This window comes from Heptranchias perlo, chromosome 15 (assembly GCF_035084215.1).
Source record: "Heptranchias perlo isolate sHepPer1 chromosome 15, sHepPer1.hap1, whole genome shotgun sequence".
NCBI classification, from domain to species: Eukaryota; Metazoa; Chordata; class Chondrichthyes; order Hexanchiformes; family Hexanchidae; genus Heptranchias; species Heptranchias perlo.
In genome coordinates this window covers 30299309-30577295 of record NC_090339.1, presented here as the reverse complement: position 1 = coordinate 30577295, position 277987 = coordinate 30299309, and the positions used below count along the sequence as shown (strand labels likewise).

The 277987-nt window shown below is 42.9% G+C and overlaps 2 protein-coding genes across 4 annotated transcripts; one reads left to right on the top strand and one right to left on the bottom strand.

The window, feature by feature from the left end:
* The first annotated feature begins 72628 nt into the window (after nucleotides 1-72628).
* LOC137332955 (BCL-6 corepressor-like protein 1) lies at nucleotides 72629-225183 on the top strand. 3 transcript variants are annotated; one of them, XM_067997003.1, is made up of 14 exons: nucleotides 72779-72843; nucleotides 126334-126467; nucleotides 142005-142092; nucleotides 146456-149155; nucleotides 152200-152353; nucleotides 166742-166822; nucleotides 180735-181154; nucleotides 182446-182729; nucleotides 183769-184044; nucleotides 192627-192793; nucleotides 196097-196242; nucleotides 209254-209331; nucleotides 215661-215808; nucleotides 217400-225183. In XM_067997003.1, exons 2-14 carry the CDS (start codon nucleotides 126382-126384, stop codon nucleotides 217692-217694), a joined length of 4923 nt encoding a protein of 1640 aa, XP_067853104.1. In that variant the 5' UTR covers nucleotides 72779-72843; nucleotides 126334-126381; the 3' UTR covers nucleotides 217695-225183. The 3 variants fall into 3 exon arrangements, 2 of the variants coding, with proteins under 2 accessions (XP_067853104.1, XP_067853103.1); XM_067997002.1 differs by having other exon boundaries at nucleotides 152200-152362; XR_010965766.1 differs by lacking the exons at nucleotides 192627-192793; nucleotides 196097-196242; nucleotides 217400-225183 and having other exon boundaries at nucleotides 72629-72843; nucleotides 152200-152362; nucleotides 215661-215681.
* A 35827-nt stretch (nucleotides 225184-261010) lies between these two features.
* On the bottom strand, nucleotides 261011-262115 carry LOC137332714 (mid1-interacting protein 1-B-like). Its single transcript, XM_067996656.1, has 2 exons — nucleotides 261979-262115; nucleotides 261011-261748 (listed from the first exon to the last, which is right to left on the bottom strand). The coding sequence occupies exon 2, from the start codon at nucleotides 261722-261724 to the stop codon at nucleotides 261299-261301; it is 426 nt and encodes a 141-aa protein (XP_067852757.1). The 5' UTR covers nucleotides 261725-261748; nucleotides 261979-262115; the 3' UTR covers nucleotides 261011-261298.
* Between the last annotated feature and the right edge of the window lie 15872 nt (nucleotides 262116-277987).

The following is a 277987-nucleotide window of genomic DNA, read 5'->3' as shown; positions in this document are numbered from 1 at the left end:
GGCCACATTTAATATGGAAATCAGAGGTAAATAGGACTACAATTGCTATTTTAGGTCAGAACTGGTCGGACCCTGCGCAGTGCAGGCTCCGACCAGTTCCACGGGCAATGGAACCGAAGAGTGTTGAATAACTTCTGTGGGCACCAGCAGAGCCCCCCTCCTCCCGCACCCCCTCCCCCCACCCCCGCAACTTACCCTGCTGGCGGCCGCCCCAGCCTGACCTTGAAGCCTCAAATTAGCAAGCTGCACCGGGACTCCTGTTTGGTGCTACGCAGCTTGCTTGCCAGATTTACATGAGGTCGGAGCCTCAAAATCAGGGGGGGCCTCTTCGCCGCTGGAATGGACAGACGACCAACGCACTCCGTCAGTCGTTCACCCAAAAGTCAAAATAGACCCCAATGAGCAGAAATGCAGGTTATAGTGTTAAGATTCCTTACATTTGTCAACCCCAGTCCATCACCGGCATCTCCACATTTAAAAACTGAAAGACCACAGTTCTTCTGATGACCTAGTAGATAAGGGCACTGTTGGGTACAGCTCTAAACCATGCAGATCAGAAAGTTTGAGATTCTATCTTCAATCTGCACCAAGTTAGCTGATTTCAGCTAAAGAAGTCGAGACACAACGGTTGGCCCGGCACAGTAGGGCTAGGGAGGGGAAAATCAGGCAGGGTTCTGCTTGATAACAAGCTGTGTTATGATCGTACAAAAATCACTCTTGAATGTGTTATATAATGGAAGAATTCCAGGTTTGGAAAACTGTAAAGACCTTGCAATATTTTTACTCCAGTTTCCTCCCCATCTCTTCTGAAAGTGTGATCTTTTACTGGATTCAGTACTATGGGGACCTACAACTCTCCAGTACCTCAGTCAAGTGACCATTCTTCATATACAGTATCTAGATAGTGAGTATTCAATCATGAATGCCATCGCAACTGAACTCACTCAACTGCCACACATGCACACCGATCTTCTCTTCCTTAACCCAAGGGTACTTATATCAAGTTACATCAAGTCTACAGCCCAACTGGTCTATGTCGGCATTTATGCTCCACACAAACCTCCTTTCTCCCTACTTCATCTAACCCTATCAGCATACCCTTCCATTCCTTTCTCTCTTGTGTGCTTATCTAGCTTCTCTTTAAATCCATCTATGCAATTTGCCTCAATTACTCCTTGTGGTAGCGCGTTCCACATTCTTGGATAAAGAAATTTCTCTTGAATTCCCTATCGGATTTATTAGTGATTGTCTTATTTTTATGACCTCTAGTTTTGGACTCCCCCATAAGTGGAAACATTTTCTCTATGTCTACCCTATCAAACCCATTCATTACCTTAACAACCTCTATCAGGTCATCCCTCAGCCTTCTCTTTTCTAGAGAAAAGAGCCCCAGCCTGTTTAGCCTTTCCTGATAAGTATATCCTCTCAGTTCTGGTATCATTCTTGTGAATCTTTTTTGCACCTTCTCCAATGCCTCTATATCCTTTTTATAATATGGAGACCAGAACTGTGCACAGTATTCCAAGTGTGGTCTAACCAAGGTGCTATACAAGTTTAACATAACTTCTCTGTTTTTCAATTCTATCCATCTAGAAATGAACCCCAGTGCTTGGTTTGCCTTTTTTATGGCCTTATTAACCTACGTCGCTACTTTTAGTAATTTGTGTATCTGTATCCCGAGATCCCTTTGCTCCTCTACCGCATTTAGACTCTTATTATCCAAGCAGTATGTTTTTCTCCTCATTCTTTCTACCAAAATGCACCACCTCACATTTATCTATATTGAAATTAGTTTGCCAATTACACGCCCATTCTGCAATGTCTTCTTGCATATTAACACATTCTTCTTTTGTATTAAGTGCACCCCCCAATTTAGTGTCGTCTGCAAATTTTGAAATTGTACTTCCAATTCAGAGTCCAAATTGTTAATGTAAATTGTGAACAACTGTCGTCCTAGCATTGATCCCTGTGGAACACCACTTCCCACCTTTTGCCAGTCTGAGTAGCTACCCTTAACCCCTACTCTCTGTTTTCTGTTTTGTAGCCAGCTTGCTACCTATTCTGTTACCTGTTCCCTGACTCTACATGCTCTGACCTTAGTCATGAGTCTACAATGTGGTACCTTATTGAAGGCCTTTTGAAAATTGAAATATAATACATCTGCATTACCCTTGTCTACTCTTTCTGTTACTTATTCAAAGAATTCAATAAGGTTGGTCAAGCATGACTTTTCCTTCTGAAATCCGTGCTGACTATTCTTTATTATATTTTCTTTTTTTCGATGCTTTTCTATTACATCTTTGAGTAAAGATTCCATTATCTTTCCTACTGCCGATGTTAAGCTAACTGGTCTGTAGTTCCCTGGACTTGTTCTATTTCCCTTTTTAAATACAGGAATAACAGAATAGTCCTCTGGCACTATTCCCTTTTCTAATGAATTTTTATATATATGTAATAGTGCCTCTGCTATCTCTTCCCTAACTTCTTTTAATATGTGTAGATGCAATCCATCCAGACCAGGGGTTTTATCCTCTCGAAGTTTGATTAGTTTATCAATTATCTCCCCCCTTTCTATCTTATATGTCTGTGTATCTTTTTTGCTCTCTGTCCTGCCCACCTTGTTAGTCTCCCTGGTAAATGCTGAGGCAAAGTAACCATTCAATATTGCTGCCATTTTGCAGTCATTACATATGAGTTTATCTTGTGCATCCCTTAGTGGCCCTATCCCTATCCTGATTTTTCTTTTGTTATTTATGTGTCTATAGAATACCCAACTACTTCTTTTTATATTCCTTGATAATTCAATTCTGTAATTCCTCTTTGCTTTCCTAATTATTTTTTAAACTTCTTTCCTAACCTCTTCTTGTTCTCTTTTGTCATCCTCTCTTTTATTATCTGTGTACTTAGAGTATGCCTTTTTCTTTAGTTTCAATTTTAACTTTATCTCTTTATTCATCCATGGTGTTTCATTATTGGCTCATTTGTTCTTGTTTTTTTATAGGAATATATTTTTTCTGAACCCCATTGATTACCGTTTTAAATATTTCCCGCTGCTGTTCTATCTCTTTGTCTGTCAATTTTTTTTCCCAGTTAACCTTCCCTAGATCCATTCTAATCCCCTCAAAATTAGCTTTCTTTCAATCCATCACTTTGGTCTTTGAGAAAGACATAAGGAAAATAATCATTATTTTAAACCTTATTATGCATGATCACTATTGCCTAGATGATCCCCTACGCCTACTTCTCTTATCAGCTCTGGTTCATTTCCCATTACTAGATCTAGCAGTGATTCCTCTCTTGTTGGGCTTCTCACATACTGGGTAAGAAAGGAATCCCGTACACACTGTAAAAACTCCATCCCCTTTTCCCCTTTCCCTACCTCTTCTTGCCAGTTTATTTGGGGGCAGTTGAAATCTCCCATGATTATTGTTCAGTTTTTTTTACTCATTTCATAGATTTGCCTACATATTTCTTCCTCCACTCCCCTTCCATTATTAGGTGATCTATAGAATATACCTATTAATGTGATCAATCCCTTCTTATCCTTTGTCTGAATCCATATGGATTCTGTTTCTATCTTAATATTACTTATGTCCCTTTTTTCTATTGCCATTATGTTGTCTCTAATTAGTACAGCTACCCACCCCCTTCATCCTTCCCTATGCTTTCTAAACGTGTTATATCCTGCAATATTTAACTGACAATCCTGTTTTTATGTAGCCATGTTTCAATTATCCCAACTACATATGGTTCCTCCCTGTGAATTATTGCCTCCAGTTCCCCGTTTTGTTTCGGATGCTGTGCACATTGCTGTACAGGCAATTTAATTTGTTTTTAATAATTGTTTCCCTCACTTTATTTTTCACAATCATTTTGTATGTATGTTCTATAACTGTATTTGTTCCCTGACTGTTTATGTTACCCTTATTCTTTACCTTGGTCTGACCTTTACTCTCATCTCCTATTTCTTTTATTTCGAGACTTGTGTTATTTTTATCAGATCCCTCCCCCCATCATACTAGTTTAAAGTCCTATCCACAGCCCTATGTATCCTTTCCGCTAGGACACTGGTCCCATTCCGGTTCAGGTGGAGCCTGTCCTAACGGTACTGTTCCAGTACTGGTGCAAGTGTCCATGAAGTGAAACCCCTCTTTCCCACACCACTCTTTCAGCCACGCATTCACCTTCCTGATCTGCCTATCCCTATGCCAATTAGCACATGGCTCGGGTAGTATCCCAAGATTATCACTCGTGAGGTCCAGTTTTTTAATTTAGTTCCTAACTTCTGATATTCATTTAGCAGGACCACTTCCCTTTTTTTCCCTCTATCATTAGTCCGGATATTGACCCAGACAAATGGATCTTCCCCCTCCCTTTCGAAGTTCCTCTCCAGTTGCTCTGCGATGGCCTTTTACCCTTACACCAGGTAGGCAACACACCCTCATGGACTCTTGGCCACGACAGCAGAGGACACTATCTATCCCCCTAATTATCGAATCCCCATAGACTATAACCTTTCTATTCTGCTCTTCCCACCGCGCCCCCCCCCCCCACCCAGGACTGCCTCCTGCTCCATGGTGTCATGGTTAGCATTCTGGCTGTCCACCCCACAGGTACCAAGTACATTGTACCTGTTAGATAGGATCAGTGTCTGAGGGACCTCTTTCCCTACCTCCCCGTGGTTCCCCTTACCCTACTGACTAACAGTCATACTCTCCCTCTCCTGTTCCTGTGAGGTGTGACTGTACTCTGGAGAAAACTATCTAAAAATTTCTCTCCCTTACATGTCGGAATGTCTCTAACTCACACTCCATCTCAAAGACTCTGAGCTGGATTGACTCAAGGCAGAGACATTTCCTGCAGATTTGGCAATCCGGGACAGTCTCCCTGTCCACAAATTCCCATATATCACAGTCTCAACACATAGCCTGCACTGCCATTTCCAGTTTTTATTTATTTATTAGTAGTAATTTAAACATTAATCACTGTCTGAGTAAAGAAGTTTTTCCAATAACGGTTCTAAATTTACAATATTTTTATTGCCATTACTAAAAGGGAGTGTAATTTTTTCAGACATTTTTCACGTTAGTTTTTTTAAAATAATTTTCTCAGATATTTTGTGAAATATATAGGATAAAACTTGACTCTGTACAAGTTTAATTGTAAAGCCACATATTGATAAACTTCCTTATTCAAAAAATATGCCAATGATTTGTACATAGTAATTGTACATTGTGGTCTCCATTTTACTTTTTAATCCCCTCACCTGCAGCCCTTAGCAGACCTGCTGATCCAGCTGTGTCTGTAGGTTTCAATTTTCAGCCCACCAGCTCTGGGATGTTGCTGGGGCTGGAAATCAGGGAAGGGAGAAAGAATGTTTATAAGACCATACGAGACCATAAGAGATAGGAGCAGGAGTAGGCCATTCGGCCCCTTGAGCCTGCTCCGCCATTCACTGAGATCATGGCTGATCTGATTTTTACCTCAACTCCACTTTCCCGCCCTTTCCCCACATCCTTTGATTCCCTTGCTGATCAAATATTTGTCTAACTCAGCCTTGAATGTATTCAATGACTCAGCCTCCACAACTTTTTGGGGTAAAGAATTCCAAAGATTCATGACCCACTGGGAGAAGAAATTCCTCCTCAATTCCATCTTAAATGGGCGACCCCTTATTCTGAGACTATGCCCCCTAGTTTTAGATCCCCCCATGAGGGGTAACATCCTCTCAGCATCTACCCTATCGAGTCCCCTCAGAATCTTATATGTTTCAATAAGATCTCCTCTCATTCTTCTAAACTCCAATGAGTATGGACCCAACCTGTTCAATCTTTCCTTATAAGACAATCCTTCCATACCTGGAATCAACCTAGTGAATCTTCTCTGAACTGCCTCCAATGCAAGTACGTCCTTCCTTAAATAAGGGCACCAGAACTGTACGCAGTACTCCAGGTGTGATCTCACCAGCACCTTGTACAGTTGTAGCATGACTTCCCTGCTTTTATACTCCATCCCCTAGAAATAAAGGCCAATATTCCGTTTGCCTTCCGGATTACCTGCTGCACCTGTTTGTTTACTTTTTTGTTTCATGTACGAGGACACCCAGATCCCTCTGTACCGCAGCATTTTGTAGTATTTCTCCATTCAAATAATATTTTGCTTTTTTATTTTTCCTCCCAAAGTGGATGACTTCACATTTTCCCACATTATAGTCCATCTGCCAAATTTTTGCCCATTCGCTTAACCTGTCAATATCCCTTTGCAGACACTTTGTGTCTTCATCGCAACTTGCTTTTCCACCTATCTTTGTATCATCAGCAAATTTGGCCACAAGACGCTTTGTTCCTTCATCCAAGTCATTGATATATATTGTAAATAGTTGAGGCCCCAGCACTGAGCCCTGCGGCACCCCACTAGTTACAGATTGCCATTTTGAAAATGACCCTTTTATCCTGACTCTTTGTTTTCTGTTAGTTAGCCAATCCTCTATCCATGCCAGTATATTACCCCCAACACCATGAGCTCTTATCTTGTGCAGTAATCTTTTATATGGCACCTTATCGAATGCCTTTTGGAAATCCAAATATACTGCATCCACTGGTTCCCCTTTATCCACCCGGCCCGTTACTTCCTCAAACAGACATAATTTCCCCTTCATAAAACCATGTTGACTCTCCTTGATTGTATTATGAGTCTCTAAATGTCCTGCTACTACTTCCTTAATAATGGATTCTAGCATTTTCCCAAAGACAGATGTTAGGCTAACTGGTCTATAGTTACCTGCTTTCTGTCTCACTCCCTTCTTGAATAGGGGTATTATGTTTGCGGTTTTCCAATCCGCTGGGACCTTTCCAGAATCTAGTGAATTCTGGAAGATTATAACCAATGCATCCGCTCTCTCTGTAGCTACTTCCTTTAAGACCCTCGGATGCAAGCCATCAGGTCCAGGGGACTTGTCAGCCTTTAGACCCATTAGTTTACCTAGTACTTTTTCTCTAGTGATAGTGATTGTTTTTAGTTCCTCCCTCCCCTTTGCCCCTTGATTTTCTATTATTATTGTTATATTATTAGTGTCTTCTACTGTGAAGACAGATACAAAATATCTGTTCAATTCCTCTGCCATTTCCTTGTTTTCCATTATTATTTCCCCAGTCTCATAGCTACCCTCTTCCTTTTTATATACTTGTAGAAGCTTTTACTGTCAGTTTTTATATTTCTTGCTAGTTTACTCTCATAATTTATTTTCTCCCTCTTTATTATTCTTTTAGTCATCCTTTGCTGGTTTTTAAAGTTTTCCCAATCTTCGGGCTTACCAGTAATCTTTGCCATGTTGTATGCTTTTTCTTTTAACCTGATACCATCCTTGACTTCCTTAGTTAGCCATGGTTGGTTCACCCTTTTTGTGGAGTCTTTCCTCCTCACAGGGATATATTTTAGTTGTGAGTCATAAAATATCTTTTTAAATGCTTGCCACTGCTTATCCACCATCATGCCATCTAATCTGTTTACCCAGTCCACTTTAGCCAATTCCGCCTTCATTCCTTTATATTTGCCCTTATTTAAGTTTAATACAGTAGTTTCAGACCCAAGATCCTCACTCTCAAACTGGATGTGAAATTTTATCATGTTATGATCACTGCTTCCCAACAGATCCTTTACTTTGAGATCATTAGTTAATCCTGTTTCGTTACCCATTACCAGATCCAAAATGGCCTGTTTCCTGGTTGGTTCCTCGACGTATTGGTCTAAGAAACAGTCCCTAATACACTCTATGAACTCCTCCTCAGGGCTATTTTTGCCAATTTGATTTGTCCAATCTATGTGAAAGTTAAAATCGCCCATGATTATTGCATTACCTTTTTTACAAGCCCCCCTTATTTCCTGATTAATATTTTGCCCTACAGTGCAGCTACTGTTAGGGGGCCTATATACTACTCCCACCAGTGATTTCTTTCCCTTGCTATTTCTTACCTCAACCCAAATTGATTCGACATCTTGATCTTCTGAGCCAAGATCATTTCTCACTATTATACCAATTTTGTCCTTTATTAACAGAGCTACCCCACCACCTTTACCTTTTTTCCTATCCTTCCGAAATGTTAAATAACCCTGAATATTTATCTCCCAACCTTGGTCACCTTGCAACCACATCTCTGTAATGGCCACGAGATCATACCCATTTGTTTTATTTGTGCCATCAATTCATCTATCTTATTATGAATGCTGTGCGCATTCAGATTTAATTTTGTCTTTTTACCATTCTTTCCTACCCTGGCCCCATTTGCTAGTGCACTCTTATGTTTGTACGCTCTGTCCCTTCCTGACACACTGTTTATCATTACCTCCATCACTTTCCTGTACTGCTTCCTTGTCTTTTCTCTTTATCAATCTAAACTTAGCCCCACCTGAGCCCTCCCCCCCCCCCCCTATTTAGTTTAAAGCCTTCTCTACCGACCTAGTTATTCGGTTTGCCAGAACACTGGTCCCAGCATGGTTCAGGTGAAGCCCATCCCAGCAGAACAGCTCCCTCTTTCCCCAGTACTGGTGCCAGTGAATCGAAACCTACTTCCCCCACACCAATCTTTGAGCCACGCATTCATCTCTCTGATCTGATTTACCCTGTGCCAATTTGCTCGTGGCTCAGGTAATAATCTGGAGATTATCACCTTTGTGGTTCTGCTTTTTAATTTAGTCGCTAGCTGCTCAAACTCCCTCAGCAGAACCACTTTCTTAGTCCTACCTAGGTCGTTGGTACCTACATGGACCACGACAACTGTTTCCTCCCCCTCCCACTCCAAGTTTCTCTCCAGCCCTGAGGAGATGTCCTTAACCCTGGCACCAGGTAGGCAACACAGCCTTCGGGACTCTCACTCTTGGCTGCAGAGAACAGTAACTATCCCTCTAACTATACTGTCGCCTACTACAACCACATTCCTTTTTACTCCCGCAACTTGAATGGCCCCCTGAACCACGGTGCTGTGGCCAGTTTGCTCATCCTCCCTGCAGTCCCTGCACTCGTCCACAAGGGCTGCAAGAACCTCGTATCTATTGGACAAGTGCAGAGGCTGAGGCTCCTGCAATGCTACCTCCTGGATCCCCTTACCTGCCTCACTCGCAGTCACACCCTCCTGTCCCTGACCACGTGCTAATTCTACAGTATTTAGTCTAAGGGGCGTGACTGCCTCCTGGATCAAAGTGTCTTTAACAAAGTGTGTTTAACAAAAACAGGAAAAATTATTTTAAAAATAATCATAGCTTTATGATATTTTTTGTGGCCCTCAAGTAAGTCCACTGTGCAAGATTGTGGACCTTAACAAGAAGTTATTGAATATTCTGTCTTAACGCCATTCCATGCATCAAGATGATTCTAGCATTGTCTCATACCCATGATCATTCTCACAGCCTGCAGTACCTGAGAATGATGCATGATGACATGTAAGCATTGAATATCGAGTCCTGCACCCCCCTGACTTCAGCCTTGAGAGAAAATAAAATGTTATTTTAACAGTTTACTACCCTTCCTGGCCCATCTTCTACTTTTACACTTTTCATGAGATGAAAGATGCCTCAGGCCCAACTAAAGTGTTTATTTTTTATTATTGAGTTTGTATCATGATTGGTTTAAATATAAGAATCTGTGCTGCAACCAGCACCTTGAATTCCTATAACCCCAGTATTGATTTTTTTCAGATTTTTGTCAAGGGGGTTTGAGTGGATTAAGAATTAGAATCAAATTCATGGCAGAGTCTTGATCTGTTGTATGGGCAGAAGAGGCAGCAGACTCATTTAAGAGGGCCCAGTAACCACTGAGTCCCAAGTTTGATCCAGTGTGTACGCTGAGTTAGCTGAGCTCAGTTGAGGCAACAGTTGGTGTGCTACAATTGGCCTCAGTACTCATGGGCTACAGAGGGGGGGAAATCAGCTAGGGTTCCTACTTTTGACAGCTATTCCATGACTCTTGCTGGAATGTGTTTGAATTTAAATGCTGAAGACAGGAACAGTCTTAGCTGGGATGTCCTCTGTGATTGATTAGCCTGCCAGCACTCTAGGCTCACACATGAACAATGGCCACTTGGGTGAAGTACCAGAGCACAGCTGTGCCTCTGGAACTATACCCCAGTCAGTGAGTTAAGTAGAGAAGAAAATTGAGGTGGGGAAACTAATTAAAATCATTCATTACTAAAGGCCAAATTTAGCATTTTATCGCTGGATTTCCTGGAAGATGTCAGATATAATAGTCAGTGTAGAGATTCTCATGCAAAACATTAACTTGTCTTTTCTCTTTCAGAGACTGACTGACCTCTATACATTTCCATCCTTCTTTTAAAACAGTATCTGTGCTAAGTTAATACTGTCTCTCCTGTAGAATGTAATTTTGTTATTCAACAGTTGAGTAATAAGTAGTGTCACTTTGCATGGCCAGCTTTTTTATAAACTGTTGGCAAGCATCTAGATTTATTATAGATATAATACCATATGCAATTATGGCATTTCCATATTGTAATTATAGGGTCGATTTGAGGGAGTTTTACTTTACTTCACCTGGAGGGGCTTGATCCCTGAAGTAGGCAATGCTTCATTCTTTAGTACTAATATTCGTCATCTTGAAAAAATGACCATGAAAGTTGCTGGATTGTCTTAAAATCCCAATTGGTTCACTAATATCCTTCAGGGAAAGGAACCTGCCATCCCTTCCAGGTTTGGCCTACACGTGACTCTAGGCCCAGACTCTGTGGTTGACTCTAATGCCCTCAGGGCAACTAGAAACGGGCAATACATTTTTCCTTGCCAGCATTTCCCGCATCCCAAGAACAAATAACAAAAATGTCAGGCCAGATGAGTAATATGATTAAATTCAATTAATGAAGTCATTTATGAGTTGCCAGATCAACATCACTTATGTAATATAAAACATATGTCACTTCTTTTTATGTATATCTTATATGTAATAAACAGTCAGCAGCGAATTAAAGAGAGAAAAAGAAAGACTTGCATTTATATAACGCCTTTCACAACCTCAACCAATGAAGTACTTTTGAATTGCGGTTACTGTTGTAATTTAGGAAATGCGGCAGACAATTTACATACAGCAAGGTCCCACAAATAGATAATGATTAGATAATGTTTTTTAGTGATGCTGGTTGAGGGATAAATATTGGCCAGGACACCGGGGAAACTCCCCTGCTCTTCTTCAAAATAGTGCCGTGGGATCTTTTACGTCCACCTGAGAGGGCAGACAAGGCCTCAGTTTAATGTCTCATCTGAAAGACGGCACCTCCGACAGTGCGGCGCTCTCTCAGTCGTGCACTGGAGTGTCAATCTAGACTTTGTGCTCAAGTCTCTGATGGTAGACTTAATATATTCAGGCTCCTATTTCAGTATTTTAACTGTACTGTAATCTTAATTAGATCAACTACCTCAGCTCAATTCAGGAATCAGGGATCTTCCTGGTTCAGATATTGGGCACTGCTTTTACTAATTGATGTGGAGATGCCAGTGATGGACTGGGGTTGACAATTGTAAACAATTTTACAACACCAAGTTATAGTCCAGCAATTTTATTTTAAATTCACAAGCTTTCGGAGGCTTCCTCCTTCCTCAGGTGAACGATTTTCACATCGTTCACCTGACGAAGGAGGAAGCCTCCGAAAGCTTGTGAATTTAAAATAAAATTGCTGGACTATAACTTGGTGTTGTAAAATTGTTTACAATTTACTAATTGAGCTATCAGGGGATCCCCCAAGGTGCCTTTGTCACGTATCTCAATTCATAAAAAATGACAAATGTGTTGATGGCAAAGGATAAGAAGACACTTCCCATTTAAGCCATTTGTAGAAAAAAGCTGGAGGTCTGATGTCTAGGATGCAAAGTTACAAGAAGATAACCCACACATTCTGATAGAGTTTAATAATGTAGTTTAAATGTGATAACACTTTTAACCTCGGACTCAATGAAGTAAGCTCTTGATTCTCAGAACATTTAACACTGGAAATGAAGACCACCTAATATGATCCAAAGACTCTATTACAGAACATTGATATAGAAATAGTTGTGTAGTTTTTTTGAACATTTCTCAAATCGTGCAGTATCATTGGTTAGATGAGCAAATGAACATTAACATTTAAAAGGGGATTGTCAACAGAAATGTCTAAATATACAAAGGGACAAATTGAGGGGTAACTGAACTCTTGGAGATCACAAGAATTTGCTGCAATTTTAATGGTGACCATGGGCTCGATTTTGAAACAAAAGTGCGGGTGCGTTAGAGACGGGGGGGGGGGGGCAAAGAAAATCGCGATTTCCAGGAGTGAGCAGAAATCCCGGCTCCAACACGCCTCAGAACATGAACAACCCAGAGCCATCTGGGTGCGTGCGCCATTCCCGAACCCGGAAGTCCCGCCGACAATTAAAGCCGGCTGGGCGTTATTTAAAGCAGCAAATGAAGTATTTAAACTAGTTAAAAAATCCAAAAATGCAATTAGCTACGAAGGTAAGTGATTTCAACGCTGCCTCAATGTGTTTCCCGTGCTGTGTGAAACACGCCATGGGAAACGAGTTGTGTTTCAGCCGGCAGCCATTTGGACATTTGACAGATGGGGATAGAAGGTAAGTTATTGCAGGAGGACTGAGGTTCTCTCAGACAAACTTTTGGCTGGGAGATCTTTGTGTTCAGACTAAAAATTCTTGGTTTCCACTCAGAATTGTTCTGTTTACACAAATTTACTAACTTTTCAGACCCCCTCAAACTGACACCATCATGATGGAGGGTGCGATGGCTGCATTCACTAGTACATCCGAGGACGTGCAACTTCACCATCCTCACCAGGCACGGCATGCACTTCCACCACTTGTAGCTCTACAACACAGTGCTGCGCCACAGGCACCTGCACAAGAGCACAGAGGGGAACAACAGAGGGAGTGACGTCGCAGGAGGCACTACCCCGTCAGAGGGTCTACAAACCGAGGCTCAACTTCCTGGACCTCTCTGAGGAGCAGTGCATACGGAGATTGAGAGTGAGTCGCTAGGTGGTCGCAGACATCTGCAGCCTCCTTCATTCTGAGCTGCTCCCGGCTGGGCCTCGCTGCATCTCATTACCCGTTGCAGTTAAAGTGACCACCGCCCTCAACTTCTTCACTTCCAGATCGTTCCAGGGTGCTAACGGTGACATTGTTGGGGTCTCTCCGTCGCCTGCACACAAGTGTCACCGACAGTTTGTTTCGCAGGGTCTCGAACTACGTCAACTTCCCCATGGACGACCTCAGCCAGACGGAGAGGGCAGTGGGATTCCACTCTGCGGTTGGCTTCCCACGTGTACAGGGTGCAATCGATTGCACGCATATAGCAATCTGAGCACCTCCCCACAAGCCAGGCCTGCTCATCAACAGAAAGGGGTATCACTCCATCAATGCTCAGCTCATTTGTGACCACCGCAAAAGATTTCTTCACGTGTGCACCATTTTCCCTGGCAGCTGTCACGATTCATTCATTCTGAGAGAACCCAACATCCTGGGACTCTTCCACACACTGAACAGCCTTAAGGGCTGGCTCCTTGGGGACAAGGGATACCCCCTGCACACGTGGCTGATGACACCTCTGAGGAACCACATTGCCACCAGGGCTATAATTGAACATGTGATAGGACTGCTGAAGATGTGATTTCAGTGCCTCGATCGTTCTGGGGGAGCGCTTCAATATGCACCAGCGAGAGTGGATTGCATTATAGTAGTGTGTTGTGTCCTGCACAACATAGCGCAACAGAGAGGGGTACTGGTTGATGAGGGCCCATGCCCTCATCCAGCATCCACATCTGCAATCAACATTGAGAAGGAGCAGAAGCAGCAGGAGGAGGAGGATGAACCCATGGGCAGAGCAGCAGCTCACCTGGCTGCTTGTGAGGCCAGGGATTCACTCATATGTGACCGGTTCTCATATGATTAGTAAGTGAGAAGAGTCCAGAACTCACACCACCTGGAAAGACCAGCGCCAACATCAGCCACCCCCACCCCTGCACAAAACAGTCCTGCAACTACACATACACCCATTGTAAATTAACCCACTGGGTGGCATCAAGTGTTGCTGTTCATGATGAAGCACATGAAAGGGTGCCATCACAAAAGCCAATCAAGAATGGGCAGTAGTGTTGAGAATGTCATTTAATGTGACTTTGACAAAAACCAAAAATAAATGAAAAACATGACAGTCTGTCAGACACCCTTGTGCATACTCTTCGTGATCACAAATCCTAAGCCTTTCTCTTCCTACCGCTTCTACGTGGTGCATCCCTTGTGGCTGCAGCAGAGGTAGTGGCGGTTTGCTCATGTTCATGCCTTGACTGCTTAGATGTTTTGGGCCTATGCCCTCTGGGTTTTGGGCCCGTGAGGGCCGCTCCAAGGACTGCTCCACCTGCACCTGTGCAGGGGCAGATTCGGCCACCTGGAGAGGAGGCAGCATTGCGGGTACTGGTTGAGAGGGGGTCAACGGGTGAGATGTGGAAGTGCTTTGAGTAGCTCTCCACTTCCATGTCCCCTTTCGCTATCATCCCTCTCGTAGGCCAGGCCCACTTCACTCCTACAACCCTGCTGGAGAACAGTTTGGAGGACATGTATGATGCCTTGGAAGCCCTGCTATAAAGTTTCTGTCTGCCTGTTTAAGGTGGCAGAATGTTCACCGTGAGTCTGAACGGCCATTTTCTGAATGGACTCATTTGTGAGCCGTGGTTGAAGCTTAATGGAGGCTAGCCTTCACATCATTGCAGACATTCCCGCACTTACCTGCGACACTATCTCAGACATTTCCGCAGTTACCTGCGACACTGTCTCAGACATTTCCGCAGTTACCTGCGACACTATCTCAGACATTCCCGCACTTACCTGCAACACTATCTCAGACATTTCCGCAGTTACCTGCAACACTAGCTCAGACATTTCCGCAGTTACCTGCGACACTGTCTCAGACATTTCCGCACTTACCTGCGACACTATCTCAGACATTTCCGCACTTACCTGCGACACTGTCTCAGACATTTCCGCAGTTACCTGCGACACTGTCTCAGACATTTCCGCACTTACCTGCGACACTATCTCAGACATTTCCGCAGTTACCTGCGACACTGTCTCAGACATTCCCGCACTTACCTGTGACACTATCTCAGACATTTCCGCAGTTACCTGTGACACTAGCTCAGACATTTCAGCAGTTACATGCAACACTATCTCAGACAGTTGCTCATATCCCTGCGACAGCGTCTCAGAGATTCCCTCATGTACCTGTGCCACCATTCCACTAATGCAGGAGTTGGACTCCTCCATCCTCTGCGCTATTGTGGAGTGTGTGTGTGGCACCTGTTCCAGTACCTCGCAAACGTGCTGCTGTCCCTCGACAATTCTCCTTTTAAAGGATGACCCCCGGGGTTCAGCATCTGCGTCCAGCTGAGCAGAGCCTGAGAGGAGTGCTCCCAATGACGCGGACTCTCCACAGCTGCCCCTGCCACCAGTGCCTGCTCGTGCTCACTTGTGTGTGGTGATTCACCAGGTGCCAACCCAACGAACTGACTACTAGGACCCACCGAGGTGTGAGCATCTCCGATGGTGGATGGCTCGCTAAGATGTGACGGTGCGCCCTTAGAGGCCGGGATTTCCTCTGAGGAATCGCCCTCTCCCGTCACTGCGGTCGTTGAATGGCCTGGAAGAGAACAGAAGGCATTATTAAGCATCATCACAGATGTGTCATGTTGTGATGAACATACTGAAGTGTTCAACATGCCAAGCATTATTAACATCAATTCATGTTGTGTGTGATGAATGTTAAAGTTGTGTCACCAGATACTTGTGGGGTGCCAGTCTCGCCATCCCCGACGGATAGGCACTCAAGGGTGCGGCTGATTTGCAGGGCCTCCTACTCCGCGTCTATGAGGACCACTATTTGTTGTGGCCCCCCTCTAATACTCGCCCTCTCGCGTGCATTTTGCACTCTCTTCTAAAAGGGGAGAAAGTACGGAATGTGAGTGAGTGATGGTGAAGTGGCCAACCGATGAATGGATTGCTTTGGGTGAAGCTGACTGTGAAAGAGATGCATCAGAGGGTGAATATGAGACAGAGACATCACATTGGATCAGGATTAGGGAGAGTGGTAGTGGTGGGGGGTCACAAATGGGGAGGTGAGGATGAGCCTTAAATGGGTGTGAGGAGTGATGTGATGGAGTAGTCTTGGCAGTGCAGAATGAGTTTAGGGGGTGGGGGGGGGGGGTGGGTGATGTGCAACATGGAACGCAGGAGAATCAGTAAGTGTACTCACTTTTGCTGACCTAGTTAGGTCATTGAAATGCTTCCTGCACTGGACCCAGGTGCAGGATATGTTGCTACTGCTGGTGACCTTCTCTGCCACCTCAAGTCAGGCCTTCTTGGTGGCAGAGGCAGGGCACTTCCTCCTGTCGGCCGGGTAAAATAGTTCCCTCCTCCTCACCCCGGCCAGCAGCACCTGAAGTGAGGCATCGCTGAATCTTGGAGCAGCCTTGCCCCTGTGCTGCTCCATTGGGTCTTCTGGCTCTTTGCTCCAGCAAAATCCATTGGAACAATGGCTCTTTAAATCCAGACACTCCAGCTGACAGTCTGTCATGCGGGTGCGCAGTCCGCCCACTGCGCAGCTTTCGGACAGCAAACCCAGAAACAAGGTTAAGGGGCACCAATTAAGTCGTGATCGTGTGGGGAATGGTACCTTTTTATTATTCGGATTTGCCGCACGCCCATTGACCCCCCCCCCCAACTGCTGCCATCCCACCGCCCTTTGAAAATCGAGCCCCATGTGTTTAAAGGGCTCCTTTGATGGCTCATTTCGTAAAAACAGAATATAATTGAGCCATCCAAATCAGAAGATCTGAGATTTGATTTCTGTTCTGCTGAGTTAGCTGATATCAGTCAGCATGTCTGTTGTTGTCTACAATTGGCTTTAGCATCTCCTGGGGTAGGGAGCAGAAAAATCAGACAGGATTCTGCTTCTGATTGTTATTCATCGGCCTCCACCAGAAAAGTGCATCAGGGTGAGGATAGGATCAGACTTGATTGTCCTCTATGGTCAAATAGACTGTTAACACTCACTATCCAGGATCACACATAAAGAATATTATCTTGGAAGAGATACTGTAGGATGACTGGTGCCATTGGAACTGTATTTTAGCCAGAAACTGTGATTTCAGAAGAATAGATGAGAGAAGAAAACAGCCCTCTGTAAAAGAAATCATTTCCCACACCTTATGAACTGTTCAAAAACATGATTATGATGAAGTCAGTAGCAGACTTGAATGACCACCACCCCTGTACACATACAAGGATTTATTTCTAGCTTCTACTCATTTAATTGCTTATTTTCTTTCTTCATAGTGTGTTTGTAAATTCCAACGTTCAGTCACCATATTTTATAAACTTAAGGAACATAATTATGATAGATGAAGACAAAACCAAAAGGGGAGAATCTTTTGGCACCTCAGCCGTAAGATATTTTTCCATATTCCAAAGCACAGGAGAGACCTAAGATTATTTTGTGGGAAAGGAGTTACAATTAAGAAATATATTATTAAGCAGAAAACTCTTACATTTGAAAACAGGTTACAGCCACTAACATATTACCATCTTTTGATTGGTTCTTCTGCTAATTTCTATGATATACACCAGGAACAAATGCATTTTTTACATTTACTTCTGCATGTTTACGATGCAGAAACATTTCAGTTTACAATAAGTGTTTATCAACAATGCAAACTTCATAACTGAAATCATGATCCCACCTTATCCCTGCTGTCACTGTTGTGCAATTTTGGTCTAGGCAATAACACTAAGGTGGAGATGAAGATGGAGATGGGAGGGAGATAGGAATAGAGATGCAGCGGAGGATCCACAGACTCCTGACTGACCTCTAACAGCATGTGGCCACACACAAGTGGGGAATATTAAGGGTTTAGGCTGTCCAGTGCTTTTTCCTGACATTTTCTGGTTATAAAGATAGGATAGTAACTTAAAGTATCATTTTGACATTGAAAGGATAAATCTAAAAACGAACCAGCTTCTTAACTAGTAGCACATGATCCCGACACAATTGTTATGCTGTTCTTTTTAGTAAATGCAGATCTATATCCCCCATTTGCCAACTATGCAAGTCCACTCCCTTCATATTGAACTTGATATAAATTATATTTGCACGAGGGGGCAGACAAGATGGGCTCGATAAATAGTAATCTGGGAAATACTATGAGGCTGTCTGCTAGGAAATGCGTTTTAGACGTTACATACAGTGTGCTCGATTGCAATCAGCTGCTGTGTCCTTTTCTTCTGCCCAACACCAGCCAGAGTGTGACTTAGTTGAAGCGTCGAACACACAGTGCACAAGGTTTTTTTTAATCTGATGGTTTGAAGTGGCATCAGAAAGCTCAGGTATGGGTCTGAGGAAAGAGAGTACAATGGTTAAAACACAAAAGTAAAGATTGCACCCTAGACATGAATATAACAGAGGATGTAACAGGACGAAATCACTTTTTTAAAAAAACTCCGTGGAGAACTTAACCTTGAACATCGAAAGGAAGAAGGCGGTTTGCAATGGGCTAGCGAGTTTTCTGGATGTGACCCTGCGAATAAAGTAGCTGCGGCGGCGCTAGGACCCTGGGGACGTGACTGCAGTGAGGAGTGGAGGAAATGTGCGCAGCAGACAGCGATAGGGAGCGAAAGTAAACTCATTCCTCGTTTCACATATTATCATATACATTTAAAAAAAAACATCGATTATATCAGCCCCAAGCTCGGTGCTTTTGCACCGTCGGGACCCGCACTTTTCACAACCCCCCGGGGCCCCGGCTTCGGAGCTGATCGGATCTGGATCTGGATCTGGACCTGGACCTTCCTTGAACCGAGAAAGCAGCAGCTCCGAATTAAATCCAGGTAATTTTTTTTTAAATAAAGAGGCTGAGCTCGGTGGAGCTGGGCTGTGTTTGTGGCGAGAAGCCGATGTGCCATCATGTACCCCTCGCTCTCTCAACATTAACAAAAGGAGACGCTTCGCTTCTGCTCTGGGGGCGATCTCGCCAATTTCGTGTCAGTTTTAAGTAGCAGCTTGCTTTTTAAAAAATTTATATATTTTTTTTTGCAAACGTTGGACGGAGAGGTTAATTACAAATCCCAGACATATGTTAAAAATTATGCAAATGGTTTGATAAATGGAAAAGGATCGGGCCAGGTTTATTTTAAAACACAAGTTTAAAGGCTCCGAGCAAGGCATTTAAAAGGGTAAATACCCAACTTCCGGGAGGCAACTTATTCCCATATTGCGCGGCTATTTTATTTAATTTTTTACAAATAATAAAGGCTTTAGTCACAGCGTTCTTTTACAACGGCTTCGTGTAAAGTTAGTTTGTAGTTTTTTTTTTGGGGGGGGGGGGGGGCGACCGAGGTGCCTCATTTAGGTTTATTTGGCGTTTGCACTTGTGGAGGAGCCGGGCCCCACCGGGGCTGAGCGATCAGAAATACCGGACTGTGTAATGATATAAATACTGTCAGGTTCAGGGGGGCACCGGGCTGGCGCCGGGAAATCGGAGAACCCCTTTCGAGTCTCAAAGCCTCCCACTCGTCCTTGAAGATATTTTCAGGGGGATCCCGATGCGATTCAGCGGAGGAGTAAAAAAAGCAGAAACCCATTTCCACTTGTGCCATTCCTAATTTTTTTTTAAATGCAAAAAAAAACACACACACAAATCCCACCAGGAATTCACGTTTTATTTTTTAACACACATTTTAAATATGAATACTGGATGTAACCAGCAACATCTTTAAATCTTTCCAAAGAGTTGTTGTGGGTCGAGGGATCCCCGAGTGCCGTTCGCACAGCGTCCAGGCTGCGGTGACCCTCGCCCGACCGTCAGTGGGTGGAAGAAGGATGTGACGGACTATTTAAATATCCATTCAACGCTTGTTATTCCTCTTCGAAGGGATACACGAAACAAAAAAATGTGAGAGGGGGTGGCCTTCCTTTAAAGTCACCAGATATCCACGATGTTTCTAAACACTGAACATGGGGATTTGTTTTTTACATTAGCAAAATATCCCACACCCCGAATCTAATCCCCTTCAGACAGTAAGCCTTTTTTACATTCTGTTGCTTTTGCAATCATTATTTTGTGGTTTTGTGTGTCGTGGCCTTGTTGCACAAGCACCTTGCGCGCAATTTTGAGAAAGTTTTCAAGCTGGTTTAGATCCCTGCTCTGAGCTGATTCAGATGATCCCAGTCGAGCTGGCAGTTTGGTGGGTGCCACAATTAGTCTTAAAGGCACTGGGGATGGGAGGGGGGAAATCGGGCAGAGTTCCAGCTCTTGAACATTTATGTAGTGATTCCTCCTGGAAAGTGTGCTTGTTGCATGAGAACAGGGCGGGGGCTCAGCTGCGATGACCCCTTCCCCCCCCCCCCCCCGCCCCCGCCCCAAAGTCAGAATACTGTGCCCACATTCGTTGTCTAGGCCCAGATATAAAAAAATGACCACTTGGGCCAGGTATCGGAGGGCACCCAGTGCAGGGAGTTACACCTCAGTGTAAGTTAGGCCGATGAAGTCCAGGTAGATTTTTTAACATTCATTTTCAGAATGCAGGCATCGCTGGCAAGGCCAGAATTTATTGCCCATCCACGTTGCCTGGATACAACTGAATGGTTTGCTAGGCCACTTCAGAGGGCAGTTAAGAGTCAACCACTTTGGTGTGGGACTGGAATCGCCATAGAGGCCAGACCGGGTAAGGACAAGTCGGTTTCCTTCCTAAAGGACATTAGTGAGCCAGTTGCGTTTTTACAACAATTCGACAGCTTCACGGTCACTTTTATTGTTACCTGCTTTTTATTTCTAGATTTTTAAAACTGAATTCATCGTCTCAAACTGTCATGATGGTATTTGAACTCACATTCTCTGGATTACTCATCCAATAGCATAACCCCTACACTATCATGCACCTGCACCACATGAGGTGACCTTGCCACATAATTTGATGGTGGTTTGAGCACATGGCATACATTATGCTGGTTGTGTACAGAGGTCAGAGGACAGGATTTTGCAAATAAGCGGCTGCTGGCACCTACGAGTTGGAAGGATCTTTTTGGGGAGTGGGAAGGAGGCTGGTACCTGAACACAATAAGCCTTTTAAGCCTTTCCAGAAAAAGTAGTGTAAGATCAGGGACACCCAAGAATTTAAAGAAATATTTTGGACCTCCTCTTCAGTGCCCAGCCTTGTTATGAGGCTTGTGCATCATTAAAATATATTCCTGGCTGTTAATGAGCCTGTACAATATGTGCACAGGCTTTAAGGGCTAGTAGAGCTCTGGGCCTGCATAGTGGGATGCAGAGTGCCTCAGCAACATGGTAGGCCTTAAGCCTTCACACCTGACCATACGAGGTGCCAGGTATCACATTATTGGCCAAAGGTTTTAAGTAGAGCAGGGTAAAAATTAGAGGGAATAAAGTTTTTTAAAAAAGTTTTCGATCTAGTAACATGGTAGTGGAAATGCCAGGTAGGTGCCATCTTTAGAGTAGCTGAAGTTCTGTTGAGTTTTTAAAGTGCAATCTTCATAAAAGGTTTTCTGCACAGATCACATTTTAAAACACTCTAAAGATAATACTGTAAGCAGTGCAGTAAACTTATATGTCTGCTCCCATCTTTAATTTTACTGGTTGATCACAGTGAACACCTAGGTGCTTCTGAGCTGTTGTGTGCTGCCTTTTCCAAAGACATTTCCTTTGCGCTCTCCCCTCTGTCAGCTCCCGCAGAAATCTGCCTGTTGTTGTTCTTTCATTCAGGTCTTTCAATACACAGCTCTATCATCTCAGCTTTGGTCTTCCTTGTGGTCTGAGAGCTAATTTGTCAGCTTCCAAGGAAACCAATCTTCAGCCATACAGCACTCATCCCCTGCCAATCACAATCTTTTTGCCATAACATGCATTGTTACTGGATTTTGGCCAATCTTTATTACTTTAGTGTTGGTTGCTCTGCCCTCCTAGCTGGTATCCAACATTCTTCATAAGTAGTATGTTCAAAAACATCCAGGCCTCTGCTTCTGTGTCTCTGTCAGGGAGGGTGTCTTAGCTAAAAGGGATTATAATCATTTACTTAACATGCAGCCTAAGAGAATTATTATTATTTAACCCCTGTATAGAATAAATAAAATGGTGTAATTGTGTTCCTGCCATCCCTTTACTTTTCAAATAGCCCTTCATATCTTGCTCAGTGTACTTACATCTTGAATTTTTCTTGAAATTGAGGTTAACCTAACTGATTTGTGTCTGAATTTCTTTCACCCAGTGTTAAAGTGCACTGCTCAATTTTCAGACATGGATCTGATGTGGTTACTGTTCGTTCTACAATGTCCATTTCATACCAATGCAAAATAAAAACAATATTATATATGTATGAAAATATAATTCATAATTTCCACCATGCACTAGACTGCAGCTGTTAAAGACACCACATGACTGGTGATACATTCCAGATCTCCTCGTGGTCTCTCAAGCCTTCCGCCCTTCTCAGTTCTCTCTCTCAGCATGCATCCAAGGATAGCATCATTGCCACCGCCCCCCCCCACCCCCGCCTCACATCCCGGCCTAAGTACTGACTCTTGTTGGGTTACAGGTCCATGATGCTGGACACCCTCTAGAACTTTGCACAAGCAGCGATTCTTCATCTGTGAACCTTCACACTGAGTATTGGCAGGTTATTTGACTATGGAGAAAATCACAATTGAGCCCAATCCAGTCCTCACCGAGCACCCACAGATGCACCCTTTCCAGGAGGGCTTACTGGATAGCGATCAGGAATGGCACTCTGGATAGTTATTTTTACTTTTCCCAGCCCAGCTTTGTCCAGGCCAATTGTAGCATCCAGTTAATGTCTTACTTGAGGGCAGTTATCTCAGCACAGACTGAGGGATGAACCTGGGATCTTCTATTCTGTATGGCTGTGTAACACACTGTGCCATCAATGGAACTATTAAAATAGTTCAATATAACATTACAATTTAAAACGTAAATGGTTCCCAATCATCTTTTGTACACGGATGGATGTGTAATACATTGAAGATATTACTTTGCTGGTGCTGCATTATGGGGTTTATTGCACATATGGTCCTTATGAATTATCAATATTTTGTGTTCATTAAATAAGCAAAATGCTACTGCCACTGTATAATTTCCCCATTTCATATTTAGGAAAGGTTAATTGTATTACATATCACTAGTGTGATTTCCAAAACTGATCATGTACAACTGAATATTAAATTGGTGATGTCAAGTTCGGAGAGCAATGTCGTCATTAAGATTTCACTATAGTGAAATGATAGGCATGTGCATTTTTTATGCAGTTGCCCTGTAACAGTTTATTTGTCACTGGAGTTACAGTAAAGCATAATGTTGGGCATATGAAATTTTTGTGCTGTGCCCACTTGAACCGTGAAAAACAACCAGCAGGTACAATTACAGATTTTTTCCTTCCAAGCTAGGGTTGTGTCTAGAGAGAGTATTTGGAGCTAGGGTGAAGTCCTGGAGGGTACAGGCCTGTCACTAGTGGTGATTGTGATGGGAGCAACTTGATATGATGAATTAACAGAATCACACAAGTAGCATATTGGCACGTTAAAGTACTGGTTTAAGTGTGACTTTTTTATTCCCCCTATGGCATTTTGGTATCAGTTTCCTAAATAGGCCTAGTGGCAACTCTGGGTATTTGACTTGCGGGTTCCACAAGTCATATTTTGCCTGGATATGCTTTTTGCAAAGTGCACACCTCAACTGTCGCTCATTTAAATTATGTCTGCTGGAAGTGCCTATATGTGAATGTTGGGTGAGAACAGGGTATGGATTGTGATGCTCCCTATGAATGAATTGTCTGCTGGCACTCACTGTCTAGGTTCAGACACTTAAGCAGAGTATCGGAGGGCAATTGGTGCCTGTAGAACTGTACCCCAGCAGGGAGTCAATGGCTTCACAGGAATGAGGAGAGAAGAAAATCTGTGGGAAAATAAGGAGGAAAATAAAATTTCCCAGCATATCTCCATAGCAACATGAAGCACAAACCACATCATCATTCGAAACAGCTCTGTAACTCTCTATCTATTGTGCATACTTTGTGCAGGGTAAAGTATAATGGTGAAAGCAAAATAAATTAATGGTCAACAAAATTTTAGCAATATATAATCAATTATGATGCTGAACTCTAGCTTGCCAGCATTTATTTTGGAATGCTAATTATTAAGGAAATGATTTAAGATATTTTCTTTTTCATTTAAAATTCAAGTTTTTCCATATGTTAGAACTACCTGCAACATCAGCCCTGAGGTGAATTTTACTTTCTGCATGTCTTATTAAAAAAAATGTCATTTCGAGATTCGACCAGATGTGAACTTGAAGATCACCTGTTTTTACAATAGATGTTTATGTTCAAATTCCCTCTGGCTCAGTTTGTAAAGGCACTGCCTTATGTGAAACTGAGCCAGAAGGGTCCCAGATTTGATTCAGGTTTTGTTGATATCTGATCTCAGATTAATCTAATCTAAAATTAGCAAACAGAGGAAAATATATCCCTCCATGTCTACACATCCTTTGCAGCAGAAGCCACTGGATGGTGATTAGGAATCCTAGCTGTTTTTTACCCTCCCAAGCCCAAGGTACAAAAGCCAATTGTAGTTCCCTAACCACCTCTCTCGCAGAGATTAGTTAACACAGCTAAGATAGTTTTTATTTCCTTTGGCAACTTGAAGTTGGTGATAAGAGAACTCAACAGGTTGTGAATAATAAGTGAGGAAGATTTGCATGATCGCTGGAATCACAAGCAGGTTATAAAGTTGTGGTCAATTACTTAAAAAGCTGGTAAGATCTTTATAACAAGAAAAACTCCCTAATGGATGAGTGAAATTGATGTTAATGGGAGCTTAGGTTGTCAAATTGGCTCAGCTGGTAGCATTTCATTTCTGGGTCAGAAGTTTGTGGGTTCAAGCCTCTTATTAGATCTTAAGTTGGTAATCTTAGTCAACGCTCCAGTACATTACTGAGGCAGTGCTGAATTGTCAGCAGTGTCATCCTTTAAATGAGATGCTACGCTGAGGTCCTGGATACCCGTTCCACTGGTTCTGGTGAATGTTAAAGATCCCCTGGCACTATTCGAAGAAGAGCAGGAAGTGACTCTGGTGACCTAGACAACATTCCTTCGTCGACCAACACCATCAAAAAAGCAGTTTGGTTATTTGTTGTTGCATTTGCCAACTTAACAGCAGTCAGTGCACTTCAAAAGTAATTTATTGTGTTAAACATTTTGGGACTGTTTGATAACATGATAAAGTGCTAAATTGAGGTATCAGCCTTAGCTCACTTGTACCACCCTTGCTTCCGAGTCAGAAGGTTGTGGGGTCGAGTCCCACTCCAGAGCCCTGAACACAAAATCTAGGCTGATAGTTCAGTACAGTGCTGTCAGAGGTGCCACCTTTCGGTTTGAGGCATTACACCGATACTCTATCTTCCCTCTCAGGTGGACATCAAAGATCCCATGGCACTATTTCGAAGCACAGGTGAGTTCTCCTGGTGTCCTGGCTAATATTTATCCCTCAACCAACAGCACTAAAATAGATTATCTAGTCATTATCTTACTGCTGTTTGTGGGACCTTGATGTGTGCAAATTGGCTGCCACATTTCCTACATTACAACAGTGATTACACTTCAAAAATATTTCATTGGCTGTTAAGTGCTTTGGGACATCCTGAGTCGTGAAAGGCACTATATAAATGCAAGTTCTTTCTTTTCTATAAATGCATGCATTATTTGTTTTATTTTTCTTCCATCATTGGCTAATCCAAGATTTGCTACTTTTGGTAAATTCCACCAGTCCAATATATTTTTAAAGGAAGTGATCTAACAGTGCTAAAAATCTTATAGTAGCCATCTCAGTTTGAGCTATTAAAGCAAGATAATCCACTCATTTCTCACCTTTTTAGCACCTTCTGAGGCTTTCGTGATTTGAGCATCCTGTCACTAATTGGTAAGTATGATGTTGAAACATTTGCCTGAGGAAGGAGAAAATCTCCGAAAGCTTGTGAATTTAAAATAAAATTGCTGGACTATAACTTGGTGTTGTAAAATTGTTTACAATTGGTAAGTAATGTGAGGTACGGGACAAAAGGGTACAAGGGCACTTTGATCTTGAAATAGCAATGTAGGTGAAAAAAGAAACAAAAAAGTGTTCAGTATGTTTGCGCTTAAACTGGGTCACACATATTTAAAGAAAACTTTCAAGTGTATTAATTGAAATAATGAGCTGTTGAAAAGGCAAAAAAAATCTTTTGAAGGTATAAATTAAAATTAAATTTTGTTTTCGATCTGCATTGCAGAATCATGTCTATACCAGCCAGATACAGGAAAGTATAATTTCATACATAAAAGAAGTCAATGAGGTGAATGTTTATATGTTGTCAGGTCACGATTTAATACATATGTTATTCCTGTTTCATCATTGCTAACTATGCAAAACTAAGGATCTTTTACTTCCCTTCTCATCAGCAGTGGCACAAGATTTTGTGTTGCTATGGAGGTGACACTGAGAGGAAACAGAGGGTGGCACTGACAGAAAAATCCACTTCCATCCTCCAAATCTCTTGTCTCCTGAAGGCAGTGACATGTACTGGGATACCCTTCTGTAGTTTGCTGGCTGTTTCCTGGTGCTTAGCCCAAATGTCACTTTTTATGTGTGAGTGTAGAATGTGAAGGCACTGTCCACCCGATTCTGTAGCGCTAATGCAGTCCGTGCCCGCATGCAGCAAGACCCAGACAACATCCAGGTTTGGGTTGATAAGCGGCAAGTAAAATTCACGCCAGACAAGTGCCAGGCAATGACCATCTCCAAAAAGAGAGAATCTAACCACCTCCCCTTGACATTCAACGGCATTACCATCGCCGAATCCCCCACCATCAACATCCTGGGGGTCACCATTAACCAGAAATGTAACTGGACCAGCCATATAAATACTGTGGCTACAAAAGCAGGTCAGAGGCTGGTTATTCTGCGGCGAGTGACTCACCTCCTGACTCCCCAAAGCCTTTCCATCATCTACAAGACACAAGTCAGAAGTGTGATGGAATACTCTCCACTTGCCTGGATGAGTGCAGCTCCAAAAATACACAAGAAGCTCGACGCCATCCAGGACAAAGCAGCCCACTTGATTGGCGCCCCATCCACCACCCTAAACACTCACTCCCTACACCACCGGCGCACCGTGGCTGCAGTGTGTACCATCTACATGATGTACTGCAGCAACTCGCCAAGGCTTCTTCGACAGCACCTCCCAAACCTGTGACATCTACCACCTAGAAGGACAAGGGCAGCAGGCACATGGGAACAACACCACCTGCTTGTTCCCCTCCAAGTCACACACCATCCCGACTTGGAAGTATATCGCCGTTTTTTCATCGACGCTGGGTCAAAATCCTGGAACTCCGTTCCTAACAGCGATGTGGGAGAATCTTCACCACACGGACTGCAGCGGTTCAAAAAGGCGGCTCATCACCACCTTCTCGAGGGCAATTAGGGATGGGCAATAAATGCTGGCCTTGCCAGCGACGCACACATCCCATGAACGAATTTTTAAAAATGACACACCAAAGCCATTTGTCCTATTTCCACCTCATTTACACTCATTCACAATCATGCCAGTATAAAACTGGCATCCATGTTTGTTGAAGGTGGAATAGAATTTAAAGGCACCAGATTCTAGACTGGGTTCTCTAGTGTGGGGGATGAATAGATTCTTTAGCCAAGGGGTGGCATATCCTGACCCTCCTGTCAACAGCATTTTGCTCCTCATGTCCTATCATTAGTTGTTCCTGCTCAATCATCCTCTGTGCTTCACCCACTACGCTCCCTTCTGCCTCACTCTAATTCCCCCAGTGTGGATGTCCTTGGGCTGGTGTTTGCAAGGGACAGAGTGAATGACGATGCATGCTCTGAAGTGCTGGCAGAACTGGATTCAGTGGTGCCTAGTTCTGTTTTTTCTGGCCCATCTAGAGGAGGAAAAGAGGAAGAGAAATTAGAATGGGTTGCTGAGTAGCAGAGTTCACGCCACTTTTAGTAGAAGGAGTGAATTGAGGGTTCAGGGTAATGTTTGCTGCCAAGTAATGTGGATACAGTAGGATGGGGAGGAAGAGAAGCCGAATGCCGAGTGCACCTGCCCTTCTACTTCCTCAGCTCTTCCACTTTCAATAGCCTCCCTCCTCAGGATTTAGATAGCTTCCTCCTCATAGTGGGTGACAGAGTGGAGATATTGGGGTCTGGCATCAATCGCAGTTCTCTCTCTGCTGTTATGGACTGTTTGCTCCTTTTTTTTAAATGCAAAAGATGAGAATTAAATTTGGTTACCATGAAATATAGTAAAACTCAGCTGTCAGCATGTAGATCATAATGCATGCACTAACAATTGGAGGCTGTTAGTAGGATGATTGCATGAAAGTTTAAAAGGGATGATATATTAGAAGGATCATCGAATGAGGCCTATGGGTTGAGCTGAAAAACAAAAAAAGGGCAATCACACTGCTAGGAGTGTAATATAGACCCCCAAACAGTCAGAGGGAGATAGAACAGCAAACATGTAGGCAGATTTCTGAGAAGGGCGCAGAATTCTTAAAATGCATTCAGGAGAACTTTTTTAGCCAGTACATAGCAAGCCCAAAAAGAGAGGAGGCAGTTCTGGACTTAGTTTTAGGGAATGAAGCTGGGCAGGTGGTAGGGGTATCAATGGGAGAGCATTTGGGTGGTAGTGATCATAATTCAGTTATATTTAGCGTAGTTATGGAAAAGGACAAAGATAGACCAGAAGTAAAAGTTCCCCATTGGGGAACGGCCAATTTTATTAAGCTGAGATGTGATTTAGCAGAAGTGGAACAGCTACTTGAAGGTAAATCAGTGTCAGAGCAGTGGGAGACATTCAAGAAGGACGTAGTGAAGGTTCAGAGCAAATATGTTCCCATAAAGAAAAAGGGTGGCACTCCCAAATTTAGAGCCCCCTGGATGTCAAGGAGCATACAGGGTAGGATAATGCAAAAAAAGGAAGCTTATGTCAGCAAAGAGAAGGCATGAAAAAATATTGGCAAGTAAAACCCAAAGATGTTTTATAAATACATAAAAAGCAAGAGGATGACATACGAATTAAGAGCAGGAGTAGGCTATTTGGCCCCTTGAGCCTGCTCTGCTATTTGATAAGATCATATGTAAGGAATCTTACAACACCAGGTTATAGTCCAACAGTTTTATTTGAAAATCACAAGCTTTCGGAGGCTTTCTCCTTCGTCAGGTGAGTGTGGGATTCCATGTAGGTTACCGCATATATAGTCAGAGAACAATGCCTGTTGATTACAGATAATCTTTCCAACTGCCCGTTGTCAAGGCAATCAAAGTGTTCAGACAGAGAGATATTACATACAGGACTACTGAATATACAAACGGTCAGAACCCAAAGACAGAGAGAGAGAGAAACATCCTTTCGGATCCTTTATTTAAGGAGACCAAAGCTGCACACAGTATTCTAGAAGTGGTCTCAGTCTCACCAATGCCCAGTACAACTGTAGCAAAACATCTCTACTTTTATATTCCATCCCCCTTGCAATAAATGACAACATTCCATTTGCCTTCCTAATCACTTGCTGTACCTGCATACTAACTTTTTGTGATTCATGTCCTAGGACACCCAGATCCCTCTGTACCTCAGAGTTCTGCAATCTCTCTCCATTTAAATAATATACTTCTTTTCTATTCCTCCTGCTAAAGTGGACAAGTTCACATTTTCCTACATTATACTCCATCTGCCAAATTTTTGCCCACTCACTTAACCTATCTATATCCCTTTGCAGACTCATTATGTCCTCTTCACAACTTACTTTCCTGCCTACCTTTGTGTCATCAGCAAATTTAGCAACCATACATTCGGTTCCTTCATCCAAGTCATTGATATAGATTGTAAATAGTTGAGGCCCAAGCACTGATCCCTGTGGCACTCCATTTGTTACATCCTGCCAACCTGAAAATGACCCATTTATGCCTACTCTCTGTTTCCTATTAGCTAACCAATCCTTTATCCATGCTAATATGTTACCCCCCACACCATGAGCTCTTATTTTGTGTAGTAGCCTTTGATGTGGCACCTTGTCAAATGCCTTCTAGAAATCCAAGTACACCACATCCACAGGATCCCCTTTATCCACATTACTTGTTACTTCCTCAAAGAACTCTAATAAATTAGTCAAACAGGATTTCCCTTTCACAAAGTTGTGTTGACTCTGTCTAATTGTATTGAGATTTTCTAAGTGCCCTGCTATAAACTCCTTAATAATAGATTCTAGCATTTTCCCTATGACACATGTCAAGCTAACTGGCCTGTAGTTCCTGCTTTCTGTCTCCCACTTTTCTTGAATAGAGGAGTTACATTCGCTATTTTCCAATCTGATGGGACCCTTCCAGAATCTAGGAAATTTTGGAAAATTAATACCAATGCATCTACTATCTCTGCAGCCACTTCTTTTAAGATCCTAGGATGAAGTCCGTCAGGACCTGGGGACTTGTCAGCTTTTAGTTCTAATAATTTTTTCAGAACCCTTTCACTGGTGATTGTAAATGTTTTAAGTTCCTCCCTCCCTTTCATCTCTTGATTCACAATTATTTCTGGCATGTTATTTGTATCCTCTACAGTGCAGACGGAGGTAAAATATCTGCTCAATTCATCCGCCATTTCCTTATTCTCCGTTATTAATTCCCCAGAGGACCAACGCTCACTTTACTTACTCTTTTCCTTTTTAAGTACCTGTAGAAACTCTTACTATCTGTTTTCATATTTCTAGCTAGCTTTCTCTCGCACTCTAATTTCTCCCTTCTTATTACACTTTTAGTCATTCTTTGCTTTTTTTTATATTCTGCCCAATCTTCTGACCTGCCACTAATCTTAGTGGAATTATATGCTTTTTCTTTCAATTTGATGCTATCTTTAACTTCCTTAGTTAGCCACGGATGGTACGTCCTTCCCCTCGAGTCTTTCTTTCTCACTGGAATATATCTTTGCTGAGGATAACTAAGGAAAGAGTAGGACCTATTAGGGACCAAAGAGGTAACCTGTGTGTGGAGGCGGAAGACGTGGGTATGGTTCTTAATGAATACTTTGGTCTGTCTTCACAAAAGAGGGGGATGATGCAGATATTGTAGTTAAGGAGGAGGAATGTGAAATATTGGAGGGGATAAACATAGTGAGAGAGGAAGTATTAAGTGGCTTAGCATCCTTGAAAGTAGATAACTCGCCAGGCCCAGATGAAATGTATCCCAGGCTGTTAAGAGAAGCAAGGGAGAAAATAGTGCAGGGGCTCTGACCATTTCTGACTCATTTTCCAACCCCCTCCAGCTACAGGTGTGGTGCCGGAGGACTCAAGGGCTGCTAACGTTGTACCGTTGTTTAAAAAGGGAGAAAGGGATAGACCGAGAAATTACAGGTCAGTCAGCCTAACCTCAGTGATGGGCAAATTATTGGAAAAAATTCTGAGGGACAGTATTAATCGTCATTTCACAGTAATCACAGAAATGCAGAGTATTTTTTAAATGGTGAGAGATTGGGAAATGTTGATATTCAAAGGGACCTGGGTGTCCTTGTACATGAGCCACTGAAAGCTAACATGCAGGTTCAGGAAGCAATCAGGAAGACAAATGGTATGTTGGCCTTTATTACAAGAGGATTTGAGTACAGGAGTAAAGATGTCTTGCTGCAATTATATAGGGCCTTGGTGAGACCGCACCTGGAGAATTGTGTACAATTTTGGTCTCCTTACCTAAGAAAGGATATACTTGCCATAGAGGGAGTGCAGCGAAGGTTCACCAGACTGATTCCTGTGATAGCGGGATTGTCGTATGAGGAGAGATTGAGTAGACTAGGCCTGTATTCTCTAGAGTTTAGAAGAATGAGAGACACACAAAATTTTTAGATGGCTCGACAGGGTAGATAGAGAGAGGATGTTTCCCTGGTTGGGGAATCAGTCTCAGAATAAAGGGTAGGCCATTTAGGACTGAGATGAGGAGAAATGTCTTCACTCAGAGGGTGATGAATCTTTGGAATTCTCTACCCCAGAGGGCTGTGGAGGCTCAGTCATTGAGTACATTCAAAACAGAGATCGATAGATTTCTAGATATTAAAGGCATCAAGGGATTTGGGGATAGTGCAGGAAAATGGCATTGAGGTAGAAGATCAGCCATGATCTTGTTGAATGGTGGAGCAGGCTCAAGGGGCTGGATGGCCTACTCCTGCTCCTATTTCTTATGTTCTTAAAGTGGCAAATTGGATCCAGAATTGGCTCAGTGGCAGGAAGCAAAGGGTAATCGTCAACGGATGTTTTTGTGACTTGAAGGCTGTTTCCAGTGGGATTCCGCAGGGCTCAGTACTAGGTCCGTTGCTTTTTGTAGTATATATCAATGATTTAGACTTAAATGTAGGGGGTATGATTAGAAGTTTGCAGAGGATACAAAAGTTGGTCGTGTGGTTGATAGTGAGGAAGAACGCTGTAGACTGCAGGAAGATATCGATGGACTGGTCAGGTGGGCAGAAAAGTGACGAATGGAATTCAATCCGGAGAAGTGTGAGGTAATGCATTTGGGGAGGGCGAATAAGGCAAGGGAATACGCAATAAATGGTAGGATACTGAGAAGTGTAGAGGAACATAGGGACCTTGGAGTACATGTCCACAGAAGGTAGCAGGACAGGTAGATAAGGTGGTTAAGAAGGCATACGGGATACTTTCCTTTCTTAGCCGAGGCACAGAATATAAGAGCAGGGAGGTTATGCTAGAACTGTATAAAACACTAGTTAGGCCACAGCTACAGTACTGTATACTGTTCTGGTCACCGCATTACAGGAAATATGTGATTGCACTAGAGAGGGTACAGAGGAGATTTACGAGGATGTTGCCAGGACTGGAGAATTTTTGCAATGAGGAAAGATTGGATAGGCTGGGGTTGTTTTCTTTGGAACAGAGGAGGCGGAGGGGAGATTTAATTGAGGTGTATAAAATTATGAGGGGCCTAGATAGACTGGGTAGGAAGGACATGTTTCCCTTAGCAGACAGGTCAAAAACCAGGGGTCATAGATTTAAAGTAATTGGTAGAAGTATTAGAGGGGAGCTGAGGAGAATTCTTTTCACCCAGAGGGTGGTAGGGGTCTTGAACTCACTGCCTGAAAGGGTGGTAGAGGCAGAAACCCTCATCACGTTTAAAAAGTACTTGGATATTCACTTGAAGTGCCGCAACCTACAAGGCTACGGACCAAGAGCTGGAAAGTGTGATTCGGCTGGATGGCTCTTTCTCGGCCGGCAAAGACGATGTGCCAATGGCCTCCTTCTGTGCTATACATTTCTATGATTCTATGACAGTTGTGAGTGAAGAAAACATAACCCAGGTGAAGGCTGGGAATATAAAGGGCACTACACTGCCTCCTGGGCACCGTCAATCAGTATGAAGTGAAGTTACTGCAAGTGGCAGACACACTTAGTATTGTGTATACTTGCAAGGTGTGGTCGGCTCCTCATACCTTAGCTCATCTGATAAGGTCATTAAACTTTTTCCTTCACTGAGTTACCTGTGGAGTTTTCATGTTGGCACTGACTGTCCTGGCACCTCCTTCCACTAGCTTGAGCAGCCTCCACTGGGGACCTTTGTGGAAGTGCCCCAAACAGGGCCTCCATTCTCTGCTGACTTGGTCCAGCAGCATCGTCACTGTTTCTGTGGAGAACTTAAGGATTCACTGCCCTCCTGCAGATCTCACAGTCACTTTTATTGAAGAAACCTTGATCCTTTGCTCCCAAAATAGCTTGGTGCCTAACTGCACCTTTAAGCTGCTGCAGGGCTTAAAATCCTGCAATGATAATTGTAGTTTCTGCCCCCCCAAAGGGGAAGCCAGCAGTAAGTGGTGTCACTTATGCCTTAGTTCACCATAAATATTTGTATTGCGGTGACCTTGGAAACTATGGTGGGATCAGTCTCCTTCACATTGGGTGGGTGTGATTTGTACTCTATTCTACTTATGTCTGGGATTTTACCTGACTGGAAAGCCTACACCCGAATATCAGCAGGTTATTCACCATGGGGAAAACCTCATAGGTGAACTCAATCATTACCTAATCCAATGTGCACACGTGGTTGGGTGGGGTGGTGGGGGCAGTGGGGATAATTTTGACTTTGGGCGACAGTGTAAGATGGGTGATATTGAATCAGCCGCCCATTTTACTTCTCTCCCGATTTTCATTGCGGAGCTATCGGCAGAGCTGGGAAAGTAGGTTCAGCTGCCATGTGGCAAACCACCAGCAGTATTTTAACATTTTTGTAGCATGTCACATGCCTTGGCCCAAAGCACAGAGGACAATGTTACATTTATTTTTAAGTATACTTTGTGCAATTTGGAGGCAAGGAGCTTTAAAGGAGCAGCATTCATTGTTTTTGTTTGTTTTTAAATTAGGTTATATTGTACCTTTATCCCTCTGGAGGGAACTTGAACACTTCTACTGCTTAGAGTTGCTGTGGTGGATCCCTAATTTAACTGGTCCTACCTCCTTTCAGATCAGCTGGAGCATTAGTGTGGTTGTTTCTGATGTTGTCCCATAGACAGCCTGCAAATGGGGTCAGACTGCAGGTAAGTGACACTCCATCCACCCACATAAAAATCATCAGCCCTAGCCAGTAAGTAAGAGTCCTATTTTGTTTAAAATCAGTTTTTTTTTTGTAATGCTCTAGTTGCCAGTAGAATTGCAATATCAGTTACGCTTCCACTGACGCTAATTGAGGAATGGAGCTCCTTTTTGCCCTTGCAGCATTGTGGCCATTACCACAACTCTAAAGCACCTGCACAATGTTGGCTAAAATGGTAGTGCATTGGAATCAAAGTGTGATGCTGTGGAATATCGGGGCCAGAGTTTATTGCCCCTTGCCGCCTTGCAGTGGCATACTTAGTTGTGCTGTTTTGGGAACAGAGAGATACAAAAGGGTTGAACAGCACTGTTAGAGCATGCCTGGGAGCAGGTGCTCTGCCTATAGGAGGCAAATGGTTTGATAAGATTGGCATGTGAAGAAAAGAAAGTATAGTAGAAACATTTCATAGCTTCATTTTTAAAAAGTAGAGTCGCTCCAATGGTTTTTGAATCCTTCATAAACACTTTTTTCCACGTTCACAATATATGGCTATGTTTAGTGTGTTTGGCATGATAAATTGATCCATTATAAAAAGTATTATGTTATTTTGAAATAATGTACCCCCAGAAGTAAACTGATAATCTATCTAATTGTTCAGCAGCCAATTATTTTAATGGACAGCCCTGAAATTAAAAAGAAAATTGAGAGGTCTTGATGGCTTTCATTTTAATTTAGTGCCATGCGTATTAATAGGAATAGGACACTGGTGGGCAATTTTAACCTAACCCGCCCATCGGAAAACTGACGGGATCGGGTGCAATACTAGTTTTACACCCCACTGATTTTACTCTCCATTGAAGTCAGTGGAGAGTAGTATTGGGCAGGGTGTAAAGCCAGCATTCCACCCGATCCCACGGGTTTCCTGCCTGGCGAGTTAGGTTAAAATTACCCCCTGAGAGTCTGCACTTGGACCATGATTTAGTCTACATGGATTTTAGCAAGGCTTTTGACAAGATCCCACGTGGCAAAGTGGTCAGAAAAGTAAAAGCCCATGGGATCCAAGAGAAAGTGGCAAGTTGGATCCAAAATTGGCTCAGTGGCAGGAAGCAAATGGTCGATGGGTGTTTTTGTGACCGGAAGGCTGTTTCCAGTGGGGTTCCGCAGGGCTCAGTAATAGGTCCCTTGCTTTTTGTGGTATGTATCAATGATTTAGATTTAATTCTAGGGGGCATGATTAAGAAGTTTACAGATGATACAAAAGTTGACCGTGTGGTTGATAGTGAGGAAGAAAGCTGTGGACTGCAGAAAGATATTAATGGGCTGGTCAAGTGGGCAGAAAAGTGGCAAATGGAATTCAATCCGGAGAAGTGTGAGGTAATGCATTTGGGAAGGGCAAAAAAGGCAAATGAATACACAATAAATGGGAGGATACTGAGAAGTGTAGAGGAACAGAGGGATCTTGGAGTGCATGTCCACAGATCCCTGAAGGTAGCAAGACAGATAGATAAGGTGGTTAAGAAGGCATACAGGATAATTTCCTTTATTAGCCGAGGCATAGATTATTTTTTTTTCATTCATGGTATGTGGGAGTCACCGGCAAGGCCAGCATTTATTGCCCGTCTCTAATTGCCCTCGAGAAGATGGTGGTGAGCCGCCTTCTTGAACTGCTGCAGTCTGGGTGGCTTTTTGTAGCAGGATTGTACAACTGAATGGCTTGCTAGGCCATTTCAGAGGGCAGTTAAGAATCAACCACATTGCTGTGGGTCTGGAGTCACATATAGACCAGTCCAGGTAAGAACGGTAGGTTTCCTTCCCTAAAGGACATTAGTGAACCAAATGGGGTGTTACGACAATCCGGTAGTTTCATGGTCACCATTATTAATACTAGATTTTTATTCCAGATTTTATTTAATTAACTGAATTTAAAGTCATTAGCTGCCGTGGCAGAATTTGAACTCATGTCTCTGGATCATTAATCCAAGCGTCTGGATTACTACTCCAGTAACATAACCACAATGCTACCGTACCTCAATATAAGAACAGGGAGGTTATGCTAGAACTGTATGAAACACTATTTAGGCCACAGCTAGAGTACTGCATACAGTTCTGGTCACCACATTACAGGAAAGATGTGATTGCACTAGAGAGGGTACAGAGGAGATTTACGAGGATGTTGCCAAGACTGGAGAATTTTAGCTATGTGGGACGATTGGATAGGCTGGTGTTGTTTTCTTTGGAACAGAGGAGGCAGAGGGGAGATTTAATTGAGGTGTATAAGATTATGAGGGGCCTAGATAGAGTGGATAGGAAGGACCCATTTCCCTTAGCAGAGAGGTCAATAACCAGGAGGCATAGATTTAAAGTAATTTGTAGAAAGATTAGAGGGTAGTTGAGGGGAAATCTTTTCACTCAGAGAGTGGTAAAGGTCTGGAACTCACTGCCTGAAAGAGTGGTAGAGGCAGAAACCCTCATCGCATTTAAAAAGTTCTTGGATATGCACTTGAAGTGCTGTATCCTACAAGGCTGTGGACCAAGAGCTGGAAAGTGGGATTAGGCTGGATAGCTCTTTTTCGGCCGGCACACCCACGATGGGCCGAAGAGCCTCCTTCTGTGCCATAAATTTCTTTGATTCTATGATAATTTCTTGTATATCTTGACTGGTTCACATTGAGCACCTGTTTGTCTCACATTTTTGCAAAGTATAGTCAGAGAGTCATTTATAGATTGGAAGAAATTTCTGAAGTATTTATAGTAGTTTTCCATGCTTAGCATGTTATGTGAAAAGGTGGAGCAGTCCACACTAAATGTTGCAGTGAAGCAGCGCTACACTTTTAAAAGTCTTTTTGAAGTAAGTGGTAAATTATTATTGTGGAGGGAATTTTTTCACAGTTTGGTTAAATCTACCTTCACTTCCTTCACTTATTGATCAGTGAGTGGATACTTCTTAGCCCGTTTGTCCGGGCTGGATTGCAGCCTAGATCAAAGCTGTGAAAGGACACCACTATAGAGGTGGCAGATGGAGTATAATGTGGGGAAATGTGAGGTGGCAAGAATAGTAAAACAGAATATTTTTTAAATGGTGAGAAACTATTAAATGTTGGTGTTCAGAGGGATTTGGGTGTCCTTGTACACGAAACACAGAAAGTTAACATGCAGGTACAGCAAGCAATTAGGAAGGCAAATGGTATGTTGGCCTTTATTGCAAGGGGGTTGGAGTACAAGAGTAAGGAAGTCTTGCTACAATTGTACAGGACCTTGGTGAGACCACACTTGGAGTACTGTATACAGTGTACAGTTTTGGTCTCCTTACCTAAGGAAGGATATAGTTGCCTTAGAGGCAGTGCAACAAAGGTTCACTAGATTGATTCCTGGGATGAGAGGGTTGCCCTATGAAAATGGGCCTATACTGTCTGGAGTTTAGAAGAATGAGAGGTGATCTCTTTGAAACATTTAAAATTCTTAGAGGGCTTGACAGTGTAGATGCTGAGAGGCTGTTTCTACTGGCTGGAGAGTCTAGAACTAAGGGCATAGTTTCAGGATAAGAGGTCAGCCATTTAGAACTCAGATAAGGAGGAATTTCTTCACTCATTGGGTTGTGAATCTTTGGAATTCTGTACCCCAGAGGGCTGTGGATGCTCAGTCGTTGAGTATATTCCAGGCTGAGATCGATAGATTTTTGGACTCTTAGGGAATCAAGGGGGAAAGTGGAGTTGAGGTCGAAGATCAGCCATGATCTTATTGAATGGTAGAGCAGGCTCGAGGGGCCGTATGGCCTACTGCTGCTTCTATTTCTCACATTCTTACAATCCAGTCACTGTAGCACCAATGCATTTAGCTTACCTTTGCTAGTGGCTTTCTTTGGATTACAAACAGCAATCGTGGTTACTTTGTTGTTTTGATTTAATCACATACTATAACTAGAGGATACACAGTAAGAACAATGCAATGTCCAGTTTATTCCACAAGTGAGGAAGACAATTATCGGGCCAGTGACGGGGCGATTTATACTAGGAGTAATCCCTGGGGTCAGAGGACTGAGGAAAGATTGGATAAACTTGGGCATTTCAGCCTTGAAAGGAGGCAACTGAGAGGTGATTTTACAGAAGTATATATGGTAGTAAATTGCAGAGAAAACGTAAATCTGGAACGCTACCTCAAATTAATTAGTAATTGTGGTACAGATTCAAGATAGTGAAAGGAAAACTTAGGAATAATATCAGTAAGTTGTTCTTATTGTAAAGAATGATCAATGCATGGAATGGACTTCTGGGTGGGGCATTGGGGTACAAACCCTGGGAGATGTGATGGGGGAAACTGTACAATGGATGATGAAACTCGCCTGGATAGATAAGAGACCTCATCCCTTTCTATATCGTGACCTTGTAGTTATTCAGATTTTCCCCATTGTGTTTATACAGTGTGTGGGATAATTTTACATTTCAAACAAAATGTTGCTTGTTCAAACAAAAGTGAAAAATTGTTTTATTGGGGGTTAGTCCAATTGTAGAAAATGCTTTCACACATCACACGATGAAATGCTCTTTTTCAAATGGGCGACAATTCGGCAGTGTGTGCCCAGTGTCTGCCCAACGCCACCTCACATTTTGAGGTTTGGGCCTCATCTGAATTTAAGCAGCTGCAGCTCGCCAGTTTTGAAAGACCGAAAATCGTCTAGCTTCTGCGCAGAGCTGGCCAGCAAGTAGGGCCTGTTTGGGTTCGGGGGGGTCGGGGAATGGAAGGGGCAATCCATCTGGCTCCACAAAATTATTAATAAATACCAAAAACTTACCTGTTCTTGTGCTGCCTTGTCCCTTTTACTTGCAAAACAAAATCAGTAGCATCAAAGATGGCACTGAGATACAAGGGTAACCTGACCTTTTCAATAACATTTTAGCAAAGCTTTAAAAATAAATTCAAAGTCCTTTCCTATTAAGAGGAACTGATTATTGCAAAGCTCACCTTTCAGCTGCAATCATATGGCCTTCTCCTGCTCCTATTATGTTCTTATTAAGGGAATCAAGGGCTATGAGGATCGGGTGGGAAAGTGGAGTTGAGTTCGAAGATCAGCCATGATCTTATTGAATGGCAGAGCCGGCTCAAGGGGCCATATAGCCTACTCCTGCTCCTATTTCTTATGTTCTTATCTCACATGGCACTGAAATAAAAACAGAAAATGTTGGAAATGCACAGTAGACCAGTGAGCACCTGAAAGAGAAAAGAGGGGTTAACATTCGACAAAGGTTCCCAACAAAAATCGTAAACCATCTTTTATTTTTAGGTACTGATCAGCTATGCATTTCCTGCATTTTTTCCATTTGAATTTCATTTTTTTTCTTAATTTTGTGCTCTTCAGTGTGAGAGATGTCAGTGTTTCTGATTCAGGCTCCCAGTGTCAACATCAAACACACCAGCTCAGGTATGGCACAGATAGGTAAAGAGTAAAACTTTATTGTGTCCCAACAGAAAACGATAGAAATACACAGAAAGTCTGTCAGCATCGGAAAAGTCAAGTTAATGATTTCTTTCTTTTTAGCTACCAATGGGGCAGTTTTGTAGATTGATAGAGGAAGAAAGAACAATCTTACATGTAGCATTTTTCATGACCTCAGGGAGTCCCAAAGCGCTTTACAACCAATAAAGTACTTTTGAAATGTAGTCACGGTTGTAATGTAGGAAACGTGGCAGCCAATTTGAGCACAGCAAGACCGCACAAACAGCAATGAGATAATGACTAGATCATCTGTTTTTTTTTAGTGATGTTTGAGGGATAAATGTTGGCCAGGACAAACTCATTGACATAGGACCCATCATCATCCCATCAGTCTAGGCTGGATTTGAATCCAGGACCCAAAGGTAAAAGGCCAGTAGTGCTTAACTAACTGCACCGTCTAGTCCTTCTTCTGCTCTTTTTAGTTTTACCTTTCCAGTGGTCTTTTTTAAACTTTAATATTACTGATTATCAAACAATTAAGGCTGTTCTAATGTATTAAAAGTATTGCATCTTCCAATAAGGTATGCTCAAGGTCAGAGAGCTCTACATGTTGTTTTTGCCTGAGACTGATTTAAAACGGTATCTCCCCATCTCTCGGCCCCCCTCTCCGCCCCTCCCCCCAACCCCAATTTCATATGTCAAGATCAACTCTACTAAACAAATGATGAGGCCCTTCGAATGCAATCTATATTCACTCTGTTTTGGTGATTATAATAAATTTGTAAACCAATATGGTTCACTTTTTCAGTAGGTTTGTAAGACTGACTGTTAATCATAGATGACAATGATCTCATCACTGCAGTCATATGTATATCTGTCCCAAAGAGGGTAATGATCAGAATATTTTCAGTTTGACTTGCACGTGGGACCATTGTTTTGGCTGTGAAGAAATCAGTTGCAGTGTCACTTGGGTCCATACTTTCAGTTGTGACTGAAAAATACCTAGTGGCATGAGGAATCCCTTTTGGTAACTGTGCTGCTTCTCACAGTAATTATTTCCAAAATTCTGTTAAGCACATGTCAAAAAGTAGAATTGCTAATTAGTTTTGGCACAGTGACAAAAAAGGAGACTCACTTCAGGAACATTTTTTTTAAACAAATTATTTAGAAATGGTACATTCTCCATTGCCTACCAGTGAATGACAGCGACTTGCCAGCAGCAAAGAACGAAAAGGAAAGAATATTGAGGTATAAATCATCACAGGCTGCTGCTGTAGAGCTTGGTGGTCGAGAATCAAGTTAGCAGAATGGTAGAGGCATATTATCAGCCTGGTGTCTCTGCATGGTGAAGGGGGTTAACCAAAAGAGATGGGACGAAATTAAAATCAGTGTGTGTTGGGGGTGGAAGAGGCCAATTAAAAAAAAAACTGGTTCCCTCAGTGGCTCAGCACATGTGGGCTGAAATTCTTCTTTTAACGAAAAACGGGAGGATAGTTGTTTTTCTCGTAACCAGTGACCCGCTGACGTAACCAGTGTTGCATTATGTGGCATTGTAAAGTCTGATTTCTGAGAATTGTGTAATTTTGTCAATGGATTGTTAATTATGGAGAAAAACAGGAATTGTTCCACTTTTTGTTAAAAGAATAACTTCACTCAATGATATGGTACCGAGCCATTCAGACCACAAGAATATTTGATTCAAATGCCAAATACCAAGCTTGCCAATCTTAGCCAAGGTGATGGTGATGGTGCTATAATTGACCTTAGATTTCCCTGGTTAGCGAGGGAGGAAGTAGGTTCCTGGTACCCATTCTGTGTGTGGACGTTGAGTACAGCCCTGAGCTTAGTTGTGATGCCCCCACAGTGGAATAGCCTGCCAACACTCACTCTGTAGGCTCACATCTAAAACATGGGGGAGAAAAACAGTGGCAACACAAAATCAGCCCCATTGTTGAGAAAATAATAAGCCTGTTAATGTCAAAAGATGACAGAAGGCTGTTGCTATAGGTGAAAGTACCCCAGCAATAATTAGCATCTTCAGGTGCCAGAATAACAAAGCAATAAAAATAATAGGAAGAAAGGCTGGATTTGTTCTTCAAATACAGAATATAATGTGTGTATGTAACGGGGACACATCAATAGCACATTTAAAACAAGAGGTTGCATAATTTTTCATTGTTGAAACCAGGTGTATTCTGGAAATCAGGCCTGATTTTTAAAATTTTATTCTTGGGATTTGAGTGTAGCTGGCAAGGCAGGCATTTATTGCCCATCTCTAGTTACCCCGAGAAGGTTGTGATGGGCCTTCCGCTTGAAGCACTAATAGCGGTTTGATACAACTGAGTGGTATGCAAGGCTACTTCGGAGAGCAGTTAAGAGTCAACCACATTATGGGATTGGAGTTACATATAGGCCAGACCAGGTAAGGACGACACGTTTCCTTCCCTACAGGACTTTAGTGAACCAGTTGGGTTTTATGACAATCTGACTTTTGATAAAGAACATTTGAATATTCCATAATGTGTGTGAGTTTTTGTAAGTGTAAGGTAGTGGGACCTTGCCACTTTAAAAATTCGCTATCAATTCTTGGTCCATGCTGAGATACCGCATCTTAGCCAGGGCAGAAGTAAAGGTGCTAATTAAGCTCAGTGCTCCAGGGCTTTGAAGGGGAAAAATGTCAGGGTTCCCACTTCTGTACTTAAAGTAGATAAGTCACCCGATTCGGATGGGATGAATCCTAGGTTGCTGAGGAAGTAAGGGTGGAAATTGCGGAGGTACCGGCCATAATTTTCCAAACATCCTTAGATATGGGGGTGGTGCCAGAGGACTGGAGAATTGCAAATGTTACACCCTTGTTCAAAAAAGGGTGTAAAGATAAACCCAGCAAATATAGGCCAGTCAGTTTAACCTCGGTGGTTGGGAAACTTTTAGAAACGATAATCCGGGACAGAATTAACAGTGACTTGGACGAGTGTGGATTGATTAGGGAAAGCCAGCACGGATTTGTTAAAGGCAAATTGTGTTTAACTAATCTGATAGAGTTTTTTGATGAGGTAATAGAGAGGGTAGATGAGGGCAATGCAGTTGATGTGATGTATATGGACTTTAAAAAGGCGTTTGATAATGTACTGCAAGGTAGGCTTGTCATCAAGATTGCGGCCCATGGAATAAAGGGGGCAGTAGCAACATGGATACAGAATTGGGTAAGTGACAGGAAACAGAGAGTAGTGTTGAATGGTTGTTTTTCTGACTGGAGGGAGGTGTACAGTGGTGTTTCCCAGTGGTCGATACTGGGACCACTGCTTTTCTTGCTATATATTAATGACTTGGACTTGGGTGTACAAGACACAATTTCAAAATTTGCAGATGACATGAAACTTGGAAGGGTAGTAAACAGTGAGGAGGATAGTGAGAGACTTCAGGAGGATATAGACAGGCTGGTGGCATGAGCGGACACGTGGCAGATGAAATTTAACGCAGAAAAATGCGAAGTGATACGTTTCGGTAGGAAGAACAAGGAGAGGCAATATAAACTAGAGGGCACAATTCTAAAAGGGGTGCAGGAACAGAGAGATCTGGGTGTATAGGTACACAAATCGTGGAAGTGACAAGGCAGGTTGAGAAAGCGGTTAAAAAAGCTACCGGATCCTGGACTTTATAAGTAGAGGCATAGAGTACAAAAGTATGGAAGTCATGATGAACCTTTATAAAACACTGGTTCTGCCACAACTGGAGTATTGTGTCCAGTTTGTGCACCATACTTTAGGAAAGATGTGAAGGCCTTAGAGAGGGTGCAGAAAAGATTTACTAGAATGATTCCAGGGATGAGGGACTTTAGTTACGTGGATATGGAGAAGCTGGGGTTGTTCTCCTTGGAACAGAGACGGTTGCGAGGAGATTTGATAGAGGTATTCAAAATCATGAAGGGTCTGGACAGACTAGATAGAGAGAAACTGATCCCATTGGTGGAAGGGACAAGAACCGGAGGACATAGATTTAAGGTGATTGACAAAAGAGCCAAAGGTGACATGAGGAAAACTTTTTGCAGAATGAGTGCTCATGATCTGGAATGCACTGCCCGAGGGGGTGGTGGAGGCAGATTCAATCATGGCCTTCAAAGGGGAACTGGATAAGTACTTTAAAGTAAAAACATTTGCAGGGCTACGGGTATAGGGCGGGGGAGTGGGACTAGCTGGATTGCTCTTGAATAGAGCCGGTGCGGACTCAATGGGCTGAATGGTCTCCTTCCGTGCTGTAACCTTTCTATAATTCTTTGATTCTGATCACTATGTTGTGACTCCTGCTGGAACGTGTTCTGTATGGATTTTGGGTCAGGACAGAACTGGGCTCAGCTGTGATGTCCTCCATGGTCAAATATGCGGCCTATATTCACTAATTACATTCAAACACAAAGAATGACCACTTGGAGGGCTGCCATCATGTGTGGAACTGTACCACAGCAAAAGTCAATACCTACAGAAGAGGGAATGAAATTGGAGAGGAGGAATAAAAATAATACTAATATGTCACTCAAAAAGAATAAAACTCACTCTACATGTAGAAAATTCTTTCAGTGATTCATTTCAATTAAATATTCTCTACCTCAAAGGAAATTAAATGACTTCTGTCAATGATAATTTTAGCAAAAAGTCAGCAGAAATATAAAATGGGAAATCCCATCTCCACTCGGCTGACATTTTACTAAAATTAGAGTTGGGAAGAATTTCACCCTCGGTGGTTTATTTATTCTGCTGCCTACCAGAAGCCGGACAAAAAGTTTTTCCTAATCTGGGGCAGTGTGACTGAAGAAGTGCACAACCAAGGAACAGAATTAATGACATGTGTTGCCTTAAGAATAGCATCTGCACGATATAATCGACGGTGCCAACACTGGTTCAGTAATATGAAAGAAGGCAAAAGAAGGTGTGAAGTCATCAAAATTCTTGCAATAAAGATGGTTTGACACTATTTCAGAAAGAATAAACTAATGACTCAGTGGGTAAAAGCACTCCCAAGTATGATGCTGAGACATACAGTCTAGGAAGATCCTAGTTCAATCCTTGCTCTGTACTCAGTTAGCAATGGGGCATCACAATTGGCTTTAGTGTCCTTGGACTAAGGAGGGAGGAAAATCAAACAGGTTTTCCATCTCTGATCACTGTCCAATGATCGTTAATGGAAAAGTATGTTTGTGCAACTGAATGTGAGGTGCAGATAGGATTAAAGTTGTCTTCCCTATGTCAGTCAAACAGCCTGCTCACTGTTAGAAGGAGAACTGAAATATATTTAATAAAAAACACTAAAATATTGATTGAAATGTACTAGTAGGTATACTATTTGATATGTGCAGTATATGTGTCAGTTAGGGAGTAGCTGCTGTTTTCTGATATCCATTGGCACTTTTTTTTGCAGAAGTAGTTTGATGAACAACATAAAGGAGCTTCATCACTGTTTTGAGAAGGGAAATTAAGTTACTCAGCTCTGAAAGAGCAGAGCATCTTTTTCATTGTCATGACAATGTCAAGTGCAAGTGACGCAATATTGGTTGTGAGACGAATTACATGCTTGCAGCACCAAGGATGTCATTACGTTGAATATTTTTAAACTGAATTGTAAAGCTTTTATTAACACCTTTACAGAAGTGATGTTGTCCCTTTAAGTTAAGATAAAAAAATGTTGCAGGAGTAGGGCAAGTGAATTGGTGTGACGCGATATCCCGTGACAAATCCCGTGAATTTCTACACTCACCATGTGTAGTGTGATTTGCTGCAATTTTGATTAAAGTTCCTGGAGGCAGTGAAAATGACAGATTTTAAGTGAATCTGAGCATTAACAAATCACTTGCCCTAGACATGAGCTGTCAGTTAGGGAAATAGAGGTGGGCCAATGGGGGAATAATGGGATGTGGAGGGAGAAGAGGCCTGATCTAACTAGAAGTGACACTTGTTTCTGAGTTATTTAAAGGGGATTATAATGTAGGAGTATCTACTAAGAACTGTAAGTACTTATCGCTAGGTATCTGCCAGGAAATTGTTCTTTTTTAAAAATTCTGTCATTGTGGTGTTAATTTTAGTTACTGGTGGAAAATTGGATAAGGGTCCGTTCTGGGCAATGCGCTAACACCCCGTACCCGAGGGACCCTGGGCAGGCAAGACGCAAGTTTGGACCCAAGGGAGCACCTACTTGCAATCAGCATTCCACTCCGGCCTTGCATGTGGAATCAATGCAATTTGCACTTTCCACCACCAGAGGGAGCTCAATCTCTTAAAGGGAGGACGTTTCTTAGAAATCTCGTAAAGGTACCGGGTACCTGTTTGCTGAAAATAACAGTCTACTGTCTGCATGGAGTCCGAACAGAGATCAGACATCGCACACATAAAACACAGATGCAGATCTCATCCTTATGTTTACACACTGATGAGTTATGTTAAAACATTGAATAAAGGTTGTGCACTACTAAATCCCAAACCTCTCCAATCTGCTAATCTGAGTTGGTACCAGGCCTGCGAGAGTGCATGCACTAAGGTTCTCTGCTGATGCACTAGAGACCTTGGGTGCAAGAGGTGGACAGAAGGAGGGACATCCTATATCGTTGGGGGGCGGGGGGTGGCACAAGAGGCCCTCCAGACATATACTCAAAAGGCAGTGGGAGGCAGCGGGGGACGAAGTCAATGCCAGGCGCACAGCATCATGAACATGGATGCAGTGCAGGAAGAAGTTCAATGCTTTGACATGAGTGGTCAAGGTGAGTGAGGTCAACTGTCAAGTGGCGTCTCCTACCAACTGCAGCACTCCCTGCACTCCCCTATCCCCCACATACCAATAAACTCTTTCTATCAGTACTCAACTCTTCTAATCAGATGCTTCCTCTCACCCTTACACATTACCACTGTTTCAAGCCGCCCCACCCACAACTCACAGGCCACATACACTGGCAGCTATTCAACCATGACAGGCACATCACCCAGGCATACGCCCCGCTTTCTTGCAGGAGCAGGTGGCGCGTATCAAGAGGCAGCAAGTGGCTGTGGCGTTTAGATCATGGTGGACCTGTGACCTAACTCCATATACCCCTCTTAGCCCCCTATTCCTTAATAACCTTGGTGCACAGAAATCTATCAATCTCAGATTTAACATTCACAAGTGAGCTAGCATCAACTGCCGTCTGCAGAAGAGCGTTCCAGTCGTCTCCCACCCTGTGCGTATTTCCTAACTTCACTCCTGCAAGTCCTGGCTCTAAATGATAGGCTATGTCCCCGCGTCCTAGTATTGAAGTCTAGGAGACCTCCAAAAACAGTTGCAAATGTCTCGGCAACCAGAACCAATAATCCAGTCACTAACCTGTAAATCCTGCATGGTCCCTTTAAGTAGTGCCGATGGGGGGTTCTCCAGTCACTCTAAGACACGTTCAGATGGTCAGGGTTAAGACGTTGAGTTGAGCATTAAGTCCCAAAATGGTGTCTATCACTTTAAATCAGCGTTGCACACTGATTGAAACCATTTTCTCCCTACTTTACATGATTCCAGTGTTCGTTATCTGCGCCTACGCAAACTCCTATACCAAGATGGTGTCTGGTCCACGTCACGCAGAAAACGTGAGTGTGCATCCAAGATGCCATCTTGGATGTTGGAGAACAACGGGCGCTACACGGCCCAATTTAGCACCCACTGGCTTTTCTTCATTTTTTGAAATTGAATTTTCAACAGTTAAATGCACATACATATTTTGTTAACCCATTGTTTATTTTGATTTCACAATGCTTGCTGGGAGATTACATTTGGCTTGTTAGCTTGTTTAAAGGTTGAAACAGTTTGTTTCGTCTCGGTCTTTGGGGTTCAATCAGGTCAGTGGTGACCAACTCATGGATCTGCTAACTTATTTATTTTCCTGAAAGGTGGTTTAAAGCCCTTTTCTAATTCCACTTGAAGGAATAGATATGTTGGAATGGTGTGGGGTACAGGGACTGCCTTGCAACACACCTGCTTGGTACAAATAGTGTTGAAGGAATTGACCTATTTATAGATGGATCATAAGCTGTTCACCACTTCACTCAGTGGTAAGAGTGGCATTGTCATCTGGAGGTTCTAGCTTGATGGTCAGAAATACATGTATGTAAAGAGCAGCAAGAATGATGCTGGCAGACTTATGAGTCTACTACAATATTTATTATTTGCTTTTGGTCCACAGTAGAATGCTAGGTTTAAATTTAAGAGCTTGTTAGTAAAAATTCTGCCTTTTTGAACTAGTCAAAATATCTGAATATTGATAATTACAGTGGACTTGTGTCTTAGGTACTCTAATTCTCTGTTTGAATTCTTGTTGACTGTTAACAGTTTCAAGTTTTTTAAAGTTCCATTACTCTCCATGGAAGTCTTACACCACCCGGGTTCTTTCGGAATCAAACTTTCTACCTCAACTTGACTGAGGAGCGGTGTGTATGGCGGCTCTGCTTTACATGGGAGGCAGTTACTGAACTATGTCACTTGTTGTAGTACCACCTGCAGCCCAGCACCAGGGCATGCATATCACTGCCTGTGGCTGTATAGTTAACTGTGGCCATGAATCTCTACACCTCAGGGTCATTCCAAGCTCAAACAGGTAACATCAGCAACATAAGTCAATTTGAAGGTCTTTGCAGCATCAGGCAGGTCATTGATGCCCTCTTCGCTAATCACAACCAATTTATCACCTTTCCAATGGAGACATCAAAACAAGAGGAAAAAGATCTGGGCTTTGTCAGAATTGCAGGCTTCCCACAGTTGCAGGGCATCATTGATTGCACCCACATAGTCTTGCGTGCTCCATGTGAAGACCCTGACATCTTCTTTAACAGAAACGGCTTCCACTCCTTGAATATTCAATTGGTATGTGGTCCAAGGCAGTGGATTATGCAGCTCTGTGCCCGATTTTCTGACAGTAGTCATGATACCTTTATCCTGTGCCAGTCATCAATCTTCTCTCTCTTCCATCCAGACCATCGGGTGTCAGGCTGGCTGCTTGGGGACAAGAGGTATCCCCTGACCATCTGGCTCATGAGTCCTGTCAGGAACCCAAGCACAGATGCTGAGGAACGCTACAACGAAAGCCATACCTCAACCAGACCTTTGATTGAGCAAACAATTGACATGTTGAAACAGAGGCTCCACTGTCTGGATAGATCTGGAGGCATCCTTCAGTACAGCAGACACTCTCCTAATGGGTACAGGAGGTGGATGCTTGGTGGCCCTCCTCCTGTACATGTCTGTTGCTCACTGCTGTGTGCCAACTTCACCTGCAAGAAGAAAGGAAGTATATCAATGGGAGGCCAGGTAAAAGGTTGTGAAGATGTGCCTGTCAGGATGGAATAGTGTTGCTGGTGCATGAAAGATGGCACAGGTGTGAAGAAGTGAGGGGAATAATTGTGAGGACAGCAGCAGGTGCAGAGTGTGGTAGTAGCAGCAGAAGGAGGTTGAGTGAAGTGTGCTGCTGAGATTGGAGAAAAGCAACGAGAAATGGGGGACAGAAGGCTTGTGAGTGCTGGGTCTACAGCTGGTGCCAGTCTAAGCAGAGCGCAAGAGAGATGTGAATTGGAGTCCTACCTTAGCAGCTCTGGTCAGATTATTGATTTTCTGGCATTGCAGCCAGGGGCTGGCCATTATGTTCCTCACATTCACCTGCTCTGCCACCTCTGCCCATTGGTGATGGGCAACTTGCCTTGGAACCCTTCTCCTGTTGGCTGGAAAGAAGAGCACTGTCCTCCTAATCACCTCCTCCACCACCACCTCCAGAGCAGCCATTTCCAGTGTTGAACTGTAATTCCAATGACAGCAGCCAAAGTGCACCTCCCCTTTATGAGGCGCAGGCTGCCTTTAAATGGTATCACTCCTAAATCAGCGAGCTGCCAATAAACAGTGCGAATAATGCTGGCAGCTCACCAATCATAATCAAATGAGGAACGTGCTCTGATTGCCTGTCGTTGATGTCATTGGGCGCATACTCCGATCCCGCGCTCATTTTGCCGAGATCTAGTTGAATTTCTCCTGAGTCTCATGATTTGTGATCTCGGTCACTACGAAATTTTGCTTCATAGGCACAGTTCACCCAGAAACAAAAATGGCTGCTATCTACAACTAAGTGGACAGTAATACAGTAATACCTGCTGTACTGAGGGAGTGCTGCACTGTCGGAGGCTACTTGATGGAGACATTAAAGCGAGGTCTCGTCTGCCCTCACAGGTGGATGTAAAATATCCCATGGCACTATTTCGAAGAAGAGCAGGGGAGTTCTCCCCGGTTTCCTGGCCAATATTTATCCCTCAACCAACGCCACTAAAACAGATTATCTGGTCATTTATCTCATTGCTGTTTGTGGGTCCTTGCTGAGTGCAATTTGGCTGCTCCGTTTCCTACATTACAACAGTGACTACACTTCAGAAGTACTTAATAGGCTGTGAAGCGCTTTGGGACATCCTGAGATCATGAAAGGTGCTATATAAATGCAAGTTCTCTTTTTCTAAAGTCAGTAACACCCCTTTCCCATTTGGGAACAAAGGCAGACTTTCTGAGATCGCCTGGCATCTGCTGGTTGCTTTCTTAGATTCAAAGAGACCCTGACATGAAATATTTCCAACATTTGTTTCATTGACAGTGGCCCATTATTAAACCAGACTGCTGGGTTTTGTTTCTGTGACTTGGATCTGTGATTAACCTTTTTTTAAGTACGTCTAGAGTATCTCACCAATGAACAGCAAATGTTGGGGAGGGAGAAATCGAGCACAGGTGTGAAGACTCCTAACTCTCAAATGGTTTACTGTGTAAGGATAGACGTACATAAGAATAAGAAAATAAAGGAGCATTGTTCTTGTGAAAAGATGTTTGTTAAACCTTTTTTTAGAAACGCTTGATACAATTACATAACTTCACCATAACGTATCACCACTTTTTGCCACTGTGACAAAAAATGTTGCATGGCTGTTCTCCTTCCACAAACAAAATACAAAGTTTTCAAATATTTTCTGATAAGGATAATGTCTTTTTAAAGAAATTAGCTAAAAGCAAAGACAAATTGCTTAAGCCTGAGCTTGTAGATTTGCAAATGCCTGTCAGTGGTACTTTTAATGGTGGTTTGATTTGTTTTTAATAATTGTTCCATCTTTATGTCATATTACACATTCACACATACAGACACACAGACACAGATACACATGCACACACACACAGACACACATGCACACACACACAAACACACGCACATACAGACACGAGCACACATATATACAGAGACACACACATACAGTCACACATAAACACACACACACACATACACACACAGAGCATTGTGTACTGACAGTCTTTATTGCTCCCAGTGCTATCTTGAACCAGCTGTTGGAGATTTCTCTTTTCATCTCCTCCCTCTTTCTTATGGGGGCGTGCTTGGCCTCCAATCACGCTCTCGTCCCTGATGGCGAGGCTGAGGTCAGGAATTCCCTCTCCGGAGAATTGCAGGGGGTGAACCAATATCTTTCTGTGGCACAGCAGCCTGGAGCTCCACAGTGCAAAGCTGCAGCTTGATATTTCTCATGTAATAACCCTTTGTTTCTCACGTGTGTAGTGTGTTTTGTGGTCAGATTGAAATTATGAAAAATGAACCTCAAATAATCTATTTTAATAGCAAGAGAACTACTGTTCCAATATATATATATATATATATACAAAGACTGATTAAACAAGAATTTAATTTGGAAAAAATAAAAGAAGGAAAATTAACTAGAGGGAAAAGCATATTGTGAGATATTAAAAGCATTTTGCACTATGTAGCCCTCTCTGAAGTGATTGGTGACAGTTATGCCATTGCATTGCAGTTTGCATCTGCCATTATAAATCTTCCTACCTGATGAAAAAATGAAACAATATGGAATGGGTTCCTGTACAAATTTTTCACAGCAGCCAACATGTCTATGTTAAATTTACAGAGCTCTCTGGAATTGAGGCAATTGGAAAATTCCTCAATCTGGTGACTATGATTTTTTAGGTAAATCAGTAAAAGTGGGGAGTGTTCAGTGATCTGTGACCCATAGTCTCAGCCTAATGCTAGGGGAACAGTGATTACCTGGGACCCAACCAATCCCTAAAGAGGAGGATACCCAGCTGAGCAAATGGCGGGAGATGTCATCGGGATAGATGTCACCCATTCAATTTCAGACAGGACAGTCTGGTTTTTGAGTGGGCTGTCTGGAAAATTCTGAAATGTAAAAAGAGCACCGACAATCTGGTTTATAAAAGTATATTTTTGCTGCTTCTGTGTTGCTTTATGTAGAAGATATTAAAATTACTAACATTTTCAAAGATTTTTATATGAAGAAGATAATTACATAGAATGTACAGCACAGAAACAGGCCATTCGGCTCAACTGGTCCATGCCAGTGTTTATACTCCACACGAGTCTCCTCCAACCCCACTTCATCTAACCCTATCAACCCTTCTATTCCTTTCTCTCTCAGGTGTTTGTCTAGCTTCCCCTTAAATGCATCTATGCTGTTCGCCTCAACTGCTCCATGTGGTAGCGAGTTCCACATTCTAACCACTCTCTGGGTAAAGAAGTTTCTCCTGAATTCCCTATTGGATTTATTATTGACTATCTTATATTTATGGCCCCTGGTTTTGGTCTACCCCACAATTGGAAATATCATTTTTACTTTCTTTCATTGAGAAACTTGGTGAAGGGCCACAGCTCATAGTGCAGGGCACCAGCAAAGTTGAAAAGAGTAGAAAGTGAATGTAAATTGGGAAGTAGTGATGAGGTGACAATAAACTTTAGTTTTAAAAGATTTAATATTAGTGGAAGAAGGGAATTACATAGAAGTTACAAGATAGAAACAAGCCATTCAGCCCAACCAGTCCGTATTGGTGTTTATCCTCCACACGAGCAGTAGTCCTAATCCTGTGTGCCCACTCTGTTCCCTTATCTCTTTATTTCCCCTTCCTTCAACCACCTATCTAACCTATTCTTAAAATTTCAAATGCTCTTTGCTTCAATAACTATTTCGATAGTTCATTCCACAGTCTCACAACCCACTGTGTAAAAATGTTTCACCTGCTTTCTATCCTATGTATTAGGTCCCTTTGTTCTAGACCCCTCAGCCACCAGAAACAGTCTGTTTCTATCAACTCTGTCTCATCTCTTCAAAATTTTAAACTCCTCTATCAAATCGCCCTGTAATTTCCTCTTAAAAAAAATTTCAAATCTAAGGGAGTTAAGGGGTTCCACAATTTTGAGGTCCTGTTGGAAACAATGACTTTAGAACATGGAAGAAAATTAGAAAAAGGGCAATGGAGTTGGGGATTTGAGAAAAAATAAAGTTGAATAATATGGTTACAAGAGTAAGATGAGGAGGGAGAAAGGGTCAGAAAAAATGAGTTTGGCATCACCCCACTGGACCATCTTTGTAGAACATATTGGTATCAATGAGAGATAGCAATGATATGGTACTAATCCAGTCAATCTAGGAGGATCTGCTACCTAGTAGTGTTCTAGGAGGTTTTGAATATAAGTAATATTTCCACTCCTGGTGGTGCTTGATAAATATCTTGCACATGATTAGGACAGCCCACTCATAGAAGTATTTATTATATTGCCCCTCTTCCCTTTCACCTCCATACATTTTTTGAAAATTGTTTGATTCTCTCCTGCCGATGACTCCTTTCTGCAGTATGATTCCATAATTGCCAATTGCTTGTACACGTATGACCCTTGACATTGCATGCTTTTCAACTGAAGGACATCATGTGCGACCCATATTCTATACTTGCGCGATGTTCACGCACGTGTGAATTTTGAGAGGGGTCGCTGGATAACAATCAGGAATGGGAACTTGGCTAATTTTCCTCTCCTTAACCCAGTGTCACTATGGCCAGTTGGAGCACCCCTTCAGCTGCCCTGGCTGAAATCAGCTAACGCAGCAAAGACCAGGGAAATCCCAGGTTTTATTTTCCAACCAGGGTCTATTTTCCAATCTGGCAGAATTTGGGCAAATGGAGACTAGAACATTGGGCGTCTCACACCTTCATTCATTCCCCACTGAAAATGAGACCTACTATGATTTTCACTTGGGTTGTACGTGCATAATTCATTCATGTTGATTTTGAGAAGGACCCTAATTAAACATACATCCAGCATGCTAAGAAAGATCCTGCTACTTCTTCTAATGTTTGTACAGAAGTCCTGCCTAGTGGTATTTTGGTCCATTAAAAACAGGCATTAAAGGGAAACTGGTTAAAGTCCCAATTTAAAGGGACAAAAGGAATCAATTTTTAATGTTTTTTTAATTATATTTTAGCTAATGTTTTGTTTTTTATTTCTCCAAATAATGTTTGGTGTGTAAATCTAATAATTAATTATTACGCAGGTATTATGAATTTAACTTCTCTTTTCAGCTGATAGTTTTTGAATTTTTGCCCCGTATTTACTGGATCAGACTATGGAGGGATGATTATGTAAGTGCAGTGCCCTTCGATAAGTCATTGTTATTTTACTGCTGGAGGGTCCTTTAAAAGTATCCCAAACACAGTATTTCATCCTTTAAGTGTTACAAGATGAAAGAAGGCATTACAGAGAGATCAGCCGGCACCATATCTGGTTTGGCCAAGCCTACCTGATGTCACCAACCAATCAGACTCTGGCACACCTATCTGGCAATGACCATGGGGAGCTGGCAGCACACGCTAAGGATCAGAAGGGAGCCAGTTACAGAACTGTACCACCCACTGCAAGAACACCTGCAGCCAACCTACACCATAGGATGGCACTACCAGTGGCAGTCAAGATCACTAGTGTCTCAACTTTTCGGCCTCTGTTTTTTTCCAGGCGAATATAGGAATATATAATACATAGGGTATTAAGGGTTATAGAACCAAGGTGGGTAAATGGAGTTAAGATACAGATCAGCCATGATCTAATTGAATGGCGGAACAGGCTCAAGGGGCTGAATGGCCTACTCCTGTTCCTATGTTCCTTCCTATGTTCCTAGGAACATAGGAAGACATCAAGCAAGACATTGCTTGATGCTTCATTTGATCCCTATGTTCCACATGTAGCATCAAGCAATGTCTTGCCCACAAATGTATCACATGGATGAGTGCATTTATATAGTGCCTTTCACAACCTCAGCGCTTTACAGCCAATGAAGTATTTTTGAAGTGTAGTCACTATTGTAATGTAGGAAACGCGGCAGCCAATTGCACACAGCAAGCTCCCACAAACAGCAATTTGATATTGAGCAGATAATCTGATTTAGTGATGTTGGTGATCCCAGTGATGCATAAGCCATTATAGGAAACATTTTTATCTCCTCTTTCAAGAGTGTGATATAGCTGTTCAATGTCACCCGCACTGCTGCAGTTCCTAGAATCCGAAATGTAGGGGGGCGGGTCTTGGATGGTGTCCAGCAAGTTTCCACTCCTCCTCTTGCACCTGCATTTGCTCCTCAGCTGTACTTCATATGTCACTCAGTGCTACCACTTCACATTCACTAACTGCATCCTCCAGGATGTTTATAGCTGTGTGGGTACTTGCAAGTGGTGGTGAGAGGAACATAGGGTGCTGTGAGTTGCTGTCTTGTCCTGGCCTGCAGGCTGAGCTGGCTGGTTGCTATTCTGCCTACAATGGCAGAAAAGTAATTCATGCTGTAACGCTGTCTCCAAGAGACATCTTCCAACAGAGCTTGAATGACAAGATAGTAACTGTGGGTGGAATTTTCAACTTCAGTGGGGGCATAAAACGGGTGATATCAGATTGGCCACCCATTATACACCTCATCCAATTTTCCTTTCCATTGATATTAATGGGAAGGAAAATAAGGCAGGATGTAGTTGAAAGTTCCAGTGTGTTTATGCTGTTTGTGTGTCTTTGTTGGGAATGGGTGAGAACGGGGGAAATACATAAGAACTGGATGGTACTGGTCCACATCTTAAGAGAATCCTTTGGCTTTACCTTTTCTTACCCTCTTGATGCTCTTATAGGTCGTCCAGGATGACACCTCCAAGGGAATGAAGGTCTTTTAATTTCTGAGTCCTCTTTTGTTTTGGGTCTGTTCCCTTGTGTTAGATGTCATCATGTCATGCAAACAGAGAAGTAGTTTTGACATGTTGCAAGTTAAAGGAGCCCATGTACAGGGATAAACGTGTCAAAGCTGCAGCCCACCCTGTGTATCAATAATTGACCATGCAGCTAGGTTGTGTTACAGTTCTTTTATGTGTGAAGCACTTTGAAGATGTGAGTGTATCAAGGCTTCCAATTGCAAGTTACTGCAATAATGGATATGTGTGGTCAACAATGAAAGCTCTAATATTGTGAGAAGGCCAGGTATGAGCCAGCAGTAAATGTGCAACAGTTTGCCCGACAACACTTTATGGTATACAAACATGGACCATGTACCTGGTAAATGTAAATACCTGATAAATATTCAATCTGCTCTAGTGGTTAAGATTCCTGATTTTCACCCAGGCAGCCAGAGTTTGACTCCCATTATGGGAATTATATATTAAGTGTCAGCTTGGCTCAGAGGGAGCATAATCTACATCTGAATCAAAGGGTCCGAGGCTCAAGCCCCACTGCAGGACTTGAGTATACTATCTAGGCTGACACTTCAATGCAGTATTGAGGGGGTGCTGTATTGTTGGAGGTGCTGTCTTTCAATGAGTCATTAAACCATGGTCCTGTTTGCTTGTTCAAATGTACGTAAAAGATCTCCCATGTCATTATTTGAAAAAGAGCAGGAAGGTCTCCTGGTGACCTGGCCAACATTTATACCTCAACCAACCTAACTAAAACAGATTAACTGGTCATTTATCTCATTGTGGTTCGTGGGACCTTGCTGTGTGATACCGTGTTTGTTTCCATAACAACAGTGACTATGGGATAGATCTTGGTTACATGCGTGACCTGCACATGTCCGAACTGAAAGCCCTGAGGATCAATGGAAATTGTTCCTCAGGCTTCAATGGCATACTCGGCGCGAGCTGCCGGCGCTGGTCACGCCTCCACAGGCAGCTCGCCTGAGCGAAGAGATCAATGTCAGGTTGCCTGCTTTGCCAGCAGCAGCCCTCAGGTAAGTACTGGGAGCGGGGATTGGAGTGGTCTGAGGAGGGGGAGGGGGGGAGATCGCGACTCCTCTGGAATCGGAGGAGCACCCCTGCCCCTCCTGGCTCCACAGGGAAAAAAATTCAACTTACCTGTTACTGGCAGCTGCAGGTGGTGCTGAAAAATTCTGAACCAGACCTGACGCTTGCCCCGCTCATCGCCAACAAATTTTTTAATGGGCGCCTTCAACAGGTGTTAGGCCCCTAATTTATATATTTAAGGAGCCACCTGGGACACCTAAGAAAAGGATCCCATTAATTTAGCAGTTGGACAGTGCAGATTGGGCACAGGCAGTCCCACTGCTAAATTAATATGTTTTGCGTCTGTTTTACACCCAAAAAAAGGCGCAATGCATACCAATTTCTACCCCTATAGTTCAAAAGTAATTCATTAGCTGTGATGCACTTTGGGATGTATATAAATGTAAGTTCTGTCATTCTTTAAATGGTACCATTGGATAGGCTTACCTTGACAGCTTCCTTAAGATGTGACATCTTGTTCCATATCTGTTCCTGGGTCTTGTGGGTAGTACACATAGCATTGAGCTTTGCCATCACTTCCTACCACATATGCTGCCATGCTATCCTCCAGGCAATGTATCTTAGAGTGGCAAACAGAGCAAACCTCCTAATATCTGCTTCAGGTAGCCATACTTCGATGTGCCAGCCATAAAACAGGTAGTTCAAGTGCTGTGTTGCTCCATCACTGGTCTACAGACTCTGTTTAAAATATTCCATTTAAAATACTAGACACTTAAGAAAAATTTCTGCCCACATATGTGACCATTTGGCTTTAAATAAGGTCCAATATGGGTTGTGAGTGCACCTGAATAAAATAGAGTATAATATATATTATATATGTTGATCAGAGGAAACCCCAGTTAGCACTCATACAAAGCAGTGGCCATAAAACTTGCAACATTTTGGTTCTGCCATGTTAGCACCAGAAAGGAACTGACAATCACTACCTGTCTTTTTCTATACCCATTATATTAAAGCTAGTGAACACAAAATTTGATTCATTTCCCCTCCCTACAGCAAATGTTGTACACTGTCCAAGACCTGAATGCTGCTTCCATATCTAGGGAGGCTTTTTAATGCTGCTCTTGCATTCTTGGATAATATACCAAAAAAACCTTGAAATCTGACCAGCAATCCTTCTCTGCTGGTTTCAACCTCTCTTTCTCACATTCTTCCTTGTCTCTCTATTTTCTCAAATCTACTACGGTCAGTGCTCCTCTATATTTTCCTCTCTTGTTCCTCCTAATTGGAGATACACTAATCTACTCTTCACCCTGCATCCTCACTGTCAAAAGTATGACTCATCCCACAGACTCGTACTTAACTCATTTTTTCTTAAGTCCTCAAAACTGTGGAACACCTTAACTCGCTTAGTTTTCCTTCCTCCTACAATGTTCAGGCTCTTAAAACCCAAGCTAGGAATCACTAATCACTATTTCCTAATTTGTCTCTTTTACTCTTTTCAATTTTGATGGTCTTCTGTAGTTTGGTCCTTTTGTGTTCTGCTCACTACTCCAGGATCATCCTGGAGAGCAAAGATAACCCCCAGCTTCTTTTCTCCACTACCAACCAGTGCCTTAAACCCTCCCCCCCCCCCCCCCCGCCCCCTCCAACCTCTCCTCCAACAACAAGTGCGATGAGCTCTTGGACATCTTTGCCACTAAGATTGAGACCATCTGTTTAGCTGCCTCTACCACATCCTTCCCTTCCCCTTTCCACAAAGCCAAACTTCCCTCAATGTTATCCCTGCCCCAGCCCGGAACTCACATCTTTTTCCAGTTTCTCCCCTCGTGTCCATAAGACCCACCTCCTGCTCTCTTGACCCTATTCCCAATAGACTGCTGACCACCCAACTTCCCTTCCTGGCTCCCATGCTAGCTGATATTGTAAATGGTTCTCTGCCCTGAGGCACAATGCCCCTCCCTTTCAAACTGCTGTCATCACCCCGCTCCTCAATAAAACGCACCCCTGACCCCTCTGTCCTTGCAAACTACCGCCCCATTTCCAACCTCCCTTTCCTCTCCAAACTCCTTGAATGTGTTGATGCCTCCCAAGTTTGTACCCATCTTTTCCGCAACTCCATGTTTGAACCTCTCCAATCAGGTTTCCGCCTCTGTCACAGCACAGAAGGGACCCTTGTCAAAGTCACAAATGATAGCCTCTGTGACTGTGATGCATTTATCCCTCCTCATCCTTCTTGACCTTCTGCAGCCTTTGACATGGCTGACCACATCACTTCTCCAATGCCTCTCTTCCGTTGTCCAGCTGCGACTGCCCTCGCCTAGTTCCATTCCCATCCATCCAGTCATAGCCAGAGAATCACCTGAAATGGCATCTCCTCCCACCCTCACCCCCACCCCCATTACCTCTGGAGTCCCTCAAGGATCTATCCTTTGCCTCATCCTATTTCTCACCTACATGCTGCTCCTCGGCAACATCATCCGAAAACACAATGTCCGGTTCCACATGTACGCTGATGACACCCAGCTCTACCTCACCACCACTTCCCTCAACCCCTCCACTGCCTTTGTGTTGTCAGACTGCTTGTCCAACATCCAGTCCTTGATGAGCTGGGGATTTCCTCCAATTAAACATTGGGAAGACTGAAGATGATGTCTTCGGTCCCTGCCACAAACTCCGTTCCCTCACCACTGATTCCATCCCCCTCCCTGGCTGCTGTCTCAGTCTGAACCAGTTTGATCGCAACCTCGGCATCCTATTTAACCCTGAGCTGAGCTTCTGACCCCATATCGTCTCCATCACAGAGACTTTCACCTCTGTAATATTGCCAGTCTCTGCCCCTGCCTCAGCTCATCTGCTGCTGAAACCCTCATCCATGCTTTTGTTACCTCCAGACTTGACTATTCTAATGCTCTCCTGGCCGGCCTCCCGCCTTGCATCCTCCATAAACTTAAGCTCATCCAAAACTCTGCTGCCTGTATCTTAACTTGCGCCAAGTCCAACTCACCCGTCACCCCTGTGCTTGCTGACCTACATTGATGTGTTTTTGAGGATTTTTGCTTTTGTGAGTGGAATTGAGATTGAAATCTGTGTCTTCCATCCACAGGGAGCTGACCTCCGCTCCCAGTTACCAGCTGTGTGATTGGCAGGAGCTGGGTATGAAGAGTAGCAGAGTTTGCCTCTGAAAGTCTGCAAGGATACAAAATTGGATTGACGACAGAAGACAGAGGGTGGTTGTAGAGGGTTGTTTTTCAAATTGGAGGCCTGTGACCAGCGGTGTGCCTCAGGGATCGGTGCTGGGTCCGCTGTTATTTGTTATTTATATTAATGATTTGGATGAGAATTTAGGAGGCATGGTTAGTAAGTTTGCAGATGACACCAAGATTGGTGGCATTGTGGACAGTGAAGAAGGTTATCTAGGATTGCAACGGGATCTTGATAAATTGGGCCAGTGGGCCGATGAATGGCAGATGGAGTTTAATTTAGATAAATGTGAGGTGATGCATTTTGGTAGATCGAATCGGGCCAGGACCTACTCCGTTAATGGTAGGGCATTGGGGAGAGTTATAGAACAAAGAGATCTGGGAGTACAGGTTCATAGCTCCTTGAAAGTGGAGTCACAGGTGGATAGGGTGGTGAAGAAGGCATTCAGCATGCTTGGTTTCATTGGTCAGAACATTGAATACAGGAGTTGGGATGTCTTGTTGAAGTTGTACAAGACATTAGTTAGGCCACACTTGGAATACTGTGTACAGTTCTGGTCACCCTATTATAGAAAGGATATTATTAAACTAGAAAGAGTGCAGAAAAGATTTACTAGGATGCTACCGGGACTTGATGGATTGACTTATAGGGAGAGGTTGGATAGACTGAGACTTTTTTCCCTGGAGAGTAGGAGGTTTAGGGGTGATCTTATAGAAGTCTATAAAATAATGAGGGGCATAGATAAGGTAGATAGTCAAAATCTTTTCCCAAAGGTAGGGGAGTCTATAACGAGGGGGCATAGATTTAAGGTGAGAGGGGAGAGATACAAAAGGGTCCAGAGGGGCAATTTTTTCATTCAAAGGGTGGTGAGTGCCTGGAACGAGCTGCCAGAGGCAGTAGTAGAGGCGGGTACAATTTTGTCTTTTAAAAAGCATTTGGACAGTTACATGGGTAAGATGGGTATAGAGGGATATGGACCAAGTGCAGGCAACTGGGACTAGCTTAGTGGTATAAACTGGGCGACATGGACATGTTGGGCTGAAGGGCCTATTTCCATGTTGTAAACTTCTAAGTTTCGATCTCCATCCAATTATAAACAAACTAAAATGTCTTCAAAGCAAATTACATCTGAAACATACAAGTGAACTATATTTAGAACACAATTTTTGGTAAGTAGGCTTTCATAGTTATATTTTACTTAAAAAAAACAATTCTACTGAACTGATTTTAGCTGTAAACTCCTGTCCAGTGAACCTTTTTAAAGCCTGATGCCATCTTGTGCATGAATTTCAGGTTTACCCAGGAAACCAGCTCAAATTACATCCAGCCAGCTTCTTTGCAACTGTAGTTTATTTCAGCATTTCACCAAACTAAAGCAACATAAAAGTTACATCTGCTGCATAAAATCACATGTACTTCAGAAAAAATACCATCCATTACATTAAACAAAATATGCAACAAATTACACAATGAAAAATTATTAAAATATTTCACTGCAAACCACAGATAAGTGGGTCAAAATTTGCAGCAGATTTGTTGGTTATTCAATAACAGAGAATAACCTTCATTATAAAGTGCAGCCAAGTCATTGTATTGCTGATGACTGTTAACCCTCTCGCCAGCCAGCTTCAGATACTTCAGTGCCTCTCATTATGAGACTAAATTCTGCTTACTCTTCTATTCCCTTTGAATATTCTTCTTTACTAATGTTAAAAAGCAAATGTTCAGTCATTCCTGAAATTGCCATGACACTGCACTGTATCTTCTTTTCTTCAAATATCTCCCCTTTTTTTCCTCTCCTCTCCTGAAAGCTGAGTCATTCTGGGGTACCATTTCACAGGTGCTGGTAGACCTCCATTATCCTGTGCATTTAGTCTATTTTACCACAAAGGGCATCGTCACTGAGCCTGATCCTGTCTTCACTGTTTAGCAGTATGAACCCTGGCTGATCTATTCCCCTCGTTAGCCCAGGAGTACTGAAGACAATCGTAGCTCCACTACTGCCCTTGTGGCTGAGATCAGCTAACTCACAACAGAACAAGGATTGAACCTGGGGCTTCCTGATCTACATGACACAATACCACACCAGGTAGTACAATTACGCACTAAGCCTTTTGGGAAGCTACGTCTGACCTATTTTTGTGACTGAAAAATGTTTTCCACATCACAACGATGCAAGATTTGCAGTATAACTGTCGCTGAAAACTTCAGCATTCTGCATCTGATGTGAGACTACCTGGAGGGGATAGCCTTCCACTGTTTCGGCTTCGCTCCAGTTGAAGTGCAACTAGCACAAAGACAACCTTTTAATCTTTAAATTTAAGATTTAAAGACTGCTCATCAGCATCCCGAGACTGGTGATTAGAGCTCTGTGCATCTGTTTAAGTACACAAGCAGAGTTCTGTTTTCTTTCTATGGAGAGCAGTGTAAGTGGACAGTATAACTCAGTGATTTCTGTTCACATTGCTCTAAAAGCAGATACCAGAGTCACTAGTCTAAAACGTGGAACTGCAGTATAACTGTTATTTCACAGACTAAGTGAGAAATCCAGTAGAGAGAGAAATGCGGGCTAATCCAATTCCGAGTAAAGTCTACACATTAAAAGATAAAACTAAATCCAAGTTTGTGCCAGGAAATGGGTCAATCTTCTCTCATCATTAAGGAAAGTGATTTGTTATTGCCCGGATCTGCTCAGAAAATGTTATTTTGCTGTCCTTGGACATCAAATTGCAGTGCACAAGGTGAGCATAGAAATTTGTGGGATGTTGCACCATGTCAGATTACTTGCACTACTCATTGTTGATGTGATGTGGGATTGCACTGGGCTCACTATGTGTTCTGGGACCGGTGAAACTACATTGTAGAGAAGAGTTAACACGAAGGTAGCAAAGCATGCTTTACTTGAGAAGTTATCCACAATTATTTATGGGAATCATTACATGTAATTCTTTAAATGTGGTGCTGTATTCACCTTTTATTTTAGCACTTCTGTAGAATTGAAAAGGTTAACTACACATTCAAATGGATTTTTTTTAAATAGAAGAGATAACAAGAAAAACTGCAAATGCTGGAAACCGGAAATAAAAATAAAAAGCTAGAAATGCACAGCAAGTTAGTCAGCTTCTGAAAAAGAAAGGCTGATGTTTTTGATGAGTCCGACATATAGGGCTCGATTTTAGCAGGCCTGCGGGTTCCCAGCGGGTGGTCCTCCGGGAGCGTGGAAAACGCGGACGGCTAATTGCGTGCGCCCCCCGCGCGATCGCGGGATAATTGAACTGATTAAGCCCTGCTTCCGGGTTCTCCGCTCCCCAGCTGCGTGCCGGCAGGCTGCGCATGCGCACTACCATCGACACGATGTAGGAGCTCCACTTAAAGGGCAGTCTCCCAAAGCCCCTCCTGCTGCAATCAGTAGGCAAGACATGATGGCTCAACCCAGGGGAAAGGCTGCGCCACGTTTTTCGGACCTCACGCTGCAGCTGATGCTGGAGGGCGTGAGGAGGAGGAGGGACATGCTGTTCCCTGCAGACGGACGCAAGTGCCCTGCCGCCGCCACCAGGAAGGCATGGGCAGAGGTGGCGGCGGAGGTCAGCAGCAGGGCCAACACCCTCAGGACATGGGAGCAGTGCCGCAAGCGGTTCAATGACCTCACTAGGTCCGGCAAGGTGAGTACACCAACGCACCCTCCCACAACCCGTCCCCACCATCACGCCAAACAGATCACAACCCCTCCTGCAGAGCCACCACAGTGCTCCCGCAGCAATCCTCACAGCCACTCACTCACCATCCTCGCCGTGCCCACACGTACCCACCGTCCCTGTCCCCACCCGAACACTACCACACACCCCAATCCCCATGCAATGGGATGGGCATGTGGCACACGCATCCTCCCATCCATCTGCCCCACGCTCAACCCACCCACACCGATGCTCAATGCGTGTCACTATGCAATACGCACCCACTCACGCATCTGTGTTTTGCCTTGACAGGAGAAGAGAAGCAAGAACAACAGGGAAAGGGCACGCACCGGAGGTGGGCCGCCGCACGTGGTCGACCTGACAGACGCAGAGGTGGAGGCGCTCGACCTCGCCCGCACGCCACATTGCCTGTCTGTCGCAGATGGCGAGTCTGTCGCTGCAGAAACGGCCGGTAAGGGAAAGCTGACACTCAACACCCATAATTACGAGTGACCGTATAATCAACTGCCCTCAGGCGCACCGTAATGTTGGTGCACATGCCTCATAGTGCCCTCTGTTCTCTTGCAGGGCCGTCTGCGAGCGCTGTGATTGAGGAGGGCGATTCCTCAGAGGACATGGCGGTCTCTGAGGGTGCATCGTCACATCTGAGCCAATCATCCACCAGCGCAGAGACACGCACCTCGGTGGGTCCCCCTCGCCAACTAGTTGGGGTAGCACTTGGTGATTCACCGCGCACGAGTGAGCATGAGCAGACCCTGGTGGCAGGGGCAACCGCGGAGGGTCCGCGTCGGTGGGAGCACTCATCTCCAGGCTCTGCTCAGCCGGACCCAGATGCTGAACCCAGGGGGCCACCAGTGAAAAGGAGAGCCGTCGAGGGGCACCAGCTAATTGCTGAGGTACTGGGAGAGGTGCCGCGCGCATTGTCCACAATTGCGCAGGCGATGGAGGAGTCCAACTCCTGCATGCGGGCATTGGTGGCGCAGGCACAGGAGGGTACCGGCGACACAGTGTCGCGGGTAGGTGCGGGAGCGTCTGCGGTGGAGGATAAGCTGGCCTCCCTCGAGCGTCACGCACAGCTCCACATCGAGTCCATGCAGGCCCTGACAATGGCTGTACGGATTCAGGGTGAGCAACATTCCGCCACCATAAACAGGCTGACGGATACACCAGGGGTGGCCTTGCAAGGCCTCACACATGCCATCCAAACTGCCGTCCAGCAGGGTGGAAGGGGTGATGTGGGCCAAGGCCACGAGAGGGATGATGGTGACCGGGGACATGGAAGCGGGGACGCTTCTCAAGGCGCCCCCACGTCCCACCCGTTGCCCCCCTCTCAACCAGTACCCGCAATGGTGCCTCCTCTCCAGGTGGCCGAGTCTGCCCCTGCCCCGGTGCAGGAGGAGCAGTCTGTGGAGGTGCCCTCACGGGCACCGAAACCCAGGGGCCGTCCGCCCAAAGCATCTACCCGGTCAGGGCGAGAACAGGAGCAACCTGCCACTACCTCTGCTGGAGCCACAGGGGTAGCACCACGTAGGGGTACCCGCAAAAGAAATCCAAAGGCGTTATAAGCACAAAGGGAATGCACCAGGGTGTCTGTTAATTTGTACACATTTTGTTTATAGTATTTCACATTGTACATATTAAACACTATCGTTCTCACCACTCCTGCCACCTCTCGTCCATTCTTCCGCGGCCTGTGCAATAGGTGCGTTCCGTGCAGCCCATCATGACGGCGAACACCTGCTGCCGCCCATTGGGCACACTACTGTGGGTGCGTGGGTACTGGCAACACTCTTCAGTGGAGGGGGCTGGTATGGCCCCTCGCATGTGCAGGTGAGGAGATGCGAGCGCCTCGCACTGTCTGACTCTAGGAGAACCGTTGACGTATGAGTGCCTCCCTGGCCCAGCGAGCATCCCGGCGAGTCGTGGTTCGGCGCATGGGTCGTCCACCATCCTCTGGCGCGTCCTCCTCCTCCCCCTCCTCCTCCTCCTCCACCTCCTCCTCCTCGTCCTCATCGCCGTCCTCAATGTGGGTGGCGGGTGTGGATGGGGCCTCCTCCAGCGGCACCCCTCTCTGTTGGGCCATGTTGTGCAGGGCACAGCAGACAACTATGATTCGTCCCACTCTGAATGGTGTGTATTGGAGCGCTCCCCCAGAACGATCGAGGCACCTGAAGCGCATCTTGAGCAGCCCTATGGTCTGCTCAATTGTAGACCTGGTAGCAGTGTGGCTGTCATTGTACCGACGCTCTGGCTCGGTGATGGGGTTCCTCAGAGGCGTCATGAGCCACGTGTGTAGGGGATACCCCTTGTCGCCGAGGAGCCAGCCGTTGCCGGCGTTGGGTGCCTGCAGGATGGGCGGGACGGTGGACTCCCTGAGGACGAAAGCATCGTGGCAGCTGCCGGGGTATCTGGCGCACACGTGTAGGAATCTCTGGCGGTGGTCACAGATGAGCTGGGCGTTCATGGAGTGATACCCCATCCTGTTGATGAACAGCCCTGGCTCATGCGGAGGTGCCCGTATTGCGATGTGGGTGCAGTCGATTACACCCTGTACCCGTGGGAAGCCAGCCATGGCATGGAATCCAACCACCCTCTCCATCTGGCTGCGCTCGTCCATGGCAAAGTTGATGTAGTGCGAGGCCCTGCGGAACAACCCATCGGTGACCTGCCTTATGCACTTGTGTGCAGACGACTGACAGACCCCGGTGATGTCCCCGGTGGCACCCTGGAAGGATCCGGATGCGAAGAAGTTGAGGGCAGTGGTGACTTTGACGGCGACAGGTAAGAAGATGCTGCTTGGTCCATCAGGGAGCAGCTCGTCGTTAAGGAGGCTGCAGATGTCGGCGACTACCTGGCGATTGACTCTGAGCCGACGTATGCACTGCTCCTCGGAGAGGTCCATGAAGCTGAGCCTCGGTCTGTACACCCTGTGTGGAGGGTAGTGCCTCCTGCGACGCATCTCTCTCTGTGGTTGCCCTCCCTCCTGCTGTGCAGGTGGGTGTGCCACAGCACCGTGTTGGGGGGCTCCACGTCTCCGAGGCGGACGGCGTGGACTGCGAGGCTGCTGGGGCTGGTCATGCTGTTCGTCCTCCGAGGATGTCAACGCACCACCCATCTGGCAGGTGTTGGTCTGAGGGGTTGTGCAGGGTAGGTAGGTGGTTCCTCGCACTGGGGCTGCGGTTTCACGTCGGTCTGTCCTCTGGTTTGGCGGGGGGTGGTGGAGGGCAGGGGTTGCCCTATGTGACGCGGTGGCCTCCTGCGTGGGTGAGGGCTCTCCCACCCGCTGTGGAGTGCACCTTGGCAGCTGCCACAGGCTGCTGGCTGGAACACGACCGGTTGAAGGGAGACTGTTTCCCCCAGTGTGTGAAACAGTCTGTGTTGAAGGTAAAATCCCACACTTCCTGTTTTGACAGCTGATTCAGCTCATTTAATGACCTCAACAAGCAAGGTAAGTACACTCAAGTGGAACCCCGCTGGCTTTAAGTGCCTGCGGGATTCCCACCAGCGGGGTCTGCGCACGCAGCCCCGCACGTCAGCGCGGCACCCGGAAGTGGCCGGGATCTCGGCACGATCCGCTCCCGCAACTGGAAATTGACATTTTGGAGCCCGCCCCGCCGATAACGCACAGGAAACCCGACGCTAAAATCGAGCCCATAAACCTGCCTTTCTCTTTCTAATTAGATGCTAATTAACCTGCTGCATATTTCAAGCAATTTCTATGTTTTAAATTTTTTTTTTGTTTTCCATTTGTTTTGATGCTCTAAAAAATGTTGGTTTTGAAATGTTAGTAGAATTTTCATTGTTTTATAATCATTACTGTGCCATCTAGTGAAGCTAACCAGTGCATAAACTGTCATTATTAAAGGCACTGACTGATAAAAAATAAATTCTTTTAAAGTTTAAAAGTTTATCGATGGGTTATTAAAAAATGCTTATGTAATGATTTGAATTTTCAACCCAGTTGCCACTGTCCCTGCCCCGGGGAGATATGGAGTATTATTGTGTTTCCTACACTCCCTGCTACTGAATGTGCATGTCTACATTTGAGGGCATGAACAGGCAATTAGATCTCCCATTGAGTGTATTTCCGATTTTGATCTGGTTTGCACAGTGTAATATTAATAAGGCAATTAAAATACAACTTGTATCTATTGGTTAGATTTGGCTTTATTCATAGATATTTAATGCAGTGTGCACAAAATGGAGCCCATTTCCTTCAGCGTGTTCATTATACACAGATAGCACGATTAAAATTACCAAATTTCTAGCAGAGCCAGTGGATGAGATCCAGTTTTGATGTAAGCAGGAGTCCAGTTGTCCAAAAAGTGAAATAATTGAAACATTCATCTCCCTCTCTAGTGTATATAGTTTAGATCTAAAAGATCTCATGTTTAAACTATTGTGGAGCAAGCATGGAACAAATGCAACTCCTTTTATTATTTTAAGTTAGTTAGACACTTTGCCTTTATACATGGTGAAGTATGGTTTGCGGATTAAATGTATATCATGCCTGTATTCACGGGTAAATCAGGCAAAAATGTTGATGACCTATATGTGTCCCCACAACAATCAAAACATGTATAAAGGTTGTGTAGTATTGTGATGTCAAAACTGATTTGAATGAAGTTAAAATGGCAATTAAGGTCCCACCAAATTAGATGCTCTTTAAATGACCTGAAGCGTCTAATGTATGGAAAAAAATATACATTATACAATAATTTTGCAAACTGAAAGCCAACCAACTCAGTGTTTAATGTTTTAGTGACTTTGTTACAAAAAAAAACCATCACCACAGCAGCAGCAACAACAACAGAGCTGTTTGACATGATGTGAAGTTGACAAGTTCCCTTTTGAAAAGGGATATGGCCATTTTAAACGAAGTTTAAAGGGGTCAGATCCTGGATTTAAAAGGGCAATGCCAATCTGCTGTAGTAATAGTTTTAAATTCAATTCCACCTAGATTTTACCCTTCAGTAAGGTTAACTACACTACTCAATGGAGTTAAATATAAAATGTTCATTTTGGAATATTTTAAATTACAATTCAGCTGATATGTTTTAAACCAGAATGAATATTTTGTGCATTTCCCCCAGCATCATAAATTATTCAGCTCGGCTCTGCCCCTGACGTCCCAGTTTAGTACTCTGACCCCAATTAGACACGCCTGTGCAACATGTTAGCAGCAACAGTGTGACAAGTCTGAGTGTGTTAGAAACATAACAATGGAACAGTGATGACACTTGGGGGGGCCAACAGGAATACAAGTTTCCGTCTGTCAATCTGACTGCTGATGGTTCTTTCCGATTCTAACTTTATGTTTGACTGCCTACAGTTCCCTTTGTGTGTGTGTGTGTGTGTGTGTGTGTCTCTGTATGAGTGTGTGTTTTTTCGTGTGTGTGTGTGTGTGTGAGAGAGAGAGTGTGTCTCTCTATCGCACTCCTCCCATTTCTGTCTTCAATTCTAACTGTGTTTTGCCATTTGTGATTCTTTCTCGCAGTTTCTCTCTGTGTCTGTGTTCTTTTTCCTTTCTCCCTCTCTCTATGTTTCTCACTCTCCTCCCTTTTAACTTTTGGTTTGTCTTTGATTCTCTTCCCTGTTGCTCTTTTCCCTTTGAGTCCTATTTAGCTGTTCGAGATTCTCAATCACTTTCCCCCTTATTTCTTTCTCTCTGATTCTAACTTTTTGACTGCCTCTGATTTACTCTTCCATTCATGTTGTTTTCTCTTTCTTTATGTCTGATTCTGATTATTTTTCTTTCTCATTCACTCCCATCCATATCTCTTCCTCTCTCGTTCTAACTTTGTGTTTGTCTGTGTGATTCTCTCTGCCTCTCTCTCTGATTGCCCCTCTCTCTCTTTATGACACCAATTTTCTGTATGTTTCTAATAATTTTTTCTAATCTCTCCCAATCACTAGCTCTCTCTGACATTCTTTGTTTGACTATTTATGATTTTCTCTCTTTCTTTTCCTCTGTCACTTCCCTTCATATCTCTTTTTCTCTCTGTGACTCTAACCTTCTGTTTGTCTCTAATCCTCTTTATTCTACCTTTCCCCCACCTTTCTTGCACAAAAAAATCTTCCTGTTTGGTTGTTTCTGATTTTCTCTCTACCTCTTTCACTTTCCCTCCATCTCTCTCTGCTTCTAATTTTCCATCTATCAGTCTGCGAATCTCTCCCTCTTTTCTTGCCCCTTTTTTCAATATAGTAGACAGTTAAATGAAATGAAGAGTATTAACAGATTCAAAAGAAGTCAGGAATCACTCGTTGATGCCTGAGCAAGTTTACCCAATAGGCAACTGAGGTGTATAGATCAGGAAAGTCGCAGGTTTAATCCCCGCTCTGTGCTTGTTACCTTATCTCTCTGGTGTTGGTAGGGGTATTGTAATATGTTCCAATGTCCCTGGGTTAAAGAAAGAGAAAAATTAACCAATCAGCTCATTATTAAAATCTAGCAACCCTTGCGGAATTGTATGTAAGAGCATCAGATGGGGATAGGATTGGGCTTTTGAAGTTCCTTTTGAAGAAGAGAACGTCTATTTATTTTTCTCTACAATCCATTTTTCTCAGGTTAGACTTAACTAATTCCATCTTATCTTAACTGATTAATGAACTAAATGCCACTGTTGTCTTGAAATGTTTTAATTTGGAAACTTTCCCCCAAACTCCCATGGACACCGGGTGCAGAGCTAGATGTGTGCTCTGAATACTTCAGGAAAAGTGTCAAGAATTCAATTTGCAAGCCATAAATTTCTACATAGAAATGGAACCCAGTTATTCACTAACTTTTTTGTCTTGGTCCACAATCCCACTATTTTTCTTTCTGTCTTATTTTATGTATCCACTTGCAGCAATTTCCCATTGCAGGCTGTGGATAAAGGCCTGGAGACGCAGGCAGCAGCACATCTGCTGAGGACCACTGCTGAAGGGAAGTGGGCCACAGCTGGCTCCTGAGCAATGTTATAGGGCCAATATTACAGAACTGTGTTTTGTGGCTGGCAGCTTATATCAGAATATTGTGGGATGTTCTCCATCATTTTTTGGCCATTAAAATGAATGAATGTAAAATCATAGAGGTGCGTCTGTAATTTTACTTGTGAGGATTATTGAAATGGTAACTACTGGAAGAATGAAAAATGACAGCAGAATGGCAATTCTAACACAACTAGTACAGTAAAGATATTCAGCAGTTTTAGAATGGTGATTCTCATGGGTAAAGTTTTACATGACAATTACACCTATAAAGCTCTTTGAAACTAAAATAAATTATGATAAAACCCATTCATCTGGAAACATCTTTCAATTTTCAGACTGCTGCTCTGTTATACATGGGAGTCCTGCAAGAAGTGTGCTCTTTTACAGAAAGGGTTTTCATACATTTTTGCATCAAGAGTGAGAGAAAGAGCCATAACTAATAATATGTGCTACATCAGAGATGGTGGTACATCTGAGGTGGTCTTCTGGTGAGGGGCTAATCTTGGTTATTCTTAAATATTCAGCAGTTAAATGCAGATAGATATTAAAGTGCATGCTATTATTTTACCAGGATCCACCACAGTCTCCTGATGTTTCTTTCTCAGGACCTCAACCCTGTGTAAACCTCCTTACCTTGGCACTTCGACCAGGTTTCTCATTTTTTTAAAAAAAGCAGAATGAATGAATATAGGATGCCATACTGGTCGGCAGTGGGTTGCTAACTTTGATGAGGGAGTTATGAATGGGTAGTTTATTGGTGACCGGCTGCCCATGATACGAAAATGTTCATGTTACATGGATGTTGCTAAACGTGTTGTGGAGAACACCTGGTGGCTCAATGCCTGTAAATTATCTGCAGAACTAAGTATAGTGCGACACAAGATGGTGAATGCGAGCATGTGAGTGAGCAAGAGTGAAGTTCCTAACGGGGGAGGATATATATCTCAGGACTTAAAAATGGAGCATTGCCTGAATTCTCTTCCATGCACGGGTTTCTGAAAAAAACTTATCTGCAGAAGTTGGTGATTAATGTGTGATTTAAGAAAGATTGCCCATCCTGAGCTGTGTCCGATCTCCAGGAAGGGAATCGAAGACACTACAGTGCCTGGTCCCGCTGAGCTGGGATCCTCTGCCACCACCAACAGCCCCCCCCCCCCCTCCCCCGCAAGCTTACCATTTTATTACCGTGAAAATATCGTGACCGGCCACTAAATGTAATGCAATTTCCTTTTAGTTACTGTACTACTGTTTTTAATGAATGCTGCTTAAAAAATTAATTGAGGTTGCTTTTAACAGTTTATGGGCCCCACTCGGTCAGACCACTAGTTAAAAATGATTAATCCACGAGGTGGGATTTTTGCAAAAAAAAATGTAAACCGCGAGGACTGTATCTCGTTGCGAGGGCAGCATTTTATTTTTTAAAAAAAGCGATAACAGAACGCCGAGAAGCCGATCTGACAGTAGGTAGGGGGTCTGGGTGAGAAGGGACATTGCCCTTTTAAGGGTGGAGGAGGTTGTTGATACAGATGACGGAAATTGTGTTACAGGGCGGCGGCGTGGCTGCGCAAAGACACTCCGGGGAAATCTCAATTTCTTCACCAATCACCCCCGACAAATATATCTGGCTGCTCTTTCTCCTCGTCCCCGAGATCGCTAAGCCAGCCGGTTTAGGAGGAGGAGGAGGAGGAGTTGGGTGGTGGTAGGAGGGGGGGGGGGACGGTGAGAGCTTCAGTAACTAACAGGCCCCGAAGGTAAGACTGTACCGGGTTTGGTGGGGTGGTTTGGGGGGGGGGGGGGGGGGCAGAGATCGGGCTTGCTTTGTTTCTCTCTGATGATGATGATGGCTTGGGGATCGCGCAGGGAGAGGGAGAGAGAGAGACTCGGAAATAAATGTAGCGCAGTTGGCCGGGAGCTCAGCGCAGCGCAGGGGTGCGATCCCCAGGCAGCCTCCGCTCCCACACACACACACACACACACATCGCGAACTCCGCCTGTCTCTGCCAATAACACCCGATCGCAATCAATGTCCCCGCTCGCCGGGAGAGCCACGGAACGAAAGGGACGACAGGAGGCAACTATCCCAAGTTTCACTGATCAATATGAACCCAGCACTTGACACATTTCCGTCAAATGGACCAACTTCGGCCTCGTTAAAAACATTGCAGATTTTTTTTTTAAAAACAGCACAAAATATGATAACTTAAGACTTTAGAATAATTTTAGGTGGTGTTGGAGAAATCCGTCATTCAGATTATACAAAGTTATGAGAAGGTACGAATAGGTCGTTTGGTACTCACTCCCCCCCCACCCCCCCACCTCCCGTCCTAAATTTGATATATGGCTTCAGCAAGTGTGAAGGCGAATATCACACAGCGACCCCGGGCATCGATCAGATAAACTCCGAATCAATTCTGTCAGATCTATTTTTTAAAAAGTTGGTGTTAAGAGGGCCCGAATCGCGTAAGTGGGAGAGCCGAATGAATGGATCGGGGACAAATAAGATCTGATGGGCAGGGACGATGTTATCCCTTTGGAGGGAGTGTACTGTACAAAGGGCAGGACTGTTCAACCCACATCACCAAACCCTAAAGAGGAACCTTCCATTTTTGTTTTACTGTACTGGCTCACCAAGGTCACAGGTTGAAGCGTGTGAGTGAGCTCAATGGCAGGATGGCGAAGTGTGCATTGGCTATGTTTAGATGGTGAGGAATTGCATTGTATGTAGAATATTAGTTGGCTGGCAGAAAATTATTAGATTATATGGCTCTAACATCGTAAACTGGGAGAGCCAATTAACAAATGTTAACAAGCACAAGGATTGAATTAGGTCGGCAAACTCATCACCGGCTGTTTCTCATAGGTGATAAATACTCAGAAGTTTTAATCTGAAATCAAACTTCTGTTCTCTACTTTTCCTACTGCCCTGTAGTGGGCTCACCAGGTGCAATAGAGAGTGTGTAAGTGTAAGGGTAACAAGGTTGATGGCAATATCTGACCTGAATGTACATATTGGGCAGGTTCTATAATCTTCCAGGAGTCTTTCCAGCACATTGTCAGTAAAGAAACTATTTAAAGTATATAAATACAGAAAATGTTGCAGACATATACAGCAGATCCATCAGCATCCAAAAGGGAAAGTTGGTTAACATTTTGAGTGGAGAGCCTTTGTCAGAAAAGTTCTGCATCTGTAACACTAACTTGTTTGTCCTTCTTCAGATGCTGTCGGACCTGCTACACCTTTCCAGCCTTTCCAGTATTTCTTTTTATCTCTCTTATCTCCATTCAGTATACATGTGAGACTGAGCTGGTTTTTGGGCTGAAGTGTGCCAGATTGGTGCCTGCATAAAGGGAAACCACATAAACCTTGGTAAACCAGCCATACAGCTATCTCTTAATTCTTCTTTTAGTATTCATTTTAATTTCCCTGATTCTTAAAACGATGACTGGTACTGTGTTACAGTATGTGGTAAATAGGGACTGTCATACAATAGAATTACAGGTGGAATATATCACCTCTTTTTCTGATGTTCAAATGTGAGAAATGCTTTCTTTTGCGGGGAGAGAAGACAGGAGTATTTAGTATATCTTATAATAAAGGTATAGTGATCTGATTTGACCGTTAACACAAAGTTATAAATTACCTAAATTTGCCCAACCTGGGTACTCTAACATATGCTGGCAAGTTCAGAAAAAATACAATTTTTAGAAAAAAAAGTACAACATATTATCCATCATACAGACTTGTACCAGTTTAATCTCTGCCTGACAATTTTTTAAAAGGTTTTTGCATGTCCCGAGTATTTTAACACTTTTTAAAGGTGCACTAAATTTATTGTGATGAGGCTAGTATTATTTCATGCTTGTGGCATAGGAACTCACAGCCTGATGACTCTGGCCTTCCAACTGAACGAAGATATGTGCTGGTAACTGACCTGCAATGGCTGTAGATCAATAGAAAGAAAGAGCGAGCTTGCATTCTTATATTGCCTTTCACGTCCTCGAGACATCCCAAAGGGCTTCACAGCCAGTGAATTATTTTGAAATGCAGTCACTATTATTACTTAGGCAAAAGAAAGCAGCCAATTTGTGCATAACTATCACATAAATGACCAGTTAATCTGTTTTTGTGGTGTTGGTTGAGAGATAAATGTTGCCAGGACATCTGCTGTTCTTTGATTATTGCTGTGGAATCTTTTACAGCCTCCTGAACAGACTTGGTTTAATGTCTCATCGGAAAGATGGCACTTCTGTTAGTGCAACGTTCTCTCAGTACTTCACTGAAGTGTCAGCCTAGATTATGTGCTGAAGTCCCTGAAGTGGGCTTAAACCCCAAACTTTCTGATTCAGACACACGAGCACTCCCACTAATCGAAGCTGACAGTATTAAGTTTCTTTCACATGTTACTGGTATTTCTAAGCTGGCCTGGGGCCAATTGTGGCAATTTCCCCTTACCTGTGGCCCTCATCTGTGAGCGTGTCTATTTGTCTGTGGATTTAACAGTTGCTGGAATCAGGATAAGAGAGAGAAAGCACCTTTACATTGATACTGGGAATATGGGACAGTGGCACCCAAACGAAGACCTGCTACTTGATAACATTGCTCACCAGCTTTTAGTACATCTTTGTGTCTTCAGCTCCATTGAATTGCTTCTTGCTTTCCTTGCTTGCCACTTCTGTTCTGGGAATGCATTTAAAGTTGGATCCCTGATGCCTTTGGAAACTCAGAGTTCGGGTTGTTCAATTGTTGTTTGTTGATGGAAGGAATATCATGCACTTGCTACTTAAGACACGTTATCAATAAAAGAGTGAACAGAGAGAGAGAGAAAAACAATGTTTAAGAAATTTAACAAATATACATGTTTTATGGTATATCTGTAAGAGCGGGCCTTAGGCAAGTTATTGCTCAGATTATGGTCTTTAACTAAAAAATAGTGAGTACCTCTGCATTATGCCCTCAATTGCTGGTGGTTATTGTTAGTGCAGCAGAACAAGTTAACACAACAGAGCAGCAGTTATTTTATCAGGCGGTAGCTGGGAATTTAAATCTGTGCTTTCCCGACAGTGAAAGTGAGGTGAGGCGTTAAAGCCCTTTGCTTTATATGGGGCAATATGCCCACATGTATAGTTCATGTTCCACTAGTATTTCTGGAATATATTGGGCAAGACCCATGTTACTTATAACCACACTCAGTGAATAAAGTTAGCTCCTAGTTTTAAAGCTGGATGTAAGATCAGTAATTGAGTATAAATTACACTTTTACTGTTTCACCGTAAATTTCAGCAAACCTTCATGAAATACTCATATTACTCAAACTTTGGCTGCTTGTTTTTATTGCCAAAACTCCCAATAAATGAAAATAAATGGCTCAGTTTATTTTTAAGAGCAGTTTTTCTCATTCTGTCCAGTTCCTGCTGGTACCTTGGATGGCAGTGTCCGAGTTCCCTTCTTCGGTCCTTTGGTGTTACTTTCTTAACCATTTGCCGTCAATGCCAGGAACCTTCGATGAAAATGCAAGTTAACTCCCGAGTTTGATTTTTGGCAACATATTTTCAATCCAAGTAAATGTGGAGTGGTTCAGTTCTTTGTCCCATTTCATTTAATTCTTAAGCTGTTTCTTATTCATGTGATTAACAGGTTGCAGAGTCATTGAGGTTTGAGGTAAACACTTACGGGTGAAATTTCTATCTTGCAAAAAGGTGATATGAGTATAAAGCGATATTCAGTTAATATTTGTGTTGACTTGTTTGCTACAATTAATGAAGATAAGAATTTCACACCCTTAGTTATTTTACAGCAGTTTTTCTCCCATTCCCCAAAACTTGAAAGGTCCATCCATAATCCAAAAATCCAGCTGAAGACTATAAGTACTTAACTCTTTCAAGACTGAATTATAATATTTTTAGGCTTCAGAGTTCCAATCTTTTTTAAAATTGAAACAGCATGGTGAAGACCAAGGCAGATAGTGCAGAAGAAAGCAGCAGGAGAGAAGACATGGGTAATCAAGAAATAATTAAGTGACACTAAGTTGAGTTTTAAAAGCCTGTAGATCATAGGTGTTAGGGAAGACTGAGGAAGGTAAGGGGTTCCAGATTTTAGCTCCTAGGAAAGAATGTGTCAGGGTAGGAAATTTTGCAGTGAGACTCATTTCAACAATGCAAGGATGCAGTTGGAGGAAGAGTTTGTAGAATAGCATCATTGCAATTTAGGAAGAACAAGAGAAGGAAGTGTTGAGCAGCAATAATTATAGAGTTATCCTGCTGGAATAACACCCATAAATTTCTTGTGCACTCGTCTCAATTCTTGTTCTGAAAAGTGACGTGAACTTCAGAAGCTAATGGGTTAATAGAATGTGCCCATGTGCAGCAGCAATGTGTTTGTGTGGAAAGCCCACAAAGTGAATACAGTTGGAATTTTGTGAATGGTGTAAACTTTATGTAAAGTTATGGATCAGTCATTTCGGAGCTGGGAAAAGACAGATAAATTTCAGGAATGTTTTTCAGGTGAGTTTTTTTTGTGCGGTATCATCCAAATATCCCAATTTTGCAATTTTGCGTAAAATGTGAAACCTGTTTTGATCCTCAACTATGAATTGAATTTTGTGGCCAGTAATCTACAATATTGTGTTGCGCTCAACAGTGACACTCTTGGCCAGTTGGAGAACTGCAGCAGCATGTAGCGTTTAGAATAGATTTCTGACTGACATGGAATTAGATGAGTATAAAGGGAGCACAAAATAAGTTCTAAAAAGAAAACTAGAAAAGAAAGAAAGGATTTGCATTTATATAGTGCCTTTCATGATGTCATGACATCTCATGGTGCCTCACAGATAATGATGTACTTTTGAAGTGTAGTCATTGTCATATAGGAAATACGGCAGCCAACTTGCACACGGCAAGGTCCCACAAACAGTAATGAGATAAATGACCAGATAATCTGTATTTGGTGGTGTTGGTTGAGAGATAACTTTTGGCCAGGACACCGGGAGAACTCCCCTGCTCTTCAAGTAGTGCCATGGGATCTTTTACGTCCACCTGAGAGTGCAGACAGGACCTCAGTTTAATATGTCATCCTAAAGACAGCACCTATGACAATGCAGTATTTCCTTAGTACTGTACTGAAGTGTTAGCCTAGGTTATGGACTTCAGTCTCTGGAGTGGCGCTTGAACCCACAGGTGAGAGTGCTACAACTGAACCAAGTCTTATACTAAGTACATTAAAGCTAACTGGAGAGCCCCTACTGATACCCTTGCTGAGACCAAAAACTCAAAAAACTGGGATCAAACTGGAGACTCTATGGTCTGCATGGCTTAGTACTATACCAGGTCATGCATTTATCCTGAATGTTATTTAGGGAGCTCATTTTCCTACTCTTTGAAATTTAAAAAAATATACCTCAATCAAGGTAGAGTTAGTATTTTTATTGCTTTGTAAATGTGTGCTAAAGTTGCTTGTGTTGTATGCTGAGAATTTGAGGGGAGGAAGAGAAGAGAGAAAGAGTATTTTGTTTAGGTTTTGATTTACACAAGGTTTCTCCAACTGATATCAGAGAGTTGCTGTTGTTATATGTGGTGCTGCATCGCTGCCCAGAGATCATCCCATGGAAAACTCTGTTGCTTGTAGTTTTCGTAGTCACAAAGTTGCAATACTTACAGAGAAGATTAAAAGTAATGGAACTGGGGAGGAACGTGAGAGTAAGCTGAAGATGAAGAAATGTGCAGTGTAATGTGAGAGAGAGTAAGAGGAAATCAAATAGAGTTCAAAAGAAATAGAGTGTGAGACGGGAATGCAGAGAGCAAGAGGAATAGAAATGACCTACAATCAAGGTCCTATATTTTGGCTGTGCTTTTAATCTGTTCAGCAAGACAAATACACCGTTTCTTTCTTCCACTCCTCATCTGCCATCTGCATTATCAACTTTGGTACCTTCAGTGTGTTAAGGATTTTGATTATACTTTTTAAAAACATTCTTGAACTGTAATATGAATAGGGATGTGAACTGAAGTTTTAGAATTTTTTCAAATTCTACTTTTATAATTTACATTTGAACTGCAGTGGAAATCATGATCCCAGATGTTCTGTGATGGAAACCAAGTGTAAGTGAGCTGTAAGCCACAAAGATCATGTACTTATATGTTTAAGGTGCTTGGTGTCCTCTCCACCAGTGTTAGAGTTGGAACCCCAGTTGAGGTTGATGCTGCAACCTACCAGCAAATACCTGCCTTGATTTTAGTCAGTTTTTAGCTCACTTGCTATTTTTTTTAAAGCTTTTTAAAGATCAAAGTGCAGATTTTAATATTCCATTTAATTAAACAATATCTACTTTATGTCATTTTTTAGACTTTTTAACAATATGAAATACATTAGGAACAACAGGTGAACAACATTTTTTCACCCTTCATCCAGCATATGTCTGTTTGGAACTTCCCTAACTCATTTTTCCTTCCGAAATATTCTAATGACACAGCCCCGTAAGCACTGGGAAGAACACTGTGGAAAGATATATGTTTTAGCTGAAAAGTTCTAAAATCTTTTGCCTCATTTAAAATGAGAATTCTCATTTCCATCCAAGTGCAAAATAATTACTTTTTAAGTTGTTTGTAGGCTGAGAATCTTAATTAATTAAGATATTACTTAACTGGGTGAGTTTTTTTTTGTTTTTTCCAATTTGCTCCCCATCTCTCCTGAAGCTGTTGATTTATGATGGGGTACAGTTCCATGAGCGGTAGTGGTCCTCCAGTACTTCTTTCAAGCCGTCCTTCTCCATCTGTGAGCTTGTTTTTTATGGTGGTTCTGGTCCTGAGCTGTGTGGAACACTGGTATGCATGTGTGACTTTTACTTAGTGATTATCTCTACAAATTTACTCTTAGCTGCGAATGTGGGTGAGTGTTTAGAGATTGATGCCGGAGGAGGAGGTACAAAATATAAGTCTTTGGCTCTTTTCTTCCTCTCCCACCTCTGGCAAACTGATTAATTCTGCATTTTTTTCCCTTCATGGCCCATCTTATTACCAGGTATTCTTAATTCAAACAGTAGAATGGGCCTGACCACAGATCTTTCCACACCCATTCTGCGATTGGCTGACAGGATGTACGACTCACAAGAAATAAGGAGGTACGAGTCACATGGAATAAGTTGTGTTGAAATGGAATTATTAACAACCACAACAGACTTTTATAATGCGCTTTTCACATAACAAACCTTCACAAAGTGCATTATGGGGGAAACAGTGGACACCAAGCAGAAGGTTTGGAAGAAGTTGGGAGAGGTGATCAAAGCCACAGTCAAAGAGGTAAGTTTTGAAGAGGCTTTTGAAAGTGGGATTTGTTTCTACAAAACACAGTCAGTATTGCTAAAAATTGTCACGTCTCACCCAACTAAGGCAAGTTGAATGGAGCTGACTGGAAACTCTGGGCCTCAGAGTTAAACATACAAACTGCTAGTTGGGAATCAAACATTGTACTCTCTGTGTGAATATAGTTCTTCTACTTCCTTGCAGATTTAAATTAGACAGTAGAGGGCTCTGTTTATTAGAATTTGTTTACATCTTCTAGTATGAAAGCATTTAAATCACTGGAAATAAATGAACATTGTGATTATGTTTAATGCTATGCTTCCATTTTTCTTATTTAGGATGAGTAAAATGCTTAAACATTTAATAGCTCAATATTTTAAAAAACAAATGTAATGGATCATTGCACCCTGGCCTTTATTTGTGTTTGATGGGTAGTGGCTGATGTACAGTATATGTCACAATGCTACATTTGAAGCATATTCTGCGTAGTCCAAGTGAGACCCCTGCAGCTAGTGCTGCACAGAACACATGCTAGGGTATGTCCTTGATTTATTTTGCTATAAAAAGAAATTTGTTTTTGACTTTTGTTGGTTCTCAAACAAAGGCAATCGGTATTCCAACACTTCCCCTCCCCCCTTTTGTACTGATTATCAGCATCAAGAATACTCCCAGGTCAGGCATAGTTTGAGCAAGATGTAGACCCAGCAAAAGATTTAGGTGTTCAGGTGAAACTAAACACCCTGTTAGTGAAAACAAACTCACAAAATTACTATCACTTATCACACAATCATAGGAGCAACAACTTACTTTTATATTGCACCTTTCACATAAACAGATGCTTTAGCATACACAGCAATTACATGCAATTTATTTTTACTCTAAGGCAATGCATATTAGAACAGGAAACTACAAACATAATTAGATGATAAAAGCCTAGAAATGACTTTTGACAATATTACTGGACAAATGGTTAACAAATTTGTATGAAATTCCTCTGACCACCATTTTAATGCAGACGTTAGCCTGTTTATTTTAAATGGGTTGTTAATGCCTTCACTAAAATAGCAGACAAAGAAGTGTATTATCATAATGTGAAGTTATTATCTAGGTTTTCTAGCTATTTTCTAGGCTACCCTAACAATGTATGTTAGTCAAAGCACAGAAGAACGCCACCAACTGTACCAGTGTGACATTGTTCATTTCCCAAGCCAGCTATACTTATTCGTGAGTAAGGCTGTCAACAGTTTTGCGCCTGGTCTTGAGTCTATTAGGAACTAGGTTGAGAATGTTTCTTTATAAGTAGGAGAGAAAAGACTTTCATTCCATCAAACCGGGCTGGTTTGAGAGCTGAAAGGAGAGCGAGGTGTATTTTCCTTTTTGCATAAAGTTAAAGAGAAATATTTGCACTAAACTGCTTTTGATTTATAATATGTTTAGTAAAAGAATTTGTATTTAACTTTACAAACAGAGGAAAATATCCCCCAGTGTTCCAACTCATTATGTCATCCAGACCAGCAGATGAAATTCAGTCTGGATAAGTGTAGACGTTGCACATTTGAAGAAAAAAGTGGATGATATGCAAACTCTGTGAAATGTTTTGAAATGGTTGATGGTAAAGCTGAAAGAGATCTAAGGGTGCTAGTAGACTTGACATTTGGTACATCCAGTTATTGTGGAGCAGTAATCAAGCAAAATACTGAACTACATAGTCAAGTCAGTAGAATGCAAGTCAGAGGATACCATTTTTAGATAAACTCGAAGCAAGCTACTAGAGATTCTCTTCTTTTTGTAGAACGCCCTGAGCAGCATGCTGCAAAGTGAGGAGTAACTTTGACAAAGTAGAATAATTGACGGTGTAAACACAACAATATTTAACTAGTTTGCATTGAGGCAGGAGGAGGTGGGATGGAAAAATTGTTTACAGTTGAGGTGGGATTTCTGATTCAGGGAATGTCAGAATTTCTTCTAAGCTGCTGTTCGCAACTGCATATTTGAGGAGCATCCCAGCGATGCTGGCTGCCAGTGTGGACAACTCTTGTGTGGTTTCAATATTATTTGTTTAGGTGATTTTGGGTGGATTTTCCTACATTTGGCCAGGGTGGCCAATGGAGTAAAATTAGAGTGATGGGCAGCAGTGGGGGTGGGGAGGTTTGAGGCCTAATGACAGGTCTCTGCCCTGAAAAGTTACTTGGGGATTTTCCTTGGGTTCCCCTGGGGTCAGACATCTTTGGCTGCTGCCACCCCACTCCATTGCACTGAGGTGACAGCGGGTTGGTGAAGTTTGCTGCAGAGCAACATTTTTCTCACTTAGTGCCATGTAACTGGTGGCAGTACAGAACGCCTCAGGGGAAGAGGTGTTGCAGCTGCTTGGGGCAGGACAAAGGCACTCCAAATCTGAGGCCACAAGGGCCCAGTAAGTTTTTTGGTAGTATTATTTAAAGTTGATTTTAAATTGGGGAAAGGCCAATTTTGATGGTATTAGACAGGAACTTTCAGAAGTTAATTGGGAGAGTCTGTTGGCAGGCAAAGGGACGTCTGGTAAGTGGGAGGCTTTCAAAAGTGTGTTAACCAGGGTTCAGGGTAAGCACATTCCTTATAAAGTGAAGGGCAAGGCTGGTAGAAGTAGGGAACCTTGGATGACTCGGGAGATTGAGGCCCTAGTCAAAAAGAAGAAGGAGGCATATGACATGCATAGACAGCTGGGATCAAGTGGAACCCTTGAAGAGTCTAGAGATTGCCGGAGTAGAGTTAAGAGAGAAATCAGGAGGGCAAAAAGGGGACATGAGATTGCTTTGGCAGATAAGGCAAAGGAGAATCCAAAGAGCTTCCACAAATACATAAAGGGCAAAAGAGTAACTAGGGAGAGAGTAGGGCCTCTTAAGGATCAACAAGGTCATCTATGTGCGGAACCATAAGAGATGGGTGAGATCCTAAATGAATATTTCACATCGGTATTTACGGTTGAGAAAGGCATGGATGTTAGGGAACTTGGGGAAATAAATAGTGATGTCTTGAGGAGTGTACATATTACAGAGAGGGAGGTGTTGGAAGTCTTAACGCGCATCAAGGTAGATAAATCTCCGGGACCTGATGAAATGTATCCCAGGACGTTATGGGAGGTTAGGGAGGAAATTGCGGGTCCCCTAGCAGAGATATTGGAATCATCGACAGCTACAGGTGAGGTGCCTGAAGATTGGAGGGTAGCAAATGTTGTGCCTTTGTTTAAGAAGGGCGGCAGGGAAAAGCCTGGGAAATACAGACCGGTGAGCCTGACATCTGTAGTGGGTAAGTTGTTAGAGGGTATTCTGAGAGACAGGATCTACAGGCATTTGGAGAGGCAGGGACTGATTAGGAACAGTCAGCATGGTTTTGTGAGTGGAAAATCATGTCTCACGAATTTGATTGAGTTTTTTGAAGGGGTAACCAAGAAGATAGATGAGGGCTGTGCAGTAGACGTGGTCTACATGGACTTTAGAAAAGCCTTTGACAAGGTACCGCATGGTAGGTTGTTATATAAGGTTAAATCTCACGGGATCCAAGGTGAGGTAGCCAATTGGATACAAAATTGGATTGACGACAGAAGACAGAGGGTGGTTGTAGAGGGTTGTTTTTCAAACTGGAGGCCTGTGACCAGCGGTGTGCCTCAGGGTTCGGTGCTGGGTCCGCTGTTATTTGTTATTTATATTAATGATTTGGATGAGAATTTAGGAGGCATGGTTAGTAAGTTTGCAGATGACACCAAGATTGGTGGCATTGTGGACAGTGAAGAAGGTTATCTAGGATTGCAACGGGATCTTGATAAATTGGGCCAGTGGGCCGATGAATGGCAGATGGAGTTTAATTTAGATAAATGTGAGGTGATGCATTTTGGTAGATCGAATCGGGCCGGGACCTACTCCGTTAATGGTAGGGCGTTGGGGAGAGTTATAGAACAAAGTGATCTAGGAGTACAGGTTCATAGCTCCTTGAAAGTGGAGTCACAGGTGGATAGGGTGGTGAAGAAGGCATTCAGCATGCTTGGTTTCATTGGTCAGAACATTGAATACAGGAGTTGGGATGTCTTGTTGAAGTTGTACAAGACATTAGTAAGGCCACACTTGGAATACTGTGTACAGTTCTGGTCACCCTATTATAGAAAGGATATTATTAAACTAGAAAGAGTGCAGAAAAGATTTACTAGATGCTACCAGGACTTGATGGTTTGACTTAAAGGGAGAGGTTGGATAGACTGAGACTTTTTTCCCTGGAGAGTAGGAGGTTTCAGGGTGATCTTATAGAAGTCTATAAAATAATGAGGGGCATAGATAAGGTAGATAGTCAAAATCTTTTCCCAAAGGTAGGGGAGTCTATAACAAAGGGCATAGATTTAAGGTGAGATGGGAGAGATACAAAAGGGTCCAGAGGGGCAATTTTTTCACTCAAAGGGTGGTGAGTGTCTGGAACGAGCTGCCAGAGGCAGTAGTAGAGGCGGGTACAATTTTGTCTTTTAAAAAGCATTTGGACAGTTACATGGGTAAGATGGGTATAGAGGGATATGGGCCAAGTGCAGGCAATTGGGACTAGCTTAGTGGTATAAACTGGGCAACATGGACATGTTGGGCCAAAGGGCCTGTTTCCATGTTGTAAACTTCTATGATTCTATGGTAAAGGTTTGTGAAGTTTTTTGAACTTTAAGTTTGAAAGTTTCTTTAGAGTGTTTTTCAAGTACCTATAAGGATATTAAAATCATTTCGAAGTATTATCACCATATATTTAAGTTTTAAGGCTGCAGACTGGACCGTGGAAAACATTATGGTCTCTGTTGGGCCTCCTTTGATCCTCTGCTTTGAGGAGGAAAAGGAGGATGAGAAAAAGGATTGCTAAGTTGAACTGGCACTATAGGCAGCCTCAGGCTCCTACCCACTGGTACCACTCCTCCTTGTCTGAAGGCGCAGGTGGGCTTCTTCAATGTGACCAATGCTTCAAAAGGTTGTACCTCCCTCATGAAGCAGTAACTGAGTCATGCTAGCTGTGGGTACAACTCATAAGGGAGAAATTCATCTGAGTAAGATCCAAGGCCGCTGCCAAATGAATTGTGCAGTCACAGTCCCATTTTGGCAACAAACCCAACTCAGTTACTGGCTGACTTGTAGCTTCCTGCACAACTCCCAAGGCTGCCATTTGTGGATCATTCTGCTGGTCCTTCATGCATTCCCCTACCTTGCCCCAAATCATTCTGCACATATCCTGTCAGTGATAGAAACTGACAACAAATCTGACAACCTCATACTATTTAAGGCCACCTTAGCCCCCCTTGGTGCCTACTCTTACATGCCCTTTCATTCTTAGTCTCGTACTTCCCCTGGAAGGAGGCTCTGAGGTGGTTTCTGAGGTGGTTGACTGGTGATTTGCAGCAGGACTCTTGAGGGATCGATGTTATACGTCCTTGTCTTTGCTTATGGGCTGTTTTCCCTTTAAGAAGAGAGTATGAAGGCATTCTGTGTGCCATCATATGGAATACAGCCCATGTTTCAGAAGGCATCTTTAATGGGGGTGAAGTGGCACTCACTGCCAAGGCTACCTCCTTCCATTGGCTTGGATACTGCCCTTTATGGGCCTCCTTCTCTCGGGACCTAAAAGTTGGGTCCTCTTTTGCACGATTACAGACAGTAACACCTCAATTGATGAGACCTTAAAATTGTGGGCTTGTTCGCCTTAAGAAGCACTAGCATCAGAAATTGCAGTGAGCCACATGTTTACCGGCACAAATTGGTTGCCTTGATGCTTTCAGCTGCCGCAGCAGCACTGGGTTTTCCTTCCCTGCCCCAGAGGCAGGCTGCCTATAGAGGGCACTAATGGTGCATGGCACCTGTATGAATATATAATGAAGGTGCACTGAGGAAAATTGGGTGGTTTCTTGGCAGCAAAACAAGAGTAGGTTTAAGAACAGTTCTAGTGTATTTCCTATGGTAATGCATCGATGAGGAAAATCCAGCCCCTAATGTCATATAAGGAAGAGTAGATGGGAGACAGGACAAAACATTCAAGAGGTGTGACTGTTATACAAACAATTGCAATAGAAGAAACTTTGACATTCTGTGAAATACTATCCCTCTGTCTATAGATGGCACTGTTGTTTGAGGCTAAGCTTATCAACAATTAACTATCAAGATGGTGATGAGGCATAGAAAATTATTGCATGTTTTGCAGTGGATCTATCCAGAGTAATGGCACAATGAGGGTCTTCTCAACTCAAGTGGTGAATTCTTAACTGATCAGTTGGGTATATATTTTGTCAGTGATGTCAGAATGATGCTGTTGCCATATTATTGAAGTTTACTGCTGAATTTGATATAATGATGACAAACATAAACTTAAATCAAATTTATATATTTCCTTCCCCTGTATCACTACAAGTAAATCTATTTTGCCAAAAAAAAACCTTGCTTGGGATAACTGACAGTAGATACTTGCCACAATGCTCGTTAATATATTGTGTTCTCATTAATGATGTAGGTAGTGCATGGGTCCCTCCAGTGACGAGTGCAAATTCATACAACCTTCAATATTATATACCCTTCTCAGTATGTCTCAAATTTTTAAGTAGTGCCTGAGGGCTTTACTGTATTATACATTGAATTGACTCTTTGGGATTGTGATAGTTATTCGTGCTTTGGTGAATAGATATACGTACTGAAGAAACTTTTCTTTTTTTAAAATTCAGAATACAGTAAATAGAAGAAATGTGCTATGATGTTGGACAATTTTGTAACTACTTTATCTTAATATAAAAATGCACAGAAATTTTGCTTTCAAATATTGTACTCAAAAACAAGGCCCTGATTTTAACCCAGCCCACCCGGCAGGAATGGAATGGGTGAGCCGTTAAACTCGGGAAAATCATCCTGTTCCCGCTGGAAATTCACTGCCTGCCAATTCTATTCTGTAGCTGACTGAGGTTGGAAACGCACCCACTGGAAAGAGGCGAGTGCCTCATCAATTACATTCAAATAGGGGTCCGATGATGTCATATCGATCCCAATTCGATTTTAACTGCGTAGGTGAGAAGTTCCGCCCAGTGACCAACTCGCTGCGTAAAACCTAGCGGCAATGGCTTCATAAACTGAATGACATGACTGCAAGCTGCGGTTAAAGGGGTTCTCATTTACAGGCACTCAGGGCATTAGGATCTGTGTGCCACTGTGAATAGGGCATTTATCATGAGTGCTGTTTTTGCTTTACTCCTTTGGATAGATGAACAGCTGGAGGAAGAGAAGCAGCAGCCTGAAGAACCAGGGCAGACAGCGGCTAGGCTAGAAGACAGCTGGTGAAGGGGGCTGCTCATATTAGGTCTTACCCAGCCTATAGGGTCTATAGGCCCAGACTTACTTAATTGGATATCTCTGAGGAGCAGCGCAGGAGGAGGCTGCACTTCACCAGGCAGGCTGTCGCTGACCTATGCAGTCTGCTGAAGCAGAAGCTGCTGCTTTCTGGACCAGGTAAAGCTTGCCCAATGGCTGTCAAAATCACCACTGTCATTAACTTTTTCTTCACATGCTCCTTCCAGGCTGCAAAATGGAACATCACCTATATCTCCCAGTCTGCAATGTACATCAGCATCAAACAGGTCATCAGTGCCTTCCTTGCTGGTGTAAAACAGTACATTTCGTTAGCGATGGACGCCAACAGCCGGAATGAGAGAGCTCTGGGATTTGTAGAAGTAGCTGGCTTCCCTCATTTCCAGGGCAAAATAGATTGCACACATAGCTATCAGGGCACCAGAAGACTAAAACAGATTAGCTAGTCATTTATTATTGGCTGTTGTGTTTCCCTACATTACACCAGTAACTACACTTAAAAAGTACTTAATTGTCTGTAAAGCACTTTGGGATGTCCGAAGGTCATGAAACGGAAAACATATAAATGCAAGTTCTTTCTTTATGATAGCCCGATTTTCCCAACCCTTGCCTTAGTGAATGATTATTCTCCTGGGGCAAAGGGCAGGGAAAAGTGAGTGGATATCTGTATGGCAAGCCTCCACTCACTTTACATCGCCCTGGGAGGTGGCACACAAAGCTGGCACTCAAGGCTTAGAACGGGACCATCCTCAGATTGGAGGGTCTGAGAGGTCTCACAGCAGGGTGAAGAGCCCCAATGTAAAGTTATTTTTTTAAAACTTTGCCAGGTGATCTTTGTGCCTTCGGGCCTTCTAGTTGCTGTTTTCCAGCGACCAGGAATTCATGCTGCAAACCTATTTCCTATCTAGGATTCTGGTACTAGGCCCAGCCAGAGGACGGGTCTGTGCCAGGGGTTCCCCTAACCATGGCTTGGGAAAGGAAATTTAGGCGCCTCTGGCCTCAACAGATTCAGTGCACTTTGGGTGAGTTCTTCCTTTGCAGCGTCATTGCAGAGGGCCAAGAAAATAGGCCGTGGGGTCTTTCTAAATAACATTTGTATTTGATTCAAAATCTGTTAATTCAGGGTGCTGGGGCCAATTGTAGCAACGCAATTACTGCCCCAGCTGATATCAGCTAACTCAGCACATGTAATGATCTTGCATTGAAACTTTGTATCAATAGTGAAGTACAAGAATTTCACAGTTTGTTCCCTCTGACCTGCTAGTTGTTTGTATAATTGCCGGCTGCTGTGTGGAATTAAAAAGAAAAGCTGCAAACGTTGGAAATAGCAGTTCTGTCAGCATTGGTAAAGAAAAAAGATGGGTTAATATTTTGGATATAGGCCCTTCATCAGACCTGGAAACTGAAATGGAACTAAGCCTCTTGATTGGATTGAAGTGGAGGAGGGAAAAGAGAACAATAGGTAGAAGTTAATAATCCATCACAGAGAGAAGTTCATGAGTTAGATAGCCAGCAAAAAGGTTTTTTGAAAAGCTGGAAAGAGTTGAAAACTGGTGGATGATATATGAAGATTATTTTGGTGAGTCAATAAAAAGGTATTAAAAGAGCAAAAGGTTTGAAAATAATGAAGTGCGATGGTGAGAAGACTTTGGAAAGATACACAAAAAAAAGCAAAAAAATTGGAAGAAATATAAAGGAGAAACCTGGAATAAATCTAAAAATACTGGAACCACACAGCAGATCCGCCAGCAGCCAAAAGAAGGCGGCGAGGCCAACATTCTGGGTGAAGTCCCCCTCCACCCCTGCCAGAGCTGTGTTCTGATAAAACATCATAATATTTTTCCTCCCTCCCAGATGTTGATGAACCCTCCATGCAGCTGTAGCACACCCTGCTTCCAAGGAAATGAGGGGATAGCTAAGATCTGAAGTTGCTAAACCAGGTAGTCAGACCACAGGGCTGCAGAATGCCCAGGAGAAAGATAGATACTGTTCCTGGAGCTTGGCACATAAATACTGGGAGTTCAAAGTGAGAACGGAGGGGGAGTTGAAATTGTGAACCAGAGGGAGAGCAAAATGATACGTGCGGGCAGAACCGAGATTTATGATCAAGTGGTCACAGAATCTAAATTTGGTCGTCCAGCGTGCACTGTGAACAGTGAATACAGCATGCTAAACTACAGGAAGTACACATAAACTGTTGCCTTACGCGGAAGGAGTGTTTGGAGCTCCAGACAATGGAGTGAGAAGAGATGAATGAACAAGTTTTGCATCTGCTATGGTTCCACAGGAAAGCGCCAGATGAAGGGAGCTGGAAGTCAGGGTTGAAGATAAATCAACAAGAGAACAGTTTCTGTGTAAGGTGGAGAAGAGAAGGGTGAGGAAGCTGTGCCTGGTAGTGGAATCATGCTGTAGGTGGCAGAAAAAGATATAGTGAATGCGGAGACTACTTGGATGGCATTGTGAGAGGAGGGTTAAGGGGTGAGAGCAGGTACAGACATGTTCTAGGGATCTGCCCTTGACATGTAATGTTAGATGAAAAATCGAGTGCTGACTACCTTTTCAACACCATTTCAAAAATTCAGGTGGTTGTGCATGCTCCTGATGAATTTCAGAAAGAACTTTAAGGTGAACAGGAACAGGATTACAATCGAACAGTAGAAGTCCCAGTGAAACAATGCCAACAAAAAGGTATCAAACTGAAGAAGGATAAAGGAAGTTCTAAGAACGAGAAAGGAAAAATCTGGGCCAACTAGATCTTACTAAAGTTGAAACAGTGCTTAAGGTGTTTCCTCCCGCTGACAAACAACATATACAAAATCCCACAAGCAACAACCTTAGCAGCCTTTTGTGTGGCACTTTATCAAATGTTCTTGAAAATAAAGATATACATTATCTACCAGACTTTCATCATTCATCAACTTTATAACCTCTTCAAAAATATGAATTGATATTGCCTACAAGAGACATGAAGAGATGTGTCTTGCAGACAGATTGAATAAAGTATCTCTACCCCACATCGCCAGAATGATTGACAATACGGAAGTCATGTCAATTGATGTAAATTTGGAAGCAGAAAAAGAGATAAAAAGACATCAGTGTGCTACAATACTTATCCCTATTTGAAGATAGAATAACCATGATTCAGCAAGTTACTGGAGTAGATGAAGATCTGAAATTGTTAAAAATGATAAGCAAAGTATTGCACAAGAAAAGTGCCACCAGTGATTGCTACGCATTTCAATATCAGAGGTGAACTAAGCATTCATGATGGATTGATATTTAAGGGAGAGCGAGGTGGTTGTACAAATGTGAATGAGAGAGGAAATGGAGACCAAATTTGACCTAATTGGCCTTTGCTGAACAAGGACATTGAGACATGGATATCTACTTGTGATATATGCAAGCAGTTTGAAGTTAATCAGAAAAAATAAATCCCTAATTAGCCACCAAAATAGGGTGTGACCTTTTTTGAAGCAAATAGAAGAGATTATCTCATATGTTCTAACTATTACTTTGATTTCCTTCAAATTGACAAGACTGATTAATATTGAGAAAAAGGAAAGAAGATGAAAGCTCATTTTGCATGCCATGACACTCCAACATAGATTGTATCAGAGAATGGAATTCCAAGATGCTGTACAATAACGAGTTTATTTACGTCTCCAGCTTACCAAAGTGTCTGCAGTCAAATGGCAAGGCATAGATGTCAAAAGCACAGACCCTTACCTCACTTTTAATGACTGGTCCAATACACCAGGTGAGATACTGGACAGCTCACAAGCTCAAAGACTATTTGACAGACAAACCAAGACACACCTCCCTACAGCAAGCCAGCTTCTGAAACCCAGACTAGTAAGTAATGTAAAAGTGAAGCTATTTCTCAAGGAGGATAAACTGGCTTGGCTCTATGATAAAGGTTCCAAAGAGCTTGATAAGCTTAGAGAAGGAGTTATTATCAGAATTCAGCCACAGCAGAAGGAAATCAATGCTAGCAAAAGTGCAATATCAAGTGAATGTCTAATCCTACAGTGTAAGAAATGAGGATAGAAAGAACTTTAGGAAGAACTGGAGACACTTGTGGAAAACCATAGAACAATCATTTGTGGAGTGACCTGAGAATCTGTTACACACCCCCATAATACAAGTGGAGCAATCCAGGCAGTCCCTAATCAAGAAACTATAACAGCCATAACAACAACAATTTGCATTTATATAGTTCTTCTCACGTTCGCAGGACATCCCGCAGTGCTTTACAGATCAAGGAATGAAGTGGACGTTGAGCATGAAGAAAAAAAATAGGTAGAACAAAGTTAAGGGGTGGGGATGAAAGAGTGGGTCAATGGAAAACTCTTTAGTAGGCTTTTGAATGGACAGAGGGAGGAGGTAAAGCAAATGGAATTTGGGAGGGAGTTCCAAGGGTAAGAGCATGGTGTCAAAGGAGCAAAATTGTGAGTGGGGAAATAGGCTTGAAGGAGGTCACTAAGGGAGGGTGTGGTGAATTTGTGAAAACATTTAAAGACAAGGATAAGGATCTTGAAAATGTTTTATATGGGCACAGGAAGCCAGTAGTCTAGTGAGGATCAAGGTAATGGAAGTGTGAGGCTTTGAACAGGTAAGGAAATGGGCAGCAGTATTCTGAAGTTGTTTACGCTGCAAGAAGGGAGGCTGGCTATGAAGGCATTAGAGATGTCAAGTCTCGAGATAATAAAGGCATGGATTAGATTTTTGGCGGCAGTGGGGTAAAGCAGAGCAGAGGAAAGTTCTTGTCAGTCGTCAGCAAAATAGTGAGCCAGACCAAAACCAGAACAACAGTAAGAGCCTCAGATAGAAAAGCCTGTCATCCATAGCACAAACAGCAGCCCAATTGTGCAAAAATCAAATAATAAGGATTTCCTATATTAGAGACTTTACGATTGAACATTTTGTAGTTTGTTGTTGATAGAGTGTTCTTGTGTAATAAGTTTATTTTCTTTTGAGGAGGAAGGGGTAATGATATTGAATTGAAAAATATTGACAGGGAGTTCCCCAGCCTATCCCCTCTGACCTGGTAGTTGTTTGCATGATTGACAGCTGCATTGTTGAATTACAATGGATGTGTAGCAAAGAACACATTTATTTAGTGCTGAAGACTTTGTTGTTTGTTACTGATTGTCATGTATCAACAAATGTTACAGCACAAACAAGGAATCTAACCTGAAGCCTCTTTTCTGTATACTTTTTACCAGAGCGGTTGATGCCTTTACCCACTCGGCCATAAGGGGAGTTGCTCTGATGGTTTCACTTGGAAAGAAGTAGAGTTTTGATGTTGTTTTCTACTTGCTACCATCTCTTCAGTATGTATGTGATCTTCAAAATATGGAACTACATCTTTTTTGGAAGCTAACCTAAATTGTGTACAAGAAGGCAAGACGTATTGCTGTAAATTCTGTGTGTATATAATCAGCTGGCAAATTTACACAGTACGGTTTTCTTAAGTAGTTCATTGTCCGCCGAAAAGATTTTGTTGGAAGAAGAATGTATAATTTAAACTACATTTGAATATCAGAAGCGCTATATTGTAACTGGAGCGCTGACAACATCCTAAGTTACATTTGTTGAATACGCATATAAATTCTCATTGTGTCTACCGAGTGCATGCCAAGCTGACATGATGTCACTATAGTTCCGATTATCACTGATACATTTCTAATATAGAGAGCAGTAATAATGGGCTACATAACAGTGCTAGTTTTTAGTGTTTACTTTTATTTTTAAAAACTTTTAAAAATCAATTTCTTGAATGTAGGATGCTGAAAATACTGATATTTAAATGGTTTTAAAACAAAACTTGAACCTTCCTTTTAATGGAATGCTTTTTTAAAAAATGGATGTCCCATCCAATTTTAACCCCTCCTCACTTGAAGGTGCTGACTCTTGCTGGGTATAATTTCATTGGTGCTGGTCACCATTTGGTACCTTGCCAAGTAGCCATTCTTTATGTGTGAGACAAAATAGTGATCTTTGGCAAACTGTTTCTTACCTGCATAATTTATAGCAGGGATCACTAGAAAGCAGTGAAGAGTGGGAAGTCTCGCAGATTTTCCCTTTCCTAGCGTAGGAACACTGAGGCAATCTGCAACCCTAATTAATATCAGCTAACCCAGCACAGATGGGAAATAAAACCTGGGACTTGCTGATCTGTATGACTCCGTTACACATTGCTTTATCAACTCAGCTATCAGGAGAGTTCTAATAGAATATTGAAATGGAACTCTTGTTGCCCTATCTTAACTCGCACCAAGTCCAGTTCATCCATTACCACTGTGCTCGCTGACCTAAATTGGCTCGCAGTCCCTGTGTTTATGACAGGTGGACTCCATGTTTGTGAAATTCTGTACAATGTATATTATCAGGATTCTCTGTTCTTGGAAGTTTTAAAATATACCTATGATATTCAACAAATGTTCAGACTATAGTGCAGGTTAGTGAGCAGAGTTTCCAGTGTTTTCACTAGGATTTTAGTGAAGAATAATGGTGGGCATGTGACGTTTTCATACTCTGGCATAATACCCAGTTGTATAATTATAGATATTTTATTTTCATTCAAAATTGGGTTGTGTCCGCAGAGTGCATTGATAGTTATATAACACTAGAGTGAAGTATTGATGGTTACAGGCTTATCATTAGTGGAAGTAGTGGTGGGCGCAGTTTGAGATGATGAATTAAAAGTATCACACAAGACTTGTGTTGGCACAACATTAAAGCGTATTGCTAAAAGTGCAATTTTTCCTCTAGCTTATTGGTACAAGTATGTTAAATAGACCAGTGCCAACACTGAATTACAGTGGTTTATAAATACATTATCTACAACTTCTCCTTTTATAGGGTCCTTTGTAGAGAACAGTGTCTGTGAATGCTTTACAAAAAAATGCAAACCAAACTGGAGAAAAAGGGGAAAAGACTCAGGTTGTGGGGAAGAAAGCACCATCAAAGAGAAGGGCTAATGAGAGTTTTCAAGGTGGGGGGGGAAGTAGTGAGGCAGAACAGTTTTGGGACAGCATTGCAGAAGATAGGAAAATAGTGCCTGATGGAACCAAGTGCCATTTATGGAGTGGAGAACACAATGTAATGTGATGTTGGAGGAGCAGAGGATTTGTACAGGAATGCACAGCTGGATGAGACTGCAGAGATAGGGTTAGATGAACAGTGGAAGAATTTGAACACAGGGATGAGGATTTTATAATTGTATGGGTACAAGAAACCAGTAGAGCTTGGCAAGGAGAGGGGTTATGGTGAAAAGAAGTTTGTGCGGGAGAGCACGTGGGCTGCAACTTTCTTGATAAGTTGTAATTTGGGGAATCCGGTCTGGTCATCAGTCTTGTTTTGATAAGAATTACTTTTTTTCTGGTGGAAAAACACATTTGCTACTGACACAGCTACTAGCAGAAAAACTTGCTTATATTAATGGAAGGAGGGAAAGGAGCAGAAATTTCAGGTCTGTTTTTGTACCTGCAACTTGTTCTTGTATACAGGCTAGCTTGATGCATAAAGACCTTTACCATGATAAAGACCTTGCCCTTAAATGACACAAACTGTTACTAACGTGGCAAGCTATCTCTAAGAAGCCACAGAGATACAGAATGTGGGGAATATCAAGCTGGTGACATTAGGTAGATTTGAAATACATTGTTCAAGCTTGTGGAGGGGAGTTCTGTATTGTATCTGGCTCATGCATTATCTGAGCAGGGAGTATTTGGAGTTGCCACTGGTACAAAGAAAGAGGTGTTCAATCTCACATAGTCTTTTCTCTTTGAGTACATGGGTTCCAAAACAATATATATAAATCTAATGACTGCACAAATTTCTGTCCACATTACCCTTGCTTCTTGTGTCACAAATTTAGAGTAATGCTTTTATGTCAGCATTTTATAATGTAAAATTGCTTTGTGAACATTTATAATGGGAATTCCTATGTTAACGATGGCAACACTTGCCTGTCATGCGGCAACAGGCCGCCTTCTACTTGGTGACACTGTAGACCCTCCCAAGTCATATCTCCCACATGCTGTATCTCCTATGGCCACAGAACTGAAGGCTGAAAACCTCATTTCCACCATCAGTTCAGGGATAGGAATCAGGAAGGGAAGCACAGGCTACAAAATCGGAAAACTGCTCTGATTGTATTTATTTAATTCATTCATTTTGGGGAGCCTGCCAGCCAGTTGAGCTACCGCTTTGTTTATTTATTATATCACCTCATTACCCTTCCCTACTCAGTTCTCTACCTCAGTACCCTTCCCATCCAAATTCTCAATACTTTCTTCCCCGACTTCTTACTACTCTCCCCAAACTCTCACTGCCTTCCCATACATCTCACTTCCCAGTCCCAGAAATTCTTCCCACACCACTCCCCAAATTATCACAGAGCCGACAATGATGAGCTAAATTTTTGCATCGGAAGGGCAGCAACCACATTCGGCCAATTGACTAAGCAACTGTGCAATATTAGGAAGTTAACGTGGAACACCAAGATACGGATCTACCAAATGTGCATTCTGAGCACTCTGCTGTATGGCAGCGAGACCTGGACCACCTATGCAGGCGTGAGAGAAGACTAAACTCATTGCACATCCTCTGGCTCCGTCGTTTTCTAAATATCAAATGGGAAGACAAAGTTTCTGATACTAAAGTACTTGAGGAGGCTAAGTTGCCAAGTCTAATAATTTTTTCAAACACAGAATAGGAAGGCACATCAAGCCTTAATACTGCACAGGCTTAGTCATCTGGGCCCTGCGATTTAAGTCTGCACCATCTGCAAGGCAATGGGGAAAGAATAGGAGAGGGGGACTAATTAGCTAGCTCTTTCAAAGAACCGGCACAGTCACGATGGGCCGAATGGCCTCCTGTGCTGTATGATTCTATGATCTGTGGCAAGGACTGTCGCTTGAGAATTGGGGGGTGATTTTAAACCCCGAGAATGGGGGTTGGGGGTGGGTAGAAGTTTAAAATAGTTATTTTTTTGGGTCACTACCGTACAATTTTCGGACTTTGCATTCCCAGTGGGAAGCCTGTACTTTTGCGCACTGACGTTAAATCTGGAAATAAAGCCGGGCTGCGGTCGTGACCCAAAAAACAACTATTTTCAACTCCCACCCGCCCCCAACCCACCCATTCTTGGGGTTTAAAATCACCCCCTTGGTCTTTTCAGCCACTTACAATATTGCAGCATGGCAAAATAACTGAACTGCTTTGGCATTTACAGCATTGTCTTTAAAGATGGACTGTTTTAAATATGTATGTGAGTGTGTGTGTGTATGTGTTTATATTACATATAGTAAAAAAAGCCTATAATTGTGGACTTTGTCCTTCCATGACAGGGTTGAGTCTGTAAAAAATGCATTTTGATCTATACAACAACACGTTGAAGTAATAATGATCACAGTTCTGTCATTGGTATTAGTAGTGAGCAATCTGAGGTGATGAATGAAGGGTATCACATTAAGAAATGTATTGCACGGCATTTAAATTAATGGCCTAAATGTGTATTTCTTTGCTATAGTTTATTGTTACCAATATGCTAAATATGCCTAGTGGCAACACTGCAGTGTTAATACAGTAGTGCCTCATAATTGAAAAACATTTCTGTGGACCTTTCAGGATTTAAACTCAGTTGCAATGGAATTCAGTTCTAACGATCAATTTGGGAAGATACTCTAGTGATCACTATAACCAAATGATCTACCACACCCAAAGGTGGCAGCTGAGCAGTTTGAGTAGTGCAGGGGGGATGTAAACAATTGATTGGTAAGCAGCTGTTACACTGCCCAATCTGCTGGCTCCAAAATGCTTCCCCTTGAAAAAGTCAACTTCATTTAATTAAGTTTTACTGAAAGAATATCAAGAGTTAATGGAGAAGGAAGAATACTACAAATTAAATTTAAATGTAACTGGATCACGTTCTCTCAGCGCTGCTTAGATGTTTAAAGTGCTGGTGAATAATCCCAAAGAGCAGGCAATCCCATTACATTTAACTTTTAGACATTCTTCCTTCTTTCCTCTAACAAAAGATTCTTCCTTTTTCTGAATAGAAACTGATCAATATAACTCACTTGTACTGAACAATATGATTGGGTTTTGGACGACAGGATTTGATCCATATATTCGACTGATTCTAAGTGGTTACCATCAAAAAAGAATTCCATTGTCTTCCACAAATTGTCACAATCTGAAACCTATCTAGTTTTGAATTCACTCTTTCACAGAGGGATCCAGTATCAGATCTGAGTTTTGAATACCTGCTGCTTTGATTTCCACTCTTTGTCCCCACTCAATTTTCTTCCCTCCTGTCCTGAAGACATCAGCTCCATGGAACTGGCAGCCTTTTGGTATCTTGTGGCCATTCTTTAAATGTGAGCCTGGACAGTCTATTCAGTTTTGTGAGGCATCACAGCTGAGCTTGATCCTGTCTAACACACGCATTTTTATACCCTGGATAGCGATCAGGCACAAAAGAGTCACTGGATTGTAAACAGGAGCAAGCACGTTGGCTGATCACCTTTCCCTTCTCCTGTGCCTTACTGTTGCCCTGGCTGAGACTTTTTAACTCAGTACAATTCAGGAATTGAAACTGGTGTTTTCCTGGTCTGTATGGTCCAGTACATCAGGTGGTGTAAATATACGCAAAGCCATCATGGACTTCTTGCCTCTTTTCCTGACTCAGTGAGCTCCAGCAATACATATTTGAAACCTTTGCTTCTAATTCTGGATCTCTGATGCTAATAAAAAAACTCATTATTTCCAAATTAATTCATCTCAAAACTTTTTTTCCCAGGGATAAGCTGGCTTGCTCTGCCCTAGCCATTGGAAAATTCATGGGTAGTGCATCTTTTTTTTAATCTGTGTTTTTTTAAAATGTTTTTCCTTGCCAATCTTTTCTCCTCACCGTATTGATGATGGTCACCCTCCAGTTCCTCATACAATTAGCCATTATTCATGTGTGGGCTTTAAAAGCAAGTGTTAGTAAGCTGTTTGACCATGGGGTGGTGGAAAATGTGTCTCAGCCATGTTATCTTAACCTTGCCTGACATTTCCACATATGCACTTCCAGCAGGGGTTATTGGGTAGCAGTCAAAAACAGGAGCTGACATGGCATCATCTGTTTGCATAGTTTGTGTTGAAAATTATATATAAATTAATTTCTTGGATTGTTCTGTCCTTTTTTGTACATGTAATGATTTGTTTGAGCAGCTTTGAGGGAGATTGCACAAAGCCCTTGTAACAAGGTAGATGAATTAATGGCACAAATAGACATAAATAGGTTTGATCTAATAGCCATTACTGAGACGTGATTGGGAACTAAATATTCCAGAGTACTTGACTTTTAGAAAATATAGGCAAAATGGAAAAGGAGAAGTGGGGGTAACCCTGATAATAAAGGATGAGATAATGACAGCAATGAGAAAGGATCTTAGCTCAGAAAATCAGGATGTAGAATCAGTATGGGTGGAGCTAAGAAATAACAAGGGGCAGAAAACACTGGTGGGAGTAGTTTATATGCCCCCTAACAGTAGTTATAGTGTTGGACAGAGTATAAGTCAGGAAATTAGAGGAGCATGAAACAAAGGCAATGCAATAATCATGGGGGACTTTAATCTTCACATAGACTGAGCAAACCAATTTGGCAAAAGTAATTTGGAGGACAAATTCATGGAATGCATTCGAGACAGTTTTCTAGAACAATATGTCGAGGAACCAACTAGGGAACAGGCTATTTTAGATCTAATATTGTGTAATGGGACAGGGTTAATTAGTAATCTTATAGCTAAGGATCCTCTGGGATAGAGTGATCATAATATGATAGAATTTCATATTGGGTTTGAGAGTGACGTAATTAAGTCCGAAACTAGGGTCTTGCATTTAAACAAAGTCAATTACATAGGTATGAGGGGCGAGTTGGCTAAGGTAGATTGGGAAATTAGATTAAAAGATCTGATGGTAGATAAGCAATGGCAAACATTTAAAGAAATAATTCATAATTCTCAACAAATATACATTCCCTTGAGGAATAAAAACTCCATGGGAAAGTGATCCAACCATGGCTAACTAGAGAAGTTAAGGATAATATTAGATTAAAAGAAGAGGCTTATAATGTTGTCAAAATGAGTAGTAAGCCTGAGGATAGGGAGGGTTTTAGAAATCAGCAAAGGATGACCAAGAAATTGATTAAGAGGGAGAAAATTGAATATGAGAGTAAACTAGCAAGAAATATAAGAACAGATTGTAAGAGCTTCTACAAATATGTAAAAAGGAAGAGTTTAGAGAAAATAAACGTGGGTCCCTTAGAAGTAGAGACAGGAGAAATTGTAATGGGGAAGAAAAAAATGGCAGACCTTAGACAAATATTTTGTATCTGTCTTCACAGTAGATGACACAAAAAACATACCAGAAATAGTGGTAAACCAAGGGTCTAATGAGCGTGAGGAACTTAAAGTAATTAATATTAGTAAAGAAAACGTACTGGAGAAATTAATGACATTAAAAGCCAACAAATCCCCTGGACCTGATGGCCTACACCCTAGGGTTTTAAAAGAGGTGGCTGCAGAGATAGTAGATAATTGGTTTTGATCTTCCAGAATTCCCTAGATTCTAGAACAGTCCCCATGGATTGGAAGATAGCAAGATTAGGCTGAGTCAACACGGTTTTATGAAAGGGAAATCATGTTTGACAAATCTATTAGAATTTTTTGAGGATGTAACTAGCAGGGTAGGTAAGGGGGAACCAATGGATGTCGTATATTTTGATTTTTAAAAGGCATTCAGTAAGGTGTTACACAAGATTAGAGCTCATGGGATTGGGGGTAATATATCAGCATGGATTGAGGATTTGGTTAACGGACAGAAAACAGAGAGTAGGAATAAACAGGTCATTTTCGGGTTGGAAGTTTGTAACTTGTGGGGTGCTGCAAGGATCAGTGCTTGGGCCTCAGCTGTTTATAATATATATGAATGACTTAGATGAGGGGACCGAGTGTAATGTATCCAAGTATGCTGACGATACAATGCTAGGTGGAAAAGTAAGCTGTGAGGAAGACGCAAAGAGGCTGCAAAGGAATATAGACAAGTTAAGTGAGTGGGCGAGAAGGTGGCAGAGTATCTTGTAGGGAAATGTGAAATTATCCACTTTGGTGGGAAGAATAGAAAAGCAGACTTTTTTAAAAGGTGAGAGACTAAGAAATGTTGGTAGTCAGAGGGATTTGGGTGTCCTTGTACACGAATCACAAAAAGTTAACATGCAGGTACAGCAAGCAATTAGGAAGGCAAATGGTATGTTAGACTTTATTGCAGGGGGTTGGAGTACAAGAGTAATTATGTCTTGCTGCAATTATACAGGGCTCTGATGAGACCACACCTGGAGTGCTGTGTACAGTTTTGGTCTCCTTACCTAAGGAAGGATATACTTGCCTTAGAGGGGGTGCAACGAAGGTTCACTAGATTGATTCCTGGGATGAGAGGGTTGTCCTATGAGGAGAGATTGAGTAAAATGGGCCTATGTTCTCTGGAGTAGAGAAGAATGAGTGGTGATCTCATTGAAATGTATAAAATTCTTAGATGGCTTTACAGGGTAGATGATGAGAGGCTGTTTCCCTGGCTGGACAGTCTAGAACTAGGGGTCATAGTCTCAAGATAAGGGGTCGGCCAATTTGGTCCAAGATGAGGAAAAATTTCTTCACTCAGAGGGTTGTGAATCTTTGGAATTCTCTACCCCAGAGGGCTGTGGATGCTCAGTCGTTGAGTATATTAAAGACTGAGATCGATAGATTTTTGGACACTAAGGGAATCAAGGGATATGGAGATAGGGCGGGAAACTGGAATTGAGGTAAAAGATCAGCCATGATCTTATTGAATGGCGGAGCAGGCTTGAGGGACTATATGGCTTACTCCTGTTCCTATTTCTTATGTTCTTATGTAACAAAGTCATAGAATCATAAAATTATAGAAAGGTTACAGCACGGAAGGAGGCCATTCGGCCCATTGAGTCCGCGCCGGCTCTATGCAAGACCAATCCAGCTAGACCCAATCACCCGCCCTGTCCCCGTAGCCCTGCAAATTTTTATAGCTAAGCAGTGCATTGTACTTTTCAGTAGTTTACTTTCATCTGTTTAAAGTGCCCTTGAGGTGAGTGCTGCTCAATTGACTAAAGTACCATGAGCCATCTGTCATTGATATGCTGCTGAAATAATAACCAGAGAACTAATTAGTAAACTGTGTAAAACTGTTTGTAGTTAATGGAATGGGTGCTCAGTGTCAGGTGGAGCCTGCCCTCCTCAGCAGCTTTCTCTGCAGCAAAATCCATGTTGAACAGATAATCTGCCAAAGAGTTTAGATGCTCTATCAATAGCTCCAGCTCAGTGGGTGAATTAATTCATACCTGGTCATTAGCTGCAGCACCTTTCTTTGAAAGCTCATTAGCAAGGCCTTGACAAACAATAGTAAATTTTTTAGAACAAAATTATCAATTTTACTCCCCCTTTTTGGGGATGGAAAACAAGGAGCTGTGCAAAATAGGAAACAAATGACAATTACATTTTATCTCCCGCTTTCTGCCAGTTTTAATGCCCATTTCTGCCTCGGGCAGAAACCATCCCCCAAATGGTAATGGGCTTTACAGCCAATAAAGTACTTTTAAAATGTAGTCACTTCGGTCTTCTAGTTCCCTTCCTTTCCCCCTGCCCCAAATGGTACCCCGATAGTGCTGGCCAGTTGCTATCTTCACCTCTACTGTACAAACCATTAGGAAGGAGAGTGCAACAACTTCTGATGATCAAGGACCTCATACTTGAACAATGGAAATTGTTGGAAAGGTTTTTTCAATTGCGCAGGAAATATTCCTTGGTTCAAAAGAACCATTTTCTCAGCTCAGAGTTTGTTTAGTTTTAAAGATAACTGCTTTATTACACTTATAAGCTGTAGAGAAAGTCACAAGCTAGTCATAATTCAAACCAACTAGAGGGTCAAGTTTTATGGTTGTCTCTCTTGTTCATTCAGAAACAGAATTATGATTGGGCAGTGTGTATTTAGATATCTGGTATAGGTATCGAAACTAACTGGCTGGGACTCGATCCAATATTGTTTAGACAGATTCCACCACTGATCCTCAGGTTATCCTTTCTGTCCAATATCTAGCAGGAGTGAAGAATGTGATAGCAGATTCCTTGTGCAGGGACAGAATACACCCCCATGTGAGAATATCTGTTGGTTTATCTATTATTGGTCATCTTTCAGAATAAGAGGCTGGACAGATGTTGTTGAAGGGCATAAGGCTACTAAGTTGTAGTCTTAAATGATCTCTTCTCTTTATCCTTTATGCATCCCTATGTTGCCTTTGATTCGAAGAATTTGTCAGATGTTTCATGTAGAGGGCTTGGCATTAACAAACAGCCTTGTTGCACAATCTCTTACTCTTTCTCAAATTAATGGACAGATCTCTCACATTGGCTGTCAAAGCCTCCTCCTGACTGCAGAGCTTTTGAGAGGCACACGTTGCTCAGCGGAGGGCTCTTGTTTTCAATGATCACATTAGTATTAAAATATCTTCCATTTTAAAGGCATACAGTACAATGTGAAAGAGATTAACTTCATGATGCTAGCTTAATCAGTTTGACATTTCAAATTGTACTGTCCTTACAATTTTATTTTATTCACCATTATCACTTGGCCAGTGTCAAGCTAAGCTCCATTAGAGTCAATTTGTTAGCTATTTTGTCTTACCATCTCCATGTGGATAGCAAAATTATCAAAAGTCCATTGGTGCTGACACATATGAGGTGTGTCTGAAAAACCTAATCTTCCTTTCAGACCATAAAATCAGTATGAAACTGTTAAATTTGGAATCTTCCCCTACATGCCATGTCAACAGTTTCTGTAAGCAGACTAAGTCTCTCCAGTTTGTACAGGTGAAAATACTGTCCAGATTAATTTAGAAATATAATAATTCCTAGATGCATAAACAGAGGCAATGTACTATTAAGCACAATAAGCAATTCAGCACTACATACAAATTGAGTTGACTGTTTAACCAGACCACATAGTTCTTGCTTATTATCTGGGCAAACCCTTGAGAAGATACAATCTCCAATGGTACATCCGTAAGTGCTGCATCCGTACGTATGCTGGCAAAGATGAACAGTACGCTGAACAGCAGTAGCAGGATTTGTTTTTATTCATTCATGGGATGTGGGCGTCGCTGGCAAGGCCGGAATTTGTTGCCCATCCCTAATTGCCCTTGAGAAGGTGGTGGTGAGCCGCCTTCTTGAACCGCTGCAGTCCGTGTGCTGAAGGTTCTCCCACAATGCTGTTAGGTAGGGAGTTCCAGGATTTTGACCCAGCGATGATGAAGGAACAGCGATATATTTCCAAGTCAGGATGGTGTGTGATTTGGAGAGGAACGTGCAGGTGGTGGTGTTCTCATGTGCCTGCTGCCCTTGTCCTTCTAGGTGGTAGAGGTCGCTGGTTTGGGAGGTGCTGTCGAAGAAGCCTTGGCGAGTTGCTGCAGTGTATCCTGTAGATGGTACACACTGCAGCCACAGTGCGCTGGTGGTGAAGGGAGTGACTGCTTAGGGTGGTGGATGGGGTGCCAATCAAGCGGGCTGGTTTGTCCTGGATGGTGTTGAGCTTCTTGAGTGTTGTTGGAGGTGCACTCATCCAAGCAAGTGGAGAGTATTCCATCACATTCCTGACTTGTGCCTTGTAGATGGTGGAAAGGCTTTGGGGAGTCAGGAGGTGAGTCACTCGCCACAGAATACCCAGCCTCTGACCTGCTCTTGTAGCCACAGTATTTATGTGGCTGGTCCAGTTAAGTTTCTGGTCAGTGGTGACCCCCAGGATGTTGATGGTGGGGGATTCGGCGATGGTAATGCCATTGAATATCAAGGGGAGGTGGTTAAACTCTCTCTTGTTGGAGATGGTCATTACCTGGCACTTGTCTGGCACGAATGTTACTTGCCACTTAACAGCCCAAGCCTGGATGTTGTCCAGGTCTTGCTGCACAGGGGCTCGGACTGCTTCATGATCTGAGGGGCTGCGAATGGAACTGAACACTGTGCAATCATCAGCGAACATTCCCATTTCTGACCTTATGATGGAGAGTAGGTCATTGATAAAGCAGCTGAAGATGGTTGGGCCAAGGACACTACCCTGAGGAGCTCCTGCAGCAATGTTCTGCAGCTGAGATGATTGGCTTCCAACAACCACTACCATCTTCCCTTCCTTTGTGCTAGGTATTACTCCAGCCATTGGAGAATTTTTCCCCTGATTCCCATTGACTTCAATTTTACTAGGGCTCCTTGGTGCCACACTCGATCAAATGCTGCCTTGGTGTCAAAGGCAGTCACTCTCACCTCACCTCTGGAATTCAGCTCTTTAGTCCAAGTTTGGGCCAAGGCTGTAATGGGGTCTGGAGCCAAGTGGTCCTGGCAGAACCCAAACTGTGCATAGTTGAGCAGGTTATTGGTGAGTAAGTGCTGCTTGATAGCACTGTCGACGACACCTTCCATCACTTTGCTGATGATTGAGAGTAGACTGATCCTGTGTTATAAGGATAATTTTTCAGTTGCAGTTCTTTGAAGATGCTATTGCCCATCAAGCTTGATTGCACTGCGTATTGAATGCCTTGCCATGTGACAATGAGGCCAATTCTAAAGCCCAATTTACAGTTGATCTCCGTTTGCTCAGGGACAACCAGCTGTAAGCTTCCAGCAATTAATTCACAGCCGCTGGAATACCCAATTCTATTAACTTTATTAATCCACCAATTGCAAACAACATTCATGACTGGGAGGCAGATTAAAGAATTAGCACCTAACATATCCTTCCAAGATCACCTTTAACTTGACTAGTTCTTGATTAACACTCTCTTGGGTTCTGTTGCAGATAAACTGTCTCAAAGCATTCAGTTTCAATACAGCACTGGGACAGCATTTTTAGAATTGGATTACCATCACTTTAAAACAACATGTCTACGTGGTGCACACATGTAACAGGATAAAAATTCTATTTTGGTCACAGCGGGCTTAATTTCATTCTTCAGTGGATTATAGGCAGCAATCTTCATTCATGATGTCACTGGAGCTGAACTTTGTGATGTCACAGTGGGATTGCTATTGTCTTGGAGGATATCTTAAAATGCTTTTGTGTATATTGGAGCCAGAGTCAGGAAAGTGCCAATGAAAATGTAAAGAAAAGGAGGCAGTCAAAGAAAAACAGCAGAAAGGGGAATCTAGCAAAATGCAACAAACAGAGGGGAAAAAATGGTCACGGAGAAACTAAGTGATGAAGAAATGAAAATCAAAAACAAAAGAGATCCAGAGAGTGAGAATATCAAAGTAAGTTATAAATGCAGGATATTCTAAACAAGATCAATCCAAATGTGCAGTTAAAGTTTAATCATGGTATGGAAACATTCGTATGTAGTCACTTTTTAATATTACAAAAATAAAGGATTTTATAGTGCTATTGATTCCAGTGTGTCAGTTAGGGAATTGTCCTTGTGCATACTTTATTCAGTGAAGACATGTTATTGTGGCAACCTTGTGAACAGCACACTTATGACATTTTCCTCAATTTCTGAGATGTGCAAAATGGTCATTAGTATCATAGATTCATAGTATGTTACAACACAGAAAGAGCCCATTCGGCCCATCGTGCCTGTGCCGGCTCTTTGAAAGTGCTATCCAATTCGTCCCACTCCCCTGCTCTTTCCCCATAGCCCTGTAATTTTTTTTCCCTTCAAGTATTTATCCAATTCCCTTTTGAAAGTTATTATTGAATCTGCTTCCACACCCTTTCAGGCAGTGCATTCCGGATCATAACAACTCTCTCCGTAAAAAATGTTTCCTCATATCGCCTCTGGTACTTTTGCCAATCACCTTAAATCTGAGTCCTCTGGTTGCCGACCCTTCTGCCACTCGAAACAGTTTCTCTTTATTTACTCTATCAAATCCATTCATGATTTTGAATACCTCTATCAAATCTCCTCTTAACCTTCTCTGCTCTAGGGAGAGCAACCACAGATTCACTAGTCTCTCTACGTAACTGAAGTCTTTCATCCCTGGTACCATTCTAGTAAATCTCCTCTGCACCCTCTCTAAGGCCTTGACATCTTTCCTAAAGTGTGGTACCCAGAATTGGACACAATACTCGATCTGGGGCCTAACCAGTGTTTGACGAAGGTTTGGCATAACTTCCTTTCTTTTGTACTCTATGTCTCTACTAATAAAGCCAAGGATCCTGTATGCCTTTTTTTCAGCCTTCTCAACTTGTCCTGCCACCTTCAAAGACTTGTGTACTTACACCCCCAGGTCTTTCTGTTCCTGCATTTCCTTTAAAATTGTACTATTTAGTTTATATTGCCTCTCCTCATTCGTCCTACCAAAATGAATCACTTCACACTTCTCTACGTTAGATTTCAACTGCCATGTGTTTGCCCATTTCACCAGTCAGCCAATGTCCTCCCTGAAGTCTGTAATTATCCTCCTCACTGTTTTCTTCATTTCTGAGTTTCCATTAGGATCATATAGCTAGGGCACTTCATGGAATGTATATAGTCATTCTGAAGACCACTACTTAAACTATCAGATTAGGATAGAGTTATGAATTACTCTCGGGACTAGGGATCATTCTTGGATTTATTATTTTTTTTCATTTTTTAAAGTCCTCCTTCAGTTCTCGAGGATGAGGTACTTGTCTCGCAAAATTTCTACATCACATGCACTATGTGCAATTCCACCACTTATTTCATGTGTACATTACAACAATGATTACATTTCAAAAGTAATTAATTGGCTGTAAAGTGCTTTGGGAAGTGCTGAGTTCATGAAAGGCGCTATGTGAATGCAAGCTCTTTCTTTCTTTACAATGTGATAACTGTAGAATTTGCATTAGTGGTTTGCTTTTAGTATTGCAATAGTGACCAGATAGAATTGAATTATTAAATATTGCTGTAACTTTCCTTTTTAGATAAGTACTTGAGAGATTTGCTATTTTTGGAAGCATTTCTAGTAGTTTATGTAAGTTTAGCATAGAGTCTTAGCATGGATGGTTAGTGTAGACCTCATATTTTTGGTCCAGTGTCTGGGAGAAAAGAACAGGAAATACCTTGAGTATGATTGGTTTTGCAGTGGCCTATGATTAACCAACATGCATCTGGCATTTGGGATACTTACCACTGGACCAGAATGTCAATCCTGTTTTTCATTTTGCACATTCCGGGTGACATGAAAACCTCTGGACTTAGTCCATTTTACCTATTTGGATCCTCATTCCTGTAAGTCGGTTTTATGTTGGAAAATGCATGCTTTTGCCTATACAATCATGAAACACAACGATCAGTAGAGTTTACATGTAAGAGTGTAATTTTTTTTGATTTGCGAGTGAGCAATCTTTATTGTTGCAAATACCAGGTGTCTTTCATTGCTCAGCATATGATGGAAGTTGACCACTCTGAGATTGTGGATCGCCTTCTACATTTATGGGGTTATTAACAATTATGACTGGCCATCCGTGTCTCACGTGGAGCAACTACTTCCTTTATGCCTTCTTGTCATTTCCTCTAATTACTTGAGTCTGGAAGAAAATCCTGATTGATGGGACAAAATTGGTTCTGGTTCTAACCTTTTGATCAAGGAATTAGAGGTAATAAATGTCTGCACACTCATTCCAATCACTTTACCTCACAGGGGTGACTTTTCACCTACAATGAATCGTTAGATATGACATCCAGCACCAGTATGGGCACCAGTTTAGCGAGTTGATCACACCGCAGGTAAAGGGTGTACAGGCAGGAAGTGAATTGGTGACCACCAGGCAGAGTAAGAGGTGCAGGCAGGTAGTGCAGGGGTCCCCTGTGGCCATCCCCCTCTCAAACAGGTATACCGTTTTGGATACTGTTGGTGGAGATGGCTCACCAGGGGAAGGTGACAGCGGCCAGGTTCATGGCACCGTGGCTGGCTCTGCTGCACAGGAGGGCAGGAAAAAGAGTGGCAGAGCTATAGTGATAGGGGACTCGATTGTAAGGGGAATAGACAGGCGTTTCTGCGGACGCAACCGAGACTCCAGGATAGTATGTTGCCTCCCTGGTGCAAGGGGCAGGGATGTCTCGGAGCGGCTGCAGGACATTCTGGAGGGGGAGGGTGAATAGCCAGTTGTTGTGGTGCATATAGGCACCAACGATATAGGTAAAAAACGGGATGAGGTCCTACAAGTTGAATTTAGGGAGTTAGGAGTTAAACTAAAAAGTAGGACCTCAAAGGTAGTAATCTCAGGATTGCTACCAGTGCCACGGGCTAGTCAGAGTAGGAATGACAGGATAGCTAGGATGAATACGTGGCTTGAGAGATGGTGCAAGAGGGAGGGATTCAAATTCCTGGGCCATTGGAACCGGTTCTGGGGGAGGTGGGACCAGTACAAATTGGACGGTCTGCATCTGGGCAGGACTGGAACCAATGTCCTAGGGGGAGTGTTTGCTAGTGCTGTTGGGGAGGGTTTAAACTAATGTGGCAGGGGGATGGGAACCGATGCAGGAAGTCAGTGGGAAGTAAAGTGGTGACAGAAACAGAAGGCAGTAAGGGAGAGTGTATAAAACATGACCGGACAGATGGTCTGAGAAAGCAGGGCAAAGACCAAGGGAAGTCTAGATTAAACTGCATTTATTTCAATGCAAAAAGTCTGATGGGCAAGGCAGATGAACTCAGGGCATGGATGGGTACATGGGACTGGGATGTTATAGCTATTACTGAAACATGGCTAAGGGGGGGGGCAGGACTGGCAGCTCAATGTTCCAGGGTACAGATGCTATAGGAAAGATAGAGCAGGAGGTAAGAAAGGAGGGGGAGTTGCGTTCTTCATTAGGGAGAACATCACGGCAGTAGAGAGAGGGGATCTATCCGAGGGTTCGCCCACTGAGTCTATATAGGTAGAACTGAAAAATAAGAAGGGAGAGATCACTTTGATAGGATTGTACTGACAAACTGGATTCTTTTACCCTCAGTCTGGTTCAGCAAACACTGAGTCGAATACACCTTTAAAGTTCAAAACAATTTTATTAGCTGCAGTGGACTTAGTCTACAGTATCGATTTCAACTCTTCACAGAGTCTTGTCGATCCTCAGAGCAAGCAAGGTTACATACAAAAATTCATGCAGTTATACTATTTCAGAGAGGGGAGGGACATGATTAACAGGGGGTTAACACCAGTCATAAGTAGAGCCTGGGCAGACCATGCTAAGTGACAGAATGGCCGACCACTCACAGGTGGTACAAGTACGTGCGTAAGCCGAGGTTTCAACAAGGAATAGGGAGGCATCCTTATCTCAGCTTGGTATGTTTTTTGGCCTTGTCCGGCATAGTGCTACTATTCATTATACAGCTGCATAAAGACCCCCACAACAGACTCCAACCTTATCAGGCCTCCTCCCCTGATGGACACAAAGCAGGCTTTACACATGAAGAGCTGATCATGCAGACAGGTGGCTGAAGAGAAGCCCATTGTGCTATTCTGGCTAGCAAGCAGGCTACTAATTAACCTTCGCCTAACCGCATTGCTACTTCTGCTACTTTGCCACGTAGGCATTCCACTATTTTACTGGAAAATGACCACGTAGGCATTTTCATGAGAGGGGGCACCACGTAGGCATTCTCAGTACTACAGACCCCCAAATAGTCAACGGGAAATTGAGGAGCAAATATGTAAGGAGATTACAGACAGCTGCAAGAAAAATAGGGTGGTAATAGTAGGGGACTTTAACTTTCCCAACATTGACTGGGACAGCCATACCATTAGGGGCTTGGATGGAGAAAAATTTGGTGAGTGTATTCAGGAGGAATTTCTCATTCAGTACGTGGATGGCCCGACTAGAGAGGGGGCAAAACTTGACCTCCTCTTGGGAAATAAGGAAGGGCAGGTGACAGAAGTGTTAGTGAGGGATCACTTTGGGACCAGTGATCATAATTCCATTAGTTTTAAGATAGCTATGGAGAAGGATAGGTCTGGCCCAAAAGTTAAAATTCTAAATTGGGGAAAGGCCAATTTTGATGGTATTAGACAGGAACTTTCAGAAGTTGATTGGGAGAGTCTGTTGGCAGGCAAAGGGACGTGGTAAGTGGGACGCTTTCAAAAGTGTGTTAACCAGGGTTCAGGGTAAGCACATTCCTTATAAAGCGAAGGGCAAGGCTGGTAGAAGTAGGGAACCTTGGATGACTCAGGAGATTGAGGCCCTAGTCAAAAAGAAGAAGGAGGCATATGACATGCATAGGCAGCAGGGATCAAGTGGATCCCTTGAAGAGTATAGAGATTGCCGGAGTAGAGTTAAGAGAGAAATCAGGAGGGCAAAAAGCGGACATGTGATTGCTTTGACAGATAAGGCAAAGGAGAATCCAAAGTGCTTCTACAAATACATAAAGGGCAAAAGAGTAACTAGGGAGAGAGTAGGGCCTCTTAAGGATCAACAAGGTCATCTATGTGCGGACCCACAAGAGATGGGTGAGATCCTAAATGAATATTTCACATCGGTATTTAAGTTGAGAAAGGCATGGATGTTAGGGAACTTGGGGAAATAAATAGTGATGTCTTGAGGAGTGTACATATTACAGAGAGGGAGGTGCTGGAAGTCTTAACGCGCATCAAGGTAGATAAATCTCCGGGACCTGATGAAATGTATCCCAGGACGTTATGGGAGGATAGGGAGGAAATTGTGGGTCCCCTAGCAGAGATATTTGAATCATCGACAGCTACAGGTGAGGTGCCTGAAGATTGGAGGGTAGCAAATGTTGTGCCTTTGTTTAAGAAGGGCGGCAGGGAAAAGCCTGGGAACTACAGACCGGTGAGCCTGACATCTGTAGTGGGTAAGTTGTTAGAGGGTATTCTGAGAGACAGGATCTACAGGCATTTGGAGAGGCAGGGACTGATTAGGAACAGTCAGCATGGTTTTGTGAGTGGAAAATCATGTCTCACGAATTTGATTGAGTTTTTTGAAGGGGTAACCAAGAAGATAGATGAGGGCTGTGCAGTAGACGTGGTCTACATGGACTTTAGCAAAGCCTTTGACAAGGTACCGCATGGCAGGTTGTTACATAAGGTTAAATCTCACGGGATCCAAGGTGAGGTAGCCAATTGGATACAAAATTGGATTGACGACAGAAGACAGAGGGTGGTTGTAGAGGGTTGTTTTTCGGACTGGAGGCCTGTGACCAGCGGTGTGCCTCAGGGATCGGTGCTGGGTCCGCTGTTATTTGTTATTTATATTAATGATTTGGATGAGAATTTAGGAGGCATGGTTAGTAAGTTTGCAGATGACACCAAGATTGGTGGCATTGTGGACAGTGAAGAAGGTTATCTAGGATTGCAACGGGATCTTGATAAATTGGGCCAGTGGGCCGATGAATGGCAGATGAAGTTTAATTTAGCTAAATGTGAGGTGATGCATTTTGGTAGATCGAATCGGGCCGGGACCTACTCCGTTAATGGTAGGGCGTTGGGGAGAGTTATAGAACAAAGTGATCTAGGAGTACAGGTTCATAGCTCCTTGAAAGTGGAGTCACAGGTGGATAGGGTGGTGAAGAAGGCATTCAGCATGCTTGGTTTCATTGGTCAGAACATTGAATACAGGAGTTGGGATGTCTTGTTGAAGTTGTACAAGACATTAGTAAGGCCACACTTGGAATACTGTGTACAGTTCTGGTCACCCTATTATAGAAAGGATATTATTAAACTAGAAAGAGTGCAGAAAAGATTTACTAGGATGCTACCGGGACTTGATGGTTTGACTTATAGGGAGAGGTTGGATAGACTGAGACTTTTTTCCCTGGAGAGTAGGGGTGATCTTATAGAAGTCTATAAAATAATGAGGGGCAGTGATAAGGTAGATAGTCAAAATCTTTTCCCAAAGGTAGGGGAGTCTATAACGAGGGGGCATAGATTTAAGGTGAGAGGGGAGAGATACAAAAGGGTCCAGAGGGGCAATTTTTTCACTCAAAGGGTGGTGAGTGTCTGGACCGAGCTGCCAGAGGCAGTAGTAGAGGCGGGTACAATTTTGTCTTTTAAAAAGCATTTGGACAGTTACATGGGTAAGATGGGTATAGAGGGATATGGGCCAAGTGCAGGCAATTGGGACTAAGTTAGTGGTATAAACTGGGCGACATGGACATGTTGGGCCGAAGGGCCTGTTTCCATGTTGTAAACTTCTATGATTCTATGAAATGGCAATAAACAAAGCCTGCTGGGTCATATTGCCAATTGTATTACCCAGAAGTCATGCTATACAATTCCCTGGTCAGGTCACATTTGGAATAATAAATATAGTTCTGATTGTCAAGACATAGGAGTCTCACCCAGGTGCTGGTGACAGAGCAATGAGGCTGCTCACTAATGTTTAAGGGTCAGCTATGAGGAACAACTTGACAAGATAGGTCTCTTTAGTCTTGAAAATAGATTTTTCAGAGGGGACCACATAGAAGATATTTAATCGGATAGAAAAAAAGTAAACATGAAATATTACTTTTAGAAACACCGAGCAGCAGGACAAGAAGGCAACAGTTCAGGACTATGAAGGGCAAATTTAGGACAGTCTTTAGGATGTATTTCTTTACACAGTGGGTAACTGACAGCTAAAACAGATTGTCAGGAAGAAAATCCAGTATTTTTTTTTATTTGTTCATCGCTGGCAAGGCCAGCATTTGTTGCCCATCCCTAATTGCCCTTGAGAAGGTGGTGGTGAACCTCCTTCTTGAGTGGCTTGCTAGGCCATTTCAGAGGGCAATTAAGAATCAACTACATTGTTGTGGGTCTGAAGTTATATTTAGGCCAGACCAGGTAAGGATGGCAGTTTTTCTTCCCTAAAAGACATTAGTGAACCAGATGGGTTTTTAACGACAATCCAGTAGTTTAATGGCCAACATTACTGATATTAGTTTTTTTAATTCCCCAGCTGCCATGGTGGGGTTTGAACTCATAAGTCTGGATTATTATTCCAGGTCTCTGGATTACTAGTCCAGTAACATAACCACTATGCTACCGTACCCTTATATAGCTTGACCTCATCTAAGAAATAGTTAGATGCTGTAATGGAAAGACAGTAGGGTTGGTAAAATGGGTTAAGGACCTTTGTTGTCTGAACCTATATTGTGATCTACCTCTGGACAGCTTGATGATAGGGTTTTAATTTATTGCACCTTGCAAGAGACATAGTCTTCTGTATTCTTTTGGCTGCTTTGCTTCACATCTACTGAAGCATTTGCATTTTGGCCAATGCTGCAGTTCAGCTTTCATTAAACTTCTGCTGTGAGCAAATACTGTTTGGATGGGATATGGTTCTCTACAACAGTAAGTACAAATCTGCTTAGTCTGAGCCCAGATAATATTTGGATCTTTTGACTGGTAGATAGTGATGCCATTTTGAGGTGGCAACATCCTGCTTTACACCAATTATCAATGACTTGATCAAACGAACAAATGTACTGATATTTCTTTCAAGGTACCAACAAAAGGCTACTTGGAAGTAGACTAAACGGTGGTTAGACATGTTAACTGGTGGTTTTGTGAATACTTTCAAATGATCAGGGAAGTTGGTCAAAACGAACTAAGTAAGCATTACCTCCATCTTTGACTGAAATTAAATCCCGTAGGTTAAACTGCTGTAAACCAAAGCATGATGACTCACTTTTGAAAATGATAAAAGTTTTAGATTCTGCAATTTATTGCCAAATTCATCCTCACTGTGTCCTATCATATCCCACCTAAACATTATCTGCTCATTGCCTTCATTTAGTGTTACAAGTTGAATTTCAGCCATGTGCCTTGCATTTTTCTCTGTTCAAATACTGACATATTTCAATGTGTGAAAACAGAATGTCATAATTTTGCAATAAAAATTGACTGCTAGATTCAGAATATTGAAATTTTCAACAAAGGTATAATTGCTATACTTAAAAAATATACTGTTAAGTTTGGGGTTTATTTTAAAGTTGTGTTTATCTTAAATGTACAGTTTGTGCCTTTGTGCTGGAAGAATTTGACTAGTTGGTTTGCTTTCACTGAAAGCAGGTGAATTTTGAAATACTGTTATAAGAATTTGTGATATATATTTACAATGTAAGAGATATTGATAGCCTAGAAATGTGTTTTGAACATTTATAGAGAAATGCAAAATAACTTGATCGGGATTTTTCTATAAAAAATTTGCAGGGCTACGGGGAAAGGGCAGGGGAGTGGGACTAGCTGGATTGCTCTTACAGAGACCCCGCACGGACTCGATGGGCCGAATGGCCTCCTTCTGTGCTGTGATTCTAAGATTGTATGGTTAGTTACAGCATGATGAAACTGCTGATCATAGTTTTAAAATGTAAAACATTTAATTTAAAAATGAAATCTCCATCTGCAGCAGGCTGAGCAAAATCTCATATAATGTCTGCTCTTAATTCAAAAGTTGCTTAATAGAAATGATCCAGTAAATTTTTTTTGCACTAAATTCTCATTTTGATGTGCCATTTATGTTGCTTAATTCAAATTATTGGATAATTTAAAAAACTATTGCACAAAAGTGACTGAATTATCAATAGAGTATACACTTACAGCAATTAAACTTTTTGCTGGATTGTAGGAACTGGGGAGGTATGGTGCTTCTTGCAGGTCGTCTTTCAATAATATTGAAGAATATTGCTTGTAAAGTATTTGTTCGAATGAACATGTGTAGCATGTTTTAATTTTTCAAAATTAATAAAACAGTTGCATTAATGACAGAAAAGCTGCTTTATGCCCTCGACACAACAGTTCAGATATCGCACGTCTGAATCCGATCTGGAGAATGCCGGATTGTGGGCGTTGTAGTTCTTCAGGTTCTTCTCGCCTCGTACCAGCTCTGAACAAACTGGCGGCTGGCGGACTGCAACACCCAGAATGCTTATCGCCCACTGGGACTTGCGCCTTGTGTTCCCGCCGTGGGTGTGCCGGTGCTCCCTCGGCGTGTTGCGTTTCGTGGTTAACAAGCCTCAGTGGCAGTAGCCAACCTTCGGTGTAGTTCACCTTCGAAAATAAACATGTCAGTGTTCCCATGCCGCCCCACCGAGGGAAGAAAGTGTCGCTCACTCCCCCAGGCCATCGTGTCGGGCTGGGTCCGTTGGCGGTGGTCAGCGCGAGAGCTCTGCCTCGTGCGGCTCCCTCGCGCGCTGGTGGGGAGGAGCCTGCGCACTGCGACCCTGATTGGCCGAGGCGCAGACTTGAAACGAACGCTATATCGCACAGGGTGATTTAAACAGCCGGCCGAGGCCGAGAGCCGGGCTGGTCGCTTAAGCGGAGCGCTAAATGGCGGTGATCATGGGGAAGAACAGGTAATAGCTGTTCATCTGTAAACTCCGGAGATTTCGCTACTTGAACGCTGATAATGGAAGGTTTGAAGTAACTTCAATTTCCCCTTCTTTAAAATGAGAGGGAGTGTCCAGTGTTAATGTACCTTTTATGGAGGCAGTCAGGAGCAGAAGGATTCTGCAAGAATGTCACCTACCCAATTAATGGCCCAGTGATTCTGGGTGGAAAGCTGTCTTTGGGTCCATTCAGCAACTAAACACATGATGGTTCTTTGGATAGTTTTAGTCGAGGAGGTTAATGTCCGTCCCTTTTTCTAAATAGAATGGAAACTTTGAACAGAAATAGCAAAGCATGTGAAGTGGCTGTGGTCAGGACGTTACTTGGCCTGGCATACCTGACAATGGAACCAGTTGACGTACCTGAAGACAAAAGGGCAACGTAATGCAAAGAATCTAACAAAAAAAGAACAACTTTTTTAAATAGCTAGATTAAATTGTTACCTCAAATTACTAATATCAATCATAATTTTACAAAACCAAAAGGAAGAAAGAAGATCTTGTTGCCTTTATATAGCACCTTTCACATCCTTAGGCAGTCTCAAAGTGCTTCACAGCCAATGGCTTACCTTTAAAGTATAGTCACTGTCGTTTTTGTAGTTGTAACACAATATACAATTTTGAAAATTGCTGCAAATTTGATATTGAGAAAGTAAGATACTTCCTTTTTTAAAAAGAGTAGAGGCTTAAAAATTTCTGGGTCCAACTTCCCAAAGCTCTTGAATTGTGCAGTTGATGCAGGAGGTAAAAATGAACTAATCTGAGTTGCACAGTATTGATTTGTGATGGGTTTTACCTCCATACAACAGGGCACATGTGGGGTTTTAAAAACAAAAAGTGCTTGGAAAAATAGCATTTGCATCCTTCACATTTTAATACACTTCATCATAGTCAGAGAATGGGGAAAAGATAAATTGATAGGGTAAAGCACTTCCAGCTGATTGTCTTGGGGTACAAAATGAATTTACACCTAATTTAAAATTATTCCGTTAAAGCATATCACACATACTATGTCAATCTTTTATGGCAAGTGTCTTTGCTCTTTAGTTTTCCAAAGAAGTTCACTTGTAGAGATATTTATCTTCTCACATTGTTGCAGTGATCTACCATCTGTTGCCTACATAATGGGCTGTGCAAATACTAATAAAATCTATTAACTGCCACCAACACTAATACTTGGTTCAGAAAATGGTGGAAATACACAGCAGGTCCATCAACATCTGTAATGATATTAACGTTTTGGGCGTATACCTTTCTTTGTCATAACTTTGCTTCCTCTTACGGATGCTGTAAGACCTGCCATGTATTTCCAGCATTTTCAGTTTTATTTCAGATTTCTACTGTTTACATTTTTAAATTTCTAATATTGGTTCAATGCACATAAATTTGAAAATAATAAAGATGGGGACAAGTGGTTAAAGAGAATATTGCCGTGCAATTTCTGATGGTAAGATAAAAAGAACTTGAATTTATATAGCTCCTTTCACAACCTAAGATTGTCCTAAAGCACTTTACAATCAGAGGTACTTTTGAAGTAGTCATTGTTGTAATGTAGAGAAAAGGGCAGCCAATTTGCACACAGCAAGGTCCCACAAACAGCAATGAGATAAATGACCAGATAATCAATATTATTGATGGTTGAGGGATAAATATTGACCAGGACAATTCCCCCGCTCTTTTAATAGTGCTATGGGATTTTTTATGTCCTCTTAGAGAGGAGACGGGGCCTCTGTTTAATGTCTCATCTGAAAGGCGGCACCTCTGACTGCACTGAAGTGTCAGCCTAGATTCTGTGCTCAAGGCCTAGAATAGGGCATGAACGCATGTCCTTCTGATTTGGAGCCATCTAGGCCTAAAACCCTCTGCTTCTCCACCTCTCTTATGTTAGAGGTGCCAAATAAATGCAAGTTAAAAGAAGAAAGAACTCACATTTATATATCGCCTTTTACGACCTCAGGATGGTACCAAGTGCTTTAAAGTCAGTAAAGCACTTTTGATGTGAAGTCATTGTTGTAATATAGGCTACTACTGAGTCGAGGTTGATACCTAAAGCTTTGTTTACAACTTACATTAGTTCAAGCAAATTGTACAGATAAGTTCAGGTGAAATCACAAAGTAAATAAATGAACATAAAAATGTAATGATTTAAATAATTCTGAGAGGGACATAACAGTCTAGACATGCTGCTATTCATTTTCAGTGTTCTGATAGATGTTGAACAGGGAATGAGTATTTCCCCCCCCCAAACCCCAGTGTCATTCATGTGTTTTCTGACACTGCCGCCTCATTATTACAAACTTCAGGAAAGTTTGGTTAACTCTGATGATAAGAGCACCCCCTGGTGGCTGAATGAACAAATAAATCAGCTGTTCTAAGCCGTACAGAACAGGAAGGTGTCCTGTTCGGTCCCTGGTCTGAGCCGCATTCGCTGATCTCATCCAATGCAGTGGCTGGGGGGCCTACAGTTGGTTAGAAAGTGGATTTCTCTGCCATAAACTGTTGTTGAAGCAGAATCCATAAATTCTTTTAAAAGGGAAATAGATAGTTTATTGAAAAAGAGCAATATTAAAGGCCGTGGTGGCTTTTGTGGAGAAAAACATCAGCACAGACTTGCTGGGGCAAAAGGCTTGTTCGTGTGTGTGTTATGGTTCTATCCAATCAGGCTGTGATCATATGATTCTAATTTTTTTTTTAAATGAACTATGGTCTTGAGCTGTGCAGCCAAGATGGTCCCATTATCAACTCCTGGTCTGTGCTGAGTTGGCATAATTGATCTCAGCGCTCCAGAACTAGGTAGAGGCTTCTCACTCTTGATCACTATTCAGTGACCCCCTCCTGGAAAGTGGCCATGGGTAAGACAAGATTAGGCTCGGGGTTACGGGGAGCGGGCAGGAAAGTGGACATGAATTTAGATTTGAGGTTAGGATCAGATCAGCCATGATCTTATTAAATGGCGGAGCAGGCTCGAAGGGCCGATTGGCCTACTCTTGCTCCTATTTCTTATGTTCTTATAGGCTCGACTATGATAACTCCCGCAATTGAATAGCTTACCAACACTCATTGTTAAGGCTTACTTATGACAAACTTGAGTAATGTACCGGAGGGCTAGTGGTGCCTGTGGAACTGCATATGAACCTAAGTCAGCACTTTGAATAGGAGGGGAGGGACAATTAACTACATGTTAGTGTATTATGGTATTACAAGGACTACAGTGTGATTGGTTTGGAAACATTTTCTCTGGGGGTACCTTACAGTGTTGCCACAAGATAGGTTTAATATTGATATTAATGTGCTATGGAAAAATCACATGTAAGCTTTTATGTAATTTTTAAAATCTGATTTATTGTCAATAATTTCTCTCCCACAACCATCACCAGTGATGGACCTGTAACTACCAGTCTTAAATAGCTCAAAATTCTCTTTTTGGACTCAGCCCAAGTCTTGAAGGGCAACATTTCTAATTGCGCTGATGGTTCTTCATGGTGCAGGAGGATATAGTGTAAAACATTTACATGTCCACCATTATGGGTTACTAAAATCCAAATGATAACGCTGCTGTACTTGAGAACAAGAGCTCTTGGGTGATAGCTGAAATGCTAGAAGCTCTTATTAAGTTGCTGCACTGAGTTGCTAATGTACATTCTGAGGGGAAATATCTTGTTTTTTAAAACAGTCTTTAAAACTTTTCACCACATTTTATTGGAACATTTAAATCAGATTGAGTAAGAGAAATAATTTTTAATGTGCTAAATCCTATTCACAGTATGAATTTGAAATGTCTGGCTATTTTCAAATGTTTATAATATGAAAAAATATAGAATAAAAAAAATCACTCTGCTCATCAAGCTGCTGCTTAACTGATAGAGTATAATTTGCACTGTAATGGACGTCGTAGAACTTATTTCTCTTCCCACTTTGGCACCGTTGCCTCTGGAGTCCCCCAAGGATCTATCCTTGGCTCCCTCCTATTTCGCATCTACATGTTGCCCCTTAGTGACATCATCCGAGAACACGACGTCAGATTCCACAGGTACGCTGACGACACCCAGCTCTACCTCCACCACCTCTCTCGAACCCCCCCCCACTGTCTCTCATTTGTCACACTGCTTGTCCGAAATCCAGTACTGGATGAGCAAAAATTTCCTCCAGCTAAATATTGGGAAGACTGAAGCCATTGTCTTTGGTCCCCACCGCAAACTCCGTTCCCTAGCCACCGACTCCATCTCTCTCCCTGGCCACTGCCTGAGGCTGAACCAGACTGTTTGCAACCTTGGCGTCCTATTTGACCCTGAGATGAGCTTCCTACCACATATCCGCTCCATCACCAAGGCCGCCTACTTCCACCTCCGTAACATCGCCCGTCTCTGCCCCTGCCTCAGCTCCTCTGCTGCTGAAACCCTCATCCATGCCTTTGTTACCTCTAGACTCGACTATTCCAATGCTCTCTTGGCCAGCCTCCCATCTTCCACCCTCCATAAACTTGAGCTCATCCAAAACTCTGCTGTCCATATACTAACTTGTACCAAGTCCCGTTCTCCCATCACCCTTGTGCTCGCTGACCTACATTTGGCTCCTGGTCCGGGAATGCCTATTTTAAATTCTCATCCTTGTTTTCAAATCCCTCCATGGCCTCGCCCCTCCCTATCTCTGTAACCTCCTCCAGCCCGACAACCCTCCGAGATCTCTGCTCTCCTCCAATTCTTGCCTCTTGCACATCCCTGATTTTTAATCGCTCCACCATTGGCGGCTGTGCCTTCAGCTGACTAGGCCCTTAGCTCTGGAATTCCCTCCCTAATCCCCTCTGCCTCTCTAACTCTCTCTCCTTTAAAACCTACCTCTTCCTGTCCTAATATCTCCTTATGTGTCAAATTTTGTTTGATAACGTTCCTGTGAAGCACCTTGGGACGTTTTACTACATTAAAGGCGCTATATAAATGCCAAATTGTTGTTGTTGTGATTTACTGTACTGAGGGAGGTGAATAACCATAAACTGTTTCTATTTAATTCCTGACAGTCATTAAGTTAAAACTATTGAGGGTTGTTTTCCCTGTGTGTTAGAGCTGACACTTTTGCTAATGGTTACCTATAGTAATTTTGTGTTTTACTGTTAATAGAGTGCTACCTTTTGCCTGTGCTCCTAAAATTGCATTTGGGAATAAACATTTGTAACTCACTGACTTTGCATTAACCAAGCGCAGTATTTGGCTAATGCTGATGCCAGTTTGGGAATATTTGCATGCTTTGTCATTTTTCCATTACTTACAATGCAAGTAATGACAAGTTTGCAGTTAGCATCAATATGTATCCAAGATACCCCAACATGAAGGGCATTACTTAATTGCATTGGAAGTAAAACCAGAAAATGCTGGAAATGCACAGTAGATTAGTCAGCAAAGAGATATTATTTTGGGTAAATACCCTGACACAGAAGCTAACCTATGCTTTATCTTTTCAGATGCTGATGGATATGCTATGTGTATCCAACATTTTTTGTTCTTATGTCAGATTTCCTGAATTTCAGTTTTTCCTTTTAAACAGTTAATTATATTGTGTATGAAGGTTTCAGATTTTTCACTCCCAATACATATCTCCTATTCACATACTTTTTGCCATTTTCAGCTCATTAAGTGCATGGTTGGCAGCTTAACAAACCGCTCATTAGCAATATTGTAGGTGTGTTCTGATTGGTTCTTTATTTGTGAAAGACCTGTAATGCATCCAAGCTCATAGAAAGCACATTAAAAGAAAATTTACCTTCCAGAATATCAATCTATAATTATTGGCGATACGACTTTCAACAAATTACTTGAACTACAACCAAGAATCTTCTAGTACTCATCATTTTCTGTTTATTGTCACAGTTATACACACAGAAGGTGGATAGTGCCTTGTAAATAATGTTTATGTATCACCACAGACTGTCTTTAAAAAGTTTGGCAAAAGATGCTGGGTGAACACTCTAAACCACAATTTTATGTTGTATACATTACTGATTGTGCTGCTATATAATTATTTGCTTTTGTTTTTGTTTCTGTGAATAATTATCTTTGTATGTAAATCTGGACACTAGATTTGCCATACAAAGCAATCTGGTCTATATTTTAAGTTCCATTAGCTTCCTAAATTGACAGGCGATGTAGTTTGCATTCTATGTATTCTCTAGTAAACAATTTACCATGATCAGGGTTAATTGTTCAATCTGGGCTATGTTAACTCAGTGCAGCAAAGAGTAATAGACACAGGAGTTGTGATCTGTTAACACAAACCGTGTCATCTAGCCATTCATAAGAGATAAAGGTGTTGAAAACAATTGAACTGAAACGCTTGTGTTTTATAGTTCTGTATTGACAGTTTAAATCAAATAAACTACTCAGATATCTACTTAAAACAAACTGCTCTTTTAAAAAATGTTTAAGGGAAGACTTGATGCATGCATGAGGGAAAAGGGAATAGAGGGTTATGGGAGAAGGGTCGGAAGAGGTAATTAGACTGGGAGGAGGTTCGTGAGGAGTATAAACACTGGCATAGGCTAGTCGGGCTGAATGGCCTGTTTCAGTGCTGTTAATTCTGCATCATTTGTAATGATATGCACAGCTTCTTACATATGAATTCCCAGTATGCTGGGAGCTGTTGTGGTATTTTTCTACTTCACCAGTCTTGTGTGCCAGCTCTTTCAACATCAGGGCCAAGGAGAAAGTGGCAGCTGCTGGAACATCTGCAAAACCTTCCTCTGCTACACAAGAGAACCAGGACGATCAGTCAATTCAATGTGGAGGCATTGAATGAAGAACTGCAGGTCTTTGAAGACCATTTGCAGACATCTACATCAACTGCAATGGAAAGTTCCCAGTAGCAGTGGAATAACTGTTATACATGCCAATGAGGCTGCTTTCTGGCAGTATCAAGGAGTTTTCCATTAGCTCCCCACAGAAACCTTCAACTTTGCAGGACCATGCTGCCAAGCAGCCCATGACAAAGAGTCAGCCTGTCCCTTGTCCATCCCAGAACGCAGAGGCCCCGAGAGCAGAGCCATTTCCATCCCAAGAAGTTCCTGATGCCTAGCAGCAGCTGTGTACATCTTAGATCCCAGACCTCAGGTGGTACATAGAAGAAGTGTTTGAATGTGGGCAAAGAAAAGTTTGCACGGTCAAAAGAGGTATACACAGTGAATAAACAGAGTAAAGTTTTGCAAATAGTTGTAATAGATCACTAGAATTATTGATGCAAGGATTGCTTGGCATTTGGTTATCTTGTAGGACAATGGGGAACAGCTTCGGGGCTTACATTGAGGCTCATGATTATGATGTGATGGCTTGCTGTGAAAGGAGCAAGAATTTCATTTGGACTACGGAAAGGTTGGTGTGAAGACTCTGCTCTTTGGCTGAGACTTCAACAAGTAGTGCTCTTGCATGTGTGTTGGAGCTAATTTATTAAATTAGCCTATTATTTATTTTATGAGATTATTAAGTCAGTGATAAGGCTGTATGTTAAACATGAATTTCAAGCGATATCGTAAGCCATGAGTTCAAATTACAGCCTTGTGCTAACGAAAGCTAAAGATAGGGCAGCAATTGCATCACTTGAAGACTGTGATGGCTGTTGTGGTGTTATCATTGCACAACAATTACTGTCATATATTCACTGGAGGGTGTAACATGGAGAAGCTATTTATCGTAGTGATTCCTGATAGCTGAAACATGTTCTATAAACATAATGGTGACTTTATCCCTTTGAAGGTGTGAGTTGTTCAAAAGAAAACTTGGTCAGCACTCATGAGCTAGATTGGTATTTGCCCGAAAATGCTTTTTTCCTCAATATAACATCAGTTTCCTGAGAAGGATTGATCAGGTGGATTCTGGGTTTGTGTGAAGGATCTTGCTTCATGAGTAAAATTACTCTGAAAAGGTGTTTTCCTTCACCCTTCAGATCATGCCTTCCACACATGCTGGTTGATTTCAAAGCACTAGTTACTAAGAAGAAGGTTGTGGAGATGCCGGTGATGGACTGGGGTTGACAATTGTAAACAATTTTACAACACCAAGTTATAGTCCAGCAATTTTATTTTAAATTCACAAGCTTTCGGAGGCTACCTCCTTCCTCAGGTGAACGATGTGGAAATTTCCACATCGTTCACCTGAGGAAGGAGGTAGCCTCCGAAAGCTTGTGAATTTAAAATAAAATTGCTGGACTATAACTTGGTGTTGTAAAATTGTTTACAATTAAGAAGAAGGTTGACAAAGAAGGTGGCAAAGTAATTTTGGCAAACAACTAAAGGAAACTTAATGTAAAGAATGGAGCCTACATGTCAAGCTGGAAAACCGGCAGACGTTGACACAGTCTCAAAAGGTTGATAGCTCAAAAGCAGCTCGGAATATAAATTTACAACATGTACTTATACTAGTGCAGGGAAGCACAGGCATTTCATAATTTAAGCCTGCAATATTACATCATTTGTTTAGTGGATCGTAGCTAGAATTGCAAGAATATTTCCCCACTTCTTGTGGAGAAATTGAGGATTATTCTGGATATGCATTGGTACTCTGTGTTGCTAAATCTGATTGCTTCTGTAGTTTTCACTGCACTTTTCTTCCCCCTCCCCCCGCAACCCAGTTCAGAGACACTCTTCTTCTTCTCTAACTCAGTTCATGGTGGCAATCTTCATCTCCTTCCACCCTGCCAGTTCATTCCCCCCCCACCCCCACCCCCCAATGCACCTCCAAGTTCCTAATGGCAGCTGTTTTGCTTGAGGAAACTCTTCTGTGCTGTGGACAGACATTCTTGATCGTGCAAACTCTCACGGGATAGAAATCTCTGCTTCTCCACTTGCCCCCCCCCCCTCCCCTCCCTTCCCTCCCTCCTAGCCTCAGGTATCAAGATTATTTTATAAATTAATACAGGTAGTCAGGCTGCTTTCATTCAACATTGTTTCCGGTCACCATGCAGTAAAGTTCAATCTTCTTGTGAAATATTAGTTAGGAGCCAAGCTTGATACCAGGAGAAGAGCAGATCCATTATAACTGAGCAGTTGTGGCTTATTGGTAATCTCAGTACAGTGCGAGAAGTTTAAATTCTTGATTATTTTTGCCAGCCAACACAGAGGCTGGATGTGAATGCTGATTGTCCATGACAAACAGGCAGTCACCTCTTAGGTGACATGTACCTAAGAGATGACTGCTTACTGCTGAGTTGTACAGGCATGGACTTGTAGGACTGAATGGCCTGTTTCTGTGCTGTACACTATATGGAAGTCTTGCTGGATACTTGTGCTCACTGACTTAAGTTAAGGCGGGTGATCGGGGAATTCTCACGGAAATTCTACCCCAAATATCTACGTCCATTTGGTGCATTTAACCCTGTATTCTCAATTCTTTAAATAGTAAGGGATAAAAAATATAGATAAACAAAATCCTAGAATACCATTTAATAAAAATGGAATTTGACTTTTTGGCTATTTCAGTGGCCACGGTGCTGTCCCCTACATGTCATAAACACCCCTATTTATAAAACAGCGAATCTACCAACTCATCATGAGCAACACCAGGGAGATCTACTGGTATCGATGAAAATGTGTTGCATTTTTTTAAAACTCTCATTCGTATCATAATGGAGAGCTCCTATGTAAACTTCCAGACTCCAGAGTGTGAGTTCCAATTGCACATTTTCATAGAATGGTTATAGAACCGAAGGAGGCCATTCGACCCATCGAGTCTGTGCCAGCTCTCCAAGAGCAATCCAGCTAGTCCCACTCCCACTTCATGTGTTGACTTTCAGAATGCTCTTGAATTTCAATAGTGACTCTGTTTTCACACTTTATCTGAATATACCTAGCACACTATACATTGTGAACCTTCCATAAAATTGTAAGTGTTTGTTATTAATCAGACTGCAAATATTGCTGGTCTAGTACGTTCTATTTTTGGATTCAGACTCGTAGTAAATGTTCTTCTGAAGTTTGGACCAATGGAAATAATGTATTGCACACTAATACTCTGTTCCTCCTGTTGATGTATGTTAAGTGTAAGGAACTAAGTAGTCACATGGTCTTCATCAGACCTGTACGGTAGTTTCAGGTTGTAGGAATTTTGACAGTCAGACCCTGCTTTGTTGATCTGCCAAAAAAAGCATCAATTCAGAATAGTAATATCTCAGTGTTGTACATCAGGCTTTGGAGCAAGAATGTATTAGATATCTTTCTCATCGCTAATGGTTATCTTTTGTCATTCAGGTTGGAGCAGTGAAGGAGTGCAACTACTGTCATCGGTCTTCACCTGTCATGCTTGCCACAGCCTCGCTGTACAACGGCGTTCACGACTGGACAAACTCTGACCGAATCCGGATGTGTGGCATTAAGGAAGATAGGTGAGTGATACTCCGAAGAAATGAATGAAGAGTATTATCTGAATGAACCCACCTATCCACATTACATGTGCAAATTTACTGAATTGCAGCTGAAAAACATAATGTATAGGAACAGGAAAAGGCTGTAGGACCCAACAAAGCCAATCCTTTCTGCCTGATCTCAGTCCAACCTCTACCTACCTTTTCGTCATATCTCTCAATCTTTTTCTCTTTCCAGAAACAATAAGTTATATTTATATAGCAGTGTTAATGTAGGGAAATATCTCAAGGCACTTCACAGAGGTGTAAGAAACAACTGATACTGAGCCAAAGGTGGGGAGATCAGGAGAGGTGACCAAAAGTGTGGTCAAAGAAGTGGGTTTTAAGGAGGAACTTAATGGAGGTGGAGGGTTTTAGGGAGGCAATTCCAAACCATGAGGCCCAAACAGCTGAAGGCAAGTCTGCTGATGGTACGGTGAAGTGAGATGGGTGCACAAGAGGCCAGAATCAGAGGAACGGCAGTGGGGGTGACGGGACGGTTGTAGTGCTAGAAGAGGTTACAGAGAAAGGGAGAAGTAAGGCCATGAAAAGATTTAAATACGAGGATGAAAATTTTAAATTTGAGATGTTCGGGACCAGGAGCCAAAGTAGGTCATCAAGGACAGGAATGATGGGTAGTGGGACTTGGTGTGGGATAGGATTTCGGCAGCAGAGTTTTGGATGAGCTGGAGTTTATGGAGGGTGGAGAATGGGAGACTGACCACAGAGCATTGGAATAATCAAATCTGGAGATGATAAAGGCATGGGTGAAGGTTTCAGTAGCAGGTGGACTGAGGCAGAGGCTGACAATGTTAATCGGCACGGATCGGGGAGGTGAAAACACATTCAAGGATTTTGTTGGGGAAAGGGAGGTTGGAGTTGGACAGAAGGGGTTGAGGGTGGGATTTTGAGCAGGGTGTGATGACGGTGGTTTTGAACGGGAGAGTCATAGTGCCTGAAGAGGGGGAACTGTTTAAAGCAGCATGCATAGTGGCAAGGAAGGGAAGTTTGGTGGTTGAGAGAGCAGGAGTTAGGTCTCGTGGATGAGATAACTTGGAAAGGACATGGGGGTAGATAGGAGAGAAACTATAGAGAGACATGGGCTCAGGGCTAAGGTCGAAGGGGATAGGATGGAGGTTTGCTTTAATGGGTAAGGGAAAACGGGGAAGCAGAAGAGACAGCAGATGGTGTCTGTCTTGGTGACTAAAATCTATGAGCGCCTCACACTTGTTAGAGGTGAGGGTAGAGGGGGCAGGGTAGGGAGGCAATTGGTAGTATAGAATAGGAGTCTTGAGTTATTTTTGCTCTCCAGGATGATCATAGAGTAGTGAGCGATTATTGGCAGAGGAGAGGCGAGGCCTGGTTTAACTTGATGTGGTCGAGCCAGGTCTAGTGATGGATGGCTAAGCCAGTTATGCACCAGGTGCACTTTGGTTTGTGACCTTTCAACTTGAGGGAGTGAAGATGGGGGCCATACCAGGGTGAATGAGACAGGGATGGGTGATAGTGAAAGTTTTGCTAAGGACAAGTGGGCTGCTTTTCCTGAACAGATTTTGACTTTTTCCATTTTGGTTACTTCAAATACTAGAATATTTCTAAGTACCAACGACGTCATGTAGTCATTGACCTGAAATGGGGGTGTGACTGTAATATAATTATACTATTGTCATTTTTGCCTGTGCACGATATATATGTAAGGTGATAGAAAATAATATTTATAAATTGCACAAATTTCTTTGCGTCTCGTGATCAAGCTGTCTCAACTCAGGGGTAGCCTGTATATAATGCAGGGCACCTTACATTACCTTTTATTGCTCTAATGGTGTGGTTCAATATTAGCCTCAGAAATTTACCATGAGTTATTTTTTGCAACTCTGCCTATCCTTGCGTCGCTTGGTGAGGTTATTAAATTCTAAGCAGTTTTGCACTGTTCCATTATGATTTAATATTGCCTAAATTAATTTTACTTGAATCCTTACTAGCCAGCAGAGCGAGAAGACTTTAATTTCATGTATCAGGGTTGAATTTCAACCTTAGCCCCATAGGCAAAGAAAAATGCACAATTTTGAACCTGGAATACTTAGCCCTACCATTTCAGAGAAGAGAGCATTGTATCATTTGGGTTGAACTTCTATTTGGTGTCTGAAGTGAAAGAATAGTATTCTAACTTGTTGTACTACTCCAGTTCCTTAACAGGAGCACCATATTATAAATTGCTTGATTGCAGCAAGGTTTTAACTTGCGAAAATGAATAATAGCACTAATGAACAATTAAAGAATTGTTCGTTTAGCTGTATGTATGCCGATCTACACCAATTTATTCTTCACTAAGGTGACACGATATCCTGCATTCGGTGGCTCTCTGATTAGAGGAATTACTGTCATCAATCATTATATTTGTAATTGAGATAGGTGATGAGCATAATTTCACTCTCACAAATCAAACCTGGCAAACTGATTTCATTTAAATTTTGGGTGGTTCTCATCTTGAAAACAGTCAAAAGTAAGCAAAGTTTCTATATATATTTTTTAAAACACTTATAGTAATAGTAAAAATAAATTCACAGGGACAGTTATTGCACTGCAAGATCAAAAATATGACCGTCTGCAACAATCAGCTGTAACATTGGCTAAGTAATACAGAATGACCAGGAGTATTTTTAATCTAACAGCACTGAATGGCATCCTATGGTATCATTAACTGTCCTATTTTATTGGAGATCAAAAAAAATCTGTGGTATAATCAGTTACCATAAACTGTAAAAAAAAAAATTCAAAGCAAGGCAAACCCACTTAAATACTGACCTACTAGAATTTGGGAATAGACTCCAAAGAGGAAGGGGAGGGAAATGAAAGGGGAATGTGACAAAAATTAAGCATTTTTATCTTTAATGTATCATGGTATTGGCTTCTTTCTTTCTGTCACAATACATATGTGGTTTAAAAAAAAAGGTTCATTCACAAAAAATGACCCAGCTTGTTTTGACACTATAGCCCTGGATTGGTTAGTTGTAAATTTGCTCTGATCATGATCTCAGAGGTTGTACCAAGGTTGGGCAAAGCAGTGCCTTCCAGTGCTGACGGTGCTAGAGTTTGAGGGGTCACTGGGAGGTCATCTCTTTAGCACGGGCAGGCGAGCACAAGCACCACTTCAGGTGCATCGCTGGTGCCCACCTGCCCATGTCAATGGAAACTCACCCACCCTTGGTGGAAAGCGCTGCCCAGGCCTCCCCCCCCCCCCCCCCCGCCCTCCCCCTCAACTTCAGCACTGCACCGATCAGCCCCTGCCAATCAATGACATTTGTTTTTAAAATACTTCCGTTATCAGAGGCCCAAGCTCTTCTGGAGGCTAGTACGCCTCACCTCATTGGGCATACAGTTGCAATGCCAGGTCCCCTTCCAAGACCAGGAGTGGGAACATCCAGCTTAGGAGTCTCCACCCCTGCCCTGTTATTTGCCTTGTAAGGGGCAGATGGAAATTCACTGTAGAAACTCCAAGGCACTACGGAAACTTCAAGAAATGGCAGAGACATGACGTAACTGGGTCTCTGGCAGACACCCAAGGAATTTCAGGCCCCTTGTGTCTGAGGGATGGCTTTAGCCATTTAATTCAAATACAAACATCTTCTGTATTTTGTTTGTATATATGTTTGATTAGCATCTCCTTTTGAGGAACACATATTTAAATTTAGTTAGTCCCGGTCACTGTTTGAGAATTATTTCTCAGCCTGTAGCCTGTCCTATTTAAACTGGAAAGTCTGTCTGATTCCATCACAGAGAGATAGATAAGCCAGAAAGATTTATTGGTCAGTCAGCTGCAAACTAATGTATTAAGGTTAATATTCAGGGATCCTGTGCCCTGTCTGGTTTACATTGACATTTAACAGCAATTTTTTGTTATCTTCTATCTTCCGAGGACACATAGTTAAGCCTGTAACGTCTGGAAATCTATAGTGTGTCATTGCTTCTGTTCATTTATCCATCTACTAGTTAGTAAATCTGTTTTACAGTTTATAGCCTAACACAGTTCTAGTGAAGTTTTTATTCTATCACCTTCCAAAGTCATGGAAAGTCACGTGAGAGTGCCTGATATAACCAGTAGCTGAAATTTAGTATTATGGGTTTTCCGTTTGATTCCTGGGTTTGCAGCAAATTACCTAGACATTGGACAGGTAAAGACACACTGAATCCTCGAGCGTGAGGGCTCACCTACAAGATGCTGAACCCAAGATAAATATCTAGAGTACAAACCCAAAAATGTAACGGTGTTGGAGGGAGAGGAGATAGCAGGGACAAGAGCTGAGGATCGGGGAGTGAAGAAAGAGAAAGTGGGGACTGACTGGGACTAGGTGATGAGGGGTGGGTATGGGGAGTGGGAACTGGGATAAAGGGGGCGTGAGGGAGAAGAAACCAGGACTAAGGGGTGGTGCTCGGGGACCATGAAATTAGAGCGTGATGGAGGTTGAGGGATCTGGACTCAGTCATGAGAGAGGGAGAACTGGGATTAAAGGGGGAGTAGAACTAGAAGTGAGGAATAAAAGGATTGGTACTGAAGGATGAGCGTGCCTGGAAGAGGGAAGTTTGAGAAAGCGGGACTGCTCAGGAGTGAGGAAAAAGGATATCTAACAGTGAGGCTTGAATGAGAAGGATGGCTTTGGAGACTGAAAGATGATGGGGTGCCAGTGTCTGAGGCATGATGGGGGAAGGTTGAGACAGTGATAGGAGATAGGGAGAGTGGGACTGGAGTAGGATGAGGGCCTAAAGGGAGAGAGGGGTGGGGCTGGCATAAGGGGAGAGCTGGGATAGGACCAAGAATAGAAGAGCAACTGTTGGAGAAAGGAGTGAGGGATCCGAGAATACAGGCTAAGGGATAGAGAATAAATCATAGTGGAGGGGCTGGGATATTGGGTTAAGGGAGGAGATGATACAGGAGATATCGAAACTGAGGAAGAGACAGTCATGGAGGAGAAAACTTGATGGAGAGTAGGTGTGGGTATTGGAGTCTTGAGATATAAAGGGATGGCAGTAAGGGATGGGGGATGCTGGGGCAGGGAGAAAGATGTACTGGTGGTAGAAAGGGAGGGGGGATGGCAGGATTGAGGAGAGAGAGAAGAGAAACCATGGCTTGGAGACCAGTAATTTGGAGTTTGGGATCTGGAATAGGGGAGAGGTTAGGAGAAATTTCCTTATGTGGTGGATTGTTGGGGCATGGAATGCTTTGCTACAGGGAGTGGTTGAGGCAGGCACTGTTGCATCTTCTTAAGGAAAAATTGGATAAATATAGGAAACAGAGGAAGATACAGGGCTATTGGGAGAGAGCAGAGCAGGGCAGTGCAATTAGTTTTGGACTGCTCTAGTAAAGAGGCTTCACAGATATAATGGGCAAATGGCCTCCTTCTGCGGTGTAAACTTTTATAGTTCTATATTTATTTGTGCATTATGGTCAAGGCTACATTTTCATGGAAAAACGGATGAAATCACAGAATACTATCTTCAAAACATTGTCTGAACCCCAGAATCCTATGTAATGAAAATGGAATTTGAATTGGTCACCATAAGACTGTAGCCCTGGTCATGGTAAAACACCTATATTTTAATGACCTACTGTTTTTCGTTATGTAAGTTACGTCTGATTCTATTTGTACTGTCTTTTTCCTGAAGTATTTTCTCTTTGGTTAGGTTTTTATATAGTAAAATTGGGATTTTGTTCAAAACCATTTCCTCTCAAATGACCCATCGCTCATGAGTTGTGATGATTAAGTGCTGGTTGAACATTTACCGTGTGCATGAGCTGGTGGTTGAAATTTTATTTTCAGTCTGAGTTGTTGAAAATCCTGGTATTTTATGTTTGGCTTTAATAATTAAAGTGCAAAAAATAATTTGTGATGGAATTTGGTTGGAGGGATGTGGAGTGGTACTTGATGGTATTAGGGAATGGAGTCGAACTAGTCTGCTTTCTGTAGAAGAGCAGACATTTGAAGTTAATCCTGGTTTCTGTAAAAAGCAACAAATCATAAAAATGAGGGGTGATTGAACTATTTTTATAGTGTCCTGTAATTATCATGGGATTAATGTGTTGCTAAATATATTAGGTTATTATGACACCCCTGGACCAATAGCTGTTTTCTATTTTATATGTGAGGTTTTGATGCTAATTAAAGCTGTCGTCAACTGAGGTTTGTAAGCAACTTACACGACAATATTCTTTCTTTCCACAGGGCAACTATTTTGCATGGAAAACACCTTAATAGTTACTTCCCATAGCATAAGGTGAAACACAATTTTCTTTATGAATAATGAGCTAAATATAGTATAGAATGTGATATCGTTTCTCTGATGTACAATTTTAGTAATGCTGGGGGTGGATGTGTGTGTCTGCACGTGTGTATGATTTTAAATCCCAAGGGCTCCAGATTACAGGAGTACATAATTTTAAAAGGGGAATTTTGGTTCCCCAGTCAGTCTAGTGGGTAAAGACACTGTTTGGTGCAGCACTAAGCCAAACAGGATAGAAGGATTCAGGTTTGAAACTCTATGTGCTGACTTAGGTGATCACAGCCAGGGCAACAGTGTGGACACTATCGATGGCTTCAGCCCAGTTGGCTAAGGCAGGAAAACAAATCGCCCAAGGTTCCAACTTTTGATTATTATCCAGTGAATCCTGCTGGAAAATATGCACTTATAGACCTCAGGCGAGGACAGGATTGGATGTCTTCTATGTTCAAATAACCTGCTGTAACTGATTGTTCAGGCGCAGACATGTATAACTAATTGGGAAAGGTACCATAGACCCTGCTTATGCCTTCGAGAGAGATGGGGAGAAAGATGAGGCAAATAAACTAGGCAATTTTCACATACCGTGAAAATTAAGTAAATTATGATTATTGCTATGCCCCACCAAGTCATGAAGCTAACATTTTGTACTGATCTTATGGATTACATAAATTGAAAGTTTAGCAAACATTAGCTGTGAAAGACAGACAATTTTTAAACTTATGCTTTCCCAAATTCTCCCGTTGCTTTCAAATTATCTGAAATACATATTTACTGCTAAATTGATATGTGAACTGTGTTGATGCAGATGCTGCTGCTTCTTTTATCTTACAGCTTTAATTTTGTGAAACACTGGAATATTTTAGTGATGTTATGTTATACCAGTTTCAAAAGGTTGGAACTGGAGTTTTCAGAGATGTGAAAAATTTAGAACATCTCTGTTGCTTTCTGTATTCTGTAACTGGCATTTTTCAGAATCTATTCGTTGTATTCAATGTTGATTCTGTGTCATAGTGTAAATTTTGTCAGAAGAAATTTGGAATCATCTTACCTTCTGGTGGTTTTAGGGTAGCCATGCAATATGAGCAGTATCAGCTCATGCTGACCAGATAACTCAATGTGCCATGGTCAACCACTCATCATCATGTGTATAAAACATACAGTATATATGAAGAAAAAATTATATAAATTGTTCATGAATAGAGGAAAAACTATCAGTTAAAGTTGTTTTGAATAGTTCTGTCATTGCGATGTTCTACCAGTTGCATTAATCAAAAAGACTTACCATCATAATTCTTTTTATTGAAGGAAGGTCCTCCTCAGACAAATTGGGCTTAGCTTGTGCACTTGCCACACATTGTTGATGCCCTTTTCTAAGAGGTGTGGTGAACTCTCCATTGGATAGCAGAATTTTTTGTCAAATAGCTTAGCTTTATCATCAAAAATACTGAAGTTGACCTCATCGTTTCTGAGGAAGCCATGAGGCCTTTCCTGCCTTTCGTCAATGTACATCCTGCTGCTTTACCATATGAGTTTAGTGGCCACTGATCCTTGTTTTCAGGATCCCTGAAGTATTTGTTCGCAAAAAGAATGCAAGTAATCTTCCCTATCTGGTGATTGTGGTTGAAAGGCTATTAAATTTATTGATCTCCTGACCTGAGAGAGAATTTTTGGGGTGACCAGTAGTTCCATAGATAGTTCCAACATACTGCTCATTCACCTATCCTGTGACCGAAGTAGAGTTTTAAACTGTGAAATATATTATTTTCATACGAAATTTTAAATAGGCCATTATAGTGTGAATTTAAGATGAAACCCTATTAGCTACATTCTGAAAATAATTCTATTATCTTTGTGAGACAAATACTATCTGGGGATGGTCAAGAGGAAGTGGCCCAACTCTGTTAATGAGAATCAAGTCAGATCAAGTTTGTTTGGCTAGTACCTTTTAGTTGTTGAAATGTATGCAATTTTCTACTGTGGAAGTAGATGCAACTTGCCTTTGATTGCCACAATCAAGTTCGGGTTTAACCGACTAAAGTGGCGAGTTGCTGCAGTGTGCACCATCCACAGGATGCACTGCAGCAACTCGCCAAGGCTTCTTCGACAGCACCTCCCAAACCCACGACCTCTACCACCTAGAAGGACAAGAGCAGCAGGCGCATGGGAACAACACCACCTGCACGTTCCCCTCCAAGTCACACACCATCCCGACTTGGAAATATATCGCCGTTCCTTCATTGTCGCTGGGTCAAAATCCTGGAACTCCCTTCCTAACAGCACTGTGGGAGAACCGTCACCACACGGACTGCAGCGGTTCAAGAAAGCGGCTCACCACCACCTTCTCGAGGGCAATTAGGGATGGGCAATAAATGCCGGCCTTGCCAGCGACGCCCACATCCCGTGAACGAATAAAAAAAAAATAACTAATATTCTAATTATCTGCCTGTTGAAAAAGAAACTGGGACTTTTTCAAAGAAGCCTTTCCAGTGTTTTGATCTGGGATGTCAAAAGTCTGCTTGGATATTATGTCACTGGCTTTCCTTATTTTGAGACAGGAGTAGAAGTCCGCTCATTCTTCTGACGCAGTTGAAAGATTCTAAAAAGGACTCTCAAGATTTGAAATACTTTATTTTGGTTTTGGAAACAGTTTAAAGTAGTATTGCAAACTATCTATTTTATTTCTTTTGCTTTTCTATAATTAAGTTTTAGCCTGAATGATACAGTCAAACATGACATCTTTCAAAAAGCAAAGGAGAGCAGTCCTTGCAACCTCCAGTACAAAATATTTCAGTAAAAGAGTAATTGTTAATCTTATTGTACTTTACTCCTATTCACGGTACCATAATGGTTTAAGTTTCAGGTTATAGGCGATCTGGGTCTGCCTATAAAAACGCCAGTCTGTGTGTGTTTTATTCCTCTCTCTTTTCCCTTTGTTCTGTAACTTTTTTAATGCTGTTCATCTGTAATTTCTTCCATGCGAAGGGTCTACACTTGAAACGCTATGTATCTCTTCTCTCTACAGATGCTGACCAACATGCTGAGTGTCTCCAGCATTTTCTGTTACTGTTTCTATCAATGTTACTACATTTCCTCTTAACTTCCTGTGTTTCGTGGAACATAACATGCAGGTACAGCAAGTGATTAGGAAGGCAAATGTATGTTGGCTTTTATTGCAAGGGGGTTGGAGTACAAGAGTAAGGGAGTCTTGCTGCAATTGTACAGGGCTTTGGTGAGACCACACCTGGAGTACTGTGTACAGTTTTGGACTCCTTACCTAAGGAAGGATATACTTGCCTTAGAGGGGGTGCAGCAAACGTCAGTTTGCTGTGATCACAAATAAAAAATTGGGAGAAAACCCAATTTGTAAATAAAACATAAGAACATAAGAAATAGGAGCAGGAGTAGGCCATACGGCCACACGAGCCTGCTCCGCCATTCAGTAAGATCATGGCTGATCTTCGACCTCAACTCTACTTTCCTGCCCAATCCCCATATCCCTTGATTTCCCTAGAGTCTAAAAATCTTATCGATCTCAGCCTTGAATACACTCAACGACTGAGCATCCTCTGGGATAGAAAATTCACAACCCTCTGAGTGAAGAAACTCCTCTTCATCTCAGTCCTATATGGCTGACTTCTTATCCTGAAACTATGCCCCCTAGTTCTAGACTGTCCAGCCAGGGGAAACAGCCTCTCAACATCTACCCTCTCAAGCCCCCTCAAAATCTTACATGTTTCAACGAGATCATCTCTCATTCTTCTAAACTCCAGAGAGTATAGGCTCATTCTACTCAATCTCTCCTCATAAGACAACCCTCTCATCCCAAGAATCAGTCTAGTGAACCTTTGTTGCATCCCCTCTAAGGCAAGTATATCCTTCCTTAGGTAAGGAGCCCAAAACTGTACACAGTACTCCAGGTATGGTCTCACCAAAGCCCTGTACAATTGTAGCAAGACTTCCTTACTCTTGTACTCGAACCCCCATGCAATAAGGGCCAACATACCATTTGCCTTTCTAATTGCTTGCTGTACCTGCATGTTAACTTTCTGTGTTTCATGGAACATAAGAGGAAATGTAGTAACATTGATAGAAACAGTGACAGAAAATGCTGGAGACACTCAGCATGTCGGTCAGCATCTGTAGAGAGAAGAGATACATTAGCGTTTCAAGTGTAGCTTTGCCATGGAGGAAATTACAGATGAACAGCACTAAAAAGTTACAGAACAAAGGGAAGAGAGAGGTATAAAACACACAGACTGTGCTGGTGGGGCTCTCTGCACCCTTCGTGTCGACCAGATTTTTTCCTTCTCCCAGATTCCTGGGCTGCTAGAGCATGCTCTGTTCTGCCACTTTTTCCTGCTTTTATTTCTACCTGCCTTAACCCCCACCCTGAACTGCTTCAGCTATTCACACGTTCTCTGCGCCTTATAAACATCTTTTTATTGTCTCATGTTAATATCACTTCAGCCATTTAATCATCTCCTGTATTCCATTGAAGCACTTTACAGGTCATTTTATGGCATCTCTCTTCTTTATTTGTGTGTTTTTCCTTTCCCTGTGATCTGTTCCTTTTTAAATGTGATTCATCTGTAATTCCTTGGAGTTTTGATGAAGGGTCTACACCTGAAACATTGGGGATAATTTCAGTTTCACTGCCTAGGCGGTAACCTGTTGGAGCGGATTGCCCATCCATTTCAATGGGATAAAAATCAGGTAGGTTTTACAATAGGCGGGAGATCTGCTCAGCTAGATTACCACCCAGGCAGTGGAGTTGAAATGCACCACGATTAACTCATCTGTTCTCTCTACAGATAGTGCCTCACCTGCTGAGTATTTCTAACATTATCTGATTTTGTTTCGGATTTCCAGCACTGCAGTTTTTTTGCTTTTCGTTTATATTAGCATTGACACAAAGCTGGTTGACAGTCAGGAAACAAAGAATTATGGTTAATAGGAGTTATTCGGATTGGAGAAGGTTGAAAGTGTGTGAACCAGGGGTCAGTGCTGGGTCCACTTTTGTTCTATCTACATATACATATATATATATATATATATATATATATATATATGTGTGTGAAGAGGGCTGTAAAAGCCTTCAGGAAGACATAGACAGGTTAGCAGAATGGGCAAACAGGTGGAAGAGGCAATTTAATATGGATAAGGGTGAGGTGATACACTTCGGGAGAAAAATAAGGAATGGGAGTATGCACTCAATGGAAAGATGCTGAAGGATGTGAATAAGCAAAGAGACCTAAGGGCCCAATACATAGTTCCCTGAAAGTGCAAGTACTGGTGGATAAAGCCATAAAAAAGGCCAGCAGCAGGGGCATAGAGTAGAAGAACAAAGAAATAATAAATTTGTAAAAAAAAACATTGGATGGCCACAGTTAGAGCACTGTGTGAAGTTTTTGGAACCCCATTATTGAAAGGACATTAATGCAATAGAGAGCATACAGCGTAGATTCACCAGGTTGATGTTAAGAATGGGGAACTATAGCTGTGAGGAAAGACTTGAGAAACTAGAACTATCTCCACTGAAGAGAAGGCTAAGAGGAGATTTAATTGAGGTTTTTAAAATTATGAAGGATTTTGATAGTGAATAAGGAAAGACAATTTCCTTTGGTTGTGACATGGATCATTAGTTTAAAATTGTCACGAAGAAAGTTATGACAAATTTCTTTACGGACAGGAGTGTTGGTTTTTAGGAATGTTCTTGGGTAATAGTAATCAATTGACCTATTCTCAGAGAATTTCGGAGTTTCCTAATTTCATGGGACACTGGCACCAGTACTGGGACAGGAAAGAGCTGTACCGTTGGGAGGGGCTCCATCTGAATTGGAATGGGACCAGTGTCCTAGCGGAAAGGATAAATAGGGCTGTCGATAGGACTTTAAACTAATAAGACCGGGGGGGGGGTGGGGGTGGGGGTAAGGATCTGGTGAGGATAACATCGAAGAAAAAAGAAATAGGAAGTGAGGGTAAAGGTCAGACCGAAGTTAACAAGGGTAAGGACAACATATATGGTCAGGGAACAAATACAGTTATAGAACATAAGTACAAAATGACTTAAAAATAAAGTGAGGGGAACAGTTATTAAAAACAAATTAAATTGCCTGTGCAGCAATGTGCACAGCATCTGAAACAAAACGGGGGAACTGGAGACAATAATTTATGATGTGGAGCCAGATGTGTTAGCGATAACTGAAACGTGGCTACATAAAGAACAGGACTGGCAGTTAAACATTGAGGATATAATGTATTTAGAAAGGATATAATGTATTTAGAAAGGATATTGAAGGAAGAGGGGGTGGGGTAGCTGTACTAATTAGAGACAACATAATGGCAATAGAAAAAAGGGACATAAATAACATTAAGATAGAAGCAGAATCCATATGAATTCAGACAAAGGATAAGAAGGGATCGATCATTTTAATAGGTATATTCTATAGACCACCTAACAGTGGAAGGGAAGTGGAGGATGAAACGTATAGACAAATCTATGAAATGAGTAAAAAACATTAAACAATAACCATGGGAGATTTCAACTGCCCCCATATAAACTGGCAAGAAGAGGCAGGGAAAGGAGAAAAGGGGATGGAGTTTTTACAGTGTGTATGGGATTCCTTTCTTACCCAGTATTTGAGAAGCCCAACAAGAGAGGAATCACTGCTGGACCTAGTAATGGGAAATAAACCAGAGCAGATAAAAGAAGTAAGCATAGGGGAACATCTAGGCAATAGCGATCATAATTTAATAAGGTTTAAAATAATGCTCGTCTTTCTTATGTCTTTCTCAAAGACCAAAGTAATAGATTGGAAAAAACTAATAGTGGGGGGATGAGAATGGATCTAGGGAAGGTTAACTGGAAATAAATTTTGACAGATAAAGAGATAGAACAGAAGTGGGAAATATTTAAAACTGTGATCAATAGAGTTCAGGAGAAATATATTGCTCTAAAAAGCAAGTACAAACTAGCCAATAATGAAACACCATGGATGGACAAAGAGATGAGGATAAAATTGAAACTCAGAAAAAAGCATACTCTAAGTACATAGACTATAAAGGAGAGGATGACAAAAGGGGAATACGAAAAGGTGACGAAAGAAGTCAAAAAAACAATTAGGAAAGCAAAGAGGAACTATGGAATTAAATTATCAAGGAATATAAAATGAAATAGTAAAGTATTCTACAGACACATCAAATTTAGAGAGGATAAAACCTCTGGTCTGGATCGATTGCATCTGCGAATATTAAAAGAAGTTGGGGAGGAGATAGCAGAGGCACTGTTACACACTTAAAAAAATTCATTAGAAAAAGGGAATAGTGCCAGAGGACTGACGTTATTCCTGTATTTAAAAAGGGAGATAGAACAAGTCCAGGGAACTGTAGACCAGTTAGCTTAATGTCGGTGGTAGGAAAAATGATGAAATCTGTACTAAAAGATGTAATAGAAAAATATCTAGAAACCGAAAATATAATAAAGATTAGTCAGTACGGATTTCAGAAGGGAAAGTCATGCTTGACCAACCTTATTGAATTCTTTGAATAAGTAACAGAAAGAGTAGACGAGGGTAATGCAGTAGATGTAATATATTTGGATTTTCAAAAGGCCTTCAGTAAGGTACTGCATTGTAGACTCATGGCTAAGGTCAGAGCATGAGGAGTCAGGTAACAGGTAGCAGAATGGATAGCAAGCTGGCTACAAAACAGAAAACTGAGAGTAGGGGTTAAGGGTAGCTATTCAGACTGGCAAAAGGTGGGAAGTGGCGTTCCACAGGAATCCGTGCTGGGACCACTGTTGTTCACAATTTACATTAATGATTTGGATTTGGGAATCGGAAATACAATTTCAAAATTTGCGGACTACATCAAATTGGGGTGTGTTGTTAATACAAAGGAAGAATGCGTCAAAATGCAAGGAGACATTGATAAACTTGCAGAATGGGCGTGTAATTGGCAAATGAATTTCAATATAGTGCATTTTGGTAGGAAGAATAAGGAGGCTGCATACTACTTGGATAATAAGAGTTTAAATGGGGTAGAAGAGCAAATGGTTCTGGGGTACAGATTCACAAATCACTAAAAGTAGTGATGCAGGATAATGAGGCCATAAAAAAGGCAAATCATTTCTGGAGGGATAGAATTGAAAAGCAAAGAAGTTATGTTAAACTTGTGTAGAATCTTAGTTAGACCACACTTGGCGTACTGTGCACAGTTCTGGTCTCCATTTTATAGAAAGGATAGAGAGCCATTGGAGAGGGTGCAAAAAAGATTCACAAGGATGATACCAGAACTGAGAGGATATCCTTATCAGGAAAGGCTGAACAGGCTGGGGCTCTTTTCTCTAGATAGGGGTCTTTAAGATAATGAAAGGGTTTGATAGGGTAGACGTAGAGAAAATGTTTCCACTTATGGATGAGTCCAAAACTAGAGGTCATAAATATAAAATAGTCGCTAATAAATCCAATATGGAATTCAGGAGAAACTTCTTTACCCAAAGAGTGGTAAGAATATGGAATGCGCTACCACAAGGAGTAGTTGAGGCAAATAGCATAGTTGCATTTAAGGGGAAGCTAGATTAGCACATGAGGGGGTGAGGGAGGAAGGAATAGAAGGGTATGCTGATATGGTTAGATGAATTAAGGGAGTGAGGAGGCTAGTGTGGAGCATAAATGCCTGAATAGGTCAATTGGGCCGAATGGTCTGCTTCTTTGCTTTAGTTTCGATGTAACTTGATGTAAACTCATTGACCAATAATAATTGATCGATAGGGCTGTGGATCTAAGCCAGTAAAGCAGACCAGGCAGGGGCAGGGATTTGGAGGGTAAGGCCTCAGTTTGTGTTTGAGAGTGAGATCGATGGGAATTGATTGATTTATTCCATCCATAAAGTATGAGTGAGAGTGAATGATGTTGGTGAAGAAAACTGGTCTGTGTCTTATCTCAGTTATTTGTGAATATGCCTACTTTTGCATGGACCAGTGCTGTCAGTGAAGCGCATAGCATTTATTTTTTGCTAGAAAGTGGTGTTGAGCATGGGGGCACAATAATGCGGACTTAAGAGTGGATAATATCTGCATGCAAGCTGCACTTATGTTAGCAGCAGCAACATAGGTTGAGTCTCCATCTAAGACCTCAGAGTGGAACTATAATAAGCATCAGAAACAGTGCTCCTGTCCTTGGACTATCCATGAGCAAAGTCACAGGAGATCTACTAGTAACAATTGCTCATTTTTTTTAATAGGAGATCTTCACTCACAGATGCAGAATCCAGGAAAAGTGCTCCACAGCCAGTAGGGACGGAAGATACTTGTATTAACAACCACACTGAAGTAAGCGTGCTTGATCAGCTCATCTAAAAACAGTGGAAGGGTTTAATTCTGTTTGTTTGGCCTTGATAAATCTGGAGGTGGGAGCATACTTTTATTACACATTGTGTGACAGAATTACCATGGGATTGAACTTTATTCTTTAATCTGGACATGACACACTATAAGCCATTGTTACACTTTTTGTTCTTCCTTTTGATTCAGTATATACAGTACTATACTTTTTTTTGTGTTGCTAATTTTTTGTCAATTCTTAGCACTAGTACTCTCCTTTCAAACCAGGCGTGTAACCTTTGTGCTCCCTTGATAGTAAATGTTGGACTTTCCATTTGATCTTTGTCTATTAACAAGTTTTCCCAGTTTTTGCCGCATTATAGTCTGCTGTGCTTGCGGCAGTAATGCTAGGTCAGTAGTAAGTAATATGCTAGGCCCACTTTCACGATTCTGATTTCGGACAATTCACGTTTAACTGACCTCTCCTCTGTATCATATTTTATGATGAATGACATATACCATTCTTTAAGTGTGAGAGGCTGACTGAGTGAGATGCTGACAAAGTGAGTTTTTGCAGAGAAAAGGTAAGAAAGTGAATTTGGCCTGAACAGCAGTTTGGGGCTGAAATAGTGGGCCTGAATCTGCTAGACCAAATAGGTAAGAGAGAATTAATTCTAATTAATTAAGTCTAGAGAAGCGCAGAAATTAGGAGTATAGTAATTTAGGATCAGGAATTGGGCTAGTGATGTGTGCGGTATGCACAGAACCATATAAATTAACAGCATTCGACTCACTGTGTCTGTGCCAGCTTTTTGCTAGAGAAACCCAGGACTAATCCCATTGCCCCACTGTCTTCCCATAGCTCAGTATCTTCCTCTGCTTCAAATATTTATTCAGTATTCTATTAACAGGTACAGTGTTGTCTGTCTCAATCACTCCCTATGGCAAAGCATTCCATGCTCCAACAACCCTCTGCAGAATGGAATTTCTCCTAATCTCTCTCCTGAGTCTCAGGCAGAATATTAAATTGATAACCCCTTGTCACTGACTCTCCAACCAGAAGAAATAGTCTTTCCCTATACACTCAGTCAATTATATATTATATATTAAAAACATTGAGTGGTATCAAAATTTCAAAGATGCTGCACCAGTAGGTGGCACTGTAAATATAACATTACATGACAGATTGGAAAACCATGTGTAAATATCACGTTAAGTAACAATTTTCTTCTCCCCAAAACTAATCTGTCTCTCACTCTTCCCCTCCACCTCCTCTCTCCTCACCTCCCCTCTCTCTTCCCCATCTCCTCTTCCACCACTCTCCCCTCCTCACCTCCCCCTCTCTTCCCGCTCCCCTCCTCCTCCACCATTCCTCTCTTCTTCCCCTGTCCTCCCTCCCTCTCCCCCCTCCCACTTTCCTCACCCCTCCACTGTGCTTCTCCTTTCTTCTTCAGCACCCCCAGCCATTTCCATCCTTTCCTTGTCCTCTTTCCTTCCTCTCCCTCTCCTTCTCCCCCTCCCCCTTCCTATATGCCTCCTCTCCCCTCCTCTGCCTTGGTTCAGTTATCACCTTGCCCTCTTACCCTGCCTGAATAATGCCCTTGGTTTTGACTTCCCGGAGGTGAAATTAGTCTTGGGTGGTAACTACAAAATAGACAACAGCGAATCGGTAGCCTGTTTTACACCCCACCCAAAAATTGGACAAAGAGGAGGGCAATTAGTGCAACATCACAGTACCATGGAGCAAGGGCTTACACATGTGGAAAAGAGAATCAGTATCTATGAGAACAGGAGTGGTTATTGTGGGGGATGTCATAATTAGGAGGCTAATTCAGGACTGTCATCCGTAGCTGAATGGTGTGTTGCCTCCTGGATACCAGAGTAAGGGAAATAGTGTAATGGGTGGAAAACCTCTGAAAAGGGAAGGAAACCAGCCACAAATCATGGTTCATATAGAAACCACTAACATTGGAAAGAGTAGGATGAAGATCTTGCAGAGACCGTTTGAAGAGTTAGGATCTAGATTAAAGTGCAAGATTTCAAGGGTAGTAATTGCAGAATTACTCATAGTACCAGGATAAATTGGGGAAAAACAGATTTGATACATCAATGTGTGGCTAGAAAGATGGTGTAGAAGGGAGAGTTTCAGATTCCTAGGACACTGTTAAAAGCACTATATAAATGCATGTTGTTGTTGTTGTAAAGCGCTTTGGGGTGTCCTGAGTTCGTGAAATGCGCTGTATAAATGCAAGTCTGTCTTCTTTTATAAAATTGGACCTTATGTGCTCAAGTCTGTCCCACCCTCATTAAAAAAAAAAGCACAAATAAAGTCCTTGAGCAACCTAAGACGGCTGTTTTGTTTTTGTTCTGAAAAATATGTGCATTGTAATGTAATTTTTAGGTTTATAGCACAACTGTGATCTGCAAAATGTGATTTACGCAAACTAATAAAATTTTAGAAGACCTCCTAGTCTCTCATCCCTTTTCAGACCCCCACACTCAAGAGTTGTTTCTCAGATTTATTTTAATATTCCATTTCAAATATTTGTGGTGTGGGTGGTAGAAATCAATGACCTACTATTTTCTGTCTCAAAGATCCATTGTTGAAAATATTTTTCCTGAGCTTCTTTAATGGTCTAGTGGGTGTTGGCATAGGCAGTGTACCACGAAGTCATACAGGCTAGGAGGTCTTGCTCCCACTGGAAAGCACAAATATATGGACATCTAATGAGGATAGGATTTGGCTTGACTGTGATGCCCTTAATAGTTAACTAGCCTGTGGACATGAATTGGAGTATTTTAGTAGTTATGGGACTGGACTAGCAACCCAGGGGGCTTGAGTTCAAATCCCATCATGGCAAGTTATGAAACTGGATTCAATAAATCTGGTAATCTGTGCTAATTATATCCATATGATTTACACCAATTAGTATTAATTGTCTTCAGGTGGTGCATATCAACTGTGGAGTTCTTTGTATCCATTAATATGAATATGAGGCTTGGAATAAAGACTTGGAAGCAACTGAAGATCAGGCTCTAGTATTCTATCCTTCACCACCTGGCTATCCAATTTATTACAGTCTGTGGGCTGGCACCAGAAAAAATAACCATGAGAGCTGCTAGAAACCAAATGGTTGATTAGTGTCCTACAGGGAAGGGAACCTGCCATCTCTACCTGGACTGGCCTATACAAGACTCCAGTTCCACAAACTATTGTTGACTCTTGAGGAATGATTTTAACCCTGGCCGCCTGGGAACTGGGCGGGTGAACAGTTAAAATGGCCACAGTGACTTATCTTCCCTTCCAGCGGTTTGCAATTTGAACCTACTCTTTTGAGTAGGCAGCGGGGTCCTTCTTTAAATATGCAAATCGGGCTCCGATGATGACATCGGGGCCGGACTGCAATTTTAACCCAAGGCCTGCATGGGGATGCCTTCACAGTTTACCCGTCAGTTTAACCTGGCGGCAAGTGGATCCGGAGCCAGAAGAGGCCAGGAAGGTAAGTTATTTTTAATTTTTTTTTCTTGTTGGCCAGGAGGAGCAGAAGTATTCCCCTGGGCCACACAGTGCAACCGTGGGCCTCCTCTTCCCCAGGCTTCCTCCCTCTCCCCTGATGGTGAGTCCCTCCTGACCCTCTTTCCCCCCCCCCACCTACCAACCATTTACCTGACACCAGGCCTCCTGCCACCTGAAATCTTGCTCCTCCCTGCCCGCCAGCCAGCTAGTGCTTCCTGCCAGGTTTGGGCAGGAGACTGACAGGGTTCGTGCAGATGAGTCCCTGGAAATAAAATCTCCCAGGCCTCATGCTGAGGAGGGCTGGACGATTTCCTGTCCACCTCAGCTCTCGCTGGCAAGATTCCCACCGGGGGATAAAATCATGGCTTTAACATCCTCTGAAGTAGTTAGCAAATCATGTAATTGTAAAAAAAAAAGCTGCTAGAAAGCCCCACCACCACCTTCTGAGAGCAGTTAGGGAAGGGCAATAAATGCGGGCTTGGTGGCATCCCTCCCATCCTGAGAACAAATTTTAAAAACTCACTATCTAGGTCCACAGATGAGAAATAGGCACTTGGATGAGGTACTGAAGGGTTACTGACACCTGTGGACCCATGACCCAGAAAGTGTCAATGCCTTCAGGAGAAGAGGGTGAAAACAAGCTTTCTCCGTAGAAAGCACTGAAGTGTAAATGATTCACAGTAGCACAGTTTTACCTCTGATGCTTCAACACTATATTCTTAAATTCCTTACATTAATTCATAACTAATTCAAAAACATATATATATTAGTAGTGATACAGTGTTAGTGTATTATAGGAAAACTAGCCTAAAACTGGCCTCATTGAAATCTCTGTTGATTGCTGTATCTTTTTAGGTGGAGACTGAACGAATGAGCAATGGTGTCCAACAAGTCGAGGGGGATGAAAGTAACTTATTGCAGGAGGGACTTCAAAATTGCAAGGATAATGAGTCTGAAAGATCTGTTCCAAAAGAAGAGGAGGTCGCCCTCATGACCACTTCAGACGTACAGTTAAAGACTGACAGAATTACCAATGTGGAAAGTAAATTGCTACATGGGGAAATGCCGGAAAATGGAGATAACAAAATGAAAAATTTGGAGAGTGTGGTTATGCATCGGAAAGCACAACAAACTCTGTCAAAAACCACTTGCACTCAGGATAACACCGGGGAACCAGGAAAGACGGAAAAACAAAAATTGATTCCTGGCACTGAGGTTCAGTATCGAGGACACCCCTGGATTGATCCACATTTAGACAGTGCTATACCAGGGAGCCATCACCCTTTTAATGCATTAAACTTGTACAAACCTTGTTTAGCACCATCCCAGAATTTACACAAAGTTACTCAACCTTATTTTCCACCAATGTTTAACCAGGGTCCACATTTGATGTACATACCACCGCCAAATTTAGGCCATCCTAATGTTGCACCTTCCCTTCCGACAACTTTAGGAGTTGCAGGAGTGCAGACAGTATCATCATTTTTACCAAGTAAAAGTGGCAGCACAAATTTAGCACCTGATCTACATTTATATTCTCATCCACTGACCCTCAGCAGACCCTTGACTTCAGAACCTAAGGCCAAGCCTACTGCTGATTATTCTCATGCCCCTTTTGTGAAAACAAAAATCCAATCCGAATCATCTCAGAAGCAACAGTTTTTAACATCCCCTTCTCATACTTCATTTCCATCTTCCCACATTTATTTCAACCTGGGTAGTGAATTATCTTTGACACGGAAGAGCCCAAATAGCCGGTTACCCAAACTTCCTGAGCGCAGTCCAACTCATCAACCTTCACTTGGGCTCTCAGAAAACTCACAGCCTTCATTCATGGTATTCAGATCTCCACCTCAACTTGAGAAGCAGATATATCCAGAGGGAACCCATGATTTGCCTCTTGATTTGTCAGCAAAATCAAGCTGTCACGGTATAGGCTTTAAACAGAATTCTTTACCTGAGCTGCGGAAAACACCACCCATGCCGGTGTTAACACCTGTTAAAGGGGATAGGTCATTCTCTGTATTGCACTCTAAAAGTGATGGCCTCTCCCCACGAATACCTCAAAGTAGCTACAGTACCAGCAGTATTAAAGGAAGCATTGGTTTAACACCTCCTGTCGTGGTTTTTCCAGATACTATAAGAAATGGGGCTACTCTGCAAAAGAACCCAATTGATCCTTTAACTTTTCAGCCATTGAATCCAACTTGGTCCTGGGTGAAAGGTTCTAATAACTTGGTGAATCGTAATCCACGGACTTTTGTCGGTGTAGCCAATGCTATACCTGCATCTATGTTACAGATTGGTAATGGAGATCCCAAGAGTGCTGCTAAACAAGAACCAATTTCCATTGTTTACCAAGGAGATTGTCAGTTGGCACTTCCCAATGGCGTCAAGAGTGGGGAGCCCAAAAAAGATGCATATGGAGGTCATGTTGTAAAGGAAACTAATAATAATCACTCGCATAGCTGTTTTGTATCCACCCCCAGTGAAGTGGCATCATTTCACTCAAATGCATATCCCCCATTCCTCATTAGAAGTAGCATTCCCATTAACCACCTTTCTCTAGCGAGGGATAAGACCCCATTTCATCATTCACCATTGTTAACTAACGGCAGCTGTTCAGCATCGCAGCTGCCACTAACACAAGGAATTCCTTATGGTGTGCCATCTCCCGGAGGGGAATATTCTTTGTTTCAAAGTCCTCATCATTTAGGGGCTGTGTGGACTCCTCATAAGATCCATGGAGAAAAGAAGAAGGAAGACCAGCTACAGATAATGGGGTCACCATTGTCCAACTTGGAGTCTATAGTTCATAGTAGGGCTTTGGAGCTGTTTGCGATTGAAAATAAAAAGGACAGTCCTAAATCATTCACCCCAAATGCAATAAGTAAGGAAGGTATTCCTTCCAAAGATTTGAACCAACCTGCCTCCAGTAGTACAAACATAGTTGACTTAAGCTGTTTACCTTCTGAAAACCAAAACAAAAATGGTCAGAAAGATCAACAAAATACGGTTTCCACAATCAAGATGGACAAAGTGGGTAAAGCCAATAAAGGAGTTGCGAGTGAAAATTCTAAACATTCAACGGGTGATGTGGGTAAAGATGGAAAAGTTCAAAATAAGGAACTAGAAGGACAAGGAGTAATTATTTCTTTACCGTTGAGTAACCAGCCCTTAATTAATCAGAGCCATAGTCATAAAGATCTTCCTGTTGTAGAAACGCAAAGTGACAGGAGTTTAGAGGTAGCAAACATACAGGAGTTAGCAAGTGGAAGTACAACATCCTCCAAATTATCTACAAATGCGGATCAATCAGTGACTAAAGGTATGTGTAATGAGAAAGAATACTGTGCCGCTGGACCAGTCAAACGTACTGTTACCAAAGAAAAGGAGGATGGTTCAGTGAAGAATCCAGTTTCTAAATGCAAAGGACCTAATTCAGTTAGGTGCAGCGCAAACCCATCTATCTGTGTGGGAGAGAAGTTCAAATGCACTAAGAAGGAAGATGTTGTGAGTTCCAGCAGGTTAAATCGGGAACAGCAGACCATTCAGGTAAATTATGAACTTTAACCATTTTTTCCCCTGTATTTGGATCAATTTTCTTTTATTCTAACTACTATCATCTTCATTAAACAGTCAAGTAGAGTTGTGTGACGTCTTGCGTAGCTTTGTCCATTTTTATAATTAGGATGCAATTTGATTTTACTTCTGCAATAGCCAGGTTTTAAGAGGATGTTTTTCTGATCAGTGTCTCTAATGCTTCTTAAGATGATCAGTTCATGCAAATTTATATTAGCCAAAAGGAAAAAAGACAGAAATTAATTTTATGCGTACAAGTTCCTAAAATGTATAACTGATTATTTATTGGATAGTGAGTTATTTGCAGATGTACAGAATAGATTGGGACTTTAAAATTAATGAAATAACTAGTGTGCAGTAAATTAGATAGTACTTCTTGCCTATAATCCCAAAGTTGAAATCTTGTTTCAATTACCCTGAGTTTGGACAAAGAAATGTTGCATTGGTACAAAATATAAATGCATAGCCAATGTTGTAATTGGGATTTCAGTAAAGCATGATGATGGATGTATGAAATGTTCATATTGTGGCTACTTATAACGTGTAAAAGACCAAGCAGTATAATTATATAACTTTGTGCAACCAAACTTTTTTTGTGCAGAAAGAGTATTTTGAGCTGTATAGTTATAAGTGTGAGGTACTGATGGTAACAGGTCTGTCACTGATGGTGATAGTGGTGGTAGTAACTTAAGGTGATGAAATAAGAGTACTATATCACACAAGAAGCACATGACACAGCAGTAAAGAATGTTAGTTTCAGTATATTTTTTGCTACAACATATTGTATCAATAGGTAAATAAGCCTAGTAACAATATTGATCACAATACAATGAAATCTGTATATAATTACCATGTTTAGGATTGACCAGATTGACTTTATGAAATGAGGTTGAACACTCTTGCAACTGAAGTTAAGTGGTGAAAGTACAGTTATGTCATCTGTATGTGTAAAATGTATTATCAAATCTATGATCCTACTGCTTCATTCTTCCCCACTTTAATAGTAATTGATATGCAAAATGGGATTTTGACCAGATGATATTCTTTTAGTTTGGATAAGAAATGTATTTTTTTGTAATAAAACCTTTTCTACCCATGGGGCGGGAGAGAGGTGGAGAGTAGGAAATACCTAGGAACACTGTCCCTATTAAGGAATTTATGTCGTATGTGATTAGGTGAAAATCCACTATTCTACTGTATATAAGATCTCGCCTGGCCCATCCCCTTATTTTGTTAATTCTGTTTGTCAGCAGCAGATCTTAATTCGCCTTCGCATTAAAAAATCAAATGACTGTTATATTAGTTTTCTTTCTGTCCTTCGTCAAGTATGTCACATAACTAATGGAAAGGGAGGCTAGGTGGTGCAATTGGTTGGACACTGGATTGAAATCCAGACCAGACAAACTCCTCTGTCTGCTGGCTTTAAGGGTCCTATAGGAAATGATTTATCGCATGCCATAATCCAGTTCTAGTGGGCACAAGCTCACAGTACAAAACTGCCCCAAATGTGGCACTAAATTTGCAATCTCACTGTGCGAGGCAGAGGATGGCTGGTGTGGGAAATGGAAAAAAAAGTGGCATTGTGTTCAGGCACATTGTTGGGCAGAGTTTATGGAGCTTTTCTGCGCTGTACCTGATGTGGGAATCCTTGATACTGACACTGTGCCTGAAATGGAAAGTGTTCAATTTCACAGCACTAACATGCTGTACCTTGATAAGTGCAAGATTTATCAATATAGGTATAAAGACTTTGTCATTTAAAACTGAGTTATTTAAGTGCCCTTATCCTGAGTTCATCCCAGCACAGACACTGGATAGTGGACTGTGAAAGGTGCTGGACTAATTCTGGACAACTGAGATCACAGAAAGTATTGTTTCAACATATAATACCTCTCAGTTTCGGTCATCTGAGCCTAGATTTTCTGATTGGTGATATTTTAATGCCAACGGTAGCCCATCCATTTTAAATTGGTTACTGCCAGCATTAAGATAATGCCAAATCTAGACTCAGTTCTCTTCCACCTCTAGAGAATGTGAAAGAAACTGAGCTTGACTCATGATTTATCTAGATGAAGGCCCGGATGAGGCCCCCATGCTAGCTGATACTGTAAACAGTTCCCTCTCCTCAGGTACTGTCTCCCTCCCTTTCAAATCTGCTGTCATCAAGTCCGTCCTCAAAAAGACCACCCTTAACCCCTCTGTCCTTGCAAACTGCCCATCTCCAACCTCCCTTTCCTCTCAAGTCCTTGAATGTGTTGTCGCCTCCCAAACCCATGCCAATGTTGTCCGAAACTCCATGTTTAAACCTCTCCAATCAGGTTTCTGCTCCAACCAAAATATTAAACAGCTCTAACCAAAGTCAGAAATGACATCCTCTGTGACTGTGACCGTGGTGCACTATCGCTCCTTATGATTCTTGACCTCTCTGCAGCCTTTGACATGGTTGACCACACAGTCCTCCTCCAATGCCTCTCTAATTTCTAGCTGAGTGCAACTGCCCTCACCTGGTTCCACTCTTGCCTATCCAGACGTGGCCAGAGAATTTCTTGCAATGGCGTCTTTTCTCACCCCTGCATTGTCACCTCTGGAGTCCCTCAAGGGTCCATCCTTGGTCCCCTCCTATTTCTCACCTACATGCTTCCCTCCGTGACATCATCCAAAAATATTATGTCAGGTTCCACATGCAGACTGACAACACCCAGCTATACCTCACCACTACTTTTCTCGACCCCTCCACTGCCTCAGTGTTGTCAGATTGTTTGTTTGACATCCAGTCCTGGATAAGCTGCAATTTTCTCCAATTAAACATTGGGAAGACCGAAGCCATTGTCTTCTTTTTGTTCTTAGTTGTAAACTCATTATTTTGTTTATTTTTGGTTGGGGGGAGGTGAAATAAATGCAGAAGTAACTTTCAAGTGGTAACATAATAAATTGGAATCATACACATGCCTGATACACACCTGAAAAGAACAATTGTGCATAAGGTAAACTTGACAACAGTTAAATCTAAATTGCAGGGATCCAAAAGACGGTCAAGCAGTCTCGAAGTGAGTCGGAGAGATAGTGAAGAAGATGTCTGTTTATCCAAAGGACATGATGGGGAAAGAAGAAGCAGACGGCTGAGGACACCAAAGACTGAATCCCCTTCCAGAACAGCAATACAAGAAAAAGGTGGGATTGGTATGTAGTATCATACTAATTACTATCCCTTCTGTGCAGTGAGAAGGTGCAGATTTAATGAATATGTATAGTGATTCTTCAGCTTGGGAGTCATTCATTTATATAAACAGGAGAACAGAATGTTACAAGTCTGAACCCATTGATTATTGATCACATAAACATGTTTACCTCTGGTGGGTGAGTTTGGGTTAATTTGCAGTTAGCTTGCTACATGGAGTGCTGAAGGATGGTAACAATGATAACATGACAAAGGGAAAAAAAATTACCCTGTCTTGGGCCACTCAAACAGGTCGGTTTCAACTCCCAGTGGGAAACCGCAGGAGTCAGTAAGTTCCCCGGTTGCCTGTGGCAGCATGATGCCATGGTGATTTTAATTCCCGAGCCTTTTTACGATGCTGCCAGTCCAGGCAGGATGCAGCTGCTAGCCTCGCGAAAATATCCACCGGCATGCAGGTAGGGGTAGAGAAGTGGGTTCTGGGAGGATCTTGCGGGAGGAAATGGAGTTGGGGAGCGAGCCTGGGGCATGGGAGGCCCGGGAGCCTTCTGATTTGCTTCAGCCTGGCTGGAAAGTCACAGCAACGTCCCCGCTCGGGCCTGAGCGAAAACGCCGTCAAGTTCCAATTGATGTCTTCGGACCCCAATTAGCATATTTAAAGAAGGACCCCGCTGACTTCAGGTGGGTGCTTTTGCCAATTGTTCAGAAGAGCAGATTGAAATTGGACATAGCAGGATCCAGGCAGATAAGTAAACCGGGGCATTTTAAGTATCCATCTGCCCGGTTTCTCCTGGGTGTGTGGGGCTAAAATGCCCCTGCAATTATGCTACAAAATTTGAAGGATGCATTAATTAAGAAATCATGGCTTACTTGAGGAGGATGCATGGTGCAAATGGCCAGCATGGAGAGAAAATGTTCTAAGCAGAAAATGCCCTGATTGTACATGGTTCCTTAAGATTCACATACTTAAATTGTTCTAATAGCTGATCTCAGATAGTGCAGTGATTAGGACACTGCAGTTGGAAAGAATCAACCAAAGTTGCTGCTCCTGATCGCTATCCAGTGACCCCTGCTGGCAAGTACGTGTATCTGTGGACATTAGGTGAGGACTGGATGAGGCTCAGTTGTGAAGCCCCTCACAGTTAAATAGCCTGCCAATGCTAACTGTCAAAGTTTACACATGAATAATAGTCATTTGTGTTATATTTGCATGGGCGCCTGGTTTCTAAAATATACGCCACCATGGAGTAAATACCTTCAGGAGAGAAACAAATAGTGAGAAACAAGAAAAAAAATGTTTGAATGTTGTCAGTATTCATCAGGTTGAACAGTTATGTAAATTTGGTTATTGTTATGGAATATAGGTAGGTTCATTAAATCAATGACTCAGTTGGCCAAAAAAGTGGGAATGGGAGTTAACTTACGGTAAAAAGAATGAGCGTATATGTGGTTTTGATAAGAACATGAGAAAGAATGGAATAAGAAAAATACACTCAAACCATCAAGCCCACTCCATACATGGACTCTGTGCAATGTACCCTTTCCTAAACTATACCCACATAATTATGTCCTTTAAGGGAAAGTTCCCAGTAATCTTACCTTGGTCTTGAAGATAATCAAGTGGAGCTCCAGAGTATCCATCCCCTATCTTCACTATTGAATCCTAGCCAGTTGCTTTTCAAATTGACACTTCCTTGGTTCCAGCAAGGACAAGGACCATTGTCTCCATTAAGTATTTGATTACATCAGCTGGGGGTATAGTTAATACTGAGGAAGACTGCGACAAAATACAAGAAGACATTAATAAACTCGCAGAATGGGCATGTAATTGGCAAATAAATTTCAATATAGACAAGTGTGAGGTGGTGCATTGTGGCAGGAAGAATAAGGAGGCCACATACTCCTTGGAAAATAAGAGTCTAAATGGGGTAGAGGAGCAAAGGGATCTCTGGATACAGATCCACAAATCACTAAAAGTAACGACACAGATGAATAAGGCCATCAAAAAAGCAAACAAAGCACGGGTTTACTTCTAGAGGGATAGAATTGAAAAGCAGAGAAGTTACGCTAAACTTTTATCGAACCTTAGTTAGATCACACTTGGATTGCTGTGCACAGTTCTGGTCTCCATGTTACAAAAAGGATATAGAGGCACTGGAAAAGGTGCAAAAAACATTTACAAAGATGATACCAGAAAGAGAGGTTATACCTATCAGGATAGATTGAACAGGCTGGGGCTCTTTTCTCTCACAGAAGGCAGAGGAGTGACTTGATAGAGGTCTTTAAGATTATGAAAGGGTTTGATAGGTTAGATGTAGAGAAGATGTTTCCACTTGTGGGGGAGAACAAAACTAGGGGCCATAAATAGAAGATAGTCACTAATAAATCCAATGGGGAATTCAGGAGAAACTTCTTTACCCAGAGAGTGGTTAGAATGTGGAATTCGCCACCACAAAGAGTAGTTGAGGTGAACAGCATAGATGCATTTAAGGGAAGCTAGATAAATACATGAGGAAGAAAGGAATAGAAGGATATGTTGATAGGGTTAGGTGATGTAGGGTGGGAGGAGGCTCATGTGGAACATAAACGTCAGCATGGACCAGTTGGGCCGAATGGCTTGTTTCTATGCTGTACATTCTATGTTATGCTATGTAATCTGCATATACTTACCCCTATTAGCTTCATTTTTATTCAACAACAACAACTTGCATTTATATAGTGCCTTTAATGTAGTAAAACGTCCCAAGGCGCTTCACAGGAGCATTATCAAACAAAATTTAACACAAAGCCACATAAGGAGATATTAGGCTAGGTGACCGAAAGCTTGGTCAAAGAGATAGGTTTTAAGGAGCATCTTAAAGGAGGAGAGGCCGAGAGATTTAGGGAGGGAATTCCAAAGCTCAGGGTAAAGGCAGTTGAAGTCACGGCCACCAATAGTGGAGCGATTAAAACTGGGGATGCGCAAGAGGCAAGAATTGGAGGACTGTAGAGATCTCGAAGGGTTGTAGGGCTGGAGGAGTTTACAGAGATAGGGAGAGGCGAGGCCATGGAGGGATTTGAAAACCAGGATGAGAATTTTAAAATTGAGACGTTCCCAGACTGGGAGCCAATGTAGGTCAGCGAGCACAGGGGTGATGGGTGAACGGGACTTGGTGTGAGTTCGGATACAGGCAGCAGAGTTTTGGGTGAGCTCAAGTTTATAGAGGGTGGAAGCTGGGAGGCCAGCCAGGAGAGCATTGGAATAGTCAAGTCTAGAGGTAACAAAGGCATGGATGAGGGTTTCAGCAGTAGATGAGCTGAGGCAGGGTTTGAGACGGGTTAGACAGTTTTATTTTGAAGGAGTTAATCCATGCAGTTTCAACTGCTTTTGCTGGAATTTTCATCTGCATATCCACAATTCTGGAGGAGCTTTTTTCTAATCTCTAGTTTCTTTTGAGACTTGTTAACGTTGTTCTTGTGTTTTCTAGGTCTATGCTCAAAACCCAACCCACACACTATATCTAAGAATAGGTTTTAAAATTATCTATGTACTAGTGGTTACTCCAGTACACTGAAATGGTCCATAACCATGAGGTGCAGTCAACTCTCTGTCTTATATTCCTGCATAAAACATACTGAGATTTAATTAAAACCATAATTGAATCCTGCATTCTTGGAATGAGATTTATATTTAAAACTTGTGATAGTGTGCTGTTTAAAGAGCGTTAAATGTGCTAAGTGTGTGGTACAGCCCATTCTATGCTGCAGTGAGTGATAATTCCTCATGTTTTAGTCACCCATCTGGCTGGATACATGCAATGTCTATATTATGTAAGAATACAAAAAGGTCTGGGAGGCCATTTAATCAGACGTTATTTAATTCTAGTTTTTCTTTTGTTTTGAAAGCTTATTTCTTTCTTCTTTTACGGGTACTCTCTGTGCTTATGTATCATTTTCTTTTTTTTGTTTCTAAAATAAATGGCCAAAGCCCATAGCTAAACAAGATTGAAAAAATTAAGAGATAAAGTAAATCAGGAAGTATTGATTCGGTGACACCAAGCTTAGGTTTTAAAAACTGAAGATTGTAGAGTGAAGGAAATATTGAGGGTGGGCGATATGTTGGTGTTGCAGGTGACCTCCTCTGCCACCTCGAGCCAGGCCTACCTGGTGGCAGAGGCAGGCCGCTTCCTCTCGCCCGCCGGGGGGAAGATCTCTGTCCTCCCCCTCCTCCTCACCCCATGTATTGATACCTGGAGTGAGGCATCATTAAACTGGGAGCAGCCTTCCCCCTGGGCTGCTCCATGCTGTAATTTTTTCTATTTGTTGCAGCATCTGTCAGTGGAGGACTGCCCCTTTAAATAGAGCTCCTCCAGCTGACAGATCTTACTGCGCATGCGCAGCCCGCCCGACGTGCAGATCAGCAGTGGGGAACCCGGAAGACAAGGTAAGTGGATCCATTTGGGCTGCGATCGTGCGGGTGGCTGACAAATTTCACTGGGCGTGTTACCCACGCGCCCAATAGCCCCCCCGCCGTGAACCCGCAGCCCTGGTAACATCGAGCCCATGATATTTTCACCAGATCTCTCCTCCTCCCCCCTCCCCCCGCCTTCCGAGTTTACTGTCCTATCAATAAACCTATTTATCCTTTCTGCTAGGACTCTGGTCCCATTCCGGTTCAGGTGGAGGCTGTCCCAGCGGTCCAGCTCCATCCTGTCCCAATACTGGTGCCAGTGTCCCATGAAATGAAATACCTCCTTCCCACACCTGTCTTTCAGCCACACATTCACCTTGCTGATCTGCTTATCCCTATGCCAATTAACACATGGCTCGGGTAGTAATCCCGAGATTACCAATCGTGAGGTCCAGTTTTTTAATTTAGTTCCTAACTACTGCTATTCACTTAGCAGGACCTCCTCCCTTTTCTTCCCTATGTCCTTTGTCCGAACATGGACCACGATCTTCCCCCTCCCTTTCCAAGTTCCTCTCCAGTTGCTCCAAGATAACCTTTTACCTGCGTGCCAGGTAGGTAACACATACTTATAGACTCTCGGTCGTGACTGCAGAGAACGCTATCTATCCCCCTAATTATCCAATCTCCTATGACTACATCCTTTCTATTCTGCTCTCCTCCGCGCCCCCCCCCCCCACCCCATCCTCTTGGACTGCCTCCTGCTCCTGCCATGGTTAGCATTCTGGCTAAATACCCCACAGCCTGCACGCTTATCCTCACAGGTAGCAAGTACATTGTACCTGTTGGACAGGTCCAGTGCCTGTGGGACCTCCTTCTCTATCTCCCCTTGGTTTCCCTTACCCTGCTGACTAACAGTCACACTCTCACCTTCCTGTACCTGTGCTTTCCTCTGAGGTGTGACCGTACTTCCCTCTGAGGTGTGTCTGAGGTTAAGAACATAAGAAATAGGAGCAGGAGCAGGAGTAGGCCATATGGCCTCTCGAGCCTGCTCCGCCATTCAGTAAGATCATGGCTGATCTTTGACCTCAACTCTACTTTCGCGCCCTACCTCCATATCCCTTGATTCCCTTAGTTTCCAAAAATCTATCGATCTCAGTCTTGAATATACTCAATGACTGAGCATCCACAGCCCTCTGGGGTATAGAACTTCAAAGATTCACAATGCCCTGAGTGAAGAGATTTTTCCTCATCTTGTTCTAAATGGCTGACCCCTTATCTTGAGACTATGCCCCCAAGTTCTAGACTGTCCAGCCAGGGGAAACAACATATCAGTATCTGCCCTGTCAAGCCCGCTAAGAATTTTATACGTTTCAGTGAGATCACCTCTCAGTCTTCTAAACTCCAGAGAATATAGGCCCATTCCACTCAATCTCTCCTCATAGGGCAACCCTCTCATCCCAGGAATCAATCTAGTGAACCTTCATTGCACCCCCTCCAAGGCAAGTATATCCTTCCTTGGGTAAATGTAAGGAGTCTTACAACACCAGGTTATAGTCCAACAGCTCAAAACAGCATGGCTTCCTTGGGTAAGGAGACCAAAACTGTACACAGTACTCCAGGTGTGGTCTCACCAGAGCCCTATATAATTACAGCAAGACCTCCTTAATCTTAGACTCCAACCCACTTGCAATAAAGGCTAGCATATCATTGACCTTCCTAATTGCTTGCTGTACCTGCATGTTAACTTTCTGTGTTTCATGTACAAGGACACCCAAAATGCTCTGAATACCAACATTTCTTAGTTTCTCACCTTTTTAAAAAATATTCTGCTTTTCTATTCCGACCAAAGTAAATAATTTCACATTTCCCCACGTTGTACTCCATCTGCCACCTTCTCCACTACTCACTTAACCTGCCTGTATCCCCTTGCAGCCTCTTTGCGTCCTCCTTACAGCTTACTTTCCCACCTAGCTTTGCACCATCAGCAAACTTGGATACATTACAGTCGGTCCCCTCATCTAAGTCATTGATATATATTGTAAACAGCTGAGGCCCAAACTCTGATCCTTGCTGCACCCCACCAGTTACAACCTGCCAACCCGAAAATGGCCCATTTATTCCTACTCTCTGATTTCTGTCCATTAACCAATCCTCAGTTCTTGCTAATATGAGCTTTAATCTTGTGTAAGAATCTTTTGTGTGGCACCTTATCGAATGCCTTTCGAAAATTCAAATATACTACATCCACTGGTTCCTCCTTTTCTACCCTTCTAGTTACACCCACAAAAAACTCTTAAAAGATTTGTCAAACACGATTTCCCTTTCATAAAATTGTGTTGACTCTGCCTAATCATATGATTTTCTAAGTGCCCTGTTACTACATCCTCAATAATAGATTCTAGCATTTTCCCTACTATTGATGTCAGGCTAACTGGCCTATAAAGTTCCCTGTTTTCTCTCCCTCTTTTTTGAGTAGAGGGGTTACATTTGCTACCTTCCAATGCACAGGGACTGTTCTGGAATCTAGGGAATTCTAGAAGATCAAAATCAATGCATCCACTATCTCTGCAGCCACCCCTTTTAAAATCCTAGGATGTAGGCCATCAGGTCCAGGGGCATTGTCGGCTTTTGGTCCCATTAATTTTTCCAGTACTTTTTCTTTACTAATCATAATTACTTTAAGTTCCTCACTCTCATTAGACCCATGGGTACCCCACTATTTCCGGTATGTTTTTTGTGTCTTCTACTGTGAAGACAGATATAAAATATTTACATCTCTGCCATTTCCTTATTCCCCATTGTAATTTCTCTTGTCTCTGCCTCTAAGGGACCTACGTTTACTTTTGCTAATCGCTTCCTTTTTACATACTTGTAGAAGCTCTTACTATCTATTTTTATATTTCTTGCTACTTTACTCTCATATTCAATTTTCTCCCTCTTAATCAATTTCTTGGTCATCCTTTGCTGATTTCTAAAACCCTCCCTATCCTCAGGCTTACTACTCTTTTTGGCAACATTGTAAGCCTCTTCTTTTAATCTAATACTATCCTTAACTTCTCTAGTTAGCCACAGTTGGATCACTTTTCCTGTGGAGTTTTTATTCCTCAAGGGAATGTATATTCTTTAAGAATTATGAATTATTTCTTTAAATGTTCACCATTGCTTATCTGCTGTAATATCCTTTAATCTAATTTCCCAATCTATCTTAGCCAACTTGCCCCTCATACCTTTGTAATTGGTTTTGTTTAAATTTAAGACCCTAGTTTCTGACTTAACTATATCACTCTCAAATTCAATATGAAATTCTATCGTATTATGATCACTCTTCCCCAGAGGATCCTTTTTTATAAGATTACTGATTAACTCTGTCTCATTACACAATACTGGATCTAAAATAGCCTGTTCCTCTAGTTGGTTCCTCGACATATTGTTCTAGAAAACTGTCTTGAATGCAGTCTATGAACTCGACCTCCAAACTAGTTTTGCCAATTTAGTTTGCTCAATCTATATGAAGATTAAAGTCCCCCATGATTATTGCATTCCCCTTGTTACATGCTCCTCTAATTTCCTGATTTATACTTTGTCCAACACTATAACTAAGTTAAGGTTTTTAATGAATTTTCATCAGTAGCAAACCAAACCTCAGCACTCAAGCCATGGTCCCACCACATACCTTGCTCTTGTCCTACTCTCTGTCCACTTCTCCCATCTATCAGGAAAGATTGAACAGACCAGGGCTCCTTTCTTTAGAAAAGAGAAGACTGAGAGATCTTTAAGATTATGAAAGTGTTTGATAAAGTAGACGTAGAGAAGATGTTTCCATTTGAGGGGGAGACCAGAACTAGGAGCCATAAATATAAGATAGTCACCAATAAATCCAATAGGGAATTTAGGGGAAGCTTCTTTACCCAGAGAGTGGTTAGAATGTGGAAATCGCTACCACAATGAGTATTTGAGGCGATTATTATAGATGCATTTAAGGGGAAGCTAGGTAAACACATGAGGGAGAAAGGTATAGAAAGATGTTTTGATGGGGTTAGATGAAGAAGGGTGAGAGGATCTCATGTGGAGCATAAACACCAGCATGGACCTGGTGAGTCGAATGGTTTGTTCCTGTGCTATACATTCTTTGTAATTTTGAACTTGACAAAAGATGAGGCTTGCTTGTAGTCTTTCTGCTGTTTTGATTGAGATTGGGAACTTACTATCTAGGGAATAAAGGGATTTTGGTGCTTGTTGTCTTTCTGTAGTTGCTTTGTGGCGTTTTTGTTTCAAATATTCCACCAAATGCTAGAAATTCAGTGATATTGATAGATGCTTCAGCTTTTTAATTTTCTTTCAGCTCTTCTGTAACATTGTTACTAGATACGGTGATCTGTCTCTAAATTGTCGCTATCTAAAATACATCTTGGGTCAAAACTTCTTTTGTGTGCTACGTGCAGAAAAATTGTAAACGCATTCTTTAGTAACCAAGAAATCTTGATTAGTGATTTGGCGCAGCGTGAATCCCACAACAAATGCTATGAAATTCTCCACTTGCCATATGCAGCAAGACCTGGACAACATCCAGGCTTGGGCTGATAAGTGGCAAGTAACAGTCATACCAGACAAATGCCAGGCAATGACCATCTCCAAAAAGATAGAGTCTAACCACCTCCCCTTGACATTCAACAGTATTACCATCACCGAATCCCCCACCATCAACATCCTGGGGGTCACCATTGACCAGAAACTTAACTGGACCAGCCACATAAATACTGTGGCTACAAGAGCAGGTCAGAGGCTGGGTATTCTGCGGCGAGTGACTCACCTCCTGACTCCACAAAGCCTTTCCACCATCTATAAGGCACAAGCCAGGAGTGTGATGGAATACTCTCCACTTGCCTGGATGAGTGCAGCTCCAACAACCCTCAAGAAGCTCGACACCATCCAGGACAAAGCAGCCCGCTTGATTGGCACCCCATCCACCACCCTAAATATTCACTCCCTTCACCACTGATGCACTGTGGCTGCAGTGTGTACCATCCACAGGATGCACTGCAGCAACTCGCCAAGGCTTCTTCGACAGCACCTCCTAAACCCACGACCTCTACCACCTAGAAGGCCAAGATCAGCAGGCACATGGGAACAACACCACCTGCACGTTCCCCTCCCAAGTCACACACCATCCCGACTTGGAAATATATTGCTGTTCCTTCATCGTCGCTGGGTCAAAATCCTGGAACTCCCTACCTAACAGCACTGTGGGAGAACTTTCACCACACGGACTGCAGCGGTTCAAGAAGGCGGCTCACCACCACCTTCTCAAGGGCAATTAGGGATGGGCAATAAATGCTGGCCTCGCCAGCGACGCCCACATCCCATGAACGCATAAAAAATATAGCGCAGCGGTGCTGGGATTTGTACTCATGAACTCTGGGTTGCTAATCCAATACCATAACACCAGGCTACCTTATCCTGTGTAATTTTCTGTCTGAGTATTGTAATTTTGTAGACTAAGTCCCAGAGGCAGTGAAACTGGTGACATCTGAGTAGCAGCAGATCACTCATCATAACCATGACCTAGTACTACTTACTGGATGATTTTGATTTAAATATTCAGGTTAGAGCCAAAAATTGAGTTGTTTGAATATTTTCAAATTTTAATAGGTCATCCAACAGTAAGAGAGCAGTCAGAGAAGAGACAAAACCCATAAAAGACATAAACATGTTTGAAACTGAGGATGAGCACAAAATAGTAAATATTCTGAATGACTCTTCCGACAGTATTTACAAGGGAGGACTTGAGCAATGTGCCCTCTCCAAATAAAGATATCCCAAGTAAAATCAATGACTTCATTGTAAATGAGATGGAAGTCATAGAGAGGCTAAATGGGCTCAAAACAAATAAATCCCTAGGGATATTATTTAACTGAGTGCTAAGAGAGACTAGGGAGATCTGTGAGGCACTGACAATCATGAGGGAGTCAGTGGGGAGGTACCAGTAGATTGGAAACGGGCTAATATAGTACCCATATTCAAAAAAGGTGAAAAACAACACCAGCAACTAAATACCCATTAGTCTTCCATTTCATGTAAAATAATGGAATCAGTTATAATGAGTAAACATGAGGATCATCTGTGCAACAGTAACCTAGTTAACAGCATCAGCATGGATTCAGAAAGGGAATATCCTGCTTGACCAACCCACTAACTTCCTTGAGGAAGTGACAACCCAAGTGGACTGTGGTGAGCCTTATGATGTGATGTACCTCGACATCCAAAGGCTTTTGATAAAGTTCCACACAAAAAGCTATTAATTAACTCAAAGCTCTGGGAATCAGGGTTAGTACTGAGAATAGAGGAGAAACTGGCTAAAGGGTAGGAAATAATAAGTACTCATTAGAGGTGTTATGTCAGAGTGGGGTACTGAGCCCCAGGGAGGTGAGAGACCACTACCGTTTCTAATTTACATGGATTCAGAAACTCTGTCAAGTGACCAAATTTACAATGATACCAAACAAGGGGGGGCAATTGAATTTGAGGAGACCGCTCATAAATTACAGATGAGTTCAACAAAATATGCAAGTGGGCAGAACAATGGCAGATGAAACTTAATACAGAAGAGTTTCAAGTGCTACACATTAGAAAGAAAAATAGATGGCACGTGTACTTTACGAATGGTGTTTGAAATAGCTACAATTAAAAAGGCAAATAGGATGTTGAATGACTTAACCAAAACAGTAGAATATAGGTCAGAGAAGGTAATGTTCATACTTTATAGTGCTCTGGTCACACGCATGAGCATTGCAGAGAAAAGCTCCTAGGCTGATCCTCAGGGTCAGGGATCTGAGTTGTGAGGAAAGACTGGAGTAATGGGCTTTTCAGCCTAGAAAGGAGGCATTTGGGAGGTGATCTTACACAGGTATATAAGATTGTTAAGGTTGTAGACAAAGTTAACCCAGAATATTACTTTAAATTAAACACCAGAAGTAGAACTAGGAGATGGATTCAAACTAGTAGAAGGAAATTTTAAGACTGATATAAGGAAATTTGATTTCACACAGAGTGATCAACATAGGGAATGAATTTTCAGACGGAATGGTGGAAGCAAAAACCCTGGAATTTTTTTTAAAATTCAATTCCACGATCTCCCTGTGGGAGATGTTAGGATCTCTCCGGATGGATGAACTAAGCTAGGCTGAACGGTCTTCCACATCCGTAATTCTCTTATAATCTTTTGAGTATGCTTCTTTACCTTAGAGGGGGTGCAACAAAGGTTCACTAGATTGATTCCTGGAATGAGTGGGTTGTCCTATGAGGAAAGATTGTGTAGAATGGGCCTATACTCTCTGGAGTTTAGAAGAATGAGAGGTGATCTCATTGAAACATATAAGATTCTGAGAGGGCTTGACAGGGTATACACTGAGAGGCTGTTTTCCCTGGCTGGAGAGTTTAGAACTAGGGGGCATAGTCTCAGGATAAAAGGTCAACCATTTAGGACTGAGATGAGGAGGAATTTCTTCACTCAGAGGGTTGCGAATCTTTGGAATTCTGTACCCCAGAGGGCTATGGATGCTCAGCCGTTGAGAATGTTTAAGACTGAGATCGATAGATTTTTGGACTCTTAAGGGAATCAAGGGATATGGAGATCAGGCAGGAAAGTGAAGTTGAGGTGAAAGATTCGCCATGATATTATTGAATGGCAGAGCAGGTTCGAGGGGCTGTATGGCCTACCCCTGTTCCTATTTCTTATGTTCTACCAAGATAAGCTGTTACAGGGAGTATAAGTTGCTGTATTGGGTGAATTTTATCAGTTCTCCAAACCATTAGATGGAGCATCTGGCCATTCTAGCCCTGAATGCCCTCAGGGATTTTCCACTGGACTCCCAGCATAATTCTGGCAAGAGTCCAGAAAAATTCTCCGGAAATGGCAGAGAGCAGGTTGCGCTGAATGCCTGTTATTCCAGGATTTTCTGGATGGTCTTGTAAGAGGGAGGAAGTTCTGCTATCCCTTTATAGGGTAAATGACATCAGGAAATTTTTACAATTTAGCTGCTGTTTAGAGAGAGAGAGTGTGTATGTGTGGACTATTTGTGCAATTACTGAAGTTATTAACAAACTAGTAGATCTCCCGTGGCATTGCTTATGTAATTCCATCATTTGATCTTTGTGTCTTCCTCATTCTGACCTTGCTGTGTCTCCATCTCCCTTTCTTCCCTAATGCACTTTTCTCTCATTGATCTCTATCTTCGCAATGTCTCCTTTTCCCCAACCTCTCTCTCTCTTCCCCCCCCCCCATTTCTCTCTCCCTGTCCCTTGACCTCTTTCTTTCCTCCCACTCTTTCTCTGTCTCCCTAATATGTCTCTCTTTCCCCCTCCCCCAGTCCTAATCAAGCTCTCTCTCTCTCTCTCTGACAGCCCCCCTCCCTCCCCTAAATCTTTCCCTCTCTGCCCCTAATCCCTTTCTCTCTTGGATTCAGGTGAGGCAGTATTCATTTTTATATCTGTCCTTGAATAAGTTAGAAAACTACAGCCTCTGCACATATATTGTAGCTCCCTGTACAGCACACACACCCACACTTCACTTTTTTAGTTGAGCAATAGTAGACAGTTAACCTGTCCTGAGAACTCACTTGAGCTGGTTTCTGGGAGTTGAATGAAAGTGGCACAGTTTGATTCACTTTGTCTTTTCCGCCCTGTCTGTGAGTACCTATTTTGTTCTATCCAAGTGCTTGTTCAATCGATGTTCAATATGGCGGTCAGTTTTGACTCGGGCAGGAGTGGAGCTGTGATAGATCATATTGGAATGTTATTTCATGTCCAGCTGTTTAAAAAAAATCAATGGAATTAAAAGTGAATTTGAATTTCAGTGTTACTTAGACTGCAGTTATACTGCCAATGTTTTACAGATGTGAGCAGTTTCAGATGTGCATTGCTTCAAAAGTGACATTCGATTGTGCCGAAAGCGAGCTCGCAGGAGGACAGGGACCACATGAAATTGGTGCTGGTAGCTGATTATAATGGGTCAGGCATGCAGCCAGCGCTACTCATGCTGCTTATTGCCTGCATGCCTATTTGGTGGAGATGTGGAATTGGGTGTCACTGACGCCACTAAAGCCCCTTAACGAGGAGATGTGCTTTGGCTGCAGACAGGAGAGAACATTTGCGAGCAGAGAAATGACTGAAAGACTTTAGTTTGGGCCCCCAGTTTCTCCGATGACACTTTGGAGCACTAGGATAGGTAATCGAGCACACAAGACAGGCCACTGGATGTCAAATTTGCTATTGAATTGATAATCTCACAAATAAAGGCCACAAGGATTTTGTGTAGGACAACATTTAGTCCGAGAAATCATTTTTAAATTTAGTTTAAGTCTTGTCTCTGGACTTCAAGTTTGGTACTGTGCAGAAGAAGTTTACTGCTAGTTTTAGTTTAGTATTTTTTATCATAAACTCCAGTCATATGTTAGTTTTAGTTTTCAAAAAAAATACAGACAAGATTATGCTTTTTGATTTTCCACAGTTTTGTTCCAGTCTTCCAGAATTTTTTTTCAAAATTTTTGTTTTTCAAAAAATGTCATTATTGTTATTTCATTTCTCACACAGCTCACAAAACCATGACAGACATTAAAGAAATAATAAACTGATACTTGAATTACAGCTGAGACTTCATACATCTGCTTAAATTTACAACATCTGTTCCAAAAGCTGTGTTCTTTAAATCCTAGAAATAATTTTACTTTTAGTCTCATCTTTTTATCTTGAATTTTATGCTCAATTCTAAATTTAGTCGTCAAAAGAAATTTAGCTCTGCTATTAATTTATTTGACACAAATGCAATTATTTTAGTCAGACTGTTAACATCCCTTACTTTGATGAGCACAAAAAATTGTCATTTTTCTTTTAAATGTAGAAATCCTGCATTGCTTGAAGAGGTTAATTATTACATGAAATGTGAAAATGTTTTGATGTTCATTATTAAGTGTTGGTTCATGTTTCCTTCTTCCCTCAGATCTTCCGCTGAGAAAAGGCAAAAATAGTTTTAAGGACTTCATTCCAGTGGTGTTGAAAACCAGGACTCGCAGTCAGTCAGGTGAGTAAACTTTTCTTTAAGTAGGAAATTGTGGCAGACCAGGCAAGAATCACTAGAATACTCTTGAATCATAGAGAAAATTTTCAAGGAAATATGTGGACACCTCAACAGGCACAATGAGATGGGCAGCTTTGTTTTTATAATAAAAACCACAACACAAGGGACGTTATATACAGTTGTAGCAAAATATGTTTGTAAGTTTCATTTTAGATTATTTCAATGGCTGCATCTTTCAGCAAACAAGAAGACTCATACGGTAGTATTTTAATGACTCTATTTTTGGATTGGTCATCTTTAAGACATAGCCATCTTCATAAACAATAAGCATAACTGAATTTAGTTTTTTTTTAACACTTTGAGCTACCATTTGTTTTGTTTTTGTTTATACCTATTATATGAACAGAAGATATGTCATGAAAAATTTAAACTAGTTACGAGGGTGGTAGGGGAAAATCTAAACAGTAGGTCAAAAAATGTGAGGAAAAGACCAGCAGGACATTTAGGTATAGCGTGGACAGTTACCCAAATAAGTGTTCTATACATGAATACACACCGCATAAGAAATAAAACAAGTTTGTTAGAAGTAAAAATTTAGCTTAAAGAATATGATGTAGTAGCTATTACAGAGACCTGGCTACAAGCTAGGCATGATTAGGAATGAAATATTCCAGGCTATAGGATCTTTAGAAAGGACAGGGAAAATGGGAAAGGAGGGATAGCAGCAATATTGATAAAAGACACAATTTACAGCAATAGAAAGAACAGATTTCAGTAAGGGTGATCAGGCAGTGGAAACACTATGGGTAGAGTTAAGGAATAGCAAAGGACGCAAGACTGGTAGGAGTTATCTACAGACCTTCTGGTAGTGATGATATACTGGGGGGCTATATAAATATGAAGATCAGGGAAGCGTGTAGCAAAAATAATGTGGTTATAATGGGAGATTTTAATTTTCACATAAACTGGGGAAGCAAAATAGCTCAAGTAGTAAAAGCAGTGAATTTCTAGAATGTATTCGAGACACTTTTGTAGAACAATATGTTTTACAACTGACACGAGAATAACAATAGTAGATTTAGTGAGGAGTAACGAACTGGAATTAGTTAACAATCTGACAATAAGGGAACACCTTGCAAATAGTGACCAGAATATGATTGAATTTGATATTAGGTTGAAGAGGGAGAAGAGAGAGTCACAAACCAAGATTTTAAATTTAAATAAGGCAAACTTCGAAGAGATGAGAAGTGAATTGACCACAGTGAACTGAGCTGAACTGTTAATGGGTAAACTTACAGTCAAGCATTGGGAAATATTCAAAAAATTATTAGGTATGATACAAAACCAGCACCTACAAAAGGCAAAGGCTCCACTTGTGTGGTTAAGCAACCATGGTCAACAAATGAGGTAAGAGACAGTATCAAGTTAAATGAAAAGGTTTATACAAATGCAAGGAAAAGTAGAAATTCAACAGACTTGAAAGAGCTATAAAAAGCAACAAAAGGATACAAAGAAGGTAATAAGAGGTACAAAAGGGTACTATCAAAAAAACTTGCAAGGAATATCAAAGCTAACAGCAAAAGGTTTTATAAATATATTAAGAGATAAATGGTAAAGAGGATTGGGGGCCCATTAAATACAGATGCAGACAAGACTATAATGGACAATAAGGAAATGGCAGACTTGTTAGATGAGTACTTTGTATCCATTTTCATTGTAGGAAGAGGACAAAAGGGAACCTAACAATAAGTCATGGGGAGGAACTTAGAGGATTTAATATGTAATAAAATGGTAATGGACTTAATATAAGTAATAAATGGTAATGGAAAAAATAATAGGACTTAAGATTAGCAATTCTCCAGGACTTGATGGTTTCCACCCAAGAGTATTAAAAGAGATAGGTAGAAGAGAATAGAAAAGGCTGATGCTTTAGTCATAATTTTCCAAAGCTCTCTAGATTCAGGAATTGTGTCTTTGGATTGGAAAATTGCAAATGTCTGTCCATTATTTAAGAAGGGAGGGAGGGAGAAACTAGTTAGCTACAGACCTATCAGTTTCGCATCAGTTATGGGGAAGTTACTGGAATCTATCACCAGAGTCAGAGTGACTGAACACTTGGACAAGTATGAGCTGATCAAAGAGAGTCAGCATGGATTTGTGAAGGGTAGGTCATGATTGACTAATTTACTTGAATTTTTTGAGATGATCACGAGCATGGATAATGTCTAAATGGACTTCCAGAAGGCATTTCATTAGGCTTCACACAAGAGATTATTAGCAAAAATGAAAGCACATGGGATTGGAGGTAACCTTGTGACCTACAGAATGTAGGAATAAAGGGAGTGTACCCTGATTGGTGGTATGCGATAAATTGTGCACCCCAGGGATCTGTACTGGGGCCCCAGCTTCTCACTATATATATTAATGACTTGGATGCAGGAATTTTTTTTTTTATTCGTTCACAGGATGTGGGTGTCGCTGGCAAAGCCAGCATTTATTGCCCATCCCTAATTGCCCTTGAGAAGGTGGTGGTGAACCGCCTTCTTGAACCGCTGCAGTCCGTGTGGTGACAGTTCTCCCACAGTGCTGTTAGGAAGGGAGTTCCAGGATTTTGACCCAGCGACAATGAAGGAATGGTGATATATTTCCAAGTCGGGATGGTGTGTGACTTGGAGGGGAACGTGCAGGTGGTGTTGTTCCCATGTGCCTGCTGCTCTTGTCCTTCTAGATGGTAGAGGTCGCGGGTTTGGGAGGTGCTGTCGAAGAAGCCTTGGCGAGTTGCTGCAGTGCATCCTGTGGATGGTACACACTGCAGCCACTGTGCGCCGGTGGTGAAGGGAATGAATATTTCGGGTGGTGGATGGGGTGCCAATCAAGCGGGCTGCTTTATCTTGGATGGTGTCGAGCTTCTTGAGTGTTGTTGGAGCTGCACTCATCCAAGCAAGTGGAGAGTATTCCATCACACTCCTGACTTGTGCCTTGTAGATGGTGGAAAGGCTTTGGGGAGTCAGGAGGTGAGTCACTCGCCGCAGAATACCCAGCTTCTGACCTGCTCTTGTAGCCACAGTATTTATATGGCTGGTCCAGTTAAGTTTCTGGTCAATGGTGACCCCCAGGATGTTGATGGTGGGGGATTTGTAGAGTTGTATATCCAAATTTTCAGATGACACTAAGTTAGGAGGCACAGTAAGTTGTGTAGATAGGAGCAGGACATAAACAGATTAAGTGAGTGGGCAAAACAATGGTAGATGGAGTTCAGTGTGGGGAAGTGTGAGGTCATCCATTTTGGATCCGAGAAAAACAAATCAGAATATTTTCTTAATGATGAGAGATTAGAAGTTGTGGAAGAGCAAACTGATTTAGGTGTCCATGTACACAAATCACTAAAAGCTAGTGCACAGGTACAAAAAATAATCAAAAAGGCTAATGGAATGTTGGTTTTTATCTAAAAGGATAGGAATACAAAAGTGATGCTTCAGTTGTGCAGAGCCTTGGTCAGACCCCATCTGAGTACTGTGTTCAGTTTTGGGCACTGAAGCTCGGGAAAGATATATTGGCCTTGGAGGGGGTACAGTGCAGATTCACCAGAATTATACCAGGGCTTAAAGGATTAAATTATGAGGACACATTGCAAAAATTAGGTATTTCCTTGATGGTTGAAGGATTATCAAACCAAGATCTTTAAAATGATAAAAAGATTTGATAGGGTAGATACAGAGAAACTATTTCCTCTGATGGGAGAATTGAAAAGAGGGAGCCATAATCTTAAAATTAGAACTATGCCATTTAGGAGTGAAATCAGGAGAACTATTTCACACAAAGGGTAGTGGAAATCTGGAACTCTTCCCCCTAAAGTCTGTGGTTGCTGGGTCAATTGAAATTTCAAGACTGATCAATAGACTTTTGTTGGATATGGATATGGATATGGATATCAAAGGAGATGGAGCAACGAAGGGTAAGTGGAGCTGAGGTACAGATCAGCCATGATCTAATTAAATGGCGGAACAGGCTTGAGGGCTGAATGGCCTACTCCTGTTCCTATCTTCCTATGAATCAGTTGAATACTCATGACTTCATCATGTCTATTATTCAGCTCCGTCTACCATAATATATTAGCATGGATAGAGGATTGTTTAACGGACAGAAAACAGAGAGTAGGAATAAACAGGTCATTCTCAGGTTGGCAGGCTGTAACTAGTGGGATGCCGCAACGATCAGTGCTTGGACCTCAGGTATTTACAATCTATATTAGTCATAGGTTACAGCACGGAAGGAGGCCATTTGGCCCATCGAGTCCACGCCAGCTCTGTGCAAGAACAATCCAGCTAGTCTCATTTCCCCGCCCTCTCGCCGTAGCCCTGCAAATTTTTTCCTTTCAAGTAGTTACCCAGTTCCCTTTTGAAAGCCACAATTGAATCTGCCTCCACCACCCCCCTTGCCCCCGACAGTGCATTCCAGATCATAACCACTTGCTCCGTAAAAAAGTTTTACCTCATGTCACCTTTGGTTCTTTTGCCAATCACCTTAAATCTGTGTCCTCTGGTTCTTGACCCTTCCACCAAAGGGAACATTTTCTCTCTATCTATTCTGTCTAGACTCTTCATGATTTTAAATACTTCTATCAAATCTCCTCTCAACCTTCTCTGTTCCAAGTAGACTAACCCCAGCTTCTCCAGTCTATCCATGTAACTAAAGTCCCTCATCCCTGGAATCATTCTAGTAAATCTTTTCTGCACCCTCTCTAAGGCCTTCATATCTTTCCTAAAGTGCGGTGCCAAGAACTGGACACAATACTGCAGTTGTGGTCGAACCAGTATTTTATAAAGGTTCATCATGACTTTCTTGCTTTTGTACTCTATGCCTCTTTTTATAAAGCCCAGGATTCCGTATGCTTTTTAACCTCTTTCTCAACCTGCCCTGCTACCTTCAACGATTAGTGCACATATATCCCCAGATTTCTCTGTTCCTGTACTCCTTTTACAGTTGTGCCCTCTAGTTTATATTGCCTCTCCTCATTCTTCCTACTTTGCATTTTTCTGCGTTAAATTTCATCTGTCACGTGTCCGCCCATGCCACCAGCCTGTCTATATCTCATGAAGTCTATTATTATCCTCCTCACTGTTCACTACACTTCCAAGTTTTGTGTCCTCTGCAAATTTGGAAATTGTGTCCTGTATACCCAAGTCCAAGTCATTAATATATATCAAGAAAAGCAGTGGCCCTAGTACCGATCCCTGGGGAACACCACTGTACACCTCCCTCCAGTCCGAAAAACAACCATTCAACACTACTCTCTGATTCCTGTTACTTAGCCAATTCTGTATCCATGCTGCTACTGCCCCCTTTATTCCATGGGCTTCAATCTTGATGACAAGGCTATTATGCGGCACTTTATCAAACGCCTTTTGAAAGTCCATTTATACGAAATTAACCGCATTGCCCTCATCAAAAAACTCAATCAAGTTAGTTAAACACTATTTGCCTTTAACAAATCTGTGCTGGCTTTCCCTAATCGATCCACACTTGTCCAAGTGACTGCTAATTCTGTCCCAGATTATCATTTCTATAGGTTTCCCCACCACCAAGGTTAAACTGACTGGTCTGTAGTTGCTGGGTTTATCCTTACACCTTTTTTGAACAAGGGTGTAACATTTGCAATTCCCCAGTCCTCTGGCACCACCCCGTAAACAAGGATGTTTGGAAGATTATGGCCAGTATCGCCGCAATTTCCACTCTTACTTAACAGAGTGTCAGCCGATGAGTTGCACTGTGTCAGCCAAAGAGTTGGAGGCGGGGCGGGACTTACAGCATGACTCATAACAAGCAGTCTATTTTACAGTAAACAAAGTGTATTTACTCAGCAAACAGAGACTTGTTTAAAAAGAGTTCTACGAACTACAGCAAACCAAACTCATGATCGCAACTACAGCAACGTCTCCCGATAAAAGCAGGGTGATTTCTACAGTGAAATGCAGCGAGTGGAGGATAGTTACGTAATACAAATTCCATGTGTAAAATCAATCCCAGTCACTCAGAGCAGTGCGGTATCCAGGCATGATTGACGGAGGAATTACCCAATCATCTCCATTCGAGCTGGGAATAGTGGTATCACTATATGCAGCCCTTACTTAATGGCTTAGATGAAGGGACTGTGTGTAATGTATCCAAGTTTGCTGACGATACAAAGCTAGGTGGGAAAGTAAGCTGTGAGGAGGACACAGAGTCTGCAAAAGGATATGGACAAGCTAAGTGAGTGGGCAAGAAGGTGGCAGATGGAGTATAATGTGGGGAAATGTCAGGTTATTCACTTTGGTAGGAAGAATAGAAAAACATATTTTTTAAATGGTGAGAAACTATTAAATGTTTGTGTTCAGAGGGATTTGGGTGTCCTTGTACACGAAATACAGAAAGTTAACATGCAGGTACAGCAGGCAATTAGGAAGGCAAATGGTATGTTAGCCTTTATTACAAGGGGGTTGGAGTACAAGAGTAAGGAAGTCTTGCTGCAATTGTACAGGACTTTGGTGAGACCACAGTTTTGGTCTCCTTATCTAAGGAAGGATATACTTGGCTTAGAGGCAGTGCAACAAAGGTTCACTAGATTGATTCCTGGGAAGAGAGGGTTGTCCAACAAAGAGAGATTGAGCAGAATGGGCTGTACTCTCTGGAGTTTAGAAGAATGAGAGGTGATCTCATTGAAACATAGGATTCTGAGAGGGCTTGACAGGGTAGATTCTGAGAGGCTGTTTCTACTTGCTGGAGAGTCTAGAACTAGGGGTCATAGTATCAAGATAAGGGGTCGGACATTTAAGACTGAGATAAGGAGGAATTTCTTCACTCAGAGGGTTGTGAATCTTTGGAATTCTCTACCCCAGAGGGCTTTGGATGCTCAGCCATTGAGTATATTCAGAACTGAGATTGATAGATTTTTGGACATTAAGGGAATCAAGGGATATGCGGATAGGGCGGGTAAATGGAGTTGAGGTCAAAGATCAGCCATGATCTTACTGAATGGCGGAGCAGGCTCGAGGGGTCGTATGGCCTACTCCTGCTTCTGTTTCTCATGTTCTTATATCAAATGGGTCCCAGATATGCATAGCCTCCATTTATCTATTTGTAAACAACTATGTAATTATTTTGAAATTCTACATTTTAGGAATTAAATACAGGTTCTAACAATGTCTGTATAATTCAAAGAAGTTCTGTTTTGAGAGAGAGATTTTTCACAGTATGCATAATATCTAATATCTTCACTTTGATGCTGACTTTGTAACACGAGAGATGAAATGACAAATGAGAAACAGTCACCTTACAAATGGAGCTTGAATGGGCTATTCTGTAGTTATGTTGTTGTATTTGCCATGATTGGAAGTGACGTGTTGGGTTTTCAACTGGAAAAGAAAATGGTATTTTTGGAGCCTTATAATATCTGTTAAAGCTGCTTTTTCATTGTAATATATGTTTGAAAATATGACCTTAATAGTTAATAATGTCCACATTACTAAAATTATTTATTTAATTCAGTATACAAAGAAAGAACTTGCTTTTATGTAGCACATTTCACACATCCCAAAGCGCTTTAAACCCAATTAAATACTTTTGAAGTGTTGTAATGTAGCGAAATGCGGCAGCCAATTTACCCTCAGCAAGGTCCCACAATCAGCAATGACCAGATCATCTGTTTTAGGTGTTGGTTGAGGGATGAATGTTGACCAGGAGAACTCCCTGCTCGTTATTGAATAGTGCCATGGGATCTTTTACATCCATCTAAGAGCACAGATGAGGCCTCAGTCAACGTCTCATTTGACGGACAGCACCTTTGAAAGTGCACCACCCACTCAGCACTGAAGCGCCAGCCTAGAATATATTCTCAAGACTTGAGTGGGGCATGAACCCACAACCTTCTGATTCAGAGGCAAGAGTGCTACCACTGAGCCAAGGTTGACACCATGTGCTTCACTGAAACTCATTATAAATGCCTGCAGTACCTGTTAGTCTGTTAACTGTGAAATAGTTTTACAATGTATCTGTCACACATGTGTGACACGATAGGTGCTATTTATAGTGAATTTAGCAATCTAGCCATTGTGTTCCCACATATCCCCGAAAATGCTTTCTGAACATTTTTTCAATCACCATTTTTCTTAATAACTAAAATTTCTAATTTACAAAATAAGGCTTTAAACAAAATTTTAAAAATAAAAAAATTACATATTTCACAATAACATGATTTAAATTTATCCATTGAATTGTCTTTTGTGTCTTTTATTACTTTCATGATAGTTTTTATTTGAAGGCCGCAAACTCTCCCAGAAGTTTGAACTTGGTGTTCTTGCTCACAGCTGTGATGCTATGAGCTGAATTTGGATTGTGCGGTTTGTGTGTGCAGTTTACCTAATTTTCCCAGAGTGCATCACTATCATTCAGCCAGCTGCACTGATGGAATGTTTTTCTTAAGATTCTGACAATTTCTTGTTGTTCAAACTTATTGAAGAAAAACTAGAGGTCAAATTTCCAAATCTTTATTCAGTTAAAATTATTTAAAATTTCAGTTAAAATTTCTATGGAGCTCTTTTTTTGAACAGGCAGACTATTTTTTAATATAGAGGTTTGTGTGTGTCTGCGGGTGCATCCCTGGTATCCCTCACCATCCACATTTCCCTACTCCTTTCCAACCCCAATTCCTTCTGTGTTTGTCCCTGGAAAAAACTCTTCCCCCAGATCGCTTAAAACTGCTCTTTCGAAATCCTAACTGCCTAGCCTTTGGCCCTCCATTCACCACAATACTTCTGCCTCATGTCCACCTTTGATGGCCTTGTCCCCAGCAAAACCTTTACTCTCTCCCATCCTGGTCGATCCCCCAGTATGGCCCCCATCTTCGTTCCCTCAAGTATATGGGACGCAGAGTTAAGCATATCTGGCACATAACTGGTTTAACTATCCATCACCAAGTTTGGTTGGATTATATCAAGAGCTGTTCAGCCGCACACTACTCCAAGGGCATCCTGGACAGCAAAGATAACCCCCAACTTCTTTTCTCCACTACCAACCATCTCCTTAAACCTTTCTCCCCTGCCCCCTCCAGCCTCACCTCCAAGTGTGAGGAATTCTTGGACTTCTTTAGCACTAAGATTGAGACCATCCGTTCAGCTGCCTCTGCTGCTTCCCCTTCCCCATGCCCATCAACCCAAATCTCTCCCCAGCGACCCCCTGTTCCAGCCCTGAAGCTGTGTTTTTCTCCAGTTTCTCTCCTATTTCCCTCAAGCCCTCTCAGAGCTCATTTAGTCCATTAGACTCACCCCTTGATCTCATTCCCAATAAACTACTGACCACCCAACTTCCCTTCCTGCCCTCCATGCTGTCTAACATTGTTAAAGGTTCCCTCTCTTCAGGTACGGTCTGCTTCCTTTCAAAACAACCATCATCAATCCCCTCCTCAAATAACCTGCCCTTGATCCTTCTGTCCTTGTAAACTGCCCTATCTTCAACCTCCCTTACCTCTCCACAATTCTTGAATGTGTTATTTGAATTTCTACAATCAGGTTTCCATCCCTGTCATGGCACTGAAAAGGTCCTAACCGCAGTCACAAATGGCATTCTCTGTCACTGTGATCGTGATGCATTATCCCTCCTCATTCTCTTCGACTTCTATGCAGCCTTTGACACGGTCGACCACAACATCCTTTTCCAACACCTTTCCTCCGTTGTCCAGCTCAGTGGGATTTCCTTCGCTTGGTTCCACTCTTACCTATACAATCATAGCCAGAGCGACTCCAGCAATAGCTTCTCCTCCCGCCCCTGCACCGTTACCTCTGGAGTCACCCAAGGATCTATCCTGGCCCCCTCTTCTTAATCATCCATATGCTTGCCCCTTGGTAACATCATCTGCAGATGGGGGGTCAGCTTGCACATGTACACTGATGACCCTCAGCTCTACCTCTTCCCCAACTCTGTCTTGTCAGACTGCTTTTCCGATGTCCAATCTTGGATGAGCCGCAATTTCCTCCAGTTAAACAGTGGGAAGATTGAAGCCATCATTTTTGGCCCCCACTAGAAACTCCATACCCCTCACTACAAATTCCACCCCCCTCCTCGGCCATTGTCTTAGGCTAACCAGACCGTTTCCAATTTTGACATCCTATTTGACCCTGAGCTGAGCTTCTGACCCCATATACTCTCCGTCACAAAGACTGCCTACCTCCACCTCTATAATATCTCTTGCCTCAGCCCCTGCCACAGCTCATCTGCTGCTGTGTCTTTGTCACTCCAAACTTGCATAATCTAATATTCTCCTAGCCGGCCTCCTATTGTCTGCTTTCCATAAATTTCAGCTCATCGAAAACTCTGCTGCCTATATCCTATCCCACACTAAGTCATGCTGACCCATCACTCTGTCCTTGCTGACCTACATTGTCTCCCATTCCCCCTATGTTTCAAATTTAAAATGTTTAAATCCTATCATGGCCTTGTCTCTCCATGTCTCCGTAACCTCCGCCAGCCTACAACTGCCTCCCTAAACTCTCCCTCTGATTCTGGCCTCTTGTGCATTTCCCACCCCCCATCCCCCATTTACCCCACCATTGGTGTCCAGGCCTTCAGCTGTCTAGGCCCCATGCTTTGCAATTCCTCCCTAAACCTCTCCACCTCCCGCTCTTCCTTTAAGGCTCTCCTTTAAAGCCACCCCTTTAACCAAGCATTTAGTTAGCCGTTCTAATAGCTCCTCCTTTATCTCAGTGTCCATTTTAGTCTGATTTCATCTATGAAGTGCCCTGAGACGTGTTTTTACATTAAAGGCACTATATAAATGAAAGTTGTTACTGTTGTGTGCGACAGGAAAACTACCGGTTGCACACATTGCAGAGAAGCCATCCGTGTGTTTGAGAAAAAAGAGCCTACTGATTACACACTTGTTATAACTTTAGTTTTGTGTTCTATAAACTTCAGAAAGTCAGAAAGGGCATTAAGCTAAGAAAGAAACAGTAGGGCCAATTTTAACTCCCTGCAGGAAATCGGTGGGAGATGACAACAACCCTGCATGGGAGTCGAAGGCAGGGCAGATTTTAACTTTTGGGCCTCATTTGAATGCTGCCGGTCAGCTGCTCACCCATTTTAGGTGTAAAGTGACAACTGACTGGGGGTGGGGAGGGGGGGGATGAAGAGCGGGCACCAAGTTTTTTAACTTACATTTGAGGTCCTGGCTGGCTTCCCGATTGCTTTACTGGACAGGTGGCTGTGGTGTACGCCCTAATCAGAAGTGGGTTGAAGTGCCATTGGGGCCCCATGTACGTCATAGGACGTTGATTTGCAATTATCCGCTTCATCCGCTGCCATAACCAGCTGCGATAAAATGAGGAGTCAGCGAGAAATGGAATGACTCCATTTTAACTGCACCCTTGCTCCTTTCCCGGGGATCAGGGAAAGTTTAAAATTCCCTTATTGTCTTTCTTCATTGTAACTGAGCTTATTTTAAAAATAAATCTACAATAACAACTTGCATTTATATCGTGACTTTAATGTTGTAAAACGTCCCAAGGTGTTTCGCAGTAGCGTTATCAAACAAAATTTGACACCGAGCCGCATAAAGAGATATTAGAACAGGTGACCAAGATCTTGGTCAAAGAGAGAGGTTTTAAGGAGCAATTTAAAGGAGGCGCAGAGGCTTAGGAAGGGAATTCCAGAGCTTGGGACGCAGGCAACTGAAGGCATTGCTGTCAATGTTGGAGTGATGGAAATCGGGGACGAACAGAAGGCCAGAATTGGAGGAGCGCAGAGATCTCGGAGGGTTGTAGGGCTGGAGGAGGTTGTAGAGATAAGGGGGGTAATTTTAACCTCCAAGAACGGGTGGGTTGGGGATGGGTGGGATGTAAAAATTACAGTTTTTTGAAGTGGGAACGCATCCCGGCTCCAAAGTGCCCACTTCTGGGCTTAATCCAGGCAGGTTTGTACGCGTGTGCACGATGGACACCCGGAAGTTCCGCCCCCACTTAGTCGGCGGGCCAATACTTAAAGGGGCAATGTAGTTGAGGTACTTTATATTTTGTGTAAGTAAAATGTATTAATCGTACCGGTTCGGGTTTCCCAAAACTTCCGATTCGCGTAAGGTGAAGGCAGGCGGGAAGGGCCGGATCCATGAGGTGAGTGCCTTTATTGCACTGCTTGTGGGCCAGGAGGAGCAGGAGTGCTTCATTCAGGCCCTACAAGCTCATTTGGCCAAAAGGACCCCCCCTTTTGGCCAACCCCACCCCCCTCCCTCCAATGCTGGACTCCCTCAGATAGCGGCCCCCCGCCCCCTCAGATAGCTGCCCCCCACCTACCTCCAACTCTTTATCCAATCTCGTCTTCTGATATTTTTCGAGCGCCTCCGATCTCTGCCCGGCATCAGCCCCCGACCTGTCTGCCCGACATCAGCGCCCCCCACCAATATGTTCTTCACGGCCCATGATCCCATCCTCCCTCTTTTCCAATCCCCAGCCTTCCCACCCAACAGCCAGCCTCGTGTTCACATCCGTGGTCACATTAATCTATCGTTAGTGACCTGCAGCTGCAGTGACCAGCAGTCAATTGAAGCCTCACTCAGGTCTGTTTCTCATACTAATGCTAAAATTATTTTAAATTACTTTAAATTCAGTTTAAATGAGTTGAAATTTAGCCAGTTGATTTGGTCTTGGTACACAAGCCCTGTGACCAGCAGTCAATTGAAACCACTGATAGGCCTGTTTTTTCAGCTGCAGCAATTATTTGAACAACTTTTCAGTTTAAGTTAATTTAGTTCAGTAATCTTGAAGCCCCATTGGCCATATTCCAGTAAATAATCGATTATAATGGATAACACTGCTTGATTGTGTTGATTCATGGGAGATTTTACATTTGGGCTTATGCAAATGAGCTTAAGCGGTAACTTGGGTGTAACTTCACCTCAGCAAAACTGGCGTTGTGTCCAGCGCATTTGGGCTCATTTTCCTGATTGCCCCCCTGGTGGAAACTCCAGGCTAGAATGTCTTTCCTCCCAATTTGTTTTTTCAAATAAAAATGAACTTGTTGAATTTTGACAGCTGTAATTACCACCTGTATTTTGTTGATAGTACTTAGATTGTTTCATCTATCTTGTAGCAGTGTGTTTGTTTGTTTGTTGAGGAACAAATCACAAAACACCAAATTCAGTGTTTACAGAGATCCTTTAGAAAGTCAAACTGCTGCGAGGGTGTAATTACAATGTGACAAGTTTACGTAGATAATTTCCATTATAAATGTGGACATTGGAACCTATAATGAAAAAAGGACAAAATATATAACTTTTAAATTGGGCATTGAATTACGTCTGCATGCCCTGGTCAAACTATACCCCAGCCTCTAACCCTCCTTTGCCTGAAGACTACACTTGGTCTTGACTCCCCATTTGGGATGGGTCCAACTCCAGGACACAGGCAGCTGGAAATTCTGCCCAACCACACTTCTGACAGAAGAGCAAGGACCCTGGAATTTGGAGGCTTTCGTGCCTTCACGAAGAATTTCCTGTGAGGTATAACAGGCCAACTACAGAACAAATCTCCCTCTGCTTTTACCCATACTTGCCGACATTCACTCTCCAGGCTCACATACAAAGAATGGATATTTGGGCAAGATGTTGGAAGACTGCTGGGACCTGTGAAACCATACCCATGGCACTTTAAGAGATAAGGGGAGAAAATTGGCACAAAAAGTGTATTTGACATCCAGGTGAGTTGATTATAAGGTTGCAAAGGCTGCTGGTAATGAAAAACAATGTGATGAAATAGCATCAAAGTTATAGGAAAATAATCTGTATATTTGGACATAGGGACCTGCAGATTACAACAATATAATATTCTGATACACAGGATGATTATTTGTTTTATATATATATATTACAAAGCTGTTTTTAATTTGTGTGTTGCAGAAAGTTTTTGTGGCCCATCTGTACATGTGACCTGCGATCAGACGGACAGTACATTGGAGGAAAGTCAGCGTATGCATGAGGAAGTGGAAGATGATGTAAAAGAAAAGAAGAATTCAAAGGGTCAGGAGCTGTTTACAACGGAGGATAAAGAGACCAAAGAAGCACGTGAGGTGGGAAGGACTGATAGCTTGATTACTGATGTAGGTGAACAAGATAGATTGGAACCACATGACTTGAGTTGTATAGCAGAGACTGATGGGAATTGTAAAAATAGTAACGAGCAAAACTCTACCATCAAGACACAAACAAGAGGCAGTAGAAAGAAGCTCCAGAGTGAGGAGGATTCTGAAATATCTTTACACGAAAGGGAGGAAAATCAAGATAGCACGGGGATACAAACAAGGAAAACAGTTACTACAGGTAAAGTTCAATGTCTTTTGAGCATTGTATGCCTTACCACTTTTAGAAACGTATGTTTTAAAACTTGTATGGAATGCCACTAATAATTGGTGACTAATTCACACAATCCTTGTTTTTACTGTCTTCTATTGATGAACAACTCTTCAAACTGTAAAGTCAGCTCAAAACTCAGCATAAGAGTTTGATGTGACATTTGTTTGCTGGGAAATGATCCTGGTTACAAGAATGTCGAAGCTCAATTTCCTCTTAGTGTATAGAAACCTTGGAGTTCAGCACTTGTCTGCTCCCAGGTCAGACAGAATTGAGTGTGGCAGGGAGCGTTTCAGTAGCATTCATGCAAAATGCCCCAGTTGGACTGCATACCTTGTTATCTTATATGGCTGGGAAAATTTGGTAGTCTGTGGTGCTGTAGTTCTATAGTATGACATGTTATCCATTTGCCAAGTGGCACTCAGGCAATTTCATTGCTTCCATCCACTGACATAGTATCTGGTGCCATCCAAAGCAAATTCCTTGGCTCCAGAACTGACACTTAACGTAAGTTGACTCTTAGCACCAAACAGCAAATTAAAACCAAACCACTGATACAGGCATATTTCTCATAAGAGAATGAGCAAAGCATCGTTAGAGAAACCTCTGTGAGGGATTTCCTCAAGAACTTCTTTTGCATTATATCCTCAGCCATTGAAAACCTGCCCTGACTCACACAAAACTTTGTTAAGGAAGCATCTACCCCTTCCCACTAGCCACAACACCAGCACAAGCAAGATCATTTCATAGGGTTCAGCCCCAGTACTAGCCAAGGCACTGGTAGATGTGAGGGAAGCTTTGGGTTCTCTGCATTTGAATGAGTGGCCTTAGACTTTGCAGAAGGGCTGATAGACTTCCTCATTTTCCTAAGAGAAGGAGGAGGAAAAAGAGGGGTGACAACAGGAGAAGGATATGGAAATTTCAGATAGTCTTTCATGGCTTAATAGTGCTGCCTGTGTAGTGTGTTGACAGCTTATATTTTACTTGATGAATATAATGCCAGCCTTACTTCTCAGTTGGGGTCCAACTGCAAGCACATCCTGGGACAAGTAAGAATGTTGTAGTTGATTTGTTAGACCAGTTTTGTACAACATCGTACTGCACATTTGGTGTTATAAAAGATTATGCTGCACTGATGCCAAGCATGGATTTTAACTGAAGCATTTTGGGTTCCAGCTAGGATACAATTTCATAGGAGCTCACAGATCTAGAGCTGAGCTGGAGTCTAGTCAAGTTAACTATATTGCGGTTTCATTTTTAGGCACATGGACACCTCCCACTTCACCACGAAAGAGGCTAACTCCTTCAGGCAAATTGCCCAGTACCGACTGGAATCTGAGTGTCAGACACAGCTCTCCTGTGTCAGGAAGTTTACGGAAACGTAAAGAGCCTTGCAGCCCAGGGGCTCTCAATTTGAGCCACACGCAAGAATCTTCAAGTCAGTACCAGTCAGAAAAACCATCAGGAAAACGCAAATGTAAGACAAAGCACATTAGTGGGCCCCAGTCATCAGAGGAAGGTGCAAACAACCAAGGAAAACACAAGGTAAGCAGTTTACAACAGCAACTTATATAGTGCCTGTAAAGTAGAAAAACATCCCATGGTGCTTCACAGATGCTTACATCAAAAAAAAGGATACTGAGCCAATAAAGGAGATATTAGGAAGGCAGACCAAAAGCTTAGTCAAAGATGTGGGTTTTAAGGAGAATCTTAAAGGAGGGGAGAGAAGTGGAAGGGTTCAGAGATGGAATTCCAGAGCATGAGGCCTAGGCGACCAGGGCAGACCCGCCAATGTTGGGGCGGACGTGGGGGGTGGGGGGGATGCACAAGAAGCCAGAGTCAGAAGAATGGAGAGTTCAGGGGGGTTGTAGGGCTGGAGGAAGTTACAGAGATAGGGAGGGACAAGGCTAAGATGGGATTTAAACACAAAGATGATCATTTTAAGGCACTGGGGACCTGGAGCCAATATATGTCAGCGAGGACAGGGGTGATGAATGAGCAGGACTTGATGCAGGGCAGGATAGGATAGAGCAGCAGAGTTATAGATGAGCTGAAGTTTATGGAGAGTGGAGGATGAGAAGTCAGCTATGAGAGCATTAGAAATAGTTTCGTCTGTGGGTGACAAAAGCATGGATGAGGGTTTCAAGGCATTTATTTGACCTGCAGAATAGAATTGTGATTTTATCAAAATGAAATAAAACATTAGTTTACATTATTTTAAAGTCATGATGTGTTTATGAATAAACAAATACAAACTTTGAGATTTAAAGCTAAAAATAATGCTGGGCAATCTTAGTGTACAAATGCTAAACATGTATGTAATTATTTTGCCTATTATTTTAATTACACCATTAATTTTTTAATTTTAAACAGGTTAAAGTCTCTGATAAATGAAATAATTTAAAGTCACCAGATGACAGATTCAGTATTAAAGCCAGTTATCGCTGCCTGCATCTATTGCATGAGGCATCTTAAATATACAATGAAAAGGAACACATTGAGTTGAGTTATCTGGTAAGATTATGGAATATAATTCTTTTCTTTGTCCCATTGATTGATCTATTAAATATTTGTTTTGTAATAGGTTAAAGTAAGGCAAAACCGCTCCCTAAAGCGCTCAGCATTAATGCTGGATTCTGATTGGAGTCCATCACCAAAGAAGCAACGTAATTATTCAGCCCGCTGGAAAAAGCGGACATCCTCACTTACTCCTGTTAAACAGGCAACTGTGTCACAGTCACCATCTGCTCAAGCAGAGACATCCACAGGGCAACAGTCCCAATCCGAAACACGAAAGCTAATAGTAAATAAGAATGCTGGTGAAACATTGCTGCAGAAGGCAGCACGATTAGGCTATGAGGTAAGATCTGTAATAGCATAATACTTGATCTGTTTAATTTTATTAATCTTCTGAGGACTACCAATGTTTTTCTTTCCTCCTGCCCCACACAAACAACTTTTCATGCACCTTTGTGGGGCCTCTTCCTCTTCACCATCCGGTTCAGCTGAGCGGAGCGTGCATGGCACACGCTGCATCCAGTTGGTCCCCCAAATTACGTCAGTGTCCTATGTCCTAGATTAATGAGGCTCGCTAATATGGTGGCAAAGCAGAAACGGACCTATAGTTTCACCACATCGATTTTAACTCTGCTACCGCCCCATTTCCGTCAGATGGAGGGAGTTAAAATCATCTTTTATAGCTTTGTAATAAAGCCTACTACAAAGTGTCTTGTCTTACAAATATGCCTAATGCCAGTAGTTGCCTTGCCTACAGGGATTCAGCAAAATGTTGAATGTTTCAAAAATTAATTCTTACAGAATTCAGGATCAATCTAATAATTGGTATATTTAAAAATGATGTACAATGGACTGGGATTGCAGTGGGTTAAATATTGGCCTTTCAGTTTTGGGACCTGGACTCAAATCCATCCCAGATTGTTAAGTGAAAGTTTTATCTGTTTGTTGGCTGTAAGGGTGCTACATAAACTGAGTCTGGATAGTCTGAATCCAGTTCCTATAGATCCCCAAGACAAAACTATCCCTAATGCAAGAGCAATTGCCAAAAAATCGGTAACCTCAGTCCAAAAGGCCACATGGTGGCTAGCAAGGAACTTGGAAAAATTTTACAATGCTGCTACAGGAAGTGCTCTTCTGAGGTTTGAGCCTAGTATGGGAAGCATTACTTTGCAACCAACCGTGGTGTACCTAATTGCTTGATGCTGGCATTGGTCTCCTGAAATGGAAAGATAAAAATTTAATGGTACTGGTGGTAGGAGCTGTGTGAGAAAATTGCCCACCTGCCTGGTCCTGATGATCCTGAAGGCTTCTCCAGCCAGTTTCTCTACTCACTGACTTCTTTATAGCATACCCCGGATTAAAATTGAAGTGCTGGATCTCTGCCTCACACCCTGTCTGATGGTGAAGGAAGTTACCAGGACGGTAACCAGCTGGCATTACAGACAACACGCACTCCACTGCACATACTGGTCCCGTTTAAAATTATTGTCTGAATTAAAATGCCAGTGAGCGGAAAGCTGAGAGGGTTTGTCTTCGAGAGTATTGTTACTCGTATGGATGAAGAGCCATTGGGATATCCAGCTCCATTGGTAACTTCAGAGTTTCAGTATTCAGGGGTTCGTTAGAATAGGGTCCTACTGCACTTTTGCTTTAATGTGCAGATTTTGTAATAAAGCTAATAGAAGTTAATTGAACTGTTGATGATCAATCCATTAATTTTTGCAGGTTTTGCTTCAGTTTTCCCATCACATAGAGGAATTTAGTCACCAATTAAAATGATGTGGAAGGGGTTAACAGTGATTATCTGATAAAAGAAACAATGGGGGTTAAATTGGTGAACCCCCGAATCCGAGGTCGGACATTGCAGTGCGCGATTAGCCTGCATCTGGTGGTACCTACGTAGCCAGCAGGTTAGATTGGTGCTGCAACTTCATTTACTTGATAGATGCACAGCATGGAGCCCAATGCCAGCATCAAGCAATCGGGTACACCACGGTTGCTTGCAGAGTAAAGCTTCCCGTACTGTGTTCAAACCTCAGAAGAGCACATCCTGCTGCACCATTGTAAAATTTTTCCAAGTTCATTGCTAGCCACCTTGTGGCCTTTCGGATTGAGGTTACCGATTTTTTTTTTTGGGAATTGCTCTTGTATCAGGAACAGTTTTGACTTGAGGATCTATGCTTGTGGAGCGTACGGTCTCTCCACTTCTCACTTGCAGGGGGCGCCCAAATCTCCGGTGAGTTGCTCGCACCTCTTAAAGGCAGCCTGCACTTCTTATTTGTAGAAAATAAGATACGGGTCCGCACGGAGATCAGACATCGCACATGTAAAACACAGATGCAGGTCCCATCCCTATATTCACAAACTGTTGAGTTATGTTAAAACATTGAACAGAGGTTGTGCATTACTAAATCCCAGATCCTCCAATCTGCCAGTCTGGTTTTGTACTAGGCCTGCAAGAGAGCGTGCACCGAGGTTCTCTGCTGATGCACTCGAGGCCTTGGTGCAAGAGGTGGACAGAAGGAGGGTCATCCTATATCTGCAAGGAGGGCAAGAGAACCTCCAAACATATGCTCAAGAAGCAGTGGGAGGCAGTAGGAGACAAAGTCAATGCCAGGCACATAGCACCATGAACATGGATGCAGTGCAGGAAGAAGTTCAATGCTTTGACACAAGTGGTCAAAGTGAGTGAAGTCAGCTGTCAAGTGGCATATCCTACCAACTGCACCACTAGCTGCATCAACTGCTCCACGCACTACACCCCCCATCACCCACCTTCCAGTAAACTCTTTCAATCAGTACTCAACTCTTCCAATCAGATGCTTCCTCTCACCCTCACACATTACCACTGTTGCAAGCCACACACCCACAACTCATAGGTCACACGCAATGGCATCTATTTAACCATGGCAGGCACATCACCCAGTCATCCTGCAGGACATTCTCGCTTTCTAGCAGGAGAAGGTGGCGGCGCATAACAGGAGGCAGCAAGAGGCAGTGGCATTTAGCCCCTCAAGCCTGTTCCACCACTCAGTGAGATCATGGTTGATCTGTGACCAAACTCCATATACCCGTCTTAGCCCCATATCTCTTAATACTCTTGGTTCACAGAAATCTATCAATCTTAGATTTAAAATTAACAATTGAGCTGGCATCAACTGCCGTTTGCAGAAGAGCGCTCCAAACTTCTATCACCCTTTGCGTGTAGAAGCGTTTCCTAACTCCTGCAAATCCTGGCTCTAAGTGTTAGGCTATGTCCCCTCGTCCTAGTATTCAAGTATAGGAGACTTCCAAAAACAGGTACAAATGCACCAGCAGCCAAAAGCAATAATCTATCAACTAGCCTGTAAATCTTGCATGGTCTCTTTAAAAAGCGCTGATGGGGGGTCCTTCAGGCCGTCTAAGACATGTTCAGGTATTCGTGGTTAAGACAATGCGTTTAATGGAGCGTTAGATGCCAAAATGGTGTCTTATCACATTAAATCAGTGTTGCTCACCGAACTGACGCATATTCTCCCTAATTTATACGCTGCTGGCATTCATTATCTGCCCGTGCGCGAAACCCTTTACCAAGATAGCGTCCAGCGCACGTAATGCTAGTAGCGTGCACACGCATTCCGGATGCCATATTGGAACTTCGGGAGGCCATGTAATGCCGAAACAAAGGGCTCGAAACAGTCCAATTTCAAGCCCAATGTCATTTTCACTGAAGCATCCTGGTGAACCAGTTGTTGCAGTACCCATGTACTGCCACAGGGGATCACTGTTACATTCGTAAATATTTTAGTAATTGCTGGCTTAAACCTCAGGTTAGAGCAATTTCAATTCAGTAAAATTTGCTGGGTGTAAGGTGGAGTGCTGGATCTCTGCTTCTCACCCAGCAAAATAAAAACTAACTAGTTTATGACTTTTTAATATATAAAAATAGACAGTAAATTGAGAATGAGGAGAGGATTCTAATCTAGAATGCCCTTTTTTACAATTTAGTTTTTTCCATACCGTGTATTCCAATACATTCAATGTGCCATGTGTTAAAAGAGGTGAAAACTCGAATTACCACTTGGCCGGCAGCATAGTTTTTGCAGAACTGGCAAAGTTTTGTTCGCTTGATAGCATTGTGTGTTGCTGCCTCTTTTCTCAGCAGTGCTGTTTAATGTCAGGTTGTCCTGATAAAAAGAGGACAGTTGAGAGACATGGGGCACAATTTTGACCTGGAGCCGGGAAGGGGATGGGGGGGTTCGAATTCCGGACGCGAAACCCGGAAGTATGGGTTTTCAGGACGTCCTTACGATTTTGACATAAGTACGTGTTTTTTTGTCGGTTTGGCGTCCGACTGGCCGGCCTGATTGACAGGCTGGCCTCAGTCGGACAGGAGAGCAGCCAGGGAGAGGACGTGAAAAGGTATGTTTTTCGGTAAAATCTTTGATTGTATGGATGGGGATGGTGCATAAGGGGGTACCAGTGGGCATGGGGGGAGGGATCGGGGATCAGTCACTGAGTGGTGGGGGTCTCGGGATTGGGGGTCGTTGCAGGGGTCCTCGATCATTGGGGGTCAGGATTGTAGATCGGGGGGGGTGGGGGCGAAGATCAGGGGACGGTCCGCGATCGTTGGGAGGGAGATCGGAGATTGGGGGGGGGGGGGGGGACGTGATCATTGGGGGGGGGCGGGGGGTGGTGTCCGCGATCATTGGGAGGGTGGTCGGAGATCGGGGGGGGGAGATCCGTGATCGTTGTGGGGGGGCTGTCCACAATCATTGGGGGGTCGCTGTAGGTAGGCTTGTTGAGCTTGGGGGAAGCACTCCTGCTTCACCGGGCCCACAAGCTATGCCAGAAAGGCACTTACCTGCAGTTTCGGGCCTTCTCGCCTCCTTTCTCGTGATGTGAAGGAGGAGGCCTGGGAATCCCAACCCCCAGGGGTTGAAATTGCAAAACGTGAAAAAATGGAGGCCCACAGCCTCCTGAGAGCAGGTTGAGGGTGGGTTTGAAATTGTTGCGATTCTCAATGCCCCCCAACCCACCTGTTCTTTACTGTTAAAATTCTGCCCATGATTGACCAATTCAGCTGTTTTAAAAGGTACATCATCTAAATTGGGGTGGGGATGGAGAATCACAGGACACTATCTTTTTAAAAGGTTTTCACTCATGCTTTGAAGAAAAGAAAGAAAGACCTTTCATTTATACAGCGCCTTTCATGTCCCTAGGATGTCCCAAAGTGCTTCACAGCCAATGAAATACATTTGAAGAGTAGTCATTATTATAATGTAGGCAAGCACGGCAACCAATTTGCACACAGCAATGAGATAAATGACAGATAATCTTTTTGTTTTGATGGTGTTGGTTAAGGGATAAAATATGGGCAGGACAGTGGACTTGAAATAAGGCACACCCTGTATACTTGGCAGGCACAAAGTAACTTTGACACCAAGTGATTCCAGAATGCAAACTCTGGGTTTCAACCGAGCCCAGAGAAATGGTACTGTGATGCCTTTTCATTGTTGGTTCTACAGATGTGATACAATAATAAGCCAGGTTCTTTCTGAGTTCGCAAGACAAAATGTACTCAGTTTAACCTAGTATATGAGGCCTTCATTCTGTACCTTTGGTGCTGCTGCCGCACCAAACTGATGCCAAAAGTGTAGTATACAACTGCTGACATGGGATAGTGTCAGTGTAAGCAAGAAAGCCTCGAGAAGCTGATTCTGCATGGCTTTTGTCTTGCACTGACAAGAGTATAACCTCTTTTTAATGTGTGATTTTAAACTCATGGCCTGCTGTACCACCATTCAATTTCAACCAACTGAAAAGAGCTGACTGTCCGCTCTCCGCTGCTAAATCAATGGAAAAATGGCCACAGTTAGACTTGGTAAGCAGTGCTCCATGTATGCATGTGAGTATGTTACCCTTCCCAATCCCCCGTCCAGTATTGCAAAGGGGACAGTGTAAACACATTGCTTAGTTCACCAAATGCTGTTGGTACTGCATTAGCAGCTGTACAATAACATTAAATCACAGGGTTAGAGAGTTGGGGAATTAATATGCTGTGCGTGTAATGTTCTTCTGCTTTATTACAAAGATCATATTTTTCAACTTTCCACCAGAATTTTAATTGTGATACTCACAGAAAGATAGAGATTTCCTACACTATTTTGGATCTTAAACTGTCCCATGTTTTGTAATCTGGAATTTCTACCTTACAAATTTAAATTCTTGGCCTTTTACACTTCCAAATTAATTATAAATTACACAGTTTCTTTTTGGAATTTATTATCCATGATTTTGTAGATTTCCTATCCATTCCATGTTAGAAAGAATTAGTTTTCCTCTGGTAGAACAAGCTGTCCCATGACTAGCTAATTGGAAAAAGATGGGTGGAAGAATTAAAGCTATCTGCAGTGAACCAGCTATTAAGCAGCTTGGCTATAAATAAGAAATCGTCTGGAATTACTTACTTTGGTCATTTTACTCAAGTATGGAAACATTTCAGGACTGGAACTTAAGCAAAATGAATATTTTTTTTTATTCGTTCATGGGATGTGGGCATCGCTGGCAAGGCCAGCATTTATTGCCCATCCCTAATTGCACTTGAGAAGGTGATGATGAGCCGCTTTCTTGAACTGCTGCAGTCCGTGTGGTGAAGGTTCTCCACAGTGCTGTTAGATAGGGAGTTCCAGGATTTTGACCCAGTGACGATGAAGGAACGGGGATATATTTCCAAGTCGAGATGGTGTGTGACTTGGAGGGGAACGTGCAGGTGGTGTTGTTCCCATGTGCCTGCTGCCCTTGTCCTTCTAGGTGGTAGAGGTTGCGGGTTTGGGAGGTGCTGTCGAAGAAGCCTTGGCGAGTTGCTGCAGTGCATCCTGTAGATGGTACACACTGCAGCCACTGTGCACCGGTGGTGAAGAGAGTGAATGTTTAGGGTGGTGGATGGGGTGCCAATCAAGCGGGCTGCTTTGACCTGGATGATATCGAGCTTTTTGAGTGTTGTTGGAGCTGCACTCATCCAGGCAAATGAAGAGTATTCCATCACACTCCTGATTTGTGCCTTGTAGATGGTGAAAAGGCTTTGATGAGTCAGGAGGTGAGTCAGTCGCCACAGAATACCCAGCCTCTGAACTGCTCTTGTAGCCACAGTATTTATGTGGCTGGTCCTGTTAAGTTTCTGGTCAATGGTGACTCCCAGGATGTTGATGGTGGGGGATTTGGCGATGGTAATGCTGTTGAATGTTAAGGGGAGGCGGTTAGCCTCTCTTGTTGGAGATGGTCATTGTCTGGCACGAATGTTACTTGCCACTTATCAACCCAAACCTGGATGTTGTCCAGGCCTTGCTGCATGGGGGCACGGACTGCTTCATTATCTGAGGGGTTGGAGTGGAACTGAACACTGTGCAATCATCAGCGAACATTCCCATTTCTGACCTTATGATGGAGAGAAGGTCGTTGATGAAACAGCTGAAGGTGGTTGGGCCTAGGATACTGCCCTGAGGAACTCCTGCAGCAATGTCCTGGGGCTGAGATGATTGGCCTCCAACAACTACTACCATCTTCCTTTGTGCTAGGTATGACTCCAGCCACTGGAGAGTTTTCCCCCTGATTCCCATTGACTTCAGTTTTACTAGGGCTCCTTGGTGCCACACTCAGTCAAATGCAGCCTTAATGTCAAGGGCAGTCACTCTCACCTCACCTCTGGAATTCAGCTCTTTTGCCCATGTTTGGACCAAGGTTGTAATGAGGCCTGGAGCCAAGTGGTCCTGGCAGAACCCAAACTGAGCATCGGTGAGCAGATTATTGGTGAGTAAGTGCCGCTTGACAGCATTGTCGACAATACCTTCCATCACTTTGCTGATGATTGAGAGTAGACTGATGGGGTATATATAGAAAAAGTAAGCAATAGAGTTATGATATCGAAAAAGTAATTCTAATTAATCAATTAGAGTTGTGAAATAAATTACCAGGCAAGGACATTGAGGTGGACAGTATAAATAGGCTAAAAAAAACAATTAAGTGTCTAGAGATAGAAGGTATTGAGGGATCTAGCGAGATGGTGGCTACGTCGAAAAAAGGATGGACTTGTTGGAACGAATAGTACTTTCCTGTTCCAAAAAATTCTTATGATGATTTTGGTAGCAGGAAGTACAGAGAAGCATTGTGCAGTACCTTCCAGAGGAATGTTTGTTGTTACCAAAGGTCCTGGTATGTTATCCACCAATTGATAAGCTCATATTGCACAAAGGAAAATAATAGATTGAGGAAATGTTAAAATTATTATGTGCAAATTTTTGCAATGGCTTCTTGGATAAGACCAGCGCCATACAGGCCAGAACGTCCAGGTTCAGTACCCTGTCTGTTCAAAGTTAGCTGATTTAACCAGCAGTGGTCAGGGTGTTACAATTTGCCTCAACACCAAGGGATACAGGGGAAGTAAACCAAACAGTGTTCCCTTTCCTCATCACTGTCTAGCGATCCCTGTTGGAAAATGCATTTGTGGACGTCAGATGAGAAAAGGATTGGATTTAGCTGTAAAGCTGTTCACAGTTAAATAGACTGCCAATACCCCATGTCTAGAAATAAAGAACTTTCATTTATGTAACACCTTTCAGAACTTCTCGCTATCCCAAAGTATATCACAGTCATTGAAGTACTTTTGAAGTGTAGTCACCTTTGTACTTTCCATACAGCAAGATCCCACAATATGTAAGGAGATTAAATGACCACATAATCAGTTTTAGCGATGGTATTGGTTGAGGGATAAATGTTGGAGAGGAGGAGAGAAATTGTAAATGAATAATTAATTAATCTGTGCTGATTCAAATCTGTATGTGGCTTTCACAGATGCAAGAGCAATGGTCAGTATTTATTCTGTTGTCTTATCAATATGGATTTTTTTTTCCAATTATTTATATTACATATCTGATTTCTTTTGTCTAGGATGTAGTTATCTACTGTTTGGAGAATGAAGTGTGTGACGTCAATCACCGGGATAATGCAGGCTACACAGCATTGCACGAAGCCTGTGCACGTGGCTGGCTTGACATAGTCACACGGCTTCTGGAGCATGGAGCAGATGTAAACTGCAGTGCACAGGATGGTACCAGGTAATAATGGTATATGTTTTTTTGTTGTTGTGAATTTTGTGCCTATTACAGTAGGGACATTAGTGCTAGAGAATGTTCACAATGTTGGCGTTAAGCAATTCCAGCTCAGGTATAAGACATTTAGATGCAGAATAAACCTCCCTCTGTTCTTCCCCAGCAATTCTGTCTGTTACACATTTCGGGTCTGCCTTAGATAATTCTCTCAGATTCAGCGGTTCTAGTCATTCCTGTAAATGGTCCCCGTGTTTTGTGTTCAGGGGGGTGCCTCTACTGCCCAACATCTAATTCTATAGAAACGTAACCCAGAACGTAACAATGGTATTCCTTTATGATCTGAACTGATGCTGTGTCTTTCACATATGTACTTCTCAATAGATGGACTGAAAATATTTAAGTAAAATGTGGCCAGACACAAATTGTTAAGCTGCTTTATTTTGCAGCCAGCTACAGAGTAACAGCTATAATCAAAACTCCTTTGCTTAACATCAAATCCCTCCTCGTGAATAAGAAAATTAATAAATCACATTGCCTTGCCCTGGGTTAGTAGGCCGATTAATACTTGCTTTTGGTCAATTTAGCATTGAAACATGCCAAGGCTTACACGGGCTTGGCCAGTACTAGTCTTGCAATAGGTTGCCTATGCCTTTCTGCCTTTCTCAGACCATCTCGCCTGACTGACCCATGAGGTCTTTGCTCTCCCCCTTCATTCTGGACAGGAAATTAGCAGCTGACCTCTGACCCTCCCTATCCAAGGATTGGCCAGTAGGGCTGCCAATGAAACTGACTACGCCCCCGTCCCCTGTGTTGATCCCTCGAAACCATCTCCTGCTATTTTCAAAATGAATGTGACGATCCGGATTCTTTCCCCTCAATCTGGTTCAGTAAAAACTGAAGTCGAATACATTTTAAAGTTCAACACAACTTTAATAGCAGGGTTCTTAGTCTGCAGCATCGATTTGGACTCCTGATAGAGTCCCTCTATGCTGGCAGAGCAAGAACAAAAACATACAGAAATCCACACGTTTTTATACAAATCAATAGGGTTGGAACATACTTAACGAGGGTCAACACCAATCATAAGCCAGGCACAGGTTGCCATGCGAGGTTACATTATTTCCGGCCAATCATAAATCGTCCATGTGCTGATCATGCTGCTGTTAGACATCAAAGGGGATACTTCCTCACCTTCCAACTTGGAATGTTCTTCCCTGTCCCTTCTGTTCCTTATCTCCCAACCTGGAATGTCTTTCAACTTTGGCTAAGCTCGTTACCTATATTGATCTGCCATAAACATGGAGACATTCAGACCAGTCCTTGAATCACATCAAAGACTCTACATTGCTAAGACCATGCAAACCTGCTGACTACGCAAACATATGGCCCAGCAGGAGGGCCAGGCCACCTGTATCAATCTCAGTTACTAACTAATTAACCCTTTCTAACCATTTTGCATTCTGCTTCTTTGCCACGTAGGCATCTTAATATTTTACCAAAAACTGACCACGTAGGGATTCTCAAATGAAACCATCTTGACATAATGAGTCTGGGTTGACTCAGTTGACCCTTACTGTCTAAATTCAAAGTGGCATGTAGCATCAATATTCCACAAACTGGTCTGTTGAGCTTTTAATACACATCACCTTCCTCACCATCCCATCCTCTAGCTACTGTGGTAATATTAATCCCTTGCGAACTGATGTTAACTTAAAGATAATGGCCTAGAAATTCGAACATGCTCATTTTTAGGGATTGATCCATGCACCTGCATGGATTGACCCGAGGCACACCCAATATTGGGCTTTGGGCCTCAATATCATCGAGCCGCCGAGCTGTGGACACCTAATAGGCGTCCTTAGGCAGCTCACCAGCGAAGAGGGATGAAAGATCGGGCCACTGCGACGGCAGCAATGGCCCTCAGGTAAGTGTTTAAAGGGGCGCAACCGGGAAGGGGGGCCATTGGGCCGGTAGGGTAGGCAATCAGGTCGGGAGGGTCGGCGATCGGGTTAGGAAGGTAACAGCGGGAGGGAGGGAAAGTGGTCAGCAATGATTGGGGAGGGCAGAGACTGGGATCAGGGAGGGAAGAGGCCCAGGAGCACAGAGGGCAGAAAATGGGATTGAGGAGTGGGTAGCACCAGCAATTGGGGCCATGGATCAATGGTCAAAAATCCCAAAACATGACAGTGCCTCATTTCCAATCTGAAGAGAATAATTTACTTCACGAGCGTGACATTTTCCCATATCTGACACCAGTCATTCTGTGACCATTCTGAGTGGATTTGCCATTTTAGTGCCAAATTGCATGCATTTTTGTGCTTTAGTCCTATTCCTACTGGGAACTGGATTTAGACAACTCAGACTCACTTCACATAAGCCAACAGAGAAGGGAAACTTTCATCACTAGATTTAAATCCAGATCATGGAACTGAAAGGCCAGTGTCTGTTCTAACTCAACACCAATTCACAATATTATCTACTTAATATTAGATTATTAGTTTTGTTTTGTTATTTGGTAATAACATATTAAAGGGGAAGGAAAGTCTTGGGGAATTATTTTTTGTTCAAAATGTTGCCCCTTTTTATAGAAGAAAACAATAGTCACCTTAAATTTCTTCATTTTTTTTAAAGATACTAATTTTATTGCTGAAGTAGAGACTCTTGAGTAGGGTCTTCCACACTGCTAGTCCACTCCGATAACGTCAATTTCAGGGAGTTACCTGGAGTGACTCCATCGGAAACAGCAGGGCTGAGACTGAAGGTCACTCTGCAATTGCCCAACCCTGGAAACTATGCTACAAGCTAGGAATGCAATTTGCAAGCTTATATCACAATGTTTAGAGTTGGGTAGTCAGTGTGCAACCCAAAGTTGGGTTAAACTGGGTCTGGTTTTGAATCTAGCCCAGACTGATGCAATGAAAATCTCTTGACTGTAAGGATCTTTTGTAAAATAAGTTTGGGTAGGCTTAGCTCAGTTCCCAGTGAATGTATATTTGTACCACGGAAAGCTTCCCCTAATTCAGCACTAATTGGAATAGTACTAATTAAATCATGTTGCTTCTGCTATTCTTCACGGTAGCCTGGGTGAGGATGCTTTCTGTTCAAAAAACAAAGACCACTTTACGTGGCAGGTAATCTTAATTGTGTTACTCATCTATCACACTTGTAATGTGCTCCTATTGCCACAGTGAGTTAACCAGCATGTCTCATTACTGAATTTTATCCAGTCATTAAATATTCCAGCCGAAGTGAACATTAAAACTTGTTCTTAAATGCAACTTATTGTGTTTGTTTCTGCTACTGCTTTAGACCTATTCATGATGCTGTTGTGAATGATAACCTGGATGTTGTCCATGTTCTACTGTCATATGGTGCGGATCCCACCCTTGCTACCTACTCGGGACAGACTGTTCTGAAGATGACTCATAGTGAGCCAATGGAACAGTTTCTTATAGGTATGTGGTCTGTGTTACTCATTTAATACTTACATTTGTAAATCTTCAGTTTATTCAGAACCAAAAAATATTTTGGAGTTTTCCAAATTTTCATATGATTTAGAACATTCAGCAATAGAACAAATTAAGATTTATTTTTATTGATGTATGGTAAAAAGTACTTTTGAAATGATAAATGAAATGACGGATTGCACAGAACCAATCTGTATCCCCCAACCCCAAGCACTTAAGCACATATCTAGTCTGACACTTAAATACAGTACTGAGGGAGTACTACATTGTCAGAGGTGCTGTATTTTGGATGAGATATTAAACTGAGGCGCAATCTGCCTGTTCAGGTGGATGTAAAAGATCCCATGGCACTATTTAAAAAAGAGCAGAGGACTTCTCTTGGTATCCTGGCCAGCATTTATCCCTCAAATAAAACCATCAAAATAGATTAATTGGCCATTTATCTCATTGTTGTTTGTGGGACCTTGCTGTGAACATATTGACTGCCGCAGTTGCCAAAATAACAACAGTGACTACGTTTCAAAAGTACTTAATTGAAACACTTTGGGCTCAATTTTCGGACAGGGGGGCTCCGAAAATTGGGGATTCCCGGGGCGGGTCCGGAGCCTGGCTCCAACCCGCCCACTTCCGGGTTCCCCAGTGACGCGCTTAGATGTGCGGGCAGCCCCTGCATGCGGGATTCCCGCCGGCAATTAAAGCCGGCGGGATCCCACTTAAGGCAATTAATTTGCTAATTCAGGTCACTAGGAGACCTGATTTGGAGGATATTTTATAGTTATATTAGGAAAAAGAGGGTGGTCAGGAGCAGTGTTGGCCCCTTAAAAACTGAAAGTGGGGATATTGTCATTGACAATGGGGAAATGGCGGACATGTTGAACAATTACTTTGCGTCAGTATTTACAGTAGAAAAAGAGGATAGCATGCCGGAAATCCCAAGAAAACTTATATTGAATCGGGGACAGGGACTCGATAAAATTAACATAAGTAAAGCAACAGTAAGGAAGAAAATAATAGCACAAAAGAGTGACAAATCCCCAGGATCAAATGGTTTCCATCCCAGGGTTTTAAAGGAAGTAGGTGAGCACATTGCGGATGCCCTAACTATAATCTTTCAAAGTTCTCTAGATTCAGGAACTGTCCCTCTAGATTGGAAAATTGTACATGTCACTCTGCCTTTTAAGAAAGGAGAGAAAGGGAAACCGGGGAATTATAGACCAGTTAGCCTAACATATATTGTGGGGAAAATGCTGGAGTCCATAATTAAGGATAAGTTGACTGAACACCTCGAGAATTTTCAGTTAATCAGAGAGAGCCAGCATGGATTTGTGAAAGGTAGGTCGTGCCTGACAAACTGATTGAATTTTTTGAAGAGGTGACTAAAGTAGTGGACAGGGGAATGTCAATGGATGTTATTTATATGGACTTCCAGAAGGCATTTGATAAGGTCCCACATAAGAGACTGTTAGCTAAGATAGAAGTCCATGGAATCGAGGGAAAAGTACGGACTTGGTTAGGAAGTTGGCTGAGCGAAAGGCAACAGAGAGTAGGGATAATGGGAAGGTACTCACATTGGCAGGATGTGACTAGTGGAGTCCTGCAGGGATCTGTCTTGGGGCCTCAATTATTCACAATATTTATTAACGACTTAGATGAAGGCATAGAAAGTCTCATATCTAAGTTTGCCGATGAAACAAAGATTGGTGGCATTGTAAGCAGTGGAGATGAAAACATAAAATTACAAAGGGATATTGATAGATTAGGTGAATGGGCAAAACTGTGGCAAATGGAATTCAACGTAGATACAATGTGAGGTCATCCACTTTGGATCAAAAAAGGATAGAACAGGGTACTTTCTAAATGGTAAAAAGTTAAAAACCGTGGATGTCCAAAGGGACTTAGGGGTTCAGGTACATAGATCATTGAAGTGTCATGAACAGGTGCAGAAAATAATCAAGAAGGCAAATGGAATGCTGGCCTTTATATCTAGAGGACTAGAGTACAAGGGGGCAGAATTTATGCTGCAGCTGTACAAAACCCTGGTTAGACCGCACCTGGAGTACTGTGAGCAGTTCTGGGCACCGCACCTTCGGAAGGACATATTGGCCTTGGAGGGAGTGCAGCGTAGGTTTACTAGAATGATACCCGGACTTCAAGGGTTAAGTTACGAGGAGAGATTACACAAATTGGGGTTGTATTCTCTGGAGTTTCGAAGGTTAAGGGGTGATCTGATCGAAGTTTATAAGATACTAAGGGGAACGGATAGGGTGGATAGAGAGAAACTATTTCCGCTGGTTGGGGATTTTAGGAGTAGGGGGCACAGTCTAAAAATTAGAGCCAGACCTTTCAGGAGCGAGATTAGAAAACATTTCTACACACAAAGGGTTGTAGAAGTTTGGAACTCTCTTCCGCAAACGGGAATTGATACTAGCTCAATTGCTAAATTTAAATGTGAGATAGATAGCTTTTTGGCAACCAAAGGTATTAAGGGATATGGGCCAAAGACAGGTATATGGGGCTCGAATTTAGCAGGCCTGCGGGTTCCCAGCGGGTGGTCCTCCGGGAGCGTGGTCAACACGCTCGGCGAAATTAGTGGGTTGCCCGCGCGATCGTAGCAGGCAACACACTAATAGGAATCAATTACCTGCTCCTCCAGGGTCCACGCTGCTGGTCTGCGCGTCGGGCGGGCTGCACATGCGCAGTAAGATCTGTCAGCTGGAGGCTCTCTAGTTAAAGGGGCAGTCCTCCACTGACAGATGCTGCAACCAATGGAACAAATTACAGCATGGAGCAGCCCAGGGGGAAGGCTGCTCCCAGTTTAATGATGCCTCACCCCAGGTATCATCAGATGGGGTGAGGAGGAGGGGGAGGACACAGATCTTCCCCCCCGGCGGGCGGGAGGAAGCGGCCTGCCTCTGCCACCAAGAAGGCCTGGCTCGAGGTGACAGAGGGGGTCACCTGCGCCACCAACATATCGCCCACCTGCATACAGTGCAGGAGGCGCTGCAATGACCGCAGTAGGTCAGCCACAGTGAGAACACGAAGTCTTTCCCCTACACTCCGTCTGCCACAACACTGCCCCCACCCCACATCTCCTTCGGCACCGCCAACACTACTCTGTCACATCACCCTTAATACCCACTCAAACCCCATCCTCATCTTACCTCCACCTACTCACCTCGCCAGTTCTCATCCTGCCACTAACACGCAACCCAATCCTCATACAATCTCATTGCTCCATCCCATACTCACCCTTTCGTGCATCTCCCTCACGGCCAGCCTCACTCAACCTGCCACCACCTGTGCTGCAGCCACAGGGCATGCATCACATATGTGCAGTAGGCAGCGTAAGGGAAACGTGTCGTGAGCATGAAGGGGGTGCACAAGGGTGTCTGAGGGTTTGTCCTGGGTGTTACCTATATTGAATTTCAGAGCAACAAACAGCACACATTATATTGACACCACCACTGCCATGTCTCCGCGAATCCTGTCCGTTGTGTCCAATCATGCCCGCTCCTGGGTATCACTATGAGGACCCACCACTGATGCCACCCATTGTGTTACTGCAGAGTAGGTGCAGGTGTATTTGCAGGGCTCTTCTGCGCAGACGACTGAGAGACATCGGCGGTGTAGCCGGCTGCACCCTGGAAGGATGCGGAGGAGAAGTTGTGGAGGGCAGTGGTGACTTTGACAGCGACAGATAAGCAGTTGGTGCTGGGGCCAGCCAGGAACAGCTCGGCATGAAAGAGCCTGCAGATCTCCACGACTACATGTCGAGCGAATCTGCGCCTCCCTGTGCACTGCTGCTCGGAGAGGTCCGGGGAGCTGCGCCTCGGTCTGTGGACCCTGTGGCGAGGGTAGTGCCCTCTGCGATGCGTCTCTCCCTGCTGTGCAGGTGGGCGTGCAACAACACCGTGTTGGGGGGCTCCACGTCTCTGCGGCGGACGGCGTGGACTGCGAGGCTGCTGGGGCTGCTCATGCTGTTCGTCCTCCGAGGGTGTCCACGCACCACCCATCTGGCAGGTGTTGGTCTGAGGGGTTGTGCAGGGTAGGTGGGTGGTTCCTCGGACTGGGGCTGCGGTTTCGTGTCGGTCTGTCCTCTGGCTTGGCGGGGGGTGGTGGAGGGCAGGGGTTGCCCTATGTGACGCGGTGGCCTCCTGCGTGGGTGAGGGCTCTCCCCCGTGGAGTGCACCTTGGCACCTGCCACAGGCTGCTGGCTGCAACACGCCTGGTTGGAGAGAGACTGTTTTCCCCCAGTGTGTGAAACTCACTGCCTTGAACCTAAAATCCCACACTTCCTCTTTTGACAGCTGCTTCAGCTCATTAACTGACCTCAACAAGCAAGGTAAGTACACTCAAGTAGAACCCCGCTGGCTTTAATTGCCTGCGGGATTCCCACCAGCGGGGCTTGCGCGCGCAGCCCCGCACGTCAGCGCGGTACCCGGAAGTGGCCTGGATTTCGGCGCGATCCGGTCACGTGACCGGATATCGGGATTTTCGGGGCCCCCCCGCTGGAAACCCGCAGGTAACCCGACGCGAAAATCGAGCCCATGGAGTTAGATCACAGATCAGCCATGATCTTATCAAATGGTGGAGTCGGCACGAGGGGCTGAATAGCCTACTCCTGTTCCTATGTTCCTATTTTCATCCAAACTGAGCGTCTTTCCCATACGGGGGGAAACACTCCCAGTTGAAATGGACATGTTGCAGCCACCAGCCTGTGGCAGCTGCAAAGATCCATTTGACAGGTGGTGGGTGGTGGGGGGGAGACCCTCACTCATTGCAGGAGGCCACTCTGTCACTTTGGACAAAGTTTGGCCTGCACCATTCTCCTCCTAACTCTAAAATTCACTAACTTGCAACCTTAACCCCGGTGTGCGGACTCATTTACCTACCTTGCGGACCCCCTCAAACGTACATCTTCCGGATGGGGGCCGCCGTAGCTGCAGTCATGACCTCCTCGGAGGACGAACAGCATCACCAGCCTCGCCGGCCACGGCGTCCACCTCTGACACGTGGAGCTCCACAACACAGTGCTGTGACACATCCACCTGCACAGCAGGAGGGAGGGCAACCGCAGAGAGAGATGCGTCACAGAAGGCACTACCCTCGCCATAGGGTCTACAGACCGAGGCTCAGCTTTCTGGACCTCTGAGGAGCAGTGCACACAGAGGCTCAGAGTCACTTGACGTGTAGTCGTGGACATCTACAGCCTCCATCATGCCGAGCTGCTCCCGGCTGGCCCAAACACCATCATCTTACCTATCGCTGTCAAAGTCACCATTGCCTCAACAACTTCTCCTCGGATCCTTCCAGGGTGCCACCGGGGACATCGCCGGCGTCTCTCAGTCGTCTGCACAAAAGAGTCCTGCAAATACACCTGCACCCACTCTGCAGTGACACAATGGGTGACATCAGGTGTGGGTCATCATGGTGATCCTCAGGAAAGGGCCTTATTGCACAAGCCAGTCAAGAATGGCCAAGACATGGCAGTAGTGGTGACAATATATGTAATGTGAGTTGATCAGAAATCAAATGTAAGTAAAAACCATGACAAACCCTCAAAAACCCTTGTGCATCCCCTTCATGCTCACAACACGTTTGCCTTACGCTGCCTACTACACATCCGTGATGCATGCCCTGTGGCTGCAGCACAGGTAGTGGCCGGTTGGGTGAGGCTGACCGTGAAAGAGATGCATGAGAGGGTGAGTATGAGATAGAGCCATGGGATTGCATGAGGATTGGGTTGAGTGGTAGTGGTGGGATGAGTACTGGCGAGGTGAGTAAGTGCAGGTAAGATGAGGATGAGGTTTAAGTGGGTGTGAGGGGTGATGTGACAGAGTAGTGTTGGCAGTGCAGAAGGAGATGTGGGGTGGGGGCGGTGATGTGGCAGACGGAGTGTAGGGGAATGAGTAAGTGTACTCTCCTCGGCTGACCTACTCAGGTCATTGAAGCGCCTCCTGCACTGTATGCAGGTGCGTGATATGTTGGTGGTGCTGGTGACCTCCTCTGCCACCTCAAGCCAGGTCTTCGTGGTGGCAGAGGCAGACCGCTTCCTCCCGTCCGCCGGGGGGAAGATCTCTGTCCTCCCCCTCCTCACCCCATCCAGTAGGACCTGGAGTGAGGCATCATTAAACCTGGGAGCAGCCTTTCTCCTCGGGCTGCTCCATGCTGTAATTTTGGCTCCTTTCTGCAGCATCAGTCAGTGGAGGACTGCCCCTTTAAATAGGGCTCCTCCAGCTGACAGCCTATGATGCGGGTGCGCAGTCCGCCCGCTGCGCAGCTTTCCAGCGCGAAACCCGGAAGCCAAGGTAAGTGGCTTCAATTTACTTGCGATTATGTGCGGAACACCCCGGATTCACTGGGCGCGTTACCCACGCGCCCAGTCGACCCCCTGCTGCCAACCTGCCTCCCTCCTAATATTGAGCCCTTTATGTTATCCTGAGGATGTGAAAGGTGTAATAAAAATGCAAGTTTTTTCTTTTTTCCTTCTTTATGTAAAATCCACAATGATTGTTTTATATACTATAATAGTCATTAATTGAGATTAATTCAAAGTAAATGCAGTTAACATAGTTGTGGCACTTTTGTTGGATGGCCTAGCAGATAAAGGCACTAAAGGGGCGAACACTGCACCCCTCTACTTTTGGGATATGCCCTGGAAATAATACAACCTACTCACTATGTGCTCCTGCTCTCTCTGAATTGATGGAAAAAATCATTCAGCCAGACCATTTAGTTGACGCTAAAAACTACGAATCTGTTTTATTAAGAAGTAAGATCATACGAAAGCTAATTTTAAAAAATAACAACACAATCCTTTACTCTCACCGTTACTTTAAATAAAAAAAATTCAAAGCAAAATAAAGATTTGTTGAGGTGCTTTTTGCTTGAGTGCTTGCAGTGACCTATACATTTGATGGATCTGCATGAACTGAACCGAACTGATCTTAAGAATTAAAGAAAGCTTGCTATGTTTATCCCCAGATTCAGGCAGTTTCTGGCTTTGGAACTGTCAATCAAAAATCAAACTGCAAAAAAAGGCAAAAGGTGGCTTGTATACTACATTGATTGGCAGAAACACCCTGCATGTGTCTGCTTTAAGCAGGAAATGCTGATTCTGGCACACTTGCATGTCAGCTCAAGCCTGTGTGTTGTCCAGGTCCTGCTGTAGGCTGGCATGGGCTGTTTCATTATTGGAGGAGTTGTGAATGGAGCTGAACACTGTGGAATCATCAGTGAACAGCCCCACTCTTGACCTTATGACAGAGGGAAGGTCGTTGATGAAGGGAGTTGAAGATGGTTGGGCCAAGCACACTCCATGAGGAACTCCTGCAATAATGTCCTAGGGCTATGATGACTGGCCTTTGACAACCACAGACATCTTCCTTTGTGTCAGGTATGACACCATTGACTTCAATTTTGCAAGGGCTTCTAGGACTTTACGCTAAATGAACTGGAGAAGGATATCTCAGCTCATTTATGATCTGAAGAATTGAAAAATTGTTTCATAGATACTGTAGCAGAAGATGGATGTGATTCTTTCTTTCTTTCATTTATATACACTTAAATATTTAGAATATGCTAACCATTTTTTGTGCAGGTGTAAGTGCATGCTGTTATACTACTTCCCCAGTTTAAAATATACCATCTGAATACTTGCATGCATTCACTGTTATTATATTGGTATATTTGGTGTAAATGTCTTCAGTAGAAATATGAGCAATAATAGTTGCATTGACCAGGCTTTAATGTCACAGTAGCGAGAATCAGGCAATAAGTTTATTTTCTCTTTCCCCTTTCCACCCTTCACATGACTGATGAAGTTTATGTTCACCTTCAGTCAGAGAGATGGAGGACAGAAAATGTTGGAAGTACACAGTCGGCTTATCAGCATCTATAAAGAGAATAGATCGGTCGACCACTTCAGACAAAGAGGTTTAGAAATTCATCTGGGCCTGTTTTTGGGCACCAGCTGAGAGGCCCAGAGCAGCCTGAAATTGGGCCTCGGACTCATTGACATTTTACGTGCAAGCTGCAGGTGCCTGTCACACCTCCATAGGCAGCTCGTGCATTTGCAGGTAATTCCCGTAATGGGGTTTTGAGTGGGCAACGGGGGAGGAGGGCCGGGCTATCGCAACAACTGTTGTCAGAGGAGCTGTCTGGCTCCTCCTGGCACCAGAGGAAGGTTTTAAGGTTTAGAGAAATTATTATTTTTCTTATCATTAGTTGGTGGCTGCTGCTTTGGCTGCAGCAACTGCTTAAGAATCCTGAGCGGGACAGGCCAAACATGTGCACTGTTCATCGCAATCGAATTTCTGTGATGGGTCCGAAAACAGGCTTTAGGCCTCTTATATACATATTTAAGGGACCTGATGCCTGTTTTAGGCAGCCGCCAGGGATTTTGGGTCGGACGTGTTCAGGCGAAAACGTTTCCAGGTTGGTACCCGAAGTTGGGCCTCGTTGCATCTGTTTTATGCTCATAAAAGTGGCACAACGAGGTCTAATTTCTACACCATGGTCTCTACCCAAAATGTTAACCCATCTTTTCTCTTTACAGTTACTAATGGATTTGCTGTGTATTTTCAGTTTTTATTTCCAATTTCCAGCATTTACAGTTTTTTTTTCTTTTTGGCTCTAGTGGATGAAAGAATTCCCTTTGGTCATGAATTTACTTGATAACTGTTAAATGACTAGTGTGATTTTAGTGTAACAGATGTTTGAAATACTGACTATAGCAGCACAAGAAATGTGTGAAAATCTAGAAATTAGCTCATACTTTGTTTCTAATGTAAACATTAAACCGTAACAGCTATTCCAGTAAAGGGACTGAACCATACAAACAACAATTTCTCAGATTTGATTCCTGGTCTGTGCCAAGTTAGCTGGTCTCATTCAGCTGTAGGGCCATGTGGCAAAGATTAAGCATTTTTCTCTATGATGGATTATTTATTGGATTGTTTCTTTCATTTACACCTTACACAGGATTAAAATTGGTTATTGCTAACTGTTTCTGTAGTTTCCAGGGAATATACATTGCCGTCTGGTACACCAAAGCATTTAATATGTGTGGATCATTTGCCGCCATTGTCCTTGGGTGGGGCCCTGTCTCAGTTGATACTGGGGGCCCGATTTTAGCAGGGCTGCGGGTTCTCGGCGGATGGGCTAGCGGGCGCGTGGGTGAAATTAGTGGGTTTCCCGTGCGATCGTAGCAGGCAAACCACTAATTGGATCCACTTACCTGCTCCTCCGGGTTCCCCGCTGCTGATCTGCGCGTCGGGCGGGCTGCACATGCGCAGTAAGATCTGTCAGCTGGAGGCGCTCTATTTAAAGGGGCAGTCCTCCACTGACAGATGCTGCAACCAATAGCAAAGATGACTGCATGGAGCAGCCCAGAGGGAAGGCTGCTCCCAGTTTAATGATGCCTCACCCCAGGTATCAATACATGGGGTGAGGAGGAGGGGGAGGACAGAGATCTTCCACCCGGCGGGCGGGAGGAAGCGGCCCACCTCCGCCACCAGGAAGGCCTGGCTCGAGGTGGCAGAGGGGGTCACCTGCGCCACCAACATATCGCCCACCTGCACACAGTGCAGGAGGCGGTCCAATGACTTCAGTAGGTCAGCCACAGTGAGTACACGTCGTCCTTCCCCTACACTCCGTCTGCCACATCGCTGCCCCCACCCCACATCTCCTTCGGCACTGCCAACACTACTCTGTCACATCACCCCTCATACCCACTCAAACCCCATCCTCATCTTACCTGCACCTACTCACCTCGCCAGTACTCACCCCGCCACTACCACGCAACCCAATCCTCATACAATCTCATGGCTCTGTCCCATACTCACCCTCTCGTGCATCTCTCTCACGGCCAGCCTCACTCAACCTGCCACCACCTGTGCTGCAGCTACAGGGCATGCATCACATATGTGCAGTAGGCAGCGTAAGGCAAACGTGTCGTGAGCATGAAGGGGATGCACAAGGGTGTTTGAGGGTTTGTCATGGTTGTTACTTATATTGAATTTCAGAACAACTCACATCACACATTATATTGGCACCACTACTGCCATGTCTTCACGAATCCTGTCCGGTTTGTGCAATAATGCCCGCTCCTGGGTATCACTATGAGACCCTACCACTGATGCCACCCATTGTGTCACTGCAGAGTGGGTGTAAGTGTATTTGCAGGGCTCTTCTGCGCAGACGACTGAGAGACATCGGCGATGTCTCCGGTTGCACCCTGGAAGGCTGCGGAGGAGAGGTTTGGGAGGGCAGTGGTGACTTTGACAGCGACAGGTAGGAAGATGGTGCACGGGCCAGCCAGGAGCGACTCGGCATGAAAGAGGCTGCAGATGTCCACGGCTACATGTCGAGTGACTCTGAGCCTCCGTGTGCACTGCTGCTCAGAGAGGTCCAGGAGGCTGAGCCTCGGTCTGTGGAACCTGTGGCGAGGGTAGTGCCCTCTGCGACGCATCTCTCTCTGCGGTATCCCTCCCTCCTGCTGCACAGGTGGATGTGTCACAGCACTCTGTTGCGGAGCTCCACATGTCAGAGGTGGACGGCATGGATGGTGAGGCTGGTGATGCTGTTCGCCCTCCGAGGAGGTCATGATTGCAGCTACGGCGGCCCCCATCCTCAAGATGTACATCTGAGGGGGTCCGCAAGGTAGGTACATGTCTCCGGACCCCGGGGTAAGTGTGCAGGTTGGTGACTTTGACCGTCAGGAGGAGGGTGGTGGAGGCCAAACTTTGTCCCAAGTGACAGAGTGGCCTCCTGCAATGGGTGAGGGTCTCCCCCCCCCCCCCCCCCCCACCTGTCAAATGGACCTTTGCAGCTGCCACAGGCTGACAGCTGCAACACGTCCATTCGAGCTGGGAGTGTTTCCCCCAGTGTGGGAAACAGTCCCATGTTGTTCAAAAATCCCACATAGTCCCTTAATCAGGTCAGTTAATGACCTGAAATACCTAACTAAATACTGTCAAGTGGCATCCCACTGGCTTTAATTGCCTGCGGGATTCCCACCAGCGGGGGCTGCGCGCGCACGTCAGCGGGGAACCCGGAAGTGGGCAGGATCGAGGCGGGATCCGGTCCCGCTCCTGGATTTCCTGATTTTCGGGGGGCCCCCCGCCGAGAACGCACCCGATAGCGGGTGGTAAAATCGAGCCCCAGGTGTTTGGAACTGATATATTCAGTTGTAAACATCCAGTGGAACTGATTAAGTAATTATTTATTCAGCAGCTGCATTTGTGTGGGCAAACATCACTTTGAACCCTATGTAGTTATGAGAAACAGTTTCAATTTCTTTTGTTCTGGGATATCTTGAAAGAAATTGGAACCTTGTGCAGTATTGCATGAAAGCCGCAGTTTGTTTGAAGCCAGCAGTGATACAGGGCTAGACCAAGCCTCTGTGATAGTGTATTGTAGAAGTAAAGGAACCGTGTTTCAAGGATCAATTTAATGTAAAGTGTCAGCCTTGGCTCAATGGTAGCATTCTCACTTCCAAGCTGAAGATTGTGTATCCCCACTCCAGGCCTAATCTAGGCTGACACTCCACAGCAATAGTGTGTGAGTGCTGCACTATCAGAGGTGCTTTCTTTCGGATGAGACATTAAACTGAGGCCCTCAGGTAGGCATAAATGATCCAATGGCACTATTTAAAGAAGAGGGGGGCAGTTTTCCCAATGTTTTGGGGCACAATTTTTACTCTGAGTCGGGTACCCTACTCGTTTGCAGATATTTGCCAGGGGAACCTGGAAGTGAATTGAGTGCGTCGCAATCTACGATCGCAATTCAATTGAAGATAAGTATTTGAGATTCTGGGTTTCCCACGCGCCAGGCAGCCAGATTGACAGGCTGGCTACCTGTCAGCAGTGAAATCAGAGAGGGGAGCAGGAGGGAGAGAGAGAGAGAGAGAGATCATTGAGCTTGGAAAAATCGGTTGGGAGGGGGTGGAGGCGGGGGAGGGGTTGACGATATCTGGGGGGTCAGCCAGCATTGAACATTGCTGGGGGGGGTCAGCTGGCATCGGACATCGGGGTGGGGGGGGGGTGGTCAGCCGGCATTGGACATTGTGGGGTGGGGGGGGGGAGGTCAGCCAGCATCTTGGACTGGGGCGGGGGGGAGTTAGCCAGCAATGACATTGGGTGGGGGGGGGTCCAGCATCGGAGTGGGTCCACCATTGCGGGGTGTGTCCTGTCGGCCAGGTGAGCTTGTTGGGCTTGGATGAAACACTCCTGCTCCTCCGGGCCCACAAGCAGTTTAATAAAGGCACTCACCTCATGGATCTGGCCTTTCCCGCCTGCTTTTACCTGACGGGAATCGGAAGCGATGGGAAACCCGAACAGGCACAGTTGTAAGTTTTCCATACACAAAATATTAAGTACCGCACGTATTTCAATGAGGTACATTGCCCCTTTAAGTATCGGCCCGCCGGCTTTAAGTGGGGGCAGGTCTTCCTGGTAAACCCAGAAGTGGGCGGGTTGGACTATTTTGACTGCCCACCCGCCCCCAATCCACCCATTCTTGGGGGTTAAAATTACCCTCTTGATCACCATTTATTGCTCAACCAACATCAGGAAAACACATTACTTGGTCATTTATATTATTGCTGTTTGTGGGCCCTTGCTGTGTACAAATTGGCTGCCACCTTCGCCCACATTCCAACAGTGGTTACACTTCAAAAGTATTTATAAATGCAAGTTCTTTTGAGCATTAGCATAGGAGAAGTGGAAAGGAAAATCAGGCAGGGTGCATAACAGGCTACCATTTGCTACCATTCATTTTGTGTCCTCTGCTAAAGTTGAATTTCACCCCCAGGGGATCTTACCTTCTGTTGTTGACACGGTGAATTCCTGATCTTGGTTATGTTATTAAGCACAGGAGTTTTTACCCTTAAATATTGGGACTTCAGTATAATGTACTGCAAAGATTGTCAGTAATCTTCTAAGTAGAGCTTTTTAATAAAAACATATACATTATTTATTTTCAATTCTGTTTTTGTAGAATATTTTACTGACCTGAGGGGCCGTAGTGAGGATGATCCAGCCCTTCGCTGGGAATTTTATGGCAGCTCTGCATGTGGTGAGTACTGAAATATTTTAATAATTACTTAAGAAGAAAATATATGGAACACGAGGAGTCAATTTGGCTCATCAAGCCTATCCTCCTAATTGATCATATACAGTGTGCCTTTTTTGTATCCTACTCATTCAAAATAATGAATTTTCAGAGCTTTTTTTGTCTTCCCCTCAGTCAACAAAGTTAGCTTGATGAAAATCCAATTGAATACACAGAAGCTACCCATTTGTTGTAACCTAACATAACTATGACCTAGATTTTCCATTTGGTGTTATTTTATGGTTGGTTGGTTGGCGTTAACCCGTTTAAAATAAATGGATAACAATGGCATTAAAATGACACTGATTGGAAAATCTCGGCTGATGTACATAATTTTATTCAACCTGGTTTCATCTAAAATTACCCCCTAGTGAATTACTGTTATTACAAAAATATTAAAAATCTAGTACTGCACATTGTAGAGATAATATTGAATAAAATTAGATATACTTACAGTTGCTGCAGTTTATTTGGGCAGTCGAGTAAACTGGACAAACTGCCCACCCAAACCAATATACATTAATAATAATACACATATCATTGGTTTGACTGAATAGCACAACACAAAAAAAATTATTCTCTTTAATTTCTCAGGAACCTATCAAAAAACATAATTTCACTGTCACTGAATATATCTCTTATTAACTTATTTCCAGCAGCCGTGTACACATCTCCTCTACTCCTGCACGCCACTTCTTGCAACATCATAACTTCTGATTCACCATGAGCAATGCTATTGGAGATCCCATATTGCTAGATAGATAGATTTGTACATGAACTTATCGCTTCAATTTTTTTCATCCTCACCAACTGATACATCAGTATTAACGGTTCTTGAACAGCCAATATTATTTCTCCAACTGCGGTACTCAGTTACTAATGCTGAGTCAAAGAGGGCTGGGAAGCAGAACATTTCAGCACAGGGAGAAGAGTTCAAAATTATTAACACTGAACCAGGGAGGGCTGAGGAGAAGACTTGATTTTTCTGGTTACAGCACAAGTTGGACATACTGGACTAATCTAGTCTGGTGGATAATTCCACAATAAGCACCCAGACTACAGCTGTTTTGCAGATTTATTTATAACTTTTAAAATAGAAATCATTGTGTTACTATTTAATGTCTTTGTGAAGTTAAAATTGTAACAACTACACATGTTTTTAAAGTACTTCACTCATTCAAAATCATGTTTGAAGTATGATCTGTTCAGGAGATTTTTGAATGTTTGTAGCAAAAGTTGACTCTGAACCATGCATTTTGTTTATAGCTAGCGTTGACCTCTGCTTTGCACTGCCTGATCCTGTTCTTCCTCAGGCAGGACTAGTTTCACGTACTTTTTTCTGGTTTGGAAAATACTTGTGGGGAAATAAAAACTGCTTTGATCAAATTTTTTATGTCAAGAACCAATATTGTAACATTGAAATCTTATGGTAACATGTTTGCTTTCAAGTGGCATAAGCTTGAATGTCAACAACAACAACTTGCATTTATATAGCGCTTTTAACATGGTAAAACGTCCCAAGGCGCTTCACAGGTGCGATTATCAAACAAAATTTGACACCAAGCCATATAAGAAGATATTAGGACAGGTAGGTTTTATGGAGCGTCTTGAAGGAGGAGAGAGAGGTAGAGAGTCAGAGAGGTTTAAGGAGGATATTCCAGAGCTTAGGGCCTAGGCAATTATATAAATGTCACGGAGGTTTATATTGCAGTTTACTCCTTGTAAGTGGGGTAGAATTTATTACCTAGGAATTGTATGAACTTGAGGAGGGGGGCTAAATTTTACCAGTACCTGAAGGCGTCTGAGATTTCCAGTGTCAAACAATGGGCTGGAGCTGGGCATCTCAGCGTACACTGTTAGTTAGACTTTTTTCTGCACCCTTCAGCGCAAAAACTTGTGTCTGGTTACAGCACAAGTTGGACATACTGGAATAATCCAATGGCAAGGGCAACAGGACACCTGAGACCTTAGTGAATGGTGGGACCAACAGTGTATCTCCTTAACCAATGAGATTTAAGGATTGAGAAATATACAGAGAAACCACTGAGAAGAAGGGTGAATTAGAGTCAAATCAGGTACAGAAAGAGAAATAGAGGAGAAGAAATATTGGATTAAGAGAGAGAGAAAAAAGATACAGAAAGGAAAAATAAGAAAAATAATATTAAAATTTAAATTTGACATTTTTAAATTCTTCAACAATAATTCACTACCTGAAGGAATGAGATTCCATAGTATAAATTGTTCACTTTCTGGGTGAGAGGTTGATCGGCAGTTATTAACAATCATCATTAATAACAATTATTAACATTAAATCACTGGATTGGGGGTAATATTCTGGCATGGGTGGAGGATTGGTTATCTAACAGGAAGCAGAGAATTGGGATAAATGGTTCATTCTCAGACTGGCAACCAGTAGCCAGTGGTGTTCCGCAGGGGTCGGTGCTGGGTCCCCAACTCTTCACAATCTATATTAACGATTTGGAGGAGGGGACTGAGTGTAACATAACAAAGTTTGCAGATGATACAAAGATGGGAGGGAAAGTAGAGAGTGAGGAGGACATAAAAAACCTACAAGGGGATATAGACAGGCTGGGTGAGTGGGCGGAGATTTGGCAGATGCAATACAATATTGGAAAATGTGAGGTTATGCACTTTGACAGGAAAAATTAGAGAGCAAGTTATTATCTTAATGGCGAGAAGCTGGAAAGTACTGCAGTACAAAGGGATCTGGGGGTCCTAGTGCAAGAAAATCAAAATGTTAGTATGCAGGTGCAGCAGGTGATCAAGAAGGCCAACGGAATGTTGGCTTTTATTGCTAGGGGGATAGAATATAAAAACAGGGAGGTATTGCTGCAGTTATATAAGGTATTGGTGAGACCGCACCTGGAATACTGCATACAGTTTTGGTGTCCATACTTAAGAAAAGACATACTTGCTCTCGAGGCAGTACAAAGAAGGTTCACTCGGTTAATCCCGGGGATGAGGGGGTGGACATATGAGGAGAGGTTGAGTAGATTGGGACTCTACTCATTGGAGTTCAGAAGAATGAGAGGCGATCTTATTGAAACATATAAGATTGTGAAGGAGCTTGATCGGGTGGATGCGGTGAGGATGTTCCCAAGGATGGGTGAAACTGGAACTAGGGGGCATAATCTTAGAATAAGGGGCTGCTCTTTCAAAACTGAGATGAGGAGAAACTTCTTCACTCAGAGGGTAGTAGGTCTGTGGAATTTGCTGCCCCAGGAAGCTGTGGAAGCTACATCATTAAATAAATTTAAAACAGAAATAGACAGTTTCCTAGAAGTAAAGGGAATTAGGGGTTACGGGGAGCGGGCAGGAAATTGGACATGAATTTAAATTTGAGGTTAGGATCAGATCAGCCATGATCTTATTGAATGACGGAGCAGGCTCGAGGGGCCGATTGGCCTACTCCTGCTCCTGTTTCTTATGTTCTTATGTTCTTATCATGTCGTTAAAAAGGTACTTACACTATTAATTACTAGACTTAACTTTCTGTGGCGAGTTTAACGTGCAATTAATGTACTTAAAAATAAGGGGGTGGCTAAAGGAGAGATGCCGTTTATGTGAAGCGAACGGAGGAGTGGCATAAATCAACCAGCAAGTTCTAGAAATTTGCAACTCACGGTGTATCTCAATCCCCTGAATTTACTGGCCAATTTGCACATTAATAGCGGCCTGCGTTGTTCACACACCGTTATTTTTTCAGCAGATTCCGGCCCATTAACTCATTTGGCAATTGTAATAAAGTGTAAAGAAATTTACATTCGTCCATTTGTGGATGGGAGGGTCAAAAATTGCAAGAGAATAATGTTTTGGAGTTTGCATGGTACCTTGCTTAAGTATAGTACCTTTTTTAGAATTTTTTTTATTTTCCCGGAAGAACTTAACTTTAAAGCAGAACCAGAGGATATGAATAATAATCCCAGATCACTTCACTGCGCCAACACAAATCTGATTCATGCAAATTCACTAAGTAATGAGATGGCTAGGTCTAATACACTCTGTACAGTATCATACTGGATCGGATCTGTGTTTCATATAAAACATAAGAAATCAAAGGTCAAGAAAAGAACATTTGGCCATTGATGCCCATCTTCAGCTCTCCCATTAGATTACTCTGCTCTGAATCCTTGCCAATGTCTATATTACCTGTGGTACAGTAAGTAGAATTGAACACAGTACTCCAAATGTGATACAACCAGTAAAATGTAAAGCCTTGGCATAACCTCAAAATCACACAATAGGCTTAGATGAAGAAATGCCATCAGCCCATTTGCTCTCATTCTATCCAAAATACCAAACCTGTCATCTGCCTATTACAGTATTTAGCTATTTCTTACATGCCCTAGACTCAACCACCCTCTCTGGCTGTCTATTGATCAATTCTTAGCTAATAAAATGTTCCCTTTCATGGGTGCAAAACCTTGTGAAAGCAGTATTGGTCAGACTAATATGTAATTTCTCACACATTTGGCCAGTAGTTTGTTTAACCTTTACAGAGTTGTCTAGTATTGTGGTATTTTCCATCTTCCAAGTTAAGAGAAGATGTTGTGGGCATACTAAGTGTTCCCCAGTAAGCAGATTACCATAATTAAGGTTAGTTGTTAGACTGGGCTACACTAATACAACGTAGCATTAGTTATAGTTTGTAGGAGACTCGGTCAATTTATGCAGTCTGTCTTTAAGCTGTTTACATGGGAAAAGGGCATTTTATTTTAAAGAAAAGGCCCAACTGCAACAAGAACTTTTTGTTCACCAATGCCAAAAGTCCCAGAGCGCACATATGTTTGATATTGGTGGTATATTATTAGTATTCTCTCTGGTAAAACCTCCCAAGAAGTTGTGATTCAGCATGTTATCAATCTCCTTTTCATTTTCATATTCAACTCCATATGGTTCCCTTAGGATTTTAACTTTCTCCTTAACCGGTCTCTTGTTTTTATGGTATTGGAAGAATTGTTGGCATTATGTTTTCCTTCTGCTGCTTTGTCTGTTTCCAGTTTTCTCTCAACACCCCAACCTCTCTTGTGATCTGCTCTGTATGATCTTTTACTTGGCCCAGTGGTAACTCTTTCCCCATCGCTCTAAGTTTTGCAGAACGTTTTCTTAATCTTTCCTTTAATTCTCCTCCTGATTCAGAGTATTTTTTTTTAATCAACTTTGTCTTTTCTGTATGTACTTATCCTACATGTCCCTTATACTGTCCATGTTCCAGTTTGAGTTTCCCAACACTCTAGCATGGTTATAGCAACAAGACTGTTTCCATAGAAAGGCCTAGGCTTCTATGAAACAAAACTTATAAACCTTATATTTGGAGTGAAAGAGTTGTTAAACCACAGGACTAACTATTATGCTTTGTTAAATTACAATCTAAATTCTTCCATAAATCTTTTGCTGCATCCTCTGTCTCTACTGCATTTCTTATTTTGGTATTATTTGCAAACTTGCCAAGCTTATATTTGATTTTGATATCCAAGTAATTAATGTTCATTAGAATTAGCACTGACGCCTGTGAAACTCTACTTAACACCTCCTTGCACCACTCTGACATTAATGCTTTCACAGTTACTCTTTATTTTTTTATATAAAGGTAATTGATCCAGTTAGAAACAGGTTCTAAGTACTGCTCCCTGAGGAACTCCTCTTAACACTAATCCATGTTCTGACATTATCCTTCTCGTAGCTACTCTCTCCTTCCTTTTTAGCGAACTTCTTATCCAATCCCATTGTTCTACATAGGATTCCAGTAGCTTTTAACTTAATTAGAAATCTTTCATGTGGGACTTTGTGAAAAGGATTCTGAAGAGCCAATTTAAACATTATAGACTATGTCATGGGAGAGTGGCCTAAAAGTGTTTTCTCCTGAATTTGCTTTTAAATCACATTCAGGTTTAAACTCTTTCTCTGAACAGTCGTTGTGATGTGTCATTCTTGCACTTCCTATTATTCAGATTTGCAGCATTTGCCATATTTGTTCTTTTTATTTGCCCCCTAAGTTATCATCTAATTCAGTTTTCGGTGAGTTTTGACATCAGTAAGGGTCAAGGCAAACACCACAGGTAAGGGCAGTGGTGGCATTAGGACAGGATGGCACATCAGGGGATGTATTGGATGTTACCATAGTTTGCTCTGACAAGGATTGCTCAGTTTTTTTCTTGTAACTGTGGAAATAATATTCGGCTGTTCAAATGCTATTTATATTTTGTTATATCACTTGTAAAACTGGTTGCATACAATTGTCTGGACATAATGATTCTATTTGAACTTTTCAGAGCAGGACAAGGAGATTGTTTGTAACATTTTGGCAAACCCCCCTGGCCTTGATGAAGAGGAAGATGAAGATACCAATTCCTTTGTGTTCGAGTTTTCAGACAAACCTCCTCTTACATGTTACAATATACAAGCTTCCCTTTCTCATGGGTAAGAGTTAGATTCTAAATCATTCTAAATCAAAATAATTTAGGAGATAATTGCAAGAATTTAAACCCATTGTCATGTGGGATTTGGTGGTGCTTTGGGTTAAACATTGGGTTCGGGGAGGGTGGTGGCGACAGCCCAGATCATGGAAGGCCCAGGGTGTCCTTATACTCCTGGCCCACAAGGAACATTTAAAAAGTTTAAAAAATTGAACTTTCCGTGGCCTCCTGTGGCCAGGATCCAGCCTGCCACTAGCTTTTGTTGGCAGATTTGAGACTGTCCATGCCCTAATTGGGGCCCCAGTTAAAATGGTGTGCGTGTCACAGTGACATCATTGAGACACGACTTCGCTATTTAAATTAGGCCCCACTCCTCTAAGGTGGGCTGTCTTCACAGGCAAGTTGAGATGTGGGGGTGGGGGTGGAGGGAACACGTCGAGAACGTGGGAGAACCCCTTATGCCATCTTAACTGTCTGCCTGCACTATTCCCGCCCGGGGTGGTGGAGGGGTGGTAAATTTGGCCTTTTATTTGTGAAAAGCAGCACATTAGTTTGTTTAATTTGGTGGATATTGAACTTAATGGCAAGCACAGATCACACAAAAACATGGTGGTATTTCATTCGTTCATATTCCCAACTGTTGTTTTTTGCATGGGATTCATATGCTTATGAGAGTAACAGCATTTTGAGTGTGGTTTTATTGGCTGTGTAACAAAATTGATCATTTGGTGAGATCAAAAACTGATGTTGCAAGTTCTATTAACTTAAGATCACCATGAGATAAAAACTCCATTGCTCCACTCCAGGAGCATATCAGGAAATTGCAGATTTCTAGCTTATGATTTACCATCCATTACTTTAATGGCTACAAAATCACAAGCCAGGAATGCACAATTTCCTGATTATGGGCTTCCAGCATGTGTCAGGATTCAAGCAGCAGAATTTTTACCCCAAGCAAACTTTTTAAGTTTGGGAACAATGTGAAAACTAAAAAATAATTAATCACAATTAACCCCAAAAATTCTTATTCTTTCTTCTTCTCTGCCCCCAATCCACTTTTCTCTCCTTCTCTTCTTAAGATGTTGACTCCTGCTGGGATACAGTTCTATGGAACTAGCCATCCTCCAGTACCTTGCTTAGGAGACTCATTTATATGTGAGCCTACATAGTGAGTGTCAGCAAAGTTTGACAGCGGAGAATGCACAGCCAAGTTGGCCCTGCCCTCATCTGACATCCACACACAAACAATAGTAATCAGGAGCAGTGCTAACTGAGTTTACCATCCCTTGCTTGGGTTCTGAGACAATTTGTAGCACCCCTAACTGAGCACAGAGAGGGAATTACATGTATGGCCTTCTGGCCTGTCTGCTCTGCTATGTTCTGTTTTTATCAACAGGACAATTGAAGGGGACTACAGCAGTCTCATTCTTGATGTTGATTTGTAAATTTCAAGGCAGATGAATGTTAAAACATTTTATGTATAATTTTGTGGTAATTCTATGTGCTAGAGATGTGAATTTTCAACTTATTTGATAGGGTTATTCTGTTTGATGGTAAATTATAGTTAATACCCTGTTTTTTTTTTGTTTGTACAGCCCTTGCAATTGGCTGGTGTTATCCGAAGTTCTGCGAAGATTGAAAATGTCAGTCAGGATTTTCCAATCCCGCTTCCCTCACTTTGAAATAGCTACCATTACTGAAATAGAATTTTACAAGCAGGTGTCCACAAGCCAGCTACATTTTCAGCTCGGGAACCTCCAGTTCTGCTCCCTAGATGGCAGGATGTCTCTGGAACTGGTACGGTGCGTGCCTGAGTTGTTAGACCTTCTTGGTTCTACAGTGGAATTATTAACTGAAGACTGTGAGAAAGTTATTAAATTCACAAGGTGAACCAAAATCATGACTGATCGGTAAACTATTCCCATCTCAAATATATAGGGAATGAGTTGAATGGGTACTAGCAGGTGTGTACAGTATGCCAGCCAAGACTTCTTTTGTCTCAAATCAGGCATGGAGCAGCCAAGCCTAACAGAAAGGAAAAATAACGGGACAGTTCTGACCTTATAGTGCAACAGCATAAGGATTGCTGGGATGTTTAAAGGAAATGTTAAAATATTTTAACTAGGTTCATTAAAAATATTTTCTACCCAACTAATTATGTTGAAGTGCACCTAAGTTTATGATCCATTAACCATGAAAAATAATCAGAAAAGCCAATGGATTAATGGATTCTTGTAAAATAATCAATATTTATTCCTGTTCCCACATTTTGCTCATCACTCATCCTTTATTCTGTTTTTAAATAAAGGTATATAAAATTGCTTTATTTTCTGCCCAGTTCACCCACTATCCTGCACCACACAGCAGTTTTCTCTGCGAGGACAGGGTGATAGTCTATTCACAGACCTTCGAGAACTGCTCACTCAGCCAGCTGTAAGAAGGTGGCAAGAATGCCTGGTAAATGAGTGTACTTCTGATTTTTTTCCCCTCCCACCCCGCTCTTTCTCATGCACTCTCGAGGTGGGTGCCTTGACTCTAACTGACAGCTCCACATGTTAGTGAAGCTGAGATCAGGCATTCAGCAGAGTAAATAGATTAAACTTGTGTCCAAACTTTGTAATATGATGCGCTATTCTATGTTGAAGAAAGACAGCTGTGTATGTGTAACTTTTTTTTAATAATCCAATTGTATCTGACTTGCTGCACACACATAGAACAAAATGGATGTTGGTTTTCATTAAATATGAATTGGGTAACATTTTTTTAGATCAGGAAACAAGAATCCACCGTAACATAATCTGAAGAACCATATTACCAGTGTCTGAAAGGCACAAGTGTCCAATATCTAAATTGAAACTTCAGTTTGTAGCAACTGGACACTCTATGGTTCCTAAATGTGACATTTAGCACTGACAGAGGATATTTTAATAGAATCATTCACAAAGTAAACAGTTTCTTTATCTCAAGCAGAATCTAGAAATTGAATATTTGTACCCTGTAAGTCGGGATTCCGATTTTTTTTTTGCCACAGTTGTAAGTTTTGTGGGTGTTTATACTTTCATGAGCAAATTTTATTTTCCAATTTAAAACCAATTTAAATCAAAGTTAGATTGATCAAAATGAAAAGTGAATACTGGGATGCATGCTGTTGATTGAAATAAAATTGAAAAGCCCACTGGAGGTTTTGCTAGTTACAGATAAATTTGAGCCCACAGTACACATCTTTACGACTCTCCGTGATGATGCACTTTACTTTGAATGCTTGTTGAGTTGCACCTATCACTGGCTTCTGTACTGCTGCAGTTACATGAATTAAAATCAAAGCCACACCAAGGTAGGGGACCTAATGGCATGTACACAACATGAAAGCACTTATGATTAATAAGATAATGCAGACAAGCAAGCTGTCTCCAATTAACTCCAAGACAGATTCAAAATGACTGTAATCAGTATTCACTCTTTCAGCAATATTGCAAAGGTTACCTAGGCTGATCAACATTCCATTTTTGCCATTTAAACGAAAATTTTGAGCCAGAACCTAGTAAACCTTTAATTTAGATTAAGCCCATCAACCGAACCACCCAGATTTAAATAAGGTTAGATTTCATTGTATGGCAGAAAGAAGTAATCTAAGTCCAAACGAGTCATCATACCAATGTTTTCATGTTGATGTGAAGCACTTGGGATGTGCATTGCTGCAAAAGCAGCAGTGTAACTCAGGAGTTAGGTTGGCGACCTGACTCCCAGACGCATTAAAACCCAACAGTGAGGTAGTCTCACACTGCTCGGGCTTCACGCCAGATGTCATGTAACTCCAACTCAAAGCAAAACCAGACTTAAAAATTCATCAGGAGGACCAGTGGATACTTCTGCTTGCACACTCCCAAAATCAAATTTTACCCAGCATGGTTCTGTTCATACATGCTGGATATGCAGTGTTCCTTTGCCATGACACATTGCATTCAGCAGGTACACTAGTATTGCGACATCCTAAGTAATGGGTATTGATTTTGCCAGCTTTAAACCATAAAAGTTGAATGTGTAGTCCTGCAGCATTCCATGCCATGAATACATCAGTTGTATTACATGTTTGGCAATGGTATGGCAGTTACTGACCAGAAAAATTCCAAGTGTGCAATGTACGGTTGTTGATTTTGCAGTTTGGTGTTGTTAGCAAGCTTACCTAAAAATATGTGGCCTTGAATTGCTGGGACTATACAACTGGTCTACAGACAGCTTTTTTTTTTAATTTAAGTTTTTGTGTAAGTACAGATGCACCAAGATCTACCCTCCCTCGCTCAAATAGATATGTGATCAAGCAATATAACTGGTGACTGGTTTACATCGCTGTTTGAATACTCCACCCAAGTGAGGTATAGCTGAGCATAACAATAGTCTTATGTAATCTATCATATATTAAAAATGCTGAGTGGCTGCCACATGCCATTCATACTGTGCCTGTAGATGGTGCTATGAGAGTTATGTTATATGACTCATTATGTACAGTGATCCTCAACTAATGTTATGCAACAACCCGACTGTACTTACAGTGAACGTCCCCTGCCTGAAACCTAGGCGCAAGTAGCATGAGTGCTTAACTCCTCCACTTCCGTCTCCTTGGTTGTTAAAAAGTCAATGTTGTGTGCAGCCTTTCCCTAAGCAATGAATCAGCTGAACTGCTAAGGCACAAATGGAGAGCTGCCCAACCCAGGCACAGCACTTCTCCCATGATCCCCAATGATAACAGCGCGATCCCATTCCACTGACTGTTGCATCTCAGAACATTGTGTCCTACCAGTCATTAGCATGTCACGAATATTAAGAGCATGAAACCAGGTCCCCCACAAAACACCAGCTGGCCACCTTCGTATTTTGGTAGATTTTGGCTCTGCCACCTCCCCAACCCTAGCCCTCTCAATATCTTCTGTGAATTAAAAGTGGAAAAACCCTCACTCCACCAGGGGCAGCATATCAGATCTGCCCACCCACACTTCTTCCCTCACAAGCCCCATTCCCCACATAGCACAATGTTGGCCAAGAACGCTCCCTGCACCACCACTGTGGAGCATCCAGGCCTTATAAACCTCACATCTATTGAGCACCATCTTGACATTCCACTTGCCACAGGCCTTTCCCCCAACTGAGCAGCATTATTGAATGTGCAAACTCTCCCGCCCCCACTGTTGAGTACTCTGGCCCCAAAGCCCTCTCACCCAATCATCACCGACTTGAACTTCCACTAGCATTGTAACCGTACTCCCAATCCCCACGGGAGCAGCATAAGGAAGAGAATTCCTCCCCCACTGTGGCCTCTCTCAACCTCCCCCCACATTGAGCAGCACATTGAACCTACAGCACATTGAACCTACAATTCTCCTCCCTCTCTGCTTTCCATTCTCTTGCTCTCTGCCCTCCCCTCCCTCTCCCATCTCTTTCCTCTCACTTCCCCATCCTTCACACTCACTCTCTGCACTCCCCTTCCCTTTCCTACTCTGCTGCCCCCCCCCCCCCCCCCAAGGCCTTGGTCCAATTATCCCCTTGCCTTCCAAACCTGTTTGATCTTGGTCTTGAATCATGTGCAATGCCATTTCCTAACAACCTTTGAAGCTCTGCTGCTGGATAGTATATAGAAATTGTTATAGAGCCTGTGAATATGTGCCTGTGCTGAGTAGCTGCAACATGCCATTCCTACTGCACCTGTAGGTGGTGCTGTGAGAGTTACATGACTCAACTAATGTGCAACAGCCCGACTGTACATAGTGAACTTTCCCCGCCTGAAACTTAGGCAAAAGTAGCATGAGTGCTTAACTTCTCCACTCTTGCCTCCTTGGTAGTGCCATTCACCCATATGACGCTAAAACTAATCTTCAGTTAAAGCTGTTTTTAATACACATATCTGGATACAAAAGATAATTGTTTAAGAGGGATTACGGCCACTGTTTCTATTTTTAAAAATATAGGAATGAGAAAAATTGAAGTTTAATTTTTATTAGTGCATTTATTTTGAGACCATCTTAATTGAGTTCATCCATGAGCTTTAGAATTCTCAAACACATTGGTCTTTCTGTTATCATTACTAAGTGAAGGATGAAAACCTGTTGTTAGAGAAATAAAAAGTTTATTCTTCAAATCACAGGTAGTTTTTTTTGTAAATCACATGATTTTAGATTGCGTTATGCCCAAAGAATGGCCATGAATGACTGTAAGATCCAGGCACCTATGCTTGGTTTAATTCATCTGAGAATATTTTTACTGCTTGGTGTCATGGTGCAGTTGCAACAAATCTGAACGGTTCACGGATTGTGTAGTAGAAAACAATTAAAAAATCAAAAGATATAAAATTAGCACAGAAACCTAAAATCTAAAGCCAGTTTCTGTTCAGCTGTCGGCCTTCAGCAGCTGCCAAAATGGTCCTAATATGCGCCAATGCTAAATAATTGTCAAGTCCTTTTTCAGTATTGCTTAGTTTGTTAGGTTTCTACCAACAATGAAAATAATTTAAACATCAGCTTGGCTCACTGGAAGCACTCTCACTTTTAAGATAGAAGATGTGGGTTCAAGTCCCACTCCAAGATGTGACCACATAATCTAAACTGACATTTCAGTGCAATACTGAGGAGGTGTTGCATTGTTGGAGGTGCTGCCTTTCAAATGAGATGTTAAACTAAGGCTCCATCCACCTTTTGGGGTGGATGTAAAATATACTATGGTACTATTTGGCAAAGAGTAGGAGAGCACTGAAGGTATCCTGGCCAATATTAATCCCTCAATCAACATCACTAAAACAGGTTAACTGGTCATTTATCTCATTTGCTGTTTGTGGGACCTTGTTGTGTCTTCATAACAACAGTGACTATGTTTAAAAAAGTAATTAGTAAGTTTTAAAATGCTTTGAGACATTGAGAATGCAAAAGGAATTATATAAATGCAAATGTATTCTTCTTTACTTAAACCTTTTGATGTTCAGGTTTAATTTTACCTGAATTCTGGTAAAAAAATCGAGTGAAATCAACTACAAACAAATCCTTGCTTTTTCGGATCAAATTTGAAACAAAATGTTTATATCAGAAAATTTTAGTTTAATCAGCAAAGCAACTTTGGAAGAAACATACAATACTGTCAGTAAGTAATCAACACAAATGTCTTTACAAACTATAATATTAAACAGAGTTAAGATACACCATTAGCCGCATCCTCAGTGCCTCTTGACCCCCCCCATACCCACTCTGCTGTCAATAGAACTTCATTCAACCATCTCTACATGATGCAGGCAACTGAACATGCACTCTGCATTAATGTTACACCAAACAAGAAAATGGATTTTGTGTGGCACACCAGAACTTCTGTGCGCCAAAATTGTCATTTCCAGACTTCATTGGGTTTAACCCTAAACTTGAAATTCATATATCAAGGGTAATTATCAGGGTTGATCAGTAGACCAACATCAGAAGGCTTTTCTAAATTAAAAAATAATTACATTAGTCAACACAATACGACAGCCAAGGTGGTGCCTTTATTCAATCTATTTCAAACTGTTTATAAAGATCACTTGGCAAATGGAAAATGTTGTAAAGGCACAGTCCGCCAATTGGCATCTGAAAGAGAGAACGCTAGGTTAATATTTAAGCGATGAAAGATCACATCTAAAACTTTAACCTTTAACAGATCCTTTTCTCTCTCCGCTTCTGATCAAGTTGCTGCACAATTCCAGCATTTTTCTGTTTTTGTTCAGCGTTGGCAAATTCCTACTATTCCTCCTTATTTCTACCGTAGGCAATCAGTTGACCATTTTGAATTAAGAATATTAACTCTCCCCATGACCAGTACTGATATAGGTTGATTCTAAATTTGTATGGTTACTCAGTTTTATTGTAATTTGACCAAGTGTTCGTTGCCATCCGGGTGCTCAAGGTCTGCTGCAATCTCAGTTTACATCCCAGCATTCCTTAAAAGAAATGGCACTTCTGTTTAGTAAAACAAGTAAGTCAACCATGTAGAGGTCAAATTCTGCTAGTTAACTGGGCATGTTTTTATTGCAAAATCTCCAGTGAGGTAGCTGAATTTTGGTGCTGCAACTCTGCAATGAATCTGTTGCAATGTATAGATAAAAGTATTTACCTTTTGAAAACTGCTGCAGTTAACTAAAATAAACTTCTAACAAACCAGATGCGACTACACCCTCATGTACAAATCCTTCTTGGAAGTTTATAAGACTGTTCTATGTATATTTTGTACAGTGTTTGATATTGCTAAAAGGAGTTGGAACCCTGTTGGTTAACTCTTAGTTTATATAAAGACGTCTGCATTGTTTTGCTGGAAAACTAAACCAGTCATTGATGGGTTTTTTGAATTCTTCATGTTTATACATTTGTTGTTTATATACACCAGAGTTTTTTTGTTGAAAAAGTAAATTATTTAGTTGCCAGCACATTTCATTTTGAAGATTTAACAAATGTATTGTGTTGGTGATATAAGCAATGAGGAACTTAGGTGAAAGTCTGTAGATTGGACTTTTTCTGATTTATTTCTAAGGAGCACATAGAGAGAAGACCTTGCTGTTTTGTTTACAAGATCTAAGTTGGATTCTGGAATGAATCACACATCACATTTATACAGTTATCTGAAATCAACTCCCATTAAACTTATTTGGATTCTTACCTTTTGGTTCAGAGTTGCATTTACTGCAGATACACTGTTCTGTTCGAGGATGCATTTGTTTATGATTACATGTTCTATCTATTCCCCACAATCAATAATGTTCTTGAAACGTTAAGGTCAAGCACCTTCATAGATCATAGATTTATTAAGTATATAGTACATGCACTAGTACTTAAGCATACACTTATAACCACACTAGGTGATGATGATTGGGGATTCTAACGTATTCAGGTTGATCGAACTGTTGAATCTAAATTCTTATTACAATTCACTACTTTTTATACCTTTCTCTCATCCCTGCTATGTGACTATCAACATGTCTCTACATTACATGATTATACCAAAAGTTTAAAAACAACTCCATATAAGGAGAAACTAATAAGAAACCTAGACCTTACCAATAATTCAGTCAACAAGCTGGGGGTAATTTTAACCTAATCTACCCGGATTGATTCCAATGGAGCATAGAATCAGTTGGAGTGTAAAATGGGCATCCGACCTGAACCTACCCCGTTCTCACTAGGCAGGTTAGGTTAAAATTACCCCCGCTGAATTCCTCACTAACATTGATTGTTGTTATAGTATCACATTTTTTTCCTGTTATATTTAATTGTTGTTCGACCATGTAAATCTGTTCTTGTCTTTGATTCTGTATCCCCTCAGCACCAACCTGGTCCTCACATCCTGCATAAACTTTAATTAAAAAGATAATGTTTTTTAACAGATGTTTTTCTTCTGCAGGACTAACTGGTGTCCTTGCAACTATACCAGTGATTACAGTTGTCTGAAGCTTGGGAATCAGTACGCACTGGCACGTCTTCAATTAGCTTATCCCATTAAGACACATTCTCTATCAAGTGACTATTTCACACAAACATATTAAAACTACCCATGCTGTAAGGTTCAGTCCAGTTCATATGTTCAGAGTGGTCAACATCTTAGAATTGCTGTGTAGCTGCACAATTGTAGCATCAATTTATTTTTAAGAAATTACAATTTAAGATTCATTCAACCCCACTTAACAAACAAAGGTTAAAAATCAAATCACTTCCAGTCAGCAGCAGAATTATGCTGCTACTCTGATTAACCCTTTCCTTCCACTTCCTTACACCCTGACTGTTGAAATCCAGATTATCATTCAACGTTATTTTGCCCAGGCTCTCAAATCTGAATTTTCTTGACACCTTCAATCTTTCTTTCCACATAGTCTTCAGCCTTTTAAATGCCATGGTTGGTATCACCTAATTGTTATATCCTGAGTTACCTCATTTTTACTTTTAAACAAAACACTTATCCTTCTTCACCTTGGTATCTCAGTTAGAACAATAAAAGATAATTGGGCCATATTTTAATTATTCATAAAACGGGGCTAATTCTAAATTAAGAAATGTTACCCTGTGAGTGAAAAAAAAATCATGGGGCTGATTTTCCTGAGCTTTGCCTGCACTCCCCCCCCCCCCCACCACACACACACAGGAATACCCATTCCCCAGATGCAAAGGTCAGGAAAGAGTGATGGAGGCCCATTATGCTGGGTTTTCACCCTCCTTATGGTAGCCCAAGATATCCAGGGCTTTCCTGTGGGCTGGGACCTGCACCTGCATTAGGCATAAGCACATCGGACCAATGCAGGTGAGGCAGGAAGGCGTGCCTGAAAAAGCTGCCGTTAGACCTGTGCTAGGAACCATTAGGCCCTGCAGCAGGCTGAAGAAAAGCCCACAAGTAAATCTAATTGTTTTGTACTTACCCACCTCTGATCTCTGGGCCTTCTGGCTGCTCCTCTCTAGCATCAGAACATCCTGAAGGTGGCAAGTAGGTATGCAGTAGCAATGAAATTTGCCTTCCCTTTTGCTGGCACTACCTGCCAGGGACAGGAAAAAACAATACTGCTGGGCCTGGACAGGCAGAATGCACTTCAGGTGTGCTGCTTCTCAGCAAAATAACATAAGATTAATGTTTGTTTTTGCCTTTTTCTGCCCTTGGCCTAGGTATTTTGACTTCTGTATTTTCGGAAAACAAACAGAAAATCTTTCTGTGAATTGTTTTAGCTATTGGATCTATCCTGTGTTTTCACAGGAATTTTCTGCCATCTTTGAACAGCAGCATTGCATCACTTCACACTGCATTTTAGACTTAAAAGAATAAGCAAATTTAGTGAACAAAAGATGAACAAGTCCCAATATATAACAGTAATATAACACATCTCTATTTACAATAGATTTTCTGCTAACCAGTTCCTCGAATGAAAACATTAAATGGTCAGAATTTATATGCTAAGCTATTATTTTGTGTTTTGCTTTTATAGATATGCAGTATTTTTACTTGTAACCTTTTTAACTGCAGGAGCTAAACTAGCCTAACCTATCTCAAGATTCGAACTGACTCCCAGATTGGAACCATCTCCACTTATTGAATATCCTCAAACAGTTAGTGAGGCTAAATTTCAAAAGTAACTGTCAGTAATACACATAACTGAGCAAATCACACCTTATGTATTTGAATGTCGCTTGGCTTCTCCCTTTAGCATTGGCAAAAACCATCAAATCCTTGCTACATTTGTATCGAGTTAAGCTAGGGACATGATTATAACTTGAGCTGATTGTTAAACTTTTTAGGCAGGAATTCCCTTTTGATAGTTTTCTGGCACGTGGGGACAGAAAATTGATGGCGATTCCTTTTGCTGGATCCCTGCTCATTTTTACGACAGTTGTACTTTCTGATGGAAATGACACTGGAAGTGCCCACCCAGATGTGGACACATATTTTAATGAGGCAATAATGATATAGTGATTGTGATACATCTCATTTCCTGTCTTTCCTCCGTTCTAATGGATGTAAATAATGGCTGTGTAAAACAGATGTCCAGCATTGCTAGGCACTACTGAGAAGGCATTATTGCTTTTAAATGACCACAGCAGATAATTTTGAAAGTCCTTTGAAGTCTTTAGTTTAAAACTATTTTCCAAATTTTTGGGGTGTTTTTTCACTACTGGCACTGTAGCCTGTGGAGCTTCCATTTTTGCCCCATCATACCATAGACCACTGTGGAATTCCCACTAGGAGTACTTTTCCATTTGCTTTTTGAAAGGGGATGGGGAGGAACAGAAGGAGGCCAGGCTGGTCAGATACCACAGAAGGCATACGGCACACATCCGCCAGTACCCCCGCTCTAGAATATACCGACCAAAACGCTCCAACCTTGAGCGGTGCTTACGTAGGCTGCACTTCACAAGGGAAACTATCAATAACTTATGCCACATGCTGCGAGCTGACCAGTAGCCCACCTCCACCATAGGCACGTCATTGCTATAATTGTAACAATCACCACTGCCCTGAATTTTTATGCTACGAGGTCAATCCAGGTTGCCTTGGGACATCAGTAACATTACTTGATTGGCTGTGTATAGATGCATTGGTTGCTACAGCAAGCAGTTCATCACCTTGCCCATGGATAACCTGCTACAACATGATAAGGCACTGCAATTGTAGTAAGTTGCAGGTTTTCCCCAAACACAAGGAGTCATAGATTGCACCCAGATGGTCATACACACTCCCTTTATCAATCCAGTTCCACTTATTTAATGTCCAGCTTGTTTATGACCACCAGTTTTGCATTGAGAAGTAAATGCTGGCTCTCTTGGCTGCTGCCATGATGCCTTAATTTTAAGGCAGTTCACTGTGCCAACGCTCTTTCAACCAGAATGGCAAGAGTTTGGATGCACCCGCGTGATCAAAGCTACCCTTTACAGCCATGACCCCTTTGCACTTTCCCAAGACACCAGCCGAGCACTGCTATAACCAGGCCTATTCTGCCACCATCATATGTGAAGGTTTGCTTCAGGTGCTTCAGGTTCCTCTGTGCTCCACAGTATCATCTATCTAGGATCTTGAGGATAATGGTAGGATGTTGCATGTGATAAAACTTTACTTAATAAAGAGGCCTCTTAGGGCCTGAAAGAAGAAGGTGCCCAATGACAGCAGGGGCAACAGGCAGACCAGCAACAGCAGCTGCAAGAGACATTCATACCCATCTGATATGGGAGACCTTTTCACCATTCCCTCCCCCATCCCAGGAAGCGCTAGTACACCCATCTTACTTTACCAGTGCCTAATGTCAGAGAAAAATAGGAGCTGTGGTTAAGGTCTGAAGTTGTTAAAGTCAATATCAAGACCAGGGGACAGCAAAATGCCTGGTAGAAAGATGAGGTACTGTTCTTGGAGTTTGCATTGAGCTTCATTTTAACGGTGTAGAGTGTCAAGGTCAGAGTGGGACTGTCCACAAGTGTGACCCAGACCTCCCTGTAGCTTGCCATTTTAATTCTCTGTCCCACTCCCACTCTGACCAACTCTTCCCAACCAAGTGGCTGTGAAATCTATAAAATTATGGACATTAAATTCCCAAAAGAGATTGTGCAATTTATAATGAAAGACCAAGTATTTAAATTTGTAGGGTGAAAATTCCAGATTACTAACACAGGCTCTGATATTTACAAGGAGGTGGGGAGCGAGCGGGAGAGGGTCGTAGCGGTCGGGAAACCCGGAAATGTGGGTGACGCGGAGGTCCTGTCGAATTTAACGGCAGGACCTCCTTTGAAATTTTTTACTCCATTTCCTGGCCAGCCAGTTTGTGAGGCTGGCTGATGGGTGGGAAGGCCTGTGGTACCAGGCCACAGCCGGGGAGAGGAACGTGGGGGGGAGATCGTGGTGGGTGTTGGAGAGAGCGCGGGCCGGGGGGCTTCGGTTTGCAGGTCGGTGGGCAATCATGAGGGGTTCGAAGAGATCACTGATCGGGGGTAGATTGGGTGGAGGGGGGGCGGGGTTTGAAGAGATCGCGGGTCCGGGGGAGACCGTGGTGGGGGGGTTGATGAGATCGTGGATCGGGGGAGATCATGGGGGTGTTGACGACATCGCGGGTCTGGGGGGCTTCAAATCACGACTTGTGGGAGTTTGGAAGGTTGGCGGATCGCCAGGAAGTTTGCTTGAGGGGCCGGGGGCGGGGGGAGCACTCCTGCACCTCATGGCCCACAAGCAGTGCTGGAAAGGCACTTACCTGCTAGATCCAGCTGTTCTCGCCTCCCTTCAGCTCGCGGGTTTCCCAAGCCCTGGGAAACCCGTCCCGCCGTTAAATGTAAAAATCTGTTGGCACGCAGCCTCATTAACATATTTAACTGACTGACCTGCCTCTCGACAGCAGGTTACTCACCTGCCCCCCCAACCCGCCTCCATTAAAACCGGAAGTGGGCACGCTCGAGGCGGGTTGGGGGGGCAGGTGAGTAACCTGCTCTTGAGAAGCAGGTCTTTTTGAAATTTTACCTAACCCCCGCCACTGTCCCATCTGTTGTGGGCAGTTAAAATTCTCCCCATAATATGGAAAATGTGCACCTTTCCATGAGTATCACAATCAAGATTCTGGTGGAATGTTTAAAAAATGTAATCTTTAAGATTTTATATGAAACTGATCCTTTAAGATTGCCCTTTTGTCCTCTTGATTAGTATAACTGTAGTGGACTCACATCGCTGCCACCATCTTTTATTTTAATCAGGGCAATTTCATCACTTTGGAAACAACTTTGGATATTTTTAATTGTTATAATCACATGGTCATCACATCCCGTCCACAGAATTATATGCGCTCTTATAAGAGAAGGAAAAGTAAAATCAGATTTACCTTCTTAAAATCAAACCTTCAACAGTTGAATTGGGGCAAAGAAGCCAATTTTGCCTTTATTTGGAAATTTCATTGACTCCTTGAGTGACACTGAGGATTAATGAAGTAGTTCTGAGCCTGTAAAACACAATCCAACCGAGCTTATTTTCAAGTTAACTTTCAAACCAGTGAGCATCAGTGACTTATGAAAATTTGAGGACTATCAAAATTTCATGAATGATTTATGACAAACTGTTAGTTAGAAAATTGTTTTAATTTTAAGAAAAGCCCTCAGTGTGCTGATGTCTCAAATGAGAACATTTTAAAATGGAGGAACAAAAGATTACCTAATTACTCAACCTTGCAGAACAGGGACCTGGGGCATGATTTAAGCCTGGAAAAATGTGGGTTGGGGGCGGGGGGGGCATTAAAAATTGCAACAATTTCAAACCCACCTCCAACCGCCCATTTCCGTTTTTCATGGGGGTGGGACAAGGGGCGAGCAACCAGGGGGCGGGTTGGTCACTAAAACCTTTCAAAGAGGCTGCGGGCCTCCATTTTTTCAGGTTTTGTGATTTTAGCCTCTGTTGGCTGGAATTCCTGGGTCTTCTCCTTCACGCCACGTGAGAGGAGGCGAAAAGGCCCAAAACTGCAGGTTAAGTGCCTTTGTAGCACAGCTTGTGGGCCTGGAGGAGCAGGAGTGCTTCCCCCAGGCCCAACAAGCCTATCTGCATCGACCCCCCCCAAATAATCGCAACCCCCCCCAACAATTGCGACCCCCCCAATGATCGCGACCCCTGCAGTGACCTCCGATCCTGACCACCCCCCTCCCCCCCCCTTGGTGACTGACCCCCGGTCCCCCCCACCCCGATGACCCCTGATCCCCCTCACGATGACTGACCCCAACCCGATGACTAACTCCCCTCCGGTGACCCCCACATCTGCCGATGCCCCCCCATCCCCACCCCCAACCCCCATCCATCCAATCTAAGATTTACCTGAACACTTACCTCTTCCTTGCCCTTCTCCCGTCCAACTGAGACCAGCCTGTCAATCAGGCAGGCCTGTTGGGTGGGGAACCATCAAAAAAAAGTCGTCCTTACATCAAAATCGTAAGGACGTCCGCGAAACTCATACTTCCGAGTTTCCCATCCGCAATTCCAACCCACCCCCCCGCCCCCTTCCCGGCTCCAGGCTAAAATTGTGCCTCTGATATCTCCACAGAGCAAGTGATTTTGGTGAGTGCTACATATTTTATCAAACTTAATTTATATTCCTTATATATTACAACTATTACTATTGCACATTATATAACCCCTGAAGACAGGGCACAAACGGCCAATATTAACCATTTGCACTGTTTTTCTGAGGGCCCTGCCAGTCTCCCACCAGAGAACCTCCACGGAAGTTCCATGCCCTTGATGAATACATTTGCTGTGTCTTTCTCTCCAAAATAAAGATTATATTGTAACTGCAACTGTCCTTTCAATGCTAACATTAATGGCAGTTTGGAAGTACTGAGCTGATTTGTAGTGGGGTCATAGGAAATTGCTCAGATGGTTTGTAAAATCAATGAGAATCTGCATTTAGAATGGGGGAAGTTGCAACTATTTCAACAATCAAATCGTGCCTCTCCAAAGCTCAGTCAAAGATTGGTGAAGGTTCAAGGTCAGGATACACTTTGAATGTGACATTCATGTGATTGAAGCTCTCAGGCTTCAATCAAGGTCGCCCTATAATTGGATGGTAGGAAGTGCGTAAGAATGTTCTTGGGTGACTGGCCAACCATACTTACTCACGAGCTTTCAAACCCATGTCTTACAATATCACGTTGCAGTGTATTACAGCTCCAAATTGCTGTGCTACTGCACTGCTCAGGAGCTCCTATTTTAGATAAAATATAAATTTGAAGCTTCAAAAATGGTGAAAATGGGAAAACTTGTAAGATATGATTTTCAGAGAACAACTTTTATTTTAAAAAATTACCTCTAAACTGTTCATAGGCACAGAAAACATTGTCATGAACTTGACATTTGTAAGCTGGGACATTCAGACCATACGAGCACTGCCACCCCAGTCACGACCACTACCACCGAGATGTGGTAAACTTGCCACCTCATCACCAAATTCGTGGATATAAATCCACAAAAATATTTTGCAAAAAGCTGTGGAAATATACCGGACCTTTTTTCTAAATCTGTGGTGTTTTTTGGACTTTCTTTTAAAATAATTATCTTGGCAAAAATGTCCTCTCTTCATTTTTAAAATCAGAAAAAAGGCAAGAGATATGAGATCAAAGTTTTAAGGTTATTCTTTAAAAAAGAACTGGATAAATAAATGTTTAAGAATTGGTTTGAAAGTTATAGGGGTAAGAGTAGGTAGATGCTGAAACAGTATTATCTGAACAAAACAGTCCCGATGATGCTGAGATCCTAGCTGGACACATATCTCATTTGTGGAATACAACTGTTTAAGATTAAATGGTGTTTGTCATTAAATTAGATTGATACTTTGGAGTTTCATTAGACAAACATGGATTACCCACAGACCTCTGTCTCCATTACGCATAAAATGCCTATTGAGCGTTGTGTTAATCCCTATTTCCATTGCCAAACAGCCAGAATATACTGCAACACAATGGCAAGCAGTACTCAGTCCCTGCAGCCTTCTGTTTTCTCCCCACAACCTAAGTTATGATACTCATTTTATCCAGATGGATGAACGAACCAGCTAGAAATCAAAGCCGAGTCATTTTGGTCTCAAGTATCATCTACCTGCCATTTCTATTTTATAGGTTACTTAGAGGTGGGCTTAAGAAGAAATCTCACAAGGCCTTATGTCGTTAGAAGCTTTCCCTGTGATTATTCATCTCTTTTAGAATAGTGTTGTCCAATGTATTAGCCACTAGCCACATGTAGCTAATTGGGAATCCAGATGGGGCTAATTGCATTTTACATAGAATTACATAGAATTTTACAGTACAGAAACAGGCCATTAGGCGCAACAGGTCCATGTTTATGCTCCGTACAAGCCACCTCCCACCTTACTTCATCTCACCCTACTAATCATTTCTGATTAGTAAATAAAAAATGAGTAATAGACACCTTTGGGTATGTAATCTTAATACACATACTCGCATGGCATATGGATGCGTACTTTAACTTTTGTGTATTTGTTGGTAAAATTATAAGATGAAATGCAGAGTGTGCGAGTGGTTTTTGATCATCGTGAGTGCTTTACTTCCTTGGTTACTGAATGGTGGTAGGTGTTTGTTGAGTAAATATACACACATGAAGTACTTTCACCTGTATTGTATGAGTGTATGTAGGGCATTTTCTACTAAAATTAGTGCAAGTGGACAAAACTGTATAAGGTGACGGGAGTTTATTATTAGGCACAAAGAGGAATTAAGTTCACCAAACTAAAGCTTCAACTGATACTTTGGCTTTATATCCGGAATTTGTAGTTTAACGTCCAAATGTCCCTGATGTCCTTTAATAGTTACTCATAGATAACAATATTCAGTTGATTGAGCACAGGCAAAAACTGGTCTGGATCTGGCCACAAGCAGCAATCTTTAAAATGTTTTCCTGAAAGGACCCAGATTATTACAGTATTAAAAGACATATCAGACTTTTAATAAAGTTATGGGACAGAAATTGCTTTAAAAAGAACAGTGAGCTCAACAGCACTCACTGTTGTCAGTGGCAAAATGAAACAGCAAGTTCTGGCATCCGCACATGCGCAGTCAAAGACGGAAGGTGCTGTTCCTGGTTCGCCGGTGATCTGACAGGTTCGCGTTAAAGGGATATCGCTGGCTGCAATCAACAGAATCAACGGACCAGTGTCAACTTGTTCTTCTGCCCAGCTGGAAACGAACTAATATCACCACAGAACAGGTACACTTATATATACCAGGTCTAAACTAAGTTTTAACAGCGCGGTAAATCTTAATAATTGCCAAACAAATAAAAATTAACTTTTAAAAATGTGGAGTCTCATTATTCCTTATTGTAATAGTTTTTGGTCATCAAAAAAATTCTTTTTAAAAATTAAAAAACTAAGAACATTTTTTTTACTTTTTCCTTCTGCCTCTTTTATCTAATTTGATTATTTTTTTTACCCTCTTTTTTTCGCTGTCTATAACTGTTTTTACAAATGATTTTACTGTTGCAACTATCACTTCCTGGTTTTTATGTTGCAGCTTGTACTTCAAGATTTTGACTCTTTGCGGCTTTTCAAGGATGCTGCAATCTGATTGGTCGAGGGGAGAGATCGATCCTCTCGTTTCTCCCATAGGTCTTACCTTCGCTGGAGCTAACGCTGGGCTCTTCTCCGCTTCCTATTAGAGGAAGTGCCCGCAGTAAAGACCCCGGTAAGTCAGTGGGTGAGTATAAATCTATAGAGCGGCGAGTGGCATTTGTTTGCCGCTTGGAGCAATTTACGGGCCATTGTTTTTGAGTGGGCTGTCTGGAAACTTGTAATAGGTAAACCAGGCACCAAAAATCTGTTTTATTTTTTTAAAAAGCCCATTTTTCCATTTACTCCTGGGTCCCGAACAACAGGCCATCAATTTAGCAGTTATGCTACAATCACATCCGCCAGTGCCCTCCAGAACTGACCCCACCAGATTTTGTAGGCCAGTGGGAAGGCACCTCATTTGCTTGGAGTTGGTAGGCGCCGGTGCCACTACGGATGCCCCACAGCCCTTTGCTGCTGGAAATTCCAGCACCTGGCTACCATTGGGGGAGGATGCCCCGTCCCACCTCTAGAGAAACACTTTATGTGCTGATACAAAAGGGGCCAATGCTACTTTTTTTTTTAAGTGTCTTCATCTTTGTGGTTCAGGACACTTCTCTGGTCTGGAACCCCCACCCCCATCCTCTGCCTTCTGTGGAGATTTTACTCTCGGTTGCCGGTAATCGAAGTGACTCCAATTTGGTAAAAAGATGCTTTATTGAACTTCACAAAAGAACCAACACATGCAGTGTTGGGGCAGTGGTTTACAACGCAGAGCAAGAGATCATATCACCCGTTCTGCACTGGTTAGAGTTGTGTCTGCCTCAGGAGCCTTGAAGAAAGCGCTTTCCACCTGGGGTACCTTCATCGATTAGTTATCTCTCACGCCTTCTGACGCGCCTGCGGTGACCTCTTGGAACCTTTGTCCTCAGTCCTGCTCCGCCTGGACCAACTTCTATTCATCTGGATCGTTCTTTGAAATGTTGAATAGCTGTTTGGCTGATCTCTAACGTCACCAGTCGTTACTCCTGCCAAGTCTCTACAATCTAATACCAGCGCAGGGTGCCTCTTTTATGCCACTTTTGGGGTGGACCCAGGGTCAGCTATTGACATGGGCCCCTGCCCTATTGGGGTCTCCCAAAAGGACGAGGTGCCCAATGGTGCTTCGAATTCTTTGTTTCTATAAGGAAAAAGGATCAGCCTCCCCTATCATTTTTTTTATTAATCGTTCATGGGATGTGGTGTCTCCGGCAAGGCCAGCATTTATTGCCCATCCCTAATTGCCCTTGAGAAGGTGGTGGTGAGCTGCCTTCTTGAACCACTGCAGTCCGTGTGGTGAAGGTTCTCCCACAGTGCTGTTAGTTAGGGAGTTCCAGGATTTTGACCCAGTGACGATGAAGGAACAGCGATATATTTCCAAATCGGGATGGTGTGTGACTTGGAGGGGAACATGCAGGTGGTGTTGTTCCCATGTGCCTGCTGCTCTTGTCCTTCTAGATGGTAGAGGTCGCAGGTTTTGGAGGTGCTGTCGAAGAAGCCTTGGTGAGTTGCTGCAGTGCATCCTAGAGATGGTACACCCTGCAGTCACGGTGCGCCGGTGGTTAAGGGAGTGAATGTTTAGGGTGGTGGATGGGGTGCCAATCAAGCGGCTGCTTTGTCCTGGATGGTGTCGAGCTTCTTCAGTGTTGTTGGAGCTACACTCATCCGGGTAAGTGGATGGTATTCCATCACACTCCTGACTTGTGCCTTGTAGATGGTGGAAAGGTTTTGGGGTGTCAGGAGGTGAGTCACTCACCACAGAATACCCAGCCTCTGGCCTGCTCTTGTAGCCACAGTATTTATGTGGCTGGTCCAGTTAAGTTTCTGGTCAATGGTGACCCCCAGGATGTTGATGGTGGGGGATTCGGCGATGGTAATGCCCTTGAATGTCAAGGGGAGGTGGTTAGACTCTCTCTTGTTGGAGATGGTCATTGCCTGGCACTTGTCTGGCGCGAATGTTACTTGCCACTTATCAGCCCAAGCCTGGAAGTTGTCCAGGTCTTGCTGCATGCGGGCTCGGACTGCTTCATTATCTGAGGGGCTGCGAATGGAACTGAACACTGTGCAATCATCAGCGAACATCCCCATTTCTGACCTTATGATGGAGGGAAGGTCATTGATGAAGCAGCTGAAGACGTTTGGGCCTAGGACACTGCCCTGAGGAACTCCTGCAGCAATGTCCTGGGGCTGAGATGATTGGCCTCCAACAACCACTACCATCTTCCTTTGTGCTCGGTATGACTCCAGCCACTGGAGAGATTTCCCCCTGATTCCCATTGACTTCAATTTTACTCGGGCTCCTTGGTGCCACACTCGGCCAAATGTTATCATCCACCTTTCAGGGGTCTGTAGAAGCAGCTCGTGTCCCACCTCTGGCCTTAACCAATCATGACTTTACACAGTAGCTCAAGACTGTTTTGCCTCATCTTACCTAGTCTTGTCTTCGTGTCAAGACTGGGAGAGCATAGTTCTCCAGGCCTCCCTTGACTCCCTCAGATTCCAGGCCAGGTTTCATGGACCAGCCTTGTAAGGCTCCATTGTTTATGGCTACCCAGTATCTGATAAGGGTTCCTGCCCTAACTAAGTCAGGAATGTTGTTTGTTTCATCTTTTAGTTTGTTCGTGTAAACAAGTCAGAAGGCGGAATGCTGAGGCTGCCTTTCTTGCAAGTTGATGTGATCTAAGAGCTCCCCACTCTGATATTAGTCCCACGTAGTTCACACATCCAGCACCAGAGTATTTAGTCACACAAAATCAAATAAAAAGAGATACACATAGACACCATTATAGTGATCTCGCTTGCCCACTGTACTATGAGCAAGGGTACAATCTTACTCTTCTGCAGGCCAGTATATCTAATCTGATTTGGTACGTTGGCCTCCAAACTTTCGTTGGGTCCCATTGGGGCCAAGAAAGCGGCAACTCCCAGCATAGGGAGTCTCCGCCCTCTGCTCTTTCTCTACATGTCAGTGGCCTTGTTTGCAGCGGGGGAATGTTTCACCCCTAAGCAAGGCCACTGGAAACTCTCACTTAAGGCTGGGACCTGGTGTATCCAGGTTGTAGTGGAGTATCCAACTGTTCCATTGGAGTTACAGCGGGTGTCTACTTGAATGGCCGCATAAATTTGGCCCCCTGTTTCCATGATGCAGAGGTTTTAGTTATTGAGATTATTACATTTTTTAATATATTTTTATCGCCAGCAAAGCAAATCTCAGAACCATAATTATGATCCTTGCTATCGCTCTCCACACCTTCAAATATCTCCTCAAAATCTACTTCTGTGACCTTGTCTTGGTCACTCCCCTTAACTTCTCTGCTGTTGCCCGCAGTATCCAATGCTGCTTCTGTAAAGTATCTTGGGTGATTTTAATGTAAAGGTCACCATACAAATTTGAGTTATTGTTTATCCCATCCTCTGCCCTAACTTTATCCTGTCTCTTGTCCAATTTTGACTTGGCAAAAGGAGACAACCCTATCTCTCCCAGTTCCACTCATGTATTCATTCTTCCAGGAAGACTCCTTTTGTACACATCTTCTATTGATATCGGACTACTGAAGCTCAAGCTAACCATGGCTGCTTGAGTTCAACCTTGGCGGTGTCTTGCACTATACATCTTGGCCCTTTATCTTGATTTCTCCATTTAAAAATACATGGGGGGGGGTAAATTGGGCCACGTAGTGCCCATTTTGTAGGCGGAACGTGGATGCCTAAGCCCCTAAAATGGCGTCCGAAATGCGTGCGCACACTTCCAGCGTGATGTGCACAGGACGCCATATTGGTAAAGGCGTTTTGCACGCGCACCTAATGAATGCCGGAAGCATATGGAGTAGGGAGATTATGACGTAAATCGGTGTGCAACACTGATTTGAAGCAGTCAGCGACATTTTCGAACTCCTGGCTCCAGCCAGCGCACAACCTCGCACAGCTGAACAGGAGTTAAAGGGCATGAAGGACCCCCTGACCAGCTGACCCCGCCCCCCACCCCACCCCCACAAGGCATCATGCAGGAGTTACAAGTTAGTTGCTGAATTATTTATTCTGGCTGCTGGTACAATTGTGGGTGTTTGTGGAAGTTTCCTATACTTGGAGTAAGTTGCAATATTCTATAGAGAGTGGTCTGGCTGGTCTTGCAGTACCATTAGTGGCATTTAAAATAGTGTGCTGAACAAAGTTGCTTCCAGACATGTGTGGCCTGCTAGGACTTCCTCTAGGAATTGAACATGACTGGGAGCATGCAGAGAGGCCATGCAGAGCAGGACAAGCTGCCAGAAGAGGGAGGAGGAGGATGAGGAGGAAGAGGAAGAGATGGAGGAGGAAGTGGAGGAGGAGGAGGAAATGGAAGTGGAGGAAGAGGCAGGGAGGCAACAAGGTAGACAGGCCTTGTCTGCCAGGCTCTGCATGATCAGATTATTAATGTAATAACTTCAATGACACCTCCCCATTCACCAACAGTCCCACACTCCTTACCTTTCCTCTCCCACATGACCATCAAATCATCCTCCTTATGATTACACATTGCTTCCTCCCTCAGCTCATTGCAGAAATGAAAACCAACACAAAATGCAAATTCATAACCACATTTATAGATTTACACATGAAATGATTCAAACAAACTGATACTATTTACCCTTGTGCATTCCCTTAGTGCCTGTCGTTCCTGTGCCTTTACCTATCCTAGTGCTCTTACGAGGTGCATCCCCAGTGGCTGGAGCATGGGTGGTGGAAGACTGCTGACCATCAATTGAGAAGCGTGCAGATGGCTGTGGAGGACGACCTCGAGCAGCTTTGGGCCAGGAGGACCCAGCTTCCCTCCTCCGAGCTGGCACCTGCGATATCCGTTCCCCGTGCCCCGACTTCTGGGCATTTGTGCCCGGTGTCTCACCACTGCAGATCCCTCCTCTATCTTAGCCTCTAAACTATGCACAGTTTCAGTATTTGAGCAGTGGCTGCGAGTATAAGATCGAGTGATGGTGTGTCTTCATCATCACTGTCGTCTTCCTCTGCCTCCTCTGGCTGTGCAGGTTCCAGTTCTTGGGTATCTGAAATGACAAAGGGACACGGGTTGTGCTGTGGTGCGGGGAGAGGAGAAAGTAAGACGTGCGTGCTCACAACATCTTCAGCACATGAGCCAGAAAAGATTGCGGGATGAGGGAGATATGGGAAGCAAGAAGGAGGCTTCGGTATGCAGAGACCCTCATCATCGATACCTCCAGCACCACCAGTTGCCACGGCCTCAGCCACAGCCCGTCCAAAGATGGACAGCACTGTCTTCCCCATGGGGGTGAGAATGTGTAGGCGTGCCTGTCCTTCATCCGTTCTTTCCTGCTGCCTGCTGTTGTGCGCCACCTTCTCCTGCAAGAAAGAGGGAAGTGTGTCAGTGAGTGTCCCACTAGATGTTTGGACGATGCGTCTGTCATGGTTGAATAGCTGCCTGTGTGTGTGACTTGTGAGTTGTGGGTATGCGGCTTGCCAGAGTGGTAATGTGCGAGGGTGAGATGCAGTATGTGATTTGAAGGGTTGAGTAGTGATTGAAAGAGATTGTTGGTAGGTGGGTGACGGGGGTGGGGGGTGTTGTGTGTGGAGCAGTGGATGACGCTGGTGGTGCAGTTGCTAGGATATGCCACTTGAAATTTGAACTCATTCACCTTGACTACTCGTGTCAAATCATTGAACTTCTTCCTGCACAGCATCCATGTGCGTGGTGCTATGCGCCTGGCATTGACCTCGTCCACCACAGTCTCCCACTGCCTCTTCAGCATATGTCTGGATGGCCTCCAGCCCCCCTGTGGATATAGGATGGCCCCCCGTTTTTCCACCTCTTTCACCAAGACCTCTAGCGCACCGTTCGAGAACATTGGTGCATGCTCTCTCACCGGCGCAGCCATTCTTCAGTATATTGCAGCATAGATGTACTTCCCAAGCACTTCCAGCACTTCCTGCAGCCACAGTGCACCTCCCCTTTAAGAGGTGCAGGCTGCCTTTAAATAGTGCTAGCCACTCCCGATATTGGGGCCCTCTATTGGTGCGTGCAGCTAATTAACAACGTCGGTAGTTCTGGCTGCACGCAGCTATCATTGAAATCATCAGGCAGCACGAATGTTACGTGCTTGCTGCATTGCAACCAACGGCTGGAGGTTAATCGTGTTCCCAGCGCCCGTTTTGGCAGTTAACCAATTTAACAATCCTCATGCAGTTTTGTGGAAATTAAAGCAGCCATGAGTGGACCCAATTTTCCACTCCTGGGGCAATTTAGCTTAAATTTCCTGCTCCCATTCTACCCAATTACGAGTGGATCTGGGACAGGGGGGAGGAGCAGAAATGGATTGGGTACCAATTACACAAGGCCCCAGTCCATTTTTGCACCCATCAATTTTCCTCTCATTAATGACATTATGCACCAGAAGCACCTGTATTCCAGCGGCTGTATTTTAATGAAACTGTAACGTTGTGAAGTCACATTTTCCGTTATTATAACTTTATAAGTCGTAATCATTGGTCGTAATCAACATGATTGCTAGGTACAACAGTAAATGTAAGGAATCTTACAACACCAGGTTATAGTCCAACAAATTTATTTTAAAATCACAAGCTTTCGGAGATTATCCCCTTCGTCAGGTGAAGGGGATAATCTCCGAAAGCTTGTGATTTTAAAATAAATTTGTTGGACTATAACCTGGTGTTGTAAGATTCCTTACATTTGTCCACCCCAGTCCATCACCGGCATCTCCACATCATACAACAGTAAAGGCAGACATGAATTCAAAGGATACAATGCTGAATATTGCAACTCCGGGCAATCCTTATGATGTAACAATTTGGCACCACTTTTTGTTTTACTGATTACTTATTGCAGTGTGTACCTTGGAGTCTTTTGTTAAGTTGCTTCTAAATTTTTGGACCCTTGTACAGAGTACATTGTGGCTTATTCCTTTGGGAATACTATTGATTTTGCCTTTCTTAGAGGTAGAAGAGGAATGGGGGGAATACAGGTTGGCCAGGCTGCACAGGATGTATCTGGCACACAATTGTTGGTACCCAAACACCAGAATTTACAGACCCCGTCACTCTTACCTGCACCTCAGCCAGGAGCAGTGCTTGAAGAGTCTGTTCTTCATAAGGGAAGCCGCCAATGAGTTGTGTTGCATGCTGAAACCTGACCTGTGGAGCTCCTCTAGTGCACACACTACCCTACTAGTAGCTGTTCACCTCTGTGCTAAATATTTACGCCATGGGCTCATTACAAGCTGCTTATGAGGAAATTGTTAACATTAATCAACTGCTCACACATACATCAGGCAGGTGACTGATACATTGTTTACTCGGAACAAGCCACTTCCTCAGTCCCACTGACCCTGCAAATTCAGTGCGGTCGGAAGGCACCAGTGGGATTGCAACCTGAGGGATTTGGGGGCCTTAGTGGATTAATGAAGTGTGTGATGTGGTACTAAGCAAGATATACCAAAAAAGTTTGATCCCTGGTCAGTGCTGATCTCAGCCATGGCAGGGATTGGGATGCTACAGTTGGTCTCAGTGGCTGTGCTTGGGAAGGAAAACAAAACTATCTATTGTTCCAGCTCCTGATATTTACCTAATGACCACTGTATAGTGGATAGTGTGTTTGTGTGGACATTGGATGAGGACAAGATCGGGTTGCTCTGTGATGCTCCATATGTAGAACAGTTTGCTGACTGTGTCTAGGTTCACACTTGAGGTTTGGGCATCAGAGTGAAGTACTGGAGAGTGGCTAATGTCCATGAAACTGTACTCCAGCACAAAACAGCGGCTTTGGAAAAAGATGGGAGAAAATTGGATGGGGATTTTGAAAAAAATAAAGACCACTGATGAGGTCATTAAAATAATTTCTTAAAAATAATTTCAAAGGTGGCAGCATAAAATGGGGGGAAGTGCAAATACACATGAACTACTGACCGAAACATTGACCTTTGTTAAAGTTTGGGGTGATCCTTTGCACAGTTCACAGAGCGTAAAACAATTACGCATTTTTCATGAAATGATTCAACTGGGGAAGTACAACTGTAGCCCTGATTTTAATCTAACCTGCCCAGCGGAAATGGGGCTGGTTTGGGTCGGACGTCTGGTTTACACTCTGCCCAATCTTATACCTCATTGATGTTCCCGCCGGGCAGGTTAGATTAAAATTGGGGCTTGTGAAAAGCTTTCAGTCATCAATAACCAAGGGCAGCTCACATCAAACCAGGACATTTTATTAACCTAATAAGGAAATGTCTGGGTTTTTGTGAGGACACTATAAACCACCTCTCTGCAATACAAGGATGGCTGAAGATAAGGGCTTGTCACGTAATCTGCGTGTCAGTGGCCAAGTTTCAGTTTTATTCCCTTTGGAGGCCAGGGAATCCAGCCAGCATATGTGAAATCTGTCAGATAAAAAGTTTAGGCCTGGAGCTCTGATGAGTTTACAACTTTCAATCTTTCATTAAGCAATCTTTGGGCACAAAACTACCCAGCATGCAAAGTGTGCAACTGTACGTGAAAATAATGCACCAAATAACTTCTGTTGGCAAAATCATCCCCACATTTGCACAAAACAGTTCATTCCATTCTGGTGAATATTTCCTTTGTATTCTTTTCTTTCAGGAGATGTGTCCCTGACCCAAGCCATTCAATCTCAGATTAATTCCCATTTTCCCAACTGTGGTATCTTGGTTAGAATAGATGCACGAGAGATGGAACTTAAAAAGAGGAAGCTTCCTCTGATGGGTCAGTGAGTTTATCTATTGAGTAGTTGAGTCATACAGACTAGGAATGTCTCAAGTTCCGGGAGGTTTGCGCTGATCGCAGACAGGACAGCAGTAGGGGCAAAATATTTAGCCCTGGGTTAGAGAGGCATATATCAGCCCTGCTGCTATTTGTTATTGGGGGTGACCCCTGCTGAAAGTGCATTTATGTGTGGGTGGGATTGGTCATGGCTGTAACTCCAACCCCCACCCAACGCGCACCCCCCCCCTCCCCCTCGGCACCGCCAAACTGTCTAGGCTCATGTACGAAGAATTGTCATTTGGATGAGGTGTTGGAAGGTGAAATTATGCACAGCAAGGAATCAATGCCTTTGGGAGGGAAGTAGATAAATAGAGAAAACTTGGACAAAAATAAAATGATAGCATCCAAAATTCATGTAATAGTTGCAAATTATTACACCCCTGACTATAGCGTATATTTAGCATTATTTTATTGAGAAGTCTTGAATTTAATTGATTAATAACATTGAATTTATGTACCAGGTAGTGAAAATTCACAAGTGGTCAGCTGGTGACAAAAACCACGGGCAGCAATGGTGAAGATATGAGAGTGCAGGCTGTACTTATATGATGGAGGTCCTGCTAAATATCAAAACATTACAATTTCATTTATAACTTTTGCATTACATTTATGAAGGCTGAGAGGTGTCTGGCACCACTGAGCAATAAGTACAGAATCTTGCTGTTGATATTAGGGATTTCCAACCTCTCTGCTACATTATGGGTTGTCATGTTCCAAATCTTTTAAGAAAATGTTAAAAATACCTCCAAGTTATAAAGGGACCAATATCAGTTTTTTAAATGTTCAGCCAGTCCCTAAATGTAGGATTCAGCACTTAAGGTATGCAGTATCTACTATGCTGTGCTGGGAAATTTTCTAATGGTTGATTTTAACCTTGCAGGATCAGTGCGGGCGAGGGGTTAAAATGTGGCTGGGAGGAAGCCGCCACCTGACATTTTAATTGCTGGATTTTCAGGAGCGTGGAGACCGCCCGCCACAGTCAGGAGGGAGCCTCAGAAATATTGAAATCTTGTGGTCTGATGGCATCATTCAGACTCTGGCGCCAATTTTACTCAGAGATGAGCGAATCGCCCACAGTCTCCAACCTGCCAGCAAAAGTTGGCGGCAAGCAGCATTGAGCCAGAAGAGGCCCAGGTAAATATCATTTTTAATTTTTGAGGTTCCTTGTGGCCCTGGAGGAGCAGGAGTGCTTTTCCTGGCCCAACAAGGATACCTTGGGCCTCCTCTGCTCCAGGCATTCCTCCCTCCTCCTCAGGCTGCAATCAGCCTGGACCCCACACCCTTCCTCACTTACCTTGCCGGGGGCGGTTTGCCTCGATCCCTGGCGGCAGCCTGCAGCCAGTGATTTTCCACTCGTCATCCCCATTGGCTTCTGGCAGGCATCAGCATTGGGAAATTTAAATGAGGCTCGGGAGTTAAAATTTCCAGGGCTTCACACACTAGGGGGCTGGACAGATCGCTGCCCACTTTTGGCCCCCGCACCCCCGATTCTCAACCTGACTTAAAATCTGGGCTCTAGTTTCTGTTTTTTTATTTAGGCATACCAATTTCATACTAATGACTTAAGAACAGGACATTAGACTTAATTAAGAAACAGCTAGATGTTGGAGGGTTGTTTATTCTGAAAGGCTGAGATCAAGTAGGCTAAAGGGCCTCCTTCATACGAATCTATCTCCTGTTCTGCACTAAACTAAATAACCTGCTTGTATCCAAAATATCAAATCATTGTGATACTTTGAAGATCTGAATCATGCACCTCTCAATCTTTTTTTCACTTGTAAAAAAGAAAAATTTTATTCTGTCAGTTTTCCAGTGAGCTGTTTCAGGTTATATCTTTTCCTGCTTTAATTCCCCTGCAGTATATATAAAAAAATATTTTGAAAATGATATGTACAGGATGCTTATAATACAATATAAGAAGCACAGTGAATAACCCTTGTTTCACCTGAACAGGAGATGGAAGTACATTTCTAATGGTCACAATAGCAACAATGTGAGCTTAAGATGGCATGTACCACTTGCGGAAGAGCAGGCAGGTGTCCTGATCCCAGACCTCCTCTAGTGCTACACTGAACTGGCCTCTTGGAGGAATGCAACATTGGCCTAAAGACAACTGACTCTAAACTTTTCACTTCCCTGAGTAAGTGCTGAGATTCCACTTGGGATCTCTCACCGCAGCCCAGCTGAGAATAAGAACTCAGCGACATGAGAGATTGAAAGTGCAATAACTCATCCCTATTACCTTGGTTAAGAGTGTACATTTTGAATAGAATGCCTTTTACCATGGAGTTCCTGAAGTTCCATAAAGTTTGGGGACCAGATTATCTTATAGAAGAGTTCTACATAAAATGTAGGAGACTTCTATGAAATACTTCACCCCCAACTTTCATGAACCCCGTAGAAAAAAATGGACCCGGTGCAAAATGTAGAGCCCCAGACATGGAGGACCAGATTGATAGTCCAATTCATTATGAACATAATAAAAATGATCATCTTGCTGCCCTCCGATCTCTCCATGGGTAAATGCACAGCTGTATTCAAAACTGATTCATGCAGAGAACGAAGTTTTGATTCCCAATCTATATTCATTACGTAACACAAGTTTTGATATTGGAATATTTGCATCTGTGAATAGCCCCAATTCTACACTATTATCTGGCAGTTGCAATCTTTTATGACTTTTGATAGCTTTCCATTTAACACAAATTTAATATGCAGTATTGAGCACTTTGAACCTCATGTCATCGCTGACGGTGACACTGTCTATTTAACACTTTTTCAGTCTTTCTAAATGTGCATCAATTTTCTTTCATAGAACTTCTGGAAAACAAACTTTCTGTAAATATCTAAAGGCTAATTGTTAGAAAAGAATACGGAAATACACAGTACCAAAGTACAGTCATAGGATTCTCAACAAGTACAGTCATAGGATTCTCAGAACTGAAGTATATGTACTATCAAAGGACTTTTCCCTTCAAAAGGGGACAAGTAGCAGAATGGATGGCAAGCTGACTACAAAACAGAAAACAGAGAGTAGGGCTAAAGGTAGCCACTCAGACTGGCAAAATGTGGGAAGTGGTGTTCCACAAGGATCGGTGCTGGGACCGCTGTTGTTCACCATTTACATAAACGATTTGAACTCGGGATTCGGGAGTACAGTTTCAAAATTTGCGGCTAACACCAAATTGTGTATAGTTAATACTGAGGAAGACTGCGACAAAATAAAGGAAGACATTAATAAACTTGCAGAATGGACATGTATTTGGCAAATGAATTTCAATATAGATGTGTGAGGTGGTACATTTTGGTAGGAAGAATAAGGGGGACACATAATCCTTGGAAAATAAGAATCTAAATGGGGTAGAGGAGGAAAGGGATCTTGGGGTACAGATTAATGTATCACTAAAAATAGCGATGCAGGTTAATAAGGCCATAAAAAAGCATACAAAGCACTGGGGTTCATTTCTAGAGGGATAGAATTGAAAAGCAGAGAAGTTATGTTAAATTTGTATAGAACCTTGGTTGGACCACACTTGGAGTACTGTGAACAGTTCTGGTCTCCATATTATAAAAAGGATATAGCGGCACTGGAGAAGGTGCAAAAAAGATTTACTAGGATGATACCAGAACTGAGAGGTTATACCTATCAGGAAAGATTGAATAGACTGGGGCCCTTTTCTCTAGAAAAGAGAAGACTGAGGGGTGACCTGATAGAGGTCTTTAAGATTATGAAAGGGCTTGATAGGGTAGACATAGAGAAGATGTTTCCAATTGCAGGGGAGACCAGGACTATGGGTCATAAATATAATAAATACAATATAGTCACTAATAAATCCAATATGCAATTCAGGAGAAACTTCTTTATCCAGAGAGTGGTTAGAATGTGGAACTCGCTACCACAAGGAGTAGTTGAGGTGACGAGCATAGATGCATTTAAGGGGAATCTAGATAAATACACGAGGGAGGAAGGAATAAAAGGATATATTGATGGGGTTAGATGAAGAAGGGTGGAAGGAGGCTCGTGTGGAGCATAAACACCGGCAAGGACCTGTTGGGCCAAATGGCCTGTTTCTGTGCTGTACATTCTAAGTAATTCTATGTAATGCATCAACCTATCGAAATGTTCTTGACTGATTTTCAAATTACAGCAAGATGTGCAGTCACTAACTCAAATCAATGTTGTGTAACATTGCAATGTTAGCTAAAATTCCACAAAGTATTTGATCGCTTACTCTATGTGCACCTGGAATACCAAATTAAATCTGTTTATTTTATATGGATTAACACCTCAGTTAAAATAGCAGAGAAAGTAATTTGATATAATTGTGTTAAATGTTCATAGGATTACATCACTCAGTAATTTCTTGGCTATAATCTTGGTAAAGTTTCTTCAAGATTTGACACCAGGGTTGTCAGGGGCCTGCTACAAGTTGAACTGTTTCCTAGTGACAGGGCCTAAAGTTAAATTTTTGATGCATAAATTGACTGCTCCTCATTTTAAAATGATTTTCTTAAAAAGGTTTTTAAAGTTGAATTCACTAAAATTATCATACTTTTTGAATTATGTTACATCGCAGATTACATTAGATTTGCAAATACATGCAGTGAGGTTTTCAATGAGTTCCATACACCTTGATAGCACTACTTATTATGAGTTTAGAGAGCCTTTCCTTGGTAGAAGAGGACTTTTTTGGAGCATGGAGGCCACAGAGCCACAATGTGTGTGAGATTTTAGTGTAGTGCATAGTTTCTGAGAGTGTTGACATAGGCAGTAAGGGCCTGGGAACCAATGATCTCAGGGATCCTTCAGCTGATGCATGAAGGGGTGGGAGCGATTGCAGGACACTTGTAGGCATGATTGGGAATTCTGCAGTCCCACAATTTCTGAACTTCCCCAGCATCACTCACCCAGATTGGCAGGTGACCGAATGGCAGATGTGCTTTTTCTGCATGTTTGCTATGGGGCTGTCAGGTTGCACCACATTTGAGGGATGCACCTCCTCACTGCTAGAAACAAGGACTGTGCATGCCTGCAGGCTGCAGGAGATACTTGCTCTGCTAGAGGCAGGCAAAGTAAGTTCAGGTCAGGTCTAGGGCAATGAAAAGGCCATCAGAATTTTAATGGGCCCAACTCAGCAAATTTCAGTTGCTATTCTCTGAAATGCCACAAAAAACTCTTCCTGTTTGCTGTTTTTCTTGTGCTAATACTCATGTGTTACTTTTGTTCTTTAATCTCTATTGTTTTGTTCTCAGATCAACAAATATTGATCTCTGATGGTGAATTCTAATCCAGGGCTGTTTGTACTGTTTGTGACTAGTGTTTAAAATTAATGAGCAATAATTAGAAACTAAAAAGTAGGAATATTTGCTCCTAAAATAAGTGCAAGTTTTATGTCATTCCTAGTAACAATCATGGCAGGGTTTCACTGCAAGATGTGACTATGTGAGTGATCAGACTTGGGAAAGAAATGAGAGGGATTATTAAATGCGTAGACTAACAGGCTACAGCTATAATTGCCATCTTTTGCCAAGTCCAAACCAAGGCCAGGTGGCAGGATAAAGCAGGACTGGCCAGAGGGCAGGATTGTGTCTTGAGTTTGAGTTTCTTTGAGAACTTCAATAATTTTAAGTTATTGCCCTCAAATAATGAGAGAAATAGAAAAATAGTCTTTCATTTTAAAAAAAGAAGGAAACAAAGAAACATGGAAAATAGGAGCAGGAGTAGGCCATTCAGCCCTTCGAGCCTGCTCCACCATTCAATATGATCATGGCTGATCCTCTATCTCAATACCATATGCCCGCTCTCTCCCCATACTCCTTGCTGCCTTTTGTGTCTAGAAATCTATCTAGCTCCTTCTTAAATATATTCAGTGACTTGGCCTCCACAGCGTTCTGTGGTAGAGAATTCCACAGGTTCACTACCTTCTGAGTGAAGAAATTTCTCCTCACCTCAGTCCTAAATGTCCTACTCCATATCCTGAGACTGTGATCCCTCGTTCTGGACCCCCCAGCCAAGGGCTAGACCATCTGGATCCTCCCTGCATCCAGATGGTCTAGCCCTGTCAGAATGTTATATGTTTCAATGAGATCCCCTCTCATTCTTCTAAACTCGAGTGAATACAGGCCAAGTTGACCCAATCTCTCCTCTTATGACAGTCCTGCCATCCCAGGAATCAGTCTGGTGAACCTTCGCTGCACTCCCTCTATGGCAAGTATATCCTTTCTTAGTTAAGGAGACCAAAACTGCACACAATACTCCAGGTGTGGTCTCACCAAGGCCCTGTATAACTGCAGTAAGACATCCTTGCTCCTATACTCAAATCCTCTTGCAATGAAGGCCAACATACCATTTGCCTTCCTAACTGCTTGCTGCACCTGCATGTTTGCTTTCAGTGACTGGTGTACAAGGACACCCAGGTCCCTTTGTACATCAATATTCCCCAATCTATCACCATTTAAATAATACTCTGCCTTTCTGTTTTTCCTTCCAAAGTGGATAACTCCACATTTATCCACATTATACTGCATCTACCATGTATTTGCCCACTCACTCAACTTGTCTAAATCACCTTGAAGCCTCTTTGCATCCTCCTCACAACTCATGATCCTACCTAGTTTTGTGTCGTCAGCAAACTTGGAAATATTCCATTTGGTTCCCTCATCCAAATCATTGATATATGTTGTGAATAGCTGGGGCCCAAGCACTGATCCCTTTGGTACCCCACTGGTCATTGCCTGCCACCCCGAAAAAGACCCATTTATTCCTACTCTCTGTTTCCTGTCTGTTAACCAATTTTCAATCCATGCCAGTATATTACCACCAATCCCGTGTTCTTTAATTTTGCACACTAACCTCTTATGTGGGACTTTACCAAAGGCCTTCTGAAAATTCAAATAAACCACATCCACTGGTTCTCCCTTATCTATTCTACCAGTTACATCCTCAAAAAACTCCAGTAGGTTTGTCAAACATAATTTCCCTTTCATAAATCCATGCTGACTTTGTCTAATCCCGTTGATATTTTCTAAGTGTCCTGTTTCACATCCTTTATAATAGACTCTAGCATTTTCCCTACTACTGATGTTAGGCTAACCGGTCTGTAGTTCCCTGTTTTCTCTCTTCCTCCTTTTTTAAATAGTGGGGTTACATTTGCCACCCTCCAATCTGCAGGAACTGTTCCATAATCTGTAGAATTTTGGAAGATGACAACCAATGCATCCACTATTTCCATGGCTACCTCTTTTAGTACTCTGGGATGCAGATTATCAGGTCCTGGAGATTTATCGGCTTTCAGTCCCATTAATTTCTCCAGCGCTTTTTTTTACAAATACTAATTTCCTTTAATTCCTCCTTCTCACTAGTCCCTTGGTTGCCTTGCATTTCTGGAAAGTTATTTGTGTCCTCTTCCGTGAAGACAGAACCAAAGTATTTGTTTAATTGCTCTGCCATTTCCCTGTTCCCCATTATAAATTCTCCCATTTCTGACTGTAAGGGACCTACATTTGTCTTCACTAAGGGAAGGTTTCATCTGTTTGCAACAAAATCATAAAAACCTATATAAAGATTCTGTTCATGCTTTTGGTATTGAATTGTGGTGTTCGGTTCACCAAGGTATAAATTTCTAGACAAAAAAAACCCTCAAAAACCGGGCTGGCCAAATCAAAGCTAGACAGGTGGCAATCCTAATTGTACAATCTACTGCTTTATATTGGCACCTGGCCATGTACTTTGCATGTAGCATTTGCATTACAAGCAAATATATTTTGTCATGGGAACAGGCCTCAAACATTAGTCAACAATCAGTCTGAAAGTGAACTCTGAGCAAATGGTCTATAATAAAATGAATCACTTCGTGCCAACAGCTTACCAGCACCAGGACTGGCACAACAACCCGGAACTGTAGGATTAACTCCCAAAGTGCTGGTCTATTGCAATCAATTTAAAGAGGGAGAACTTGTTTGCTTTTACGCACAAACATACTGTGCATACACATGAAATTATAGGTGAAATAATTTCTATGCATACAGTGTACATTTGTAAACACATACATGTATAAATATTCACACACGTAAATAAAATACACAGCGGGGAGTGATGGTTTACCAAAAATAAACCACTGTATGATGGGTCAAATAAATTGTGAACCCATTTCTCACACATTATCCTTGTGCTGCCTCTAAGATAGACAACTTATTTTTCTCCCATTGTTCTTCCCTCCTCTACTGAAAGTGGTGACTGTGACAACAATTGAATATTTTGTCGATGGTGTATTTTTTAACAGAATTTCTGGGGTTTAAATAGTTTCTCAATCTGGGAGCTGCACTTTTATTTAAGCCAGTGCATTTGGCCGTAAAGTTAAACTGGCTGCTGCAATGAGACAACATGGGACCGATATTTGCATATGAGTAAATCAGTTTTAAATGTTCATGAACCGTTGCAAATCTTGGTGTAGTGAAATTTAAAGGGTTGCAAATTAAAAGGAAGTGACAGAATAAGGAGACAAAAGTCTTTATAGCCTGATGGCAGCTTGCTCCTTGGCAGCTTGGTGTCATCTCCCACTTTCCACTGACACAGTGCTATGAGGGGGATGGCTGGAGACCTAGCGTATGCTGCTGTCCTGAGAGATTTGAGTATCATGCAACTATGGCTCTTGGATGGCTTGGTCCTCGTCATTTTCTTCACCATCATCTTCCTCTTCCTGTGCAGCCCATTGCTGTGGTAAATCTACAGGAAAGGAGGGTAGAAGCTAAGAATGGGAGACCATCACCTCCTTGGGATTAAGGAAGGGAAGGTTGTGGCTGTGTGGTGCTTCATGGGGATGTCAGGAAAACGGTGCAGGTGCTCAGATGGTGACCTGCTGCTGACCTTGGCATCTCCCACGGCAAGAGCTGAGTGCCTCTCCATGAGCTGCATGGCCTTCTCCTTGAAGGCGGGGAAGTACTTAAGGTTGGGGTTGGAGAAGCCCCTTTTGGTGGCCTGTCTGTGGTGGGCATTGTTTGTCAGTGTATCCTGCAAGTCAATAAAGTGAATAAGGTTGAGGCTAGCAGCTGAGGAGTGTGTGCCAATTGGCATAGAAGAGGTGAAATAAGAGATGTGGGTGTATGAGGCTGTTAAAGTGTAAGTAATTACCATGAGAGGAGCAGTATAACCATAGTGCAAGATGCCGAGTTGGAGCCCTATTTAACTAGAAAGTATTGTGAAGGGCTAGTTGTGGAAGTGTTGCTTTAAGAAGGTGAAGGATGTGCTGCCCAGGGTGGGTAAGGAAGAAAAGGGAGAGGTGTGCAGTACATCACCATGCCTGCCCTGCTGAGGATGTGGAACTCCTTGCAGTACTGTTCTGCAGTCCTGCAGTGAGGGAGTTGGCACTTAGTGCCAGTGCCACCTTTCTCCACGTGGCATGCCTGATTATTCTGGGTTACTTGGTGGCACCCACACCCAGGAGTCTGTTTGTTTTTCCTTCAACACCCTCCAGGAGGGCTTGGAGGCTTGAATGAGTGAAGTTGTATATTCTTCCTCTCTGGCTTGGTGCCATGCCCTGCTGCCCTTTGGGCACAAATGATGCTTGAGGGGTCATAATTTTGTCCAAGTATAATAAAAAGATTTCTAAGACATGCAGCAAACTTATTAGAGAGTGAAGTGAAACAGCCAATCACTGTTCCTCTCTTACCTGCTTATCCTCCAGTCTGCTGCTGAAGAGTGCAGACTGAACTATCTTTTTAAAGGCTGCACAGATGTTTCCTGGTAGTTCAGCTGCTTTCATTGGTTTTACATGGCAAGTAACATTTGCGCCAGACAAGTGCCAAGCAATGACCATCTCCAACAAGAGAGAGTCTAACCACCTCCCCTTGACATTCAACGGCATTACCATCACCGAATCCCCCACCATCAACATCCTGGGGGTCACCATTGACCAGAAACTTAACTGGACCAGCCACATAAATATTGTGGCTACAAGAGCAGGTCAGAAGCTGGGTATTCTGTGGTGAGTGACTCACCTCCTGACTCCCCAAAGCCTTTCCACCATCTACAATGCACAAGTCAGGAGTGTGATGGAATACTCTCCACTTGCCTGGATGAGTGCAGCTCCAACAACACTCAGGAAGCTCGACACCATCCAGGACAAAGCAGCCCGCTTCATTGGTACCTCATCCACCACCCTAAACATTCACTCCCTTCACTACCGGCGCACCGTGGCTACAGTGTGTACCATCTACAGCATGCACTGCAGCAACTCGCCAAGGCTTCTTCGACAGCACCTCCAAAACCCGCGATCTCTACCACCTAGAAGGACAAGGGCAGCAGGCACATGGGAACAACACCACGTGCACGTTCCCCTCCAAGTCACACACCATCCCGACTTGGAAATATATCGCCGTTCCTTCATCATCGCTGGGTCAAAATCCTGGAACTCCCTTCCTAACAGCATTGTGGGAGAACCTTCACCACACGGACTGCAGCGGTTCAAGAAGGCGGCTCATCACCACCTTCTGAGGGGTAATTAGGGATGGGCAATAAATGCTGGCCTTGCCAGCGACGCCCACATCCCATGAACAAGTTAAAAAAAAGTCTTGTGATGTTGACCTGGGGGCACGGCCAGTTTTGTGTGTGGGGCCTGATCCAGGCAAATTGAATCTTAAACCAGCGGAAAAGACCACGGAAAACACAAACGTAAGTGGTTTTGGGTGTAACTCATTACTTTTAAAATTCACCTATCTTTTGCGCTGTTTTGGCTGATTGTGCTGGAATCTGGACGCAATAACTAACAAAACAAACGGAAACTCTACCCCCAGATCTTTAACTGCTCATTTCTCTACACACCAAAGACGTTGCCAGTATTACAGAGCTTTATTCAAATATTCTTGTTCTTTTACTAAATAATTTGAATATTGTGCCACAATATATTTTATTAAGCAGTAAGTTTCAAATCAATTTAAAAGAATAAATTCTTCTTTCTCACGATTAACACCATAGCAAGTTGTTATTCACAAAGCCCTCTTCTTCGGTTCAGCGGGATTTCATATTTGCACACAGCTCTCAAATTGTCTGCTTCTCACAGAGTTTAAGAAATAAATTGAGTGAATTAGAGGCTCAAGTGCAGCTTAGAGGGTATGACATGGTGGCCATTACTGAGATATACCTGCAAACTGGTCATAATTGAGAGTTAAATATTCCAGATTATAAGGTCTTTAGAAAGGATAGGGCAACTGAAAGAGGAGGAAGATTAGCCTTATTGATTAAAGATACTATTACAACATTAGTAAGAGAGGATATAGGTAAGGGAAAGCAATCAGCGGAGACTCTCTGGTTTGAATTGAGGAGTAAGAGAGGCATTAAAACTTTAATGGGATTTGTCTACAAGCCTCCTGATAGCAACAATGAAGTGGCAGAATGTATTAGTTCAGAGATTAGAGAGGCTTGTACCAAAAGCAAAGTTGTTTTAATTGGGAGAATTTAATTTTCATATAGATTGGGAAGAGCAGAGTAGCTCAAGTCAGAAAGGTAGTGAATTTCTTGTGTGCATTCAAGATAGTTTTCTGGAGCAATATGTTCTAGAACCAACAAGTGAGCAAGACATACTAGATTTAGTAATGAGTAATGAGCCAGACTTAGTTAATAATCTAACAATGATCATAATATGATCGAATTCAATGTTAGGTTTAAAAAGGAGAAACTTAACACAGTTACTAAGATTCTAGATTTTGGTAAGGCTAACTTTAACGGGATGAGACACAAACTGACAACAGCAAACTGGTTAAAACTGTTATCGGGTAAAACTACAGATGAACAGTGGGGGATGTTCAAATAAGAATTTAACTTAATACAGGACCAGTATATACCCCTAAGAGGCAAGAGCTCTACTTACCAAATAAAACAGCCATGGTCGACAAAAGAGGTGAGAGATAACGTAAAACTAAAGGAAAGAGCATACAAAAGTGCAAAGAATAGTTTAGATCCAGGGGACGGGGAGAGATACAGAGAACAGCAAAGGAAGGCAAAAAAGCTGCAAAAAGGGAATATGGAAAGAAACTTGTGAGGGATATTAAGATTAACACAAAAAGTTTTAACAATTAAATTAGAAGGAAAGAGGTAGTCAAGGGTGATGTGGGCCCTTTAAAAACAGATGGGGGTAATATGCAAATGAAAATAAGGAAATGGCAGACTTGTTGAATAGTTACTTTGGGCTCGATTTTAGGGTCGGGTTACCTGCGGGTTTCCAGCGGGGGGGCCCCGAAAATCCCGATCTCCGATCACGTGACCGGATTCGAACGAAATCCCGGCCACTTCCGGGTACCGCGCTGACGTGCGGGGCTGCGCGCGCAAGCCCCGCTGGTGGGAATCCCGCAGGCAATTAAAGCCAGCGGGGTTCCACTTGAGAGCACTTAACTTGCTCGTTGTGGTCAGTTAATGAGCTGAAGCAGCTGTCAAAAGAGGAAGTGTGGGATTTTACGTTCAAAGCAGTCAGTTTCCCACACTGGGGGAAACAGGATCCTTCAAACCAGGCGTGTTGCAGCCAGCAGCCTGTGGCAGGTGCCAAGGTGCGCTCCACGGGGGAGCGCCCTCACCCATGCAGGAGGCCACCGCGTCACATAGGGCAACCCCTGCCCCCCACCACCCCCCGGCCAAGCCAGAGGACAGACCGACACGAAACCGCAGCCCCAGTCCGAGGACCCACACACCTACCCTGCACAACACCTCAGATCAACACCTGCCAGTTGGGTGGTGTGTGGACACCCTCAGAGGACGAAGAGCATGACCACCACCAGCAGCCTCGCAGTCCACGCCGTCCGCCGCAGAGACGTGGATCCCCCCAACACGGTGTGGTTGCACGCCCACCTGCACAGCAGGAGGGAGGGCTACCGCAGAGAGAGACGCGTCGCAGAGGGCACTACCCTCGCCACAGGGTCCACAGACCGAGGCGCAGCTCCCCGGACCTCTCCGAGCAGCAGTGCACAGGGAGGCGCAGATTCGCTCGACATGTAGTCGTGGAGATCTGCAGCCTCTTTCATGCCGAGCTGCTCCTGGCTGGCCCCAGCACCAACTGCTTACCTGTCGCTGGCAAAGTCACCACTGTCCTCCACACCTTCTCCTCCGCATCCTTCCAGGGTGCAGCCGGCAACACCGCCGATGTCTCTCAGTTGTCTGCGCGGACGAGCCCTGCAAATACACCTGCACCTACTCTGCAGTAACACGATGGGTGGCATCAGTGGTGGGTCCTCATAGTGATACCCAGGAGCGGGCATTATTGGACACAATGGACAGGATTCGCGGAGACATGGCAGTGGTGGTGTCAATATAATGTGTGCTGTTTGTGGCTCTGAAATTCAATATGGGTAACACCCATGACAAACCCTCAGACACCCTTGTGCACCCCCTTCATGCTGACGAGACGTTTGCCTTACCCTGCCTACTGCACATATGTGATGCATGCCCTGTGGCTGCAGCACAGGTGGTGGCAGGTTGAGTGAGGCTGGCCGTGAGGGAGATGCACGAGAGGGTGAGTATGGGATGGAGCCATGAGATTGTATGAGGATTGGGTCGCGTGTTAGTGGCAGGATGAGTACTGGCGAGGTGAGTAGGTGGAGGTAAGATGAGGATGGGGTGTGAGTGGGCATGAAGGGTGATGTGACAGAATAGTGTTGGCGGTGCCGAAGGAGATTTGGGGTGGGGGCAGTGTTGTGGCAGACGGAGTGTAGGGGAAAGACTTCGTGTTCTCACTGTGGCTGACCTACTGCGGTCATTGCAGCGCCTCCTGCACTGTATGCAGGTGGGCGATATGTTGGTGGCGCAGGTGACCCCCTCTGCCACCTCGAGCCAGGCCTTCTTGGTGGCAGAGGCAGGCCGCTTCCTCCCGCCCGCCGGGGGGAAGATCTGTGTCCTCCCCCTCCTCCTCACCCCATCTGATGATACCTGGGGTGAGGCATCATTAAACTGGGAGCAGCCTTCCCCCTGGGCTGCTCCATGCTGCAATTTGTCCCATTGGTTGCAGCATCTGTCAGTGGAGGACTGCCCCTTTAACTAGAGAGCCTCCAGCTGACAGATCGTACTGCGCATGCGCAGCCCGCCCGACGCGCAGGCCAGCGCCGTGGACCCCGGAGGAGCAGGTAATTGGATCCTATTAGTGGATTGCCTGCTACGATCGCGTGCGCAACCCACTAATTTCGCCGTTCGCGTTTTCGACGCTCCCGGAAGACCATCCGCTGGGAACCCGCAGGCCTGCTAAATTCGAGCCCTTTGTGTCAGTCTTCACAGTGGAGGAAAAGGATAATATACCTGACATTCCATGGAAACTAACAATGAATCATAGACTAGAATTCATTAAAGTTAACGCAAGCAAGAAAGCAGTATTAGAAAAAATAATGGCACTAAAGACTGACAAATCCCCAAGACCTGATAGTTTCCACCCTAGGGTTTTAAAGGAAGTAGATGAGAAAATTGCAGATGCTTTAGCCATAATCTTACAAAGCTTTCTTGATTCAGGAATTGTCCCTTTAGATTGGAAAATTGCAAATGTAACTCCATTATTTAAGAAAGGTGAGAGAGAGAAACCAAAAAATTAAAGACCTGTTAATCTAACATCTGTTGTGAGGAAGTTATTGGAATCTATAATTAAGGACAGGATGACTGAGCACTTGGAGAAATTTCAGCTGATTAGAAAGAGCCAACATGGATTTGTAAAAGGTATGCCGTGTCTAACAAACCCTATTGGATTTTTGGAAGCAGTAACTAAAGTTGTAGTCAGGGGAATGTCTATGGATGTAGTTTATATGGACTTCCAGAATGTATTCAATAAGATTCCACATAACAGACTGTTAGCTAAAATTAAAGCTCATGGAATTGAAGGCAAATTATTGACCTGGTTAGGAGATTGTTTAGGCGGTAGAAAACAGAGATTAGGGATAATGAATATGTACTGGAATTGGATGGAAGTGACTAGTGGTGTCCCACAAGGATCTGTGCTGGGGCCTCAACTATTCACTATATTTATTAATGACTCACGTAACACAATAGAGAGCCGTATATCCAAGTTTGCTAATGGACATAAAGATTGGCATAGTACGTAATGTAGATGTAAGCATAAAATTACAAAGATATATTGATAAATTAAGTGAGTGAGCAAAACTGTGGCAGATGGATTTCAACACAGGTAAGTGTGAGGTCATCCATTTTGGACCAAAAAAAGATAGATCCGAGTATCTTATAAATGATGAACAGCTGGGAACAATGGAGGTCCAAAGAGATTTAGGGGTCTATGTGTACAGATCACCAAAATGTAGTAGTCAGGTACAAAAAATAATCAAAAAGGCTAATGGAATGTTAGCCTTTATATCTAGAGGGCTAAAACATTAAAGGGAGGAAGTTTTACTACAGCTATACAAAGCCCTGGTTAGACCATATCTGGAGTACTGTGTACAGCTCTGGGCACCACACCTTAGAAAGGATATATTGGCCTTGGAAGGAGTGCAGTGCAGATTCACCAGAATGTTACCAGGGCTCCAAGGGTTAAATTATGAGGAGAGATTACATAAACTAGTCTTGCATTCCCTGGAATATAGATGGTTAAGGGGTGATTTGATTGAGGTTTTTAGGATCTTGAAAGGAATTGATAGGATAGAGAAAAACTTTTACTGCTGGTGTGGGACAAGGGAACATAACCTTAAAATCAAAGCCAGGCAGTTCAAAAGAGAAGTTAGGAAACACTTCTTCACGCAAAGGGTGGTAGAAGTGTGGAACTCTCTCCCACAAAAAGCGGTAGATGCTAGCTCAATAATAATTTAAAATCTGACACGATAGGTTTTTGCTAGCCAAGGGTATTAAGGGATATGGATCCAAGGCAGGTGAATGGAGTTAGGATACAGATCAGCCATGATCTCATTGAATGGGGGAACAGGCTGTGGGGGTTGAATGGTTAACTTCTTTTCCTACGTTGCTTTGTTCTCAGATATACCCTAACATACCCTGATATCCTTTTGCTTTATTTTGTTGCATCCAACAGCAAAAGCACCTTTGGAAGGCACCCGGTCAATAGGCAGATTCTAGTGCCTTTTGGGGGAGTTTCCTGGGGGTGACTCCAAACTCTCGGTAATGGTGGCAGCAAAGGGAACCAGGTGCTGGCAGTGCCATTTAGGCTAGGCTTATCATGTTGGCCCTGAACCTTTAGGCCACATGCGCAGTTATCCGCTGTTGCCAAATCTACCCACAGTATAAATGGGGCGGATCGGATATCAGACGAACTGGGTTATGTTCTGTAACATACCAGTAAATGGTGTTTAATGCACTAGTTGGGGGGGGGTGGGGGGGGAGAGAGGGGTGAATTTCCACTTGGGTTCTCTCCCTCGTCCACCATAATTTCAACGAAAGAACAGTGGAAATCCTGGCTCCGCCAAAGTTACAGTGGATGAGCGGGGGAAACCCATGTGGAAATTCACCCCTGCCATCCGCTCTCCAAGGCCAAATCTCCTACTTCATTCAAAACGATTAAATGTCGCTCCTGTCATTCAAAGTATGTGTTGTTTTACTGCTTGTGCAGTGCCAGTCCCTGATACCCCCAATTATATTACAGTTCAGTTCTCTTTGTGCCAATTCTGCCCCAGCTATAGTGCATGGCAGATTCAGCAAAACAGGAACTGCTTGTGCATGACTTTGAGATGCGCAGTTACTACAATGTCCCATTTGTGACGTTCCCATTCTGGCCATTACCTTCCTTGTGTCCAGATCATATTGCTGGTTGTACGGGAGGACTGGGAAATCAGCCCACCTGCAGCCAGAGTAAGATAGAGAACCCAATGGTTAGCAGGGCTGCTGCAACCATTGATTTTTAGATCGGAGCAAGGAACAAAACCAGACTAGGTGCAGCTCCCTGCCCTGGTGACAGGCACACAGCTTCATTTCTAATAAAGCTGCCTCCGATGGCGTACACTGGCACGTCCGCATACACTCACAGATTCTCACATACTCTTGGCCTCCTGCTACATTGCCCCAAACAGCCAGAAGATCAGCTTTTTACACAAGTTTATTTCAGGCAACCTTTGAGATTTCTGCTGAATAACAGTTTATTGCAGTGCACAAAATCAACCAAAACCTAACAGAAATTTTCCAAGAGACTAAGGATAAGGTAGGGATGGTGAGGGATGAATCATGACCCACAGAGAAGGGTCAAAATTACAACACATGACCCTATTTAACCCTGCTTCTGCCGATCAATGGAAAATTACCTAGACAGTTCCCATTGCAAATAGAAATTGCAATGGGGAAAATAACTGGAGGATAGTGACTTGTTAGATTGCCAGATATGATTGCACCATATGGTGGCAATACAAGAAGGGTAGTGATTGTCAGTCCTCTTAAAGCTGCTTTATTGACTGCGAGTACTGTCTTTAAAGAGAAATAGCTTCCATAATATTTAGCAAACCCTTAAGATGTGTCCTTTAAAACAAAATTAAAATCCTGTTCAGTCAAAAAAAACACATAAATAAAAGTGCAAGTTGTGCCCTTAAATCTGGGCTCACAGCAAACCTAGGAAAGGCGGGTGATAGAGAAAACGTGTATAAAAGCTAGGGGAAGCGTTACCAAGAGCAAAGCATTTTGTGTGTGAATGCATTATGAAATATGCTGGGGGATTCTTCTGTGTGATTTACATTGGTTATATTTCAAAGCTCACCCAACTGACTCTTTCCTAGAAACACGGGGAGGGAGGAATTAATTTGGCACTGTGAACACAGGTAGGCAAAGCATTGTTTTATTTTTCTTTAGCACAAGGCATTGATTCTCCTGCCAAAACATGCATTCTAGAACTAATTCATTCCTACACGGAAAACAGCCAATGCATAAGTACCATTCCTAAAAAACATGAGGTCCAAGAGACAATGTAAGACACATATACAAAACCGAAGCCTGCCATTGACAGGGAAAAAGCCAATCACTTGCCATTTTATTGTATTTAAAAAGCCTCATGTCAGTCTTTTCAGTCAAGACTGAGTTTCTAAACTGCTCACTCAGTTTCAATAGCAGGGAGAGATCACTGGAAAATAAATTGATTCAGATTAGAGACAGCCAGAGCAGCAATATCTAGCTTGACACCACCTTAATCGAAATCCAGTGAAGTCTAGGTTTTCACCTCCCCATGTTGTTAAATCCCAGTTCTCTTGTATACTGGTTGGTCAGATGGTTAGCTTGCAGTGCAAGCTTGGAGAGGATATTATAAAGTCCATTCAAGTGGTGGTGAAACAGCTGTTCAAGGTCTCCACAATCAGAGGGTTCCCCTTTGGCTTTCCTGGATTCCAGATTGGATTTTTCTTGTTCATCCAGAATGCCCCACTCAATATTATTTCTGATGGACTTCAGGAGCAAGTAGTTCTCGTGCATGTCTCTCTGTTTGGAGACGTTGCTTTTTCTGCGATTGTCTTCTTCCACCGGGAGATCCCGCAGCAAACTGGGCAGCATGATGGTTTCGTCCATTACGGTGACAGCTGTGATAAATCTGTTTATAGCATTGAACAGGGAATGCCGGTTGTTCTTGAAGTCTGTAATCTGCATCATTTTACACAACCTGCAACAATGAATCTAAAATGGGAAGAAGCAAACCAGAGATCACTGAAAAAGTGAGGGAAGTAAATGCAACAGTGCAAAATCAGAAAGCTATACTTTGGTAAAGGATAATAAAAATAATTACAGTTAGAATTGAAAGAAAAGCAATCAAATAATGACAGTGAGCCAAAAGAGCAGAATTTTAATTATAAGCAAAAAAATAGTGATATCATGGTTTAAATATAAACAATAGAAAATGTACAAACCCGATCTCCTTTAATGCGTAAAATCTACCAATAGCACATGTGTCACAGAAACTCCCTACAATAAAACCAAGAGGAAAATACTGTAAGCTGGAAAAAAGTTATTCAAGTTCAGCTCCAGAGGATTTCCCCTCTCACTCTGCAGGCTCTGCTCATCTGTACAGTACTTTTCCAGTGCAATGGGTTCAGCACAATGTGTCCTTGGACACTCCCTCGATTAGTAAACTGTGTTTAGTAGCGTCAAAGATGACTGACACCCTCACTAGTCAATCAAAAGGCCAACAGTAATCATAAATACAGAATTTATATTTGCTGTCAACCTATCAGCACCTGATGGGGGAGGAGGAGTTTATTGGATAAGTCCCAGCCGTTCACATCTGTGTGTCAATTTGCATCGACTGTTCGTGAGCTGGCTGGGATAGAACACTACTGTAACCAATCAGATGCGTAACTTTTAATGTACTGCATATGTATATTTCACACAGGATAAAACTTATACACATATCCTTAAGAGAAAAAAAGTTCCTGTCTAAAGCCACTGAGCCATCAGAGATACTGATTAGGAAATAAACACAGGCCTCTTATGGGTACAGAGAGTACTCAGTGAAGAACAGTGTAAGACTTATTTTATTTGAGAAAATACTTCACAATATCCAGGTACAGCACTTATTTTATCTGAAACTCTTTATGCATCCTCTATCAGAGGTGAACATTTTCTCCAAAGTTGGATTATCTGTCTTCAACTAAAACAATACTTTGTACAGTATTAAACCAACTAAAAGAAAGAACTTGCATTTATATAGTGCCTTTCATGACCTTAGGACAGCTAAAGTGCTTTACAGCCAATGAAGTCCTTTTGAAGTGTAGTCACTGTTGTAATGTAGCGAAACATGGCAGCTAGGTTATGCACACCAAGGTCCCACAAACAGCAACAAGATAAATGATAAGATGATTTTTTTAAGTGATGTTGGTTGAGGGATAAATATTGGCCAGGACATGAGGAGAACTCCATTGCTGCTTTTGCAAATAATGCCATGCGATCCTTTACATCCACCTGAGAGGGCAGACAAGGCCTCGGTTTAATGTCTCATCCTCTAGTGTCAAATTAAATTATGTGCTCTAATCTGTGGTGTGGATTGAATCCATATACGTCTGACTAACGGACAAAAGTACCAGCACTGAGCCAAGGCTGACAACTAAAATGAAATGCATTACAGTTGGCCACTTGAACACAACCTTTCATAATTTGTCTATTTATTTATTTTCAATGTTACATTTTCCCCTTTCTGCACCACACAAGTGCCAGGCAATCACCATTTCCAACAAGAGAGAGCATAACCACGTCCCCATGACATTCAATGGTATTACCATCACCGAGTTATCCACCATCAACATCCTGGGAGTCATCATTGACCAGTAACTCAACTGGGCAAGTCACATAAATGTTGCAGCTACTAGAGCAAGTCAAAGGCTGGTATTTTGCGGTGAGTGCCTAACCTCCTGGTGCCATAAGTCGCTCCATCACCTACAAGGCACAAATCAGGAGTGTGAGGAGTATCTTTTACTTGCCTGGGTGCAACTGAAACAACACTCAAGAAGCTTGACACCATTCAGGACAAACCACTTGATCGGCAGCCCATCCACCGGCGTACTTGGCTGCAGTGTGGACTATCTGCTGGATTCGCTGCAGCAATTCGGTAAGGCTTCTTCGGCAGCACCTCCCACACCAACGACCTCCAGCACCTAGAAGGGCAAGGGCAGCAGGTCTATAGGAACACCATCACCTCCAAGCCACACACCATCTTGTCTTGAACATATATCGCCGTTCCTTCATCGTCACTGGGTTAAAATCCTGGAACTCCCTACCTGCCAGCCTAGCAAGCCACTCAGTTGTAAAATCTCGCTAAAAAAAGTCATAATAAGAATAAAACCGGACGGACCACCCAGCATCGGACCACTAGGCACCGGACACGACAAAGGCAAACCAAGCCCAGTCAACCCTGCAACGTCTTCCTCACTAACATCTGGGGACTTGTGCCAAAATTGGGAGAGCTGTCCCACAGACTAGTCAAGCAACAGCCTGACATAGCCACACTCACAGAATCATACCTTTCAGCCAACGTCCCAGACTCTTCCATCACCATCCTTGGGTAAGTCCTGTCCCACCGGCAGGACAGACCCACCAGAGGTGGCGGTACAGTGATATACAGTCAGGAGGGAGTGGCCCTGGGAGTCCTCAACATTGACACTGGACCCCATGAAATCTCATGGCACCAGGTCAAACATGGGCAAGGAAACATCCTGCTGATTACCACTTACCGCCCTCCCTCAGCTGATGAATCAGTCCTCCTCCATGTTGAGCACCACTTGGAGGAAGCACTGAGGGTAGCAAGGGCACAAAATGTACTCTGGGTGGGGGACTTCAATGTCCATCATCAAGAGTGGCTCGGTAGCACCACTACTGACCGAGCTGGCCGAGTTCTGAAGGACATAACTGCTAGACTGGGCCTGTGGTAGGTGGTGAGCAAACCAACACGAGGGAAAAACTTACTTGTCTTCGTCCTCACCAATCTACCTGTCGCAAATGAATCTGTCCATGACAGTATTGGTAGGAGTGACCACCGCACAGTCCTCATGGAGACGAAGTCCCGTCTTCACACTGAGGACACCATCCAACGTGTTGTGAGGCACTACCACTGTGCTAAATGGGATAGATTCAGAACAGATCTAGCAACTCAAAACTGGGCATCCATGAGGCGCTGTGAGCCATCAGCAGCAGCAGAATTGTATTCCAGCACAAGCTGTAACCTCATGGCCCGGAATATTCCTCACTCTACCATTACCAACAAGCCAAGGAATCAACCCTGGTTCAGTGAGGAGTGTAGAAGAGCATGCCAGGAGCAGCACCAGGCATACCTAAAAATGAGGTGCCAACCTGGTGAAGCTACAACTCAGGACTACATGCATGCTAAACAGCGGAAGCAACATGTTATAGACAGAGCTAAGCGATTCCACAACCAACAGATCAGATCAAAGCTCTGCAGTCCTGCCACATCCAGTCATGAATGGTGGTGGATAATTAAACAACTAACGGGAGCAGGAGGCTCTGTAAACATCCCCATCCTCAATGATGGCGGAGTCAAGCACGTGAGCGCAAAAGACAAGGCTGAAGTGTTTGCAACCATCTTCAGCCAGAAGTGCCGAGTGGATGATCCATCTCAGCCTCTGCCCGATATCCCCACCATTACAGAAGCCAGTCTTCAGCCAATTCGATTCACTCCACATGATATCAAGAAACGGCTGAGTGCACTGGATACAGCAAAGGCAATAGGCCCCGACAACATCCCAGCTGTAGTGCTGAAGACTTGTGCTCCAGAACTAGCTGCGCCTCTCGCCAAACTGTTCCTGTACAGCTACAACACTGGCATCTACCTGACAGTGTGGAAAATTGCCCAGGTATGTCCTGTCCACAAAAAGCAGGACATATCCAATCCGGCCAATTACCGCCCCATCAGTCTACTCTCAATCATCAGCAAAGTGATGGAAGGTGTCGTCGACAGTGCCATCAAGCGGCACTTACTCACAATAACCTGCTCACCGATGCTCAGTTTGGGTTCCACCAGAACCACTCGGCTCCAGACCTCATTACAGCCTTGGTCCAAACATGGACAAAAGAGCTGAATTCCAGAGGTGAGGTGAGATCAAGGCAGCATTTGACCGAGTGTGGCACCAAGGAGCCCTAGTAAAATTGAAGTCAATGGGAATCAGGGGGAAAACTCTCCAGTGGCTGGAGTCATACCTAGCACAAAGGAAGATGGTAGGTTGTTGGAAGCCAATCATCTCAGCCCCAGGGTATTGCTGCAGGAGTTCCTCAGGGCAGTATCTTAGGCCCAACCATCTTCAGCTGCTTCATCAATGACCTTCCCTCCATCATAAGGACAGAAATGGGGATGTTCACTGATGATTGCGCAGTGTTCAGTCCCATTCGCAACCCCTCAAATAATGAAGCAGTCCGAGCCCGCATGCAGCAAGACCTGGACAACATCCAGGCTTGGGCTCATAAGTGGCAATTAACATTCGTGCCAGACAAGTGCCAGGTAATGACCATCTCCAACAAGAGAGAATCTAACCACCTCCCCTTGACATTCAACGGCATTACCATCGCCGAATCCCCCACCATCAACATCCTGGGGGTCACCATTGACAAGAAACTTAACTGTACCAGCCATATAAATACTGTGGCTACAAGAGCAGGTCAGAGGCTGGGTATTCTGCGGTGAGTGACTCACCTCCGTACTCCCCAAAGCCATTCCAACATCTACAAGACACAAGTCAGGTGTGTGATGGAATACTCTCCACTTGCTTGGATGAGTGCAACTCCAACAACACTCAAGAAGCTCGCCACCATCCAGGACAAAGCAGCCAGCTTAATTGGCACCCCATCGACCATCCTAAACATTCACTCCCTTCACCACCGGCGCATAGTGGCTGCAGTGTGTACCATCCACAGGATGCACTGCAGCAACTCGCCAAGGCTTCTTCGACAGCACCTCCCAAACCCGCGACCTCTACCACCTAGAAGGACAAGAGCAGCAGGCACATGGGAACAACACCACCTGCACGTTCCCCTCCAAGTCACATACCATCCCGACTTGAAAATATATCGCTGTTCCTTCATTGTCGCTGGGTCAAAATCCTGGAACTCCCATCCTAATAGCACTGGGGGAGAAACGTCACCACACGGACTGCAGCGGTTCAAGGAGGCGGCTCACCACCACCTTCTCAAGGGCAATTAGGTATGGGCAATAAATGCCAGCCTCGCCAGCGGTGCCCACATCCCATGAATGAATGAAAAAAAACCTCCCTACCTAACAGCATTGTGGGGGTACCTTCACCACACTTGACTGTAGCGGTTCAAATTTTGCAGTTCACAAATCGAAGCTTTCAAAAAAATGCACAGTATTACAATGCTGTACTCGTCAGATCTATTTGAGAGATATTTGGAGTGTTCATACTAAAATCAGTGGTTGGGAAATGGCCCATACTAGCAACTTTTATACTGTTAGGAATGACAGTACAAAAATGGAAAGAAAATGTCGCTCGTGCAGTTTAGGGTAGTAGAATACTGTAAAGTATGGGCTGAGCTGAATAAGTTTTACTAGGATAGAGACATACTGGTGCCCATGGTAGATGCTTTTCTATTCCTTAACATCCCTCACTTGAGCACAAAAAAGCAATCCAAACTAAATCCCCTGCCCTGATCTCTTTGTATAGCTCTGCAACATCCTCTTCAAATGTTTATCCAATTTCCCTTAAAAGCAATGGTTTATGCCTCAACTCCCCATGTAAAGCATTCCATGCTCAATAACCTGCATACAGAAATTTCTCCAAACCTCTCTTCTGACGCAGTGAGGAGTTTAAATCAAAGAATTATAGAATGATACTGCACAGAAGGAAGCCATTCGGCCTATCAAGCCTGTGCCCGCTCTTTGAAACAGCTATTCAATTAGACCCACTCCCCTGCCCTTTCCCCATAGCCTGCAAATTTTCCCCTTCAAATATTTATCCAATACTAAGAACATAAGAACATAAGAAATAGGAGCAGGAGTAGGCCATATGGCCCCTCGAGCCTGCTCCGCCATTCAATAAGATCATTGCTGATCTTCGACCTCAACTCCACTTACCCGCCTGATCCCCATATCCTTTGATTCCCAGAGTCCAAAAATCTATCTATCTCAGCCTTGAATATACTCAGCGACTGAGCATCCAAAGCCCTCTGGGGTAGAGAATTCCAAAGGTTCACCACCTGCTGAGTGAAGAAATTCCTCCTCATCTCAGTCCTAAATGCCCAACCCCTTATCGTGAGACTATGCCCCCTAGTTCTAGACTCTCCAGCCAGGGGAAACAGCCTCTCAACACCTACCCTGTCAAGCCCTCTAAGAATTTTATACGTTTCAATGAGATTGTCTTTTGAAAGTTATTTTTGAAACTGCTTCCATCACCCTTTCAGGCAGTGCACTCCAGATCATTACAACTCACTGCATAAAAAAAATTCTCCTCATCTCGCCTCTGGCTCTTTTGCCAATTACCTTAAATCTGTGTCCTCTGGTTACCAACCATTGTGCCATTGGAAACAGTTCCTCCTTATTTACTCTGTCAAAACCCTTCATGATTTTGAACACCTCTATCAAATCTCCCGTTAACCTCCTCTGATCTAAGGAGAACAACCCCAGTTTCTTGAGTCTCTCCACATAAACTGATGTCCCGCATCCCTGGTACCATACTTGTAAATCTCCTCTGCACCCTCTCTAAAGTCTTGACATCCTTCCTAAAGTGTGGTGCCTGAAATTGAAAACAATGCTCCAGCTGGGGCCTATCCAGTGTTTTATAAAGGTTTAGCATAACTTCCTTGCTTTTGTACTCTATGCCTCTGTTTATAAAGCTAAGGATCCTGTGTGCTTTTTTAACAGCCTTCTCAACTTGTCCTGCCACCTTCAAAGATTCGTGTATGTGCACCCCCAGGTCTCTCTATTCCTGGACTCCCTTTAAAATCGAACCATTTAGTTTATATTGCCTCTCCTCATTCTTCCTACCAAAATATATCACTTCACACTTCTCTGTGTTAAATTTCATCTGTTATGTGTCTGTCCATTTCACCAGTCTGCCTATGTCCTCCTGAAGTCTGTTACTATCCTCCTCACTGTTGACTACATTTTTGAGTTTTGTGTCATCTATAAACTTTGAACTTATGCCCTGTATACCCAAGTCCCGGTCATTAATTTATATCAAAAAGAGCAGTGGTCCTGTATACCAACTCCTGTATACTTCCCTCCAGTCTGAAAAACAACCATTCACCACTGCTCTCTGCTTTCTGTCCCTTAGCCAATTTTGTATCCATGCTGCAACTGCCCCTTTAATCCCATGGGCTTCAAATTTGCTAATAAGTCTATTATGTGGTACTTTATCAACTGTTTTTTGAAAGTCCATTTACACAATACCAACTGTGCGACTCTTCTCAACCCTCTCCGTTACTTCATCAAAGAACTCAATTATGTTAGTCAAAAATGATTTGCCTTTAACAAATCTGAGCTGGTTGTCCTTTATCGTTGTGACTAGTGCCAGGGCCTGAGTACCTCCTCTTTGGAAAACGCACATGCGTGGGATGGTGATCTTGTCACGCATGTGAATTGTAGGTCTCCAACTGCCCTTGCTGCCACTCACTAAAAGCGCGGACTGGAGGCCAATGGCTGAGCACCAAAAATGCAACCAATGCAGGTAGCCATGGGGGGTGGGTGGTGGGGGGGAGGAGGGCAGAGCTTGGTGGAAGGGGGAAGCAGGAGAAGCGGGGAAGGGGGGAAGCAGGAGGACATCGAGTGGAGCAGGAGGTGGAGGGATCAGAAGCAGGAGTACAGGGTGGGGTGGGGGGGGAGGGAGTGAAGCAGAAGCCCTGAAGGAGCAGAGCACGGGTCGAGGGCGGCGGTGGGGGGGGGGAGGGGATGGGGCGGAGAACGTGAACCAGGTCTAAGGGGGGGAAGGGGAGAAGAGAGGGAGAACGTGGTCCAGACGTGGAAGTGCATCACGTTCTCCTCTACCTCACCCCCCACCCCAGTTAGACCTGGATCATGCTCTCCTCCCCCAGTTAGACCTGGATCACGCTCTCCTCCCCCCGTTAGACCTGGATCACGCTCTCCTCCCCCCGTTAGACCTGGATCACGCTCTCCTCCCCCCGTTAGACCTGGATCACGCTCTCCTCCCCCCGTTAGACCTGGATCACGCTCTCCTCCCCCCGTTAGACCTGGATCACGCTCTCCTCCCCCCGTTAGACCTGGATCACGCTCTCCTCCCCCCGTTAGACCTGGATCACGCTCTCCTCCCCCCGTTAGACCTGGATCACGCTCTTGAGCATGAACGGCAGCAAGTTGATTTCTTGCAGTGTCACTATTCACTTTGTAATATAAAAGGTGACCCCCCCCCAACCCTCACCCCCCACTTTCTACCCAATAAACCTGAAAGCAATCCATGACCCACACACAATGCCCCATCAATCACTGCAGCTCTCTCCCAGAGTGTTTAGTTTGATGGCGTGATTAGTGACAGTGTGCGTACTTCTGGTTTTCGATAGACACGTGACGGCCTCCTCCTGCACATGCGGTGGGCCAGCTGATGACATCACTCTCAGTGCATGCTAAAAGGCTATGGCTCTGCTCGTAACATCACTTCCAATTATGTCACCCTCGCCCGTTCTCGTTGAATGATACGCGCCTCACAAAACTAACCTTGCAGCTCTAATTATGGGAAATAGTCAATGCTGTGGATTTGTCAAATTCAGCCTCAGAGGATCAGTTATGGCACGCCGTATGATCTTGCAGTGTCTGTTCATGGGGCCACATATTTGAAGGGCCCACAAGTCAATTGCTGGGTTGGCCTGGCGTGGAGTGTTTTGAGACTCAAAGTGAGGTGGGAGTCTGCTCAATGTAGAAGTCTCACTCCTCCAACAGACAGGAGTTTTGTGGGAGTTTTTACAGATCATGCTGATTGTGTGCCATGCGTGATGCCAGGTTCACAACGACTGGCATAAGCTGATGCCATGCAGCCCTCCGTAGAGTGGGCCTGGCTTGTCGGTGAAAATAATCTTTCACTATTTACCCACAGTAAGGTGCCCAGGTTTTACACCCTTTTACTAGCTGCTCCTGTCTCGGCATCGCTCCCACTCACCATGTTCTTGCTGCTGCTCCCGACTCTGCCCAATTTATCCCGACCAGTTCCTGTCTCCCCACCCACAATTCCCAATCTCCCTCTTATCAGGTCGCATCTAAGTCCAAGCTGCTGTAAAGTAAATAGACCCAGCTCTTTATGCCTATCTGAGTAATTAAGATTCTTTAAGCTATGAATTATTCTCGTGGCTCTCCTATGAAACTTCTCCAAATCCATTATATCACCCTCCATGTGAGGGGACCAAAACTGGGTGCAGTACTCCAGATGCAGTCCAACTAGCAACCTGTATAATGACAGAAGGGGGGTGCTTTGATTTGTACTGAATGGTTCTATTAATACAACCCATTAGTTTTACCTAAAGCTTCACTACATTGGTCATGAACCTTCAGTGATCTGTGCACAATAACACCTAGATCTTTTTCTCTCTCAGCCTCTTTCAGTATTACTGCCTGTAAATGATAGTGTGTTCTGTGTTGGTCCTGCCAACATGCATGACACTACATTTATGTGTTATTTGCCATGTTGGTGTTTAGCAGCAGGCAGACCTCCATGGGAGCTTCACTAGGTTTATAGGCCATTCAGTGGTACAGCTGCTGCTGCTCCCGAGATGCCCTTCCACAACAGGCATTGCAGCAGGCCTAGTCCGCAGGCATGATGGTGATCGATGACTATGGGCCATGAGGTTGAGGACAAGGGGGGATAGTGCACCACGGCGATAGTGAGTTCCTCACAACTTGTTGTTGGAGGTGAGGGGTAGGTAGGGGCGAGTTTATGGAAATGATTGATGGTGCAGTAAAGAAGCGCAGGGTTATCGTTGCTCTCTAGGATTACCCTGGAGTAATAGGTGGTCTTGGCAGAGGAGGGTGAGGCCTAAAATTGCTTGATGCTGTCCATCCTGATATGGTGATGGATGGTTAAACGTGTTGTGCACAGGATACACCCAAGCCTGTGCCCCTTGGGCTTGCAGGAGTGAAGAAGGGCCCATACCAGGGGAAGGAAAGAAGGAAAGAAATAAAGGAACCAAAACACGGCAGCCAATTTGCACACAGCAAGGTCCCACAAACAGCAATGAGATGGTGCTGGTGAAGTGGCAGGGTGGGGCTTATGCCTGCCCATGCAATCCCGCCAGCAGCTACTTGCAATGTGGAGACCTCACTCCCCCAGCAGACGGGAGTTTCATTGGAGTTTTTACAGATCATGCTGATAGCATTCGACAAGGTTCCACATAAGAGATGTTAACAAAAATGAGAGCGCATGAAATTGGAGGCAACCTACTGGCTTGAATAGGGAATTAGTTAGGAGGTAGGAGACAGAGAGTAGGGATAATACGTACATACTCAAATTGGCAGGATGTGACTAGTGGTGTCCCCCAGTGATCTGTACTGGGGCCACAGCTTTTCACTATATTTATAAATGACTTGGATGAAGGAATAGAGAGCCATATATCTAAGTTTGCTGACAACACTAACTTAGGTGGCACAGTAAATAGTGTAGATGGGAGCAGAAAGTTGCAAAGGGACATCAATAGATTAGATGAGTGGGCAAAACTGTGGCAGACGGAGTTTAACGTGGGGAAGTATGAGGTCATCCACTTTGAACCTAAAAAAGATAGATCAGAGTATTTTCTAAATGGCGAGAAGCTAGGAACTGTGGATGAGCGGAGAGATTTAGAGATCCAAGTACAAAAATCACTAAAAGTCAGCGGACAGATACAAAAAATAATTTAAAAGGCTAATGGAATGTTGGCCTTTACCTCAAGGGGGCTGGAATACAAAGGGGTGGAAGTTATGTTATAGCTGTACAGAGCTTTGGTTAGACCCCATCTAGAGAACTGCATTCCGTTCTGGGCACTGCACCGCAGGAAGGATATGTTGGCTTTGGAGGGGGTGCAGCGCAGATTCACCAGAATGTTACCAGGGCTAAAAGGGTTAAATTGTAAGGACAGGTTGCATAGCCTAGGCTTGTACTCCCTTGCGTATAGAAGATTAAGGGGTGATCTAATTGAGGTGTTTAAGATGATTAAAGGATTTGACAAGGTAGATAGTGAGAAACTATTTCCTCTGGTGGGAGAGTCCAGAACAAAGGGGCATAACCTTAAAATTAGAGCTAGGACGTTCAGGGGTAATGTCAGAAAGCACTTCTTCACACAAAGGGTAGTGGAAATCTGGAACTCTCTCCCCCAAAAAGCTGTTGCGGCTGGGAATCAATTGAAAATTCAAGACTGAGATTGACAGATTTTTGTTAGGCAAGGGTATTACGGGATATGGAACCAAGGTAGATGGAGTTGAGATACAGATCAACCATGATCTAATTGAATGGCGGAACAGGCTCGAGGGGCTCAATGGCCTACTCCTATTCTTATGTTCCTGTAGCAGTCCAGGTGATCAATGTAGCTGCCAAACATTAGGAGGGTGTAAGAGCTATTGTTACTTCTATAGTGGCAACAGTTACTGCCCATGTGTTTGAATTTAGCAACTCCCCCCCCGCCCCCGGTTCATTTGATTCCCGTGGGTGCGTTGCCAGCAAAATTATCAGGGCCACAGAAAGGTCATGGGAGTGAAATCATTGCAGAAATCGAGGTGGCCAGTCCTGGTGCAGAATTTTGGATGAGGTGCCCTGTCCCCCTCCAGTTGCCAGACCACCACCCAGAAGTGGGTGGTTTTCATAAGGAAAGTCTAATCCTTTATGTCAGAGGAAGTTGTGAACAGTCTGTTGCTTAGACCAGACCTTGACTCCCTTGTGCAGTGCTGGTCACTGAGACACAAGGGAGCTACTGATGTGCTGTGGCCAGAGAAAAGCCACAAGGAGAATCGCTAGTATAGGAGAAAACAACATAGATTCAAATGTAGGAATGATATCAAGAAATCATTCTTCACACAAAGAGGGATCAACACTTGATTCAAGGCGAGCCAAATGGCCTTGTTCACAGCTGTAGGAGTGAAGAGGAGGCACTGTGCAGTTTGTGTTTCCTGCAATTCCCAACAGCTATCGTCTGTATTCCAAAAGACATTGCGTTATTTGCAGTTGTGGAGTAGAAGACAATGTTGCTGTCCGTTGGCCCCGTACCTGTCTGCCGTCTTTCCTGCTACTCCATGTTTGAACCTCTCCGATCAGGTTTCGGCCCTAATCAGAGTCAAACGTAAGATCCTCGGTGACTGTGGCCGTGGTGCACTATCCCTCCTCATCTTTATTTCAGTAGTTTTTAAACACAGTTAACGACAACATCCTTCTCCAATGCGTCTCTTCCGTTGTCCTGCTGAGTGGGAATGCCTTTACTTTGTTCCACTATTACCTATCCAGTCATAGCCAGAGAATCTCCTGAAATAGCTTCTCTTCCCACCCTCACACCATTACCTCTGGAGTCCTCCATGGATCTATCCTATTTCTCATCTACATACTGCCCCTTGGCGAAATCATCGGAAGACATGATGTCAGGTTCCATGTGTATACTGACAATACCCCGTTCTACCTCACCACCACCTCCTCCCTCGACTCCTCCATTGCCTCTGTGTTGTCAGACTGCTTGTCCAACATCCAGTCTTGGATGAACTACAAATTCCTCCAATTAAACATCAGGAAGACCAAAGTCATTGTCTTTGGTCCCTGCCACAAGCTCCATTTCCTCATTACTGATTCCATCTCCTCCCTGGCCACTGCCACCTTGACATCCCAATTGACCCTGAGCTCAACTTCTCCATCACAAAGACCACCTACTTCCACCTGTGCAGCATTGTTTGTCTCCACCCCTACCTCAGCCCATCTGCTGCTGAAAGCCTCATTCATGCCATTGTAACCTCCATACTCGACTATTGCAATGCTCTCCTGGCCGGCCTCCCATCTTCCACCCTCAATAAACCTGAGCTCATCCAAAACTCTGCTGCATGTATGTTAACCCGCAGCAAGCCTTGTCCACCCATCACCCCTGTACTCGCTGACCTACATTGGCTCCCGGTCCACCACCACCTTCATTTTAAAATTCTCATCTTTATGTTGAAATCCCTCCATATCCTCACCACGTCCTATCTGAACTCAGTCGTGTCGGTGCTGTGCGTTCTCTGAACTCGGTCGTGTCAGCGCTGTGCGTTCTCTGAACTCGGTAGCGTTAGCGCTGTGCGTTCTCTGAACTCTGTAGCGTTAGCGCTGTCTGTTCTCTGAAATCAGTAGTGTTAGCACTGTGCCTTCTCTGAACTTGTAAACAATTTTACAACACCAAGTTATAGTCCAACAATTTTATTTGAAATTCACAAGCTTTCGGAGGCTTCCTCCTTCCTCAGGTGAATGTTGTGGAATGTATTCTCTGAACTTGGTAGCCTACATGACACTGACTAGATCAAATTACACATTGCAGAGAACTTGAATTACTCTGCAGCAGACTGGATCAAATTACACATTTCAGACAAAGGTTTGGGTGAGTATTGTCCTCCCACTTCCTGCCAGTGACAGTAGTGAATTCAGGACTCAACTTTGATTTCAATAACTTCAGATCATAACCACTGCTCCCATTTTTCGGTCAGCTAGTGCTGGTAATGGTTCTGCTGCTGCCATTTACGGCTACTCCTGATCAATCTTTTGTTTCTTAAACTGTCTCATTACCACCTTCCTAGCCTTGCACCAACATCCCTTTTGTCATTTAATCACTCGTGCCCTCTACCCTATCACAGAATTTCCCTTTTGTTCTTTCCTCTCATCCCCTCAGCTCTGTAGTTGCTTAAAAACTTTAACTCTTAACATCTTCCAGTTCTGACGAAAGGTCGTCAATTTGAAACATTAACTGTTTCTTTCTCCACAGATGCCGCCTGACTTGCTGAGCTTCTCCAGCATCCGCAGTATTTTGCTTTTGATTTGGTGAATTATCTTAGTTCCACCACAGAAGTGGTAATAGTCACGGCTGTCATTTATTAATCCGTATTTTTCCAAGTGACAATTTTTTCTTGGATTATTGTCTGTTTCCCCATCACTGATGTTAGGCTGACTGGCCTGTAGTTATCCCTCTCCCCTTTTTTGAACAGTGGTGTAAACATGTGCAATCCAGTCCTCTGGCACTGCTCCCATATCAAAGGAGGATTGGAAGATTGTAGCCAGAGCCTCCGCTGTCTCCATCCTTACTTCCCTCAGCAACCTAGGATGCGTCCCTTCCGGACCAGGTGACTTTTCTACTTTGAACACTGCCAACCTTTTAATTACCTCCTTTATTTTTATCCTATATCACTATTACCTCCTCCTTTAGTGTGACATTGCCAATATCTTCCTCTTTAGTGAAGACAGATGCAAAGTATTTATTTAGTGCCTCAGCTCTGCCCTCTGCCTCCACTAGAAGATCTCTTCAGTCCAGCTCCTTTTTAAATACTTGCAGTAAATCTGCACTTACTGCAACTTATTCCTCGCTATAAAAAGTACTTAACATCTAACCTAGTTCTATGCTTACTAGGTCTCTTGGTCCTCCCTAACCTATGTGGCTAAAATAGCCTAGCCATCATAGATAAGAGTTTAATCCTTTCATTATTTTGAAGACCTCTCAAATCTCTTCAGAGTCTACACTTTAAAATAACAGTAAAAAGCCCCAACTCTAAGCCAATTATGGTAATAGGGGGCCTAGTGGCCCTCCTGAACCTTGTCCAGGGCCTCCAAAACTGGATATGGTATTTGAGCTGAAGCCTGACCAAGCCTGTGCACAGGGACAGAATAGTAATATTGTATTTAATCATACTGCTAACACCTTTGACTTTATCTGCACACACTGAATTATGAATTCAAACCCCTCTAATTGCACACAGCCTTTATGAATTTTCATCGTGTATACTTCCATTCCTACTCAAAAAATACATTACTTCACACATCCATAATTAAATTACATCTGCCAGCTGTTCACCTATTCAGACAATCCGAGAAGGACACCCTGAAGTCTTTTAGTTCTACGCACACACCACACACCTTCTGGGCTGCACCAATTTCAACCCTTTTCCAATTCAAACACCCACTTGCCCTGATGGTGTCCATCCAAGCTGTTATATTTTTAATACACCCTTTGGCCATTCATGAAAGATCAGTGCAACCACCAATGTAGAAGATTGGATGGTAATTTTTCTTCCTAGGAGACATTACAAGCTACATAAAAGTTTACATTTTATAATTGTAAGGAGAAAAGATTCTATCCCACAAAAAGCTACAAGATCACCCTCCAATACTCAGCTTGTCCTTGCTACCACCACTTCCATACAGATGACCATAGGTCCCAGTTAGAAGGGCACTGGCATTTAATGTCAGGAACAAAATACCTCATTCCAAAAGAGATCTTGGAGGCAGAGTGTATGGGTGAGATACTAAATGAATACTTCGCATCAATCTTCACTGGAGAAGATTCACTGCCAATGTAGCAATAAAGGAGGTATTAGCAAAATTGAATAATAAAAAAATTGAGATACATAAAAGGTTGGCAGTACCCAAAGTAGAAAAGTCACCCAGTCCAGATGGGATCCATCCTAGGTTATGGAGGGAAGCAAGGGTAGAAATTGCAGAGGCTCTGGTCACAATCTTCTAGATAGGACTGGAGGATTGCAAATATTACACCCCACTTCAAAAAAGGGAGGGATAAACCTGGCAATTAAAGGCCAATCAGCCTAACATCAGTGATGAGTAAACTGAGAATAATCCAGGACAAAATTAATTGGCACTTTGAAAAGTATGGGCTAATCAATGGAAGTCAGCATGGATGTTAAAGGAAAATAGTGTTTAAGTAACTTAATTGAAGTAACGGAGGGTTGCTAAGGGTAGTGCAGTTAACATGCATATGGACTTCCAAAAAGGCATTTGATAAAGTACCACATTAATTTTGCTTACAAGTCTATTAAGTCCATGGGATTAAAGGGCAGTGTGAATACAGAATTCAGGAGGACAGAGACTGCTGAAATGGGCAGAGATATAGCAGGTGAAATTTGACAAGTGTGAAGTGGGTTTTATGAGGTTAAAGGCACTATAGAAATGCAAGTTGTGATGCATTTTGGTAGGAAGAATGAGGAGAGGCAATAACAAAATGGTACAATTTTAAAGGGGGTGCAGGAACAGAGAGCTGGGGGTGTAAGTACACAAATCTTTTGAAGGTGGCAGGGCAAGTTAAGGCAGCTGTTAAAGCATATGGGATCCCAGGCTTTATCAATAGAAGCATGGAGTTACACTAACCTTTATAAAACACTGGTTAGGTCCCAGCTGGAGAATGGTGTCCAATTCTGGGCACCATACTTTAGGAAGTATGTGAAGGCCTTAGAGGGTGCAGAAAAAGTTTACTAGAATGGTTCCAGGG

Excerpts from the sequence above, each read along its gene's own strand:
- LOC137332955 (XM_067997002.1), top strand. The coding sequence starts at position 126,382 with ATGCTTGCCACAGCCTCGCTGTACAACGGCGTTCACGACTGGACAAAC. Across the intron at positions 149,156-152,199 it reads GGGAACAGCAGACCATTCAG|GGATCCAAAAGACGGTCAAG; the intron begins GTAAATTATGAA and ends TCTAAATTGCAG. Across the intron at positions 196,243-209,253 it reads AATGGAACAGTTTCTTATAG|AATATTTTACTGACCTGAGG; the intron begins GTATGTGGTCTG and ends CTGTTTTTGTAG.
- LOC137332714 (XM_067996656.1), bottom strand. The coding sequence starts at position 261,724 with ATGATGCAGATTACAGACTTCAAGAACAACCGGCATTCCCTGTTCAAT.